We start from the raw sequence: 232560 nt of genomic DNA on the forward strand, positions 1-232560 counted from the left end.
CACCACAGACATTACACATACATCAAAATTTCATGCACTCCCACTCATCAAATTAATGTCACTGAAGACCCGGGTCTGTACAATTTTCATGGGATTCCAGAGCAAGGAGATGGCTTCATGAATAATAGACATTCGGTCCTTCTAGGATAAAGTGCAAGTGCTGGTGAAAAACAAGGGTCCCATACAGATGTGAGCCAATAGCTGATTAGGCATATATGTGTGTCAACCGACAAGGAGAAAGGGGGGGAAGAGCGTCCTGATTGATTAGTGAACGACTGCAACTCCAAGGGGGGGAGGGGGAGGAATGGTGGAGAGGGAGCAGCCTCACATGTATAGCATTGAAGATAGACGGAGGATAGCCATAGATAAAGTGCCTCCTATATGTAAGGGTACATTTTTAGCTCACCGTCTGACGTCTTCAGTAAAGTCAAGGGCTGCTGATGACCGCACTCATGTGGGTAAAAGACACGTTCATGCGGCGTATAAGTTTATTGTAAACGTGAGCTGTTACCTCCAGGTATCCTCCAGCAAGATGTGCGGTGAGTCACAAGGTTCAGACATACTGACATTTCATACCTAGTAGATTAAGCAGTCATAGGGAACACTCAGAGTCAATGTTCACCACAAAGGCTCCGTCTGATGTCCAAGATCAGGTTGAGACAGTTAAAATGTTCACATCCAATTTCGGGAATATCCTTGTTGATGTGTGAAAGTCTGTGTGCCACCTGCACATAAGTCAGATGCTGAGCGCTTTCGCTTGTTTCCAAGCTTCCTCAGAGCTAGTGTGGTATCAGTAGCTGAGTGTTTAAATAGCCTTGTGGCTAATGTTCCATTTCCTTTTCCTTATAATCAGCACCTGAATACCCTGGTCTGACCTTAATTACAATCACCAAAATGTGCCAAACACACTCATACACACATCTATACAGACAAACCATTAATGGTAATAGATATATAGGGATTCAATCTGATCGGCTTGTGTATGTGATCAGATTTGAATATTACATCTCCCACCATATATCATAAGATAAGAAAGGACTTGTCAAACAGTTACTATTAATACACAGGACCCACGATCAGGAAGTGCTGCATTGTTGATCAAGCCTGTGCATAAGTGGCCGTGTATTAAACAACAGTGGGATGATGATGATAATATCATATAAGGGTGAGAGGGAACAGTCTATTGTTCCAATTAAATTAAATTGCATCTCACATACAAAAAATAATAGATAAATAAATCATCAGTCAAAAGGTAAATATCCCCGCAGTTAGTTCACGGCCACATAGTGGACAGACAAAAAATGGAACAATAGAAGTAAAAAACGCAGCAAGCTTTGATTCTGAATAAAATGAATTACAGCTACATCCTGTGTATTGTCATCACTACATGGGATAGGGATATTATTGCTGGTAAAGTCGCACATAATGACTAAATATAGAGTGATTCCAAATGGTCTAAAAGTGCAGTTACGTTTGAACATTCCAGTGTCCCTATCCCCACATAGGGCAACAATAAAGTATATTGTGCAGGTTATTATTTTAAATATGAATGTCCATAGTGAAAGACATTACAGCTTTAATCTACTCAGTTAGTATATAACCTGTTGATTAACATGAACTGAAATGAGATAAAATCGCAAATGACCATTTCTTATAAATTGCATCTCACACACTAGGTATTATCATCCATGTGGTAGTCAAGGATATAATTATAGATCAAATTGCATACAATCTATTTTTCTTAAAAATTATTATCGGTCAACAGTCAGGAGAAGATGTGGATCCCCAAGCCAATCAGGCTTCGGACAAGAGCAATTAGATTATTTCCTATTGAATCATTGTTCCAAAAAAGGGGACAAATTGAATTCATTATTTAACCCAGAAGGCTGCATACTGTTTAAATAGAAGATCCACATCTTCTCCTTCTGATATAGGATCTTATCGAAATCTCCACGTCTATGGGGTAAGTTAAGTCTGTATATACCCTTGACCTTAAGGCCATCTGGTTTGCCCTCATGTTTTTCTAGGAAATGCAATGACAGGGGCCGGTCATCATCCTTGTTGAGGATACTCTGGATGTGTTCGCCAGTCCTGATTTTTAGTTCTCTTTTGGTTTTACCAACATAAATAAGGCCGCACGGGCAAGTCAACATGTAAATTACCCGTGTGGTTGTACAGTTAATGAAACTGTTGATTCTAAACCGTCTTTTATTGTCAGAACTGGCGAACACATCCGTCCTGTCCACATACCTACACACAGGGCATCTGCCACAACTGTACATACCTCTCAAGGGTGGAAGGTCAGTAAGCCAGCTGCGTTTTTTAGGGCGGGTATACTCAGAATGCACCAAACGGTCCCTCAGATTAGTTGCTCTACGAGCAGTGAGCAGGGGTTTTTGGCTGACAAGTCTTCCCAAGATGGGAGCCTCAGACAGGATATGCCAATGACGACCCAAAATTTCTTTAATTTGGTCCCACTGGGTACCAAATTTGGTAATAATTCTTAGGGGAGGGTGATCTGAGGTTTTTCTCTTTTCTTTGGTGGAGTTCATCAACAAGGACGATCTATTTGTCTGCAGTGCTCTTTTTTTAGCACGTCTAATACATGTGTGCGAATAGCCCCTGTCGCGAAATCTCCCATGTAGATCATACATTTCTCTATGGAAATCCCCTTCCTCTGAGCAGTTCCTTCTTGCGCGGAGGAACTGTCCCACGGGGATACCCCGTTTTAGGGATGTGGGATGATGGCTAGACGCCAGCAGCAAAGTATTTGCCGCTGTGTCTTTTCGAAAGGTTTTTGTATGTATCTTATCATCCTTTACAAACACAGTGAGGTCCAAAAACGACAGTTCATTGGCGTCATATGTATATGTTAACTTGATGTTACGATCATTGTCATTAAGTTCCTCTATGAATTGTGTCAATTCAGATGGCAGGCCATCCCAGATCATAATAACATCATCGATGTACCTCAGCCACAGGCGACAGTGGCTGAGGTACATCGACGAGGGGTACACACATTCAGATTCCCAAAAGCCCAGATGCAGGCATGCGTATGATGGGGCCCATGGGGCACCCATCGATGTGCCTCTAATTTGTTGGTAATATGTCCCAAGAAATTGGAAGTAGTTATTTTCTAACATAAATAACAAAAGTTCAATGATAAATTCGTTTTGCCCAGCTAATAATGGGTATTTTTTATCCAAAAAGAATTGTGTCGCTGCTAGTCCCCATCTGTGCGGGATCGATGTGTATAGCGACTCTACATCGATTCCGACCAGTAACATGCCCTTAGGTAGCGATATATCTGCCAGATGCCCCAAAACATCTCGTGTGTCCTGAACATACGATGGTAGTTCATGTACGAGTTCTTTAATCAGTAAGTCCACATACTTCCCGACCCTTTCAAGGGGACCCTTCACAGCTGACACTATCGGTCTTCCCGGGGGGTCGGTGATGGACTTATGTAGTTTGGGGATGGTGTATAAAGTGGGGATGTTGAATTCACTGACACTGAGGTATTCGCATTCTTTTTTGATAATTAGACCTGCCTCAAGGGCTAGTTCAAGTTTAAAGTTTAAATCTGAAACCATTTGAGGAAATGGATTCTGGTGTAGCCGTAAATATGTGGACTCATCACGGAGGAGACGCATGGTTTGTTCCTCATATAGGGTATGGGACATAAGGACCGTATTACCTCCCTTGTCACTTGCTTTGATGACAATATCTTTTGCGTTCTCTAATTCCCGTAGGGCCCTTCTCTCTTCACGACTGAGATTATCATATCCTTTATACTCCCAGTTGACACCCGCAAGATCCCTTTTTACCTGTTCCAAAAAGAACTGAATATGTCTATGTTTGGACAGGGGGGGCATTTTTTGAGATTTAATCGTCAATTGGGGTGGACGAGGGCAGCTACGTGATGACTGGGTGATTTCCCCTTCTGAGTTCCATTCTTGATTTTCATCAAGAAGGGCGATCAGGGCCTCAAGAGAATCACGTTCTTGTTTGTCTAGCTGGTCCATGTCTGTATCTTGAATATCCCTCTTTGCGTGCCAGTACCTAAAAATTAGTTTCCTCAGAAACAAATTGATATCTTTAAAAACCTCAAATTCACTCATCGTTGTGGTGGGAGAGAATGTTAGGCCTTTTTGTAACAGGGAAATATGATGAAATATGTATACTGATTAGCTAGGCACGCCACAGAACTCATTTTTTTCATTTCATCCCAGGGTGCCCCAGGTATTTCATCATCCTAGTCGTGCTCACATGATGCCATTCTGTTTGGAATTGCTCATTGTAAAGCAGGGGTCTCAAACTGGTGGCCCTCCAGCTGTTGTGAAACTACAAGTCCCATCATGCCTCTGCCTGTGGGAGTCATGCTTGTAACTATCAGCCTTGCAATGCCTCATGGGACTTGTAGTTTTGCAACAGCTGGAGGGCCGCCAGTTTGAGACCCCTGTTGTAAAGCCAGCAGATTACTTGTTCTGAGTATTTTTAACGCTTTCATATTGTTTATACCAGCCTTTTTCGACCAGGGTCCTTGAGGTTTCTTCAGGGGTGCCCTGGGAAAATGCCTAAAAATTGCCCAAACATTGTATACAAGGCGGCGTGTGGATGAAGTCTGCCTTTTAGTTTCACAGAGCCCCAGTTTTTCATTGTGCGCCATTACAACCTTCTAGCTGCCAACATCCTAACGACCAATAACATCATCAGTTGATAAGGAGCATGTCAGTCACCTGAATAGCATCCTTGTGACCCTCCCCTGCCCTCTCCATCAGCTTTGGGGTCACATTAGCTGAATGATGGAGAAAAACTGAGGAAGAAGAGAATACTAGTCAGTACCAGTTTGCACCTCTAACGTTGGGTCTCCTACGTGTGTGGATGTTGCTGCATTATGCAAAAGAATTAGAATAGTGTTTACAATTTAGGATGGGGTGCCTCCATAATTTTAAAGGGTGCCTTGAGATTGTCCATAATTTTAAAGGGTGCCTTGACTAAAAAGGTTGATAAACACTGGTTATACTGCCTAAATATTGATTGACAGAGTTTATAATAGGAGTTTCTGTCATATTTCAGGATGTCAGTAAAAAATGTGCTCTGTCAGAAAATGTTGCATGTTTTGTCAGTAAAAAAACATTAGGGGTGGTTGGCAACCCCAGTCACCACTGTTACCCTAAAATGTGGCAACCTCTACATCTTCCTGTGCCCAAGGGTGGTGGGACTGTATGTGCATGACCAATAACTCTCTAAAGTTTGTGGACAGCTTAAGATCTGCTATAGTACCATTAATATGCTTATTATACACTTACCCGATAACATAAAATTCCTGGCAGCTATAAGCCATGAATTTTAGAATATATTCCACTTCATAAATAAAAGATGAAATAGGAATGCTGAATGTACTCACCTATTTAATTTTTTATGGATATTAAACAGTGCATAGCTGTCAGTATATACAGTATACAGACAATTTTTACTTATGTTATCTTCTTATATTTCTAGCATTCTACTGAACTATAATTTGCACTCTTAGGAAACTAATGTGAGAAATAAAAAAGTTTTCTTCACTTTCTTTCACAAAACATATTGAATAAAATAAGCCAGCAGCTTCTCCATTGAACTCTATTGAACCAAAAAAAAATCACTGTTTTGCTTTTAAAAAGTCCCTGATCATTTCAATAATGCAGAGGCACAAAATGCATTGATGTGAACCTGCTCCATAGGAACCCATGTTAAAAATAATGTCCCGCATTTCTGCAAAAAGCATGAAAAAAACGCATTGGTGTGAATAGAGCCTCAGGCTTCATTCACATGGGCATACAAAGACACATATACAAGTACTTTTTAATTACAGATTTGAACATAGCTGCATTGTTTTCAACTAAGCCATTCAAACAGGTGTGTAAACATGCACTGCATTCAGACCCATAACACAGAATCCAAATGACACCAAGCTATGCAGTGGAATAACGTCCTTACAAGATGTCTCCAACTTACAAGCTGACCTCCATGCACTGTTTAATTGGACAACTATGTGGCAATTAAGGTTTAATGTTGATAAATGTAAAGTTATACACTTGGGGGATAAGAATATGCATGCATCATACATACTAGGGGGAGTACAACTGGGGGAATCCATAGTGGAGAAAGATCTGGGGGTTTTGGTAGAGCATAAGCTTAACCATTTCCTGCCCGGCCTATAGCAGAATGACGGCCGGGCGGTGGTTCAGTTATCCTGGCTGGGCATCATATGATGTCCAGCAGGATAACATGCCGGGGGGCGCGCAGCATGGCGTTCAGAGCTGCTGTGTGTCAGTCTGACACACTACATCTCCGATCGTGGTATGTAGCCTCTGACAGAGGCTCCTTACCACGTGATCAGCTGTGACCAATCACAGCTGATCATCGCGTGAACCAGGAAGTGCCGGTAAACGTCATTCCTGGGTTCGCGCTTACAGGGAGAGCCATTCGGCGACTCTCCCTGTCAGAGGGGGGGGGGGTTGTCTGTGCTGATAATCAGCACGTTGATTATCAGCACAGCCCCATCAGCTGTCAGTCAGTGCCCCATCAGAAACGGCTGTAGGTGCCCATCACAGTGCCCATTATCAGTGCCAGTGTCCGCCTCAGTGCCCACCACAATGCCAGTGCCCTACACCTATCAGTACCTAATCATCAGTACTGCCCATCAGTGCCACCTGTTAGGCGGTACTGATTGGCAATGACAGGTGGCACTAACAGGTGGCACTGATGGGCAGCACTGGTAATTAGGTACCAATGAGGTACTGACTGGTGTTACTGTAGGGCACTGATTGGCACTGTGATGGCCACTGACAGGCGGCTGTAATGGACACTGACAGGCGGCTGTGATGGGCACTGATTGGCACCTGTTAGTGCCAATCAGTACCGCCTATCAGTGCCAATCTGTGCCCATCACAGCCGCCTGTCAGTGCCCATCACAGCCGCCTGTCAGTGCCGCCTATTGGTGCCAAACAGTGCTCATCAGTGCCAGCTATCAGTGCCGCCCATCAGTACCGCCTATTGGTGTCCATCAGTGCCGCCTATCAGTGCCCATCAATTCTACATATCAGTGCCAACTCATCAGTGCTCATCAGTGCCCATCAGTGAAGGAGAAAACAAAATTTTATAACCAAAACAAAGAAAAACTTTTTTTTTCAAAAATGTTGGTCTTTTTTAGTTTGTTTAGCAAAAAATAAAAACCCCAGTGGTGATCAAATACCACCAAAAGAAAGCTCTATTTGTGGAAAGAAAATGATAAAAATGTAGTTTGGGTGCAGTGTAGCATGACCGTGCAATTGTCATTCAAAGTGCGACAGCTCTGAAAGCTGAAAATTGTCCTGGGCAGGAAGGGGGTGAAAGTGCCCGGTATTGAAGTGGTTAAAGCATGCAATGCCAAGCTGCAGTTTTCAAAGCGAGCATAATCCTTTCTTGTAATAAGAGAGGTATGGACTCCAGAGAGAGAGATATAATTTTGCCCCTGTACAAATCATTAGTAAGAATTCATCTGGAATATGCAGTTCAGTTTTAGGCACCAGTTCTCAAAAAGGATATCGGGGAACTGGAGAAAGTGCAGAGAAGGGCAACCAAACATATAAGGGGTCCATATAGTGAACATGGTGTTGAGTTATTCACTTTACGGTCAATACAGAGGACAAGGGGGCACTCTTTACGCCTAGAGGAAAAGATTTCACCTCCAAATACGGAAAGGTTTCTTCCCAGAAAGAGCTGTGAAAATGTGAAATAGACTCCTTCCAAAGGTGGTTCTGGTCAGCTTAGTAGATTGCTTTAAGAAAGGCCTGGATTCTTTCCTAAATGTACATAATATAACTCGGTACTAACATTTATAGGTGAAGTTGATCCAGGGAAAATCCAATTGCCTCTCGGGGGATCAGAAAGAGGAAAATGTTATACTTACCTGATGGTAATTTTCCTTTTCTGATGCAAAGCATGACAGCATATATGTATGGGTAGGCTCCGCCCCCTGCAGCATTCTTAGTATCACTACAAAGCTCTTTCGGGAGGGACCTATATGCTGTCAATGCTGAAGTGTTTAAGTTATAGATTAGATCTATCCCCACTAATGACTGAAATGTATTGTAGCTAAGGCCGCTGGATCTACTTTAAAATGGGCCCCCAACATGTTGAATGTAAACCAGGTTGTAGCTTACATATTAGTTCTGGAGGGACTCCTTTGGAGTTCCGTCCATGGATGCTCACTCCATCTGGGAAAGCATTCTCTGCCCTCAATTGATGGATTTCTCCTAGCCATCTAAGCCCTTTGACCGCACCACTGCGATTGTCTTTAATGGAAAGCGATTATCTTCTTCTGATGCCATTAGTCCTGAAGAGCCTATTGTTTGCTCCTTGAAGAAGGGCCAATTCCATGCCGCTCTTCAACCTTGAATTTATTTCCAATGCTTGTGGTGCTTCAAACACTTTAGTTTGGATATGCCAGGAGGATGATGTTCTAACCCAGATGCAGACCTCTGTATAGTGCTGAGGAAGAGACTAGAGCCATTTTGCCTGATAATTTTAGCAACAAGGTAGTTTATGGCTTGACACTTGGATATCTGAGATCCTTCTAGAACTATTAGCCATAGAAAATACTTCTTCCAGTGTTACTGGCCATATTGAGGATGTCTTATCCCTCTGAATAAAGAGTGAGACAATGGGGGTGATTTACGAAAGCCGTGCTCCATCAGTAGAGGCGCAACGCACATTTCCATGTTTACGAAATGGTGCGTCGATAACAGAGCGCAAATCCCCCATTTACTATAGCGATCTTGGCGCACGGGAGAATGCAATCTGTGCGCACAGCATTTCCAATTGACAGAAGATGGAGGTGCCAATATTATGGGGTGATGTGAGGAAGTTCAACTGCCCAAGTAACAAATATGCCCAAAATAGAATGAGAAAGTAACTTTTTCAGAGAAGGCCTGCTGTGCATGCAAGTACGTTTAGAACTGCGGGAGATCAATGTAAGCAGCGTGCATGTGCAAGTGGCTCTTGAGCTCGTTCACATGAGTTTGTTCACTGCGCAACCAAAATCTAAATGTTAAACAACGTACATGCAATTGCATGGGTTGAACGGGCGCACCTCTAAACTTGACAGTTTTTTTTTTAACACTGGTTCATCCTTATGTATTTTTTTAAGGAGATTTGCACACAGGTCATGTTAGCATGTTACGTTGCCAACATGTGACATGCACCTTGTTAAAATTATGCAAAAAGACTCTTGCTCCTCCAGCTCCTCCTAAAAGGGCATTTAACTTTCCCCCTCTAATGCATATGATTTCCTCGGGCTAGCTTTTGCTTTTAAAGGGGAACTCCACACTCCATTCTACAATGCTCTTGTCTCCCCCCTCTAATACCTTGGATTTCCATGGGCTAGCTTTTGTTTTTAAAGGGGAATGCCACACTCCACTCCATTCTCAAAAGGCTGTGAACTGCCTTCACCAATCCAAACCACATCCTTTTTTAGAGCATACAAAAGGGCCAGCTGGGAAAGGGGTGAAAAGAGCGATCGCCCAACCCCCTCCTGAACCATACAAGGCCACGTGCACTCAACATAGCTGGCTGCCTTTGGGGCATGTTGGGCTCAGCCCAATACCAACCAAAAAGCACCTTGTACCCATTAGTTTAAAAGGGGATTTCCACTTTCCGTAAAGCCCCGTCTGCAGCCCCCCACAACTCCAGCCTAGGGTTGTGTGGAAGGGGCCCTTGTCCCCCTGAATATTGGAACAAGGTGGTTGACTTTTGGGTGCCCAAGCCCCTCCTGCTCCCAAACATCCACCTCGCTTTCATGGGCTGGCTTGCTGTGTGTTTGGCTAGGGGTTTGTTAGTGTGTGGGGGGGCACAAATTTATTTTAGTTTGGGTGGTATTTTTCACGTGGGGGTTCCCATTTTAAGCCTTAACGGACTCAAATGGCCTTGTATGTATTGGGAGGGCAGGCTATTTTTTTGTTATGGGTTAAAATCTTGCAGCTGCAATGTAGATTGTAAATTTTCTCTAAAGCCGTACATCTTTGAAGCAGCACTTTGGATGCATGCTACAGATGCACCACTTTACAGGCAGAGTACGCCCCCCCCCAAGTTACTAGCTTTTAAACAATTTTGCATTTTTAAAGGCACTTCTCCTTGTTTAATTTTTGGGGTTGTCCAAATTGGTGACATTAATATATGTCCCTTAGGGTGGGACCTAGGCCTCCATACCTATTTTAAGGCCAATAACTAGAATATAAGCCAGCCAAGTGGGGACTAGCAAAATTAACAAGTCAGTTCCCATAGACTGCAATGGTATTTGTTGTATAACTTTTGCCCATGTTAGGCTCTCTATTTGCCCCCCTGGATCGGGGGGTGTTTTTCCCATCTGTAATTTTGTAGCATGCTGGATGATGTGCTTAACTTTGGAAAGGGGGTGGCTTATTTTGTGCTAGCTGCATTTGGGTTGTTCTGGGCATGCTCAGTGAGTGTGTGTGTGTGTGTGTGTAGAGAGTACATTTGGATGTCCTTATAGAGTTTGTAACACATGTATTTTCTCTTTGGATTTTGTTTGTTATGTCTTTGCAAAACAGATGTGTTTTAGAGCAAGTATTTTTTACTTTTTTTGGGGGGGGGGGGGGGGGGGGGGATATTTTTCACTGAAATATTTTTTATGTTGTCAATGTTTGTTGTTTGTAGGTTGTTAGTTTCACTTTGATTTAATTGACTGTGCTGTATTATTGTGCAAAATCTTCCTCAAGCTGTTGTGACTAATAAATGTTTAAATCCTTAAGAGACTGTCCGTTTGTGGGCGCAGTCCTTTTAACTCCTAATAATTTAATTAATTAAATGCAAAATGGTCATACCTCAATACCATATTCCGTTAGTGTCTCAAATTAACATGTGTTTTTTGCTTTCCTTACTCTTTTCCAAGTCCTGTTTTGTTCACCAATAAAATTTGTAGCAAATTTTTAGGTTTCATGTGTTTTGTTAATAAGTTGTTTTGCAATTGCATGCTTAATCCAAGTAATGCATTTTACACCCCCCCCCCCCAAACAATTTTCATGCAACAGATTTCCCAGCTGCAGCCTAACTAGGCTGATTGGCATGGCTAAATAAACAAAAGGTGTGATTTCTCTAAAAGCTACTTTCCTTCATGGATTGTGCATATGCTGCCATGGTTAGGCACCAGGTAAGGAAAATTACAGAGAGGTAAGTATTCAATTTTTCATTTTAGTGCAGTGGTTCTCAGCCTCAGTTCTCTAGAACCCCCGACAGGACATGTTTTGGAAATTTATCTTAGCTAAAATAGCTGTCCAAACTACCAAGCCATTGACTGTCATTTAACCACTTTCCGCCCGCCCTATAGCGGATTGACGTCCGGGAAGTGGTTCCGTTATCCTGACTGGGCGTCATATGACGTCCAGCAGGATAACATGCCACCGCGTGCCCACGGGGGCGCGCATCGCGCGATCGGTGGAGCGGTGTGTCAGCCTGACACACCGCTACACCGATCTTGGTAAAGAACCTCCGGCGGAGGCTCTTTACCACGTGATCAGCCGTGTCAAATCACGGCTGATCACCCTGTCAATAGGAAGAGCCGTTGATCGGCTTTTCCTCACTCGCGTCTGACAGACGCAAGTAGAGGAGAGCCGATCGGCGGTTCTCCTGACAGGGGGGGGTCTGTGCTGATTGTTTATCAGCGCAGCCCCCCCTTCAGATCACCACACTGGACCACCAGGGATCACAACTAGGACCACCAGGGAAGGGGAAACATGTGGATGGCCAGGCATGTACCCCATTGCCATCCACATGTGCCCAATGTGCCCAATCTGTGCCAATCAGTGCCCACAAATGGACACTGATTGGCACCATTATGTTTTAGTTATGCCCAGCAATGCCACCAATAAATTTTATCAGTGCCACCAATCAGTGTCATCAGTGCCACCTGTCATTGCCCATCAGTGCCACCCATAAGTACCCATCAGTGCCACCCATATGTACCAATCAATGCCACCTACAAGTGCCCATCAGTGCCGCTTATGAGTGCCCATCGGTGCCACCTATGAGTGCCCATCAGTGCCGCATACCAGTACCACCTATCAGTGCCCATCAGTGCTGCCTATCAGTGCCCATCAGTGCCGCCTATCAGTGCCCATCATCAGTGCCCATCAGTGCCACTTCATCAGTGCCACCTCATTGGTGCCACCTCATCGGTGCCCATCAGTGTCGCCGTATCAGTGCCCGTCAGTGCAGCCATATCAGTGTCCGTCATTGAAGAAGAAAACGTACTTATTTACAAAAGATTTTAACAGAAACAAAGAAAAACTTGTTATTTTAAAAAAATTTCGTTCTTATTTTTATTTGTTGCGCAAAAAAAAAAAACGCAGAGGTGATCAAATACCACCAAAGAAAGCCCTTTTTGTGGGAACAAAATGATAAAAATTTTGTTTGGGTACAGTGTAGCATGATCGCGCAATTGTCATTCAAATTGCGACATCGCTGAAAGCTGAAAATTGGTCTGGGCGGGAAGGTGTCTAAGTGCCTGGTATTGAAGTGGTTAAAGCACTTGTGCAAGATAAAGGAGAACCCCTGCTTGTCTTTTTTAGGTTGGGCTTTGTGTCCCTTTTCTGAAAAGTGGCTTCACTTCCTGTCACACAGCCAAACAGGAAGTGAGGGTAAAACCCCACCAATGTCTTTCCTTGGGGACACACAGGTCAATCTAACTAGTTTCCCCATTAGACAAATTGCACTCTAGCACTTTGTTGTGTACACCCCAAATTAATAGGTATTTTGGGGTTTCTAAAAGGCAAATCCACTCTGCAATACAAGTGTACTCGCTGTAAATCTGAGGGGAACCACATCATCCAATCATGTAGAAGCAAAGATGCTGTTTTTTATTGTCCTTGCATGTCCCCCTCGGATCTCCAGCAACTGCACTTCCAAGTGCACTTGTAGTGCAAAGTGGATTTGCCTTTAGTAAATAAAGCCCAAAGTCCAAGATACCTAATCATTTGGGGTGTACAAAGCAAAATGCTAGAGTGCAATTTACCTAATGGGGAAACAATTTAGATTGACCTGTGTGCCCCCAAGGAAAGACATTGGTAGGGTTTTACCCTCACTTCCTGTTTGGTTATGTGACAGGAAGTGAATACATTTGAAGGAGAAACTGGCAAATTTTGGGAGGTGTCTTCACCCTATCAGGGGTGCAGACATCCCCAAAAACTGACAAGACTTCTAATCCCTTTGCACTCTATCCCCAAGCAAAAATAAGAAAGGATTTCATTTAGTTTAACTTTGCAAAACACATTCCTTCAACTGTGATGCGTGTCAATGACCCATTTAGACCTTGTTTAATAGAAAACACCAGTTGCCTTTCACTATAAACATTTTCACTATAAACATTTTTTAATAAAAAAAGTATCACGGACAGTACTCAATTTTCTCTGTCACTATAAACATTTGTTAGTCCAGTCCTGGAAATCTGCTTTACTATTCATTTCCATAAAAATTGGGTTCCTGTAGCTAGATACGCCAAATGCATCTAGATGCGCGACTGCTGTGTATGTGAGATGCACAACTGCTGTGTGCATGGAGGTATGTACCCGTGGCGCATATCTGGTACCTGGAAGCAGTGGCCAGCACACAAGAATGACATCACGCCCCTCCAGGAAGTTGCTTGTACGGCTGCTAATTTCTTCCCACCACCATGCCTCGCTCACTGTTCTCTGAGGAAGAGATGATCATTATGTCTAAATGATTTGGCCTCAAAACACACACCTACTTCCTGTGCACAGATTCACTTCCGGGCCAATGTATATTGCTTCCTGGATAGAACGGACGGACGGACGGACGGACGGACAGACAGACATAGATATGGAGGGTTAAAACCCACCCCAGAACATCAGTGCAGATTGCAGAAGAAGTAGCTATGTGTGCTCTAACTAGTGGCGCTGGTCGCGCCGTCATCGCCGCACTCGGCACTGACTCACACACACGATGTGGCTGTGTTGTGTGCTGCCTGAGCCTGGCATGCTATTATACCGCCCGACCACCAGGGCACGCTGGCCCGGGCTATTGGGCTCGGCTTAGGCTGAGGGAGGCTCTGTCAGCAGGGGGGAGCGGGGCCAAGAGCTCCACCGACGCTCTGAGCCTGCCCTGCCCCATGCAGCCTGTATGTGCTTGGAGCTGAGAAATCAAGTGGGAGCCCTGCCCCCGGACTGGTGGGAGCCCCACCCCCAGGCCACTGAGAGACCCGCCCCCTGACCGCTGAGAGCAGGAGGTGAGCCCGGCTGGACAGGTAGGTGTTTTTCCGCCCATATACCCTGCCTCGCTGTTATGCTAAACCCTCACTTACATTGTTCTTTACCCCCCAGTATAGCTGTGCATTGCTAAAAGGTAAAATTTTAAAAATGGCTACTTGATCATCTCGTGTAGTATGTTGCATCTGCAGTCTCTGGTTATCTCCTGTAATTTATCTGCAGTCATTGGTCATCTCCTGTAATCTATCCACAGTCTCTGGTTATCTCCTGTAATCTATCCGCACTCACTGGTCATCTCCTGTAATCTATCCACAGTCTCTGGTTATCTCCTGTAATCTATCCGCAGTCACTGGTCATCTCCTGTAATCTATCCACAGTCTCTGGTTATCTCCTGTAATCTATCCGCACTCACTGGTCATCTCCTGTAATCTGTCCACAGTCTCTGGTTATCTCCTGTAATCTATCCGCAGTCACTGGTCATCTCCTGTAATCTATCCGCAGTCACTGGTCATCTCCTGTAATCTATCCGCAGTCACTGGTCATCTCCTGTAATCTATCCGCAGTCACTGGTCATCTCCTGTAATTTATCCGCAGTCACTGGTTATCTCCTGTAATCTATCCACAGTCTCTGGTTATCTCCTGTAATCTATCCGCAATTACTGGTCATCTCCTGTAATCTATCCGCAGTCACTGGTCATCTCCTGTAATCTGTCCACAGTCTCTGGTTATCTCCTGTAATCTATCCGCAGTCACTGGTCATCTCCTGTAATCTATCCGCAGTCACTGGTCATCTCCTGTAATTTATCCGCAGTCACTGGTTATCTCCTGTATTCTACCCGCAGTCTCTGGTTATCTCCTGTAATCTATCCGCAGTCACTGGTCATCTCCTGTAATCTATCCACAGTCTCTGGTTATCTCCTGTAATCTATCCGCACTCACTGGTCATCTCCTGTAATCTATCCACAGTCTCTGGTTATCTCCTGTAATCTATCCGCAGTCACTGGTCATCTCCTGTAATCTATCCGCAGTCACTGGTCATCTCCTGTAATCTATCCGCAGTCACTGGTCATCTCCTGTAATTTATCCGCAGTCACTGGTTATCTCCTGTAATCTATCCACAGTCTCTGGTTATCTCCTGTAATCTATCCGCAGTCACTGGTCATCTCCTGTAATCTATCCGCAGTCACTGGTCATCTCCTGTAATCTGTCCACAGTCTCTGGTTATCTCCTGTAATCTATCCGCAGTCACTGGTCATCTCCTGTAATCTATCCGCAGTCACTGGTCATCTCCTGTAATTTATCCGCAGTCACTGGTTATCTCCTGTATTCTACCCGCAGTCTCTGGTTATCTCCTGTAATCTATCCGCAGTCACTGGTCATCTCCTGTAATCTATCCACAGTCTCTGGTTATCTCCTGTAATCTATCCGCACTCACTGGTCATCTCCTGTAAGCTATCCACAGTCTCTGGTTATCTCCTGTAATCTATCCGCAGTCACTGGTCATCTCCTGTAATCTATCCGCAGTCACTGGTCATCTCCTGTAATCTATCCGCACTCACTGGTCATCTCCTGTAATTTATCCGCAGTCACTGGTTATCTCCTGTAATCTATCCACAGTCTCTGGTTATCTCCTGTAATCTATCCGCAGTCACTGGTCATCTCCTGTAATCTATCCGCAGTCACTGGTCATCTCCTGTAATCTGTCCACAGTCTCTGGTTATCTCCTGTAATCTATCCGCAGTCACTGGTCATCTCCTGTAATCTATCCGCAGTCACTGGTCATCTCCTGTAATTTATCCGCAGTCACTGGTTATCTCCTGTATTCTACCCGCAGTCTCTGGTTATCTCCTGTAATCTATCCGCAGTCACTGGTCATCTCCTGTAATCTATCCGCAGTCACTGGCCATCTCCTGTAATCTATCCGCAGTCACTGGTCATCTCCTGTAATCTATCCGCAGTCACTGGTCATCTCCTGTAATCTATCCGCAGTCACTGGTCATCTCCTGTAATCTATCCGCAGTCACTGGTTATCTCCTGTAATCTATCCGCAGTCACTGGTCATCTCCTGTAATCTGTCCACAGTCTCTGGTTATCTCCTGTAATCTATCCGCAGTCACTGGTCATCTCCTGTAATCTATCCGCAGTCACTGGTCATCTCCTGTAATCTATCCGCAGTCACTGGTCATCTCCTGTAATTTATCCGCAGTCTCTGGTTATCTCCTGTAATCTATCCGCAGTCACTTGTTATCTCCTGTAATTCATCCGCAGTCTCTGATTTGCTGTGCATTTGGCTTGTGGCTGCGGCAACTGTGACATCAATGAGCAAGTTTAACGGGGATGCTGCTTGTAAAAATTGACATGTTGGGTTGCAGCACCGTGAAGCCAAGCATTGATGTCACAGCAATGTGTAGTCAATGATGCAGCTGCTATATTCATTCAGAGGTAGGTGGTAAAGGGGTGGTTCTGTTTAATCATCCCCTTTGAGTCCCCGTTCACATTGACTGACTGCGGCTTTAAAGTGGTAATGATAAGCAGTAGTCTATAGCTACCAATCAGTGAGCAGTAATAATGTGCAGTAACCTCTAGCAACTACTCAGCAAGCAGCAATGATGAGCTGTAACCTCTAGCAACTAATCGGTGAGCCATAACATGTGCTATAACCTCTGGCAACCAAACAGAAATGATTTGCTGTGATCTCTAGCAAATAATCAGTGAAATGTGTGCTGTAACCTCTGACAACCAATCACAATCGCTGCCAGATATACCGTAATAAACTCATTTTGAACATATTTTCAAATGTCTTCTTCATTACTTTGCCTTTTAACTATCCTCTGGTCATTGGTGATTAACATAAGGGATTAATCCCCCTTCTAGATATCACCGGATCCGACTTGAACAGTCACCACTCTGACTTAAAAGCGGTATGTGTTACTTGTGGGATGAGCCATAAGGGTTAACTGACCACAACGGACCACCAGAGAAACAGCATCCAGGGGGTGATTTACTAAGAATAAGGCACGTCACCAGTTCATACATTAATTGGTGCACCGGAAAAGTCATTAATCGAATGTGCGAACTGGTGCACATTGAAGCGCAGATGACGATAATAAATACCCACATATGTAAACTGCAACTGTCGCGAGGGTAACTGCGGTTTTCTCATTGATAAAGCGCACGCCCAATACAATTGATTAATTTCATCTCATTGGATGTGTCTTGTTAGGCAATTAGTAGGTGTTCTCAGTTAATTAACCCTTTTGATGCTAATCTCATTCCTATCACTTCTAATATATCTTTGAAATGTGTTTTTTTCCCCAAATCTTTCCATACATTACAAAGAACAGAGAAGAGTTTCTAAACCCAATAAATTAATATTTTCCGATCTTGATCTTTAAAGGTGACCATACACTGCAATCAGTTAGATCTTAAATAAATTAGATTTAGTGCAAGAGCCTGTTTGATGGTGGTGGGACGAAATTAGCAGCAGTACAAGCAACTTCCAGGAGGGGCGTGATGTCATTCCTGTGTGCTGGCCACCGCTTCCAGGTACCAGATATGCGCCACGGGTACATACCTCTGCGCACACAGCAGTTGCGCATCTCACATACACAGTGGTCACGCATCTAGCTGCAGGAAACCAATTTTTATGGAAAATACTGTATTTATTGGCGTATAACACTCACTTTTTCACCCTAAAAATTGGGTGCAAATAGCACGTGCGTGTTATACACCAATACTTCAATTTTAGATGCCTCGGAGGGGACAGGGAGGGGACAGGGAGGCCTCTGTAAAAGGAAGTCCCGTCTCCTGGGCCGCCCCCCTCCCTGTCCCCTCTAGGCTGCAGATGGGCATCGATCAGGCTGCACTGATGGCAATGGTGAGGATGCTGCATTGATGGCAATGGTGAGGCTGCTGCATTGATGGCAATGGTGAGGCTGCTGCATTGATGGCAATGGTGCGGCTGCTGCATTGATGGCAATGGTGCGGCTACTGCATTGATGTGGACTGATGAGGTTGCATTGATGGCACTTGTGAGGCTGCAGATGGGCATGGATGAGGCTGCATTGGTGGCAATGGTGAGGCTGCAAATGGGCATTGGACAGGCTGTATTGATGGCAATGGTGAGACTGCAGATGGGCACTGACCCATATTTTGCTTCAAAGTTCCTTATTTAAAATTAAATTTTTTTTCCTGAAACTTCCATCTTAAAATTAATGTGCGTGTTATACACCTGTGCCTGTTATACGCCGATAAATACGGTAATAGTAAAGCAGATGCAGATTTCCAGGACTGGACTAACAAATGTTTATAGTGAAAGGCAACTGGTATTAAACAAGGTCTAAATGGGCCACTGGCATGCATCACAGTTAAAGGAATGTGTCTTTGCAAAGTTAAACTATAACTAGCATTTTGCTCTGTACACCCCAAATTATTAGGTATCTTGGACTTTGGGCTTTATTTACTAAAGGCAAATCCACTTTGCACTACAAGAGCACTTGGAAGTGCAGTTGCTGGAAATCCGAGGGGGACATGCAATGAAAATAAAAAGACAGCATCTTTGCTTCTACATGATTGGATGATAAAATCACCAGTGCTTCCCCTCAGATTTACAGCAAGTACACTTGTATTGCAGAGTGTATTTTCCTTTAATAAACCCCTTTCCTTTAATAAAATACCTAATAATTTGAGGTGTACACAACAAAGTGCTAGAGTGCAATTTGCCTAATGGGGACACTAGTTAGATTGACCTGTGTGTCCCCAACGAAAGACATTGGTCGGGTTTTACCCTCACTTCCCATTTGCCTATGTGACAGGAAGTGAAGCCACTTTTCAGAAAAGGGACACAAAGCCAAACCTAAAAAAGACAAGCAGGGGTTCTAACACTCACTTGGTTTCTCTCAAATGCCCACAATTAGAATAGGATTGTCTTGAGCTAGATTTGAGCTCAGTGCTCTAAATCAGTGGTTCTCAACCCTGTCCTCAAGTACCCCCAACAGACCATGTTTGCAGGTTTTCCTTCATCTTGCAGAGGTGCTTTAAATGACAGTCAATGGCTTGGTATTTTGGACAGCTATTTTAGCTAAGATCAATTCCCAAAACATGTCCTGTCAGGGGTACTTGAGAACTGAGGCTGAGAACCACTTTATTGGTCAACAAAACAAGACTTGGAAAAGAGCAAGGAAAGCAAAAAACACATGTATGTTAATTTGGACACTAACAGAATATGGTTTTGAGGTCTGGTCATTTTGCAGAGGAAATTAACAGGAGTTAAAAGGACTGCGCCCACAAACGGAAGTCTCTTAAGGATTTAAACATTTATTAGTCACATCAGCTTGAGGAAGATTTTGCAAGCCAGCCCATGAAAGGGGGGTGAATGCTTGGAGGCAGGAGGGGCTTGGGCACCCCAAAAGTCAACCACCTTATTCCCATATTCAGGGGACAAGGGCCTCTTCCACACAACCCTAGGCTGGGGTTGTGGGGGCTGCAGACAGGGGGCTTTACGGCATGTGGAAAAACCCCTTTAAACTAGTGGGTACAAGGTACTTTGTGGTTGGTATTGGGCTAAGCCCAACATGCCCCAAAGGCAGCCAGCTATGTTGAGTGCACGTGGCCTTGTATGGTTCAGGAGGGGGTTGGGAAATTGCTCCTCTCACCCCTTTCCTAGCTGGCCCTGTTGTATGCCCTGAAAAAAGATGTGGTTTGGATTGGTGAAGGCAGCGCACAGCCTTTTGAGAATAGAGTGGATTGTGGAGTTCCCCTTTATAAGCACTTGCCTACTCGGCACTTAAACCCCCCTCCTGCCCAGACCAATTTTCAGCTTTCAGTGCTCTCACACTTTGAATGACAATTAGTCATGTAATACTGTACCCAAATTAATTTTTTGTCCTTTTTTTCATACAAATAGAGCTTTCTTTTGGTGGTATTTGATCACCTCTGGGTTTTTTTTTTTTGCAAATCTAATACATAAAGGTGAACCAGCGTAAAAAAAAAAAAAAAAAACATTGTCAAGTTTAGAGGTGCGCCCGTTCAACCCACGCAATTGCATGTACGTTGCTTAACATTTACTAAGATTTTGGCCGCGCAGTGAACAAACGCAAATGAATGAGCACTGCTTACATTACATCTCATGCAGTTCTAAACGTACTTTCATGCACAGCAGGCTTTCTCTGAAAAAGTTACTTTCTCATTCTATTTTGGGCATATTTGTTACTTGGGCAGTTGTTACTAAACTTCCTCACATCACCCCATAATATTGGCACCTTCATCTTCTGTCAATATTGATTTAAAGATGCCGTGCATGTCCACAGTGGCGCACAGATTGCATTCTCCCGTGCGCCAAGATCACTATAGTAAATGGGGGATTCTCACTCTGTTACTGGTGCACCATTTTGTAAATATGAAAATGTGCATTGCGCCTCGCCGTGCGCCTCTACTGATGGCGCACGGCTTTCGTAAATCACCCCCCAGTCTTGTATCCACAGTGGCTGAACTGCATCACTGGCTGCTTAATTTTTACTCTAGGATCAGCCATCATAGAAAGTTTATCACTGGCCAGAGCTCTGCTTTTATCTTGTCTGAGATCCTGACAGTCTGGCTATCGAAGTGAGCTCAACCGCAGGTCACAAAACACTACTTAATAGTAGTATGAACCTTCTTCATCTCCAGATCTATTCGCTGTCCCAGGGCCTCTGCAAAGGATATTGCTTTTCTGCTGGCAGAATGTCACCCCTGGCTAATCTGATGAAGCCTATTTGGCCGGCTGCTTTTGAGGCAGAGGTACCCTTTAAAACTACTTAGTTGTTTGATTAGCTTAATGCCTGAGCATTATTGAATAGAGATCCTCACAGTCAGTTTGGACAGAGTTAAAACATCCACTTTTTGCTTCTGATATGCCAACTTGCCATAGCAACTTCCTAGAAGCAAGCTAAGGCTGACCCATCTGGCCAGTCTGATAAAGACTCCCTAGCCAACTGCTTCTGAGCTAGAGGTTGCCTTTAAATAAACACAGGTGTTAGATTAGGCTTGGTATGGAATCATTACTGACTATAGGCCTTCTCAGTCTCTGCCCATTTGCCACTGCCTCTGGCCTGCAACTTGGCATGCATTTTGGCCGACACACCAGCTACCACCAGTCCACTATCGCCCCCGATGGTTATTGTAGAGATTTCCTTGGTCTGCCTTTTTACATAGTGGTTCCTTCAGGGCTAAAGAGGACCTGTCCCTGTTGCAGAAGCAGGTTGACTCTCCTCTTCCTGAGAAGTGGTGTTGGTGTTGAGGGCTGGAGAGATTTACAATCCATTATGCCCATAATGTGCACACTTTTAAGATACAGAATGTTAAAAGCAGGCAAAAGTATTGGGGCCCGCTTTCTTGGGACTGGGGCCACCTGGCCCCCTTTTAGGTAGTAAGGGGTTAAAGTGGAGTTCCACCCACTTTTACAACTCTTCAGCATCCCTTACTAAACTGTGCACTGTAAACGAATTGGATATTTAAAAATTTTTTTTCTCAGCACTTACTGTATATCTGCTGTATTCATTTTTCACTTCCTCCGCCATGGCCGCGGCCCATCGCATCATTTCCTGTTTGCAATGCCTTCTGGGAAGGGGCGGCAACTTCCTCTGACACTGCCGTTGCTATGGAAACCTGACCTGAAACCTATTATACTGCTTGTGGTGCACTGAGCATGTGTGAGATCTGCAAGGATGAGATCCAGGAAGAAATACAGTCTGGCTTCAGATGCCCAGACTTAAGATGGCCACGGCCTGCTGTAAGTTTATAAAATAACAAACTACTGCTATAAACTAACAAAACAGACCTTAGTTTACAGACTAACTTTACTAGAATACATTAAGCTTGTGTATTATAGGGGTATTTTTATTTAAAAAGTATAATTTCGTCCGGAACACCACTTTAAGGTGGTAGGCGGTTCTGTCCATCTAATTAGCTCAGGTACAGGTGAGGGATATCCAATGGGTATCCAGGGAAGGTTCTGGTTCCCCAGGGAAGGTTATTTAAGGGCTGCAGAGGGTCTAGGGTGTCCTCTGCAGAGGTCTAGGAAGAAGGAAGAAGAGCTGCACTTGCCTTGTGATGGAAGCTCTGATCCGTGGCTTCGTGGAGAGAGCAGAGAGCCGAGGAGGTGAGGCCTGGCTGCGGTGCTGCCTGGAGATGCCAGTGGAGGAGGAAGATGAGCAGCGCGAGGCAATCGTGGAGGATGGACAGCAGCATGATGGGCGCGTAGCGGAGCAGCCTTCCCCTAGATGGCCCACACGCCGGAGTGTGCCCCTAGAACGAAAAGGGAACGAGGGCCGTGTATCTGCTACCAGTGTGGAGGTGGTCGGCGGGAGGTGGAGCCCGGTCGGTGGCATGGGCTGAAGAGGAGACTCCAGTCACCATCCCCTGCGAAGAGGAGGGGCGGGAACTCCCGGCCTCAGGGAGGAGGAATGGGAAGAATGGTGCCGCCTGTCTCTGTGGGCGCCGGACATCAGGCGTCAGCTTCCTCTCAGCTGCTGGCTCTGCAGAGTGGCCTGGTTCCAGGCGCACTACTCAGCATGGTGCAGACGGATCCGGTGGCATCAGCACATGCTGCAACACCACCTTAGGGTCCAGCAGAACCAACATCAGTTCCTATCACAGCGCCAGCACCAGCTCCAGTTCCAGCTTCAGTGCCTAGTCCAGTACTGGTTACAGTACCAGCGCCAGTCCCAGGTCCGGTGCAAGTTCCAGCACCAGTGCCAGCTCTAGTACCAGCTCCAGTATCGGCTTCAGCGCCAGCCCAGGCTCCAGATGGGCAGGGTGAGTCTTTAATGCATAATGTGTTGCCTGATGTAATGGGTTACCTGTCTGCTATTTCTGCTGCACTTTCTTCTGCTGGTATTCCTATTTCGGTGGGTTTACCTGCTTCTGGTGCTGTAGCCTCCCTGGGCTCTGCCTCCTGTTCTTTTCATGCTGCTAATGCTCCTGTTTCTAATGTCACTGCTCCCGTGTCACACAGTTTGTTAGGTAGCACTGTGCGCAGCCCTAAATTGCGCTCACCTAGGGAGTCGGCGAGGTTGTCAGTCCCTGAGGCGAGTATGAAGGAAGTGTTGCCTTGTGAGATGTCCCCTTTAGGTTATCATTTACCGGGGTCAGTGAAGGAAAAAATTTGGGCTGGGGATTCTATAGACATGCTATCTCTTCTTCCGGCATCAAAGGATTTTATTTTTAAAATGGAAAAGAAAGGGGAGGACAGGCAGCAGGAGGATAGGCGGAGACCTGTTGCTCGCTCGTTTAATAATTGGTTGCAGGCATTTTTTGTTTTTTCCAGCGTACTGGTTGAAAAACAGCCTGAGCTGAGCGGAGGCCTTTTTCAGCATATGGATCATGTGCTAGAGGCCTATAAATGTTTTGGCAGATTGGGCTGGTATTTTAATGACGAGTCCTTTCGCCAAAAACTGGTGGTGCATCCATCACTAAGGTGGGGGATGAAGGATGTGGGCCTATGGCTGAATTTGATTGTGCCTCCGAGACCGACCATAGGTAAGTTGAGCCAGGCTAACCCTGTTAACGCAGGGTACTGCAGGGGTTGTTGCTTTGCCTTTAATGAGAGTTCCTGTCGGTTTAACGCAACATGCAAGTATAGGCACGAATGTTAGGTTTGTGCTTGGCCCCATCCGATGGTAAAATGTTTCAGGAAGACGGCGCAGCCATCTTTGCGGGATATTTTTCCAAAAAGCCTGCACGCCAGTGAGGCTAGGAAGCATGCGCCCCTGGTTGGACCTGTACCCAAACAGGGAGAAGGCGCTTTTATTAATTGAAGGTTTTTCGTGCGGTTTTCCCCTCCCGTTTTTTTTTCATGGCACGGGTTGTACGGTAGTGGAGAATTTAAAATACGTGCAACGTTTTCTGGAGGTAGTACGGGAGAAGATGTTTAAGGAAATAGCGGAAGGGCGGATGGCAGGGCCTTTTTCTTTGCCTCATTTCCACAATTTCCGTATTTCACCGATTGGGTGGTACCTAAGAAGGAGCCTAACACCTTCCGGTTGATTCAGCACCTCTCTTTCCCCAAGGGGGGTTCGTTGAATGACGACATTGATGGTGCTTCTTGTTCGGTGGTTTATGCCACCTTTGAGGAAGCTATCGTAAAGGTGAAGGCACATGGCCGTGGGGCTCTTTTGGCTAAAGCACACATCAAGTCGGCCTTCCGGCTTTTGCCCATCGCCCCGGCTGCGTTCAGTTCATTGGGTTTCTGTTTTGAAGGTGCTTATTTTTTCGACAAATGCCTCCCAATGGGGTGTTCATTGTCTTGTACTTATTTTGAGACTTTTTCCACTTTCCTACATTGGGTTATGTGTTTTGAGTCAGGACAGGATGTGGTGGTGCATTATTTAGACGATTTTTTGTTTGTCGGCCCCGGAATTGCAGGACATTTTGGTGTTCCCCTGGCAGGGGAAAAGACTTGTCTGCCTGCAACGCAGATGGAATTTTTGGGAATTCACATGGACACTGAGGCCACGGAGTTTAGTTTGCCTTTGGCCAAGGTTGCGAGGATGCGGAACCTTATCGCTTTCTTTTTGAGGTGGCGGAAGGTTCTTTTGAAGGAAATGCAGTCATTGCTGGACCTTTTGGCTTTCGCATGTAAAATCATGCCGGTGGGAAGAATCTTTTTGCGACGTTTATATCTCGCCACTTCCGGTTTGAAATCCCCGTTTGTGCACATCCGTTTGACGAGGGTTTTAAAGGACGATCTGGTGGTATGGGCCGATTTTTTTGGCAGAGTTTAATGGTAAGTCCTTTTTTCAGTTGGATTTTATTTTTGCACCGGATTTTCGCCTATTCACGGACGCAGCTGGTTCCAAGGGTTTTGGGGCTATTTGGGGGTCACATTGGAGCTGTGGTGCCTGGCCGGTGGCTTGGGTCCACAAGAAGGCGACGAGGAATATTGTGCTCCTCAAGCTTTTTCCAATACTGGTGGCTGTCTCGCTGTGGGGACGTTTTTTCGCCAATAAGCGGATTTTGGTGGAGACCGATAATAAAGGGGTCCTTTTCATGGTCAACTGTCTCTCTTCAGGTTCGTTATTTGTGGTTAAAATCCTGCAACGTTTGTTTTTTTTTATGCCTAAAGTTTAACATATGGATTAAGGCGCAATATACGCCAGGGAAGTTGAATGTGGTGGCTGACTCTCTCTCCCGTTTCCAGATGCAGCGTTTCCGCCAGTTTTTCCGGAGGTGGACAAGGACGGCACACGGTGCCCAGACTACCTGTGGGAGTTGATCTAACACCGGTTTGTGATGTTATCAGACAATCAGTGGCTCCTCATACATGGGTGGATTATTCTACCGCTTGGAGGAGGTGGGTGTCATTTACTGGTAGTGCCGGTTTTTCTTGGGATGCGCCATCTGAATCTGCTATTTTGTCATTTTTGGTTTCTTTGATGGATCGGCAGTTTTCTTACAACTACACTGCTCCCGCCTTGCTCCAGTTTTTTCTCAGTCAAGCAGGCACTGAAGGGATACAGGAAGCAACTTTTCGCCCCAGATGGGAGGAGGCCCATTAGTGTTGAATTACTAAGGCGGATTTGTGAGGCTAAATTGTATCATGCTTTGCTGGGTTTTTTTGCCTTCCTCCGGATCAACTGTTGGTATAGGATCGTGTATATGGAATGGAATATTATTTTTTATTTATTTATTTTTACGGTTAAACAAAGATGGACTTGTGTCTTTTTTCAACCTGACGAACTATGTAACTACGTATACGCATTTGTAAGTGTGTAAATTAAGTCTAAACAAAGTGGAAAAACAAATTATCATTATGTACGCATACACATCTTTACCCGTTTAAAGGCATCTATACGCAAGTAATTTACTGATCAATATGCCAGAACCTTTCTCCCAGAAAACATGTGTAATATCAGTAACATTTTTACAGATGTGTTCATGAAGTCTAATAGATGCCCAGTTCCTGGCAAAGAAGGAAAGCAGATCATACAGATAACTAGTCTCCAGGTCCCATGCGAGCAGCTGCCCTTCTGCTTACTAAATACAAACCGTTGCTAGCTCTGCATGGGCTTCATTCAGAGAACACTTTACATTTTTTCAATGAATGCAAAGTGTTTTCTGATTCTACAAAGTGGAGCTTGTGACGTTTACATCACCGTCCCTCCAACTTGTCAAATCAGCAAAAGCTTTGTATTCACTGGGGATATGCAAAGTGTTTTCTGAATGTGCTCATGCCAAGTCAGCAACCACCTCTGTTCACTAAGCAGCAGAGCAGCCACTCGGCCCGGGACACAGAAGCTAGTGAAGATCACTGGTGTAGTGATGCCTACTACAGTGATTTCCAGCTTCTGCAGGGATTGGCCAGGTATGGCACATACATAGTTACACTGGTCCAAGCTGGACCAATGTAAGGCCTCGTTCACATGGGGCGATGACACAGCCGCTGCTCCCAATATGACACCCCTGTGGGTGCACGGCCCCAAACGCACCCAGGGTGATGTTCTGGGATAGACATGATGGGGATTGCTGGCACGGGGATGCATGCAATACTCGTACATGCCTGTGCCGGTAAAATACGGTCCTGCCCAGGGCACAGATGTACAGTAATTGCCCATGTGAACAAGGCCTAGGTAAAAATTGCCATACCTGAACTTCAGCTTTAACAAGTATACAGCACTGGATACAGCGATACTATAAATATTACAAAATTTATTACATTGAACAACAGTTTGATGGCAGAGGAATGACAAAGTTGTTCCTGCCACAAGCAGACGAATAAATTCTGAAAGGCAAAGAGCAAGAATGTCATAAAGCACCCAAGCAATGATTTTTTCCTATGAAAGGTTTGGCTATTTATCAAAGGTACGGCGGACATAAAAAGCAATTTCTGAGAACATTTATATAGAAAGCCTTGATTTTGCATGTAGAGTTAGTATTTCTTGCTCTGATATGTCACCGCAGATTGTGACAAAGAAGCTCAGGTATAATCAGCTCAGGCATACACCAGGAATTTAATCACACCTTCAATCTGCAGCCTTCCAGCTCCGCTTTCTGCTGGGGTCAGGCAGGCCACTTCGACATCCATGTTTCATACGATTACTTGTCAGACCTCTGGACCGGTATTATTTTCTCCTTTCTGCTCTGGAGTTACTCCAGCTATGAGTGTTAATGTGATTCATGAGGCAGAGATAGGCGTTTATAGGTTTAGGCAATTCTCAGATTTCAGATCCATTAAAGGAAGCAAGTTATCAGGCCCAGTGTAAAGCTGTCTGCACAGGTGTGCATGGCGTAGATTGGGAGCCATTTTTATTTTATTCACAGTAGATTAATTTATTTGTTTTACTTAGTTATACATTAGTTATGACAGTGTTCACCTCATTTTCTTTAAAGAAAAGAGTTGCACTCATCATATCTATATCCCAAAAGCTCCTTCACAACAGGGGGTACGCTGTGATGCTTTGTTACAGCATACTGCATTGCTTCCTTTATTTCCCTTTTTTTCCTCTGCCCCCTTCCTTCCCCCAGTAGTGTCCTGTACCCCCCCAAAACAGTGTCTGACCCCTTCACAACACCCCCACCCAACTGTAGTGTCCTCTACCACCTTCCTTCCCCCAGTAGTGTCCTGTACCCCCCCCCAAAACAGTGTCTGACCCCTTCACATCACCCCCACCCAACTGTAGTGTCCTCTGCCCCCTTCCTTCCCCCAGTAGTGTCCTGTACCCCCCAAAATAGTGTCTGACCCCTTCACATTACCCCCACCCAACTGTAGTGTCCTCTGCCCCCTTCCTTCCCCCAGTAGTGTCCTGTACCCCCCAAAATAGTGTCTGACCCCTTCACATTACCCCCACCCAACTGTAGTGTCCTCTTCCCCCTTCCTTCACCCAGTAGTGTCCTGTATCCCCCCCAAACAGTGTCGTCTGACCCCTTCACATCAAGCCCCCCCCAGTGTCCTCTGTTCCCCCTCCAACAGTGTACGTCCCAAAATACACACAGCTGTGTAGGTAGCATTTACCTGCCAGCGTGTGTTCATCAGAGCGGAGATCTAAATGTACAATCTCAAGATTTACCAGCAATCAAAGCGATTGCCTGCCTGATGGGATGTATATTAAATGAATTGTTTAGACAGATTGTAAAGCTGGCCATACACTTTTATTTTTATACAGCCATCAGCACAAACAATTTGGATGGAGGATTCCCCCCCACCAAGACATTTTATTCTGCAGCCGCTGATCAAGAAAAGTTTTCCAGCTTGTCCCCTTGGGGAGCGGGGACTGCCACACACTGATCCAAATTGGGATGGTTCAGCAGGGATCAGTGCATGGCCAGCTTTAGGTGGTTGTTGGTTAATCTGAACCAGATTGTAATATGTATGCCCAACTTGTGATGCTAATTGAAAGACAGGAACCACAGTAATGTGAAGACAACACTCGAGTAACCAATGCAGGAACACCGGGACTGCACGAGAGCAGGAACGGGGATTTGTGTGTGTAAACACACGAATCCCTGTTCTGTCCGGAGAGAAGAGACATATCATTTGTTCCTACTAAGTAGGAAAAACGATATGTCTCTTCCTCTAATCAGTCCTATCCCCTCACAGTTAGAAAACACCCAGGGAACACACATTTAACCTCTTGATCGCCCCTAGTGTTAACTCCTTCACTACCAGTGACATTTACACAGTAAACAGTGCATTTTTATAGCACTGATCGCTGTATAAATGTCAATGGTCCCAAAAATGTGTCAAAAGTGTCCGATCTGTCCGCTGCAATGTCGCAGTACTGCTAAAAATCGCAGATCACCGCCATTACTAGTAAAAAAAAAACAAATAATAAAAATGCCATAAATCTTGCGCATAGTTTGTAGACACTATAACTTTTGCGCAAACCAATCAATATACACTTATTGTGATTTTTATTACCAAAAATATGTAGAAAAATACATATTGGCCTAAACTGAGGAAGAAATTTGTTTTTTAAAAACATTTTTGGGGATTATTATAGCAAAAAGTAAAAAATATAATTTTTTTTTTTCAAAATTGTCGCTCTTTTTTTGTTTTCTAAAAAATAAAAACTGCGAGGTGATCAAATACCACCAAAAGAAAGCTCTATTTGTGGGAAAAAAAGGATGTCAATATTGTTTGGGTACAGCATCGCACGACCGCGCATTTGTCAGTTAAAGAGGCGTAGCGCCTTATCGCAAAAAATGCCATTAAGCAGCCACATCTTTCGGTCTGTAAGTGGTTAAAGAGTAAGTAAAGGCTTCCTGTTTAATTTTTCCCTACAGGTAAGCCTATAATAAGGCTTACGTGTAGGTACTGTAAATATCTCTTAAACTTGCACCGTTTAGGAGATATTTACTATATACGCCACTGCCATCGGCGTGTGCGCTCTGAAGGAACGGACGCTCATGCATTTTTTCAGGGCCCTGTGCCGTGACCAGCAGCTTACGCGCGCATGCGCTGGAGTGTGCCGGAGCCCGTGAACGCAGAAGAAACACCAGGGGGGGTGTCAGCCCTCTCAGTGGTGTGCGGGCGCCGCTGCAGAGCTTCGTTCTATGGTAGGAGTTTCATAATTAACTAGTATGGGATGCATACTAGCTCATTATGCCTTTGTCTTACAGGTTTATTTTTTATGGTTTACAACCTCTTTAACATCAGGGCTGATCAAAGGGTTAAGTGTGCTCCTAGGGAGTGATTTCTAACTGTGTGGGGGATGGCTTAACTGGAGGAAAACAGATCTGTGTTTCTGCTTAGCAGAAACACAAGATCTCCATTTTCCTCTCTGACAGACCGCCGTTCTGCCTCTCCTGTCAACGATCGGCGAGTCCCGGCGGACCCGCTGATTGGCTCCCACTGTGTCCAATCACAGCAGGAGCAGGTCGCCGGCGGTGTGCGCCCCAGACCTGGAAGAAGAGACAACATACAGGTATGTCGTTTCACGCAGCCGGGCCGCCCTGCCGCAGTAAATGTGCGGTGGGCAGTCCGGAAGCGGTTAAAGTGGTTTTAAACTAAAAAGTTTTTTTCACTTTAATGCATTATCTGCATGATGGTAAAAAAAAACCTTCCTGTATTTGTTCTCTCCCCCCCTCCCTATACACTTACCTAAGGCCTCTCACACTCCAGTACTGCTCTCTCTCTTCCAGGATTCACATGGTACACTGGGAGCAAGGGGAGCTACAGACTCCTGCTGCCGTCAGTAAAATCCTGTGAGGAGGCCGAGCCTCGCTGTGTGTGTCAATGGACCCAAACAGCCGGACTCGGTAGCATGCCTGCACAGGTGCCCCCATAGCACACGACTTGCTAAGTGGGCACCCGCAAGAAAAAAGAGCAGGGGGGGACTCCAGAAGAAGAGGTCAGGGGCCCGGTCTGACTAATATCATTGCATAAAGCAGGTAAGAAAAAAAAAAAAAAATTATGCTTAATATCACCTGAAATTGGCTGTGCAAGGAGGATTACTAGTATTATTGTCTACTCAGCTGCAAAACTGGATACTACCTGAGAAATGTACAGCAACAAGTGAGAGAGTTTATTACATTTATTCCTGTGCAGCACTACCAGATAGTTTTGTATTGGTTACAGTGGTTACTCCGTTTCAACATCCACCAGCATATATTATTACATTAAGAGTGGATTTATTTCTCATGCTTTTGGGATGGTCAGTGACTTTTATACATCTTTGCGGACACCGTTTTTTTTTTATACTTTGGCTTCCATTTAATCTTCTAAAAAAAGTTGTTTTTCTAAAACCAGAAAATTTAACTATCATGTTTTTTTTGTTTTTTTTAACAAAACAGTTTTATTGATACTATAAAATTACATGAGTACATAAAAAACACACACAAAAAAAAATATATATAAATACATAAATCAGCAAAACTGGAATGCTCTTTTGCAATAAATTATATATTCCAGGAGGTTATTTCATAGATTAATGCTTTAAGTTGTCTGGATTCATAAGTGACTGTATTCTTGCCGATGTGCATTCTCTTCTCTTCCAGTGGTTGTTCAATTAAAGCCGTAATATTTTTACCATAAACTGAAAATACAAAATATTAATATGTACAAATTCCCAGTATGCGGGGAAAGAAGGTCTAGATTAATTCTGAATGGTCATATGCAATTAAAAATATAAGCACATGATAAAACAACTCATTCGCAGCATTTGGAAAATACAGCCAATCTGTCTAACCACATTAACCATGAGTTATGGTGACCATGAATTAATCTTTCTAAGGCTGGGTTCACACTAGTGCGAACTGGATACGGATTTCTCCACATCCAATTGGCATGACAGGAGATTGTGATCGGCTCTCTATGGAGCCGGTTCACAGATCTCTGTTGCGGCTGCGAAGCGGCTTGCACAGGGGTCCTGTGAATCTTTGGCTCCGTTTAAGGGCCAAAGTCAGCCAAAAATTAGTCCCCGATTCGTCCCTAAAACGGAGAACAGGGACGTTCCAGACCCCTGCTGCGAGCCGCATCTGTTGGAGGTGTGAACCCAGCCAAGGCTGCAGAAGCAGAAAAAGAACTCAGTTAGCCCAAATTAACCTTCTGTATTTATTACTGAAAGGCAGTCAGGCTGCATATACAGTATCTCACAAAGTACACCCCTTACATTTTTGTAAATATTTTATTATATCTTTTCATGTGACAACACTGAAGAAATTACACTTTGCTACAATGTAAAGTACTTAGTGTACAGCTTGTAAAACAGTGTAAATCTGCTGTTCCCTCAAAATAACTCAACACACAGCCATTAATGTCTAAACCACTGGCAACAAAAGTGAGTACACCCCTAAGAGAAAATGTCCAAATTGGGCCCAATTAGCTATTTTCCCCGGTGTCATGTGACTCGTTAGTGTTACACGGTCTCAGGTTTGAATGGGAAGCAGGTGTGTTAAATTTGGTGTTATCGCTCTCACTCTCTCATACTGGTCACTGGAAGTTCAATATGGCACCTCATGGCAAAGAACTCTCTGAGGATCTGAAAAAAAAGAATTATTTCTCTACATAAAGATGGCCTAGGCTATAAGAAGATTGCCAAGACCCTGAAACTGAGCTGCAGCACGGTGGCCAAGAAGACCATACAGCGGTTTAACAGGCCAGGTTCAACTGAGAACAGGCCTCGCCATGGTCGACCAAAGAAGTTGAGGGGTGTACTAACCTTTGTGAGATACTGTACAGTAAGCCGTGATTCACACTACTGCGACTTTGAATCCGACATCCTTGCGTGACTTCATCGTGGGTTGCATACGACTTCTTTAACAGAAGTCAATGCAAGTCATGTTGAAGTTGCACCAAAAGTAGTGAAGAAACCTTTTAATAAGTTGGAGCGATTTGAGTCGCATCGATTAGAACGGTTCCATTGCCGTTAATGGGGCTCGACTTGTCATGCGACTTTGAACTCTCAGGTCGCATGACAAGTCGCGACAGTGTGAATCAAGGCTTATACTTGTCTACGTTATTTGTTTCTTTTTTACTTACCGAGTGCCGCAGCAAAGGTTAAAATGACATGTAATGTATGCAATACATTTGTAATATTTTACTTTTTGCACCAGTCTACCCAGATTTTCCATTGCTTAACAAAAGTGTCATGTTTAGAGGATGTAGGAGAAAGTAGAAAGTAGGTATTTCTCAATTTTTTTTAGTATAATACTTCTCGCTGCAAGAAAGATATGTGTGACAACATTGCGGAATGCATGGGGGAAACTATCAATTTCCACATTAAGGATTGCCATATTTGGAGTAGGAGTTAAAATCCTGGTAACTTCGGAGATAATCTGGAAGATCTTCCACCAGAAGCTAGTGAGATTAGAACATGCCCATAATATGTGCATCAGTTGCCCTACATGGCCACATCCCTACCAGCATGCTAAAGAGGTGGAGGAAGAGAATTTAGCTAAATGGTATGGGGTATAATGCCAACAATTTGTTACTCTTTGCGTTAGTTCCCAATGATTGACACAGTGGGGGTTATTTAGGAAAGGCAAATTCACTTTGCACTACAAGTGCAAACTACAAGTGCAAAGTGCACTTGAAATTGCACTGAAAGTGCACTTGGAAGTGCAGTTGCTGTAAATATGAGGGGTAAATCTGAAATCAGGGGAAGCTCTGCTGATTTTATCCAATCATGTGCAAGCTAAAATGCTGTTTTTTATTTTCCTTGCATGTCCCCCTCGGATCTACAGCGACTGCACTTCCAAGTGCACTTTCAGTGCAATTTCAAGTGCACTTTGCACTTGTAGTCCAAAGTGGATTTGCCTTTTGTAAATAACCCCCCCCGTGTGTCGCTTTGTATATAGAATACACAGCTTTTTTGAAAGTTGAAAAATGTAGATTGTAAGCTCTAACGAGCATGGCCCTCCGATTCCTACTGTATTAAATTGCATTGTAATTATACTGTCTGCCCTTATGTTGTAAAGCGCTGCATAAACTGTTGGCGCTATATAAATCCTGTATAATACTAATAATAAAAACAAACTGATAGTATGCTTGTGCCTTTAGAGGCCTGTGTCGATGGGCTTTTGTTCGCATCAGACAGGTTTTTCATTCCCATATAAGTCTAGGTGAATGCAAAACCCGCTTGAAGCAGGTCAAGTGAGGGTCAAAAGCCCCTGTCAATGAATTCCGAATAACCTAAGCAGCATTTCAAGCTGATTTCATCAACACAAGCCAAAATTCCATTGACACAGGCCCTAAAATGTCATCCACACCGATGATGTGATTCTTACCTCCTCTCCCAGTGCTGTCATTGCAAGGCAGGCCTTTACTAAAAGAACTGGAATTTTTAGTAATTGGATTTTGACATTATCCTACTTTTTGGCTTCAAAAGAAGGTCTGCTTTAAAGCTGATCCCCAAGCAACATCAAAATTAGACTATCAACCAGGGTTCTCTCAAACCCTAGGGTTCCTTCTAAGGTGGCTAGGGGGTCCTTGAGCAATAAGCAATCTCTGGGGTTGATTTACTAAAACTAGAGAGTGCAAAATCTGGTGCAGTTGTGCATGGCAGCCAATCAGATTCTAACTTTAGCTTGTTCAATTAAGCTTTGACAAAGTAACCTGGAAGCTAACTGGTTTCTTTGCAGAGCTGCACCAGATTTTGTACTCTCCAGTTTTAGTAAATCAACCTCTTTGTCTCTTAAATAAGTAACCACTGACACCAACCATCTCAGACTACTTGTGAGATGGGAATTTTTCACATTGTGAAATTAATAATGCGACTGTTGCACGCTGCCACCTAACTCTCAGCTGCTGCAACCACTAAATGTCTTCCCACATGAAAGTGCAAAATACAAAAACAAGATGTGGTTGCGCTGCCCAAATGCTTCACATGCTTAAATAATATTTAAATCAATTTTTATTTAAGCATCACAAGCATTTGGGCAGTGCAACCACATATTGTTTTCTGAATTTTTCACATTGGCTGCCAATGCAAGGGGCATTGTTCCCACAGACCATCAGTGTAAAGGGAACCTTTTTCCAGTGACTACCAATTTAGGAGGGTTATTTTACCACCTGCCACCAATTTAAGTGGGCCATTCTCCACTAACATAAGGGGGCACTTTTCCACTAACAACCTATGATCATTTTGTACTTTGTGTTTCTTTTCTGGACATTGTTTTTTAATTTCATTGTTATTACTGGAAGCTATTTTTTTAGTAAAGAACAGTCCTGGTTATCAAACTGATGCACGGTATGCCTCATTCTTTATTCTTAAATCTCAACTCACATTACTCTAATGTACCGTAACTTGTAGACATAATTATTAGCAGTGGTTCCCTTCAGACCCTAGAGCTATTGAAAGGGTTCTTGTTCCTGTTAAAAGAAACACTGACCTGAATGGTTGAATATATATGTGAACTATTGATTTACCAAAGGATTTATAATTCTGTTTGGCCAGTCATGTAATGCAGACACAGTAAAGCCAGGTCAGTGATCCCACTTTTTTCACAGGGGAAAGCAATACAGTTTGGTCACGACTCATATACAGCGTTTTGGCTGGGCAATAAAGGGGCAGCGAGTTACCGATGAAGTCATCACTTGCTTTCTGCTCCTGCTAAAGAGCTCTGAGTTGTTTAATTTACATCACTGAGCAATGCAGACAAGACTGACAGGCTGAGAGTTCTGCTCATCTCTCTTTCACTCTTACTTCTGCAATACAGGTCTATTATAAGAAACTAACAGGTCCTTGTACTAGTATTGTAAACACATCGAGGGATTTTTTCTTTTTAATTGAATGCATAGGCAATAGTTATGTATCTGCTTGGAGTTCAACTTTTAATGTACAATATTTCAAGCCATGCGTGGTTATCTCGTTGCTTGGAAACTTACTTTCACAGTGTTCCAGAAATTGAATGCACTCATAGACAACACCGTCCTGGAGCATGATCATGTGCTTTGCCATATTTTCTAGCAAGGAGAGGAAACATCGCTTTGCATAATACCATGTGTCTGTTCCAAGCTGAAAACCAATACAATAATTGATTACTGTAAATTACAATCCCTACCAGTCACAGACAAACACATATCTGGGCTAGTTTTAGTGGAAGATGATTGGTTTTGGATTCTGGAAAAAAATTTAATCCGTGGAAAAAATCCAAGAAAAAAAAAAAAGACATTTTTTTTTATGCTTCTAAGTGTAAATGGGAGATCTGAGGTTTTTTTGACCCCAGATCTCACATTAAAGAGGTCCTGTCATGCTTTTCTTCTATTACAGGGATGTTTACATTTACATTCCTTGCAATAGGGATAAAAGCGATACATTTTTTTTTTTTTAATAGGACAGTGTAAAAATAAGAAGTAAAAGTCACGCCCACATATAAAAACGGTGTTCAAACCACACATGTGAAGTATCGCCGCTATTGTTGGAACGAGAGCAATAATTCTAGCAGTAGACCTCCTCTGTAATTCAAAACTGGTAACCTGTAGAAATTTTTAAACGCCGCCTATGGAGATTGTTAAGTGCCAAAGTTTGTCGCCATTCCACGAGCGGGAGCAATTTTGAAGCATGACATGTTGGGTAATAATTTACTCGGCGTAACATTATCTTTCACAATATAGAAAAAATTGTGCTAACTTTACCGTTTTCCTATTCTTTCCAAAAAATTTGCGTTTGCATGACCGATGCGCAAATAACAAAGTATTGCAAAGACCACCATTTTATTCTCTAAGGTGTCTGAAAAAAAATATATAATGTTTAGGGGTCCCAAGTAATTTTCTAGCAAAAAGAAAACGGATTTTAACTTGTAAACAACAAGAAAAATAGGCTTGGTCCTTAAGTGGTTAAAACGTTTAATTAAAGATAAATAAATCATAAGTGAGTGGTACACCGTTCCGCATTTAGTTACATACCATATTCTACAACTTATGGTGGGCAGGGCTGGGCTTGAAAAGCTCTTTGATTTTCTGCATGCTCTGCATCTCTCTGGAGTTGGTGGGAGCTTCGCCATACATATGAGGCAGATACAGCCAAGTTAGTGTAATCTCCAGTAGATTTACATAAAATCTCTTTTGGTTTTACAGTTACTGCCCCCTTTACTAATACTATTGATACTACACTGTTGCATAATGGCACTATATGTCTATTTAAGTATTCTATAAGCAAGTATTTTACATTTTACACAATAGAGTAAGGACTGACCAGACAGCAGTCACTTTGACTCAGCTGGCCAGCTTGATCATGTATTGCAATATACAGTATGTGAACCAAGAATCCCTGTTTTTTTGCAAGTTTGCTAAAAATATATATAGGGGGTATAGCAATGTGCAAAGAGTTCTTTCAGTATCTTCAGCGTCATAATGTGGCCACATCCCTTTAGCCCCTAATGTGTTTTATATCTATGTAAGTTATTTGGGTTTGAGCACAAAACATCTTTGTTTCCACTGCACCAGTACAATACCCAAGTTATACTTGCCTTTTTATTGTATGGTTCAAGGCTTTTGATGACTCGAGAAATACCAAATTCATAGTTTCCTTTAGCACAATAAAGAGTCCTGTTAAAAAGTAGCAAAAATGATAAATTCAGTCAATATATCAGTATTAAGCTGGCCATACAGTTTTTTCGCTTAGCCTGCAGGGTGAATGAAAAAAATCTCACCAATTCCTCCATCCTTTCTATACAGCGTGGATGGACAAATCTTGCCGACTTTTTAAAATATCCAAACAATCTGATTGGATACAGCCGCTGTTCGGCCAACAATTTTCTGCTCCACAAGTGAGAAGTGGCTGACAAGGCCACCCAACTAGGCAAATTCATCAAGAACTAGACAAAATTCACATTGTGTATGTCCAGCTTTATTATAAATATCAGAAAAAAAGATAAACCATGTACCTATTCTATGCCAGTGGTGGCCCATACATTGTGGGCGCACGGGCGCTGCCCCCTATCCCTGCTGCCACCTCCCTATCCATGCACCCAGCCCCTTTCAGGATGCCGGGTGCATGGATTCCGATGGCGGGGGTGTTTTCTTTTGAAGCACCTGATTAGAGCCAGAGGCTCTAATAGGCTTCAAAAAAGGGTGGGTCTGGGGGGGGGGGGGGTGATGTCAGTGGTGCCGCAAGTGGGGGTGGGGGGGATGATGTCAGTGCCGCAGCACTATCTGTATTGCTGGGCTATACACACACACACACACACACACACACTATCTGTATTGCTGGGCTATATACACACAGTATCTGTATTGCTGGGCTATATGACCCGGAGTGGGTCATCCTCCCTTGGGCCTCCGGCAACTTCATATTCTGGGTAAGATGGGTAAGATTTTTCATATTGAATCAAACTTTAGCATGTTTACTATAAATATTATCAGTTTTTTGTTTAACTAACGTATGTCTCCTTTATCTCATAGTTATATGATAATTGTCTCTTAAAAACTTCATGTATATGTACAATAAATCTCCTAAAGAAGCGGTAAATGTGACCCGCAAAACATGTCGAGCAATATACAGATGATGTAAATGATCTAGTTGTAACACCCTAATGTGATTTCAGAATGAAGAGTTTTTGTTGATTATCATTGGAGTTTTAATATTTAAGCGTTAGAAGTATGTATATATATATCTATATAGATATCTATATAGATATCTATATATATTTTGTAATAAAAACCATTAAAGTCCATTATAGCCTCTCCCTCTCTAACCCTTCTCCATAAAAATGGAAAAGACTGGGATTGACGAATAGGACCTCATGGAGAGCACTTAGATGGAGCTTTATTTATAGATTCGCTTCAAGATACATTGAGCATCATTTAAGGGTGCAGAAGCACTTATCAGAACTGGAAAAGTTTAGTACAGGGCATCATGTTGTACTATTTTTCTTCAAGCAAACAAAAAAACCAAAAAAAAAAACAAACACTTACCCAATAACCAAGTTAACTATGCAGAGATGGTAGATTTTCTTATCAGGGTAATCATAAGCAATCTGTTCCTCCTCTTTTTCTATTTTTCTCATTAATTCTTCTGCCTAGCAAGGACAAATTTAAAGGAATGTTTTAAATGACTCAGTGATGGAGATGGGAACCCTAAATTACATTACAACTTTTAAGGTTTTTTCCTGCTTCATAGTGGTTTCATTTTACTGCAGTTCTAGGTACTTTAGTGCTGCAATGAGGTACCAAAGAGGAAGACCCCACAGAATTTAAATCTCCACAAAAGGGCAACCAATCTAAAAACACTTTCAGCAACTCTCACATCAACGGCTGCATTATTGCTGTTAGTAATGTGATCTTTATGGCTTTATATAAAAACCATTTTCAACATTACCGAAAGTGCAAAAGAATTGATCCATGGAATGCTTAAGTATATCTATAAAATAGTTATTTATTACAACATTATTCTGTCTGATTCTAAAATTTGTGCGCTCATGCTTGAGCAAGGAACAAAATGTTGTTGTGATGCATAGCCTATGCTTAGAGTTTCTTGTGTAAAGGCATTTTTACCTCTACACCTTCAAGGATGCAAATGGAAAAACAGGTTAATGGGTCACACTAACCCACACACAACCAGTTTCACCAATTTTTTTGAGGTTCACATACACATAAGCTAATACAGTAATGGATACACTCCTCATAGTGTCATTGTGCAAAACAAAATCAAATGCAGAAGTGAGTGAGAGAGTGATACCTTTCACAAGGCCATTATAAAAACAAATAAATAAATAAAATAAATAACTGTAGGCTTGGAGACTTTTATGCTCAAAAAGGAAAAAAGAGAACTTTGGACCCAGTAACTATTCGTATGGAGTATTATGCGCACAAGGTTTCCTCTGGGGATTTGGCCATGGCTTCATTAGAAACTCTCTAGGCCTTACAGTATGATGTCCCTGCAAACACAGTTTCCTGCTTCCATCTCTATTCCCTTATAACCACATGAAGCCATTATTTGACGACCAAATTTGATTCTGCATAGCAAAAAAGTCCTGAAGCTAACATTGTGCTATAGAACAGTGAGTTGCTTCTGATTAGTATTGTGCATGAAGTAAAGGTAACTTTACTAAGCCATAATCGGATGGGCAATCAGTCTTAAAGAAGTCTCACCATATGTACCTGGTCCCATGGAGGATTTAATAACAAATTTGTAGTTGTGGTGATACTTCTCTTTAGCGTGGTGAGCACAAAGCATGCTTAGTCAATAGGTTAGCAACAACAAATAGAAGTTTGCAAAATGGCAGAAAATATTGGCACCTTTCAACGTGTGTGTGCAATTTTATAAAGTAACATGTTAGGTATCTAATTACTCAGCGTAACATTGTTTATATTTTACCCAAAAAATTGGGTTATATAGTGCATTTTTTAGCATTAAAATTCATCAAAGTGTATTTTTTCAGAAAAAATGCATTTGAAAAAACGTTGCGACATAAAAAATTACAATGACCAGCATTTTATTCTCTAGTATAAACACAAAAGTCGATGTTACTACCCATACAACACATAGATAGCAGAGCTCCCGGGTACTCGATCCAGAGTCGCTGGCTGAGTAAAGTAATGTAGGAAAAATGTTCTGCACTCCGGTTGTTGCTCTTTAAAAAAAATCTTTGTTTTTATTGACAAGCCACAATGAACCAATGCAGATGAAACAGTTGACGCGTTTCAGCCTATAAGGCCTAAAACCCTGTACACACAATCGGACTTTCCAACGGGAAATGTTGGATGTCAGGCTGTTGGCGGACAATCCGACCGTGTGTATGCTCCATCGGACAATTGTTGTCGGACTTTCGGCCAACAAATGTTGGCTAGCAGGTTTTCAAATTTTCCGCCAACAAATGTGTGTTGTCGGATTTTCCGATCATGTGTACACAAGTCCGTCGGACAAAAGTCCAAAGTACAAACACGCATGCTCGGAAGCAGAAGCGGTCAATCTTGTAAACTAGCATTTATAATGGAGAATTAACATTCGTGACGTGGCAAATTTTTATGAAATCTCTAAATGTAGCGCACAATTCTCTTCTTCTTTAATGGGATAATAATGAAGCTGCTTTGCTGGTGATACTGATGGAGTTATTGCAAACTAATTTTCAAAGGCTTTTTTTTTTTCTAGTGATGTCAAGATTATTATTATGTTCTTTTTTTTTTTTTTTTTGTGCAAGTTACAACACCATTATCCCGTAGTTTTTAAGAACAAAGATACAACTATCTATCCCTTGTCAATTTTACATTGTATTTTTTAAAATGTAACTGCCTACTCCCAAACTGTCATTTGAAGTAAAACACATAGCCAAGTATTATTCTCCACAATTTTTTAATTGTGCATTAAAAAAAAATCAAATAAAATTAGACATGCTATCTGCCAATAGAACTTAACCAAAAAGTGCATTTTATGCATCCAAAAATATAGAAAATTTACCAAATCAAATCATTATTCAACCAAAAAAATTATGTCAAAGCAATAACTCCAAGGCCAATCATAAATAAGTTATCTCCTCCGATTCCGCAAAATGTCTGGTTGACGAACGGCCATTCAGAAACGAACTGAAAAGCACGAAATGAAAAGCGTGAACTGAACAGAGCTAAAGGAAAAACGCGAAAAAAAAGCGCGAATCAGCACTCACCAAACTTCTACTAACACGAAATTAGCAGAAGGAGCCCAAAGAGTGGCGCTAAAGAGCTGAAAAACCAAGTAGTACGTCTAGTACGTCACTACGTTCGTAATTGTTGGCCAACATTTGTGTGACCGTGTGTATGCAAGACAAGTTTGAGCCACACCATTTGGACAAAATTCCACGGTTTTGTTGGCCAACAATTCGATCATGTGTACGAGGCATAAGTCATACATTTTATTCTCAAGGGTCTCTGCTAAAAAATATATAATGTTTAGGGGTTCTAAGTAATTTTCTAGCAAAAAATACTGATTTTAACTTAAATGTAAACAAAGTGTCAGAAGAAGGCCTGGTCTTAAAGTGGTTAAATCAAAACCAGAGGCTTTTAGTGGATTTAACTAATACAATATATACTTCCATTTTTCCCACCCCTGCCATCACTTATTGTTCTGAGCAAATACAACATTACCCATTTGCCTTCTGCATCATCTTATCTTTATGGCCCAGATTCAGCAGGATAAGCTGTACAGGTAGAGTGTTACTTATTCTTTTGTATGCCCAAGATGTACTTAGATACTCATGGGAGGGTGAATGGACCATAGATGTCATGGCATTAATTCTTAATGGCACCCCCACATATCTAGCAAACATGCAATACTATGCATTTTGGTGCATCGCGACTTTAAAAATTGTGTCGGCATCTTTGTTCTGCATTTCTCATTCATAGAGAAATCTTTTTAAATTAATAGGCTGCCCTAAAGCAGACCATGTGGGAACATGCAAAAAAGCCTGCGTTCTTGGAAGCACCTGTTGGTGTAATGAAGGCCTCAGTTTGCTGAGTATTTTTACTGGATGTGAAATACAACATTTGAATTTTAAACTAGATCTTATGAAATTGTGTGCACTTGTATTTAATGTTGCTTTTACCATACATCATATTACTTGGTTTTATTTTCCTTCATACAAATCATTATGAATGCATTTTAAACCCACCCTAAACTGATCACGAACTGAGGTTGAGCTGATGTTATATAATCTCAGAATAACCTCAATTGCAAACCATTTTTCTGCATTTTACTTGCATGTTCGTCTGAAGCCAATGTGAATTAGCCCTAAAAATATACACCTCAGTATACAAAGACATGTGGATCCAACCAGTGGTGGCCCGTGCATTAAGGGCGCATAGGCGCTGCCCCCTCTCTCCAGCCACCCCCTCTATGAATAATGGATAGATTCATGCATAGCATGAATCTATCCATGGCTGCCGCTGCCACCCCCTATTCAGGCGTCCGGCCCCTTTTCGGACTCTGGGTGCCTAAATTACAGCAGCAGGGTTTTTTTTTAAGCACCCGATTATAGCCATAGGCTCTAAAAGGCTTAAAAAAAAAGTTGGACTTGGAGCACAGAGCATTGCGCTTGCAGTCCACTCAGATGTGTTAGAAAAGCAAATGAAGATTTGCTTTTCTATCACTGAATCGCCTCTCAGCCAATCAGGAAGCGCGGTTCCCGAATGGCTGAAAGCTTAGGTGATCCTACTGGATGCCTAGGAGAAGGGGAGGAGAGGCACTGCGGAAGCCGCCGTGATCTCCAAGGAAGACGCTATCTTGCGGCAGCCTGTCTCCCCCTGCCCGATGATCCAAGCCGATCGAGTAGGTGCAGGTGGACTGGGAAACAGTCACCAGCCGCCACTGGATCCAACACTGAATGCAAGTAGAAGGTTCCTTGTACAAAAAGATGTATAGAAATATGTAAAATACTGGCAGTTCAGAAACAAAACATAATGACAGTAATTATAAATACTGCTAATTAAAAAAAATAATAATGATCATAAAAAAAAAGCATACCAGATCATTTTGACTTGTCATGATGTAGGAAACACACAAATTTGCAAGAACAATTGCACTGACATTCAAGATCTGAAAAAAGGCAAAATAAGGATGCTTAATTAGAACTTATGTTACATTATTATTAGGAAACAGTATGTATACAAAAGTTATCATGTAGACAAGGACAATGACCATGCTATTGCATGAAGGGCACTCACAAAGCTAGTGTTTCATCTTAAATTAGTAATATACTAAATACAAATAATAAAGAATGCAACATTATAGATTAGAAAACACATTGATTTGAATCTCATACGTGTATGATCACAAAGCCAAGATTTATGTTTCTACTTCCTCTTAAAGATCAAAAATTCTGGCGGCATTATGTTGCCACTGCAGTCACTGATATCTTATTTCTACAGATGTTACATTGATACACTGAGAACTCCCTCTAGTGGATAACATACATCTCTCTATTTACCAATAAAAATCTGAAAAAAGTAAACTTGGAAATTTAAAAATAATATACAGATTGCATGCAAAGTTGATTAAGGCCTTGTTCACATCTTTGCGGGTGCAGGATTTGCAGCAATACCCGCAACCACCCGTATTCAAAATGCGTGGGGCTGCCATTCATTTTTAATATCACCCCATGCATCTAGAAATACAGAGAATTTGTGAGTGCTGGAACTACAGGGGAATCACCATGGTGTAAAAGCACCATACAATTTCCTGGGTGCTGCATTTTTAAAATGCTGCCTGCACCTATTTCTGCCGGAAACACAGGCACGGCAGCCCATTCAAATAAATGGGATGTGCCGTGCCCACGCAAACCCACATAGATGTGAACCAGGCCTAAGAGGTAGTCCAGTAAAATGAAGAGGGAACAGTCGGCAACTGTGTGCAAGAGAAAGAGCAGGACACCTGAGTGAGTAGGATGGACTAGCTTGGGGCTGAAATACGGTTGCTGAACTGTGAAAACCACCTATTTGAGACTCCTGAAGCAGACAGGAAACCTCAGACCCCCGTGTGGGAGCGGTATAGTGCCGGAGAGCCATATGCCCCGTACACACGGTCAGACTTTGTTCGGACATTCCGACAACAAAATCCTAGGATTTTTTCCGACGGATGTTGGCTCAAACTTGTCTTGCATACACACGGTCACACAAAGAAAATCCGATCGTTCTGAACGCGGTGACGTAAAACACGTACGTCTGGACTATAAACGGGGTAGTGGCCCATAGCTTTCATCTCTTTATTTATTCTGAGCATGCGTGGCACTTTGTCCGTCGGATTTGTGTACACGCGATCGGAATTTCCGATAACGGATTTTGTTGTCGGAAAATTTTATATCCTGCTCTCAAACTTTGTGTGTCGGAAAATCAGATGGAAAATGTGTGATGGAGCCTACACACGGTCGGAATTTCCGACAACAAGGTCCTATCACACATTTTCCGTCGGAAAATCCGACCGTGTGTATGGGGCAATACTCTTGTTTTCCATTTTACCAGAGTTATAAACTATTTTGTGTTTGCTTGCTGAAGAAAGCTGTTTTGTTTGCTAGATTGTTTGCAAGCTCAATAAAAACCGTCACTTTTACAACCGGCTTGCAGTGATTCTGAGCCCAGTATCACACTATTTGCCTATACATATCAAATTAACGTCTTCTTAGAATGGAAGCGCACGTCCCATTTTATCACAAGTCTTAAAATAAGAGAATTATTCCCCAATTCAAATTCAGGACAGTGGGTAGAGTCGTATGGTGCATAGTGCACGTATAGCCTAATAATAGAGCCATTTATTCCAAATTGCATACAGCTGTTTTCTGGCCATCATCAGTAGACTGAATGCACACCAATGCATCCATCGATTTGGGCTTGGGACCCAACGAGACAGGAAAACCAAAATGGTTACAGTGGGAAGAAACTTAGGCCACACACTACCACAGAAGGCCTGTACAGCGTGGAGAGGAGTGACAGTTGTTTGCATACTACTGCTGAACAAATCAATGGCAAGCTGCGACTGTATGCACGTCATTGTACATTCATCAGATGTGCAATGACTCGCGTACAGTCAATAATGAAAATAAGGTAGGTGGGGTTATAGGACGTCATTACACCCAGAAGTCAGAGGTCGGCCATTTTACTGGTGTCTCTCCCATTGATGTTTATCCTTAAGGGGGCAATGTTTGGAAACTTAAGAGCGCGCTTCCTCTTGTGCACTGGGTTTCAGTGCACTCTTTGTAACTGGATATTTTATTCTTTTATTAATGTGGGAATACTATACCATGAGGAGTTTTTTTTTATCTCTTCTCTCTTGCCGAGTGGGCTGGATCCTGGGTGGATGGTGACTAAGCTCTTGATCCTTCAAGTGGATTGACCCCAGTTTTCACTGGGAATGCGCATGGTGACCTTACCTGTGTGTAGGCCTGTCAGAAACCATGAATCAGACCGAGACAGAAGTACAGTTAAATCAAACTTGTTTATTAATAAAAGTAAATAGAACAAACGTTGTCAAAACATAGTCAAAGTTCGGTAACCAAAATGGATAGCCGGGAAGCCAGGAATCAGCGTAGTGGAAGAGCAAGCAGGATCTGGAGCCAGAAGGAATGTCAGCCAAGCAAGTCTTTAACAGGAGCACAAGAGAAAGTCTGTGACGTTGACCAAGACGAAGGCAGAGATCATCTAGGCTGGACGGCTTATGTAAGCAGGACTGACGAGCAGGATATTATCAACAGGGGAGTCTCTGTGGAGAGATAGGAGCTGGCAATTAGCTGACAGCTGAGCGGCCAGCTCAAAGAAGGAAGGGCTAATAAGCCCAGCCCTGACAGTACCCCCTCCTTAACAAAAGAACAAGGGTGCACATACCGCTTCAGGCAAAAAATGGACGCATATGATCCAAGGTGCTAATCCCGGCTCATCACCTTAGGCAAATATCAAGAAAAGAAGAAAAGATTGATTGCACACTTGAATCCAAAAGATGCTGTAGAAATTTCTTTATTGTCATGAGCCAGACATAATTGCAATGATGATCAGTTGACGCGTTTCACACGAAAAGAATCGTGCTTGTTCACAGCCCCTCCTCAACGACCCCTCCCTCTTGGAGGACCACCAGGCTTGAGGGGAAAACGTCAATGGAAATCATGGAGAAGGACGGGGCATGTACATCCGAGGATGAGACCCAAGAGCGTTCCTCCAGACCGTACCCTTTCCAATGCACGAGGTACTGTATGCGCCCACGGGACCTACGGGAGTCAACAATGGACTGTACTTCAAACTCCTCATGGTTCTCAGCCTGTATGGGGTGAGGACATGGCACCGAGGTGGTAAAGCGGTTGCACACCAAAGGTTTTAATAAGGAGACATGAAATACATTTGAGATACGCATATTAGAAGGAAGGTCTAACAGGAAATCAGGAAAGGCCCAATAAACTTAGGTGCAAACTTCAGAGAGCCTGTCCCCAGCCAGGTAGAAAGGCACAGGCAGGCATCTATGGTCAGCATGGAGTCTGTACCTATCATTAGCATGTCGCAAAGCCTCCTGGACCTGTGCCCAAGTGGAACAAAGACCACGCAGATGTTCCTCTAACACAGGAATACTCTGCGGAACAAATCAGGCAATATGGAGGGTTGGAAACCATAGTTAGCCATACACGTGGACAATCAGAAAGCAGAATTCAAGGCACTATTGTGAGCAAACTCTGCCCATGGTAAGAGGTTTGACTAGTTGTTATGATGATCAGAAATATAGCAACGTAGGAACTGCTCCAAGGACTGATTGGCTCGTTCTGCGGCCCCATTAGACTGCGGGTGATACACAGAGGAGAAAGCGAGCTGAATTCCCAACTGTGCACAAAAGGCTCGCCAGAACCGGGAGACAAACTGACTACCCCTGTCTGAGACAATCACCTTGGGTAGCCCATGTAAGCGAAAGATCTCCCGAAGCCAGTTCTTTAGAAGTGGGCAACTTCTTAAGTGGAATACAATGAGACATTTTCGAGAACCGGTCAACCACCATAAGAATAACTGTGTTGCCCTGGGAGTTGGGTAACTCCACAATGAAATCCATAGTCAGGTAGGTCCAGGGCCTCTCCATTGGGTATGGGTTGTAGGAGGCCCACTGGAAGGTGTCATGGAGTCTTACTCTGAGCAGGCAGCTATGAAGGTGGTTACATCAGCACATAGACTAGGCGCCACAATTGTTGGGAAATGGCCCAAAAGACTTCATTCTTCCCAGGGTGGCCAGCAGCCTTGGGAGAATGGTAAGTCCGGAGCACAGCAGTACGGAGACTCTCTGGGACAAAGCAGCGGTCACAAGGTTTCTCAGGAGGAGCATGGACCTGAGCGGCAAGAATTTTGTCAACTAAAGGAGAAGTGAGACTGGTGCGAACCATAGCCAGAATACGATCAGGAGGAATCACAGGAACTGGAACGGACTCCATCTTGGAAGAGGAGGAAAATTGTTGCGACAAAGCATCAGCCCCTTACATTCTTAGTACCGGGTAAGAATGAGACAATGTAATTGAAACTTGACAAGAAAAGAGCCCATTGCGTCCTTCTGAGAGAGAGGCGTTTAGCCTCAGACAAGAATGTGAGATTCTTATGGTCAGTAAGAATGAGAACCGGCACAGTGGTAACTTCGAGGAGATGTTTCCATTCCTTCAGGGTTAAAATGATCGATAACAGCTCTCTGTACCCAATCTCATAATTGCACTCCGCAGGTGACAATTTCTTGGAAAAGTAGTTACCAGGATGCATAGCGCTCTCAGAGGTAGGACGTTGAGAGAGAAGAGCGCCAACTCCAGTCTCAGAAGCATCAACCTCAAAGATAAAAGGTAACGTAGGATCAGGATGTGCCAACAGAGGAGCAGAAACAAAAGGCAGCCTTGAGACTCTCAAAGGCCTCAATGGACTCCGGAGACCAACTCTGTGGGTTACAGTCCTTTCTGGTCAGATCGGTATTTTTGCTATAATACATATCCCAAAAATATATATAAAAAAAACTAATTTATTCATCAGTTTAGGCCGATATATATTCTACATATTTCTGGTAAAAAAAAAAATCGCAATAGGCGATAGGCGTATATTGATTGGTTTGCGCTTAAGTTATAGCGTCTACAAAATAGGGGATAGATTTATGGCATTTTTATTATTTGTTACTAGTAATGGCAGCAATCTGCAGTTTTTAGTGGGACTGCAACATTGCTACGGACAATTCTGACACTTTTTGGGACCATTGACATTTATACAGCGATCAGTGCTATAAATAGTCACTGATTACTGTGTAAATGTCACTGGCAGGGATGGGCTTACTGGAACATGACAGAGACCACTGGGAACAGTAGATCCCTGCCATGTCACCTGTGAGAACGGGGAATCGCCTTTGTTTCCCCTTCTGCCTCTGTAACAGGCGATCGTGGGTCGTCAGCGAACATCGAGCCCATCCGACCCGTGAGCATGCTCCCGCAGCGTGCAACGGGTGCTAGCCTGCTATCACAGCTGCACGAGCCGCCGTACAGCTACGGCGATTTGAGAAGGAGAGCCTACCTGCCACCGTATAACGATGGTGGCTGGTCGGAAAGCGGTTAACTTTGGATAGTAAAACATTTTTTTTCTGACAGTAAATACCTTATACAGCCCACTTCCTCTTTCTTGACTGGTTATTATTATTATTATCTCTCACAAGAATTTGCCAGGAAGAGAGGGGGGATGAGTCATAAGAGGGCCAATGAGAGCTGCATGGCTGCAGAGCTGGAGGTGTGCCTCTCTGTGTCTGTGTAAATCTAGGAAGTGAACAGGCAGCAGCTTTAGCTGCCCACAGATAAAATGGCTGGAGCCAGACTTAGTGGAGGGAGATTTATGCAGCATATTTGGCAAGTACAGAATCACAGTATATATAAAATATTATGCAAAGTGGTTGGAGGGAAGCTTCAGAATGGCAAAGATGTTTTTATTACAAATTATGACAGCAGACTGCAGTTCCTCTTTAAGCTCTGTTTTTAGTTTTTATTTATGCTTTCTGCATTTTTTACTTAAACACTTTTTAGACCAGATTAGGTTCAGTTTAAAGATGTTTTTGAAATGGAAAAAGTCTTCATTTCGGGAGAGATATACATTATGGTTTATAAAACTAGTAATGCAATACCTGGGTGGATAAAGGCATCATTCATTTAGAGGACATACAGGTTGGCCCAGCACTAAAAACATTTATGCCCCGTACACACGGTCGGACTTTGTTCGGACATTCCGACAACGAAATCCTAGGATTTTTTCCAACGGATGTTGGCTCAAACTTGTCTTGCATACACACGGTCACACAAAGTTGTTGGAAAATCCGATCGTTCTAAACGCGGTGACGTAAAACATGTACGTCGGGACTATAAACGGGGCAGTGGCCAATAGCTTTCATCTCCTTATTTATTCTGAGCATGCGTGGCACTTTGTCCGTCGGATTTGTGTACACACGATCGGAATTTCCGACACCGGATTTTGTTGTCGGAAAATTTTATATCCTGCTCTCAAACTTTGTGTGTCGGAAAATCCGATGGAAAATGTGTGATGGAGCCTACACACGGTCAGAATTTCCGACAACAAGGTCCTATCACACATTTTCCATCGGAAAATCCGACCGTGTGTACGGGGCATTAGGACTCTGCAACTGGAATACAACCTTCCCTCCAGTGAGCAGTACACATACATCCAGATAGCCCACCTAGTGAAAACTACCTTGGAAATTAGTCCAATACTACCAACAATGCAAAACCTCATTTAAGTGTATCTTGTTTATATACTTATGCTTACAGGAAAAAGATACCTTTGCTAAACCTTCTTAAATAACCGCTTGGGAGAAAGTAATAGGGAAAGAATACCCTGCAGATCAATGGGTGAAAGCCCTCTGTACCATCTACTCCTCTACCAGAAGTGCAAGCCTCTGGGAGCTTTACCAAAAAATAATGCTGCCCATATTTGTTATCCAAGATTTACCCAACCTCCTCCCCAGAGTGTTGGAGGAGCTGTGGATCGCCAGGTACCCTAATCCATATGTTGTGGTCCTGTCCAATATTACATTTACTTTGTATCCAAGTAGCAAACATTATAATCAAAATCACAGGTCTGAACCTGAACGTATACCCAGGAATGGCGATTCTATCCCTAGAATTAGGATCTATTCCCATACCCCATAGAACTATAATCTCTCATGTACTACTTGCAGTATGCCTAACTATACTAAGGTATTGGAAAGAACCAAAAGCTCCTGGGATAGCAGAGTTAATTCAAGCGGTTTAAACCTTTTTTTCCTCATCTACCGGGAACTATGAAGCAGTCTCGAATTTGTGGACACCTTGGTTCAAATGGTACTCGGAAGTCTTTAGCCTTTAATCCCATATAAATGATCTTCTAGTTGTAGTCCTGAATTATTACAGAACAAGTATAAGGAGAGTATAGCAAGCTTATTCTGATGCAATAGGACTCACATGTCTTAGTTATAATTATTATCATTCTGACTTATGTTTATTTTATCTTATTTTATTTTTATCATTTTTATTTTCATTTATGTTTCCACTCTTTTCATTGGTGGTACATGAATTCTAAGAGCTACCCACACACACACATACACTCAAACACTGAAAAAAAAAAAGGTATTCAAAACACAGCTCCTCTGATCACAAAAGAGATCATGAGTGGGCCTAACAAATAATCTTTCATTATACTACATAATTTTTTACTCTTCGAAGTGTAGTACTGTACAACCAAAAATACATATGTATCTTATAAATTGTTGTTTGCAATATAACTGTAGTACACTACTATGTTGTATTGTATTTGGTTCACCCTTTCTCTTTTGTCTGATGCGAAATTCAAATAAAAATTATTGAAACAAAAAAACAAAGCAAACTAGTAATATGCTTTCTCTGTTGAAAAAAAAAAAAAAAAGAAACCTAGCGCTGACCATTTTGTTTGCAGATAGCAAATAACGTACAAAAAGAATAAACCATAACGTGTCTTGTTTCATTTTGTGCGAACAAAAAAAAAAAAAAAAAGAGGGCTAATCTTCAATTCTGCATATTTTATGGGGAACAGAGCATTTAAAGTAAAACTAAAGGCTTTTTTTTTCTCATTTTGGATGAGAGCAAGAGAGGACTATAACCCTTGTTGTTTTTTGCCATCTGTGTCCCATTAGAGATATTTTATTCATTTTCTGTCTCATAGCCAAAATGAAGTGAGAGAAAATTCCTCCAAAGTGAGGAAATCTCTGGCTGTCACCGGGGTCACCAGAACAATTGTCCCTATTGGAAGATTTCTCCTCTATTCCAGTTCTGGTGGCAACCCAAAATATGAGATTTTCATTTTTACTCTCAGTGAGAACAGTAAACAGAGAGGGTGAACCTTTGTGACAGGGGCACTGACGACCTGACAGGTGTTCTAATCCCTCTCGACTCAATCCAAAACTGGAAAAAAAAGTTTTGTCTTTATTTATACTTTAAGTACCGGTAACAAAAGGATGGGTTTTTATGAGACCAAATGCAACAACCTTACAAGCATAGGTAAGGCAAGTAAATTAAACTGTTCATGAAAAATTGAATTACTATATCTTCCATCCTAAGAAAACAAAATGCATATTATCTATACAGTAACACAGTTATTATACAAGTCCACTATGAGAACCATTTATACAGATGACACCAGGCTGTGATAGACAAAGTGCATACTTGCAGGCCTGAGAAATAGCAGCACACAGTACAGAGACAAGCACTCTGAAAAGCCATGCAACCAAAGCAAAGGAGAAAATATTAAAACAAAAATGACAAACGCTCAGTTTACCGAAACTTTTCTCTTGCAAGGACATTCTTCAATGTTACACTGTCCCAGCTGAGATGCACAGGAGAAAAATTGTGCAAAGATGATGCATATGCTTCAGTAAACAGTAATAGAAAGAGAGCTTTTGCCAAAGGTTGATTTAAGCAACTGATCAATCTCCAAATATATGGTAAGAATTAAATCTGATCTTCAATCGTTGGTTTAATGTAATGGTTGAGAGTAATGAAAGAAGACAGCAAATGCTAATGAATCAGAACATGACCTGTGTACCCTTTTGGAAATTACTTTAAAATCTGAGCAGAAACATCTTAAAACTAAACTTCAGACCAACAGCACACATGAACCCACCACAGAGTTGTATGTTGCCCATTCATTCCTTTAAGCGGAGCGCCGCCCAAAAGGGGACGTTCCGCTTTAAGCAGTCCTCCCCCCCTCCTATGCCACATTTGGCATGTCAAAACAGGTACCTAGTTTTGACAGGTACCTGCTCCCACTTCACTCGGGCATCCTAGGCAGCTCAAACGGAAGTTCTCCTCTCCCCCTCCCATCTTCTGGGACACGTCACAGGACCCAAAAGATTGGCCCACCATTGAGGAGGTGCAGTGCACACCCGACTGTGAAGCCGCAATCTGTCACAGCCAGATACCCAAACTTGTAATGCCAGTGTCGGGGAGAGGCAAGGGAGAGAAGCGAGGGTTCGGGCGGCCACATCGCTGGATCCTGGGACAGGTGAGTGTGTGTTTATTAAAAGCCAGCAGTTACAGTTTTTGTAGCGGCTTACTTTTAATAAACACAAAAATGACTGGAACTCTGTGTAAAGCCTTGTACAGCCTTGTACATTACAAAAACTACTACTAGTTTTTTTTTTCGTTCAACCCAGAGGGTTAAAAAAAAAACCTGACAACTCGGGAGGAGCCGCTGTAAGAACAATGGAATATTAGTACAGCAATCTACCCTGCTAAGCTATTGAGTTCTGACAGGAGGGATGCCCCCCCAGCCAGAACACATCGATCAGTGCCCTCAGCCATGAGAGAGCTGATCGGATGCCAGTTGGCTGACCTTCTTCGGTCATGTCCTTCGACAGAAGCCGGCCGAATGACCGGCTTCTGTCGGACTGACTGCCATACACATGGGCTGAATGTTGGCCAGCCTGGAGCCCTCCTGCTAGGTCTTGTCCCACCCAAAGCCCTTTATGGGACAGTGACAGGAGAAGCAGCAGACCAATAAGCTCATCTCTCTGTCACTCTGCTCTCTCACTATGTTTCTTGTTAGCACACGATCACTGTAAAACAAATAATTAGCTACCTTTGCAACACCCCTCCCTCAACCAGTCTCCACGCATACTTTTTCAAGGCTGTGTGTGTGTGTGTATATATATATATATATATATATATATATATATATATATATACATATATACACACCGGGAACACAATTAACCCCTCGATCGCCCCCTAGTGTTAACCCCTTCACTGCCAGTGACATTTTTACAGTAATCAATGCATTTTTAAAGCACTGATTGCTCTATTAACGCCAATGGTCCCAAAAATGTGTCAAAATTGTCCGATGTGTCTGCCATAATAATCGCCGACATTGCTAGTAAAAAAAAAAATAATAAAAATGCCATAGAAACTATCCCCTATTTTGTAGACATTATAACTTTTGCCAAACCAATCAATATATGCTTATTGCGATTTTTTTCACCAATAATATGTAAAAAATACATATCGGCCTAAACTGAGGAAAAAAAAGTTTTTTTTATATATTTTTGGGGGATATTTAATATGGCAAAAAGTAAAAAAATTGTGTTTTTTTCAAAATGGTCGCTCTTTTTTTGTTTATAGAGCAAAAAATAAAAACTGCAGAGGTGATCAAATACCACCAAAAGAAAGCTCTATTTTTGGGGAAAAAAAAGATGTCAATTTTGTGCAATGTCACACGACCGCGCAATTGTCAGTTAAAATGACACAGTGCCGAATCGCAAAAAGTGCTCTGGTCAGGAAGGTGGTAGAATCTTCCGGGGCTGAATCGGTTAATTAAAGGTTACCCCCCAATAAATTGCTACTCAACCAGTTGGATGCTCTTGCAGTGGGTGGTGCAGCCTGCTCTTGCAGTGGTATGGAGGTTGCTCCAGTCGTGGGGTGGAGAGGAGCCTGCTTTTGGTTTATGTTGAGGTGAAGCCATCTTTTGCAAAGGGTTATGCTTTTTTAATGTTTTATCCATGTATGCTACACCCTTCCTAATGGTAACCAGCCTAGCACTTATTTAGATTTGCTTAGGGGGAGAATTGATCTTGTAGACACCGCTATTTTACTTCGCTACATTCAAAATAATGATAGGTTATGCTTAAACATGGGTGGTCTCTAATTTACTCAGAGGAGATATGGAAAGAATAGTCTATAGAAAAGTTGGCCACACACATAAATGTCTACACACACAAAGCTACCTTATTTTAATCAGCTTCAAAAAGTGCAACAAAGAATTTTTTAAATTACAATTACAGCTTTTAATTGATCAAAAACTACTGGCCAAAATGCAAAAAAAAAAAAAAAAAAATCACATATAAAGATAATAGCCCAAATATTTCAGTTAATACATTTTGTATGCCATACATATTCAATTGACCTGTAAAAAATCATTGTATTTGGTTCCAAATGAGGCAGAAGTTTATAAGCAGTTACTAATATTCATACCTGCCCAATAGTTAAAGTGGTACTAAATTCAAATTTTACACTTTTCCCTGCAGGCAAGCTTATAAAGCTTATCTGTAGGTACCTTGGAAATGGCCTAAAGTTTAGTTGAGATTCACATTGGCTATAGCCGATGAGGTCACTGGCGCATGCGCAGTACACTCAGCATTGTCAGCACACTGAGTCTGCTGTGACTGCAGAGCTTCCTGCCTCGATGGTGACTTCCAATGCGAATGTGTCCGACCATTAAAGTGGCTGGAGAGCATGAATTTGGAAGGAAGAACAGGCAACGATGGAAGCGCCGGAAGCAGTGACAGCTCAGGGCTAGAGGGCTCTGTTTCACAGGTAAGTCTGTCATAATGTGGTATATGCTCTGCATACAATTACATTAGGGCATAACCACCTGGATCCCAGTTACAGAAAAAGGAGTTAAATACCACTTTAATAGCTGTGGAAAATGGGGAAAAAAGAAAAAAAAAAATCTCATTCAAAAGCAGATAATACTTACATTGTCATAGTGCTTCTTAACAATTGGCTCATAGAAACCAATCGCTTCTTTATACTTATTTTCTTGCATAAACAGAACATGAGCCACATTCAGCTTCCACACATCATGCTCATTGCAGAACTCCACTGATTTACGGAAAGTTTGTTCCACCTCCTGGTAGTTCTCCATGTTCCAGTAAATTTTTGCCTGGGCCATCAAAACAGGTATATATCTAGAATGAACATTAACAAGAAAATATCAAAACACTTCCAATTGCATCACGTTGGTAAACTTTGTAGTTTCCAGGGGAAGAACAAATTAAAGTGGAACTAAACCCATTGATTTAATCATTTCATAAAAAGTTATATTCTAGGCATGCCGTGAATGATAACTGTCACAATTGCTTAAGCTCTTAACCAAACTGCCAAACCATCAAATGGCTGGTGTCATAACTGATCACTTGTGCATCACTATGGCAAATGTAGATCACACAGGGGTCAAGACAGCAGCTACATACAGCATAGAGAGAACCACTCAAGGGGGCACTTACAAGACTTGACAGAGCCTTCCATAGCTACCATAGCTAGCATCTTGTTCACCACCTCTCTAATCAGTTACAAAAAATCAAGAATGGCAGCCGCTCTGCTCTGTTTGCAGCTAGACATGGAAAGAGTTTTATTTTGCTGGCTAGCTTGAAAGTGTGCTAGTACCTTTGTACTGTTATTTCTTCAGTTAGGTCCCCTTACACCTACCGGTTGATAGAGGCCACCCAGATTTAGTGATGGTGGTGTGAAGAGCACAGGAAATGGTATCAGGGTCTCTCACTCTTCCAGGGGACTTAGGCTGAGTTCACAGGGCTGTGACATGGGATCCGACTTCTGAGACCCCAAGTCGCGTGACATGTCAAATTCAATGTTTCCCTATGAGAGCCGTCTTAACTGATACTACACAAGTCGCTTCAACTTTTAAAAAGGTTCCTGCACTACTTTGGTCCGACTTGGGTGTGATTTCAGCCCTTGTTCAGGCTCCTAAATAGCATCCAAGGCAGATCAAGTTGAAAGGAAGTCGCAGGCAAAGTGGTACAACTTTGCCATCGCAGCAGTGGTAACCAAGCATAAGTGCCATCAATCGTACAGTCCTTAGCTGCTCTACACCCTATAGTTGTTTTATGACAGAAAATTGTTAAAATTAAGGATTTATGCAAAGCATTGTTTTTTTTTCTTCACTCTAATAAAGGAAATCATTTTCTTCATGAACAATGAGTTTTTAGCTCAGCTGGGCACACTGTGGGAAAGCAGATACTTTTGGCATTTGTTAGAGCCATCTAACACTTTGCATCAAGATGTCTCTCCTGTCTTCAGAAAACGCAGGAACACCAAGCAAGCTGGTTCATAATAACAGTACTGAGCAGCTGGCTGGCTCCCTTTTCTTCACATGTACTAAGAACCAGAAGACTAAATATTTCCAAAATAATTGGGAAGAACCTGTTCCCTACAGGTCTTCCCACCGACCTTATATATAAAGAAAAAAGTCCAAAGGGTTGCTGCACTTAAAAATTTCCGTTGCTTTATTTCACATAGTCTTACAATAAAATTATAAAGCAAGCATAATCATTCCAGACAAATAAGGGCAACAAATGCCTATATCATTCAGACATTCATATATATATATATATATATATATATATATATATATATATATATATATATATATATATATATATATATATATATATATATATATATGACAAATCCCTACTTCTGCTCAGTAAGTCAGCTAAATGCCTAAGCTTAGCCCCCAGTATGCTCACAGCAGTAAAATATATACAGTATCTCACAGAAGTGAGTACACCCCTCACATTTTTGTAAATATTTTATTATATCTTTTCATGTGACAACACTGAAGAAATGACACTTTTCTACAATGTAAAGTAGATAGTGTACAGCCTGTATAACAATGTAAATTTGCTGTCCCCTCAAAATAACTCACACAGCCATTAATGGCTAAACCGCTGGCAACAAAAGTGAGTACACCCCTAAGTGAAAATGTCCAAATTGGGAACAATAAGCCATTTTCCCTCCCCGATGTCATGCGACTCGTTAGTGTTACAAGGTCTCAGATGTGAATGGGGAGCAGGTGTGTTACATTTGGTGTTATCGCTGTCACTCCCACATACTGGTCAATGGAAGTTCAACATGGCACTTCATGGCAAAGAACTCTCTGAGGATCTAAAAAAAATTATTGTTGCTCCACATAAAGATGGCCTAGGCTATAAGAAGATTGCCAAGACCCTGAAACTGAGACGTAGCACAGTGGCCAAGACCATACAGCAGTTTAACAGGCCAGGCTCCACTCAGAACAGGCCTCGCCATGGTCGACCAAAGAAGTTGAGTGCACATCCTCAGTGTAATATCCAGAGGATGTCTTTGGGAAATAGATGTATGAGTGCTGCCAGCATTGCTGCAGAGGTTGAAGGGCTGGGGGGTCAGCCTGTCAGTGCTCAGACCATATACCGCACACTGCATCAAATGGGTCTGCATGGCTGTCATTCCAGAAGGAAGTCTCTTCTAAAGATGATGCACAAGAAAGTCCACAAACAGTTTGCTGAAGACAAGCAGACTAAGGATGTGGATTACTGGAACCATGTTCTGTGATCTAATGAGACCAAGATAAAATTATTTTGTTCAGATGGTGTCAAGCGTGTGTGGCGGCAGCCAGGTGAGGAGTACAAAGACAAGTGTGTCTTGCCTACAGTTAAGCATGGTGGTGGGAGTTCCATGGTCTGGTCTGGGGCTGCATGAGTTCTCCTAGCACTGGGGAGCTACAGTTCATTAAGGGAACCATGAATGCCAACATGTCACATATTGAAGCAGAACATGATCCTCTCCCTTCAGAGACTGGGCCGCAGGGCAGTAGTTCAACATGATAACGATCCCAAACACACCTCCAAGACAACGACTGCCTTGCTAAAGAAGCCGACGGTAAAGGTGATGGACTGGCCAAGCATGTCTCCAGACCTAAACCCTATTGAGCATCTGTGGGGCATCCTCAAATGGAAGGTGGAGGAGCGCAAGGTCTTTAACATCCACCAGCTCTGTGATTTTGTCATGGTGGAGTGGAAGAGGACTCCGGTGGCAACCTGTGAAGCTCTGGTGAACTCCATGTCCAAGAGGGTTAAGGCAGTGCTGGAAAATAATGGTGGCCACACAAAACATTGACACTTTGGGCCCAATTTGGACATTTTCACTTAGGGGTGTACTCACTTTTGTTGCCAGCGGTTCAGACATCAATGGCTGTGTGTTGAGTTATTTTGAGGGGACATCAAATTTACACTGTTATACAAGCTGTATACTCACTACTTTACATTATAGCAAAGTGTAATTTCTTCAGTGTTTGCACATAAAAAGATATAATAAAATATTTACAAAAAATGTGAGGGGTATGCTCGCTTTTGTGAGATACTGTATAACAAATAATTTGACATTAATATTAAGGCTTATTTAATAAAATATAACTATAGGTATAGTGTTCAATAAATAAGAATCCGACAGTTTTTTTGTATTTGTTAATTGTAATAGTTGATTGTAAGAGACATGGATTAAAACCGAAAACATCAATTGCGCAGAATTCAGCCTTTCTATAACCAGATAAAAAGGGTAAAATAATTAGCTGTAGTCTGTATTATGTTAATCTACACGTACACATGACTTCAGTTACTATAAAAACAAATTCCAGTTTTCCCCCAAGCGCTGTAGATAGACAGCTCAATTCTGAGTGTTTTTATGGGTCACTGGCCAACACTGCAATTTGTATGATGCAGTAAAATAAATGTAATTATTTGCCAAAGCAAGCGTCAACACCAAGGCGATGTAACCCATAGGTTAAATATCAGGGGAGGCTACAAACTGAGCAGTGTGTATATTTCTTCTGAAGTGTGTATTTTTTTAATAAAATAGTTTCAGTGGGGTAGGCAGAATTTCATAAGTCAAAAAGATGTATAACATACACTACAAGGATGATGACCGAGAGGAAATCAAACAACAAACTAGTGATCCGGAGACAGCACACTTATCTGGTCTTTCATAAACCACAGTGCATACAGTATACAAATAAATTCATCAGTGAAATATATAAAAGTGAAAAAATTAATCATTTACGTATAAAGTCCATATAGGATGAAAATATATAGTTCATAAACAAATCCACTCCTTGATATAATTCTAAAAATATGTCCCAAAATAATGAAGTCCTCGCTGGACCTTCTTCCTCTAAAGTGCTACATGTTTAACTATAAACCAACAAAGTGCTGTAGTGCTCAAAAAAAAAAAAAATCACATTGTGAAAAGTGCCACCTACCCCTCTTGTGCCCAAACTCACCAGAAGGCAAGGACCCTCAGATTTTCAGCCTAAAGTCCAACACGCTCACTCTAGTGAGGGAGTGCTGGGCAGCTCTTCTTTACGCTCCTAAGTAGCCCACAAACTTGTACCATGAGACAGGCGTCTTTTCATGTTGATGTCACTCATATTCCACCCAGATCGATACAGGGAGAGAAGCTTTCATAGTGTAGTAATTCTGATTTATTTAAAAAAATGTATAAAAAACACACTTACACTAAAGTAATAAAGTAGATAGACATCTGCTTAACAAGACAAAGGCATTAATAATCCGTGATCTATGCACGTCTTCCGAGTTCGCCTTGGCTCCGCGTGGATTTCACAGACACGGGATGTGACGTAGTATGACGGATGGAACCGGAAATTCTGTCGATGCATTTCGCCCCTCCCACAGGGCGTTATCAAATGGTACAAGTTCGTGGGCTACTTGGGACATATTTTTAGGATATCACGGAGTGGATTTGTTTATGAACTATATATTTTCACCTTATATGGACTTTACACGTAAATGATGAATTAATTTTTTCATTTATATATTTCATTTATTATTTAATTTTATACTGTATGTGCTGTGGTTTATGAAAGATTGGTGAGGTGTGAGCACTTTGAGCAGCAGCAACAGAATTTGATCAAAATTCCTTAGCATGAGTTTTTATGATTTCAGCACTCTTATCTGGTCTAACACCTCTAAATTAACCCTAAAAAAAATATAACTCACAAACCCTAAGCCATGAAAACACTTAGAACCACTAAAATAACTCACACTTTATAGGGGCCCTAACCCTCAATTATTCAAGTATTATTTCAAAGTGGGGTCAGACAATCTTCAACAGAGAAAGGCATCCAGGCCTCTCATCAAAACAGCAACATCTAATAAAGGAAGTAGTAAACTACCCAAAAAAACAAAAAAATACATATTAAACCTCATGTAATAATAAAGAATGTGTCAGATGCACAGTGAAAGTAAAAGCAGATAACTGTCATTGATCCCTAGTGGAGGGGAGAAAAATGAAAAAGAGTAATGGACTAAAGGAGAAAATAAAGTAAGAACTAAAGAAAGACTTAAACAACAAATCATTATGTCTACAGAAACATCATAAAAAATTAAATGAAACCCAATGCGCCAGCCAGTGGGGGACACCATCTCAGGTGAGTGGAGGTAGGGAAGGCACGTACTCCAGTATGACTGCTTCCTCAGGAGCCAAATTATTGGTTTGTAGTCAGAAGTACAATTTGCAGTGGAATTGGACATTATCCAAACATTTTATCTATTGTCTGTATCCCCAGGTGCCAAGCATTGTTATGTTAAAATAAAGTTCAGAAAACAAACTGCCATGTATAACAAGTGTAAATATACATAGAGGTGTAAATGTATGTATACTATAGTTTAGTGTACAGTGCAAAAATCATTAGTGATATAGTTGCAAAAAGTCTCCATGAGCTATAATGTTTCCAGAGATCCTTATCAACACAAATGTATATACATTCTATAACTTACTTTTCTAGGACTTCATCATAGTCATTCACAGCCTTTTTAACTGCCTCATCATCACGATTATGTCTTGCTTCTTGCACCTTTACAAACAAATTAGCAAATGTTTGAATTGCATGTATAGCCATTTTTTTTGAGTAGAAAAGAGTTAAAATCAGTATCAAGTTAAGTGTACAATGAGTGTTTCTTTTCATCAATAACACAAAAGGACACACAATTCTAAGCACTGCACAATTACTCCTTTTTGGAGTACTTTTTGCATTGCTTTGGATGTTTGAATTGCCATTGCTGCGTGCATGATGGCGTGCTTCCAAGTGGGCTGATTCTCAAGTAATCACACATTTCCTAAACGCCCTGATCATTTGCATGAGTGCAGTATCCTACTGTTATGAGAATTGCAAACGAGCCAGTCATCATCCTATATGGCAATGCTAGGGATAAGGCCAAGGCCAAGGCTAAGGTTGAAGTAGTATAAAACCCTCTGCTTTTTTTAAACTTACATTACCCAGTACATTTTTACTTAATATTTGTCCCCAAAAAAATATGGTACCCCACTGCTCACTCCTGCCAGCCCCAGGTCCTCAGTGCTGCTTCCCCTGAACTTCTGAACTGCAGAGGCATAGTAAAGTAGAGACAGCGTAAGCTCAGGCATGTCAATCAGCAGTTAGAGGGAGGAGCAGGGGTATGGCTTGATACTAGTCGGGGTTCCATACCCTGTGCCTATGTGGGTACTGGGATCAGGCTGTACATGAAGCCTAGGTTGCTTTTCTGTTTACTATTAACATAAAACTGTGGCAAGGCTATGGATTTTAAAGCATTTACCTATTTTAGCAAGCAGTAAATTAGTTTTAAAAACAAGCTGCAACTAGCTGCAGGTACCGTTGATTGATTTATCCTCAAAGATTGCAACAGAGACTCTGAAGTTTACCTGCAGTCCATTTGTCAACGGTTTACAGCATCTTTACATTTGAAGGCTGGCAGACCGCCCAATCCCGAGCTGCAAATTCAATGCCTCTGCTGTAAAATTTGAGGATGATTTTCTCTTCAGTGACTACAACTACACCAGGTCAGCAAGGGCTTATTTTAAAGCTCATTTACTACTTGCTAAGAATATCTGAACTTTTTAACGTGATCCCAGCTTGGCTAGAGGTTCACTTTAAGTCCCATCATTCCCAGCACTAAGCTGTTAACCTAAGCAGTAAAAGCTCTGGCATCTGACAGTTGAATGACATTGTGCAGGCTAAGCCCCGGTTCACACAGGGGCGGCACGACTTGCAGGTCGCCTGCACACGACTTCCACGGCGACTTGCAAAACGACTTCTGTATAGAAGTCTATGCAAGTCGCCCCCAAAGTAGTACAGGAACCTTTTCCTAAGTCGGAGCAACTTGCGTCGCTCCTATTAGAATGGTTCCATTGTACAGAACGGGAGGCGACTTGTCAGGCGGCTAGGTCGCCTGACAAGTCGCCCCTGTGTGAACCGGCACTTAGTGTCAGGAGGAAGCAACATTTATTCTCATCTTGGAAAATAGTTGAAGCACTTGTCCTATAATTCAAGGGACTCCAAGGGCATATAGAGATCACTTGAAGACTAACACTACCACTGTGTTAGTGTGAAGCAAAAAAAGCAAAGTAATAATATAATAGTAATATTTTGATAAAAATTAAACGTGTACAGTATATATTCCCATACTAATCAAAAATTAGTTGTGCATTTTTAAGATTTCTTTTATGCAGCTGATTTCAGTGGTATGTTATAGAAAATTAAAGAATATATCCAGTTCTTACCTGTTTTGTTAATTTTCTTAGCTGTTCTGTGAGCATTCCAGCCAGTTGTTCCAGCTTGGCATAAGCCTAAAGTACAAAATAATTCGTTATATTATCATTATAATATAATAAGCAGCTGCAGTTAATTCACACTGCACATTAAGATTTTAAAAAATTAAGCTTCAAAATAACCAAGAAAAATGTTTAGTTACCGGCTAGTTTTACAGGAACAATATCTATTGCAAACTCCTAATTACATGTTGAGCTTGAAGGAAAGCTCCACTTTTTATAATATTTACCATTAACAGCTTTTCATTTAGAAAAAAAACAGATTTAAAGTGTCACTAAACCCTTTTTGTAGAATACTATCAATAAGTCACTATGAGATTTGTTTTTTGTATTCTGCAATAAACCTGGATGATCCTACTTCTCCCTATCTCCCCCTTCTGTACATGTCCCCAATTCAGCTAGGGATTTTGCAGCTGTAGTGGCAACTCTGCCCATGCTCAGTCTTTTGGTGAGTTTCTATGCTGAGCATTTCCTTCCTATCGCATCTGAGCAGTCAAACACATGAGTGTATACACCGTGGTAAATGAGAGCCCAGTCCCTCCCTCCTCCTCAATGCCCACTAATCAGCTAAACACAATGGGGGTGGGATATTACATGTAAATTAGTCGAGGCTTTGCCTCCCTCTTTTTCTTATTCTAAGACACAGGCTGGCGGGGCATGACACAGTTTGTGACTGGCAGAAATCCGCCCACACCATGTTATTGGCAAAAAATAATAAAGATTTAACTTCAAATATATATATGTATGACAATTTTAAACAGTTTACTGATATTATTTATTTTTACTCTGTATTCCAAAGGCTGTTTTTTTTTTTTAACCTGTGACCAGCAGCAGAGGACTAGAATATCCTCCTGCATATGTTTCCCTGCAGACAGGCCGAGAAAGAGCTGGGTCATGTGACAGCTGTATATCGATTAGGCAAAAGGTACTTAGATGTTTTTTGTTTTTTTTTAATAATTACAATGCCATCATTCACATACAGAAAGAGAAGGAGCAATGGAAATTAAACAGTGTGTGTTTAGTATCACTTTAAATTACAGATATCCTCTTATTTCTCAAGTGAGGTGTCATAGGCCAAGCAGCCTATGAATCATTAAATAGGTTTAAATTTAACATTAACCAATTGCCCCGGGACTTTAAATGAGGTGAATGCGGTTAGCCAACAATTGACAGATTAAATGCAGTCTCAAAATTTATTAAAATTGTCATGCAAACATAAACATAATACATAGCCAAGCCACTGAAATGATACATACGGTAAAAAATGTCATTACACGTATCATGGTATAAAATGTAAATTGCAAAGTACACAGACATGAAAAGTATCCCAACACGTTTTGCAAGACCATGCTCGCTTCATCAGTCGTAGATGCGTGTGTAGTTTCATCTGTGGGGGGGTATAATGAACCCAATAAGTACCAGAGGCCATCTCTGGGTATTCAGCATTTGGTAGTCTGATCCAGCCTTCGGTGAGTATAGGGCCAAGCGTTTTGGACCCTCTTAACTAATTGTCACGATACCAATCTCGGATACTTGTTTGGTTCATTATACCCCCCACAGATGTACTACACACACATCTACCCCTGATGAAGCGAGCATGGTCTGGTGAAACGCTTTGGGATACTTTTCATGCCTGTGTACCTTGCAATTTACATTTTATACCATGATATGTGTAATGACATTTTTTACTGTATGTATCATTTCAGTGGCTTGGCTATGATTCATGTTGTTTATGTTTGCATGTCAATTTTAATACATTTTGAGACTGCATTTACTTTGTCAATTGTTGGCTTACCGCATTTACCTCATTTAAAGTCCCGGGGTGAGTTCCTGTATTTTGTTGCATATATTGGGATGGAGGTGGTTTGCGGGTGACATCAGACCTTTTCCTTTTTGTAAATTTAACATTAAAGCCCACAACTTGTTGTTGAAATTAAACCCGTCAGAAATTAGGAAAATTCTAACTGAGCATTAAAAAAATTACCTGATTTTTGATTCAGAGAACTAAATAGTTGAAGTTTTATGCAAGTCAAGATTTTTTCTGTAAAAGTTGACTTTAGCTCTGACCCCTCTCCCCCCAAAACTGAGAAAGTACAGGGGGTAAAGGCCAAAACAGACTTTTGCAGGAATAGTTAAGATTTAAATACAACTTCATTGGCCAGTATGTCTAGATTTACTGATTAAACATATGTACGTATCTCAATAAAGGTAAGCTGTAATGATTTATTTTTTCAGCACATATATTTGAATTCCCCTGCTTTGTGACAGGTATACTTTAGGTAACTGTTACTTGTGCAAACACGAAGACAGTTAAAGCGAATCTGTCAGCCATTTTACAGTTGAAGTCATGATTGCTGCCACTGTAAAAAGTAATTCACAGTGGATTGCTTTTTTAGTGGCATTTGACAAGTGGTTTTAACTGAAGATGACCCGTGGTATAACTTTTGCTGTGCCGCAGCACAACTGTGGCAGAATGAAAATTCAGGTTTGGTAAAAACTGCGGCTTGACCACCTATTTTTACCACAGGTGGTACCGAAGGGAGCTGGGATAAATGTTTTCTGGTCATGAAAGGTAGCAGCAGGCACTTTTGAGGCATGACTTTTTTAAAAAAAGCTTTAAAGGTTTGCTCTATCCCCAAATACTAAAGAAAAGAAAGAAGGATGAGAAATGTGATCCTGTGCCCTCCAGTCAACAGAGAAATAACCGACAAAAGTGCTAGATCACGTTATGTTGTATGATAAGCATAAAATGTATGTGACATACCTCTTCAGGTGATGTTTGGCATACAAGTATTGCATCCAGAAAACTGTATAAATACTGTAGTGAAAAGAGAAAAAAAAAAAAAAGTTATGAAACGTTTTTTTAATATTGCCAGTTTTTCTGCAATCGGTACTGAAGTAGTAAGCAAAATGCTGGGGGTGCCATGCAAACAACTCAATAAAAAGCCTTGCACAAAATCACTTATGAGAGTTAAAAAAAAAAAAAGCTACAAACAAATATATTATACACTTTACCCAAAGCATAACTTAACTCCCAAAATTAGTTTTTGTTTCCATCACAAATATCTTTTTTTTTTTTTTAAGGGTTTTTTTTTTACTCTGGCCCTGTCCCTTATCACTATTCTGATCTAGGCCAGAATGACATGTCCCTGGTCTTGCAGCCTCCTGGGATACGCAATTAACATCTCCAAGGAGGCTGCAGGAACAGAGAGTGGCTATGGTGGGTGGGCCCAGGATGTCATTGGGACTTTGCTGTGTGAAGAGGCAGCTACCTGAAGAGGACCAAGATGGCAGTGTGGGAAGTGGGCCTTTTCACTCAAAAAAGTTGATAACCCGGCAATACAGGTGAGAGGGTAAAAAAATGTTTAAAAATAACAATGGGGGGGGGGGGGGGGGAATTAAGTTTTGCTTTAAAATGTATGCAAACCCTAAAGCAGCCCTCAAAAATTCCACTTGTCTGCTCGCATTTTGAGGGCTGGCAAATGTGTGGGTTGCCTGGGGGGGGGGCTAGCACCGCCGGCAGCCTGGGTTGTATGGAAGCAATCATAGGGAAAGAGAGAGGAGAGCCACCGCTGCCGCCTGGTTTATCAGAGCGCGGGGAACATAACAGCTTTCATTTCAATAGCTGCGTGTCCCCCCCCACGCACCATCATATACAGCCCCTCCCCCTTGTCCGGGGAACTTTGATAGACAGGTCACCGTCCCAGGATTGGATGGGTGATCTGTCTATCAAAGTGCCCAGAAAAGGGGGAGGGGCTGTATATGAAGGTGCGTGGCGGGGAACATGCAGCTATTGAAATGAAAGCTTTTATGTTCCCCGCGCTCTAATTAACCAGGCGGCGGCTCTCCTCTCTCTTCCCCTACACAGGTAGGCTGCATTGGGGACACGTGGCTGCAATGGGGACACGTTGCTGCAATGGGGACACGTGGCTGCAATGGGGACACGTGGCTGCAATGGGGACACGTGGCTGCATTGGGGACACGTGGCTGCATTGGGGACACGTGGCTGCATTGGGGACACATGGCTGCATTGGGGACACATGGCTGCATTAGGGACACATGGCTGCATTGGTGACACAGGCTGCACTGGCGGACACAGGCTGCATTGGGGACACATAGCTGCACTGGCAGACACCGGCTGCATTGGTGGACAAGGGCAGGCTGCATTTTTGGGCACGGATAAAGTTGTTGTTAATATTTATTTTTATAACCTAATTCTGCATAAAACAACAAGTGTCATTTCATGAGATAATTTATGAGGGCTTGTTTAGGGGTGGGATTAGGGGCAGGGCATGGTAAGGGTTGGGCGGGGCAACTGGTGGCGCGTAACCCTTGAGGCCTGGCTAGTAGCTCAGGACTTGAAATTTTGAGCCCTGCTTAAAGTATAACTAAAAGGCAAAACTCTTTTTTTTTAAAGTTTTGGATAGAGTGGAGAGGGATTAGAGCCCCTGTCAATTTTTATTGCTGTCTGTGCCCCCGTTAAGGAGATTCATCCTCTGTATTTGTCCTGTTTACCATTATCATCGAAAGTAAAAAAAAAAAACCCAAAATTTTGGGTTGTCCCCAGAAAAGTAATAGAAATCTTCCAATGGGGACACTAGTTCTGATGCCCTGGGGGTCCCCAAGAATTTATTTGCAGAGATTTCCTCTCACTTACTGTTTGGCATTGGGACAGGAAGTGAAGGGAAATCTTCGCAATGGGACAGAGATGGGGAAAAAAAAAATCTGACAGGGGTTATAACCCTCCCTTACTCTATCCAAAATAAAAAGTTTTGCCTAGACTTTTACTTTAACAACACACTTTATATTGCTACCATTTGGTTTGTACAATGAAAAAAAACATTTTATTATATCGATTAGAGAACTGCAAAAAAACAAAAAACAAAAAAACAACCTCAAAATCAGTTTTGAATACTTTTAAGATGAGGATATATGTTAAAGTGTGCAGAGTTTGCTTTTTAAATGCCCTTTCCTGTAGCATTAGTAATGCAGTGAATGATGTGCTGGGTCAGTGGCTCAAATATTATTACAACATGGTAAACATGACAGGCAGCATTTTCAGGAGCAGAGCTTTGTAATGGTATACTCCAAGTTTCACTCTTAAAAGGTTTCCTTTAATTTAAAAAAAATCCCCCTACTCATATTTTAACAAAAGGTCCCTGTTAGGCCCCTTTCACACTGGGGCGGTTTGCAGGCGTTATTGCGCTAAAAATACCGCCTGCAAACCGCCCCTAAACAGCCTCCGCTGTTTGTTCAGTGTGAAAGCCCGAGGGCTTTCACACTGAAGCGGTGCGCTGGCAGGACGGTAAAAAAAGTCCTGCGAGCCGCATCTTTGGAGCGGTGAAGGAGCGGTGTGTTCACCGCTCCTAAACCGCTCCTGCCCATTGAAATCAATGGGACAGCGCGGCTATACCGCGGTAATACCGTGGCTATAACCGCGCTGTACGAGCGGGTTTAACCCTTTTTCGGCCGCCAGCGGGGGTTAAAACCGCACCGCTAGCGGCCGAATACAGCCGCAAAAACGAGCGCTGTTTTACCGCCGACGTCCCCACCGCCCCAGTGTGAAAGGGGCCTTAACAACTGGGGATGCCTGGGTAAGTTGAGCAAATATGTATACAAATTGACTTAATTTACCACATTTTTAAAGAAATACTTACCGGAGTTAGAAACTTGTATGTCAGATGGGCATTTTCAGCCAGTACATCTGCTGCAAGATCAAAGTACTAGAAAGAAATCAAATGCATTGTAAGTAATTTACTAACAGATTTTGGGCTTGTGTTGATGGCGTATGTGTGTCACACTTCTCAGATTATTCAGGATCCACTGACATGTACATATGACTGTATTTGACCTGCTTTAAAGGCTAAGTTCACTTTTTTTTCTAAATTCTAGCCCCCTTTGCACCAATAAAGCATTCATGTACTTTTTTTGCCAAAATATCAAAGCTTTCCATAAAATCTACAGACACGTACTTTACTGTCCTCCATCCATGATTCCAAATGTATCTATTGCTTCTGTCTTGCGTCCTTACAGACTTTAGGTTATGACACAGGAAGCAGTTGACCAGCTGACCTCATTAGCACACACCCTGCATCATCCACCCTCCCATTCCCAGCTGCACAGTTTTTAAATGAAATGCAATCAATCAGTGATCACCCTTCTCACTAAATACACAATCAGATTGCATAGTGTATGGCCATCTTTATACAAGTACATAGGAGGGAGTGGACAGAAACACTCAACTGTCAAGCCCTCTTCACATCTCTGCATATTGGGAACTCGCTCGGATCTGCCTGAAAAACGGACAGGCAGATCCGAGCGGGCCAATCGTGTCAAAGGGGCCTTAGGATAATGATTTTACATGAATAAATAAAAGCTGATCATTTAAGCACCCCTGCTAGTGTAAAATGGTTTGTCTCATCCCTGTAAACTGATACAATCGGCAAGAGAGCTTATTCTTTTGAAAGAAAAAAAAAACTAATTACTGTTTAACTCACTAAATGAAAATAGAAGAAAAAAAAGCCTAAAAAAGAAAATGAATGCAGCCACACATCTAAGAACTGGTAAACTGCAAAAATAAATAATAAATGTCTGCTTTTGGATTTAATACTGCTTTAACATCATTGCTAAAATTAATACTTATAAGCATTAGTACACAGTCATCTATAAACATTCCAATTTCATTGTAAACCCATACGTAGTGAATAACATTAGTAGGTAACTATCTGTAACTTTGTTAAAAATTTCTAATAAAAATGAATGAAAATGAGGCATTTGATACTTCAGGGTGAGTGCTATCACATTGGCAGCTTGCTCACTGTGCTGGGAGCGTGCAGTGAGCACACTCAGTACAAAAAGCCTTGTCACCCATATACGTAAAGGTGCAGGATGTGGGAGTTAAAGCCCACCCTTGTTGCAGCCGCACATATGCGTTACGTGGGCAGTAAGAGTTGAAAGTGGATGTAAACCCGATTCATGAAATCTGACTTGGGCACATAAATAAATCTGTAGTATTTACATATCTCTCTCCAAAGACCTAAGTCCAGTGTCTTTCTGCTGCTTCGTTCCTCTGTTATTAGCATGATAACTTCTGACAAGTTCTCCGACACAGGATATAAAAGCAGCTGGATATTTTTGTCAGGGAGGGAGCTTAGAGACAGATAAGCAGTGAGCTTGTCTATTCACAGCACAGCTCTGCAAGTATCTTCGTTCCTTTGCCTATGTGGAAGGGGGGGGGGGCGCCTTTCCTCCAATCAGCTCTCACACAGTGTTTGCCCAGACTCCCCTCCCACTGCTGAAACAGTAAGAAAATTTTCTAACACAATGTGCACTTTCCAAGGAGTCTAGAAAGCTGAAGACAGCAGATATACATGTAAAACGTATGTAGGGAGATTTGTTTCATCTCTGTGTATCATCTGAGGCAGTTCACTTCACTGGGTATATGTGAGGGTTTACATCCACTTTAAGCCAAAAGATACTATTGGTAAATTAGGTTTTGTTACTCATTGCTCTATAAAAGAAACAATTAAGTACCTGAATCTATTATCTTTCAAATAGTTATGTTTTTGTATAAGGAACCAAGCTTGTACCATAACTTTTTTTTTTTTTGGAAAAACATGAATTTAGGATAAAAATAAAATCGTAAACCTACATAAGTTCAGGTTATACCTGCTAGATATCTTAGGCTCCATTCACACCCTGGAAATTTGAATCGTGGACAGAGTCGCTACAATTCTGTCCGCGATTCCAAAATCGCGGCGGAATGCGTTTGCGATGCCATTGTGATAAATCACGCTGCAATCGTAGCAAAATCACACTGCTGTCACCCAAAAAGAAGCTCCTGCTCCTTTTTTAGCAACAAGCTTTGCACATTGCGATTTTGTTGCAATTGCAGTGTGACTTATTGCACGCCAACCGCGGCAAAATCTCACCGTGATTGGAGTGTCCTTAACACGTAATGGCATCGCAAATGCCTCCCGCATTTTGCCATGATTCTGGAATAGTGGGCAGAATCGATTCCGCCCACAGTTCAAATTGTCTCGTTGTGAATGGAGCCTTATGCCGCGTAGACTCGATCGGAATTTCGGCCCGCAAAAGACCGATGAGAATTTTTCGTCGGAAAATGCGACCATGTGTATGCTCCATAGGACTTTTGCTGGCCGAATTCCAGCCAGCAAAAGATTGAGAGCATGTTCTCAATTTTTCGGTCGGAAAAAGTTCCTATCCGAAAATGCGATTGTCTGTGGCAATTCCAATGCGCAAAACTCCTACGCATGCTCGGAAACAATTTGAGGCACTGAACTTTGTTTTCTCGGCTCGTCATAGTGTTGTACGTCACCGCGTTCTTGACGGTCGTAAGTCCAGTGAACTTTTGTGTGACGGTGTGTATGCAAGGCAAACTTGAGCAGAATCCCGTCGGAAAAGCCACCATATCTTTTTCCGACGAGAAGTCCGATCGTGTGTACACGGCATTTCAGTTTCAATGTAATTAGAGGTTTATTTTCCAAACTAAGATGATAGCTAATCACCAGCACGGATTTTGAATGTGTCTGCTGTGCCTCAGTTTACTTATTTATATGGTGAGGTCTACATTAGTAGCAGACAGATGTTATCTTGAACATATATAAAGGGAAACTATAAAAAAGTGAAAAACTAATTAAAAGTAGTAGTAATCGGATGCACAGCCTTTCCACAGTAAAACAATAGTTATATAAACCAAGCAAATAAGCAGCAATGGTTAACTATATCAATGGTTTATTAAAATGAACCCTAAAGAAAAAAGAAAAGCAACCCCCATATTAATATGGTTGTAACTTCAGCACCTCACATTACCTCATATTTGCAGTATAAAAGTAAAAGATTGCCAAATGTTTCAGGAGGAAAGAGGTTTTGCTGCAACAAAAATTGAAGTTTTTCGAAGCCATCTGTAGGCTTAGTATCCATATTCATCAGTGCCTGATTATGAAGAGTGACTGGGTCCAGTTCCTGAAAAAGAAACAATGCTTTACTATTACACACAGGTTTTGGAACAGATAAGCCTTTTACAAATACAGAAAATCAACTTTTACATCCAAGTTTTACATTGTATCGACCAGAGTAAAATCAGAGCTTTAAAATGAGGCCTTTCGAGTATGGTCCCCCGTGTGAAAGGGGCCTATCAGGTCAGCCTGTCAGTTTTTTTTTTTTGTTTTTTTTTAGCAGGACCTGCTCAGAACATCCATTGCCCTCTATGAAGTGGCGGGTGTCAATGGACTTGTGTTCGTTGACGCCCGCCGACATCTGATCCAATCCTAGCCGCTAAAAACAGACAGATGGGGGATCCGTTCCCCATCCTCCTGGCGGATGAGATGGCCATTGGATGTAAACGGACAGGTGGTCTGTTTCCATCCGACCACCCATAGAGGAGAGCAGGCTGTGTCCATGTCTGCTCTGCATCAGCGGACACTAACCTGTCATTTGCCTGCTCAGTGGGGATCAGCGGAGAGCTGTGCAGGCAGATCCGCTGGTGATCTCTGCCGGTGTGAAAAGGGGCTAAGTGTGATCCAAAGGTATACAGAATTTCACAAGATACAGCACAATTCTTTTTTTTATAAAGTATATGCAAACCCTCACCTTGTAAAACAACCCACTCAGTTTAAAGAAATGAAAGGCAAAACATTTGTGTATAGAAGTATATATAAAAAAAAAAAACACATTATAAGTACCTTTTTTTTCACATACCCTCTGTTCCCTCTGTTCTCAGCTGCATAAGGAACTCAGCGAGTTAGGGATGGAGAAACAGCTGCTCTATTGTCTTAACAGTAAATGGCTTTGCAAGGGGTGGGGGGGGGGGAACGACACGTGTCAGCACAAGTTTGATTATTGGAGAAGAGCAGTGAGTTCCCAGCACAACTAAAGAACTGACCACACTGTGTTCTCATGCCCAGTGTGGTCAGTTTTTAATAGGAAAACAGAGGGACTGGCAGGAACACCAGCGATTTCACACAAAGGAAGCAATACAAACAGAACAGGATACATTTTCAATCAAGTACATGGTGCAGCAGGCACATATCAGGAATAAGAAATGTTGGGTTTATATACTCTTAATGTAAAATGAGAGGCTACCAAGTCTTAAAAATGTAAATCCAGTCAAACAACTAAATACATAATTAAAATGTATATGTATGAACTGTTTTGTGTGTGAAATTATTTGTATTTCAGTTCAGCCCCTCTTGAGATTCACTCACCCCTGCCAGACACCACCTCACTTTTCCCCCACTGTATTTAAATCAATACAGCTTGGTTAAGGACTCATTTTAGACTGCAAGAGGGTGCTGAAGGAGAAGCAGCACACAAAAAAAAGGACATCACTTTGCTTTCCCCTCCTTCCAGAGGAGCCCAATATAAAAAATAAATGTAAATCTATCTATATAAAAATAACATTTAAAGAACAACTGTATTTTCATACTGGACTCTTCTGATCCACATCCCCTAGTAATATAGTCTGCACTAACACTGCCCACCGCAGTTTCTGTATCTCAAGCACATTCTGCTGCAATGCTTTCTTCTACTTTGGCAGAAGATTTGTATGGAGCCGTTGTGGGCACCTAGTCAGCCCTATACAAGTCTATGACGGCACAGTCTGCAATCTCTTATACTGTACATGTTTTCAAGCATACTTGTCTCATGGAATTCATATTGACTTTCCATTTATATAAAAAAAAGGGCTTCTAAAAATTGCAATATTAGAAAAATTACTATTAAAAAGATGCTTCTAAAAACTGCAATATTAACAATATACCAATCACACCAAGATCCCCAGGAAAGTTAAAAAGTAATGTCAAATTTTGTAAAGAATTCACATTGTGCCAGCATCTTAAAAGTTTAGAACATTTTTATACCATGGGCAGGAAATCTTTGGCATCTTCTGCACAATGACAATTCTTTTAGGCATCTTTAGAGTAATTACTTTGGGGTGAGATATGTTCTACATAAGATGTTTAATTGTACGTGAGCAAAATGAACATTTCTGACAGGTTTAAGAGCCGTTCATCTCACTGCTCTTGGTGTATTCTTTCTATTTCGCCCTTGTTGGTACTTGGTACTATGTTATTTTCAACAGAAAATTACAAGAGATCTCTGATATTTTATGTTTACAAACCATAGTATTCAACAGGGGAATATTTCAGCTACGTTTTGCCAGTTGAAAAGTGTAGTTCAACGAATTCCTATCCAGATAGTGGTAGGATTAGTAATTCTTGTCCTGTTGCAAAGTTGTTGTTATTTTCCCACAGATCTTACACATACAAGAAGATACAGTGGAAGCCTAAATGAATATCTTTTAGGGCTCCTAAAAGTCTGTCCGGACTAGTGCAGAGGAATGTGAGGCATATGAGCCAGGTCAGTGGCTGAGGACTTCTGGGTTCTGGTGACTTCTGGTCTCTTCCTGGTTAGAGTCCCTTTGGAGCTTCCCCATAGGGGCTGGCAGCCATCTATCTCCCTGTCCTTGCTGGATGTTTGACTGGAGATCGACACACTACATTTGCTCTCAGCCTGCTAACTTTCCATTACTGCCTGTGATTATTGCTTGGCACCATGTAAGGTTTATTTGATAACTTCAATAAACTTGACATCTTTCGTGGACATTATTGTTTTATGTGGAACTTCCTTAAGCCCAAGACTGTGTGCACATGCTTTGAGTCCAGCTATTCCATTTCCCATATAATATACAACAGTTTTCTGGGTTTTTTTTGTTTTTTTTTTACCACTGGAGCGCCTGTTTAGTGTTCTTTCTTGCCATTCATCTGTTCCTCTAACCTAGTGGCCACTTTCAAGGCTGCCCGAAGCTACCCGTGCACCTGGCTTTGCACTTGGCTGCAGTTATAATTTGCATGCTCGTATTGGGGTTCAGCACCCAGTTATTGTCCAGAGGAATATGAGGGCTATTCTAATTTAATTCTAGCATGTTTTTCAATCCCTATAATTTCCCTTTAAAATTCTTTATACGCCTGTTAAATTAGTGAAAAGTTTTGCGTGGTATCCATTAGGGTTGCACTGATACCAGTATCGGTGCCGATACCGAGCATTTGCAGGAGTACTTGTACCCGATATCTGGATAGTCAGGGAGGATCGGTGCGGCGGGGGAGGGAGTTACAATCAAAGATCTCCCTGTGTGGCTTTCAATAAAGCAGCTGACATCCTCCTCCTCTCCCTCCTGCGGCTGTCAGATACTTTATTGAAAGCCACACAGGGAGATCAGTGATTGTAACTTCCTCCACTGCTGCACCGATTATCCCTGACTGTTCCCTCTATCCCCCTCCAGTCTGCCTCTGTGTCCTCCGTGTGCTCCTCTGGCCCCCCCCATGTCCTCCTCCATGTGCATTGTGCATTGTAAAAGAAATATATAAATATAAAATTGTGAAAAAGATAAAATTGTAAAAAAAAAACAAAACAAAACCTTACATAGTCCACACCTCATCAGTGCCACCTATCAGTGCTGCATATTAGTGCCACTGTCACATGACATTAAAAAAAGTTTGGTAATTGGAGAGTACTTGAAAAAAAAAGTATTGGTACTTGTACTCCGTCTTATAAAAGTGGTATCGGTGCAACCCTAGTATCCATACTGGGGTGAAAGACATATAGTAACCAAATTATAATAATAAAATTAACTCTCTCAACTAATGCAATTAGTAGCTTACATCATAAGAGGTATATAGGTGTCTATATTCATAGTCATGTTTATACGAAAATACAAAAAACTTAATCTAAGAGATATTTAATACAGAGAGAAGTGTATGTCGGGAGGATTGTGGGAACTTCTATTGATCTTTGGTCAACATGATAATTGTACCTCTTCAGATCGTGGCGGCATATCTGTTAGCGCTTCCTGTGCTGCATCATCTAGGGAACAATTCAATGAAAACATTTTATTTCTACGCAAATTATGATACACAACAGAAAACTGTTTTCTAAATACAATATGAGAATGAACGATAATGTACTGTCCCTATTATTTACTACAGTAAAAATTATTCTATCAACTATGACTAATATTATTACAATATATATATATATTTATATATTCACTAAATAATCAATTTGGTATAAGGCTGCTTAGTTTAGCAAGCATTCCTGTGTCATAATTTTTACTCTTTTCAGCAAAAAAATAAATATTTTATAATTCATGTTTAACATCTGCAAGTTCAAGGGCCAAAGCCTGCAAACTGAAAAGCATTTTGTTATAGTATAGATCTAGTTAAACTTACATGCAACAGGATCACATCTGACCTTATATACAAAGTGAACGTCAAAATTGGAAAAGGGTGATTTCAGCAGATGTTTTGCTCTGCACACACAAAATTCTTGAAGTTCAGAAAACTTATTACAGCCAATACAATAAAATAGACAGGGCCAAAATAATATAGTAACGTGAAGAGTTATGAAAAGATGAAGGAAAAATACATAATTTATCAATAAAAGTACAAAAAAAAAAATGGTCGCCTATAGAAAATGTGAAAAAAAGGTAAAACTTGGGCATTAAAGCTGACCTTCACTCCTTTTCTAATATTCCTCTGTCCTGCCTCTTCCCTCCCTCTATAACACAATAAAAATAAAAAATAAAATTAGTAAAAAAAAAAAAAGTTTTCCCCCCTAAAGCCCAAGTCTCCAAATATAACCTAAATTTAACCTAAGCAAGGATGGCATACCCGGACCCAGCACATGCGCAGGAATGGTGCAGGTCACGCTGGCAACCTTTGCAGTATTTCAGCACAGACACATTCACACAAACCACCTACTGGGATAGATACATCACATATTCCAGGAAGCAGCTTGTGGGATCTCGCACATGTGCAGAAATGGGGCTGGGTCTATGCCAGTTTACTGGCAGGGCCCTCAGTGTGTCAGTGCATGCACCAGGTCTCAATTCAAGATGGAGGCATCAGAGAGGAGCAGTGTAGGGAGAACTTTCCCTAGGAGCAAAAGAACGCTGGACTCCATATCCTGGTAAGTAGTTTTTTTTTTCTTTCATACAGGGACAAGTTTTAGGGTTTAAACACTTCATTTTCTGCTAGTAAGGGTGGGGTGCAATCAAGCAACTAGGTCTGTCTTCTGCTGGCATAATAGCACTTGCAAAGCCAGGTTTAATAGTTTATTTATGCTGAAAGAGTAATGGGCGCGGACAATATTCACAATTAATCAGGAGTTTTCTAGGAGTTTTCAGATAGCGTAGTTTACTTTTAAATGAAATAGCTTTCTGTTGGGGGCTGCAATTGGTTGAGTCACAGACTGAAAGCCAATTTCGGGGCAGTGAAGCATCTGTTCAGAATCACTACCAGTAAGGCATCTGTCCTGCAATTGGCAAGCTGCTTTCTAAATCAGACAATGGCTGCTTGCAGCTTCAGAAAGTTCACTTTTTAAAAAAGAATAAACATAGAAACAGGACAACAGTGATTTTCAATGTTCTAAATACTGTGGGCTTATGTAGGCAAATGGTGCTGCATTCATTTTATAACAAGTTGACTTTAAAGAGGGTTTAAATAGAGCATTTTTGAGCTTTCCTACAGGAATCTGCTGGGACCACATAATCTTCGGCCTCTCTTGGGTATCCAGCCAGATGCATCCAATATGATGCAGTGATAGGCTTAGAAGTAGGCATTATTGATTAACCACTTCCATACTGGGCCTATTCTGGCACTCCTCTCCTACATCATCATTTTTTTGCTAGAAAATTACTCAGAACCTCCAAACATTATATATGTTTTTTTAGCAGACACACTAGGGAATAAAATGGCTGTCGTTGTAACCTTTTATGTCAAACGGTATTTGCGCAACAATTTTTCAAACGCAATTCATGAATTAAAAAATAACAAACAGTAAAGTTAGCCCAATTTTTTTGTATAATGTGAAAGATGATGTTACGCCGAGTAATTAGATACCCAACATGTTGCGCTTTAAAACTGCGCACACTTGAAGAATAGTGCCAAACTTAATCTCTATAGGCGACGCTTTAAATCTTTTTACGTTAACATATGCGGGCGCGACTTACGTGTGCGTTCGCTTTCGCGAGCACACGGGGACACTTTAAATTATTTAATTTTTTTAAATTGTTTATTTTACTTAAATTTTTTTATTTTTACACTTTCTCTTTAAAAAAAAAAATTTGATCACTTTTATTCCTTTTACAAGGAATGTAAACATCCTCTTTATGGAGAGATATGTGTTCTATAAGACCCCACATCTCTCCTCCAGGCTGGAAAGCATCAGATCAAAAAAACCCCCCAAAAAAACGATCCAATGCTTTCCAGATGAGATCTCGGCTTTGTTTACATCCCCGGCCCGGACGTGATGTCATAATGTGCTCGGGCCTCCGACAGTCATAGAGATGACTAGTGACTATCTGGTCACCGGAAAACTCCATGCTCTTCATCTGGCGGTGGCTGATTCTTTCTCCGGGTCCCCGATTGCACGGGAGAGCCCGGAGAAGCACCCCTGTGATCATTCTTATGGTGCACAGAATCGCCGGCTGAAAAAGAAAATATCTGAATGATGCCTGCGGCTGCAGGCATCATTCAGATGTCACCACTGAAAGTCAAAGATGTCATAGAACATTCTTGGGCTGGAAGTGGTTATTTAAAAATCCTATTTACATATTGAATTTCAATTATTTCTATCTTACTCCTATTAATCTGAATGATCTTAAGGTTGGAAAATGACTTTATAAAAATATTCACGCATTTACTTCCTTGAATTCTGTGACACAGTTGCTATGCCCTATGAATAGGCATGGCTGTGGCACACGTCAAAGAGCCTGTCTTCTGAATTACAGAGGTGCTGAGCAGAGGATTTCAGCAGAAAGAGTCATTACAAGATGGCAGCAAGGTACCATGGGATATGTAGTCCGTAGAAATTGAAAGTGAACAGCAGAGAAGAAGCTGCAAAGCATGCAGAGAATCCATGAAGTTGTGGAAAGAGATGGGTAACAGACAGGCAACACTCATAGCAATAAAGTAGATTTTTCAAGTAGGTTTATATTGGATTATGAAAAAGAACTATTGTTTGTATTGCTTTTACAACGCTGATGTTCTAAAATAAAAGTGTATGCTGTGACCATAGAGCTCATTTAATGTGCAGTTGTATCTACATCTCCGGGCTGTTCTAGCTGCTAATTCTCCAGGGATGTAAAGAACCCTATCAATTGGCCTTTGAACACAACGTGCCATGCTGTCTTCTGGACATCCTTCCATTAAATATAAATCTTCTAGTCAAACTGTTCATCACAGTACAACATTTAGAAAATTAAAAAGGTGCCATGAAACTTACTTGATTATGCATTTATTAAAATGTCATTATTACATACAATACCTATTGCAAGCAGATATATTCTTTATATTCTGTCCACAGTAATATGGCTAACAGGTCTGGCTACTGCACAGACAACTCTGCTGACCGCAAGATTTAGAGGTGGAAGGGAAACCAGTCTCTCAACACGTGCAGAGCGTCAGTGGTGTAACCACAATTTTTATGGAGTGTGGCCAATGGTGTCTGTGGCTTGTTTTGTGCTTAAAACTATAATCAATAAACACTTGTCTTTCATCAAAATTTACTTGACTTACTATTTTTTAACTGGTATTCAATGCCAGCTTTGAGGTTAAAGGCTTCAATTAACGCAGTTTCATGCAGCACCAGGGTGTTTCCAACACTGCGCACATCAATGCCTTCTGTTGTCATGCCAACCCCGAGCTCTGGAGGGAAATACAAAGAACTACATTTCTAGATGCACAATAGAAAAAAAATGATAAAATGAATAAGACAACAATAAAGCTGAACACTTCCCATTGCACATTAAAAAAAAAAAAAAAAAAAGAGAGAAAGAAGAAGGGGTAGATAAGGCATGTGTAAACACTGTGATTATTATACAAGAAGGATACAAAAGGTGACTTGCCTTCAAGCTGGAGCAAAAACATACCAATATACAATACAATGCTTGTGGACATACTGAGAAGCAAAACACATTGCATTTTGAATCAAAAGAGGAAAATACTCTGACTTCACCCAAATAGGACTGCTCTGCTGGGGAGCCTTTCCTACCAGCTGAATACAATGATCAGTGTTGTGGGCTAGAGCTGGCAGCTCTGCTCATTCAGAAAAACACAACAGGCTGATTGTACACAAGCTGATCGATAGGAATAGATAGCCGGGCCGCTTCACACCTCACCCGGCCCCCCGAGTGGTTAGCAGGTAAATGCAGCCTCAGCTCAATTAATTCAGACCACAACTCCAAACCAAGTTGTGGTCTGGATGAATCGAGCTGGGGCTGCTTTACCTGCTAACCACTCGGGGGGCCAGGTGAGGTGTGAGGCGGCCCGGCTATCCCTTCCTCTTTCTGCAGAATACTTTGGGTCTGGACGGACCTTTCCTCAGCCTGCACCCTCACTAGTCAGTGGCATCCAACTTGTTGGACCTTGACAGCCTGAGCAGGGCCTCTTAAGCATTTATCGTGGGTGACAAGTTCATCGATAGATCTATTTGTGTACAACCAGCTAGCCCATAAATGGATTTAAATTAGTCTGGTGCCTGTTGAACCGGCTGAATTTCGATCCATGTATGGCCGGCTTAAATTGAAACGATTACCTTGTAAAACAACCCATTCAGTATAAATTAGAAATGAAAGGCAAAACATTTTTGTATTATATATATATATATATTTATATTACACACCTTTTTTATAAGTGATCACATTCCCTCTGTTCTCAGATGCATAAGAGCTGGGGAAGGAGAAGCAGCAGCACACTGTGCTTGCCAGTGAATAGCTGTGCAGCGGGGGCTTGTCAGGACAAGTCTGATCATTGGTGGGGAGCACACCGAGTTCCCAGCATAGCTAAAGAACTGACCTGCTTAGTGTGGTCAGTTTATAATATCAAAGCAAGGGGACTGGCAGGAACACCAGGGATTTCACATAAATGAAGCAATACAAAGAGAACAGGTACAAGTACATGGTACAGCAGGCACATATCAGTTATATGAAGCTTTGGGGTAACAAACGCTTTAAAGTTTTCCAAGAAATGATGCCTCCACTGGAGATGAATGCAGCATTCTTATGCACTGAGTTTGATGTTTTTATAAACTGAATAAAAAATAGATTTTATCTTCAGTGGAGGTGCTATACTTTTTTTTAATGTATCTTGTATCATAGCTCACTGATCACTGGGGAGGGAACAAACACATTTTGGATGAGCTGGTAGTACTTGTTCTAATTTTCTACAATTATTTATGTCTAAAAATTTGGTTGAAAGGTTGTTCCCTTACTGTCCTTGTGACACCAGGATAAGAAATGGGTGGTATGGTTGTCACCAGGACAGGAAGCCATAGTCATGATTAAAAGTATTTTTAGGGTCCATGCACACCAGTCTTGGCAGAACAAAATTGCTAATTTTGAGCATTTTTTTTTTGTACTAGTCTTTCGAGGCATTTAGCTTTCATTTCTGCCAGAAAACTGCTCTCAAAAATGCAAAACAGAAGGTTTTTTATCTGCCTCTAAATGCTGAGCTTAAAATATGCCTCTAAACTACCTAATGTGCATGGACATATAGGATAACATTAGTTGCTTCTAAAGGCAAAATGCTAAACTCCTCTAGGAGCAGCGTTTTTTTAAGACAGTGCGCATGGACCCTTATGCTGCATACACACCGTTGGAATTTCCGTCAAAAAAAGTGTGATGGGAGCTTTTGGTCGGATATTCCGACCGTGTGTATGCTCCATCCAACTTTTTCTGTCTGAATTTCCACCAGCAAAAGATTGAGAGCTGGTTCTCTATTTTTCCAATGAAAAAAGTTCTTGATGGAAATTCCGTTCGTCTGTATGCAATTCCGACGCGCGAAAAACCACGCATGCTCGGAAACAATTCGACGCATGCTCAGAAGCATTGAACTTCATTTTCTCGGCTCATCATAGCGCTGTACATCACCGCGTTCTTGACAGTCGAAAGTTCAGAGAACTTTTGTGTGACCGTGTGCATGCAAGCCAAGCTTGAGCAGAATTCCGTCGGAAAGAAGGAAGGAAGGGAAACAGAAAGCTCTCATTAGTAAGCTTGCACAGTTAGAACATTGGAGTCTATATATTGAGATTCTTCAGTTAAAGAAAGTTAGATAAGGCAGCGCTTTAAAATGGATAGCTGAATTTCATATCTAATATACACTAAGCTTTAACTTTAAAGCGCTGCCTTATCTGAATTTCTTTATTTAGAAATGTTTTCATATTAACACTGGTATAGACAAGCAGCTTAAGGTTTTTTTTGTTTTTTTTTACACTTAAGCATGGAGGTGTTATATTTTCATATTCTAGCTTGGTCATCATGAGTTGCCTTTACAGGTTTTGTTTATTATAATACATTTAATGCACAGGCCATTATGTAATTTGTTATTACAGCTTACCGTCTTATTTCAGTCTGTAGCTATGACTTTCTAAAGCTGGCAATATTTTTTTCATGCAACTGTGACAAAATAAGTGTGTGCGTAGCGGTACCCCTGTAGGGGCTTCTGAATGTTGTGGTCTGTCTGTCACCCTGCCCAGCCAGGCACACACTTTTCAAGCATCCAGAGACATGAAAGCAGTCCTTGCACTTGTTTTTTTTTTTCTTTTTTTTTGAGGGGAATTTAACTTGGATGGGAATAGGAAACCTATGAGATGGCCAGGTAACCGACTATCAAAATTTGGGACTAAACTTTATACAGCACGGTATATACAATCTCCTCTTCTCCTCCTGCACATTCTTGCTTGCAGACTATTACTCCTTCAGCACATCACTTGCTTGCACTTCCCGGATCAGCTAGCATTGTAGGTCTGACACTGGCTCAGCCAGGCCTAAAGCAGATGCCCTTTGCAGGCAGGGACCGCGGGCCCCTATGGTGTATGGTGTAAAATAGAAAATTCCAGTGCTAGCTGTCCCTGTGGCTACTGCTCCCAGTATCACCTCTTCAGACACTGCCAGTCCTCCAGGCTCCAGCTGCCCCTTTCCTCTGCCCGTGCCACCACAATCCTCCAGACTGGCTCTGCACCCATCCCAGACTGCTGCATCTCAGTCCTCTCAGGCATGCCTCCCAGTCCTCCAGACTGTGTGCACACTCACCAGCCCTCTTGGCTGCCTCTGTGGAACTCCTGGAGACTTGTCCGGCAGTGTTCTCCCACTGTCTTCTCTTGCTCCTCCTGGTCAGGACACCTCTGTGGGTTGTAAGAGGGTCCCGTCTGCACCCAAGCCCAAGGTCAAAGACTGGGGAGCTCCCTCAAAGGCCCCGACAGCCTAACACTCCATCTTCCACCTGATACAACTTCTCCCCAGCTGGGCTGAATCTGGGTATTTAAGGAGGCCTGCCCCCTGCCAATCCAGATTGGGGATTGGTCAGGACTCCCCAGAACACCCCAGGCAGCTCCACCTCTCCTCTTCACCTCTCCTTCCAAAAAACACCAGGACATTCTGGAAAGAAGTGGGAGGTCCTGGTGATGCTACCTGTGAGTCACCCAGCACTACTCTGAGCCACTCCCAGCCCAGATCAAAATGGAAATTTTACCTACTCTAAAAAAACAAAACAAAAAAAAAACAAAAAACAAAACTGTACTATTCTTCTAGCACACTAGAGGGTACTACATGTGGAATGCCACAAATAACTCATTCCCTACACAGGAGAAGTTTTTCAAACAAATCTGTATAACATTTGAAGTAAGATTTCAGGAATCCTGAGCACTGTTCGCAGCCTTTCAGTGATTGTGATCTACTGGCCAAGAGTAGAAAATGATGTAATCTCTAATTACACTCCGACCGATTATTTGTTAATAGGAGACAGACACTCCTACATGAGGACATTATTACTGTTTCTGTATCGACAGAACACAAGCATGTAAATCAGCTGCAATGACATTTGCTAAAATCTTGGCAATGAATATAATGTACCTGGGGATTATTTTTTAAATAAATAAAAAGAAATAAATAAAAAACTGGAACATCTATTACTTTTAATTATACAAAAGTTACAGTAATTTACCTGGATGCTCTCTGATGCCATGTTCTATTATATCTGCAATGTGCTTTAAAGCTGGTGCATATTGTTTCATGCTATAGTAACACAAAGCAATGTTGTAAGACAAATCTGTCCAAATAGAAAAAAAAACAAAGAGAAAGGAAATTAAACAATAGGTCAGTCGCCGTTCTTCAATTGCCTAACAATGCTCACATTCTAAATCAACTGCTGCAAAACCACAATACAGGAACATTGAGAACAAAAAAAAGTGGACTTGGGCTCCAGATGCAGAAGTAAGTTAAAGTGATTGTAAAGTCTCGTTTTTTTTTTTTTTTAAACAAACATGTTATACTTACCTGCTCTGTGCAGTGATTTTGCAAAGGGTAGCCCGGATCCTCCTCTTCTCTAGTCCCTCTTTGGTTCTCCTGGCCCCTCCCTCCTGGTGAGTGCCCCACACAGCAAGCATCTTGCTATGGGGGCACCTGAGCTGAGTCACAGCTCCCTGTGTCCATTCAGACACGGAGCTGCCATTCGGTCCCACCCCCTCTCTCCCCCATTTGGCTAACTAACTTTGATAGACAGCCGCGGGAGCCATTGGCGCCGCTGCTGTGTCTCAGCCAAACAGCAGGGAAAGTCCCGGATGGCCGAGGAACTCGTGCTGGAGGGGCTGCTACACACATAAGGCTGCTGCTCCTGCTGCTGTCAGTGTCTCCTGTGAAACCAAGAAGTGAGAGGAGCGGTGCTGAAGCAAGGTAGGTGTTTAGAAATTGGGGGGAGGGACAAGTAGTGGGGAGTCTTCTTCCATAATGCATAGAATGCATAATGGTAAAAAAACGTTGACTTTAGAACCACGTTAAGTCCTGGAAGTTGCGAGGTGGGGCCTCCATGGATTGGACTTGTTTTTACTGCACATCCCACAGATGCTCATTTGGATTGAGATCTAGAGAACTTGGAGGCCAAGTCAAGGCCTAGAACTCATTGTTGTGTTCCATAAACCATTCTTGAACCATTTTTGCAGTGTGACAGGGCGCATTATTCTGCTGAGAGAGGCCACTGATCTTGGGGGAATACCGATTCCATGAAGGGTTGTACATGGTAAGCAACAATGTATAGGTAGGTGGTACGTATCAAGTAACATCCACATGAATTTCAGGACCCAAGGTTTCCCAGTGGAACATTGCCCAAAGCATCACACTGCCTCTACCAGCTTATGGTTACGCACATGCACCCGGCCATCCATGTGATGTAAAAGAAAACGGGATTCATCAGACAAGGACACCTTATTCCATTGTTCTATTGTCCTTTTATGATGCACATGTACCCATTGTAGGTGCTTTTAATTGACACGGGTCAGCATGGGCACCCTGACCTGTCTACGGCTAATCAGCCTCATACAGAACATACTGCAATGCCAATTTCTTCTGCTTTCAACATGTTTACTTGCTGGCTAGCATAACCCACTGACTTTCAGATGCTTTTGTATGAGATAATCAATGTTATTCACTTAAAGTGGTTTTAAAGGCAAAAAGTTTTTTTCCTTAATTCGTTAAGGTAAAAAACCTTCTGGGTGCACCTTCCCACCCAGCCCCTGCTTATACTTACCTGAGCCCCATCTTGATCCAGCGATGTGCATGAGAGCAGCGGCTCTCACTGGTCTCTCTCTCATTGGCTCACACAGCAGAGGCCATTGGCTCCCGCTGCTGTGAATCACAGCCAGTGCGCCAATGAGGCGAGAGTGGGGGCGGGGTGAGCCATGCTGTGTGTGTGTCAATGGACAATGTCCATCGGGAGCAAGACTGCCCAAGTCCCCCAATAGCAAGAGTGTTGCTGTGGGGGGCATTCGGCGGGGGGGGGGACCAAGACTGCCTGCCAGTGGGGGACACAAAAAAGAGGATCGGGCTGCTCTGTGCAAAACCACTGCACAGAGCAGGTAAGTATAACATGTTTGTTATTTAAAAAAGAATAATGGCAGTGTAGACTGCTCCATGAAATCCACAATCTTCAAAAATGAAAATCATAAGCAAAAGGCAAAAACATCCATAACCTTAACAAGAGCATTTATTAAGACAATGCAAACAAAAGTGATGATGTGTACTATTCCAGGAGCCATGGCAACAAATCAATTTTACGTCAGTAAGTACTAAGCTGAAAGTGATTTTTCATTCTTCTGTTGTGTTGCTGTATTTTGTATTAATAAATAGGTCCATCAATATTTATTTGCCAATTACATCACCTGCTCCTTAAATCCTGTCCCCACTAGTAAAGTAAAAACATGTCTTTTTAAAGTCAAATCATCTTGTTTTGTATTTCCTCTTATTGTACCTTGTTTATATCCCACAACTTGCATGGCGGTGAGGAATTTTTTGCAAGCCTCGTCATATTGTCCTTCTTTGTAGAGCAGGCAGCCCAAATTTATCTCGCTATCTGGATCATCAGAAGGCATCTGTTCTACTAAACTCTGAAAGGAACCCAAAAACGTAAAATTTAGGCTTCGAAAAGGAAAACAGAACTGCCTGATGTAAACCTTTTTATTTTTTTAAATACAGAAACACTTGCTATTAACCACTCGCGTACTGGGCACTTATGCCCCCTTCCTGCCCAGGCCAATTTTCAGCTTCCAGCGCTGTCACACTTTGACTGACAATTGCGCGGTCATGCAACACTGTAGCCAAATGACATTTTTATCATTTTTTGAGACAATAGAGCTTGCATTTGCTGGTATTTTTATCACCACTGTGTTTTTTCATTTTTGCTAAACAAATGAAAAAAAAAGACGGAAAGTTTTGAAAAACAAACAAATTTTTTCTTAGTTTCTGTTGTAAAATTTTTAAATAAGTAATTTTTTTCATTCACTGATGTGCACTGATGAGGAGGCACTGATGAGGCTGAACTGATATGCGGGACTGATAGGCAGCACTAATGGGCACTGATAGGTGGCACAGATGGGCAGCATTGATGGCACCGATGGGGCTGCACTGAACATCAGTTGTATGACATGTGGTGAATAATTAAATAACTATAAAACTTATATGCATATATAACACAAATGCAGTGGAATTAAAAAGTATATCCTGTGAAACAAAAATGATTTTTAGCGTCCAAAATAAAGTGCAAGTGCACAAAATCCTTAATAATGTATTATAACAAAGTATTTTTTAACAGTCCATTATGACAGCATAAAAAGTGATGATAGTGTCTTCATGTAGTGTGCACACACCCTCCACCAGATGTACCCTCACCTGAAGGGCTTTATATACAAGCCTGTAGTAAATACTAACAGCTTGAAAGATCCTCCTGTGATTCCTCTTTCGTGTGGTGGCTAATTTTAGCTTGAATACAGATCAAAGATAACTCCTTCTTCCTGGTTAGAATGCAGATCAAAAGCCACTACTTCCTTCTGGCTATCAAAAACCTCCTCATATATATCACATGTGGAAAACAACAGAGGCTTGCAATAGTGTAATATAGTTTTTATAAAAAGTTTAATTACAACTTGGACTCCACATATATTTACACTCACATTTTCATGATAAAAACACGCCTTTGGTATACTGATACACAGACGGGTGATAAGGTCACCTGGAGACCGGATCTGCAGCCCCGGTTCACCCCGTCCTTTGTCTGTGCTGCAAGAGACTTCCGGCTTCCTTCCACGTCAGCCGATCAAGCTCCTCCTACCAGTTTCGTCACAAACTTGTGAATTGTCACAATTGTCACACCGGTCTTCAGGTGACATTATCACCCCTCTGTATATCAGTATACCAAAGGCGTGTTTTTATCATGAAAATGTGAGTGTAAATATATGTGGAGTCTAATGCCCTGTACACACGGTCGGATTTTCCGACCGGAAAAATGTGCGATTGGAGCTTGTTGTCGGAAATTCCGACCGTGTGTGGGCTCCATCGGACATTTTCCATCGGATTTTCCGACACACAAAGTTTGAGAGCAGGCTATAAAATTTTCCGACAACAAAATCCGATCGCGTCAATTCCGACGCACAAAGTGCCACGCATGCTCAGAAGAAATTCCGAGACGGAACAGCTCGGTCTGGTAAAATTAGCATTCGGAATGGATACAGCACTTTCGTCACGCTGCAATGTTTTAAATTGTTTAATACAGCGCACTCTCTTCTTTTTTATAATGTGAGAAGAATGAAGTAGTTTTGCTGCTCATATTCACACAAACTTCTTTCCTTTATTATTTATCGTGATTCCCTCAATATATTTTGATTTGTCACATCTGACCAAATTTCTTTTTTGTTGTTTTATTTTTTTTTTGTATTTTTTTCAAGGCTGATTTTTTTTTTAGTTTTTTTGGGTTTTACTCCATAATATTTTTGTGTGTGTTTTGTGTGTCAAGTTACCATAACATGATTATTATCTTGTATTATTTAATCTCAAGGAGATTGTTTGGTGTTGGTGTCTCTTGTTAATTTCACATTGTAGTTTTGAAATGTACCTGCCTCCTCACAAACAAACTGTCCTTTTTGAAGGAAAACACACATAGGCGAGTATAATTGAACCAAAAATTCCTTTATTAAGGGCTAACAACCAAACAAAGAGGGAGGCAATGCTGGAGAAACAGCGGAAATTGGCGAAGCCTTTGGCCCCCAGGGCACACATCAATTATTTTACTGCAAAATTGGTGGCCTGAGGAGTCCATATCTAAGGGAGTGCAGTCTGGTTCAGAAGTCCCAGAGATCATGAAAGCAGCAGATGACATGCATGTCCCCAGGCTGTGGTCATACAAGAGACTGCATCTTTTGTCAGACCAGACTGAACCCAGGGCCATCACTCTCTGGTCTTCCTTCCACACTTCCTTCCACGTTGTGGTGGTGTAGTTGTGGCAGGAGGAGGAGGAGGATGGTCCAACTCACTCAGGTGGATATTGGGTGTGATTTCGCCACTCACCCCCTTAGTTAGGACTTTATAAAGAAGGTTCTCACACAGCTGGCGCTGACCCTCCTGCATGCCCTTCAGTTTGGTGGCAGCCATGCAGGCAAAGGCCTCTTCAGGAGTGGGGAAGGCTCTGAGGGACGCAGAAGCCTCCTGAATGAGCCTGAGCGCTGAATCCTGCACGTGACTCCCCTTCCTGGGTCTTTTGTTTGGAAGGCGGAGGGGAGGAACCTGCGATTCGGTTAGGCTCCTACTGGGCCCAGGCTTCTCCTGGCTGCCACTTAGCCCCGCCTCCTCCTGGCTGCCACTAACCCCCGCCTCCTCCTGGCTGCCACATTCCACAGCCTCCTCCTGTGTGCCACATTCCAGAGCTTCGTCCTGGCAGAGGTCTTCGTGTGTATGAAAAAGGGACATAGTTTAGTTTTTTAGTCATCAATCACACACAATTTTCATCTCATGACTGTTGCAAATTGAATGTTAACAAATATAACAGACTATCCTTCTGAGCCCAGCATTTTTCATTCTTGTCCCAATTATTTTTGCCCACTACTGTCTATTGATATGTAAAAAACTGTATTAAATCAGCAATTAGTGATCAATAATAACATCTAGTAAAGATCATTTATTTATTGACCAGAAATCTGTAGAAGAATGCTATACCTGACTCCATCTGGGCTCCTCCACTTCTTCCTGGCTGGAAGTCCCAGGTTGGGCATCGGAAGCCTCAGCTGGGGTGGAAGGAAGAGTAGAAGGAAGGGTTGAGAGGGATTCCCTGACTCCAGTCTGGTCTGACAGAAAACGAAGTCTCTCATAGTACCACAGCCTGGGGACATAAATGTCATCTGCTGGATGGATCTCTGGGAATCCGTGACCTTCTTGCGCTCCCTTAGATAAGTGCTCCTCAGGCCACCAATTTTGGCTTTTAAATAGGGGATGTTTGCCGTGGGGACCACCGGCTTCACCAACTCCAGCAGTTTCTCCAGCGCTGTCTGCCTCTTTTGTTTATGATTATAATGTGGATGTTTCACATGCCACAGACAGGGCAGCTCCCTGTACTTGTCTATGAACAGGGGGAGGAAGTTGTGGTCATTGAAGCCATCCATTTTATCTGCAAGACACAACACAAGACAAACCCTAATGTCAGGCAAAACTCTCCTAATCTTGTTACAATATAGGCCTCAATCTAGAAGCAGTATAGGCCCAAGTTTTACTCTTACCTTCGTTATCACGATCGGCGCCTCCGATACTCCTTCCTCTGCTCACAGGTCGTACGTACTACGCACGCGTGTTACGCTTTATAGACACTGCGCATGTGTGTAATCCCGCCTGCCCCTGACGTTCTTTCTAGTCTATTCCCCGCCCCTTCTCGTTCGGCGCAGTGGGGGAAGAGCACATGGTGGAGACACAACAGGTGCGTGCTAATTACAGCAACGAGGAGGAGGGGGAGGAAAGCCCGGAGCCTGAAACATCCCGATCCTGAAAGAGACGATTTAAGGCATCAAATATGTCCTTTGGGGAGATGTTGGAGATGGTGGACATCCTGAAGAGGGCTGACTATGACGGGAAGTATGGACCTTACCCCAATCCCAATGTCAGAAAGGCCAAGATCATGGCGAAAGTGGTCAAGAGTCTGCACCGGAATTTTGGGGTACGACGATCGAACGATCAGCTCAGGAAGCGGTGGTCGGACCTGAAATTAAGAGAGCATGAGCAGTACCGAAAGATCCGGAGAGTGCTGCAAAAAAGTAATAGTTGTCCTGTGTTCCTATTCTTTATGTTTATTACATTCGTGCTGCTCCATGTGCTTTTCTTAACTGATATCCAGTTACAAAAGGCAACTTTCATGTTCATGGGCACATTATTCGTTCGTATAAAACATTGTTCGTTCGGCCTATAAAACACCATTGTTTTGGCCATATGCATTTGCCCACATTTTTTAGGGCCTACTTGTCTGAAACGAATTTGGTTGTGTAGATGGGTTTGTTACTAGAATGAAATGCAAACTAGATTCTGTGTAAGGAGAGGACACTCAGCAGCTGTTTACACATCTGGACGCTGGAGCACTAGTGTGGGACACAAGAACACCCTTTTTATTAGGGGCCCACACAGGTGCTCCAGTGTATACCATAGGTGTGTCTCCATCCGTGAAGCTTGTACAAAACAGGTAAGTATTGAAGCTTGACAAAGGACAAGAAAAATGCAACATCTTGGAACTCTGCCAAAACAGACAATTGTACCCCACTTCCAAGCAATGTTTCATATTTATAGTTCTGCCATCAAATATCTGTGTGCTAAGTATACCTATTTTTTTATACATAGGGGATAAAAGACTCGGAGGACACCCCTCATCTGAGGAGACCAGAGACCCCCCACCTCTGGAAGAAGGGGAAATCCACCCAAGCAGAGCAGGAGGAGAAAGACGTGGTGGAAATTGGCACCACAACAGGTGAGTGTCTGCAACCACAGGCTCAGGTAAGAGATGAATGCCGGCATATTTATAATACATGGTGTTTTTTGGTTTCTATCTTTTTAGGTGATCGTGATGTTGTGGATCCAGATCCTTTCACCTCAGAAAGTGCACAGATCCTGATCGGGGAGATCATGGGGTGTAATAGGGATTTGGAAAACATCCAGAAAAACATCAACGATGTTCTACAAAAAATGAAGAACATCATTGATGTTTTAGGGAGAGTTTAAAACCCCTCCAAATTCCTTTGGTTTTTTGTGTGCTAAAAATTTTTGACATTTTTTGACAAATTTGAGAAAAGCCAAATTTTGAAGATGCACACATGGGGTGAAGTCACCCCAGGAAAAGACAAATTTACGAATGTCAACATGTGCTATCTGCCATCACGGGAGATCAATGTAGGCGTTTTGGGGGTGCAACCCCTTCCTCAATAATAAAATAGCTGTGAGGAAGGGGTTGCACCCCCAAAACACGTCCCTTGATCCCCTGTGATGGCAGGTAGCACATGTTGACATTCGTAAATTTGTCTTTTCCTGGGGTGACTTCACCCCATCTGAACGCAATATCAAACACAGTTTGTAAATACTCATGTCTGATATTGCCTTCAAGTTCTACCAAATGTGAACTTTGTAAGTTCAAGATTTGTGTCTTTCATGTTGGTTTGTTTTGAAAACCTTTTCTATATGCACATGTGATTGTGCTGGTATTAAAAAGATTGTCAATCAAGAATGTGTGGATTATTGTTTCAACGCTCCAACACTTTTGTGGTGCTCTAATTGGTGTTTTCTGTGACAATGGGTGTTATTTCCTAAGGGCAAATCCACTTTGCACTACAAGTGCAGTTTCAACTGCACTTGTAGTGCAAAGTGTCTTTGCCTTTAGTAAATAACACCCAACAGTGCTTTGTAAGGTTACACAATCACGCCATTTTCAGGACTCATCACATTTCTGTCAGGGTCAGCTAAAAGAAACACAAGCAGTAAATGTCACCAATGATTTGAGTAGTTCTTTGTTTTTTTTATTTGAAAAAGGTTTCAGACATTGTCTGGCATATTGATGGCCCCCCTACCCGCAAAGAATTCAAGGTATCTTAGCCGGACATCATGGGCACTCGGGGGGGCAAGCCAGGACGGCCACTTTCAAGCGCCGTCAGGGTTGTTTCATTTTGAATTCCAGCCTCAGGCCCAACTGAGCCAGCATAGTTGGCAGAATGTTGCCATAAAGAGTTGTGTAGAACACAGCATGCCAGGATGATATGATTCAGTTTATACTCCGCCATATGTATGGGTGTAAGAAATAGGTGGAACCGGCTGGCCATGATTCCAAACGTGTTCTCCACCACTCTTCTGGCTCTGGCCAGCCGATAATTAAAAACCCTCTGGTCCGGGGTGAGGGTCCTCATCGGGAATGGCCGCATAAGATGGTCCCCCAGCGCAAATGCTTCATCTGCAACGAAGAGGAATGGGAGTCCTTCCACATTGTCTTCTGGAGGTGGCAAGTCCAAGCTGTCATTCTGGAGACACCTGTAGAACTCCGTCTGGGCGATGACTCCACCATCGGACATCCGGCCATTCTTCCCCACGTCCACATACAGGAACTCATAAGTAGCAGACACCACCGCCAACATCACAATACTATTGAACCCCTTATAATTATATATATATATATATATATAATATATTATATTATATTATATATGTAATTTTGCACATAAACAGGAAAAGCAGATTAGACACAAACATTCTTGGCCAACATCAAGATAACATTTATTTGAGGGAGTTTTTAAAGACCAAAGTATAAGGTACATCTATCAGATCCCCCCCCCCCCTCTCATGGGCTATTTCTAACATTATAGGGGGGGGGGGGACTCTTGGACAGGTAATCCTCTCCACTTCATTGAGAGATGAATGCCTAAATAATATATATTACTTTGAACAGCCCCTCCTTAGTTACACTATTGGCAGCCCACTGGACAGGTAAGAAGTGTCATAATACAAAGATTTAAATACACATTGTACACATTTGAGCACATTTGGACATTCTGCTATTACCTATCAAGATAATAATAGTATACAGAAACTTGAAACAGTACCATTTTAAAGTATACAGGCAGACCCTTGCACTACATGCTTTGGGGAATTCATCCATAAATCTGACCACAAAAGAGGTGGGTATAGTGTGTATGGGTTTGGCAAAGTCAGCAGATAGATGATTGAGGATAGATAGAGAATTGGTATCAGCTGACTTAGCAGTTGGGGAGACGGAGGGTAAAAAATGATTTGGGGACCCCCCAAAAAAAGCCTCTGGCACTCTGCCTGAATTTAAAGCACAAATCACATTTAAAAACATTTTAGGGGGTGTTTGGGGTAAAGCATTACTATGGAGCTGATAAAATACATTGTTAAGTGACTACATGAGGTGAATATAGGGCCAGGAGGCCATGCTGGGGAGGTAAGGCAAATATGTATGAAGGACAACAAAAATAATTACCTAAAAATCCAGCATGCATGAGGACAAATGGGACATTCACAGCATATTACAATCATGGTAATTAGGGAATGAGGAAAGAAATACAATATATTAGCAAACATTAAATACAATAAAATGTGATATTACAGGATACAAATCTTACCTTCATATACTCCTTCTGCAGGACCTGGATGATAGCAGAACAGGTCTCTGGGATAGTGATCCCCAGAGCCTTGGGGGAGATGCCTGTCGAGAACTTCTGCAGGCTGCAGTCCTGCAGACTTCTCCCCGTCGCCAAGTACCGCAGGGTGGCGACTAGCCTCTGCTCCAGAGTGTTGGCTTGCCTCATGCAGGTATCCTGCCTGCTGATATAGGGGGTCAGCAAAGCCAACAAACGGTGAAATACGGGGTCCGTCATCCGGAGAAAGTTCCTGAAATCATCAGGATTATTCTCATGGATCTCACGGAGCAAAGGCATATGACAGAACTGGTCGTGCTGAAGCAACCAATTCTTGGTCCATGAACTCCTCCCCACCCTGTTCATGGACTGGACTTGTGTCAAGGTAAGGACCCCAACACCAAGCCCCCAAACAGCACGAACTCTACGAGGAGTACGTATACGCAACATGGTTAGAAAACGGTCGGCTGCTCAGAACGAAGTAACAGAATGCACTAAAGAACAGCAAGGCCTGTGAAGAGCGACCTGAAAAACAGTAACGAGCGGACAAGATCGCACTGAATAGTACAATACGAACTGACTGCACGCACTGAAGAGCAGATACAAACCCACAAGCACAAACTGAACAGCAGAAAACGATCTGAAAACCACGAGTCTGAAAAAGCACGAATCGTCTCTCACCAAACTTTTACTAACACAGGATTAGCAAAAGGAGCCCAAAGGGTGCCGCGCTTGGTTCTGAACTGGCCTTTTCTAGTCTCGTCGTACGTCACCGCGTTCTTGGAAATTCTGACAACTTTGTGCGACCGTGTGTACGCAAAACAACTTTGAGCAAACATCGTGTGTACGGGGCATAAGTTGTAATTAAACCTTTTATAAAAATGATATCACACTATTGCAAGCCTCTGTTGTTTTCCACATGTGATATATATATATATATATATATATATATATATATATATATATATATATCTATATATATATATATATATATCTATATAGCCAGAAGGAAGTAGTGGCTTTTGATCTGCATTCTAACCAGGAGGAAGGAGTGATCTTTGATCTGTATTCAAGCTAAAATTAGCCACCACAAGAAAGAAAAATCACAGGAGGATCTTTCAAGCTGTTATATTACTACTATTAATATTTACTACAGGCTTGTATATAAAGCCCTTAAGATGAGGGTACATCTGGTGGAGGGTGTGTGCACACTGCATGAAGACACTATCATCGCTTTTTTTTTGTCATAATGGACTGTTAAAAAATACTTTGTTATAACACATTATTAAGGATTTTGTGCAATACACGGAGCACTTGAACTTTATTTTGGACGCTAAAAATCATTTTTGCTTCACAGGATATATTTTTTAATTTCACTGCATTTGTGTTATATATGCATATAAGTTTTATAGTTATTTAATTATTCACCACTTGTTTCTAGCGCCGCACATTTGTCATGGCGTTGCCAGAGATTTATAAGAACTGCTGGCGAGGTTGTGTCCATAACAGTGAACCTGAGCCTTTCTGGTCATCTCATAAAGCTTCATTGACTCATTAGGTGTATACCTGTATGAGTTCAATCTTTCCGGTAAGCGACTGGTGTTTCTGTGCTTCTGGTGGTGGATTCTTTACGTCATTCTCATATTTTTTGATGCACACTCAAGATTTTAGTGACTGTCATTTATATTGGATTACACATTTTGGAACACTATAGGACCTTCCTGTGGTCCCTTATGCATATATATGGACAGTGTTCTTTATTGAGTATATGTCACAATATATAATAATAATAATAATAATAATAATAATATTTCTGTAAATGTCATTATTTTTCCACATGTTCAATTCACGTTTTTGATATTGGTCATTTGCTAGCGCTGCACATTCTCTTTAATTCTTTTTGTCTATTTCTACACTGCTGTGCTGGCTGCTTGTGTGTGTTTAGACAGTGCGGTATATTTGTCTATATACTTCGTGAGGAGAGGAATGTCGATAACCAGCAATTCTGTTTACACTGTGATCAGCTGTGATTGGACACAGCTGATCATGTGGTAAAGGGCCACTGTGATTGTCCCTTTACCACAATCTGTGATCAGCCATGTTGAAAGGACACAGCGATCTCAGAGCACACCGGATGCATGCCCCAGGGGGTATGTGAGGGGCATGGTTTTGGGAAGATGCCCTCCCGGGACAACAGAGTCGTTCTGTACCTGTCTTTCGGCTATAGCGCGGTTAGAAAGTGGTTAATTTTGCACAGAATGCAGTGTACTATCTGCAGAATTTCCAAACCATTTTAGGATTATATAAATTAGCTGTACCTGGCACTTTCAGGCCCCAGAGCAATAAAGTATTATGCCGGCCATATACGTGTCGAATCCTGAATGATTTTTTATTCGAAAATCGCACCTTTGAAAATTCGTTCAATTTTTTACCATTAGTGGGGCCGTAGCGACAGCCGATTTTCGTGCAGCCATCGAATTTGAGTGATCAGGCATGTTTGAATTTTTTTTTAAATGAACGAATTTCTAAGCAACGATGAGAGAATCTTGAGGGAGCTCTAACCTAAATAGAAATGCGCATGGGCTGTGACCTAGTAAGAAAAGAAGATTCCCGGCCAAAAATTTTCTTTTATGTAACAACATGGGGTGAAATTGAAGGCTTAATTGGTCTAGTTTCAAAATCAATGGTGGCACCATCAGATTACAAAATGCATGAATTTTCGATAGACAAATCGTTTGGAATTTGACCCATGTATGGCCTGCATTAGGGTCAATCTCACAGCATTAAACATCCCAGTGATGGTTTCTGATGAACATAACATTACCCAACCTGTTATGAGAAGGCCTCTCACATCCACTGCTGCTCCACAATTGTATCAGAGAGATGTGAATAGGAGACTTTTCATTTCTGCAGTGTCACGTGCAGATCATAAAGATCATAACTCAGGCCTCTGGAGCCCCATTCAGTCATCAAGATTTAGAAATGGTCAAATTTTTGCTAATTCTAGCACTTTATGTAGCTTCATTCCATTTCAGGTATATTTGGTTTCCATGAAATGTAGTTTTGCAATTATGTGCCCACAGGCTAGTCTAAAAACTTAAGGAGTAACTCCACTTTTGTTGAAAAAATAAAACAATGTGATCAATGTACAGTTCAAGGATTTTAACAAACTGTTACAAATTCCTACACATTTCTGCTCTGAAGAAAAAGCTGTATGTTCCACTAAGTTTTTGGATAGTGATTCTGAATGGGAGTGACTAATTCATTTTAACCAGTTCCCACCCTGGCCAATTCTGACATTTCTCTCCTACATGTAAAAATTTGTACTTTTTTGCTCGAAAATTATATATATATATATATATATATATATATACACATACACATATATACACATACACACACACACACACACACACACACTTTTTAGCAGAGACCCTAGAGAACAAAAAGGCGGTTGTTGCAATCTTTTAGGTCACACGGCATTTTGCGAAAAAAACACAATTTATAACCCAATTTTTTGGTAAAATATAAAAGACGATATTACGAGTAGATACTCAACATGTCACCTTTTTAAAAAATTGCGCACACTTGTGGAATGGCGCCAAACTATGGTACTTAATAATCTCCATAGGCGATGCTTTAAATTGTTTTTACAGTACCAGTTTAGAGTTACAGAGGAGGTCTAGCGCTTGAATTATTGCTCTCGCTATAACGTTTGTGGCTATAACTTACATGTGTGGTGCAAACCCTGTTTACATCTGCGGGCGCGACCTACCTATGCATTTTCTTCTGCATGCAAGCAAGAGAGGACAGTAGCACTTTAAAAAAACTTTTTTTTTTTACTTATTTTATTTTTAGACTTTCTCTTTTTTTTTCCACTTTTTTTCCTTTCACAAGAAATGCAAACATCCGTTGTGATAAAAATAAGGCATGACATCTTTATGGAGAGAAAAAAAAAAAAAAACACACACACACACACACACACACACACACACACTGCCTGTAAAAGCAATCCAGCGGCTAATCTCTTAATACATTTTTTGTACATTGTCTTTTTTTAATACTACACTGAGAGTGGTGCTCTTGCGCCCTCTCCTCTTTCTTATCATTTTATATCCATTGGGGTATTCCACACTTCCTCTCCTTTTTGAGGAGTATCCTACTAGGACACTAGATGATCCCTTGAGGAGATAAACTGGCAAACCACTAATGATTTTTGTGGTGGAAGATATGGAGAACCCATACCATACTACTATTAAACAGCTAAAATAATTCTACTTTGCAAATCTGCTAATGACTGAACTACCTTACCTGCACTTGAATTTATGTGCCTGCGTATACTATACTCTACAGCGATCACCAATATGTGACTGTTGAGAATGCCTTTCCTGTACAGTCTTCAAATATAAACCTAATAGACCAAGATTGAGAAAAAAACGTCTATCACAAAAGGAGTGTTTCTGTATATAAAAATGAACAAAACATAAAGGAAAACACTCCTATAGCCACGTCCGTATTGATTATAAAAATCTATAATGCAATGATTGTGATTTCCTTGTATTACTTTATTGTTTTTCGCACTATTTCATTTTATCATTTTTTTCTTTCTTTCTTCTTTTTTTTTTTTACCTGACGGTCACTTACTCCTATGACAAGTCTCCTGCACCCATAGCGGAAATATGCATTATAGATTTTTATAATCAATTATTAGAGCTTATGGAAGCCTTTCTGCAAGGTAATTTTTTCGACTTATACAGTATCTGTTCTCTGTGCGAAGGTCACTGAGCCTCATCCGTTGTTTTATGGTATTATGTGTCTATATGTATTTATGCTTCTGTTTTTTTATCTTTAGATAGTGAGACCTTTCTCCTTTTCTCTGTACTAATTGAAACCAGAATGTGACCTGAAGAAGTTTTAGAACGAAACGCGTAGACGCATCGGGGCTCACATCATGTATATTTTTATATAGATGATTTATATTTTTTGTCAATGTCCTTGTCACTTATGTATTTGTATTTAATAAAGTTTATCATATTGTTACTTTGAATCTGATCACCAAAATAAGTGTAGCGCTAAAAGGTATTGAAATGTCCATGTCCACAATAAAAAGGTGAACCAACGGTTTCCAATTATGAAATGTGGAGGGGAAACCATCGATATATGTATGAATCCAAATAATAAGAAGTCCTCAAGAGCTGTATGACTTCAAACCAAGGGTACATCAACAGGTATATGACATCTCAAGTGAAGACAGACACACCACCACCAACAATAAGGAGGCTTACCAGATTGAATGGACCCAAAGGGGCATACGCCGAGTTGGGTCACACAAGGCTTAGGTGGTCAGTGGCTGTAGATGGCCCGGCGGGGTGATGTTTATGGGATGAACCATAGGTTGCTGTATCACTCGGAACGATGTTGGGAACCAGATGATAGTGGTGACAATTAGGGAGGAAGGAGGAAAAGCCACATAGTATAAATCCGTATACAGAATGAAATTTATTAAAAATTAAAAAAATACACTCACATGTAAATCCATTAAAAAACAGCGCTGTAAAGAGATGGTGGCAGTGGGGTCCTACCCGACGCACTTCGTCCTCTTGCACAAGCTTTTCCTCCTTCCTCCCTAATTGTCACCACCATCATCTGGTTCCCAACATCGTTCCGAGTGATACAGCAACCTATGGTTCATCCCATAAACATCACCCCCCCCCCCCCCGGGCAATCTACAGCCACTGACCACCTAAGCCTTGTGTGACCCAACTCAGCGTATGCCCCTTTGGGTCCATTCAATCTGGTAAGCCTCCTTATTGGTGGTGGTGGTGTGTCTGTCTTCACTTGAGATGTCATATACCTGTTGATGTACCCTTGGTTTGAAGTCATACAGCTCTTGAGGACTTCTTATTATTTGGATTCATACATATATCGATGGTTTCCCCTCCACATTTCATAATTGGAAACCATTGGTTCACCTTTTTATTGTGGACATTGGACATTTCAATACCTTTTAGCGCTACACTTATTTTGGTTTTCTTTTGCTTGGCATATATCTTGTTGGCCGTGTTAGCTGCTGTTTTTTCCTTCAGAGCAGCGCAGAATTATATTGTATATTTCTACTTTGAATCTGATCCCTTTGGTTTGCTGTGCCTTAAAGTCCGACCAGGGGCTCCTCGTTGAACCCCTTTCTTTTCTTTTGTATATAAAAATGTAATAAAATTGAGTTAAAAAAACTAAAAAAGTTTACCTTAGCTGCCGACAGCTCCTCTTCCCCATATTTAATGCAAGCTTGTAGTTTCAACACCTAAGAAAAACAAGAAAAGCCATCAAGCATGCTTGTTTATATACGCAAACACTATCAGCATTGCATGCCATTCAGGATTGCAAATGGCTAGCAACAAAAGAACTACAGGTTCACACTATACTAGCCTTACCAACCTTATACTCTACATTCCTAAAACACACGTGACTACAGAACACGACGATAAAACTGTATTTACTATAATTATTTAATATCTGCCTATTGCACATCATCTACATTTTTGCTTTTTGTCTTTGATCCAATAGGAAAGAAGTTGAGATAAATCCATCATCATTACCTTGCTTTGGTAGGCAGGGTTATCCAACAGAAATGTGGCTTTCATTGCCTCTGGATACATGCATGCCTTGTACAAAGACTGAGCATAATACAGTTTATACTCATCCACTTCAGGGTTGATTTGCATAAGCTGCTCATAGCAGTCAGCAGCATTCACAAAGTCTTGCATCTGAAAATAACAGTAACCCAAGAGAGACAGGCCAGCCCTAGACTAGATTAAAAAAAAAAAAAAAAAAAGAGAGGAGATTATAATTTGGGACATAATATTACACTGCTAGTCCAAGATAAAGTAGGTTATTTTAAGACAACAAGGCACAATTTGGTAATGTAATAATTAGGTTTGATTGACAGCCCGTCCCTTTGCTGCTGATGGACTTTTTATTTTATTTTTAAGCTATTCTATTTCTGTTGTACTTACCTCCTATGTGCAGTTAGTTTTGCACAGAGCAGCCCCGATCCTCCTCTTCTCGGGTCCCTCTTTGCTGCTCCTAGCCCCTCCCTCCTTTGAGTGCCCCTCAGCCAGCAGCTTGCTACAGGTTGTCACCCAAGCCGAGTCAGAGCTCCGTGTATCCATTCAGACACGGAGCCCCGACCTGGCCCCGTTCCCTCTCTCCCTTGATTGGCTGACTGACTTTGATTGACAGCTGCGGGAGCTAATAGCGCCGCTGCTCTGTCTCAACCAATCAGGAGGAGTGTACTGGATGGCTGAGGGAATTGTGGACATTGCAGGAGAGAGAAAGAGTTCAGGTAGGTAATTGGGGGTGTCAGGGAGGCTGCTACACATAGAAGGTTTATCATCTTAATGCATAAAAACCATTACGATAAAAAACCTTCTGCCTCCCTTTACAACTCCTTTAAAGCGTAACTCACGCCAAAATAAAAATAAAAAAAATTGTCCTTCACCAATCCATATCAGTCCCTTATCTGAGCATGCAGCCTGGCAGCTCAGGAAAAAGGGGGGTGAGCGATTGCCCAACACCCTCTCCTTGACCATACCAGGCCACATGCCCTCAACCTGGGGGGGGGTGCTTTGGGGCTCAGCCCCCTCCACCCCAAAGCACCTTGTCCCTATGTTGTTGGGGACAAGAGCCTCTTCCCAACAACCCTGGGTGGTGGTTCTTGGGGTCTGCAGGTAGGTGGCTTATTGGAATCTGGAAGCCCCCAGATCCCCCCCCCCATGTGAATGAGTATGGGGTGGAAGTGTCGTGTTATACAAAACAAGAGACCATTTTTGACAAATCTTTTATTAAAAATGAAGAATGTCCCCCATTGCAGCTCCACGTGTCTTCTCTTTCTCCGATTACGCCACCGATGTCTTCTTCCTCTGGTCTTCCCCCTCTGCCGCCCCGCTAAAAATAAAAAAAAATGGTCCTCCTCCGACGCTGGCTCCCGCTGTTGTGTCAGCTCCATTGTCTGCCGTTCTTAGATAACTATATGTTCGCCCCCCCTTTCCCGACTTGCCAGGCTGCATGCTCAAATAAGGGTCTGGTATGGATCTTGGGGGAGACCCTAAGGCATTTTTTTATAAAAATGTTTTGGGCGTGGGGTTTCCCCTCAAAATCCTTACCAGACCCTACATTGTTTCTTTTTTACATTTTGGCGTGGGGTTTCCTCCATACCAGAAGCAAAGGAATTGTTTTAATTGGTCAAAGGACAAGTCGCAATCATCTCAAAGTTCATTGAAGTCACATTAAAGTTGCATGGAAGTCGGACATGAAGTCACAGAGCAAAGTCAGATCGGAAGTCTTGCGACTTCCGTGTCGGAGCAGTTTGAACCCAGCCTCAAGGCAAAACTTTTTTTTTTTTGGATAGCGTGGAGAGGGATTAGAACTGTCAGTACCCTCTCCATTAGTCCTGTTTACCATTATTATTGAAAGTAAAAGAAAATCCCAAATTTTGGGTTGCCCCCAGGAAAGTAATAAAGGGGAAATCTTCCAATGGGGACACTAGTTCTCGTGATCTGGGGGTCTACAAGGAATTGGCTATAGGACAGGAGGTGAAGGAAAATCTTTGCAATGGGATATAGATGTGAACAGAAATATCTGACAGGGGTTATAATCCTCCTTTGCTCTATTCAAAATAAAAAAAAAAGTTTTACCAATAGCTCTACTTTAAGTTGTTTCCCCTGTATTGTTTAGCTTTGATTTCATCCATCCCCAAGCCATTGTCGCAGATGGCCTGCGTACTTGTGTGCTTTTTTTTTTTTAAGAGACCTTTTCTGGTCAGTTAGGGTGTGATCTGTAGTGAATCAATTATAATGGCGCGTACACACGATTGGAATTTCCGACAACAAATGTTTGATGTGAGCTTGTTTGTTTGTCCTAGTGTGGACTGATGAATACTCTGCATTTTAGAAATTCTCTCGGCAATCCTATAAAGTCCATGTGAACTTTCTTTAGACTAGGACATGGGTTATACTGTACTATCACATTATTCTTTAGAGAAGCATACTTATGCAGTTATCAAACTTAAAGAGGAGTTCCACCCAGGGGGCCGTCAAAAAAAAAAAAAATTAAAAGTCAGCAGCTACAAATACTGCAGCTGCTGACTTTTAATTGGACACTCACCTGTCCCTGGGTCCAGCGATGCGGGGGATCGAGGCCCCGCTCGTCCCCCCCCCCTCCGCTCGTCGGCGCCGGCATTTCAACTGTGGGCGCCGGGCTGTGGCTTCACAGCCTGGCACCCACTGCACATGCGCGAGCGGCGCCGCGCGCCGTGATTGGCCGCTCAATCACCTGGGACCTGTAATGGGTCCCAGATGATTGACAGGAGGGAGGGAGCAGAGCCGAGCCCTTCCTGTGCCGAGGGGGAAGTGATGACACCAGCCCAGGCAAAGGAACAGGCAGACTACGAGGGACCACCTAGCAACAGGCATTTAGAGGTAAGTGAAAAAAAAAAAAAATATCCAAATGTTTTTTTGGGTTTTTTTTTAGATTTTTTCCAGGTATTTTTGTTTTTTGGGTGGAACCCCACTTTAAGCTGGCCATAGAAGCATCAAAGTTTGTCTGGTTCAGCAGGGAATGACCAAATTTCGATCCATATGTGGCTGTCCCTGTTCGACAGAAGTCAGTTGTTGGATCAACTTCTGTCAAAATGGGAATGTTGGAAAACTTTTGTTAATCAGCAGCTGCAGCCACTGTATTTGGACGGTGGAGAGTCTCACTGTCAGAATACAATATCTCACTGGGGGGGAGATTTGTTCATCCACCTCGCTTGTATGGATGGAGTAATCGGTTAGTATTTTTTTCCTGCCTGCTGGCAAAAAAAAAAAAAAAAAAAAAAAAAGGACTAGTCTATGGCCAGCTTTAATGTGTCTGCTGATTATCATTAACCAGTTCCCATCTGGTCTATGGGCAGATGACACCTGTAGAAACAAATCCTCGATATGTCATATGATGTCCTCCTGGATCGCGGGGCCGCGCAGTGGCGAGATCTGTCACCGTCTGTGACTGATCACTGTACCAGCCCGCTGCTGGTACCATGTGACCGCTGTAACCAATCATAGCAAGTCCCATGACATTTGTAAACAATGGATGCAAACTGAGCGTTTCTGAGCGTTTTTCTGCTCAAATGCAATAATTAAATAAAAATAAATAATAAATACAAATAAATAAATAAAAAACTTAACATCTAACCCTAACATTAACCCCTAACAATAACTCCTAACATAAAAAAAAAACAGAATCACGCTATCAAAAATTGATATCAATAATCAAAATAAATCTCATACATTCATCTATTAATAATGAACGTCAAGGGTACGTTTAAATGGAAACCCAAACATCTACATGTGCATATACAAATTGGTGATAAGACCATTAATAAATGCGTGCTTTGTAGATAAATTGTGGTACACAAATGTGAATATGAGTCAATGGTTCATGAAAAAATCCCATAAAAAATGTGATATATAAAAAATCAGTGAATAAAAATTATTAATAAAGATAAACATCTACAGACAAGACAGCAAAAAAACACCCCTGCAAAAATATATGAATGAAAAGTCCATAAGATGCAAGCTAAATATCATCGGAAAGATGTTGAGTAAAGGTTTTAGTCAAATCCACCACCAAAACAACAGAAATGGACTCTTACCAGAGCTCCATGATCCCTCATAACAGAGGATCTAGGAATGTATGTATAAAAGGTACTGGATGGCTTCAGGATAAACAGAAAACCTCAATATCGGGCAGTCCCCTCCTGACCAATCAGATCACGTTGGAACTCCTGTGTGGTCTGACGTGGAGAAAATCCGATGCTGGTGGCCGTGTGTTTAAGATGGAGACTGAGAAGTCATCCAGTACCTTTATACATGCATTCCTAGATCCTCTTTTATGGGGGATCATGGAGCTCTGGTAAGAGTCCATTTCTGTTGTTTTGGTGGTGGATTCGACTACAACCTTTACTCAAAATCTTTCTGATGATATTCAGCTTGCATCTTATGGACTTTTCATTCATATATTTTTGCAGGGGTGTTTTTTTTCTGTCTTGCCTGTAGATGTTTATCTTTATTTATTAATAATTTTTATTCACTGATTTTTTATATATTACATTTTTTATGGGATTTTTTCATGAACCATTGACTCATATTCACATTTGTGTACCACAATTTATCTACAAAGCACGCATTTATTAATGGTCTTATCACCAATTTGTATATGCACATGTAGATGTTTGGGTTTCCATTTAAACGTACCCTTGACGTTCATTATTAATAGATGAATGTATGAGATTTATTTTGATTATTGATATCAAATTTTGATAGCGCAATTCTGTTTTTTTTTTTCTGATTGTTTTCTTGTATTTATGTTTACATGAGAATTGCAGCTTTTGGGGGGCTGTGCTTCGGATACAGCTCCATTTAACATTTATCTTAGCGCAATTTCTTTTCCCTATTTTTCAAATAACTCCTAACCCCTAATCCTAAGGCCCCTTTCACATTGGGGCGGGGTCGGCGGTAAAGTGCCGCTATTGTAAGCGGCGCTTCACCGTCGGTATTCGGCCGCTAGTGGGGTGGTTTTACCCCCCACTAGCGGCCGAGAAAGCTTTAAAAACCACCGCAAAGCGCCTCTGCAGAGGCACTTTGCCGGCGGTATAGCCGCGCTCTCCCATTGATTTCAATGGGCAGGAGCGGTGAAGGACATATACACTCCGCTCCTTCACCGCTCTGAAGATGCTGCTAGCAGGACTTTTTTTCCCATCCTGCTAGCACACCGCTCCAGTGTGAAAGCCCTCGGGGCTTTCACACTGGAATCAAAGCGGCGGCACTTACGGGTCGGTTTGCAGGCGCTATTATTAGCGCAATAGCGCCTGCAAACCACCCCAGTGTGAAAGGGCCCTTACTCTTAAGCCCCATACACACTATCAGATTTTCTGCTGATTTTTTCCTTCAGATTTACCAAAACCATATAATATGAGGTCAAACCTTAGATGGTTTTGGTAAATCTGAAGACAAAAATCAGCAGAAAATCTGATAGTGTGTATGGGGCTTAACCCCTAACCTAACAAAATAAATAAAATTACCCCCTAAACATAACCTTTAAAACAGGGGCGCCCAACCGCTGGCCCGCGAGCCATGCAAAAACGCTCAGGAGTGAATGCAGCCAGACATGAGCGGTCACATGTTCAGGGGAGTATTACACGGCTTACCTGAGCTGTAAACTCACAACAGAAACCACTTAGATGTGAATAAGCCAAAAGTATCACAGGTCACACATCTACATATTAGAAGGGATCCAGTGCAGTGAACACGGCCTGGTAGATTCATACATCTTCCCCAAAATGCTACTATTGTTATTGAATGATTTATCCTGCTTTATGAACAGAATTTTAGCAAGAGAATATCTTACCCGATACTGTTTCTGCAGTTCAATAGTAAGTATATGGACTGCTTCTGTATACCTTCCTTCTTTAATCTAAACAAAAAAAAAAGATAAGTTATTTATTTTTTTTATGCAAATTAAAATGCATTGTATGTATGCCAGTAATAGACAACATTCATAATACTCCACCTCGTCATTGGGATGAAATATATATTCAAATTTCAACCCAATAATATATACTCAACTCCGTAAATAAAATATAAACTCTGGCTGGTTGTGATGCATTATCGCACTTCGCCTCTTATGTCCCTTAAGAGTTTATATAAATTTTATATTAAAAGGGGAGAAATTTATGTGCCATTTCTAAGCGCCATCTGAAAATGCTTTTCTGTCTCCAATTTCAATACTACCTGAGCCCCAAACTGACTTAAAGTGATTGTAAAGTCTGTTTTTTTTTTTTTTATATAACAAATATATTACACTTACCTGCTCTGTGCAATGGTATTGCACAGAGGAGCCTGAACCTCCTCTTCTGGGGTCCCTCGCTGGTTCTCTGGGCTTCTTCTCTTCTTGGTGCACCCCCATAGGAAGCTGCTTCCTATGGAGGTGCGCCTGCAGGCTTGCTCCCGAACTGGGCTGTGTGCGTCCATTGACACACACACAAACACACAAAATGCAACTTGGCCCCACCTTGCTCCCGCCTCACTGGATTTGACTGACAGCAGCGGGAGCCAATGGCTACAGCTGCTGACTGTCAGTCCTTGTGTGAAGGGGGAGAGGGGAGGGAAGACTGCAGCTGGGCACAGCGCTGGGTCGAACCAGGAGCCATGTAAGTGTTTAGAGGGGTAGGAGGGCACAGCATGTCCTAAAATGTATTTTACCTTAATGCAGGGAATGCATTAAGGTAAACACGTTTTAGCTTTAGAACCACTTTACATTAGGACTGTTAAGCAGCATATTTGTCCTGGTCACAGATACAGAAAGCACTGAAGCTAAAGGGTCACTATGACATCAATGCAACTAGCAGAATGAGCAGCCAACATTTCTTTTAAAGAGACTCTTTTGCTACTGAAAGAAATTACACAAATTTTCTACACCTGGCACACTTGGAGGTGTTTCAAATAAGAAATAATAAAAAAAATAAATAAAATGGCACACCAACCAAAGTTGATCATTATTGTTAAGCTATCCATAGACAACTGTGGGTTTCCCTGTAGGCACCACATGGCTTGACAAAAATAGATTCAAAATTTATTAGGCCAGGTGGAAACAATGGTTGAACAGTGGCTGCATCCAATCAATACAATAGCCAGCAGTGCTGATTCCTCTATCCACACTGTTGAGTGGAGGAATCAGATTATTTCTCATTCAGCCCGCTGACTGAATAAGATAAATCTTGCCGTGTCTGGCTATACTAAAGCCTCGTACACACAATCGGATTTTCGGCAAACAAAGTGCCAGACTTTTGTCTGAAGGGCGTGTGCCTGGATTTTGTCTTGCATACTAACAGCACACAATTGTTGGCCAACAAACATGAACGTAGTGACGCACTACGTGGAATTTCAGCTCTTGAGCGCCACCCTTTGGGCACCTTCTGCTAATGTCGTGTTTGGTGAGCATTGATTTTGAGCATGCGTGTTTGTACTTTGGACTTTTGTGTGACGGACTTGTGTACACACGCTCAGAAAATCTGACAACAGACATTTGTCTGCGGAAAATTTTAAAGCCTGCCATCCAACAATTGTCAGCGGAAAATCCGACAACAATTGTCTGATGGAGCGTACAAACGGTTGGATTTTCTGCCAGGAAAATCTGATAACAGACCGTTGACCGCCGAAAATTTATAAGCCTGCTAACCAACATTTGTCGGTGGAAAGTTGGCCAACAATTGTCTGATGGAGCGTACTAACGGTTGGATTTTATTGATTTTTGTCATCACACAATTCCTGGACGAAAATCCGATCACGTGTACGAGGCTTTAGGCTGGCCATACACATATAGAAAATCATCCTCTTTCAGTTCGAACGAATATTCGTCACTCGATAGTGACTTGTCCACTAACGGATAAAATAAAATAGTTTCCATGATCAAAAATGATAACAATAACAACATATAAAGTATCATTCCGGGACACCTGCCTTTACACACACATGAACTTTAATGGCATCCCAGTCTTAGTCCGTAGGGTTCAATATTGAGTTGGCCCACCCTGTACAGCTATAACAGCTTCAACTCTTCTGGGAAGGCTGTCCACAAGGTTTAGGAGTGTGTCTATGGGAATGTTTGACCATTCTTCCAGAAACGCATTTGTACGGTCAGGCACTGATGTGGACGAGAAGGCCTGGGTCGCAGTCTCCGCTCTAATTCATTCCAAAGGAGTTCTATCAGGTTGAGGTCAGGACTCTGTGCAGGCCAGACAAGTTCCTCCACCCCAAACTCACTCATCCATGTTTTTATAGACCTTGCTTTGTGCACTGGTCCAAATCATTTGGTAGAGGGGGGATTATGGTGTGGGGTTGTTTTTCAGGGGTTGAACTTGGCCCCTTAGTTCCAGTGAAGGGAACTCTTAAGGCGTCAGCATACCAAGAAATTATGGACAATTTCATGCTCGCAACTTTGTGAGAACAGTTTGGGGATAGCCCCTTCCTGTACCAACATGACTGCGCACCAGTACATAAAGCAAGGTCCATAAATACATGGATGGGTGAGTTTGGAGTGGAGGAACTTGACTGGCGTGCACAGAGCACTGACCTCAACCCCATAGAACACCTTTGGGATGAATTAGAGCGGAGACTGCGAGCCAGGCCTTCTCGTCCAACATCAGTGCCTGACCTCCCAAATGCTCTTCTGGAAGAATGGTCAAACATTCCCATAGACACACTCCTACACTTTGTTGACAGCCTTTCTATAAGAGCCCTTTCACACTGGGGCGGTTTGCAGGCGCTATTTCGCTAATAATAGCGCCTGCAAACCGACCCGAAAGTGCCGCTACTTTCATTCCAGTGTGCAAGCCCCGAGGGCTCTCACACTGGAGCGATGCGCTGGCAGGACGGTAAAAAAAGTCCTGCTAGCAGCATCTTCGGAGCGGTGAAGGAGCGGTGTGTATACCGCTCCTTTACCGCTCCTGCCCATTGAAATCAATGGGACGGCGCGGCTATACCGCCGGCAAAGCGCGTCTGCAGAGGCGCTTTGCGGTGGTATTTAACCCTTTCTCGGCCGCTAGCGGGGGGTAAAACCGCCCCACTAGTGGCCGCATACTGATGGTAAAACGCCGCTAATAATAGCGGCGTTTTACCGCCGACGCCGCCCCCATGTGAAAGGGCTCTAAGAGTTGAAGCGGTTATGGCTGCAAAGGGTGGGCCAACTCAATACTGAACCCTACAGGCTAAACCTGAGCTGCCAATAAAGTTCACATGTGTGTAAAGGCAGGCATCCCGATACTTTTGGTAATATGTTTATTGGGATTTTTGTTTTACCAAAAACATGTTGCAGAATACATATTGGGCATTTTTTTTTTCAGGTTTTTTTTTATTGGAAAAGTTTTATAGCACAAAAGTAAATATTGTTTTTTTTTTTCAGAATGGTCTGTCTTTTTTTGTTTATAGTGCAAAAAATAAAAAAAACGCAGAGGTGATCAAATACCACCAAAAGAAAGATCTATTAGTGAGAAAAAAAGGACATACATTTTATTTGAACACGCAGAGCCAGCACCTGTTTCCATCAGCAGGTGGGATGCACACAATTGTCAGTTAAAATAACGCAGTGCCGTACCGCAAAAAATGGCCCGGTCATGAAGAGGGGTAAATCTTCCGGAGGTCAAGTGGTTAATCTGTTATTTTTCAACTTCCTTAAGGCCCCTTGCACACGGGTGCCATAATTTACTGATGTTTACTCAGCAACTTGTGATGCCTGTGTGCAAGGGGCCAAAAACTGAGTGTAAAAATCTGAGTAATGTTGCGTATAGGGCGAGTAAGAGCCGGTTCACACAGGGGCGACTTGTCAGGCGACCTAGCCGCCTGACAAGTCGCCTCCCATTCTGTACAATGCAACCGTTCTAATAGGAGCGACACAAGTCGCTCCGACTTAGAAAAAGGTTCCTGTACGACTTCGGGGGCGACTTGGGGCGACTTGCATAGACTTCTATACAGAAGTCGTTTTGCAAGTCGCCGCGGAAGTCGTTTGCAAGTCGTGCCGCCCCTGTGTGAACCGGGGCTAAAGGTGTGCAAGCGTATAGATTAGTAAAATTCTTCTTCATTGTCAATATTGTAATATACTCACTCAGGCTCAGTTCACACTTGTGCAATGCCAGAACCCATGCGAATCCAGCACGGGTTCCCGCATCGCACCCGACTCACAGGCAGTTCACACTGCCATATGCAAACCGCTGCGGGTGTCAATACAAAGTTAATAACTGCCAAGATGCTGCACATGTGATCAGTTATGACATCAGCCATTGCTGATTTGACAGTTGAGAGCACAACCAATGTGTCAGTTAATGTTTCCAGCATTTTAGGAATGTAACTTTTTTTGAAACTGTTAAATTGATGGGTTTAGTTTCGCAGAGAAAGTGGCAGTTAGATAGCCGGAGAAAACTTTTATTCTTTTATGTAAAACTTTTTTCCCCATATAAAAAAAAAACAAAAAAACCCCAAAAAACTGTTACTGTAATTGCTTAGGGCTTCATGCACACAGGGTGCTTACTTTGCCCTTCGGAATGCCAGAACTCCTGGCAGGAGAAAAGCTGCTTTAAAAAACGCACATAAAGCCGCATAATGCACATGTGCTTAGGCTTGTATAAGCACAGCAAGTGCTTGAGCATTAATGGATTCCATTGGCCAGAAAATTAATTTATTCTGGCTGATTAATTTATTCTGGCTGATGGAATGCATTAAACGGTCAAATGCACCTAAACATGTTTACACGCGTTTAGATGCATTTAGTATTTTTTTTTTACTCTTCAACTGTTCTCCTGAACGCACTTTTCATCAGCCTGTAAATGGACATATACGCTAACATAGAGGTGCTTTTACAGGCTGAACAATACAAACGCAAATCGCCTGCAGGCTGTTTATTGCAAACCAGACATGCAGTCTTCCTTAGAATGTACACAGACTTGCGCATGCACACGTTACCTCAACCCGTGCCAGTCAACTAAGATAGTGGAAGGTTAGCACCTGGAAGAAGCTTGAGAGAAAATGCCGGCACGAGACCTCGTGTGCGTCAGACCATTCAAACGAAGGCAAGTATCTTGGACTTTACTTAAAGCGATTGTAAAGGGTTTTTAAAAAAATAAAAATAAAAAACATGTTATACTTACCTGCTCTATGCAAAGGTTTTGCACAGAGCGGCCCCGATCCTCCTTTTTTGGGGTCCCCTGGCGGCACTCCTGGCCCCTCCCCTTCATAGGGTGCCCTCGCGGAGAGTCGTTTTCCATGGGGGCAATCGTGCGCGTACGCTCCCGAGTCCTGCTGCGGCATCCATTGACACAGACAGCAGGACTTGGCCCCGCCCCGGGCTCCTGTGTCACTGGATTTGATTGACAGCAGCGGGAGCCAGTGGCCTGAGACAGTGGCTGGAGCCGCTGAGCTCGTGCTCATCACTGGAACCATCGGGTTTAGGTAGGAAAAAGGGGGCTCTGGGGGGCAGCTGCAGCACAGAAGGTTTTTCACTAGGGTTGCACCGATACCACTTTTTTTAAGATCGGGTACAAGTACCGATACTTTTTTCAAGTACTTGCAGATACCGATTACTGATACTTTTTTTAATGTCAGGTGACATTGGCACAAATATGCAGCACTGATGGGCACTGATGAGGCGTGGACTGTGTCAGTAGTTTTTTTTTTTTTTTACAATGCTTTTTGTTTTGGGGGGAGGGGGGGGAGTGGACAGTGTCAGTGTTTTTCTTATTTTATTTTTACAATTTAACCTTTAAAAAAATTTATGTATTACTAATCTATATTTATCTATTTAATCAGCCCTGTTGGGGCACCTAAATCTGTTAGAGCAGAGGTCGTCAACCCCCGGGCCGCGGCCCTCTATCGGGCCGTAGTGTCTTTGCAGCCGGGCCGCGGCAGGCGGCATGACATTTTGAATAAAGTAAATGGTGATTACGCTGTGATAAGAGGGGAAGGAAGGAGGAGGAAGGGGAAGGGGCTAGCTCAAATGTATAGAGAGGTGAATGAAAAATGAAAAAATTATACAAAATATAAAGGTATAATGAGCATGAGGGCTAGTATCATACTAGCACATAAAAAATATAATGTAAATACTGAAACAGAAGAAAAGAAAAATCTCAGTGCAAAAGGGCTAGTACCATACTAGCACATATGTGGTAACTCAGCATATACTTATCAAAAGAAAAATCTCAGTGCAAAAGGGCTAGTATCATACTAGCACATATGTAGTAACTCAGCAAATACTTAATGGTGACTCCAAGTAAATAAATAAATGGTGAACAGTCCCACCACCTAGTAGTACAAAGTGCTCAAACAATGAGTCACCAGTTCCAAAAGGCAAAATGGAAAAATTATACAAAATATAAAAGTGTGATGAAATGTAATAAAGTGCAGTCTAATGAGCACTAAATCCAAATAAACTGAAGAAACAAAATAGCCTAAAACGTATAAAAAGCTATGAAATGAGTGACAAATACAGTGTGGGTACAAAAAAAAAAAAAAAATTGAACAAAATAAAATATATAAATCAAACAAAGTCCATGTGCATGAGGGCTAGTATCATACTAGCACATAATAATATTGTAAATACTGACACAAAAGAAAAGAAAAAATTTCAGTGCAAAAGGGCTCCAAACCTCACACGTATCGTCACGTCACATGACTTCATGATGAAGTCACGTGACGTGACGATACGCGTGAGGTTTGGAGCAGGGGAACTGTCACAGACTGATGATAGGATACGAGCTCGGCGCTCGTGGATGTTTTTTACTATAGCCTTCTGCTAAATGTAAGTGTACCATGTTGTTTTTAACCTAATAAACTGATTTATATATGGGATCACGCTATGTGCACTCTCTTCCAACACTCCACATATATTCATCCCATTGTGACGAGCATTGAGGAAATGGGGACGGTTTGAAGACACCCTTTTGAGGTATACGAACTCGGCGTTCGTTGGATTGACGCCCACACTCATTTTACAAAAGTGAGTGCATCCCCCTTCTGTGTCCTGTCCCTTTTTCCACTTTGGCCGCCACGGAGTTATACTATATACTGTCTGCTTATGTTTTTTATATACCATCCTGCACACCCACCACCCGAATCGCCTGAACTACTGGATGGGACCCTTGCCTGCTGGGGATTTGTTATTGGATTACAAGCTGTTGTCTTGCAGCAGTAAGGTGAGCTGCTTGCGAGCACAGAGGTGTCCCCACTGAAGACTTTTTTTCCCTTTCCTGTGGCTTGTGGACTTGCCTTTTTGGAACTGATGACTCATTGATTGAGCATTTTGTACTACAAAGTGGTGGGACTGTTCACCATTTATTTATTTTTCTTGGAGTCACCAATAAGTATTTGCTGAGTTACCACATATGGGCTAGTATGATACTAGCCCTTTTGCACTGAGATTTTTTCTTTTCTTTTGTGTCAGTATTTACAATATTTTTTATGTGCTAGTATGATACTAGCCCTCATGCACATGGACTTTGTTTGATTTATATATTTTATTTTGTTCAATTTTTTTTTTTTTTTTTTGTACCCACACTGTATTTGTCACTCATTTCATAGCTTTTTATACGTTTTAGGCTATTTTGTTTCTTCAGTTTATTTGGATTTAGTGCTCATTAGACTGCACTTTATTACATTTCATCACACTTTTATATTTTGTATGATTTTTCCATTTTGCCTTTTGGAACTGGTGACTCATTGTTTAAGCACTTTGTACTACTAGGTGGTGGGACTGTTCACCATTTATTTATTTACTTGGAGTCACCATTAAGTATTTGCTGAGTTACTACATATGTGCTAGTATGATACTAGCCCTTTTGCACTGAGATTTTTCTTTTCTTCTGTTTCAGTATTTACATTATATTTTTTATGTGCTAGTATGATACTAGCCCTCATGCTCATTATACCCTTATATTTTGTATAATTTTTTCATTTTTCATTCACCTCTCTATGCATTTGAGCTAGTCCCTTCCCCTTCCTCCTCCTTCCTTCCCCATTTTATCACAGCGCAATCACCATTTACTTTATTCATACCACTTTTGTCTGTTTGGATCAGCCATTTAGGTGTTGCAGCAGTGCCCCTTAGCATAGGTATTTCTGACAGCGCAGGAGTTTCTTCATTATTTGTGACATTTTGAGTCACCGTGAGGGAAGCAGGCTGGCGAGCAGAGATGACATCTCTCTCTGCCCACCTAGCATCACCGCTTTTCCGCCCTCACAGCGCAAGGAATGTCTGAGGTGCGGCGGGGAGCAGAGAGATGACATCATCTCTCACTGCCCGCCCCGCATCTCTGCTCTCCTGTCCTCACTCAAGAATGATCACTGAACCAGTGTCACCAATGCAGTGAAAATCCTCATCTGGTGGCACTGGCAGGTGATGTGGCAAGTGGCATTCCTCATTTGGTCGCACAGGCAGGTGACGTGGCAAGTGGCATTCCTCAACTGGTGGCAGGCAAGCGTGGCAAGTGGCATTCCTCATTTGGTGGCAAGTGGCATTCCTCATCTGGTGGCAGGCAACGTGGAAAGTGACACACTCAGGCTCCAAATGATTCTACTTTATGGTGAATTGAACTATTTAATTTATATTACAATGTAATATAAGAAATAATGCGCTTCACTCATTCTGACACCATACCAACCATGGTGCCATGATGATATAAGTACCAACAGCAGAACACCAGCTATTGCCCCGATAAATTTCCTGCAAAATTCGCTCCCCTACCCCCCTGCCTGCATGTGCGTACAAACCCCCCCCCCCCCTGCCGGGCCTTGGCACAATTTTCTTCCACGCAGCCAGTCCCCGGTGCCAAAAAGGTTGGGGACTACTGTGCTAGAGCATCCAACACTACCCTCTCCCCAGACTGGCAATGCTGCTGTCCAAAGGTGTCTCTGTTACTCATCCTCCAGAGTGGAGACACCTTAATACAGGAAATGTGTTACTGTCTGGATCACCAGGTGAAAATAAGAACATAAAAAAGGAAAACTGATGCAGCCACCATACTGCAGGCTGTGGCCCCTTTAGATAGTTTGCCTTCCTGGTTCCCAACATGTTAGCCCTCATTCACACTATTTAGTGAGATGTCGGGCATCAAGCACATGCGTGTTTTTTTTTTTTTAGCGCTGTTGCGCTTCGCACAAAGAGTGGCTTATTCATTTCATCAGGTCACACTGCACACCACAAAGAAGCTTGGTCACATTTGGAGCCTCCGGTGTTTTTTAGCCTTTGCATTTGCTGCTGTTCCGGATCTTGCTGCATTTGTGGTGCTGTTACCTACAAGTGTTGCCGCAAGTGTAACACCCTATTTTGGCACATTCATGTATTTTACAAGTGTGCACACAGGCTAAGGCTCTGCCAGTGGATGGCCCAGCCCCCAATGTGCAGCAGCAGAGGAGCCTTGTCCCAATAACAAATGTCAGACGTGGGATCTTCACTTCCTGTTGTATCTCTGGTGACAGGAAGTGCAGGGACATCTCCCTTACTGGGACACAGCAATAATAACCTTCCCATTCTGGTGTAACACCAGCACACTCCTTCCCAAACTACACTAGAATTGTTTAACAAGGTGGAGATGCCATGATCGCCTTGTGCTTGTAATGGAAGCGCCGTGTCTCACCATTTTATAGATGGTTGCAGTGTACTCCCCGTCTTTAATCTGCAGAGCGGCCATGTCAGCGGTTATTCCAAGCTTCGAAGGACAAGATTCCTCAAGAATGTCTCGGTGTTCTCTCCCGCAGACGGTTACCAAGGCCGCTCACACCTCTCCATAGCAACCACCCGGAACTAGACATCCCAGACACGCCTATTCTGCGAAAAGAGCTGTCCGCTTTTCCTTTTTTTTCTCTTCAATAAGATAATCTTTATTGTTCCAAAGCAACGCTGACATTGACTTGCCAACAGTGTTGATGAGTCTTCCCTCTCCGTGGCAACCAGACAGTAAGTTATTTACTTTTTTCCCTGGGGCAACAGGGTGCAGTGATGGTGGTTTGTAAGATGCTGATAGACTTTATCATTGTAGATAACGGTTCATGGAACTTCTTAGCTCACACTGACTAGTAAGTGAATGTTCCAGAACTGCCAATTGTCCTGATTTCCTGCCACAAGTCTTGATGTAAGGAGTTCAGATTCCAGCACTGATCTTCCTCGAAATAAATCTCCTATCATGTGACAGTTTAAAAAAAAAAACCTTTATATTTATATCTCTTTTTGTGCTTCTTAAAGTATGAATCCGGACAAAACTTCTTTAAAGTGGATCTTTAGTCAGAAAATGAAATCCTTCAGGCCCCTTGTGCGATTCTAGTTATGAAAAATATTGAAAATGTCTATACTGTTTAACCTGTTGACCTGCAGAAGATTTACCCCCCTTTATGACCAGACCATTGTTTGCGATACGGCACTGAGTTAGTTTAAGACCCCTTTCACATTGGGGCCACCCGTGCATTTGCAGTAGAGCGCTTTACCGCTGTTTAAGCAGCGCTTTTTGGCCGCTAGCGGGGCGCTTTTAACCCCAAAAAAAGGGTTAAAATCTCCCGTTTTGTGGCACTTTCAAATCGCTTTGAAGTCGCTGCTCATTCATTTCAATGGGCAGGGGAGTTTTGGGAGCGCTGTATACAGTGCTCCCAAATCACCCCAAAGATTCTGCTTGCAGGACTTTTTTCCATCCCACAAGCGCACCACCCGGGTGTGAAAAGACACACTGGAATGAATGGGAGGCGGTTTTCAGACGCTTAGCAGAGGCTATTTCTAGCGCTAAAGCACCTGAAAAGCACCCCATTGTGAAAGAGGTCTTAAGCTGTGTACACACGACTGGACTTTTCGACCAAACGGGTCCGACGGACAATTCGATCGTGTGTGGGCTTCATCTGACCTTTTCTGTCGAAAAATATGTCGGACTTAAGAAATAGAACATGTTTCAAATCTTTCAGATGGACTCGAGCCCGAACGAAAAATTCGTTCGTCTGTATGCTAGTCCGACGGACAAAAAAGGACGCTAGGGCAGCTATTGGCTACTGGCTATGAACTTCCTTATTCTAGTCCGGTCGTACATCATCACGTTCGAAGCAATTGGACTTTGGTGTGATCGTGTGTAGGCAAGTCCGCTTCGTTGGAACTCTGTCGGAACTCAGTCGAAAAGTCCTTCGCAGTTCAGTCCGACGAAAAGTCCGGTCGTGTGTACACGGCATTAGCCCTGGTTCACACATATGCAATGCGGGAACCAGCGTGATTACAGCTCCGGTTCCCGCATCCCATCTCTCCCGCAGGCAGTTCACACTGCCCTCTGCAAACCACTGCGGGTGTCAATATAATGTTAATGACACTCCCATATTGGTTCACAGATCGCAGTGCGAACTGTGAACTCGCACAGGAATCGAATCACATAGGGGAGAACACCCATGCGATCCGATTCCAGTGCGGGACAAAAAAAAGTCCTTGCACTATTTTCGTGCAAATCCAAAACTGTATGGCTGAACTCGCATTGCACAGACATCGCATGCGATCGGCATGGCAGTGTGGGTGTGAATCACATGCGATGTCCGTGTTCGCACTAGTGTGAACCTGGGCTCAATGACACCCCCAAATCGGTTTTCACAGATTGCAGTGCAAACTGTGAATTTGGACCGGAATCGGATCGCATATGGGTGTGAACACCCATGTGATCCAATTCCAGTGTGGGGGGGGTGGGAAGGTTCCTGCACTATGTTCGTGCAAATCCAATGCGAGTTCAGCCATACAACTGTATGGCTGAACTCGCATACGCACAGACATCGCATGTGATGTGCACAGCAATGCGGTGAGAAACGCACGCAATGTCTGACATCTGTGTGTGAACCTAGGCTAACTGAAACCTGTGCGGTCATGCAACACTGTACCCAAGTAAAATGTATGTAATTTTTTTTCCCACAAATAGAGCTTTCTTTTGGTGGTATTTCATCATCACTGCGTTTTTTTTTGCACTATAAACAAAAAAACAGACAAATTTAAAAAAAAAAAAAAAAAAAACATAATTTTTACTTTCTGCTATAAAACACATGCAATAAAAAAATTAAAATCTAATTTCTTCATAAATTTAGGCCAATATGTATTCTGCTACATTTGTTTGGTAAGAAAAAATCCCGATAACCGTATATTGATTGGTTTACACAAATGTTATAGCATCTGCAAACTATGGGATATATACTGGAATTTTTATTTTTTCATACTTGTAATGGCAGTGATCAACAACTTATAGCGGGACTGCGATATTGCGGCGGACATTCTGACACTTTTGACACCTTGCAGGAACCAGTGACACTAATACAATGATCAGTGCTAAAAATTTGCACTGTCACTGTACTAATGACACTGGCTGGGAAGAGGTTAAACATCTAGGGCAATCAAGAGGTTAACTGTGTGCCTAGCTAGTGTATGTGTTTACTATGTGTGCTGCTTTTACTAGGGAAAGTAATGGATTTTAGTCCCTGCTTTGCAGGAACACAGAATCCACCCCCCCGTCAGAACGGGGATCTGCCTTGTTTTTACATAGGCAGATCCCTGTTCTGTGTAGTTTACAGATGATCAGAGGGTGCCGGAGGACGTGCATGCGCCCCCTACAGGTGGAAGTCCAGAATCGCATATATACTTATCCAGCACACAGAGCTGCCGCCCTGTAAAAGTAAAACTGCTATGGAGTGGACGGCAAGAGCTTAAAATACAGTAATACAAGGTTTCACCCTGCTCTACACATGCTCAGTTGCTTTGCCATTTTAGGCATTTTTAGACACTGTTGGGTTTGTAGAGGGCGATCTGCTGACAGCCTCAAGGTGGAATTAAACCCTCCTATTCTTTAGACCCCTTTCACACTGGGGCATTTTTCAGGCGCTTTTGGGCTAAAAATGGAGCCTGTAAAGCGCCTGAAAAACATCTCCCCTGCAGTCCCAGTGTGAAAGCCCGAGTGCTTTGGCACTGTGGCGCTGCGCTGGCAGGATGTTAAAAAAAGTCCTGCAAGCAGCATCTTTGGGGCAGTGTATACACCGCTCCTCCACCGCTCCTACCCATTGAAATGAATGGGCACTGCTGCCGATGCGCCTGCAAAGCGATTCGGCAGCGGCGATACACGCGTGCATTTAACCCTTTATGAGACCGCTAGCGGGGGTTAAAAGCGCCCTGCTAGTGGCCAAATAGCACCACTAAAACAACGGCAAAGCGCCGCTAAAACTTGCAATGTTTTACCATCAACACCCCCCCACCCCAGTGTGAAAGCAGCCTTATAGTCAAGGAAGCTGCTTCTGTTTGAACTGCAACCGCCATGGTGCCGCACATGTGATCAGTTATGACATCAGCCATTTGATGGTTTGACAGTTTGGTTGAGGACACAATCAAATGTGGTAGTTTGCATTTTCAACATTCCAGGAATGTAACTGTTTTTTGAAATCGGTAAATCGATGGGTTTAGTTCCGCTTTATGATTTACTGCTGTTCAGGGGCTCTGGGCTTCAGAAAAATGGCAGCCTCCAGCAAGAAGAAACAAGAGCAATGCTGGAGACAATTTACACCACATGCTCATTTTGGTAGCATTATTATTAATATGGAATGTATGTTCCTTGCTAAAGAACATAATTTTTTAAAGTTGTTATGGGTATAGTGGGTTGGCTGAAATCCAAAGCAGTGGGATATAATAGTACATAAAGCAGTGATCCATAACAATGGATAATTTTGTATAATTGTGTCTTCCAGAATTCATGATGATGGAGAGGTAGCAGTGTTTCCTAAATCTTTACAAATCTCATCATGGGGACAGCATCGTCCATGGTCAGCCCTGGAGAAGTGATTGAAGATACATATGGTGGTGGAGGGGGAGAAGCTTGTGAGATTCCTGTGGAGGTAAAGCCCAAGGCACGCCTTCTACGCAGTTCTTTCAGACGTGGACCAAGGGTGATTGGGGCTAGTTTTAAATCCACTGCATCAGTGGACCTTGAGTATGCTGCTGAATATGAACGCCTGAAAAAGGAATATGAGATCTTTCGGGTCAGCAAGAATAATGAGATTGCTTCTATGCAGAAGAAAGAGGTGAAACTGGATGAGGAAAATAAAAGACTGAGAGCAGAGCTACAGGTAGGACAACAAATAGTTCATATTTTGGATAGAGTGGGGTATCTGGGGACAACAGAACAGACTTACTTTTTGGGTTGACATTACAGCCTCAGAAGACATAGGACTTGTACTCTTCTTATTTCCGTGCTCATGGCCCTCTCAATGTTTCTACATTTAGTCCTCCTACTTACAATATGTGCAAGCCTCCACTGAAAGAATAGCAGCTGTCTATGGTGGATGCAGTTAGCCATACACATGGACACTTTCCTGGTGCATTTAGGTCTGTTGAGTGCTTAATGTCTATAAGCATTAAAAAACTGTATTTAAGACATGGAATAGAAGATGGAGTTCTAGCTGTAGTGTGTGTGTGTGTGTGTGTGTGTGTGTGTGTGTGTGTGTGTGTATATATTAGGGCTGCACATCTTCACTGGTCTCACGATTCGATTCGATTACGATTATCTGGTCAACGATTCGATTCGATTCCGAGATGCATCACGATTACCGACGAGCTCCCACTTCCGCTTGGGCCGCCTAGGTGGCCCTTCCACCCTGCAATCTTCTGGGACACATCACAGTTCCCAAAAGATTGCCCGGCTATGCAGGACAGCTCAGTGAGACATGTGCACCCGGCTGTGAAGCTGCAAGCTGTCACAGCCGGATGCCCACAGTAGTATTGCCAGCGCTGTGGACAGGCGGGGGAGAGAAGGGAGGGTTTGGGTGGCCACGTCGCTGGATTGTGGGACAGGTGAGTGTCTTTTTATTAAAAGTCAGAAGATGCACTTTTTTGTAGCTGCTGACTTCTAATAAACAAAAAATTGACTGGAACTCCGCTTTGAATTAAAAATAACCTCACTCCCTAAAAAGTGCAGTAATCCGGTGCACTACAAGGTACAGAGATTCAAACACACTGCTGCTGGGAGGTCAAAAGGGATAGAATCCACAGATGACAAACAGCCCTGTGAAGTTCCCTGTACTGTCTCTGTGCTGACCAGTGGCGGCTGGTGCTCAAAATTTTTTTGGGGGGCGCAAACAAACTGAAAAATACTGCACCTCCCCCGTCAAACGCAGCCATCTGTGCCCGTCAAACGCAGCCACTTGTGCCCATCAAATGCAGCCACCTGTGCCCAAACTCAGCCACTTGTGCCCAAACGCAGCCACTTGTGCCCACCAAACTCAGCCACCTGTGCCAAAACGCAGCCACCTGTGCCCAAACGCAGCCACCTGTGCCCAAACGCAGCCACTTGTGCCCGCCAAATGCAGCCACCTGTGCCCAAACTCAGCCACCTGTGCCCAAACGCAGCCACTTGTGCCCGCCAAACTCAGCCACTTGTGCCCGCCAAACGCAGCCACCTGTGCCCAAACGCAGCCACCTGTGCCCGCCAAACTCAGCCACTTGTGCCCGCCAAACTCAGCCATCTGTGCCCAAATGCAGCCACCTGTACCCATTAAATGCAGCCATCACTGACCCCCCACAATTACTTTCTTTTAATAAATATATTACAATTGATGCTGTGCCCCCGCTGTATGTGCTTTTAAAAAACGATGTCACTTCATACCAAATTTCGCCCGGTATACGATCATGTGACTCCCGGCCGTCCCGCCCCTCTCCGCTCTCCTCTTCCCTCTCCGCTCACGTGTCTCCTGAGTCCTGACGTCAGCGGGGAATTTTCAGTCCCGCCCGCTGACTATAGTTATCGTATCAGAAGAGAGGCGGGCGGGACTGAGAAATCCCCGCTGACGTCAGGACTCAGGAGACGGAAGCGAAGAGTGAAGAGGAGAACGGAGAGGGGCGGGGCGGGCCGGGAGTCACATGATCGTATACCGGCGAAGTTCGGTATGAAGTGACATTGTTTTTTAAAAAGCACATACAGCGGGGACACAGCATCAATTGTAACACATTTATTAAAATAAAGACATTTTAAAAATATGCTCGAGCGCTTTCCCGGGAGGGGCGGGGCTACTAATGATGTCACCGGACATCGATTTTCCGGTTTTTATGCATCGATGCCGCATCGGGGACACCCGAATCGCGATGCATCGATGCAACGATTATTTTCAGCACCCCTAGTATATATAGGACTTGAATGTAAGGAAATGGTCAACCTCCACTGCAAGCAACAATATGACCTTTTAAGGACTCAGTTTGCAATGACATTCCTTTATTATAAAGTCAGCTAAGGTAACCAGGATATTGGAGGCTTTCTTTCTTAGATATTGTGAGACAACTTTAAATAAGGAAATATGAAATATGCAATTTCCCCATCAAAGAGAGGTCAGAAGCATAGAGTGTTTAAGAGGGAGGTAATAGGCAGGGAGCAGGCAAAATATATAAAAGGAAGTAGGAGACATGGAGATTGACTTACCAAAGGCAATTAGACTGTGCACTTTGCAAATGCAGCTGCACTCTGCAAGAGCATTTGCTCCAGAGCTTAGTAAATGAGGGTAAGTTTGCTGGCTTCCATCATCCAATCATGTGCAAGTAAAAATGGACCTAGCAGATGGAGCATGGAAGAGGGTGGTAGTGGGCAGGGAGCTGGCAATATGGAAGATAGAAGGTAGGATATATGGAGTATTATAAGGTTTGGAGTATGAAAGATTAAGGTAGGAGACATGGAGGAGGGATATAAAGGAGGAACAAAGAAGAGAAATACAAGGCATCATGGAAGTAAGGGTTAGTAGTCATGAGGGATCAGCCGAACACCCCCTGATTTGGTTTGCAGCAGAACATGCGAACAGGCAAAAAATTTGTGCGAACACTGTTAAAGTCTATGGGACACGAAAATCAAAAGTGCTCATTTTAAAGGCTTATTTGCAAGTTATTGCCATAAAAAGTGTATGGTAACCCGGATACTGCCCAAAAAAAAAAAATGGCGTGGGGGTCCCCCTCCAAAATCCATACCAGGCCCTTCAGGTCTGGTATGGATTTTAAGGGGAACCCCGTGCCAAAATTTTTAAAAAAATGTCGTTGGGGTCCCCCCCATAATCCATACCAGACCCTTACCCGAGAACGCAACCTGGCAGGCCGCAGGAAAAGGGTGGGGGGGGGGGGTGAGAGGGCAGCCCCCCCTCCTCCTGAACCATACCAGGCCACATGCCCTCAACATGGGGAGGGTGCTTTGGGGTCCACCCCAAAGCACCTTGTCCCCATGTTGATGGAGACAAGGGCCTCATCCCCACAATCCTTGCCCGGTGGTTGTGGGGGTCTGCTCGTGGGGGGCTTATTGGAATCTGGAAGCCCCCTTTAGCAAGGGGGCCCCCAGATCCCGATTTTCCCCCCTATGTGAATGGGTATGGGGTACATTGTACCCCTACTCTTTCACCAATAAAAGTGTCAAAAAAGTAAAAATGACAGGAGACAGTTTTTTACAATTCCTTTATTTTAAAAAAAAAAAGTGTCCTGCGATGTCCATCCATCTTTAATCTTGTTAAAGGGGGCTTCCAGATTCCAATAAGTCCCCCGCCTGCAGACCCCCACAACCACCGGGCAAGGGTTGTGGGGATGAGGCCCTTGTTGAGGGCATGTGGCCTGGTACAGTTCAGGAGGGGGGGGGGGGCCCCGGAGCTGCCTAATAAATTACTTTAAAAACCTGTGTTTTTTTTATCGACACTTTTTTTCCTAGGTGAATGGGTAGGGGTACGATGTACCCCATACTCATTCACATAGGGTGGTCGGCCGGGATCTGGGGGTCCCCTTATTAAAGGGGGCTCCTGGATTCCGATAAGCCCCCGCCCGCAAACCCTGACAACCAACGGCCAGGATTGTCAGGAATAGGCCCTTGTTCTCATCAACATGGGCGCAGGGCGCAGGGCACCCACCCCCCATGTTGAGGGCATGCGGCCTGGTATGGTTCAAGAGGGGGGGCGCTCGCTTGTCCCCACCCCTCTTCCGAACCAGCCGGGCTGCGTGCTCGGATAAGGGTCTGGCATGGACTTTGGGGGGACCCCCACGCCGTTTTTTCGGCGTAGGGGATACCCCTTAAAATCCATATCAGACCGAAGGGCCTGGTATGCTCTTGGAGGGGGAACCCATGCAGGCTTTTTATTTTAAAATTTGGCGCGGAGTTCCCCCTCAAGATCATCAGAACACAAGTCGCATGCCAAAGTCGGATCATGCAAGACGGCGATCCGACTTTGATCCGACTTCAATGATAGTCAATGGGCTGAAGTAGGATCAAAGTCAGACCAAAGTAGTACAGGGAGCATTTTCAAAGTTGGACCGACGTGTGTCGGACCAGTTAAGACGGCTCCCATAGGGAAACATTGATTTTCACACGTCATGTGACATGAGCTCCCAAAGTCAGAGCATTTGTTGCACCAGTGTAAACCTGGCCTGAGCGATAAAACCTAGAAAATGATTGGTTACTATGCACAGCTTCACCAGGTTCTGTGTGCACCAGCTTTAGTAAATCTCCTGCAGACTTTAAAAGAGGTGGTTAGAATGCATAAAATTCCAAGGTATGCAATGCGAAACAGAGATGTAATGAAGTTCTTTTTAGGAAATTTTACCTACATGATATTTATGACGCCTTCAGTATTGTTGTTGGGTAATGATAGGCAAGGTAGGGAGTAGATTGGAAATCTGATTATTGGAATAATGTTTACAGCAGGTAAGGCTGCGTACACATGGGTGGACTTTTCGACCAGACTGGTCCAACGGACTTTCCGGCGGACTTTCAACTGACTTTTGACGGACTTCCGACTGACTTTTTAACGAACGGACTTGCCTACACTCGATCACACCAAAGTCCGATGGATTTGTACGTGATGATGTACACCGGACTAAAATAAGGAAGTTGATAGCCAATAGCTGCCCTAGCGTGGGTTTTTGTCCGTCGGACTAGCATACAGACGAGCGGATTTCTGGATCCGGCGGAGTTACAATGTAAAGATTTGAAGCATGTTCCAAATCTAAAGTCCGTCAGATTTTCGACTGGAAAAGTCAGCTGAAGGTCCGATGAAGCCCGTCGGACCAGTCCAGTCAAAAAGTCTGCTCGTGTGTACGCGGCATAAAAAACAACTTTGTTGGATGGGAATTTAAAAATGTGAAATATCCTGAAATGTGTTTGTTAGATGAGAGTCAGGACAACCATTTCCATGAAAATCAGTATCGCTAACAACTATTTTTTTTTTTTTTTAATCATTACTATTATTATGAGCAGAGGGCTACAATAGCTGTTTTTGGCAAATATGGTATATTAGAACATTACATAACTTTTCAAACTTATTGATGAAACACGTGTTTGTACAGATGAGGGTCCTTTTTAAGCATGACTATAATGCCGCGTACACACGGTCGGACTTTCCGGCATACTTGGTCCGGCGGACCAGAGTGTGCCGGACAATCCGCCCGTGTGTGGGCGGCGGCGGACTTTTCCGGCGGACTTCTTCCCAAAAGCCCGCCGGACCTAGATTTTAAACATGTTTGAAATCTTTCCGTCGGACTCAGTTTCGGGCGGAAAGTCCGCTCGTGTGTGTGCTGGTCCGACGGAAAGCCCGCTCGTGTGTAGGCTGGTCCGACAGACCAAATACGACACGAGGGGATGGTATTGCATCTCGCGCTCGCTGCAATAGGAAAAACAAATCTTCCTATTGCGGCGAGCGCGGGGCATACCAGGCCCTTAGGTCTGGTATGGATTATAAAGGGGAACCCCGCTACGCCGAAAAAACGGCGTGGGGTCCCCCCTAAAATCCATACCAGACCCCGATCCGAGCACGCAGCCTGGCCGGTCAGGAAAGGGGGTGGGGACGAGCGAGCGCCCCCCCCCCTCCTGAACCGTACCAGGCCGCATGCCCTCAACATGGGGGGTGGGTGCTTTGGGGGAGGGGGGCGCCCTGCGCCCCCCCCCCCCAAAGCACCTTGTCCCCATGTTGATGAGGACAAGGGCCTCTTCCCGACAACCCTGGCCGTTGGTTGTCGGGGTCTGCGGGCGGGGGCTTATCGGAATCTGGGAGCCCCCTTTAATAAGGGGGCCCCCAGATCCCGGCCCCCCACCCTATGTAAATGAGTATGGGGTACATGGTACCCCTACCCATTTACCTAGGAAAAAAGTGTAAGTAATAAAACACACCACACAGGTTTTTAAAATATTTTATTAAACAGCTCCGGGGGGGGGGGTCTTCTTCCGGCTTCGGGGGTCCCTCCGCTTCATCTTCTCCCGGCGTCCGGTTGGTTCTTCTCCGCTCTCCGGCCTCTTCTCCCGGTGTCGCAGGTCTTCGGCCGGCCCCTCCGCTCTCTTCATGTAGCTCTATTGCGAGCGGAGGTCCGGACTTCTGGGCTTCTTGGCTTCTTGGCTTCTTGGCTTCTCTTCTCTTCTCTTCCCCCAGATGTTGACACGACGCTCTCTCCGGCTGGACTGGTCTCTGAGGGCTGCGTTGTGACTTATATAGGCGGAGACCCCGCCCCCATATGATGTCACAGTCCCTGGGCATGCTGGGACTGTGACGTTTTAGGGGGCGTGGTCGACCACGCCCCCTAAAACGTCACAGTCCCAGCATGCCCAGGGACTGTGACATCATATGGGGGCGGGGTCTCCGCCTATATAAGTCACAACGCAGCCCTCAGAGACCAGTCCAGCCGGAGAGAGCGTCGTGTCAACATCTGGGGGAAGAGAAGAGAAGAGAAGCCAAGAAGCCAAGAAGCCAAGAAGCCCAGAAGTCCGGACCTCCGCTCGCAATAGAGCTACATGAAGAGAGCGGAGGGGCCGGCCGAAGACCTGCGACACCGGGAGAAGAGGCCGGAGAGCGGAGAAGAACCAACCGGACGCCGGGAGAAGATGAAGCGGAGGGACCCCCGAAGCCGGAAGAAGACCCCCCCCCCCGGAGCTGTTTAATAAAATATTTTAAAAACCTGTGTGGTGTGTTTTATTACTTACACTTTTTTCCTAGGTAAATGGGTAGGGGTACCATGTACCCCATACTCATTTACATAGGGTGGGGGGCCGGGATCTGGGGGCCCCCTTATTAAAGGGGGCTCCCAGATTCCGATAAGCCCCCGCCCGCAGACCCCGACAACCAACGGCCAGGGTTGTCGGGAAGAGGCCCTTGTCCTCATCAACATGGGGACAAGGTGCTTTGGGGGGGGGGGCGCAGGGCGCCCCCCTCCCCCAAAGCACCCACCCCCCATGTTGAGGGCATGCGGCCTGGTACGGTTCAGGAGGGGGGGGGGCGCTCGCTCGTCCCCACCCCCTTTCCTGACCGGCCAGGCTGCGTGCTCGGATCGGGGTCTGGTATGGATTTTAGGGGGGACCCCACGCCGTTTTTTCGGCGTAGCGGGGTTCCCCTTTATAATCCATACCAGACCTAAGGGCCTGGTATGCCCCGCGACGGGGCTCGCAAGGTGTCAATCTAGCCGATAAAAGCGGCAAGATTGACATCCTTTTCTAGTCCCGTCGCACCTGAGTCACGTTCAAAATGAACGGACTTGTCCGTGTGTGGGCAAGTCCGTTCATTCTGAAAGTCCGCCGGAACTCCGGCGAAAGTCCGTCGGAAAGACGGGCGGACTTAGCCCGCCGGAAAATCCCGGCGTGTGTGGGCAAGTCCGTTCGTTTTAAAGTCCGGCGCACCTGGCGGACAAAGTCCGTCGGAAAGTGTGCCGGACCAAGTAGGATAGAAAGTCCGCTCGTGTGTACGCGGCATAACTCTGAATGTGCAAATGTGGGCAAAGCTTGTGAAACATCTCATGTGGGTTGTGCAGTTACTAAGTTACAGTAACTTTTGAAATATGACAGTGACTTGTAAGTTCTTAAAGCGGAACTAAAGTCATCGATTTTAATTGTTTTAAAAAAGCATTACATGCCAGCAATGCTAACTGTCACATTTGTTTGTACTCTTAACCAAACTGCCAAAACATCAAATGGCTGGAGTCATAACTAATCACGTGTAGCTCCATGGCCGCTGCAGATCAAACAGAGGCTAAGATGGAAGCTTCCTTGGCTGAAAAGGATAGGAGGGTTTAGTTCCCATTTAACTTTTAACTACATTACTTTAAGTGATCAAATATGCAATGGCCTAGATTCAGATGTAATATATACACTCACCGGCCACTTTATAAGGGACACCTTGCTTATATTGGGTTGGACCCCTTTTGCCTATAGAACTGCCTTTACTTCTTCATGGCATCGATTCAACAAGGTGTTAGAAACATTCCTCAGAGATTTTGTTCCATATCGACATGATAGCATCACACAGTTGCTGCAAGTTTGTTGGCTGCACATCCATGATGCAAATCTCCTGTTCCACCACATCCCAAAGGTGCTCTATTGGATTGAGATCTGGTGACTGTGGAGGCCATTGGAGTACAGTGAACTCATTGTCATGTTCAAGAAACCAGTTTAAGATGATTTGAGCTTTGTGACATGGTGCATTATCCTGCTGGAAGGAGCCACCAGAAGATGGATAACTGTGGTCATACAGGGATGGACATTGTCAGCAACAATACTCAGGTAGGCTGTGGTGTTTAAACGATGCTCAGTTGATACTAAGGGGCGCAAAGTGTGGCAAGAAATTATCCCCCACACCATTACACCACCAGCCTAAACCGTTGATACAAGGCAGGATGGATCCATGCTTTCATGTTGTTTATGCCAAATTCTGACCCTACCATCTGAATGTCGCAGTTGAAATCACGAGTCATGAGACCAGGCAACGTTTTTCCAATCTTCTATTGTCCAATTTTGGTGATCTTGTGCAAATTGTAGCCTCAGTTTGCTGTTCTTAGCTGACAGAAATGGCACCCGGTGTGGTCTTTTGCTGCTGTAGCCCATCTACTTCAAGGTTCAATGTGTTGTGCGTTCAGAGATGGTATTCTGCACACCTTGGTTGTAGCAAGTTACTGTTGCCTTTCTATCATCTCGAACTAGTCTGCTTATTCTCCTCTGGCCTCTGACATCAACAAGCCATTTTCGTCCACACAACTACCGCTCACTGGATATTTTCTCTTTTTCGGACCATTCTCTGTAAACCTTTGAGATGGTTGTGTTTGAAAATCCCAGTAGATCAGCAATTTTTGAAATACTCAGACCAGCCTGCCACATTCAAAGTCGCTTAAATCCCCCTTCTTCCCCATTCTGATGCTCGGTTTGAACTTCAGCAAATCGTCTTCACCGCATCTAGATGTCTAAATGCATTGAGTTGCTGCCTTGCAAATGGCTGATTAGCAGTTTATGTTACCAAGCAATTGAACAGCGGGCTAAAGTCTGCTGTCGGCTGATACCATTCAGTTGGTCCAGGCTCTGGATCGATTCCAATTTTACAGTCGTGAGCCACCATGATACCTGGAGCAGCAGCTGGCTCAGCCTCTTAGCGCCGCTGAGAGCATAAGCCAGCCATTTCCATCCCCTCCACAGCCCAGTGCTCTAGTGACACTCTCTGCTCAGAGTGGTAGGGAGAACTAAGTGATCAGCGATATTTGATCGCTCATTTCTCAATGCAGAGGCGGCAGGCGACAGATGCAGCATCGGACCGATGCTTCATTTACCTTGGTGATTATAGATTTTATTTTTTTTTTATTTGCATAAACCAGTACATTTCTTTTAATAGATTAATTTTATTAGTTAACAAAATGAGTAAAAAAATAAAAAGGAAATGAACAGAAGAGAAATCCCCATCAAATCAAATCATTATTTGGTGTGATCACCCTTTGCCTTTAAAACAACATCAATTCTTCTAGGTAGACTAACATCTTGGAGAACTAACTACAGATCTTCTGTGGATGTAGGCAGCCTCAGATCCTTCTGTCGCTTCATGTAATCCCAGGCAGATTTGATGATATTGAGATTGGAGCTGGGTGTTGGAGCCAAACCATCACTTCCAGGACTCCTTGTTCTTATTTACACTGAGGATAGTTCTTCAATTGTATGTTTGGGGTCATTGTCTTGTTGCAGAATAAATTTGGGGCCAATCACATGCCTCCCTGATGGTATGGCATGATGGATAAGTATCTGCCTGTTTTTCTCAGCATTGAGGACGCCATTGACAGAATCTACAATTCCATTTGCAGAAATGCAGCCCCAAACTTGCAAGGAACCTCCACCATACTTGACTGTTGCCTGCAGACACTCATTATTGTACCAGTGAGGCCCATCATTTTTCTGCACTCCAGTTCCTATGTTTTTGTGTATAGTTGGGTCACTTAGCCTTGTTTCCATGTCAGAGGTATGGCTTTTTGGCTTCAATTCTTCCATGAAGACCACTCCTGGCCAGACTTCTCCAGACAGTAGATGGGTGTACCTGGGTCCCACTGGTTTCTGCCAGTGCTGATGGAACTGCTGGACATCTTCCTATGTTGAAGTGAATCTAGCATGATGTGTCTTTCATCTGCTGCATTGAGTTTTCCTTGGTCGACCCACCACTGCCTCTACAGCCCTCAACTTTGTCCAATTCTTTGTGCATCTTCAAAAGAGCTTAAACAGCACATCTTGAAACCCCAGTCTGCTTTGAAATCTTTACCTGGGAGAGACCTTGCTCATGCAGTATAATTACCTTGTGTGCTCCGTCTTGTTATGGTGTATGACCTGTGACATGAAACTGTATTTCACAACCTCACCTTAGTAGCAGAGTTTGGCTGTTCCTCACCCAGTTTCAAGCCTCCAACACAGCTGTTCCTGTTTCATTTGACTGTGTTTGAATCTACATATGAACTTCATGATCATAAGCACCGGCTTGGTATAATTGGTTCATCATACACCTGACTCTAATCCTACAAAATATCTGACTTTGTGCAAGTGTAAGAATTTAAGCTGGTTTGAAGCTAAAGGGTACTTAAATTTATCTTCTATCCACTCACTTTGCATTTTTTTGTAAACTGATGAAAATAAACAATTAAAATATATATTTCTGAAAGCATTTTTACTTTACTTTTATTTACATTTCTTTACACCTGCCTAAAACGTTTGCACCGTAATAAAAAAAAAAAAATATATATATATATATATATATATATATATATATATATATATATATATATATATATATATATATATATATATATATATATATATATTTTTTTTTTTTTTTTTTTTTTCTGTGAACAAAATATGTAATGTAGACTTTATTTTGTATTTGTTCTTTGGTTTACTGTAGGCTCTTCAGAAGACATATCAGAAGATCCTCAGAGAGAAGGAGAGTGCAGTTGAAGCTAAATATCAAGCTATGGAGAGAGCTGCTACTTTTGAACATGATAGAGATAAAGTGAAAAGACAGTTTAAGGTATAAGCCCTACCAATGAATTGCTGATGCTGACTGCACATACAAATCATTTTGTAAAAGTACAGTGCGTTGAAAAAGTATTTATACCCCTTGAAATGTTCCACATTTTGTCATGTTACAACCAAAAACTTAAATGTATTTTATTGGGATTTTATGTGATGAACCAACACAAAGTGACACATAATTGTGAAGTGGAAGGAAAATGATAAATGTTTTTTAATTTATTTTTTACAAATAAATATCTAAAAAGTGTGTTTGTATTCAGCCCCCCTGAGTCAATACTTTGTAGAACCTGCATTCACTGCAATTACAGCTGCAAGTCTTTTTGGGTATGTCTCTACCAGCTTTGCACATCATTCTTTGCAAAATAGCTCAAGCTCTGTCAGATTGGATGGAGAGCATCTGTGAACAGCAATTTTCAAGTCTTGCCACAGACTCTCATTTGGATTTAGGTCTGGACCTTGACTGGGCCATTCTAACACATGAGTGTGCTTTGATCTAAACCATTCCATTCTAGCTCTGGCTGTATGTTTAGGGTAGTTGTCCCGTTGGAAGGTGAACCCCCCCCCCCAGTCTCAAGTCTTCAGCAGACTCTCTAACAGGTTTTCTTGTTCTGCCCTGTATTTGGCTCCATCTATCTTCCCATCAACTCTGACCTGCTTCCCTGTCCCTGCTGAAGAAAAGCATCCCCACAACATGATGCTGCCACCACCATGTTTCACGGTGAGGATGATGTGTTCAGGGTGATGTGCAGTGTTAGTTTTCCGCCACACATAGCATTTTGCTTTTAGGCCAAAAAGTTCAATTTTGGTCTTATCTGACCAGAGCACCTTCTTTCACAGGTTTGCTGTGTCCCCCACATGGCTTCTTGCAAACTGCAAACAGGACTTATTATGGCTTTCTTTCAGCAATGACTTTCTTCTTGCCACTCTTCTATAAAGGCCAGATTTGTGGAGTGCACGACTAATAGATGTCCTGTGGACAGATTCTCCCACCTGAGCTGTGGATCTCTGCAGCTCCTCCAGAGTTACCATGGGCCCCTTGGCTGCTTCTCTGATTAATGCTCTCATTGCCTGCCAGTTTAGGTGGACGACCATGTCTTGGTAGGTTTGCAGTTGTGGCATACTCCTTTTTTTTTTTTTTTTCAATTTTCGGATAATGGATTGAACAGTGCTCCATGAGATGTTCAAAGCTTAGGATATTTTTTTATAACCTAATCCTGCTTTAAACTTCTCCACAACTTTTATCCCTGACCTGTCTGGTGTGTTCCTTGGCCTTCATGATGCTGTTTGTTCACTAAGGTTCTCTAACAAACCTTTGAGGGCTTCACAGAACATCTGTATTTATACTGAAAGTAAATTGCACACAGGTGGACTCTATTTACTAATTAGGTGACTTCTGAAGGCAGTGGGTTCCACAAGATTTTAGTTGGGGGTATCAGAGTAAAGGGGGCTGAATACAAAAGCATGGCACACTTTTAACATATTTATTTGTAATAAAATTTGAAAAACATTTATCATTTTCTTTCCATTTCACAATTATGTGCCACTTTGTGTTGGTCTAGCACACAAAATCTCAATGAAATACATTTACCTTTTTGGTTGTAACATGACAAAATGTGGAAAATGTCAAGGGGAGTGAATACTTTTTCAAGTCACTGTAACTGGCTACATTTTATCGGTGATATATGCTTACAGGTTAAAGCTATTTGTGAAAAAAAATAATCCCTTAGGAAAAATTCTTTAGAGAACCTGATTAATGGAAATATAAGAACCGTCATGCCGACTTTATCTTTTTTTAAGGATGAGGGATCTAGGGTGGTCATCCTTATTCTGGTTTACTGTCTAGTTATTTATTGACCTGGGACAAATATGCAGGGCAGGAGATCAGGTTAAGGTTAGTGATTTACTATATAAGATGAGGGTGACTTCCTGAGAGCCTGCCTCTATCAAAAGAAGTCAAAAGTGTCTGATCCCATTTTTTTTAAAATAATTTAAATATGCCTAAGGCTGCCCAAAGATAAGGTGCGAACCCATCCCCTTCAGGGCAGCAAAGCTTCTGAATGTTCTATAAACTGGTAGAGCCACTTCTTCTGTAAGGCTATATCTCTGAAATAGGTGTGGGGAAGAAGACAAGCACCACAGGCCAAAACAGCTTATCTCGGTGAACAACTGTAATGTTCAGGGCAGGTTTTCTAAAGCTTGCCATACACAAATGGATTTCTAACAGCATCTAATAGATTACTTTACCCACGTTAACAGTGCAGATGACTGTCATGGTGCACGTTGCCACCAATGACAAAGTCAGAGGAAGATGGAGTGTCCTAAACAAACAATTTTAGGGACTTAGGAGCTAAATTGAGGAAAAGAACCTCCAAGGTAGTATTCTCAGAAATACTGCCTGTACCTCGAGCCACACCAGAAAGGCAGAGGGAGATTAGGGAAGTAACACCAGTGGCTGAGGAGCTGGTGTAGAAAGGGGGGTTTGGGTTCCTGGAGAACTGGGCTGACTTCACAATTTAGAAAACAGCGATCACAGGTCAATTAGTTTTAGTATAAATCGCACAAATATGAAACATAAGAGGAATACAAAGACACCTGAATTTCAAAAGAGCTTCCCTAAATTACAGTCCTTGCTAGAAGATACTAATTGGAATAAAATCTTAGGAACAAAGGACACGGAGGCAAAAAGGGTATGCTTTAAGAGCATATTAAATAAGGACATTAGCCAGTGCATCCCAATGGGAATATTTTTTTAAAAGATCTAATAAAAGACCTGGGTGGCTTAACTCCAACATGCATAAAAAAGCAAAGGCGAAGGCCTTCAAAAAAATAGAAGGCTGAGGGATCATCATCAGCATTCCAACTTTACAAAGAATACAACAAGAAATGTAAGGGTGCATTCAGGGCAGCTAAAATAGAGCACGAAAGGCACATAGCGGAAGAGAGTAAAAAAAAAGAAACTCTTTAAGCACATATATAGTAAGAAAGGGAGGTCAGATCACATTGGTCCCATAAAGAATTATGAAGGGAATCTGGTTACTAAGGATGGAGACACGGCGAAGGTATTGAATGTATTCTTCTCCTCAGTCTTCACAGGGAAATCGGGGGGCTTCAGTAACCAAAACTGCAATGTTTATCCTCATGACGCGTCGCCCTCATGGCTAACAGAGGACAGAATTAGAAATAGACTTGAAAAACCTAACACTAATAAGTCACTGGGACCAGATGGCTTGTCCCCTTCCTGACCAGAGCACTTTTTACAATTTGGCACTGCTAATTGCGCAGTCATGCAATGCTGTACTCAAACGAAATTTGCGTCCTTTTGTTCCCACAAATAAAGCTTATTTTTTATGGTATTTGATCACCTCTGCGGTTTTTATTTTTTGCGCTATAAATGGAAAAAGACCGAAAATTTTGAAAAAAATGATATTTTCTACTTTTTGTTATAAAAAAAAATCCAATAAACTCAATTTTAGTCATACATTTAGTCCAAAATGTATTCAGCCACATGTCTTTGGTAAAAAAAAATGTCAATAAGCGTATATTTATTGGTTTGCGCAAAAGTTATAGTGTCTACACACTAGGGTACATTTTCTGGAATTTACACAGCTTTTAGTTTATGACAGCCTCATTTCATTTCATCTCATTTCTTGAGGTGCTAAAATGGCAGGGCAGTACAAAACCCCCCCAAATGACCCCATTTTGGAAAGTAGACACCGCAAGGAAATTGCTGAGAGGCATGTTGAGCCCATTGAATATTAATTTTTTTTGTCCCAAGTGATTGAATAATGACAAAAAAAAAAAAAATTTACAAAAAGTTGTCACTAAATGATATATTGCTCAAATATGCCATGGGCATATGTGGAATTACACCCCAAAATACATTCTGCTGCTTCTCCTGAGTATGGGAATACCACATGTGTGGGACTTTTTGGGAGCCTAACTGCGTACGGGGCCCCGAAAACCAACCACCGCCTTCAGGATTTCTAAGGGCGTAAATTTTTGATTTACGCAGCGATTTTACACATTTTTTTGGGAAAAAAACACACTTTTTTTAATTTTAATGCACTAAAACACACTATATTGCCCAAATGTTTGATGAAATAAAAAAGATGATCTTAGGCCGAGTACATGGATACCAGACACGACATGCTTTAAAATTGTGCACAAACGTGCAGTGGCGACAAACTACATACATTTTTAAAAGCCTTTAAAAGCCTTTACAGGTTACCACTTTAGATTTACAGAGGAGGTCTACTGCTAAAATTACTTCCCTTGATCTGACCTTCGCGGTGATACCTCACATGCATGGTGCAATTGCTGTTTACAGGGATATACAATGTAATATTAACATAAAATCACACACATAGGTTGGACTTGATGGACTTTTTTCAACCTCGCCAACTATGTAACTATGAATACCCCATGATGGGCTATTGTATTGTGACAGCCGGTGTCAGAGGCAGTCTGAATATCTGAACAGTGACTGCAACTGATTGGCTCCAGTCACTGTTCGGTTGACATTTTTCTAACAGGCTCCTTCGACAAAAAGTTAAAACCACTCGACTCGAAAATCGACTTTTGCTAAACACTGTTTGAATTTCAGCCAAACCAGGAGGCATTAACTAGAATTTGAGTAGTGTATGGCCAGCTTAAAACTTGGTACACACTATAAGAAAATCGGCAAACAATCATCCAGTTTTCCTCAATGTTTCACAGAAAGTCGAACTCGAGGATGGTACTAATTGTACAAAAATTCTCAAACGACAAAGGTTTGTTTTTTTTGTTTGACATAAAAACGTTGTAGCGTAGATTATTGATGTTTATTGTTTCTGATCATGCGCAGTCTTTCGTATCTGATTTTTCTTGTGCAAAAACAGTAGAAATTAAACGTAAATCATTAGTTCTGTTCACGTATGAAAAAAATTTGGAGTTCGTCCCTTCCGAAAAAGTCAGCCTGTCACCATAGGGTCTCTCAATCCAGCCGAAACAGCTGTTCACCCAGAGTGTTTAGTGACCCCATGTCCAAGTCCAAACGGCAAGATAATACAAGTGAGTAACTTATTTCTGTGAACTTACATTGACTTTCTTCAATGATCTTCTTCCTAATCAATCTTCTTGATTCGAGAGTATAAGGCTTTTAATGCGTTAAGGAAAGGACCCGTAAAGCCATAAGGGGAAAGGGTCAATCTTCTTGATTCTCTTTCTGTGATACTCGCAGCTCCTGGTTGCACAATGGCTGCCCTGCCCATAGGGGATTGTACAGGTAATGCCAGTACAGGTCAGGTAGCCTGGTGCTAGCCGGGCACAAACTTTTCCTGATCGACACTTTGTAACTTGAATCTTCAGGGGAATTGCAAAAAGATAATACATTTTCTCTCCGAGGTCAAGTGCAATGTTAACCCCGAATTCCGATCAGACCCATTTATCAATTGTCCTTTTGTGTTTAGTAAGCTTTTGTTGAATTCATTTGTAGCTTTGTGAATAATAATTAACTTTTTCCAAAAGATCTTTAGAGAAACGAAGGAAAAAGAGATCCAGGATTTACTTAGAGCCAAGCGAGACCTTGAAACCAAACTTCAGAGACTACAAGCTCAGGGAATACAGGTGTTCGATCCAGGAGAGTCCGATTCCGATGACAATGACACAGATGTGACAGGTAACTTTAATGGAAGAAGATTAGAATTCCAAAATATAAGGAAACACCTTTGAATACAGATATGCCCACGCAGTTGTGTTAGGTGTTGTACAGATATGGGAACGCTGCACAATCTATTGTTTGGTTCCCTTTCACACTGCTCCATTGAAAAAAACACAGAAAAAATTCATATGTGTTTTTGGTGCGTTTCTGGTTACCTTTCACCGATCATGCACCTATGAAACATAGAAATGTGATTAAAAAAACGCATGAAAAAGGCAATCTTGCTGCGTTTTGGATGTGTTTTTTATTTATTTCAATGGGAGGTGCATTTTTTGTGCGCTCTTTAAGCATGTACCAAAAATGCAGTATACAGGACTTTTAAAAACGCACCACACTCGCAGCGCTTTGGTGTGAGGAGTTTCATAGGGTTAATAGCCCATTCACACAAGATGCAGTTAGATGCATTTTTGACTGTATTCCAACTGCATAGACAGTCCAAAATGCAGGTTATTCTGTGGGCAGAGTTCACACCTTTACAGTGCACTACAGTGGAGAAAAAAGTACAGCAAGCTGCATTTTTTTGAACCACAAATGTGAAAATAAACTTGCACAAGCGCATGTAAATGTAGATAAACACACCGCAATGCATTGCAGTGCAAATAAGCACCCAAAGTAAGAAAGAGTGAAGTGACGCACAGTTTCTGGTATGAATGGGCCCTTAAAGAGGAAGTAAAACCCTGGTGATTTTTACTTCCTCTTTATTTCCCTGCAAAGGTAAATCATAATGGGCTACTTTACATCGCATAGTAGCCAATTATGTGTCACTTACCTGACACGAAGCCTGCGCTGTCGTTGTTGTCCCCACGAGCAGGGAGCTTCCATCTTTTCCCCTCTTCCTTCCGGGGCCGCGAACTCCGGCTCTGTGACTGGCTGGAGTTGCGTGACGTCACTCCCGCTCATGTGCGCGGGAGCCACCAGTCACAGCGTGACCCCTATTAGAAAGGGCACGATGTGCCCTTTCTAAAGGGTGCATGCGCCTATGACATCGCCGCTCGTCATTTTAGTAAATATCTCCTTAATCGTGCAGTTTTAAGAGATATTTCAAGCACCTACAGGTAAGCCTTAATATAGGCTTACCTGTAAGTAAAAGTGGTTGTACTTGGTGTACAACCACTTTAAAGGGATACATTTTCCATGCATTTGTATTTCGCTTTTAAAAAAATCAAGAGCGCATCAAAAACTGATCAGTGTGAAAGGGCCCTTATAAGGAAATAAGTGTTAGACAAATGCTAAATTCTACATTTATTTAAAGGGTTAGTTCATCTTTACCAAAAAACTGTCTATACAGATAAGGGGCATGTGTAGACAAAAACAAACTTCAGCTTTGACTAAAGTTGAATAATACCCTCCCTATAGGGAGCCTGAAGCCTGACCTGAAAACTCCCAGGATGTTGCTAAACAAAGCTCCACTAATTACTCTTCACCATCACAGGAGTGAGCTTTTTCTCTGATTCAAATCCCTCACGTGCATGTTTTTCTCTCCTGATGCAGTAACTCTGAGCTCGGGGTTTGAGAGCTCACTCCTGTGATGGTGGAGGTGAACAATATCGGCTAGCCTCGCTTATCAACATCCTAGCAATGTCCAGGGAGTTTTCCAGTCAGGCTTCATGAGGTATGAAAATGGCCTACACCTATAACAAGGGCATTATTCAATTTTAGTTAGAGCTGCACATTCTGTTTTTATCTACAGATGCCCCTTATCTGCATAGGCAGTTTTTAGGTAAAGGTGAACTAACCCTTTAGGCTAGGTTCACACATGTCCAGTGCGAATTTCCCCTCCGTTTCCACGGCGAATTTCATAAGCAGCTGCTGAGCGGTTCAGTTGCAAATTGGGATGCAGTTCAGGTGGGAATTTTTGGAGCCGGTGACCACCGACATCTTTAACCCTAGCTTGTTGTTAAGGAACGGGCCTGGAAGCCGACTGACATTTTCTTAACAACGGATGACTCATCAGCTGTTAACGAGATTCCCCGCTGACAGCTAAATGGAAAAAAAAACAAAAAACATTGCCAGCAATAAAAAAAATGTAAAAAACCAGCGTGCGGTCCCCCCCAAATTTCATACCAGACTCTTCTCTCTAAAGCATGCTGCCTGAAATGCTAGGAAAGAGGGGGATACTGTTTTTTGGGTTTTTTTTGGATCGACTACTTGTTCAAAACTCATTAGGATGTGCAATTCAGATGCATTCCCATAGAAGGCAATAGCCTTAAATTCACATCTGAACCGCACCGCAGTGCGCAAAGAACGCACAACACTCTTTTCAGATTTGCAGTAAATTCGCACTGCCTCTGCATTGCACATATGTGAACTGGCTCTATAGAAAGCCGGTTTAATTCATGTCATGCGAATCAGATGCGATTCAAAACACATTCAATTTGCATATATGTGAACCAAGCCTTAAGGTTTTTTTTTTTCATATACAGAAATGCTATTTTAAAATTCCTCTAAAGAAAAAGGTAATTGTATATCTTTTGTGTTAAGTTCCTGGCACACAGTGTGACTATTGGACAAGTGGAGCCTTAGGAAGTGAGCCCTCCATGGGCAGCATGATGCAGCTTCAGCAGTCTTTTCGGGGACCAGAATTTGCTCATAGTTCTATTGATGTTGAAGGACCATTTGCTAATGTAAACAGAGGTAAGCTTGTGCCCATTGTACCTGGAGACTACATACATTGTGGCAGATTTTTCAAATGTGTCTTGTATGTTGCTTATGGCTTCATTATTAAGTTTAAAATTAATAATTCACAACATTACATTCCAGTGCAAGTATTAAGAACTAATATTTAAAGGTTGAGTCCACCTAAAACCTAAAAAATTATATTTTAGTGGGTATGTGTGGGCAAGATAGCAAGAATTCTATTCGGCACATCTTTCCATTACATGCCACATGTTGTTCCTTTAAAACTGCTGTGATTAATAAAATATACCTGATGATCCTGCCAGAAATATAATCTACTCCCAATTTCCTGCAATGACCTGGAAACGCTCCCACTTCGCATATCCTGAGCAGCATTGTCACAGCCCTTCCAGAGTTTTCCTCTGCTGGACTACAGACTTATGTGCTGTCAACATCTGCTCCTTGTTTGTGAGAGTGATCACTCTCCCCTCCTGTGCCAACTGCCTGCTGTTTCACTGCCACTCCTGCTATTCTACACTGCAGTGCATCTACAGCAGGGGTGTACAAACTTTTTTCAAAGAGGGCCAGATTTCATGAAGTGAACATGGCTGAGGGCCGACCATTTTGCCTGACGTTCGTCGAACCATTAAAATGAAATGCAAGTTAAATATTTTATGCAAACTTTATTGCAAACTGCATACTTTTCATTTCGCTACAAGGATAACAAATCTAAATAGGTGTTAAATCACTCTGCCTTTCATATCTGAAGGCCAGATGAAAACAAATCCAGGAAGCTGAAATATATGTCAGGAACATTGTAAAGTACATTACATATTATAATAAAGGTTGTCAACTTTTAAGTTAAAAAAAAATTTGAACAGGAACATAACACCAAGTATACATCTTGTGTCCAAATATATTCATAACTGATTTAGACCAACTAAAATTAACTGAGATTGTACAATATATTCATCTCAATTGAAAAAGAAAAATTGCCTGCACTAATGTGAAGGGTGAAACTGGGATCTGGACTGCAGAACATAGGCTAGGTCTGGGTCAAAGGAAGTGGTTTTGATGCGCAAAATGTCCCGCAGGTGAGAGTCACTTAGTCTTGTCCTCACGCGGTTCTTGTTAAAGTTCATAGCAGAGAATGTCTTCTCACACATATATGTTGAGCCAAACAAGCTCAGCATTTTCTTAGCCAATGTTCGAATCTCTTGAAACCGGCTCTTATCCAGTTGGCGGTAAAAGTTCACAAGAGAGAGCTGTTGGTGACGACTGCGTAACTCACTGTCACAATGCAGCTCAATGACCTCGAGCTGCAGCTGATCTGGAGCATTATCGGGGTCAACAGAGAATGGAGAGGAGAAAAGGCTTATCTCATTTTCAATAGCTGCAAAATCCTGAAAGCGCCGTTTAAACTCCCCAGCCAGAGATGTGATGTCTGCTGCATACTTGCTCATTTGTGTACAGATATTGTCCTGTGGAAAACTGTTCATTATTTCCTGCAACGCTGAAAAATGGATAGTGTTGGGCTGTGTTTGTGACAACTGCCTTATGAAAAGTTGCAGCTTTGTTCCAAAGGCTTTGAGGTGTGAATAAAGCTGGTTCACCGCTGCATCTTTCCCCTGAAGACTTGTGTTCAGTACATTCAGATGCTTTGTTATGTCAACTAGAAACCCCAAATCAGCCAGCCAAATAGGATCAGATAGTTCTCGCATCGGTTGTCCCTTTGTTTCCAAGAATTCTCTGATTTCCTTTCTCAGAGTGTAGAAACGCTGCAGTGCAGACCCCCGACTGAGCCATCTTACATCGTTGTGATATACAACATCTTCATATTCAGCCTGGATGTCCAGTAGAAAGTGTTTAAACTGGCGGTGGCACAGGGCTTTAGAGCGAATAAAATTAATAGTCTTCAGCACCGGTTTCATAACATGGTCATATTTGAGATGTTTGGCGCAGAGAACTTGTTGATGAATGATACAATGGAGTTTAATAGCTTTGCCTCCTTCTTCGATCACCTTGTTACAGATTAGGGTTGCTAATCCACTTCGTTCACCAGCCATGGCAGGTGCCCCATCAGTAATAATCCCAGTAAGTTTGTTCCAAGGCAGTTTCATGTCGTCTATGGCAGAACTAACAGAAACAAATAAATCTTTTCCTCTTGTTTGGTCCGTAAGGCTCTGGAGGTCAAGTAGCTCTTCAGTCACATTCATTTCATCGTCCACCCCTCTCATAAAAATCAGCAACTGAGCCGTGTCAGAAAGGTCTGTGCTTTCATCACAGGCTATTGAAAAGAAGTCAAAATCCACTCCTTTTGATGTCAACTGTCTCTTAATATCTGATGAAATCTCTTCAATTCTCCGTGCTACAGTGTTATGAGCCAGGCAAATGTTGGCAAACTCTTGCTTCTTCTCTGGACAGATATTCTCAACCATTTTCATAACGCATTCTTTGATAAAGTCACCATCAGCAAAAGATTTGCAATTTTTAGCAATTAACGTTGCCACCTCATAGCTTGCCTTTGTGGCATTTTCATTTGACTCACGGGCTCTTGTGAAAAATCGCTGTTGCGACATTAAAACAGCTTCAAGTTGCTTCAACTTTTCACTGCGGTCGTGCCCTGTTAGCTTGTCGTATGTGCTATGTCGCGACTGGTAGTGTCTCTTGACATTAAATTCTTTATAAACAGCCACAGTCTCTTGGCATATCAGACAAACACAGTGATTCCGTATTTCAGTGAAGAAATATTCCATTTTCCACCTGTCCTTGAAGCGGCGGCCCTCACTGTCAACTTTCCTTCTCTTGTTTACAGTCGCCATTTGAGAAATTGCCAGAGGTTTTGGTCTAAGTGTGTTCGTCCGATACACTAATACACTGCCCACCAAGTATTCTCCTACCTTTTGTGGCTGTGTGTGGTGAAGAGTCTGAGGATGAGTTATTTGGATATATATCCTCTGAGAAATCTGGCCTTTATCACTTTTGCGGCCCCCAGGCTCCGATCAGGGCAAGGATGAGCAATTTTTTTTTTTGGTCTCTCTGGGCCCTTGTAATTTTCCCTTATCTCTTCTGTGGCCCCAGGCTCCGATCAGGGCAAGGATGAGCTTTTTTTTTAATATTTTTCTCTGGCCCCCACAAGGATGAGCTTTTTTTTAATATTTTTCTCTGGCCCCCACAAGGATGAGCTGTTTGTTTAAATTTTTCTCAGGCACCCACAAGGATGAGCTGTTTTTTTAAATTTTTCTCAGGCCCCCACAAGGATGTGCTGTTTTTTATATTTTTCTCTAGACCCCCACAAGGATGAGCTCGTTTTTTATATTTTTCTGTGGCCCCCCACAAGGATGAGCTCGTTTTTTTAAAAATATATTATAAATACTCTCCTAAATAGCTTTAAACGGTACTGTACTTCTCTAATCCCCTGAGAAATCCCTGAGCGCCTCTCACTGACAGGGGTGACGTCGGGCGTGTTCACAGGTCAGTGTGCCCGAGCCCGCTAGGATGCTGACAGCGCGCGGCGCCGCAGCCAATCACCGCTGCCAATTACCGCCGCCAATCACAGGCACTGAGTCACTGAGAGCTCTGCAGCTGTGGAAATGACTTAGTGTCTGTTATTGGCCGCGGCGCGCTGTCATCTTCCCGGCCAGCAACACACCCCAGCTTATGCGGCAATCATGATTTCTCAGTCAGGGGATAAGAAAACATTAAAAAACCGGGCTCATCCATAGCCTGTGGGGGCCACAATAGTGATAGAGGCAATTTGCAAGTGGGGGCTGCATAACACCGGGTCGCGGGCCGCAAATGGCCCGCGGGCCGGACTTTGGACATGCCTGATCTACAGTGTGTATTTTTAAAGAGGTCGACAATATTGAATTTTTTCCCCAGAAGAAATGTTAACGAAAGCTTTTTTTTATATTTTGTTTTTTGTGGAGTTTTTTTGTTCCCTTTAGAGAATGCGATTTATTTAACATAACTTGTGAATTGCTAACTGAATTGTCCTGTTTTTCTTCAAGTTAATTAGAATTCTGCCAAATTTTGCTAGATTTTTAAATTTTTTTTTATTCAGGTTTTATTTTAATAACAAATAGACAAAAAGAAAATGCAAAAAAAGGAAGAGAAAAAAACAAACAAATAACAGCATCAATACATTTAGTTCACTACCATCAAGTTTTTCCAATTTGTGCAAAGATATTCAGAAATATCCAAAAATATTCTGAAAAATATTCCAGAGCAACTGAGATGTTATATTAATAATATATGGGAATTTTCTGTGACAGGCCATCCCAATCTACTAAGGGCATACCCAACCTTAAAGTGATACTAAACACACACGGTTTAATTTACATTGCCCCTTCTAGTTCTGTATGTGGATGATAGCACTGTCATTATTTTAATGAAAAAAAAAAAACATCGGGAGTTTGGACATCGCATTGCTGAAGGAGAGCACACCCAGAGGTAAATTTGCCATAATGAGCAAATATGCTGTGCATATCATTCATTATGGCAAATTCTGGCTGGGCCATCCCACCGGCATAATTTCGCTTTAAGATGTCACTAAACCCATAAAATACTATCAATAAATAGTGTATTACATGCTGTTCATACTCACCCAGTCACTATGAGATTTTGTTTCCTGTATTCTGAAAAAATCCTGGTAGATTCTGCTGCTATCTCTACTTTCTGATCATGTCCCCAAGTCAGCTAGGGATTTTGCAGCTGCACATGCTCAGTTTTCAGTGAATTTCAGTTCTGAGCATTTCCTCCCTATTACATCTGAGCAGCCCATGTGACTATAGAGTCACACATGTGGGCGTATACACAGTGGTAAATAACAGCCCACTTTCTCCCTCCTCCTCCATGCCCACTATAAAGCTAAACACAATGGGGGGCGGGATATTACATATAGATTACTGGTGGCTTCACCTCCCTCTTATTCTAAGACACAGGCTGGAGGGGCATGATCCAGCTTGCGACTGGCAGAAATCGGCCCACACCATGTTATTTTCACAAAATAATAAGGATTTGATTTCAAATATATATTTGTATGTCAATTTAAAACAGTTTATTGATATATTTTTTTTTTACTCTGTATTCCAAAGACAGTTTTTTATTATTTTTTTTATTCTGAACATGTGACCAGCAGCACAGGACTAGAAGCTCCACCTGCTTATGTTTCCAAGCAGACAGGCTGGGAAAGATCTGGGTAATGTGACAGCTGTATATTGATTAGGATTAAGGTACTTGGAATTTTTTTTCATTAAAATAATTACATTGCCATCATCCATATACAGAAATCGAAGGGACAATGTAAATTAATCAATGTGTGTTTAATATAACTTTAAGTCCAAATCTGTGCTTCTCAATATGTTTTGCCTAACTCTTTCTAAGCTTTCTTTTTTTTCAGAAGTAATGTGACACCCTGGGTTATCTTCTGTGGTTCAGCGCCACTTTTTGCATCAATACACTGTGAATTATGTGGTACTGTGGTGATGCTCCTTCAGCACCCTGAGCTGCCTTTTTATTTTATACACTGGCTTAGGGATCATTTTATTAAAAAATAACTGGAGTTGGGCTTTATAGTGTATTTAAGCCCATTATTTATTTAGTTAGTAAGTTAGTCAGTTCATTTTAGATAGAATGGGGAAAGCTTGGAACCCCTGCCAGGTTTTGCTGCTATCTGGAGTTCAATTAGAGAGGTGTCCACTCACCGAGGACAACCTTTACCGGACAGGCAGTGAGGGAAACTACAACGGGAAGCAGGCTGTAATAAAAAGCTGACAAGGGTTCTAACATTCCCCTACTTCATTTTAAAAAATGTACTCCTGTTTGTATTGCTGTTTCAGAGATTTCCCCTCTCTCTTTTCTTGTCCTGGGAACAACCTAGTGAAGGAATCTCTCCAACGGTGCCTCCAACTGAATTCAAAAGGAATTCTAGGTATGGATGTTTTTACATAGTTACATTTGTCCAGTTTGGGTCAATGTAACTATGCATATACCATACTTGTGAAATCCCTCTAGAACACGTTTCAAACATAAGGCCCGTGGGCCGAATCCTGCCCTCCGGGCCATTTCATGTGGCCCTTGCACCCAGGGCTTTTTTTTCAGCTCTCGTCACCTTTGTTAGCGCTCACCACCTCCAGCTCTCGCCCTTTGCTTCCCACTCACCACTGTCACTTGCAAACACAGAAGCCCTCTGTGTTTACAAAGAGAGCTTTCCTCTCAGCGGCTCTCACAGATCCCTGGCTTCCCTGCACTCATGGGACAAGGGAGATGCAGGAGCAGTGTGGGATGGGGCATCATGTGGTAAGCTACGCTGTGATCCCTATCTGTGCCTTGGTGCATAGATGCTGACCAATAAGCTGATTGTACTGCCAGGAGGTACTAGAGCCAGGCCAGGTAGGTCAGATGCCAGGAAGCTTTTGGGGGTGGGAGGGATATGTGTATAGAGGTGGGGGGAGCGATGCAGTGAGATGTGGTGGACAGCCTCTGAAAGATAGCTGAGCCCTGCACACTGTGCACAGCACACCTCTAAACCCTGCACTCTGTATGTAGCGCACCCCTCAACCCTGCAATCTGTACACAGCACACCGCTGAACTTTGCACTCTTTATGCAGCATGCACCTGAACGCTGCATTCGGTACATAGTGCACTCCTGAACTCTGCACTCGGTACATAGTGCACCCCCTGAACTCTGCACTCGGTACATAGTGCATCCCTAAACTCCACACATAACGCAGTCCTGGTATTTATTGCTTTTTTCTCACTGTTGCAGTGCAATTCGACCACACCCACAGTTTGATGTGATCCAGCGGGGGTGGGGGGGTTGTTTGAGTTTCTGCACCTATTCTCTGAGAAAAAAAACCTGGATAAATTTGTATAGTCTTAAAGATTCAACTGGCCCTTTGAGAACAACCATAGTGCTGATGCGACCCATGAAGAAATTGAGTTTGACACCCCTGCTCTAAAAGCTGGAAACCACTATATTAGACATTGCTACTTCAGTGATCTGCACTAGCTTCTGGATCCATGCCGAGTGTCTGCCCTGTAGAATTATGAACACAGGGGGTCACCTGCTCCACATTGGCCACTGTTCAGAGAATGCTTTGCATGTCCTCAGTGAATGCAAAGCATTCTCTGATTGGAGGAGGTGTGATGTCATGCCCTACACCTCAGCTAATAAGAGAATGCTTTGCATTCATTGAGAAAATAAAAAGCATTCTCTGCATGTTGCCTGTGCCGAAGGAGCAACTCCTGTATTCACAATGCTTCAGGGTAGCTGCTAGGCATGGGAGACAGAGGCTAGTGGAGATCACTGGAGTAGCGGTGCCTTCTATTGTGATTTCTAGCTTCCAGGGGGATCCCACATGTATGGTATATGCATAAGTACATTGGTCCAAGCTGTGCCAATGCAATTATGTAAATATATATATATATATATCCCTGAATTCTTATTTAAAACCTGACAGTTCCAATCCTTCTGCACTCTATCCAAACCTAATAAAAAAAGAAAAAGTTTTGCGTTTGTACACACATTGGGCATAATGTCGGTCTGGTGCGTAAACACTAACCAGTTTTATGTTCTCATATTTTGCAGATGATTGGGATGTAGCAGTAGCTAGCTTGCTACAAGTCACCCCTCTTTTCTCTCAGGCAGTGTGGAGCAACACTGTACGATGTTATCTAATCAACTCTAAGGATACTCAGCCTGAAGTAGACATTTTCCTAAGGGTAAGAATCAAACTACAGCAACTGTATACATCACTCTCTTGTTATCTAGAATGAGCACCTGTTACATCTTTTTGTGTACTTGTAGGAATACTCTCCAAAGCTGCAGAGGATGTGTGAAAGTTTGGGCTATTTCTTTCAAGTTGTCCATTTCCCTGAAGAATGTGAGAACCATTACACCGCTGTACGGAAGTGGGAAATTGAAAAGAGTTCCCTTGTCATATTTTTTATTTGTTCCTCCTTGCCAAGGTTTGTCTTTATTATGTGGATGTTTCATAGTCTGTATCTTTGTAATCTTTTCTCACCCAGAATTAGTAGCATATAGAAATTAATATCCGTTCTGTAAAGTATTAAACAGAAAACAGATATATTGAATTGAGAATGGAATCACATGTTATTGATTCATAGAATAGTCCAATAATATGTAGATCTTGCCTATTTAAATAACTTGGTGCAGAGAGCAATGCTGTGAATTTAGTCATATCATTTACATATCTTGTTTGTCTGTTTAGTGTAATTAAGAACATTAAAAACTGACTTGTAGTTGGTTGCTTACAGTTTTTGAAGTTATAACTTTTCTCTTTGCATTATACAGTAATGTTGAATAGCCCATTCCAGGCAGGTCCACCCTTGCCTGCACTACTCCTAGGTGCACTCCCAGCTTATGATTGATATATAGGGTTTAATTATTAAATGACCAGCACTTTCCAAAAATATACTTTTTTATTTATACAAATCGTTAAAAGAAGTACAGAAATATTTAAAAAGGAGCGCTGTCCTCACCCAGTCTGGTTCTTCATTTGTCTTCGGGTCCCCGGCGCTGGCATTTTAACTATGGGAAGCCAGCTGTGACACCTTGCGGATTAACAGCTGGCTTCCCCTTTTGGGTAAAGTTTCGCTTTAAGCAAGACAGACTGCTAACGTGATCACTTTTTGTCAGGAGAACAAAAAAACCCCCAAAAACCTACATTCGGGAGGTGGCAGGATCACCACCTGAACATGTAGAGGTCACTGCCCTGCTGCCCCTTTAAAAGCACTGCAGATCACTTTTCAGAGAGTGGCAGAAACTGTTGCCCATGTGCAAAAAGGCTTAACTAATAATAATTCCGAGTCAGTGCCTGCATATAAAATAATAAGCTGACCTATTCGTCACCCTCATCATTTAATTTACAGTATTACCTTTATGCACATGGGGTTTTTTGGGCCAATGGAGATCCATAAGGCACATCTTAAGCAGGATTGCAATAATAGTGTTTATTAAAAGTGAACTCAGAGCAGGTTGATGAAGGTGAATAGTATGTTTCATGATTAATTGCAGCAACATGCATTTTACAGCACCACCATAGCCACCCTATTGGTAGATATTGATTGAGCTGGATTAAAAACAGCTTGCTTCACAGATACCTGTATACTGTATACCAGCCCCGATGGACTGAATTTGAATTTATCTAATGTTTCAAAACTTTATTGCAGCTCATTGTGGGAAGACTGTAAGGAAGCATTCTTGAAGAATACTGAAGCAAAACCTTGGATTGTGTATCACAAAATAGAGGACAGCAGCAGTGATCTAGATCACATGCAGCAGTTAATAGAGCAAGACCAAAATAAATCAAACAAGGTCAAGGTAGGAACTGAGACTGGCTTTGCACACTATGGACAGATATGTGAAATTACCTTATATTTGATGGGTCTCAAGTTTTCTTTTTTTAATGCTCCAGAGAGCATAGGTGTCACAAGAACAGGGAGCAAGGAAAAATCTCCCAAATTGAGTCACATACAGAAATAACAATGTGGCATACAGGTCATCTCCTACACTAATCAAAGCTATAAAATAAAATAAAAAAGCATGTAGCTAGAATTAAAGCACAATTGTAGCTTTAAAAATGTGTATAAAGTCTGCACTAAGATCTTTTTTAAATACCTAAAACTCTAGCAGCTGTGTTTCGTATCACCCAGTGATATAGAAATATAAATCCAATAAATAAAACAGCACTTTGTGTAAAAGTAAATAAAGAATAAATTAAACAACTCTCAGGTGTGCATGTTTCATATGAAAAGAAATATATCTGTGCAAAGATAAAAATGTGCAAACATATAACAATAAATAAAATAAAAACTATGTTTTCACATTTTCTATATTTGTACAGATTTATTTTATTCGGATATGATATGTGCACAAATTAGACAGTTTCTGAGTTTCCACGTGAGATGACATGCCAAGTATTATTTGTAGACGCCCAGCAAACCTTTACCTCCCTTCAGTTTTGGTAGCGCAAGTATGTCATAGCTAATTCTAGGATGTTTCCGACCCCAGATGAAGACGGTGCAAGAGAGTTCTTTATTTTATTATTTTTATTTTTTGTTTATCATTTTTTTGCACTAAGTGCTGTTTCCATTTGTAGTTTTATTTATTAGTATTCCTACGATGATAGGGGACAAGCCAGATCAGTAAGGTCCAGACATTGGGGGGCATGGCTGATCGCAAATTTGAGAGGATTGCTTCCTCCTGCTTTTATCCTGCCAGGGAACCTGCTTATTTGGCACCCATTCTCACCGACTGTTTCTGCATGCTTTGCGACCTAGGCGGCTGCCTCGTGCATGTTTTCCTCTTTTCCCCCACCATGACCAGGTGAAACAGCAGAGCAGACCCTGCTGAACATAGCATCTAAGATGGCGCTGGCAGTGCACAGACACATGGCAGACTGCCAGCTGAAGAGAAAGCAAAAGAGGCAGCTTCCACTCGCCTAGAGAAGTTTGCCCAGTACCCCAGTCTGGTCCATGAGACAGATCTTTTATCTTTCTCAGCCCCTGAGTAAGAAGGTGCAAAACCTCAACTGAATGAACTGGACTTAGCAGTGGCCTCTCCGACAAACAGGCACGAATTGAGAGACGAACCAGCATTTACAGTAAGTAACACTACTACACTCCCTAATCCGCTCAGGGACCTCATTATTAAAGGAGAAAACTCAGAGCCCACACTGAGGGATGTGTTCACTTCAGTACAGCAGTGCAATGCCTCTCTGCATAGTCTGACCAGATCCACAGGGTCTTGTCACTTTTTTGCCATGACCTAGAGGTGTGTGAATGTTTCTCAGCCCTCGAGGGCCACATGAGTGACCTTGAAAAGACATTGTGCACCCTCTCAGGACAGACATGAAGATTGTTCTGCCTGAGCCAACACTATTCAAAAGTCAGAAAGTCCAGACCGCTGCTGGAGGGCTACAAAGTTTGCAGCATTCTTTGTCACCATAATGCTGCTGGGGACATTCTAGATATGCAGCACTTTTATTAAAAAAATAAAAATACAAATTGTCCTATATGCAGCTTCACTTCAATGGGACATTTAACAATAAAGCCACAGTTGCCTTTTAACTTTAAAGCAGTTGTAAGGGCAAATGTTTTTTTCTAAATTAAAATGGTATTGCACCAAGCGGTCCTCCACTACAAAGTGTTTTTATACTGTAAATGCCGTGTGTATGTTCCAGATCATTGACCACAGCGGGGATCCTGATGAAGGACTTTATAAGATCTATTGTCAAGTAGAAAAGGTCATAAAACAGGTATGTAGGCTCATTGGTTTTATATTGTAAAGCGCTGCGTAAACTGTTGGCGCTATATAAATCCTGAATAATAATAATAATTGGTTGTTGTGTTTTTTTCATGTTTTAATGTTTTATTGCTCTGCACCTTCTTAATAACATTCATTTTTAGTCATGAAGCCGCATGTTTCATGGCTGCACAAAACGAAAGAAAAATTTTTTAGTCTCTATATTTTATTTAGATGTTTTGATAATGAATTTGTGTGTAAAGGAAAAAACTTATTTTTTTTGTTTTTTAAGGGGTAGACCCTCTGCAAAGTTTTATTGTGGTCTGTGTCCTTGCTGGGAATATTCACCCATCTATTTGTCCTCATTGTCAATGAGGGGAAATCCAAAATTTAGAGTTGTCATGAAAGCAAGAGATGCAGAGAAATCTTCTAATGGACAAATGTTCTGGTGACAACTGTCTAAGGTGTGAATTCCTCTAAGTTTTGGGAGATTTCTTCTAACTTTTTGTTGTGTCTCCAAGACAGGAAGTAAAGGGAAGTCTCCCTAACTGAATGCATACCACAACAATTAACTTAGTAGTTTTAACCCTTACCTGCTCCATGGAAAACTAAAAAAAAAATTGGCTAAACCTATACTTTATCAAAATGAAACTCTGAAGTCAACCCACATCTCCTATCTTGGTATTTCCAACTGTACCGTGTATGGGAGTTTAGCATTTTGCGCTACCTTCCATTCATATTGACTGTAGTTTTACAATTCAAGTAGCAGATGTGACTTCTCTCTGCAGGATTTGTTGGCCGCTGAGATATCGGACCCTGAATCCAAGGATGATACAGCAATCCAGGAAGATGATGATTTTGGAGATGTCCTGTGGGATGTTCATGATGAGCAGGAGCAGATGGAGGCTTTTCAGCATGCATCTCATTCAACATGTGAGCTTGGGTTTGACAAAGTGAGTTTAGGTTGCTCAGCCTGTTTAAATCATCCAAACCTCTCTGAGGAATAAATGAGATGTCTCTTTTTGTTGCAACCAATTTTTATTTGGAGGTGTAATTTTGCATCCCACTTGCAGGAGCACTTGGTGGTGTAATTCTGCATAGTTGCTCCTCCATTTCATTATAATGAGCCTCTAAAGCTTGCCATACACGGTTATTTTTTTATTGTTCAGCCAATAAACTGAATGACAAAAATCTAGCAGATTGCTTTATCCATACAAAAAAAGTTGATGGAAGAATCCTCCCCCCACCAGGACATTGTATTCTTACATGGGTGGCCACCGCTGTCAGAATACTTTTTTTCAGTGGCTATAGTGGATTGGTTGCAGCTGCTGATCACTGAAAGATTTTCTGACATGTCCCTCCCTTCAACTTCAATTGACTTCCATTGAGCTGGGGAGCATGCCAGCATGTGTGCGTTATGTACAAGCTAACTTGTGTGAACAGTTTCAAACTTCAATCAGTGTATGTCCAGCCCAAGGGCATGTTCACACTATAGCGGTAGCCTATGCGTGTACACACGTCTAATATCTTAAAGTATAAATCAAGGCAATTTTTTTTTTGTTTTAGAAGAATAGCTAGAGATTAGAGAACTTGTCAGTTTTTTTTTTTTCTTTGTTTTTTGTTTTTTTGCTGTCCATGTCCCTGTTAGGGAGATCCATCCTCTCTATTTGTCCTGGTGACCGTGATCAATGAAAGGGAAAATAAAAGAAAACCCCAAGAGAACAGAAATAGAGGGAAATTTACCTAATGCGTACGTTAGCTCTGGTGACTACCAGGGATTTCCCTCTTTGGAGGGATTTTTCCTCCTTTCTGTTGTAGCTTTGAGATATGAAGTAAAGGGTTATCGCTTCAATGGGACACAGATGGCAAAAAAAACTTGACAGCGGTTATAACCCTCCCATACTCTATCCAAAATGAGTAAAAGTTTTTCATTCAGTTCTACTTTATTACTTCTATATTTATGAAGTACCGATAGTTACATTTTGGGTTTTTTAAATTTTTTTTCTCTGGTTCATGTTTTTAATTAAAGTACAATTCTGTCCCAGTTGATTTGTTTTTAGAATGAATGTTTCTTTTTTTACTCACAATGTATAACTATGTATTTTTTTTATGCTAGTATTATGATCGTTTGAATGATTTGGTGGCTGCTCCAGCTCCTATTCCACCTCTCCTTATAACAGGAGGACCAGGTTCAGGGAAATCTCTTCTCCTATCAAAGTGGTATGTTTTTTGGTCAATACAGTTTGAAGATTTTTGTAGGTAACAGATAATGTTGCAGTAAATTACTGAAAATATAGCAGTGGTCTTTCTGGATTACCCGATTTTAAAACTTCTTGCTGTTTAGTCCAATTTCATCCAAAACAATTATCAATGGGTATATTAGAGAAGGGTTGGCTTTTATTGCTGTCTGTAGTCCTATTGAGATTTCCCCTATATTTCTGTTCAGAGAGGAAATGATGGGAAACTCCTCTAATAGGGACAAACAGGAACAAAGACACATTTTTAGTAGAGTTTGTACAGTTCGGATTCAAGAAATGTGTTATACTAGAATACAAGATTAGAAAAGGAAATGAAATTGTAGCCTCTTTGCCCAAATCTACACATAAGAAAAAAGAGCAGAAAAAATAAAAACACACTAAAACTACAACAAGTAATAAACAAAATGAATAAATCATACAAACACCCGCCATAACCCTATCCCTTAATAGTTAGTTGACTACAATTAATAGTCAATTATTATTATACGGGATTTATAAAGCGCCAACAGTTTGCTCAGCGCTTTACCAATTGTGCTACCAATTTACTATAAAAAGTTGCAATTATTTAATAACAACACATACCAACATACAGAATATTATCCCCTGGAAAGTATCACATACAGCATTAGAACATTCACAGGGTTTCTATTGCTGTCCATGCCTTCTTGTCCCAGCGACAACCATCTCCATATTCATTATGCAAGTGTTACAAGGAAAGAAAGTGAGGGAAAACCTCCCAAATGGGTTCACAGACAGAAATAAAAACATGCCAGAAATGATAACTCTTTCGTGATCTACCCTAAACTAAAAAAAAATCAGCTGTAGTAAGACAGTAATCCTCAAACATAGACTTTCGTTAACATAATGTCTGTGAAGATTTTGTTTTACAGCGATTTTATTTGTTTTAGTGTTATAATGCATATCCATGGTTATAATGATCCACTTTTTTAACCTTCCTTCTTTTTTATTTTTTTAAAAGAACACGTCTTTATATTTTGTTTTATTTATTTTTCAACAGAACAATAACTATTGATTTTTATTTATTTATTTGCTTCATAGTGCAAAGGGTTATAAATGACTGACCCGGATGTAAACTTGTTGTAGCTTAGCATTCTTCTTTTTTTAAATGCATCCAAAATATTCCTCTGATGCAAGCACTTTTACAAAATGCCACTTTGATTTTTGCTTTGTTGTGCTATAATGGTATGTTGTTTTTTTTTTTTTTTTTTTTTTCTATAGAATCAGTTTGAACAATGATCAGGTCAGCAGTTTAAGCTCCCAGTGACTAGCTGTGTTTTCTATGTACAGGATTCAGCTTCAGCAGAAGCATTCACCAAACACTCTGATGTTGTATCACTTTGTTGGAAAACCAATGTCTACCAGCTCAGAGCCAGCACTCATCATAAAAAGACTGACCCTTAAGGTAATATTCTTTTTATCAACTGGTCATTGTAAACGGCAGGAGGTATTAAAACAGGGTTATACCATAAAACCACATCCAACCTATATTAGTGCACAAATGTTGTTTGTAAGAGGTTCTACAGGAAAGACTTAGCGTGTCCAAATGCAAAACCAAAATTGTAAAGTATTGCAGCCTAACAATCCACCTCCCAACTAGCTCACGTAAATTTGCAGCGGCAGGTTGGCTCCCCTGCGCAAATCGCCATACCGGTACGCTGGCTCCTTTAAGAGCCATAGCAGGCATGCGCGCGTGCTGCTGCACAGCGGGGGGACCCAGTGTTCGTGGCCGGTGGGCGAGATGTACTCTGGCCACCCACAATCGTGGGCACAAGAGCCAGAACGGGGATTTGTGTGTGTAAACACACAAATCCCCGTTCTGACAGGAGAGGAGAGACAGATCTGCTTTTCCTAGTAATTAGGAACAGCAATCCGTCTCCTCCTCCAGTCAGTACACTGCCCCCACAGTTAGAAACACACATGAGGGAACACATTTAACCCCTTAATCGCCCCCTAGTGTTAACCCCTTCCCTGCCAGTGACACTTACACAGTAATCAGTGCATTTTTATAGCACTGATCGCTGTATAAATGTTGATGGTCCCAAAAAAATGTCCGATCTGCCTGCCGCAATGTCGCAGTCCCACTAAAAATCACTGATCGCCACCATTACTAGTAAAAAAAAAAAAAAAAAAAAAAAGGCTATAAATCTATCCCCTATTTTGTAGACGCTAGAACGTTTGCACAAACCAATCAATATACGCTAATTGCAATTTTTTTTTTTTTTTTTTACCAAAAATATGTAGAATACATATTGGCCTAAACTGATGAATAAATTTGTTTTTTTTTTTTTTAATTTTTAGGGGATATTTATTATAGCAAAAAGTAAAAACATTTTTTTTTTCAAAATTGTCGCTCTTTTTTTGGTTTTATAGCGCAAAAAATAAAAAACGCAGAGGTGATCAAATACCACCAAAAGAAAGCTCTATTTGTGGGGAAAAAAAGGACATCAATTTTGTTTGGATACAGCGCCTCACGATTGCGCAATTGTCAGTTAAAGCAAAGCAGTGCCGTATCGCAAAAATGGCCTGGTCATTAAGGGGGCATATCCTTTTGGGGCTAAAGTGGTTAAATGTGATGACTGCATTCATTTTTTTTCTTTCATTTTTTTACCTGGTAATCTGGCCAGCAGATCTGTTATTTTTCAACTTTGTGGACAGACCAAGCTTCTCCTCTGCTGTTTATTTTGGATCTCTTAGGACCTGCAAACAGTGATTCCCATACTGACTCCACCTCTTGAAATTCCTCTGTGGTTCAGAAGGCAGGCTCTATGAAATGAGTAACACAGCAGTGCCTACGCACAGGGCATAGTGAATATGTGTTACAAGTAAAAAAAGTAAATATGTGAGGATCTTTACAATGTAATTTGACAAATGTCAATATTATTCAGATCAATAAAAATTGAATAAAAATAAATGAAATTCAGTATGAAAAAGAATATAATGATTTTACATTTTGACCATAGATGCAGTTAAAGTGGAGCCCCACCCAAAAGGGGAAGCTCCGCTTGTCTGCCTCCCCCCTCCCTCTGCTGCCACATTGCGATGCCCTGAGCTGGACGTTCGGCCCCCTCCTTCCCCCACAGCCTTCTCGGACACTTCACAAGTCCCAGAAGACTGCAGGCCTTTCACAATGCGCAGTACGCTTCGCACATGCACAGTAGTAATCCGGCTTCGCTACCGGGTTCCCTTAGTCAGGATGGTGGCGCCACCACCCGATTAGCCAATTGAAGAATCGGCTCGGACGAGGATTTTGCTGGATGCCTGGACAGGAAAGTGCTCTAATATTAAAAGTCAGCAGCTACAGTATTTATACTGCTAACTTTTAGCTTTATGGGGGGAGCCTGGAGCTCCTCTTTAAATTTTTTCTTGGAGGCTACTTTAGAGGAGTTCAATGGATCACTTCATACAATTTTATTTTTTTAGAACATAAAGCGGCGAAAATTATTATTTGATCCCCTGCAGATTTTGTACGTTTTCCCACTCACAATGAAATGAAGGGTCTATAATTGTTAGCATAGGTGTATTTTAAATGATAGAGACAGAATATCAATCAAAAAATCCAGAAAAAACACACGGTACAAAAGTTATAAATTGAGTTTCAGTTCAGTAAGTAAAATAAGTATTTCATCCCTTACCAACCAACAATAATTCTGGCTCCCACAGACTGGCTACAGTATGTGCTCATGCGGTACACAGATTAGTCCTGGCAATGTAAGAAGGTGCTCCTAACGACCACTCGTTATGTGTATAAAAGACACCTGTCCACAGAATCTCTTTCCTCAGTTCAAACCTCATCATCAAGGGCAGGACCAAAGAGCTGTCAAAGGACATCAGGGACAAGATTGTAGACCTGCACGAGGCTGGAATGGGCAACAAGAACATCGGCAAGAAGCTTGGTGAGAAGGAGACAACTGTTGGAGCAAGTATTCCCAAATGGAAGAAATACAAAATTACCATTAATTTCCCTCGGAGCTCTATGCAGGATTTTACCTCATGGTGGGGGTAAGGATGATTATAAGAAAAATGAGGGATCACCTCAGAACTACACGGGAGGAACTTGTGAATGATCTCAGGGCAATTGGGACCACAGTCACCAAACAAACCATTGGTAACACAGTACACTGCCATGGATTGAAATCCTGCAGTCCCCGCAAGGTCCCCCTTCTCAAGTAGGCACATGTACAGGCCTGTCTGAAGTTTGCCAATGAACATCTAAATGATTCAGAGAAGGATTGAAAGAAAGCGCTGTGGTCAGATGAGACCAAAATTGAAGTCTTTGGCATTAATTTGTTGTGTTTGGAGGAAGAATAATGCTGACTACGACCCTAAGAAAATAAATACAAAAATAATACTGCGCATGTGAAAAGATAATTCAGTGTGAAAAAAAAGCAGCAGCACAAATGTGAGATACTACCACAAAATACAAGAAACAAAATTAAAGGTGTGTTGCGCTACAGTGATTGATTATTAAAAATACTGAATTTTTTTTAAATATATAAATAAATAAACAGTCCAGAAAAATCTGTCTCTCAAATTGCCCATATGGTCAAATGGCAAACTCCATTATTATTAGTATTGAACTTACAAAGGAAAACATGTAAAATGCGCGATAACTGAAACATACAGCTGAGCTGTATGTTCCGGTTATCGCGCATTTTACATGTTTGGATTATCTGTGGCGGCCGCCTTCCTTTCGGCCTGTGTGTAAGGCGCTCAGTTTAACAGAAGCCAGCTGTTTGCCTGGCTTCTGTCGGACGAGCATGCTGGAAAACCAGCAGCCAACTGGCTCCCGATCAGCACTGTCAGCCTATGGCAGAGAGCGCTGATTGGCGTGTTCTGGCAGGGAGGCGGAGTGTCCCCCTGTCAGAACACAACAGCTCAGTGGGGGAGATTGATGTTCTATCGTTAGTACCAACTGGAGCTGTCAGGTTTTTTTTTCGTTCAACCCAAAAAAACTAGTAGTGTGTGTGTACCCGGCTTTAGTCATACCATGGCAAAATCTAAGTTTATGTGGAAAAAAGATGTAACATTTATATTGCTAAAGCAATAAGTGTGCTAGGCCCATTACTCCATTGAGTTAATAAAAAAAAAATGCGGTTGTCCACAATTCACATAGGAACATGCTGCGCATTCCTGTTTGATTCACATGCGATTTAGTGTGGTGTGATTTGAGCCTATTCATTTTGAATGAGCTCAGATCACACTACATCGCATCAAAAGTAGGCCTGTGTTTGAGGTGCCATTAACTTAACATTAACACCTGCTGTGGGTTTCCTGCACTGCGTTCTAGTGTGCACCTAGCCTTAAAGTGGTTCTAAAGGCTCAAGGTTTTTTACCTTCATACATTCTATGCATGAAGGTGAAAAACTTTTTGTGCAAGAGCCCCCTCCCCCCCCTCAATACGTACCTGAGCTCCATCGCGATCCAGCGATGTGCATAAGAGACTCGGCTCTCCAGGGACTCTCCCTCCCCGTTTCCCGCTGCTGTCAATCACAGCCAGTGAGCCAATGATGAAAGAAAAGGGGGGGGGCTGAGCTGCAATGCTGTGTGTGAATGGACACACCCAAGCAGGCTCGCTCCCAAGCCTGCTTGGGTGCCCCCATTGCAAACTGCTTGCTCTGGGAACTCTCGGCAGGAGGGAGGGGCCAGGAGCACCGGCGAGAGACCCACGAAGAGGAGGATCAGGGCTACTCTGTGCAAAACCAGTGCACAGAGCAGGTAACTATAACATATTTGTTATTTTGAAAAAAACATTTGCTATAATATCACTTTAATGTACTCCATACTGGATGCTTGCCTATCTATTACCACATGTGTAAATTTCCTTATCTAAATTAGTAGTGAAATAAGAAGCTAACAATAATGCTTGTGTAGCCAAGACATAATTTGCATGAATATAAGGTTTTTTAGCTATATGATATTATGCCTGATGAGGTGTGTAGACTTAGATTACGATTTGATATACTATACACTAAAGCATTTACTGTCCTGACATTTGGGGGTCTACTGAAAAAGCAGTCGTGTGGTCAAAGTATGCGTTTCCTTGTGGAGTGTAATGATAGTGATATTTGCTGTCTGTTAAGGATGAGCTCAGGCATGTTTGCAGCTCCACATGCCCGAAGCTGACACTCCGCAGACATTTCCCGATCTGTGCAGCCGCGGATCGGGAAATGTCTCACTGCATGTGATTAGCGCTGCGGAGTGTCAGCTCTCTAGCGGGCTCGGGCATGTGGAACTACAAACACGTCTGAGCTCATCCTTACTAGAGCTGTCCGTTAGGGGTCCATTAAAAAGCAACAGTATATGCTTTCCACTCTCATACCGCTGCCCAATAAAAAAAAAAAATACATACACAAAAACATATAGGGGTTGATTTACTAAAGCTGGAAAGTGCAAAATCTGGTGCAGCTGTGCATGGTAGCCAATCGGCTTCTATCTTCAGCTTGTTCAATTAAAGTGGATGTAAACCCAATGTCATCCTTTCTAAACTACTGCCATAGGGGTTATCTATAAGGATATACATGCCTCCTGCATGTATCTTTACCTGTCAAATGTCTCCCCTCTGTCTGTTATGAGACCCGAAAAACTGCATATTCTGTGGGTGGGTCTGTTGTCTGGAGCTCGGTGGGTGGAGTCGTGATGTCAGTAGACTCCCCGCCCACCTCTACACTCCCCTTTTCAATATGCATTTTCTCCTGTGTATTTCTAACACTGAACTTCTGTTATGATCTCTAACATCCAGTGAAAAGACAGGAAAGTCACCACATGACTTCAGCATGCCAAATCATGGTGAGGTGTGGAACAGCCAATCCTTGCAGAGCTGCTGAAGAAAGGAGTGGGAGGGAATTAAAAAATACTGAATGTCTCTTATGCCGCATACACACGGTCGGACTTTTCGGTGGACTTTCTAACGAACGGACTTGCCTACATACGATCACACAAAAGTAGGACGGATTTGTACATGATGACGTACACCAGACTAAAATAAGGAAGTTGATAGCCAATAGCTGCCCTAGCGTGGGTTTTTGTCCGTCAGACTAGCATACAGACGAGCGGATTTCTGGGTCCGGCGTAGTTACGACGTAAAAATTTGAAGCATGTTTGAAATCTAAAGTCCGTCAGATTTGCGGCTGGAAAAGTCCGCTGAAAGTCCGGGGAAGCCCACACACGATCAGATTGTCAGCCAGCTTTAGTCCGTCGGCGTCCGTCGGACTTTTGTAGACGAAAAGTCCGACCGTGTGTACGCGGCATTAGGCTAGTGCAGGAGATGTAAATCACCTGTCACTCACAGCAAGGGGGAGGATTTGACAAAGTTTTTCTCTGTTTGTCAAGATTTATCTCACTGAACAATAAAAGAGGATTCCTCAGAGCTGGATTAACTCTGTGTGGCAAGACTGGGCTCAAATGATAGGAAATCTTATACTCTACAGCAGTGTTTCTCAACTCCAGTCCTCAAGGCGCCCCAACAGGTCATGTTTTCAGGATTTCCCTCAGATGAAACAGCTGTGGTAATTACTAAGGCAGTGAAACTGATCAAATCACCTGTGCAAATTAATGGATAGCCCGAAAACATGACCTGTTGGGGTGCCTTGAGGACTGGAGTTGAGAAACACTGCTCTACAGTATGATATAAAAAAAAAAAAAATTCGGGTTTACATCCACTTTAAGTGTTAATAAAAAATAAAACCTGGAAGCTGATTGGTTTCTATGCGGAGCTGCACCAGATGTTTCACTCTCCAGTTTTACTACATCAACCCCATAGTGTTCTAAATTTCTGGATTCCTTGTTTGGGCAAAATCCTCTTGTGTATTTCTTTCCCAAATAACTTATACATGTAGGAATAATTACACTCACTAATGAAAAATTGGACCTTTCTTTGTTTTATTACACTTCAGACTGTCACACCTCAAAACCCTTTTTCAGTTGTAAACTGATAACATGGAACTCTGGCTAAGCATATTCTGTTGTCAGCTGCCTTGTCACTGGATAATGAATAATGTCAGCACTAGAGCTGCACAATTAATCGTTAAAAAATCGTGATCTCCATTCAACCCCTTTGACATCTCTATTGCAGAGTTTGCAGATTCTTTCATATAACAAGTAGAGAGACTTATCTGCTCATTCAGCTGTCAAAAGAAAACATGGGCAGTCTGCCAAGTTTTTAACATGAAACATTGTAACTAACTCTTCCTTCTTAGATCAAAGGGATAAACTTCTGTATAAAGAAAAAATCCAGGCAGTCTGCCAAGTTTTTTAACAACCTGTAAATGCAGGAAGTTTAACCACTTAAAGTCTAAATCTTTTTTTGACACTTGTTTCTTAAGTTAAAATCAATATTTTTTGCTAGAAAATTCCTTGGAACCCCCAAACATTATATATATTTTAGCAGAGACCCTATGGAATAAAATGTCAATTGCTGCAATATTTTATGTCACACTGTATTTGCCCAGCGGTCTTTCAAACGCAATTTTTTGGTAAAAAATACACTTCAATGAATAAAAAAAAAAAACTAAACATTAAAGTTAGCCCAATTTTTTTGTTTAATGTGAAAGATGATGTTATGCTGCGAGAATCGTGAGAGAATCGTGATCTATCTTCTAAGCAAAAAAATCGTGATTCTCGTTTTAGCCAGAATCATGCAGCTCTAGTCAGCACCTAATAATTGTCCAATGAGCAGGCTGTAGGGGAAGCTGCAATCTGAACCAAGAAATGGTAGTGTCACCTGCATGGCTGTGTAGTGTGGTAGAAGTGTGCGAGTCACAACAAAGTTATTAGTCATTTGGCAGGTAACAATTTACATACTGTGTATGTATTTCTGTTGTGTATTTAATTGTTTCCCTGGGGTTCCTAACAATTTGATTTCATAACCGTATAAAAAAAAAAAAATTGGCATTAGTCCTTTTGTTGCTGGGAGTTTTTATCTCTACAACTTCTATCGTGATTATTTGCCTTGTAATATAACATAACTAATTCTACCAAACAGGGAAACGCAACTGAAAAAAAAAATCCTAAGGTTCTGCAGGCTCATTTAATTTGTGTTAACCTCTAATATCTGTTTTCTAATTTCTATTTTGTGTTCCCACCAAAAAAAGAATTAACTGCAATACAACTTGCATGTTGATGTAGAGTTTGCTGGGGTGCTCACTCAGATATTCTGATCACCATATACTGATCTACTCCTGATTAGAGGATGCTAAGTACCTAACCAACCAAAAAAGAACATAATCAGGATCCCTAGGACTTGCATAACCAGAACCAAGCCTTCCAGGTACAGTGGTGAACCCTGCAAGACGATGGTTTTCTAGAGTAAGCATGGTGGAAAGGAAAGCCTCAGAGAAACCTCCATCTCCAGGCCATGCATTTAAAGTGGTTGTGAACCTCAGACATAAAATATGAACAAAGCATATCCCACTATAGTGTACTTGTCTCAATAAAAAACACTAAGCGTTATTTCTGTCTGCTGCTTCATTCCTCTGCTATAAAAACAAAATATGATTGGTAGTACCCTGCGAGGTGTCTCTATCCTCATTGTACATACAAATGCAGAGTTGTGCCCATTGAAACTTTAGATGACGCTCCACACAGCCAGTAATAAAAACATAGTACGGGTTTATTAAAGCGGGGTTCCCATTTAAAAAAAAAAAAATTAAAAGTCAGCAGCTACAAATACTGCAGCTGCTGACTTTTAATCAGACACTTACCTGTCCCAGGGTCCAGCAATGCAGGGGATCGAAGCCCCGCTCGTCCCCCCCCCGCTTGGCGGTGCCGGCATTTAACTGTGGGCACCCGGCTGTGGCTTCACAGCCGGGCACCCACTGTGCATGCACGAGCCGCGTCGCGAGCCGTCACTGACCTCACAAACATCTGGGACCGGTCACGTGTCCCAGATGATTGACAAGAGGGAGGGGGGAGAGGCGATCTCCCTTCCTGCGCCGAGGGAAGTGATGTCAGGAGCCCAGACACCGAAGGAGGCAGACTATGAGGGACCCCCTAGCAACAGGCATTTAGAGGTGAGTAAAAAAAAAAAAAAATTTTCTCCAAATGTTTTTTTTAATTTTTTTTAAGCACATTACTAATTTTTTTTTTTGGGGGGTGGAACTCCACTTTAAGTATATGCCAGCAATAACACTGGAAAAAGGTGTCATGATGCCAAACAGCTGGCCCAAATTTACAGATCCATTACATGGTTACATACAGTAATCAAATAGTCCATGGTAAGTGTGTCATAGCATCTATGGTGACCCAACGCGTTTCGTGAGTTCAGTCTCACTCTTCAGGAGTTGATGCGTAGACATAATCTATAAAGTATAAATGATTACAAGATATAACATAGTAATGAAAATGGAAATGTATCAGGTAGCTTGAAATGTGGGAATCAAACTAAGGGATCCATACTCACAGAGATGCAGGACGCCGCATGCCAAAGTCCCACAGGTAGCCACCGGAGGCGTCTGACCCGGGAACTGTGGGTAAAGAATCCAAATTGGGCCGGCAGCGCAAAACAAGACAGATGGAAAAACGGGCAAACAGAACCGTCCAGCATGGCCTGCAAGGATGGTGGCAAGAAAAAAGTGTATATGGGTTATGATGTGCACTAAAAAAATTAGGAAAAAATAAAGGATGAAAAAATAAAAAATTGGTGAGAAAATAATCAAATAATGATTAAATGGCCAAGAGCAACCACATGGTACAATTGGGAATGGTAAAGGTAACCTAAACAGCTGAATTGAATGAGAGTCCACATGTGAAACTAAGTATATGTGCTGTAAAGTATAAACTGCAGCTTGGTGAGACAGTGACACCAGTGCATGGGAGTACCCCAGTAATGCAAGGTCAAAACAGGTAAAAAAAGTAAATATGTAGTGACAAATGTGAGAGGGGAAGGGTTAGTACCTACCAGGATCTAGATAATGCTGACCAAAAATAATGTGTGTCCAACCACCTGGGAGGCATTGCATTACTGGTGTCTGAGCCCGGCAATTTATAGCCCTGCAGGCCCATCACAGGATCCCCCCAAACGCCGGGTGAACGACGCCCAGGGGAAAGGAGGAACTGAAAATTAGCCCCACCAGCCCTGGTTATCGTAGGGGAAAGGACAACGCAGGAGTGTGTGTCCCTCTACAGCATCACCTGACAGAAGTTGCGTGATCCGGCATCAAGACATGTCAGCCACTCCGCTGCCATTCGCTGAAAGTTGTACCAGACGCCTATGCATCTCCCTGGTGCCGCCCATCCAGGATGGGACGAGCGGGGACAATGGATGAGGGATTGGCATTGCAGCTCCCATGAAAGAAAGACCCATACAGCCACTGGGGGGAGCAAGACACGGCACACCTGCAAGCAATTCCACATAATGCAAAGCAGACATGAAAACAATAATGTCCTAATAAAAGGACTGGAATGTACAGCCAACCAAAAGTGGGCAGCAGGTGTCTTCAACCTAATCATTAAAAAAAAAACAAATTCCTCTGCTATCAGCATGAATCATTTCTGACAAGTTTTCTTGACACCAAGAGAAAAAAGGTGACAGGAGAGGGAGCTCCAGCTGATTGACAGCCTCAACTCTGTTCCTGTGTGCTGTGTGCTGTGTGAAGGGGGGGTCCCTCCCCTGCTTTTCAGACCTGAGAGATCCTGTGTAAATTCTGCACTTTGAATGAATGTACGGGAAAGACCGCTGTAAATAAACAGGTACAACATATTGTTTAATCTCTGTGTATCACCTGAGGCCAGTCTTTTCACAGGGTATATTTAAGGGTTTACAGCCACATTAATGCCAGTTATTGAGAAGTATGATGCAGAATCAAGGTTCTGCAATAGAATGTTTGTTTGGTGTGGCAGTGACCACAGGACTGCATGCAAAGTCTAAATCCAGCAGAGCTCTAGAAGGATGTCCTACCTGCTCATAAAACTATGCTAAACTGAGCTGTTAAGTGGGTGTAGAAGTATATCCACAGCTGGCCCCTTTTTAGATTTGGTGTGCTGTGTCCTCCAATAGATCTAGGAGGGAGGATTTAAAGTGTTACTAAACCCTGCATTCACTAATTCTGGTCTCCCATAGTACACAGAACATGGAAATGCAATTATTTTAGTAAATATACACTGCTAAATGCCTTTTCTCATCAGCAGTATATAGCAGTCTTGTGACTTCTGTCAGTGTCCAGCCAAACACTGGTTAAAGCTTGTAGGAGGAGTTTTCATTCTCCTCAGACTGTCCTATGAGGCTGCATGACCCCTGACCCTCTGTCTGGGTAGTGCTGATTGGCCCTGTGCTGCTGATCACATGTACCCCCCCCCCCCAAAAAAAAAACCTCTTTAGCAATGCACATCAAACTGAGCATGTGCAGAGTGCACTTCTGGGGCTCTGTCCTATCAGGAGATGGATTGGGGATTGTGAAAGAGGGGGAGGATCAGAGAAGACAGGATCAAACAGCCTTTTTACACAATGCAGAGGATTAACCCCTTAGGTTCCACAGTAAGTAAAATGAACTTGCTTTACTCCATATACAGACTGATTTTACTGTTGTGGGTTTAGTAACACTTTAAGGATGAGTACAAAAAAATCACTGTTCTTAGTACATCACAAATAAAACCACATGTATTTCTCTGTTCTGAGTACAGCTAATGCAGCATTCCTGGTCAGTCTCATCACTCTCAATGGATCCTGGAAAGTTCTTAGAAGAATTTCCTCACTGGCTTGAAAAACTTTCCATTCGCTACCAGGGGAACATCATCATCATTATTGACTCCATTGACCAAATAGAGGTAAGAACCAGTTGTTTTACAAAGTTGTATTATTTTAGTTTACAAGCATTGCATACCATGATAAAAATGCAAATGATATTGGTTCTCTCATAAGAACCCAGGTATTAGGTTTACAGTTATTTTTTTATTTGGTGACAGTGGGGGTTATTTACTAAAGGCAAATCCACTTTGCACTACAAGTGCACTGCAAGTGCACTTGGAAGTAAAGTTGCTGTAGATCTGAGGGGAACATGCAAGGAAAATAAAAAACAGCATTTTAGCTTGCACGTGATTGGATGATAAAATCGGCAGCGCTTCCACTCATTTCAGATCTACCCCTTCGATTTAGAGCAACTGCACTTCCAATGCACTTGCAATGCAAAGTGGATTTGCCTTTTGTAAATAACCCCCAGTGAGTTGTAGAAGAAAATACCATCCTTTTGATCTACAATAAAATGGTTTGTTAAAATAAGCTGTAAAATAATGTTTAAATAACATGCAAAGGCTACTAACCCATCATTTCTTTTATTCACAGCAACCAGAAAAGCATATGAAATGGCTCATTGATCCTTTACCAGTGAATGTACGAGTAATTGTCTCAGTGAATGTGGAAACTTGTCCTCAGGCATGGAGGTGAGTAAAGTCACTAATAGCTCCTAAGGAATATCTTCGGTGAGCAGACTACTAATAAGTATCTGTTGACATATTGTAACTCTTGCATCTGGTATTCTCCAAAGGAATATCATATTTTTTAAGATCGTAGCCTCACCCTGCAATAGGTTATTGCTTATACCCAACGCTTTATATACCATATTTAAAAACAGAATCTATTTTTTAATTGTATCTACTGTATATATTTATCCTCTTCTCTGTCATTGGCTGACTTAGATTTGCCACTCTGTTTAGTGAAATTTCTTAATTTTCACAAGCACCAATCAAACACACATTAGAGAATAAAAAATAAATAATAGACCCTTCACCCTCCAAACTGTAAATTTTCTGCAAGTGGAGATTGAGTACTGTAGAAGTAAATGATTTTGTACATCCACAATACTCCTAGAAAAGTTGTTCTTAATCAGACTTTATTTTTAGGCCTCATGCCCACGGACGTTTTTACAGCCGCTTTTTTGAGCGTTTTTTGCAGCTTAAAAATGCCTCTCCCTGTTAGCCTATGGCCTCATGCCCACCATGGCGTTTTTGAGCTGTAAGTGGCATAGGCATTTTTAAGCTCCAAAAAACCCCAGGGCCAGTGCATTCTGAGGCTCCAGCTCTAGAGCTGTAAAAACGCCAGACGCCGGTAAAAGGTGTTAAACGCGATTTAACGAGGCTTAACGCTGTACACACAGCGTTATGCCCCGTCCAGCGCTTCTCTGTCTCTATTCAAAATCAATGGTTCCCTATGGGAGCCCATTGATTTGAATAGAAGTCGCATCCAAAAATCGGATCAAGATGATCTGACTTGTGGTGCGACTTGTGTGCTGAGAATCTTGAAGGGGAACCCCAACAAAATTTTGCATGAGGTTCCCCCCAAGATCCATACCAGACCCTTATTCGAGCACGTAGCCTGGCAGGTCAGGAAAGGGAGGGGGATGAGCGAGCGCCCCCCACCTGGACCATACCAGGCCACATGCCCTCAACATGGGGGGGTTGGTGCTTTGGGGCAGAGGGGGCCCCTGCGCCCCCCCACACCAAAGCACCTTGTCCCCATGTTGATGAAGACAAGGATTGTCGGGGTCTACGGGCGGGGACTTATCGTGATCTGGAAGCCCCCTTTAACAAGGGGCCCCCCAGATCATGGCCTCCCACCCTAGGTGAATGAGTATGGGGTACAACGCACCCCTACCCATTCACCTAAAAAAAAGTGTCAAAAATAAACACACTACACAGATTTTTAAAGTATTTTATTAAAGCAGCTCTGGCTCTTCTCCCTCTTCTAGCGACGTATTCTCTCCTCTCTGGGCCTTCTCCCCTCTTTGGTTCTTCTCCTCTCTGCGCTGTCCTCTCTCTCCCCTATCTTCTGCTTTTTTGCCGGGTCTTCTCCGCTACCTTCTGTTCTTTTGCCGGGTCTTCTCCGCTATCTTCTCCCTCTGTTCTTCTTCCGATGTTGATGCGATCTCCCGGTGTAATGCTGGGTAGTGTGTTTATGTTTGACACCTTTTTTTTAGGTGAATGGGTAGGAGTACGATGTACCCCATACTCATTCACCTAGGGTGGGGGGGCGTGATCTGAGGGGCCCCTTGTTAAAGGGCATGTGGCCTGGTCTGGTCCAGGAGGGGGGGGGGGGCCCTCACTTGTCCCCCTCCCTTTCCTGACCTGCCGGGCTGTGTGCTTGGATAAGGGTCTGGTATGGATCTTGGGGGGAACCTTGCGCAAAATTTTGTCGGGGTTCCCCTTCAAGATTCTCAGCACCGCAAGTCAGATCATCTTGATCCGACTTCTGGTGCGACTTCTATTCAAATCAATGGGCTCCCATAGGGAACCACTGATTTTGAATAGAGACATAGAAACGCGGCTGAAAGCTAGCGTGGCTAAACGGGCATTGACGCCGATGCAAAACGTGAAAAAAATAGCGTTTTTAACGCCGCTTTTTTCCTGGCGTCGGTACTAGCTTTGCAGCTCGTTTTTTAAACCATCTGTGGGCATGTAGCCTTAGTCAGCTCACCGATCCTCTGCTGATCAGAGGAGAGCAGGTGGGTGACACATCCATGTCCACTCTACTCTATGGGTGGCTAGGAGTAAACGGACGCCGCTGTCCGTTTACACCGGACTACCCTCCGATCCAATCCGTCTGGACGGAAGAGGACGGATCTCCTTCCATTTTTATAAGTGAACGAGGTCAGACCTGGAGGTAGGCGGGTGTAAACAGACGCAAGAAAAACTGACAGACGGACATGATCGAATTGCCTGTGTGAAAGGGGCAACTTTCAACTTCTTAAATCTGCACAATTTCAACTGTTACGTTTAGTAAAATTTTACATCTAGGTTTAAAATTGCACGCACTGCTAAAAACCAAGGTTAAATAGAAAATAGATGACATATGCTAGAAATGCTTTGTACTTTAGCCACTTAATGACCGCCTGTATTGTATTGCGGACGGGTGGCCGCTGTAGGCAAAGCAACGTACTGCTACATCACTGCCTACTTCTGGCTTTAGGGTGCGCTCATGCGTCCCCCGCGCCGGCTTTTTCTTTGTTTGAACACAGCGGGAGCCTGTCAGCAAGTCCCGGCCAATGATTCATGGCTGGGACATGCTGATCAGTGGTGTACATTCACAGCTGAGAGCTCTGTGTTAAAATTCAACACAGGGCTCTGTTCCCAGGGAGCGAACTGTCAGGTTTTTCATCCCTGCAAAGATCATTAGTAAAAAGCAGCACAATATACACACATTACACAGTTAGGCACATATTTCACCCCTTGATCTCCCTAGATGTTAACCCCCTCCCAGCCAGTGTCTTTAGTACAGTGACTCTACATATTTTTAGCACTGATCACTGTAATACTGCCACTGGTGATGTCAGTGGCAGTTAGTCAGTTCCCCCCAGCAATTTATGAACACCTGATTTTTTTCAGAAATAATGTAATCAACATTTGATGGAATTTTTGTTGTGGCTATACCATGCTAATAGAACAGTGTTTTTCAAAATAACCAAGGCACCCTTTAGAGCTGTCTGTAAGTGGTTGGGCAGTGATTGATTCAGTTGCTGCCTGCACCTGGAAAAGCCATAGGTTTGTTTTAATGTATGAAGCTTAGTATGAGTTTTAAGTATGTCCATGGGTCCATTATGTTTGTACACAAATAGGAATTTGTTTTTTGGGGGTGCTATTTTTCCTTCACTGATGTCAAGGTAGATGATTCCAACAAGACAGTACAAACACTTTTGATGAAAATTATGCAGAACACCTTTTTTTTGTTTTTGCAATTTTTCTTTCATTTACAGGTTGTGGCCAACTCTTCATCTCGATCCATTAAACTCTAAAGATGTAAAAGAGCTTTTAAATCTTGAATGCAGTGGAGCCAGTATTGTATTGACCAAAGATCAGGTTAATTGCTTTACTCTTTTTATGCGTTTCTGTTCTATTGTTGGCTGTTCATGTGCATAAGTCTGTTTACATATCTGATGTGTTTTACTGTATTTAGGGGGGCTCTTTAAAAATTAAACTGCCACCCCCCCCCCTTCAACTGTTCAGCTGCAAGTTAACATGGCCCCTGGTTAATGGCAGGACACACTGCAATCAGCAAAGCAGTTTTGCTGTAAAATGCATTTCAAGTGAATAGGACTGTGCCACAACCACTCTGTAACTGTTTGCAATGCATGCAGTGTTGCGATTGAGGCTTTTAAAGGTTAAAACAGGAGTTTAGTAGGTGACTTATTGCCTCTGAGGCGCCTGTCATATTCTTCTGAAAAGTGATCCACCACAGGTTGCTTTTCAGCTGGAAGGTAATGATGGCCAGGAGCCCTAATGAAAATAATAGAAATGAAAAAGTTAAACAGCCTGAATAAGTCAGAGTGGATTTACCAGACTTGTTGCTACTTGAGCTTTCTCTGTGGGCTGCTTAAAGTGGAACTTCACTCTAGTCAATCAACATTGGCTATTTGTAATCCTTATGTTGCTAGAATTATTAAAAACATAGGAAAGTATATCATATTTACTTGTTTTAAACTTTTGTTTTCCATTTCTTCAGTTACATCCTGATTTCCATACCTAGGCCGATGATGTCATACGATCTCAGGTGTCTTCAGGAAGGGAGGATGGGCTTTCTCAGCTAAGCACACCCTCCTACATGTATGCCTGAACTAAGGGCAGATGGATTACAGGAAGTACATGCTACACGAATCATCTGCCCTTACTCAAGATGGATACATCCATAAATGCTAGGGGGTGTTTTTCAAAGTGATTTTTCAAAAAAAAAAGCATGAAGACATTGCTTTGAATATTAAAAAGGATTTAAAAGGGTTTTTGTTTTCTGGAACTTAGTAGCAGTGTAGTTATGCTAATGGTCTGTCTGCTGTGGGCAAGTTAATCTGACTAGCATGCTGGAATGCTTAGTGAGCATCAGAATTTACCGTACTTTGCGTGACCTGTTCTCAGCGAGGTCATCAAACATAGTACTGTGGAGTTGGTGATGGACCTTTTTTTTTTAGCATACAGGAGCATTGAATGGAAATTCCTTTGATCTGTTATGAGTGCATTGTGTTTTGTATCATTTTTTACAGGAAAGAAAACTGGAAAAGCACTGTCGGTCTGCTACACCCTGCAATCCCTTATATGTTACTTTGCTGGCTAGATTTCTCATTTGGTATGTTAAAGAGGACTTTGGTTACTTCACTAATCTCTTTCTACATAATTGGTCTTTTTAGACACAATCAACATGTGCAAAGAACTGGAACATCAAATTCTAGGCATAATTTAATACCTTACATAAAAGCACAGTTAAGATTTGATCTTAAGGCAAATAACTGTCAGAAGAGGCTAATGTATGATAAAGGTTAATTTACTAATAGGTATTTTGCTATTAAAATGGTTGCACTGAAATATATAATCCTTAGGATTTCAGTATTATCTGTATGTAAATGATACCCAAATTGGTCTTTCTGCTGGTATCCTGTCCTTTATTCTGAAAAACGTGACTGCATGCCTTACTGCTGTTTTTGATTGTATGTCCTCCTGCTGCTTAAAATGTAAAGTGGATAATACTAAAGTGGTTATCATTCCTATTTTTCTCAACTCCTCAAGCTTGCTGCTTGGGGACTAATTTTGGCACTGAAGTCTCATTCTATCCACTCATTCATGCTTTAACAACTGCCTTTCATCTTTGGCTAAGGAATATCCGATCTGCCCTTCTCTTCTCTTGCATGATACATCTAAAGTAGTGGTGCATGTTCTAATTTTTTGCCATCTTGACTAATGCAGTACTTTCTTTTTGTCTCTTATCTAGTAAATGGATTGGACTCATTTCAGTATGTTTTGAACACTTCAGACCAGCTCAGTAACTGCTGTTTTCACTCAGTGATTTCTGCTCCTTTCTTTAGTTTCTGCACTGGCTCTCCACTGTCCACATAGTACAATTGGTAATCCCTCTTCTAATATGTAAAGCCCCCAACAGTCTGGTCCTTCTTTATTTTCAAGTATATAGGCATTCAGAATGTCTGCTGCACCGATAAGCTTCTTTCTTACTTCCTGGTCACTCACACATCCAGGTCCTCTCACTTGGAGCTCCCCTTCTTCCGTGGGTCATCAATCATTCACTATCTTTCCAAATCTTTAAATGCATTCATATTTTCCTAAAGAAATATAACCTTAATTTACAATGACATCACCCCCTTCCAAAATCTATTCTTTGATAGAAAAAACCTGTGTATATAAAAAAAAACTTATTACCTGCTTTTGATCTTCTAGTTTTCTTCAAGCTGCCTTTTCAGTCCCATTTGCCTTTGCTTCTATAGGGGAAAAAGCATTTCTCATGCAAACAAGCACCCATGTTCACAATGACGTTGCAATATAAAGCTTGAATCTGGCTAAATGCTATACTGGCTCAGCTGAAACAGTTGTACTGTTTTTTCTCCATTTTATCCAAAAAGATAGTGCAGCAGAATGTTGATGTCCAGCTATGTTGTAGTATCTAAAGTCAACACTGATAGCCCAATTAATACCCATTCATGTTTGGCTTAAGCTAAGCGGTGATAACGCAGGAATAAGGCTTGTACAGCAACAGATGCAGCAGGTATATCCTTCTTTGAACCCTTACACAACACTGTCTACAGACAAACTAAGGGATATATACTGAGAACCTCTCTGAAGACCCTTCAGTATGTTAACTCATTTATTTATCACACTGACTGGGCCTCTTCCATTAACAACCCTGAATGGAGTAATTCCCGTCTTCCTGAATTCCTTGCAATACCCAGTGTGGGCTATTGGTCCTCCAGGGGTCTTAAGTTTTTGCATCAATTATTTCAGAAGAGCCAAATGAAGAATTTTCCTACAACACAGAGTTTGGGGTTCCAACAGAAACAATCCAACAGACCACCCTTAGAAAAACTGTTACTAGCCTCAGCGGAGACCAAACAAATATCTGGGTACTATTTGGAACCTCTTAACAAAAGGTTGATATCTTCCCCTAGAGGTAGATCTAAATGGCATAAAGTAATTCCTCGGCTCTCTGAAGAAGACTGCGAAGATTTTGACTAAACATATACTGTATGACATCAGTAATAAGTATAGGCTTATACAACTTAAGCTGTTTTATCAAATATATTATACACTCTAACAAATGTATATCCTAGGGATTAGACACACTCCTCTCTGTTTTCGCTTACATCGTCAAGACTTCTTTCATGCCTTGTGGTTGTGTCCCTGGAAAAAACATTTTGGTCACAAGTATGTGAATTTTTCTCAAGTCAGCTGTAGGTCTCCAAAATGCTCAGTGTCCTAAGGTCTGTCTGATGGGGCTGGTGGAGGACATAGCAGTTAGCTATCATACCAAAAAAAGCTACTGGATATACTGACCTTTTGCACCAAAAAGAGTATTTTAAGCACCTCCAGTCCAGCCTTTTATAATAATACAGCTGAGCAGGAGCACCATTATCCTGGGTGTACGTCATTTGATGTCCTCCCACTTGCGTGCCTCGTGCGCACCCTAGGGGCTGCGCAGCATCGCAATCTGTCGCCCTCTGTGTTCAATGGGCACAGCAGAACACAGATCATTCTACCAGGCTCGCCCTGGTATCATGTGATCGCTGTGACCAATCACAACGATCTCATGATGTACACAATGGCTTTTTGGCATAGCCATTCATTGTGTACTATTTTGATCTCTGTGATTGGTCACAGAGATCACATGGTACATGGTACAGGGCCAGTCACAGCACACCTGTACCATGTGATAGATGTGGCCAATCACAGCTATTACAATTGTACACAATGGCACATGAATGGATGCCTGTCATCAAAATTATTGCTTGTATAGTGATCACCACTGTGATTTTTTTTTTTTTTTTTTTTACATACTGCCACCAGTCAGTGTCCCTGATTACTGCCACATTAGTCATATGGTGATGCTGTAGTGCTCTGGTGACAGTATGTAAAAAGAAAAAAATGTGAAACAAAACAAATTTTTATTCAATTTCTTCATTTTCCAAAAAAATTTTGTCAGAACTGTACAACTTAAAAAAACTCACCATGCCTCTTACTAAATACTCTGGGGTGTCCAAAAAGGAGTTATTTTGAAGGGTATATGTACTGTCCTGGCATTTTAGGATCTTAAGAAATGAGATAGCCCCTCAGTACATCAAGACTAATCAATTTTGCAAATATATGTACCATAGATTGTATAATCTCTATAATAACCCACTGATTTGGGTTATTTCTAACAAAGAAATGTAGCAGAACACATTTTGGTCTAAATTTATGAAGAAAGAGATTATTTATTTGCAAATTTGTATAACACAAACTAAGAAATTTTTTTTTTTTCAAATTTTATGTATTTTTTGTTTATATAGCAAAAAAAAAAAAAAAAAAAAAAAAGCAATGGTGATTAAAGTGTTACTAAACCCCTCAACAGGAAAATCAATCTGTATATGCAGTAAAGCATGCTTGTTCTACTGTGGAACCTAAGGGGTTAATTCTCTGCATTGTGTAAAAAAGGCTGTTTGATCCTGTCTTCTCTAATCCTTCCCTTCGTTCTACTATCCCCAATCCATTTCCCAATAGTACAGAGAATTGGGGGCACTCTGCACATGTTCAGTTTAGTGTGTATTGCTAGAGAGTTTTTTTTTTTCTGAGGGGGTGCATGTGATCGGCACATGGCCAATCAGCACTGTCCAGACAGAGGGTCAGGGGTCCGGCAGCCTCATAGGACAGTCAGAGGAGAATGAAATTTCCTCCTACAAGCTTTAAACAGACACTGATAGAAGTCCAAAGTCTACTATATACTGCTGATGGGGAAAAGGTATTTAGCAGTTTATATTTAACAAAATAATTGAATTTCCATGTTCTGTGTACTGTGTAAGACCAGATATAGTGAATGCAGGGTCCTGGGTTTAGTAACACTTACCACTAAAATACCACTAAAATCTCTATCTGCATCAAAACAATGATACAAATTTAATTTGTGTACAGTGTTGCATGATTGACTAATTGGCATTCAAAGTGTGACAGCTCTGAAATCCAAAATTTGGACAGGAAGGGGATGAAAGTGTCCAGTATGTAAGTGATTAATCACCTGGAAGAGGTCCTCTCTAGCAACCCTCTCGGAATGGAAACCACTGATTAATACAGCTCTCCCGCTTTACCAACTTACGTACACTACTAGTGGATCTCCTAAAAGCTTTAATTTGGAGGCCTTGGACCAACTTTCTTCTTACTATTTAAAGGATAAGCTCACCTTTTGTAACATATTACATGTTACACCCGTATTCAGGGTGTAACATGTTATTGTTGTAGGAGCTGTTGTGACAGTGAGCTGGGGATACTCTCCCCGCACCCGCTGTTACAATTTAAAAAAAAACGCAGCCGTGCAGTGCTCTGCCCACGTCATTCATTCACAGACTTTTGTGAATGTGAGAACTACAAGTTACAGACAGCCTTTATGGCTGTTGGATTGTAGTTCTCAATGAACTACCAGGGTGCTGTTGAAAGCTCTAGGTATTTCATTGTCTCTTCCTGTTAGTGTGTAACTGCCTGCCTGTACAAGGTATAAGCAGTCAGCTTACACTGACAGTCTGCAGGAGCCCTGCATTTCTCCCAGAATCTGCTGATCGTAGGTACAATTCTTTCCAGGCTCCTAGTAAAAAATACACATTTTTTTTACTTGTAAAAAGATGTGCATTTATTTAATTTTTTTACAAGGGTGAACTTATCCTTTTAACTTCACTGGGTTCCTGCTAAACCATGTCTTATTGCATCTACTTCCCTCAGATACCTCTGACTTTGTATTGTATGGCCAGGCTTCTCTTTGTAATGGATGTACATATGAACTATAAAGGACCACGGACTCTGTACAGGGTTAAAATAGTTTTATTGGTATTGTTATTGTATTCATACTTTTTACAACTTAGGAAAGTATCATCTTAAAAAAAAAATCTTTCGGGGGCCTTTCGATCACCACCATCTCGAACTTTAAACCAACAGGTCACCATGGTCATGGTTTGTTCATTATGCTATGAGATGCCCATGATCGCCTCCGTCTTCTGTCTCACCCCCTTCATGTTTCTCTTTTCTCCCTAATTTTTTAAATCCACCTTCCTCTTTATTTTGCCTCTCTAATATCTTGCAGTAGCCTGTTTCACTCTTATGTATGAACCGGGCCTTTACCCTTGGCCTTGATTTAATGTTACTGTCATTAGCTGTCACCACTTGTACCTTGACGTGACTACTCTTTCCATTGTTATGTTTGTCATTTTGGACTTCAGAAATCAATGTGATATGCTTGTATTTATTCAAGACAACTTTCCTGATATGCTTAGGTAATTTTGAATAATAAGTAAAAAAAAAAAAATAACATCGGTAAAGTACACAGACTGTGAAATCCTGGTTTTTACTGTTGACATGTTATGTGTTGGATGCTGTTGCTCTGGAGTGAGGCTGTTTTCACTGCATTTTGACTATTCAAAATGTATACAGCCAAAGATGTTGTACTGGCTTAGTGTACATATTCAGCAAGTTCAGACAGTGGTGTCATTATTTTACTTTACTTTCATGTAAGCAGTATTTTATAGTTGTTTGGTTTTTGCACTTTGCAAAGCATCCTTATTCTATGCTTTATAGCACTGCATAACGCAGTATGAAGGAGAATATAAGCACAAGCTTGCTGGATGAATACAGGGTTCAAGGAAGGGACAGATAGGGGAACAGAAGCACATTAATTGCAAGAAGGGCCTGGAGAAGGCTTGGATAAGGAGGAAGAGTAGGTACAGTGAAGCCTTTCTCTATAATATTCATTTTACAGTAAATAAAGGCTTTATGTAAGTGTTTAAGAATTAGCTCAGTTTTTTTTCATTTTATTTCTAAAATTGTTAATATTGAAGCTTTAAATATGCAGGTTTTTTTTTCTCCCCTTTTAATATAGCATTGACCTTTTAATTTTTGGAAATAATGCTTGAAATGTGTCCTTGAAATGTAGATATTATTTTTATGCAGGGCTGGGATTATGGGAAACATTACGGACACTTTGCAGCAATGTTTGCAGTGCCAGGATACAGTGTCACTATACAGACTTGGGCTTCGATCTGTGCAAGAGTTTATGTCAAGTGCAAGAGAGAAGAACTACATGAGAGAGGTAAGATCATAAAGGTTTCCAGGTAAACTACAGTATCTCACAAAAGTGAGTACACCCTCACATTTTTTGTAAATATTTTATTATATCTTTTTATGTGACAACACCGAAGAAGCTGCACTTTGCTACAATGTAAAGTAGTGAGTGTACAGCTTGTATAACAGTCTAGATTTGCTGTCCCCTCAAAATAACAACACACAGCCATTAATGTCAAAACCGCTGGCAACAAAAGTGAGTATACCCCTAAGTGAAAATGTCCAAATTGGGCCCAATTAGCCATTTTCCCTCCCCGTTGTCATGTGACTCGTTAGTGTTACAAGGTGTCAGGTGTGAATGGGGAGCAGGTGTGTTACATTTGGTGTTATCACCCTAACTCTCTCATACTGGTCACTGGAAATTCAACATGGCACCTCATAGCAAAGAACTCTCTGAGGATCTAAAAAAAAGAATTATTGCTTTATATAAAGATGGCCTAGGCTATAAGAAGATTGCCAAGACCCTGAAACTGAGCTGCAGCATGGTGGCCAAGACCATACAGTGGTTTAACAGGACAGGTTCCACTCAGAACAAGCCTTGCCATGGTCAACCAAAGAAGTTGGGTGCACATGCTCAGCTATCCAGAGGTTGTCCTTGGTAAATAGACGTATGAGTGCTGGCAGCATTGCTGCAGAGGTTGAAGGGTCAGCCTGTCAGTGCTCAGACCATACGCCGCACGCTGCATCAAATTGGTCTGCATGGCTGTCGTCCCGGAAGTAAGCCTCTTCTAAAGATGATGCACAAGAAAGCCTGCATACAGTTTTCTGAAGACAAGCAGACTAACGACATGGAACCTGTGGTCTGATGAGACCAAGATAAACTTATTTGGTTCAGATGGTGTCAAGCGTGTGTGACTGCAACCAGTTGAGGAGTACAAAGACAAGTGTGTCTTGCCTACAGTCAAGCATGGTGGTGGGAGTGTCATGGTCTGGGGCTGCATGAGTGCCGCCGGCACTGGGGAGCTACAGTTCATTGAAGGAACCATGAATGCCAACATTTACTGTGACATACTGAAGCAGAACATGCTCCCCTCTCTTCGGAGACTGGGCTGCAGGGCAGTATTTCAACATGATAACAACCCTAAAAACACCCCCAAGACGACCACTGCCTTGCTAAAGAAGCTGAGGGTAAAGGTGATGGACTGGCCAAGCATATCTCCAGACCTAAACCCTATTGAGCATCTGTGGGGCATCCTCAAATGGAAGGTGGAGGAGCGCAAGGTCTCTAACATCCACCAACTCCGTGATGTCGTCATGGATGAGTGGAAGCGGACTCCAGTGGCAACCTGTGAAGCTCTGGTGAACTTCATGCCCAAGAGGGTTAAGGCAGTGTTGGAAAATAATGGTGGCCACACAAAATATTGACACTTTGGGTCTAATTTGGACATTTTTACTTAGGGGTGTACTCACTTTTGTTGCCAGCGGTTTAGACATTAATGGCTGTGTGTTGAGTTATTTTGAGAGGACAGCAAATTTACACTGATCCCCAGAGAGTTCTTTGCCATGAGGTGCCATGTTGAATTTCCAGTGACCAGTATGAGAGAGGGTGATAACACCAAATGTAAAACACCTGCTCCCCATTCACACCTGTCACCTTGTAACACTAACGAGTCACATGACAACAGGGAGGGAAAATGGCTAATTGGGCCAAATTTGGACATTTTCACTTAGGGGTATACTCACTTTTGTTGCCAGCGGTTTAGACATTAATAGCTGTGTGTTGTTATTTTGAGGGGACAGCAAATCTAGACTGTTATACAAGCTGTGCACTCACTACTTTACATTGTAGCAAAGTGTCATTTCTTCAGTGTTGTCACATAATAAGATATAGTAAAATATTTACAAAAATGTGAGGGGTGTACTCACTTTTGTGAGATACTGTAAATATTTTCTTTGGTATTATGTATGGTTATCATTGGGTAAAACTCAGCTATTGTGAATCTGACCTGAAAATTGAACATGAAGGCAAATATTAATGTTCATTTAGATTTACCTCTGGCACCTGTAAATCTATCATATCTTTAACAATGTATGTGGCTGCATCAGGACTACATACTGAAGTAGCAAAGATAAATGGGATTGTTATTTACCAACTACTTAACAATGGGTTAGTCTTTATTTCTGAATGCTTTGAATGTTTGTGTGTGGTCATATTTGAAATAGTTTTTATGTGTTTGCAGTTCAGGCAAATTTGATACAGTATTTCATGTTTTTTTGGGCAAGGGTTCCACTATACTGAAGTGTAGTAGCCCCTTTTGAATGCCAATTACCCCTGGTTCACACAGGTTCGGCTTTGAAATGGGGCTACTTCAATGCAATTTCAAAGCTGCACATCAGTGCAATTTGTACATCCGATTTCACTGTGGCTTGTGACTTCATTTAACAGAAGTCAATGCAAGTTGCAGTGAAACTGGAAAAAAGTACTGATGGAACCTTTTTCGAAGTCGCTGCGACTCATTTGAACGGTTCCATTGCAGGCAATGAGGTGCCACTTGTCATGCGGAACTGTCAAATCGCATGGCAAATCCCACCAGTGTGAAGAGAAATAAATTGACATTCAAATAAAAAAAAGGGGGGGGGTTAGAGTTCATTAGTATACGTATAGAACATTTTGTAAGAATGCATCGTAAGTGTAAAAGGGATTTATCAAAGTTTGGAGGAAAGAAAGATGCAATCCAGGGGTACCATATTTTCTCAAACTTGTGGGGATTGTCACAAAGAATTGCAGCAAGCTTTTCGTTAGACATGTACCAATTCATTTTATTTTTAACTGATGAGGAATGTGGTGTAGAGGACCACCAAGTTTTGCTAAAGTTTGTTTGGCAGCAGTGAATAAAAAGGTTAAGAGATGGAATTGATTATTTGTGAAAATTTTAGGTATGAGATTTAGTAAGGCTTTTTGTGGATTTTTGAGAAGCTGTTTCCCAAACAAGGTAAAAATTATTCGGTAAATGTCAGTCCAGAACTGTTTTATTTTAGGACAATCCCACCATATATGTAAGAGGGTACCAGTACTTAGGCAACCTCTAAACCATTTATCAGAAACTACCTACAGGATGTATGGGCACTGGCAAACAGAACAATTGTAAGCCAGCCCCTGTATAACTCCTCCTTTACTCAGCATTCCTTGTGTTTTCCTAGTGTCTTTGAGATTGGATGCCTTCTGTTTCAGCTGTGCTGAAAAAAAGTCACACTATTTTTTGCAAGCCTTCTTTATTTAATGAAATTGTTTTCACTGTGGCTTCAGTCAAGATTCCTTGCTGCACTGCGGCTTGAGCTGGTCTCTATATAATGGCGTTTCCTCAGCCTGTTTTCAAGACTGTACCCAGACCCAGCTGAAATGTTTGTGCAGGGCTAGCCTTGAATGTGACCTTCAGGCATTGAGTTTCATGTTGTGGTGCTTTCCAGACCTGAGAGTACTGTGTTAGCAGCAGTATTTTTTTTCAGTGTCCAGAGCCATGGCACAGACCAAGGTGTGACCCTGTCTCTGAACACTCACTTGGGGGGAGCTACCCCACTGTTTACACCACTGAGTGCTTTTCACTTCTCCTGCCACAACAAGTTTTACCACGGTAAGGGTTAAGGGTGAGGGACTGCGTGCTGACATCATCCACTGGGTGGATCGACGCACATATGCTCTGTGCTCTCGTTTCCACCATTCAGTCTAGAGGAAGCACCACTCAGCCTGCTGATTAGAAGGAACCTGAAAACCCTATTGTTAAAGGGTTGTTGTTATTGGAGCCTTCCTCAGCCATATTGGTTGAGGCCGAGTCCTCCCTCATGTCCATGGGACATGTTAGGACTTTTTGGCCATGTGCGCTCATTTATTGGGGCACTTTGCCCTCAGAGGTGCTAAGAGTACTTCTGCATCTTCCCTTGCAGAGTCGGCCTCTGACTAATAAAGCTGGACCCCTGTCACCCTCTCTGACTAGGATTCAGAATCCCAGCAGTTTGTCTCTTAAAACTGGTTTTGAGGCACCACAGTCTCCTGCCATAACCTCAGATTTACAGGGTTTTGTTTTTAAACCTACTTGATGAAATGGGTACTTCACTGCATCTGAAGGATCGGCCTACTGTTCCAACCATTGGGTCTTTTAGAGCCTTTACAGCTGCAAACACCTTTCCACTACATGAAGAAAATTGGAGGCCGTAGTACACCAGAGGGATCACTGACATCCATCCTCAGTCATAGACTAAGCCCTATTGGGTGAAACATGTTATTCATCTCAATGCCTTTGGATATTCCATACACTAAACGTGGATGTCAGTGATCCCTCTGGTATGTGGCGGCTTCCTTTTTTCTGCACCTAGTCTGAGAGAGGGAAAGCTCAGGTTTGCCTTCAGCAAACGTGGTTTAAATGGCAGAAGAGAGAAGCAGCTTGGGGCAGAGTTTTTCATATTTAACCTTTCTACTACACTCGCTATTTGAGCAAATGTCTGGGGCCTTGCGCATCTAAATCTTTGCCATGCATGCAAATGCTCAGAGCACTCTGGCTGGGTTTTGGGATGCTGCTAATGCATCCAAGCAGTATCTGAATGAATGAACCTTTGAGGGATGTTGTCTTCTTGGCCCTGCTCCTGACACCGTGAATAGCAATTGCCACAGGTGGACAGAGTGTTGCATCTGCCTCAATGCAACAGTTCTTGCAGAAGGGTTGGAAGAATCTCACCCTTCTCCATCTACTTCAGCAGTAGGTTCTTGTAGGCCTTCAGAGCTTGACTTCCACTGAGGTCTAAGGGTTTGATGCTTGAGGTCTGCTAACTCCTCTAACTGAAGTTGCACATCCACTTCAATGAGTAGGGCATTGAGTGTGCATCTGGATGGGTGATCCTGAATTGCAGACAGTTCCCAGTTCCTACTTGTGGACCTTTCAGTGGCTGTTGCCCACCCCTCACTCGGATTGCTTTTAGAGGTCCTGACTGTATCTGAATTCCCATGTCAGTCAGTGGACAAGAAAGAAAATATGATTTTCTTTCTCGAACATCACGGGACACAGAGCCACAGTAATTACTGATGGGTTATATAGGTATCACTGGTGATTGGACACTGGCACACCCTATCAGGAAGTTCAACCCCCCATATAATCCCTCCCCCTTGCAGGGATACCTCAGTTTTTACGCCAGTGTCTTAGGTGATGGACGTGTAAAGATGTCCTGTGCTGAGCTCCAAAGGGAATATCCTAAGATCCTATACTGGGGCAAGCCAGGCGAACCGGATCCATTCAAAGTGTCTTTTCATGGCCGAATTGAATGGTACCCGGGCCTCGTGTCCGAAGAAACGAGGTTTTACCCGTAACGCTTCTCTTTTTAGAGAGCTGGACCCCGCAGATCAGAAAATGGCTTTAAACTTCCTAATTTCTGGTGAGGTGCTTTACGGTCCCAGAACTGTTGGATCCCCCCATTCGTAGGGGGCCCCAGTCTCTGACGGTTTTTTCAAACGGAGCCCACCGTGAGAGGTGAAGATTGGGTCTGTGTAAACAGCACCCTGCAGCCGGATAAGGTAAGAGGAGATTCCACAGAATTTTTGAGTTCTAGTGGCTTTTCTCCTTTAAGGTAAATGCATGCTATGCCTATTGTGACCACCGGGGGCTGCCAAGAGCACAAACATGCACATGCTGACATGTCTGTCTCAGTGTTTGTTCATTGCTGTTCATGTCCCAGCATCTCAGGCCGGCTGCAAAAAAGGTAAGGTGGAAGGGGGGATTTCTCATGTTTGAATGTTCCCCCCCCAGGCTAGAGAGGGGCCGCAGGGGTCTAGAAAGTGGTTATACCACCCGGGCTCTGCGGCCTAATGGCCACCATCTCTGAATCTAGCCGTTCAGGCAGATCTTGCTACCAGTCTCTTGTCCTGTAGACAATGCTCAGATGCTCAGGGATCCTGTAGATAAAAGGATGGAATCCCTATTGAAGGATGTTTTCTCCTTAGCAGGATCAGTGGCCCAACCTGCAGTAGCAGCGATTGGAATCTGTCAATACTTAAGAGACCATGTTAAGCAGGTCATCAAAGTATTACCTGAACAGCAGGCCCAGGGGTTTGTTAACCTTCCAGCGGCCTTATGCTTTGTGGTTGACGCCATTAGAGATTCTATCGTGCAAACCTCCCGTCTTTCACTGGGGTTGGTGCATATACGTAGAATCCTATGGTTGAAAAATTGGTCAGCCGAAGCACCATGTAAGAAGCTACTGGCTGGGTTTCCATTTCGTGGTGCAAGGTTGTTTGGAGAGGACTTGGATAACTATATCAAGAGAATCTCTTGTGGGAAAAGCACTCTCTTACCTGTCAAGAAGAAGAGTAAGCGTCCCTCTTTCAAACGGACTCTTTCCCCAGCGCCGGAGGCTTCAGCCTCCAGGTAGTCTCGACGGCCGCCTCCATCGGGGTCCAGAGACAAGAGTCAACCCCAGGGACAAAAGAAGTCCTGGGGAAAGAAGCCTACTAGGCAAAACACTAAGACCTCTGCATGAGGGGGCGCCCCTGTTCACTCGAGTGAGCGGAAGACTGCGACAGTTCTCAGAGCTCTGGCAGGAGGACTTCCAGGACAGATGGGTAATCTCCACGGTAACCTTAGGGTACAAGCTGGAGTTTCAGGAATTCCCCTCTCCTCGGTTCCTCAGATCAAGTGTTCCCAGAGACCCAGAGAAGAAGCAGTCGCTCCTTCTAGCGTTAGAGCGACTTTTGTCGCAGGAGGTCATTATGATAGTTCCCGCAAAGGACCAGGGATTGGGCTTCTATTCCAACCTTTTTACGGTCCAAAAGCCAAATGGGGATGTCAGGCCCATTCTGGACTTAAGGGATCTGAACCGATTCCTAAGGATTCAATCCTTCCGCATGGAATCAATTCGAACGGTAGTTCCCACCCTGCAGGGAGGAGAATTTCTGGCATCAATAGACATCAGAGATGCATATCTGCATGTGCCCATTTTTCCTGCTCATCAGAAGTTTCTGCGCTTCGAGGTAGGAGGGCGCCATTTCCAGTTTGTGGCTCTGCCTTTCGGGATAGCCACTGCACCTCCAGTGTTCACAAAGATCTTGGCTCCTCCTCTGGCCAAATTAAGGGCTCAGGGTATAGCTGTCATAGCATACCTAGACGACCTGCTCTTGATAGACCGGTCGGTAGCCTCTTTGAATGGAAACTTGAGGACCACAGTCAGGTATCTAGAACACCTGGGTTGGATCCTCAACTTGGAAAAGTCTTTCCTAAAACCAGTAAGAAGACTGGAGTATTTAGGTCTGATTATAGATACAAGCCAGGAGAAAATATTTCTACCCCAGGCAAAGATCACTGCTTTGAGAGAGCTGATTCTGACAGTAAGGACCAAGAAGGGTCCCTCAGTCCGCCTTTGTATGAGGCTACTAGGGAAGATGGTGTCTTCATTCGAAGCAGTTCCCTATGCTCAGTTTCACTCAAGAATGCTGCAACACAGTATTCTGTCGACCTGAAACAAGAAGGTTCAGGCATTAGACTTTCCGATGCACCTGTCGCATGCGGTGCGTCAGAGCCTCAATTGGTGGCTCATACCCGAAAACCTGCAGAGGGGGAAATCCTTTCTACCGGTTACCTGGACGGTGGTAACAACAGATGCCAGTCTGTCAGGTTGGGGAGCAGTTCTGGAACAGGCTGCGGTCCAAGGGGTATGGTCCAAGACAGAGAGGACCTTACCCATCAACATTATGGAGATCCGGGCGATACATCTAGCTCTAAAGGCCTGGACTATCAGGCTACAGGGTTGTCCGGTCAGGATCCAGTTCGACAATGCCACAGCAGTGGCTTATGTCAATCATCAGGGAGGCACCCGGAGCCGAGCTGCTCAAAAGGAGGTGAACCAGATCTTAGTCTGGGCAGAGATGCATGTGCCATGCATATCGGCAGTTTTCAACCCGGGAATAGAGAATTGGCAGGCGGACTATCTAAGTCGCCAGCAGTTACTTCCAGGGGAATGGTCTCTGCATCCCGACGTCTTTTGGGCCAGATGCCAAAGATGGGGGGTTCCAGATGTAGATCTCTTTGCATCCCGATTCAACAAAAAGATAGACAGATTTGTGGCAAGGACAAAAGATCCTCTTGCATGCGGGACGGATGTGTTGGTGATTCCGTGGCATCGGTTCTCACTGATTTACGCATTCCCGCCTATTCTGCTACTACCACGACTCCTTCGCAGGATCAGGCAGGAAAGGAAGTCGGTACTTCTGGTGGCCCCCGCTTGGCCCAGAAGGACCTGGTATGCAGAAATAGTAAGGATGACAGTAGGTCCCCCGTGGACCCTACCGGTACGCCCAGACCTGTTATCTCAAGGTCCAGTGTTCCACCCTGCCTTACAAACGCTAAATTTGACGGTTTGGCTATTGAGACCCACGTTCTGAAGAGTCGTGGGCTCTCAGGTCCTGTCATATCTACCTTGATTAATACAAGGAAGCCAGCTTCCAGGATGATTTATCATAGTCTGGAAAGCTTATATAACCTGGTGTGAATCCAGAGGTTGGCATCCCAGGAAATATGTCATAGGTAGAATTCTTGATTTTCTACAATTAGAGATGAAGCTGGCCTTGAGTACCATCAAGGGCCAGGTCTCTGCTTTATCAGTATTATTTCAGCGGCCACTTGCTTCGCATTCTTTGGTCCGAAACTTTATGCAGGGGGTGATGCGTCTTAATCCTCCGGTTAAAGCGCCCCTAAACCCCTGGGACTTGAACTTGGTCCTGGCTGTGTTACAGAAACAGCCTTTTGAACCAATAAGTCAGATTCCTTTGGTCTTGTTGACAAGGAAGTTAATTTTTCTGGTGGCCATCTCTTCTGCTAGAAGAGTATCAGAATTAGCAGCTCTTTCCTGTAAGGAGCCTTATTTGATTATACACAAGGATATAGTGGTACTACGCCCTCATCCTAGTTTTTTACCGAAGGTGGTTTCTGATTTTCATTTAAACCAAGACATTGTTCTACCTTCCTTTTTTCCAGATCCCTGTTCTCCGGAAGAGAGATCTCTTGTGCTGCCAGAGGGTCCCAATAGAGGACAGGCAGCGTCAAAAGCTACCATTTCTAAATGGATTCGACAATTGATCATTCAAGCTTACGGTTTGAAACAGAAGATTCCTCCGTTTCAGATCAGGGCACATTCCACAAGGGCTATTGGTGCTTCTTGGGCAGTGCATCACCAGGCCTCTATGGCTCAAATCTGCAAGGCCGCAACTTGGTCTTCAGTCCATACATTCACCAGATTCTATCAGGTGGATGTGAGAAGGCATGAGGATATCGCCTTTGGGCGTAGTGTGCTGCAGGCAGCGGTACAGAGTCCTCAGGTCTGATTGCACCCTACTTGGTCGTGGTTCCCCCCCCTCAGGTAGCATTGCTCTGGGACATCCCATCAGTAATTACTGTGGCTCTGTGTCCCGTGATGTTCGAGAAAGAAAATAGGATTTTTTAAAACAGCTTACCTGTAAAATCCTTCTCTTTCGAAGGACATCACGGGACACAGAGGTCCCGCCCCTCTTCTAATACACTATATTGCTTGGCTACAAAACTGAGGTATCCCTGCAAGGGGGAGGGATTATATAGGGGGTTGAACTTCCTGATAGGGTGTGCCAGTGTCCAATCACCAGTGATACCTATATAACCCATCAGTAATTACTGTGGCTCTGTGTCCCGTGATGTCCTTCGAAAGAAAAGGATTTTACAGGTAAGCTGTTTTAAAAAATCCTATTTTTGTACACAGCCATGCAGTGTAAGTGCTGTCAAGTATCTTTTGCTATGTATGAACATTTCTTTATGCTGTGTATGCTGGACTTTATATTCCCCTATGTCTTTTCTACAGATTCTTTGCCTTATCAGTGTCAGCCACAATGGTGTGAGTGAATGTGAACTGAAGGAGTTGTGCTCAGGATTAACATGGCCAGTATTAAGTTTTCTGGTGTACCACCTTCATAAAATGGTTGTGTTAAGATACAGCTGTGGTCTGCTCCAGTTTCAGCACTTACAGGTAATGTACATAGTTTTTGTTTGCTAGAATGGAGTTAAAATATAGTTTAATGACCCTATATAGAAGCAACATTTTATCTAACTAGGGTTATAGGGCATATTTAAATGTAATTTTGTCCATTTAAGTGTTTGTTAATCCAACAAAAAAATATACAGATCCTGGTCCCTTAAAGCAGATTACACTGCACAGTGCTTGTGCTGTGTAATCTGCCCCCCTCTAAACTGTAAAAAAAAAACCTTCCTGAACCTGGCACTTCCTGTATCCACTCTCTATACTGAAGACGAAAATCAGGGCTTCTCAGCCCTAACCACCGTGGTCAGAGTACGTCCCTGCATCATACGCTGCTGTCCCCTCTGCTCTCCTCTCTCCTCCCTCACCCCTTCCTTCCTGCCTGTCATCTCACTCTCTGTGTCTGTGTCGGTACAATTGTCACTGCCCGTCCCTCTATTAGAGGCTGGCATAGCACACTATGTAAGTAGTTTTCAAAAAAGAGTATTCTAAATACCGAATTTGAGCTGTCTTCAGGCCGGTCACGTGACTCGCGGCCGTTTTACAGCTTTCGAGAGAAGTTGCCACATGATCTCCCTGGCTGACATGAGAGGGAGATCACGGCTCCTCCCACAGAAAACATCCATCAGAGCTGTAAAGCGTCCACGAGTCATGTGACCGGCCTGAAGACAACTCAAATTTGGAATTTAGAATGCTTGTTTTTGAAAACTACTTTCATAGTGTACTATGGCAGCCTCCAATGGAAGGGCTGGCAGTGACAATTGTGCTTTTTTATTTTTTAAAGAATAGCAGCGGGGGGGGGGGGCGTAGGCGGAGACAGACACAGAGAGGGAGATGACAGGCAGGAAGGAGGGGGTGAGGGGGGGGGGAGAAGAGAGCAGAGGGGACAGCAGCGTATGATGAAGGGACGCACTCTGACCACGGTGGTCAGGGCTGAGCAGCCCTGATTTTCATGGTCAGTATAGACGGATACAGGAAGTGCCAGGTTCAGGGAGTTTTTTTTTACAGTTTAAGGGGGGGCTTTAAGGGACCAGGATCTGTATCCGGTCTTGTATAAATGGGTTAACAAACCCTTTAACTCTAGTATTCCTTATAAAAATTAACTTGGATGTGGTTTTCATATTCTATGAGGCCAAAATCATGCTGAAATTGCACCAAACGAGTACAGGAACCTTTTTTGAAAATCACGCAGTGCTGAGTTGCATTGATGTGAACAGGCACAATTGAAAACAATGTGATTTCCATTGTCATGCGATTCTGTGCGACTCAAGTCACATCTGAAATCACACTATTGTGAATGGGGCCTATAAAGAAGCTATGTTTGCTCGTTGACACAAGCTCATAGATTGCCAGCACAGAAAAAAACCCTCCTTCAACACCCTTAGCAGAGTGTAACTAGCAGCCCTGAGCTGAAGCAGGACACAGGTCAGTCTCCATAAAGTCAGATACTGGGCTGACATTTCTGCTCCGACAAAGGGAAGATATGGTTAACTAAAGTGTCAAATAAAATAATACACACATATCCATGAGGGTTACAGCTGTATGCTTACAAATCGCACACGGGCTAACTAGATCGAATAAAATAGTAGTGTGCAACCATAATCCAAGAAAAGATAAGGCATGTTTGAATATATATCTAAAGGAAATGTAGAGCTGACAGTGCAGCATACTTTATGTTTTTTCTCTAGGCAGGAGAGGCTGTGAGAATGGAATATATGCAAGGAGGTCAAAATATTGTTTCAGAGTACAGAGAGAAACTTGTGCAATACTTCACCGTACAACTAAGGTATTGTATGTCTACCCACTTTACTTTAAAGTTTATTTTTTGTGTATGTAGGATATTTTTTAATTATTTTCATTTTAAATCCCCGTATTATGTCTTGAAACTGCATTACTGAGGTGTGTTTATGAATGTAGTGAGAACGTGGAGGTGTTTTAAAAGAGACTTATAGCGGAGTTACAGTCATATTTTGGTTTATTAAAAGTCAGCAGCTACAATAAGTGTAGTCGCTGACTTTTAATAAACAGCCACTTACAAGTCCCATGATCCAGCGGTGCACTCACCCGCGCTGTGTTCTCTCAGTGTCGTCCCTCGGTGGCGCTGGCACCTTTACTATGGGCACCCGGCTGTCACAGCTGCTTCACAGCCAGGAGCCCACTGCGCATGCGCAAGCGGCGCTGCACTTGTGACTGGTCCTGAAGTTTTCTAGGACCTGTCATATGTCCCAGAAGATTCCGGGAGGGAGAACTTCCGCTTCCGATTGCCTAAGGCGACCGGAACGGAAGTGGGAGTAGGTACCTGTCAAAATTGGGTACCTGCTCCTCCCCTCTTCTCCCCAAAAGCTTAGTTTCACAAACGGGAGCTGGGGAGGAGGCTTTTAAGCGGAAGTTCCACTTTTGGGTGGAACTTCGCTTTAAGCTGGCAATAGATAGTTTGAATCTTGGCAGATTCAGCAAGGACTGTCGACAGACTTGGGTACAACCAGCATGCCGGATTTCTAGCATGCGATTATTGGCAATGGCTATACCAGCTAGCAATAATCATCATGTTCCCTGCGTTACACACCCCTGACTCCTGCACTGTTTTTGTTTTGTACTGCTGACTGACTCTTGCAATGCATTACACACTCCTTTACCCTGAATTATGTGCATTACATACTCCTTTTCCCTGCAATTTGTGTGTCATGTTCTAAACCCAGCACAGACTACAGCCCTCTGTGCATTACATACTCCTGATCCTTGAACACACCCTGGACCCCTGGAGTCTGTGTTATGTATCCTAAACGCAACACTGACTACAGCATTCCCCAACCCCCTGTGCTTTGCCTTACACACTCCTGCACTATATACACAATACTACTTTCCAAACTGTTAATTGTCTGAACAGTTGCTGGTTTATATGCAGCCCCTGACTATTCTAATGAAGTTCTTCTTTAAGGCATTCTCAGACAAAGCAATCAAAGCTTATTTTATAGGTACAAGGCAGCTTGGGTTTTGTTTAACCACTCCCTTTAAGCCCCTTCCATTGTTAAGAGTTTGGCCACGCCCACATTTTGCCATGGCGCGCCACAGGTCACTTACTACCTCATGTGTCACCTCATTCTGAAGTTCAGATGGTACAGCAGCCCTCAAATTTTCCACTCGTCTACTCCCATTTTGCGAGTGAAAAATGAGGGCTGGCGAGCGTGGGCTGCTTTGGAAGGGTGGTGGTGGTGGTGGTGGGGGGCAAGGACCGCCGGCATGCGGGGATGAATAAGAGCCGTTCTCCCAGGGATCACCCCGGGGGGGGGGGGGGGGGAAGAGAGCGTGGAGGAAGAGGATTGCTGGCCAGATCATCACAGAGCGGGATAGCCCACTGTAACAGCTAACATTAGAATTGCCGTCCGCTCGCCATCACACACAGTCCTGCCTTCTGACTTGACGCCTGTGACAGAGAGAATGCCAGTCCAATACTGGGATGCAGAGCATATGGGGTTGGGGAATGCTATCCCCGCTCTGTGATTTGATCAGTAATCCTCTTCCTTCACGCTCTCTTCCCCTGTGATGATCTGGCCGCCCTCTCTGCACAGGTCACACTGCAATCATGGACACAGGTGAGGCAGCAATGATGGGCACAGGTGAGGCTGCAATGATGGGCACAGGTGAGGCTGCAATGGTGGGCACAGGTCACGTTGCAATGATGGGCACAGGTTTGGCTGCAATAGTGGGCACAGGTGAGGCTGCATTGGTAGGCACAGGTCACGCTGCAATGATGGGCACAGGTGAGGCTGCATTGATGGGCACAGTAGAGGCTGCAATGATTGGCACAGATGAGGCTGCACTGATAAAGTTGTTGTTAATATTTATGTTTGTAACTTAATTCTGCATAAAACATTTAAGTGTTATTTCATGAGATAATTTATGAGGGCGGTTTAGGGGTGTAATTAGGGGTGGTGCAGGGTAGGAATTGGGTGGGGCAACTGGCGGCGAGTAACCCTTAAGGCCTGGCTAGTAGCTCAGGACTTGAAATTTTGAACCTTGCGGTATAGTAAGTGAGCTGCTAATCTCTATAACTGACGTTTTACAACACAATGATTACAATAAACTGTACAGCATGTGAAAAGAAGCCTAGAGCTCCACCGGCTGGCTGGATAAAACACTTTATGATAATTGTTATCTTTAATTTTTACATGATTAAAAAATATTTTTTTCTTTTTTTATTTTATAGCCATGACCATACCAAATAAAAAAATTAAATATTACATGGCAGAGACATGTTGTGTAACAATCAAGCTGCTGGAATATCTTAATTATAGTACACTATACTTCAGATCATTAATTTTTGAACGGCTGTTTAACACAATGCAATACAATACAAGTCAGTGCAGGACGTGTGTGTTGCAGTGCACAGCATTGTGTTGTGAATGGAGCCCTTAGTTCAGGGTTTCAATTCCACCCAGACATCTATCCTAATAGAGTTTACATTTTTTTCCTGTGCTTTATCCTGGATTTCCACCAGACAATTCAAAGACATATTGGTAGGTTGATTAGCTCCCTCCCAGATTAGCTCTAGTGTGTATTGGTTCTAAGAGCTATTGTCATCTGCTGTGTAATACGGCGAGGGGGATTCACAACTAGAGCAGACAGAAACTAGAGCAGTTATCTGTAGCAATCAATAAACTTCTAGCATATTCAGTTAGGCTTTGAAAATGAAAGCTAGAAGCTGATTGGTTGCCATGCACGGCTACACCTGATTCTGTCTGCTCCAGTCACAGTAAATTTCCCTCTGTATGTCTTAGTTATATAATCATTGGAAATAATAATATAAATAATATAAATTAATATTAATAATTTGTATCTACCAATATGACCATTTTAAGTTGCCAGTTAGAGATCTATGTTAGATTCATGTAAAATGACTGCCTGTTTTTTTTTTTTTTTTCTTGTATTTTTTTAACTAATTGATAAAAATAATTGATGAATTGAATTAAACTTGCTATCCTGTTGTCATGAATACTGACAATTTTTGTTATTGCAGCCATGACCGTGTGACATGGAGGAGTGCAGATGAGCTCACTTGGTTGTACCAGCAACAGGGAGAGAAACAGAAGCTACACAAATGTTTAATGAACCTCTTTGTATCCCAGAATCTCTATAAAAGGTCTGTGTTTAAAAGTTACCAGAACTATTCAAGATTTGCTGAAATGTAGCAGGAAAATATGTGTTGATGTTAAAGATCAAATAGTTCTAATAGCCACACTTATTGGCATTGACAATATGCTTGACCATGCTTATTGAATGGAAAGGAATTTTACTCACTATGTTCTTTTTGTTATTAGGGGACATTTTGCTGAGTTGCTCAACTATTGGCAGCTTGTGGGTAAGGACAAAATAGCGATGGCTACAGAATACATTGATGCTTTGAAGCAGCAGGAGAAATTGTATGAAGGAGAGGAGAGCATGACCTGCTTGGCAGACCTCTATGAAACACTTGGAAGATTTCTCAAAGACCTTGGTCTCCTCAATCAGGTAAGTTGAACTCTTTAATTTGGTTCTAAGGTTATAGTTTTTCCTAAAGAGGAACTATAGTGAAAAATGAACACTGCTGTTTTATAGAAGGAATGTCTAGTAAGGTTATTTGTGGTTAACAAATGGTCTGCAAATCTTTCTTTGCATTTAATTCCTGATGAGAATGTGCAGTGCACTTCCTGACATGAGACTACCTAAGCACTCCTAACCTGTAGCCTCTTAGCTACATATCTGTAATGTGAGAATAATAAAGGCAGGGCTTTTTTTCAGTGGGAACGCAGTTCCAGCACCTCTAGCACTGAATGTGGCAAAGTATGCTGGAGGGTCTATTAATGTTGGCTGCCGGGCCATCTATAGTTGCTGGAGGGGGATCTGTTATTGCTGGGGGTGGGTCTTATGTTGCCCGCTGGAACTAATGCTAAGGGAGGGGTCTATTGAAGCTGGCTGCTAGAGCGTCTATTGATGCAGGCTGTTGGGAGTCCATTGTTGCTGGGATAGATCTATTGTTGCTGGGGTGGATCTATTGTTGCTAGCTACAGAGGATCTATTTGACTACTTTTCTTGTTATCAATAACAAATTCCATACACATTACTTAGCACCACAAAATGATACTTGGTTCTGTATTTTCTAAAAAGGGTGGTACTGGTAGGTGGGTTGAGGGTGGAACCAAGGGATGGTGCTCGGAGGTGGGTAGAGGGCAGAGCCAAGGGGTGACTTGGAAGGGAGGAGTTCCTGCACCAATTCTCTGAGAAAAAAAGCAATGATTGAAGGCATATCCAACCCTCTCTTGCCTCTGATGAGTGCTGTTCTCTGAAGATTTGAAGTGTCTTCCTGAACACTGCAGTGACAGTTGGCAATGTCACCACTGTGCTTCCCATTGTTCGCCTGTAGGAGAGGAAGCTGCACCTGAGAACCTGCAGTGCAAGGCTCTCCCACGCACTTCTGTATTCTTTCTGTGACTCCAACACCTATCCTGCTGGCTCTGCTGCTTTTGTTGTATCTGTGACTGTCCTACTTCTCTTGCTTGCCTCTTGATCTGTTGATTTGTTTTAAGTACATTACAATCAACAGTCATCTGAAATGAGAAAGCAAAGCCCTGCTCTTCCACCACACAGAGAGGCAGCATGGAAGAGGAACTGTGGGCTTGGGGTAAAGATTCTGACACTATTGTATAAGTTCTCTTTAACAGAACATGCTAAATTTATTTTTGTTGATCATATCAGCAGGGCTTTTCAATGTACTCATAGGAATAAGATGACTGTTGAATGATCCAGCATAGTGGTCAGATTAAGAAAATATCATATACCTATAGGCAGTCCCCTACATGTGACTGCACTTCCAGGTGATCCAATCTCAAGGGTCAATGGCGACATTTACCAGGCATTTACTGTTTTTCCCAGAAAATAAGGCTGATGCCCAGAGCAGAAGTGTAGTGTCGTACAGACTTTCATGACACTTGCCATGGAGTTACATTATCCTGGCACCCAGCTCTATTCTTTCCATCTTACAGATTCTAGAAATGGTTTTAGAGAGTACACTGCAGTGCGCATGCACCTCAGGAAGTGTGTACACAAAAAAAAAAAAAAATGTTAACAGGTAAAGAGGTTTTTAAGGAAACATCAAGTTTCTTCTCGTACAAAGTCAAGCCCACTAGCACTTTAAGATTACATTAGCCATACTTAACTGACTAAGATTTAAACTGTAAGCATGGATACGAATACAGATGTGGCTTTCCAAGTCCTAGAGTGCAGCCACAATCAACCAGTAATAATAAAAGCTCCTGTAGATATAAAAGTTACTGTAGATAGATTTTATTTCTAAAATCACCTACTTTGCCTAATTGTAGTGAATTTAGCTGGACATCATATACAGGGCACATTTGAAGGGTGTATTATATATGAAAGCACATAGGGATATATATATATATATATATATATATATATATATATATTTATATATATATATATATATATGTGTGTGTGTGTGTGTGTGTGTGTGTGTGTGTGTGTGTGTGTATATATATATATATATATATATATATATATATATATATATATACAGGACCCCCTTACATTGTTGTATTCACTCCACCTTACATCAGTGACCCCCCCTCAGACTGGCCTGGCAGCACTGTCACTGACCTCTCAGGTGCATCGTTCAGGGCTCAGTCAGTCGGCTCCAGGTTGGTGGCTCTGGTTTTATCCTATAGTCTCCTCTCCACAGTCCACACACGTCTGACTTCTCCCATGATCCCCATCCCGGCAGCGCTCCCTCTCTTGACTCCTCTCCAGACTCCCTCAGAGACTGCAAACATGATATAAGACAAGAGATGAGGTTGCGGACATGATACAAGAGATGGTCAGAGAATGCAGACATGATACGAGAGATGGTCACAGACTGCAGACATGGTACAAGAGATGGTCAGAGAATGCAGACATGATACAAGAGATGGTCAGAGACTGCAGACATAATACAGGAGATGGTCAGAGACTGCAGACATGATACAGGAGATGGTCAGAGACTGCAGACATGATACAGGAGATGGTCAGAGAATGCAGACATGATACAGGAGAAGGTCAGAGACTGCAGACATGATACAGGAGATGGTCAGAGACTGCAGACCTGGTACAAGAGATCAATGCAGCCTCACTGTGTCCATCAATGCAGCTTCACAGTGCCCATGAATGCAGCTTCACTGTGCCCATGAATGCAGCCTCACTTTCCATCAAATGCAACATTACTGTGCCCGTGATTGCAGCCTCACTGTGCCCATGATTGCAGCCTTACTGTGCCCATCAATGCAGCCTTACTGTGCCCATCAATGCAGCCTCACTGTGCCCATCAATGCAGCATCACTGTCCATCAAATGCAGCATCACTGTGCCCGTGAATTGAGCCTCACTGTGCCCGTGAATGCAGCCTCACTGTCCATCAAATGCAGCTTCACTATGCCCATGAATGCAGCCTCACTGTGCCTGTGAATGCAGCCTCACTGTGCCTGTGAATGCAGCCTCACTGTGCCCGTGAATGCAGCCTCACTGTGCCCGTGAATGCAGCCTCACTGTGCCCGTAAATGCAGCCTCACTGTGCCCAGTCAATACATACTCATCATGGCATTGCCTAGAAGTCCCAGTATGTCCCACTGGTTACACTTGTCTCTGTAGAGCTAGATGTTCCACTGGCTCCCCTCCTCCTGTCTCTGTAGAATTAGAGGTCCCAGCATGCCCACTGGTTTCTCGCTTGTCTCTGCAGAAGTAGAAGTCCCAGTATGTTCCACTGGTTACTCAGTCACCATGGCATTGCCTGGATCACACACAGTGCTCCCCTCCCTCGCTCTCTCTCTCCTATGTGTCACACACAGTGGGCATCTCCCGCGGTGTGTGTCATGGAGCTGGCTGGGTCTGTGTTCGGCTTTGCTGTAGCAAGGTCCCGCCCCCCTAGACCGGCTTGTGTGATAGGCGATTGAATCCAGTGTTCCATCTACTATCACAAGAGCCGGTCTAGGGGGGCGGGACCTTGCTACAGCACAGTCGAACACAGACCCAGCCAGCTCCATGACACGCACTGCGGGAGATGCCTGCTGTGTGTGACACATAGGAAAGAGAGAGCGAGGGAGGGGAGCGCTGCAGTCAACCGAATCTCAAAGCGGCCCCAGGGCAGGCGGCCTACCGGGAAATTTCCCGGTATCCCAGAAGGCCAGTCCGGCCCTGAACATTTATTATGCAATGCTCCATTTGTGTAAAGTTTGTCTAATGCCAGCCATAGACGGAGCAAATGTCTTTACTGCAACCCCGGGTGACAGTGTTGACAGGGGAATCCCTCCCCCGAGCCATTGTGTTCTCTTGGCGGGCAGACGAGTGAAGCCGTCCCCACCAGGAGAAGACAGTGATTATTGTTGGGGGTTATAATAGCCCCTTGCAATAATCACATGTAAAATTCTGTCCACCTGATCAATTGATCAGCTTGGGTACATTCAGCCTGCCCATACATGGTTCGAATCTCGGCCGTTCCTGCTGAAACCGGCTGAGATTAGAACCGTCTATGGCTGGCTTTAGGCACCTAGGGTCAGGATTTATCATCTCTCTAGTGATTGTCATATGTTATCCTGCTTGCGTGTCAATCATAATCACAATTTAGAGAACATCTTAATGCTTACATATAGCTTCTATATGTCCCTCTAGGAGTACCCGTGCAGATCCACAGGTACTTTAGTGGCAGACAGCTAACTGGCATTTTCAGAAGGAGAAAATTATATATCTATCCATTACTAATACAGATTTTGGTCACAATCATTCATTACTCCAATTATTTGTCCTTTCTTTAGGCTGTGACACCTCTTCAGCGCTCTCTGGAGATCCGAGAAACTGCTCTAGACCCTGACCACCCCAGTGTAGCTCAGTCTCTACACCAGCTTGCAGGTGTCTATGTGCAGTCCAAAAAGTTTGGGAATGCTGAACAGCTGTATAAGCAGGCTCTGGAGATAAGCGAGAATGCCTACGGCAGTGAACACCTGAGAGTGGCCTGGGAACTGGATGCTCTGGCTGTTCTTTATCAGAAGCAGAACAAGTAAGAATTACCAGCCACAGGAACACAATACACATATTTTTTATGAATAATTTGACGTTCACAAATTCATCTTTGATTGCACTATTTATAATATGTTTTTTGTTTATTTCTGTGTTTCAAAGATATGAACAAGCAGAGCAGCTGAGAAAAAGGTCATTAAGGATTCGACAGAAAGCAGCAAGAAGAAAAGGCAGTATGGTATGACCAGGACATGTTTGCACAAACACTTTGGCTATATATACATACTCCTTGACAGTACCTTTACTCCTCTGTGCAGCTCTACAGGGGCTTAGCAAGCTGATCTATGAATTGAATCTTGTAGAATCACATTTTTGATAAATATGCCCACTGTCTCCCAGCTAATCATCAGTGGGTTTTACAGTCTTTGGGACCCATGTGTCATCGCCCTGTATTTGTTCACAATAGTTACATCACCAGGAAGGGGAAATTTTGCCGAAAGCACTGTCCCAGTCAGGGACTGCTGCAGAAGTTGCACACCACTTTATTCTGCATGCTGATGGCCTTAAAAATGGTGGTTGACTTTATAAAGAGGTTTTTTTGACAAATTATTTTAAAATGTTTTTTTTTTTTTTTTTTTTTATATTTTCTACTACAGCTAGAGCTGGGTACCATTTTAATAAGTCCTGGAGGCCAACTCTGTTTTTTTGACAGCCCCCATTCTCAGTCACTTACCTTAAGTTCCTGCCACTCAGTCACTTCACAACCCCCCCCCCCCCCCCCATCCCCATCCTCCCCTGGAGGTCCCCCAGTCTGTATGTTCTTCTATTTATTTGTTATGCCTACCTTTATTGAAGTCTTCAGGACAGTCATATGATGGTGTATAGGGCTCTCTTTCTTTTCAAGCTAATGCTGTCTGTACCATTGTACAGTGAATGCAATGCCATCTGCACCATTAAACAGTGGAAGCAGGGTGTTCCATGCCATTATACAGTGAATGCAGGGTGCTGTGGTGACCCCTCCCCTTTAGGGAGTGAGCCCATGATGCCCTGCACTCACAGTACATCCTTAGTCTTCTGGGAAGTTGGGCTTTAAAGTGATTGTAAACAATCACCTTGTAAAACAACCCAATTTGTAGAAATGAAAGGCAAAACATTTTTATATAGATATAAAAATACATTATAAATACCTTTTTTTTTTCCTTTTTTATAAGTGATCACATTCCCTTTGTTCTCAGCTGCATAAGAGCTGGGGGCAGAAGAAGCAGCAGCAAACTGAACTTTCCAGTGAATGGCTGTGCAGTGGGGGTTTGTCAGGACAAGTCTGATCATTGGAGAACAGGCTGAGTTCCCAGCATAGCTAGAGAACTGGGCACTGTGTTTTCTCCTGCTTAGTGTGGTCAGTTTTTAATAGGAAAGCAGAGGGACTGGCCGGAACACCAGGGATTTCACATAAAGGAAGCAATACAAAGAGAATAGGATACTTTCTCGCACAAGTACATGGTACAGCAGGCACATATCAGGAGTATGAAGTGTTGGGGTAACAAATGCTTTAAGCTCACTGCGCTCTAGAATGTGAATTTAAAATGTGCATTTCAATGTGCCACTACTTATACTAAATACCAAGCCAAAAAAACAAAAATATAAATTGCAATCAAGAAATATACATTTCACAGCAGCGCTCAAAAGAAAAAAAAAAAAAAAATAGAGATATATATCAGAAAATATATACGAAAAAGTGTCCATGAAAATTAATTCAGTGCCCATAAACAAGTGAAGAAATATCTTGCAATAACATGCAGTAACATTAAAGGAGTTGTAAAGGCAGAAGGTTTCTTTTTATCTTAATGCATTCTATGCATTAAAGAAGTCTAGCCTCAGCTCGTTTGGCTGGGCTTCTCCTATGGATCACAGGAGTGCAATTAGTTTTGCACTCCTGTGACCCATTTTCAGCAGAGAGCAGACTAAAGTCCATCTCTGCTGACATCACAGAAATCAGTCCAGGCACAGCGTCATCCTGGATCCACCAGGTGCCTGGACTGACACCTGTCTCAGGCTCTCAGCGAGCCGCTAAGAGCCTGAGATGGCCGCTCCCCGCCCCTCCACAGCTCAGCGCTCCAGTGAGGAGGAGCAGAGAGGAGAGCTGCTGATTGACAGTCTACAGCTCTCTGCTTGGGAAGCTGTGAGAACCGAGCAATCGGTGGTGTTCGATGGCTTGATTCTCAGTGTAGAGGCGCCGGGGGATAGATGCAGCATCAGACAGGTGCTGCATCCACCTAGGTAAGTAGGATTATGGAAAAATTCTCAAACTCATACTTCTCTTTTGATAAAAAACCTTTTGTGTGTAGCAGCCTCCCCAGCACCCCCTAATTACTTACCTGAGCTCCATCTCTCTCCAGCGAGGTCCACGAATGTTGTGCTGCCCCAACGGGGCATAGAATTGATATAGACTATTTTCCTAACCATTTTCTATGGACGTTTGTATTTAGTTCACATGCTGCCATCTAGTGACCTTTTATGGTAATGCACTTGTTTTACATGTCCTTTCCCTTATGCATGACACACTTCCTTGATATGTAATGCTCCACCCTTTCTTCCTGTGATTGTATTTCCTGTGTAATGGATGCAGCAACAAGCCACATATAGCAGGGCACATGTATTCTGCATTGTAAGCTACATACAATATCATCTTTTGACCGCTTAAATACTATAACCTATTCATCTGTTTGTATCCTGTCATCTGCTGTAACCTGATGTTCAGAATAAAAGCATCTTGTGGATGGAATCGGTATTTGGTGAGTTCAAACTATCTGATGAGGATTGTCCTCAGTGATTATATCTTATACGGGCCAGGCATAGAGGTCTCACAAGGGATAAATCGCTTCACAACATCGGAGTCAGAATAGTCAAAAGATGATAGACTACCCACAGCCTGCTGTGTATATGTGTGCGCCTGATCTGCAATCAAGCTCCCTGCCATCCACCATCTTGTGAAGTACATGGTCGCACAAGTTTACTGCACCTCATGTGAATGTTAAAAACGGTTTCTCTACATTGAACTGTGTTACCCCACCTGTCTAAGTTGCTGTTCATCTTAAAGAGACAGCACCATTTCTTGCAAAAACGTGAAAAATGTCTAGACAAGACTCTGAGAACCCTTTTGTGGCTGAACCAATGCAGATTCAACATGCCTCTGAACCCACAGATGTACAGGGAGCAGATTCTGCAGATATTGTCGAACAGAGTGTAAGACCCAAACGTACAATAAAACCGACACAGAAACTCAGAGAAAACTATGAAGCTACTAGAGATGAATTCTCCAGCAATCTGTCAGACTTATGGGACAGAACTTCACACTGCATGTCAGTTTTGTCAAACTTTAAGGATCAACCAGCTGAACTAAGAGACTCTATAGCTTATCTGCCACATACGAACGCTACCAGCGGCTGTTTGCAAAATACACAGCCTTCTTGCAGGACTGTAATATAGAGGAATCTTCAGCAGAACTGACCAGGACTGATGCACTAAACCAACAAAGGGATCTCTTAGTGCAAAATGCTCAGTATAAGGCAGAACTCTGCATTGCTCAACTGCAGGAGAAGAGATCTCACAGATCCACATCAACCAAGCACACTGCACGTTCTTCTAGATCCTCTCGCTCCAGAAGTTCAACATTAAGCGACAAGCTAATAGAGGCCCGTGCAAGTCTGGAAGCAAATAAAATGCGAAGCTCCTTTACCAGAAAGGAAGCAGAAATAGAAACACAAAAGGCAGCTTGCCATGCAAAGATGGTAAATCGTCAAGCAGAGATGGAAGCTCAGAGCAAAGCTCACCAAGCAGAGCTGTATGCTCAAAGCAAAACTCTTGAAGCAGATATGGCAGCTCAACAAGCAGAGGCAGATTGAATTCCCAAATAAAGATTCTGCAAATGGAAAGGGAGGAAGCAGCTGCCTTAGCAAGGCTCAGAGTCCTTGAACAAGCGATGGGAGAAAGTGCTAACTCAGACTGGTCCATCCCAACGGAACTGCAAGACCCAGTTGAACGCACCAGTGAATATGTACTAAAGCATAATGTTTGCAATGATACAGAGTTATCTCCTGTATGTCTTACTAACAACACTGTTCTGACTCTCAACACAGAGACCCAAATGCCTGAGCCTCTTCAAGTCTACAACAAGTGCATCTATGCAACAAACCGCATCACCTCTTGCTGACAACAAGGTGACTTCCTGTGACAAGCCGCAGCTCAAGCCACAGCCAGCACAAGCCTTATGGCAAACCTCACCCTACTTCACCAGAGAACTTTCACACCCCAGGGGTTCTACAAGTTACTTTGGCACCGAAGAGTGAGAGATCAGACTTGAATGACTTTGCCAGATATATGGTACGCCGTGAGCTCATTAACACTACCCTCTCAAGGTTTGATGACTGTCCGGAGAGCTACAGGGCCTGGAAATCAACCTTCAAAGCTGCCATTGCTGATCTCAACCTTACTACCAAGGAACTTGATTTGCTCATGAAGAGGCTAGGTCCAGAATCTGCAGATTGTGTTAAGAGTGCATGTTGACCACCCAGATGCATGTTTTGTTGCTGCATGGGCAAGACTTGAGCAAGCCTATGGTAGCTCTGAAGCCATAGAAAGCGCTCTATTCAAGAGACTGCAAAACTTCCCAAAAATAGGGAACAAAGACTATCGCAAGCTCCAAGATCTGAGTGATCTCCTCATGGAGCTGGAGTTGGCAAAGACAGACCCACGTCTACCTGGACTGAGCTTCCTGGACACTGCTCATGGTGTCAACCCAGTGGTGTCTAAACTGCCATAAGGCCTGGAGGGGAAATGGGCACAACAGGGCTCAAGGTACAAAAAAGACTATAACGTATCTTTTCCTCCATTCGCATATTTTTGCAGGTTCAGTGATCAAGCCTGGATAAGAAACGATCCCAGCTTCAGCTTCATTGCACCCAACTTACCTGCTTCATCATCATCTTCATCAAGGTATGATATCATAGCTGCTAAATGTAGAGACTTTAATAGAGCAACATCTGTTAAAAGGACAGACATCTCACCACCCGTATCCTCTCCTGCTCAACAGAACGATTCGGGTGACAGAGATAAAGACCCTAATCGTTAGTGCCCTATTCACAAGAAGCCTCACCCCCTAAAGAAATGTTGTGAGCTTAGGGCAAAGACGCTACAAGAGCGCAGGGAGATTCTTCGGAAACTTGGAATATGCTACAGGTGCTGTGCTTGTTATGGACATTTTGCTAAAGACTGTAAAGTTGTCATCAAGTGCACAGTAGCGACAGACATGTTACAGCTATGCATCCGGGCCCAAACTCAGACAATTCACAGCAGCCCCCTACTTCCAGCCCTGTCTCAAGTCATGGCGGGGAACAACAAGGTAATGCTCCATTCACAGCTAACGTTTCTTCTTCATGCACAGAAGTCTGTGGAGAAGGCTTAGATCACAAATGCTGTGCTAAGATATGCCTAGTCAAGATATACCCAAAGGGTCAACCTGAGGAAGCTATTAGGATGTATGCTATAATAGATTAACAGAGCAACAGATCCCTGGTTAAGCCTAAATTCTTTTAGATCTTTGGGATAGAGGGACACTCATCACCGTATACTCTCAGAACCTGTTCTGGTCGTGAAGAGACCTTTGGTAGAAGGGCCGATGGGTTCATGGTCTCTCATATCAATAAGGGAGAGGGCATACCCCTACCAAAATTAGTTGAGTGTGATCAGATACAAGATGAAAGGATAACATTTCCTACTCCAGAGGCTGCATATCACTATCCTCACTTGAGGCACCTTGTTAATGAAATTCCTGCAATGGACGTGAATGCTGAAATCTTGATTTTGCTAGGAAAAGACATTCCCAGAGTACACAAAGTAATGGAATCTGGCGCCCATTAACAGCTCTTCAATTTAACACACAAGCGATATTTGCCAAGCACGGGCGTGGATGGCAACATCATTTGGTGAGCGCTTTTCTTAAGGGTACGGAAGTGGCACACATCACTGTGGTGGAGGATTATTGATGTTGTAACACTCATTTGTTACACTTGCCTTTATCACATTTTGAGTGGATTGAAGTTAATGTTACTGCATGTTATTGCAAGATATTGCTTCACTTGTTTATGGGCACCTAATTACTTTTCATGGACCCTTTTTCGAATATATTTTTCTCATAGATATAAATATAAAAAAGTGCAAAATAATAAAAAAATGATAATTTCTTCCATTTGTAAAATAACTTTTCAATGCTTTGTACCATTGCTGACAGCTGAAGTGTAAACAAAAAAGTTGCGGTAAGTATCGATAATTGGTATCGGCGATACTAAAAAAAAAAAAAAAAAGACCCTAATATAAATTAATGGTCATTTTTTTATTTCTTTACACATTACATTATTTTTCATTACATTTCTTTCAATTTAATTGAAGCAAAGAGTGTTATGTCTTATTTTATTGCCATCTTGTTTGATAACCTAATGTTCAGGGTTGTAAATCTTTAAAATAAAAAAGTTCTTAAGAATTGAGATCTTTAGTTTAAGCAAAACAAAAGGTGATTCTTATTTTATCCAGAATCATGCAGCTCTACCAGAAAATTGGGTGTTTAATACATTTTTGTGCACACAAACACAACATATGTGTTTTTTCTTAAAAATGTGTGCTTTAAAAATGGCTGTGCAAATATTGTGCAACATAAAAAATTTCAACAGCCACCATTTTATTCTCCATGATTTCTGCTTTCAAAAAATATTATATAATGTTTGGGGATCTAAGTAATTTTCTGACAAAAAAAAAAATCCTGATTTTTACATGTATGCGAGAAGTATCAGAATTGGCCTGGGGGGTCAAGTGGTTAAAGTAAAGTCTATAGTGGCTTTAAAGTTCAAGTACACCAGCCAGACACAAGTGAAGGTATAATTTGAATTGGACTCTTGACAGTTGTTGAAGAAAATGTGTCATAAATGAAAAAGGGAGATTGCCATGCCAGGCCTGTACGTCTGAAATGCTGAATATGCCAGTAGTCTGGCTGTCATGCTAACCTTTTGCATAAATATTTGGCTTTTTTTAAAGCTGTATTAAACTCCAAAACAAAAATGTAATAATGCAACCATAAAATCTAAGGATTGGTAAGATGCAAGTACTGAAGTTGATTCATTGATTATCTTCAGTACAACCAGCATGTCTTGCCAGCTTTAGCTGCTGGCAGTGATCATTGTGTTCTGCTGGTGGGGAAGCACCCCCACGCTCCTCACTGCAGAGCACAATAGCGCAAGGGGAGGGATTCCTCCATCAACACTGACTGTGTTGATGGGGGAATCGAGTAATTTTCTTTCCTTCAACTCATGGTTGAAAGACCGAAAGAAAATTGCATAATGTATAGCTTCAGCTCAATAGTACTCAGTGGAAAGTGCTTTTCTTTCTAAAAGATCTCTAACAATTGTTTTTTTTTTACTCTTCAGTATGGGTTTGCATTATTAAGGCGTCGTGCTCTTCAGCTGGAGGAACTAACACTGGGCAAAGACACTGCTGACAATGCTCGAACACTGAACGAACTTGGCGTTTTGTATTACTTACAGAATAACCTTGAGTAAGTATTGATTCTTAACATGAGGAAGTCATTTTGGCCTACTTAAAATTCAGCAAATGGCTCTTTACTATCTGTCACCTTAATGTTGGTGCATTTCAACAGCCTGATAATTTTTTGTTGATCAAGTGTAAAATCATTAAGAATAGAGATGTGTGGCAAAGAAAAGATAGCAACAACAAATATAGGAATTGGCGGGGTATGACAGAAATCATGCATTCGAAGTACTAATATGTTGTACCGCATCAACAACAATGCACCTATGAAAAAAATATATTTTATTGTTCCATTAAAGGTGCAGAATGTTAAAAGGAGCATAAAAGGTGTTAAAGATTGGATCTACAAGTAACATTGCAGTTCCTTAATAAACATAGATCTTAATGGGCAGCCAACAATACAGCTGCTTGAAACATAAAAAAGTACTTGTATCTTGTACTGAGTGTAGAAAACCAAATAACTTTTAGAGAAGAAAGAGATTCTGTGTACATCAATGATACATGAAAAAATTATATTTACATACATAGAGTTGACAAATTGTCTCTTTCTCCAGTTGTCTATCCAGGACAGAACCTGAATGTGAATGTGTGACTCCGCCCATTGGAGGCAGGAAACACAATAACCACAGGCCTTGAATAACTGTCCTAAGAGGGAGCCAGTTATTGGGTTTCCTTCTCTGGGTGGAACATTTCTGCTGGAACTCAGGTCTGAGGTAGGCTCACAGGGGTGCTGTCCTCCATCACTTTAAGACTTTTTTCTCCTGGGGTTGATGCTGCCCCAGGGCCATCCTAGAGATGGGTGAGGGTGCTGTCTGGGATCCCCTCCTCAGGTCTATGCTCAGCAAGAGCCAGGGCCTTCTCAGACTCTGTCCCCCTAAGGGAGTCAGATTCATTAGCTATATTTTCAATCCAGCATACAGGGTTTCCCCATGACCGAAGAAACCACGTGTCTTTTCCAGTAGGTGCGGAACTTGGGGACAGGCGCGAGTCATGAATTTTGGGCTTTGGAATGCATGGAGTAGAGGTGGATGTCCAGCTGGCTACTTTCTGGTACAGGGAATGCAGACACTGGGACAGTTAGCTTATAGTGCTAGGTTACCCCGCTTTACCCTCTGTAACATGGATCCAGGACAGCAAATTGCATTGGTTGTCGCAGGTATCAGTGGCACATGCACATTGCAGGTAAGTAGTGACTTCACTTATGCCTGCTCCTTGCTTGTTTATGGTGTGTCATGTTTATCTTTTACACTATTTTTCTGCTGGACTCTTGGAACTTTTTAGTGGCCCCGTGCAGTCCTTTTCTCAGACATGGTTGCACTAGGATGTTTGCTTTTTAGAGTTGCTGTGCACAATGTGTTCTATTCCAGACCAAAGCTGCAGGTACAGTGCATCCGGAAACTATTCACAGCTCTTCACTTTTTCCACATTTTGTTATGTTACAGTCTTATTCCAAAATGGATTAAATTAATTATTTTCTGCAAAATTCTACAAACGATACTCCATAGTGACAACGTGAAGAAAGGTTGTTTGAAATCTTTGAAAATTTATTTAAAAAAACAAAACAAAATAAAATCACATGTATATAAGTATTCACAGCCTTTGCACAATACTTCGTTGAAGCTCCTTTGGCACCAGTTACAGCCTCAAGTCTTTTTTGAGTATGATGCTACAAACTTGGCACACCTATTTTTGGGCAGTTTCTCCCATTCTTCTTTGCAGGACCTCTCAAGCTCCATCAGGTTGGATGGGGAACGTCAGTGCACAGCCATTTTCAGATTTCTCCAGAGGTGTTCAATCAGGTTCAGGTCTGGGCTCTGGCTTGGTAATTCAAGGACATTCACAGAGTTGTCCTGTAGCCACCCCTTTGTTATCTTGGCTGTATGCTTAGGGTCATTTCCTGTTGGAAAATGAACCTTCACCCCAGTCTGAGGTCCAGAGCCCGCTGGAGCAGGTTTTAAATTAAGGATGTCTTTGTACATTGCTGCATTCATCTTTCCCTCGATCCTGACTAGTCTCCCAGTTCCTGCCGCTGAAAGACATCCCCACAGCATGATGCTGCCACCACCATGCTTCACTGTAGCAATGGTATTGGCCAGGTGATGAGCGGTGCCTGGTTTCCTCCAGACATGACGCTTGCCATTCAGGCCAAAAAATTCAATCTCTGTTTCATCAGACCAGAGAATTTTGTTTCTCATGGTCTGAGAGTCCTTCAGATACCTTTTGGCAAACTCCAGGCGGGCTTGTTTCAGTCAGAGTGTATAGTGATGCTATCTCCCCACTAGAAGTGAAAATGCATCATTTTGTATTCAAATTGGATAAAAGATGTATATTCCAAGTCCATAAAATTATCACAGAATTCATAAAAAAGAATGGCTTGATCAAGAACACTATCTTTTTTTAAGAACATGACATGCAATGTTCCTTTTGGTGGTGATCCTGCCCATCTTTGAAACAAAAATCCTAGACTTGACACAGACTTTTCTTAAGTTTCGAAGTCTACTGACCTGTCCTTTTATGGCATGGGAATGCTTATGGACCGCATAGATAAAAGGATGGATGTGCTTGTAAAGTGAGAATGGGAGTCCTAATTTACTAACCTCAAGCTGCCACTACGTGTGTGGCAGTAATCTTGAATAATTGCTTACACAAATGCAATCACATCTGAAAGCAGGTCCGCCAAGAGAGAAAAGATGTTGGAATCTTTTACCACCCTTATCAAAGTGGAGGCATTTATTGCTGATGCCTTAGCAGAGTTAAGCTGGCCGAACTTGGATTGAAATTCAACTGGTTCAGCAGCGACCGACTGAATTTTGATCAATGTATGGTCACTGTGGCTGAACATATTCTCACTATAGCCAATACCACCTATAGCGCCGCTCAAGGAGCTCTGGTTGATCGGGTGTCTCAGAAATATAAGGGTGCAGGCTGTCTTATGCTTAATCCAGAAAGCAGGGAAAAGTGATGGGATGAGAGATGCCGCACACCCTTAGCTAAACAGGTGAAATTAAATGTGAGCGGTTTCAGCCTTGACCTCCTACTTAGCTCCATACTGATACATTTCGCCCCAATGGGCAGGGTGAAATGCATCAGAGACAGGGCTCAGGAGGAGCTCAAGGTTGAGACTGTTCACATTTCTTTTCACCGATTGAGCTAGTGGTGTGTGGCATCTCTCTCTTACCCTCACACTGTGGCTGAACAGAAGTTGATCTACTGATGGACTACTGTTCAACCACTTTTTGGGATTTTAGCAGCTCGATCAGTGCTGCAAGCTATAGGTATTCTGATGAGGGGGAAGTTTCCCTGCTGTCAGAATATAAAGACAACATAAGGGAACAGGCGCAAACACTATTATTTCTCTAATAACTCAAAGGGGTATATAGAAAGTCCATTAAAAGTCCATATATCATGAGGATATGTAGGAGTCCATACACTGAGGTCTGCCACCAACGTAGAAATAGAAGCTGAATTCCAGCACAGCTTAAAGTAAACAAGGGAAGAGGCGCCTCTAAGTGTAAGAGTAAAAACAATTTATTTAAAAACATCTAAATGGCATTCATCCATGTTAATGGAATATAAAAGGCACGTCTGTGATATAGAGATATAGATATAAGACTGCTTGAAAAAGGAGCGCGGCTGCCATAACACACGCATGCTCTGAAACGAGTCACACTCTAGTGACATCATTGCCCCACGCTGCTTTGCCATCTGCGCACCAAGCCTCGTTTTGGGATCATCCACCGCACAGCCGTTCCTACCATCAGCGGTGACCAGCGAGGATTCCGTGCTTTGAATCTGATGGTTAAAATCGTCATCCCTCAGGATATCGCTATACACAGATGTGCCTTTTATACTCCATTAACATGTGAGTTTTCCATTTGGATGTTTTTAAATAAATTGTTTTTACTCCTACACCTAGAGGATTCTCTTCCCTTGTTTAATTTCAGAATATAAAGACACAGTGGGGATTCCTACATCAACCTTGAATGTTTGACTGGGGGAAACTGATTCAGTTTATTCATTCAAACCACTGGTTTCATATAGTTATATAGTCAATAGTCATCTAGTTCTAGCTTTAGTAAGTGGAACATACAGCTGATACAAGAAGGCCTTTTCTATCAAAAAAAAGAAAAAATCTTCACTCAAACATTTTTTTCATAACTCAAAAACCAAAGGCAGACTTCTCAAGAGTCAGGCCAGAAAAAAACATGGTTATAACAAAAAAAAAAGTCAAAAGGAGGGTGTTTTATTCATCCCAATGACTTGCTGGTAGTAGTAGGGTTGGGGCCCTTCCTATCACAATGGCAAAAGCAACGTTTTACCCCAACATTCACATTTGGTGGCTCATAGGAGAAGGCTACCTTCTGGAGTTTTCAAATATGCCACCTTTAAGGTTTTGTTTCTGACAACTTCTCCAAAAGATATTGCTACTATGGGAACTAGTGTATGAGAAAGCCTTGATTCCTATATCTATATGGGAATATTCCAGTGGCAATACTCTGGGAAAAAAGATAAGGCACTTCCAGTTCAAAGCTCTTCCTTTTGGTCTATTCTGGACACCCAGAATACCCATCAAAGTGATGGCTGAGGCGTTGGCACCCTGGAGACTTTACAGGACTTCTGTAATTCCATACCTAGACAATCTTCTCTTCTTTGCCATCTTGGAGGATCAGCCAACAGCCCTGACCTATCTTCAGGCTTTAGGTTTGATTATAAATTTGGAAAAAGACATGTCTGACTCAAAGGAAAAGATTGTGAATTTAACTTTTGGCTATGGCAGATTTTCAAAATAATCTTCTGGTCTCCGTACACACTGCAGTGTTGGTAGTAGGTCTGATTTAATCTTCTGTTCCAGCAGTCCAAACCGTGAAATTCCATCTGCGGATTTTCCAGTGCTTCTTTCTGAAGGTATGGGACTGAAATCTAGACAGCCTGATTATTCTTCTTCCAAGAGTGAAAAGGTTCATCTAATGGTGGACCGAGAGACCAAATGTCTTGGAGGGACTTCTGTGGTCCTTTCCTGTGTTCTAGAGACTTACAACAGATTCATGGGGCTGGGTGTACACCAAGAAGGGAAATTAGCTGAGGGCTCCTGGTCCAAACCGAGTCCAGGAGGTCCTCCAACTGGAGAGGGTTGAGAGCAGTTTTGGAAGCTCTGCAAAACTTTCAACAAGATCTTAGGGGTCAACATCTCCAGGTTCTGTCCACCAATGCAACAACTGTGGCAATCCCAGACAAGAAGGTAGCCTACCTATCTGGCAAACAAGATCACTGGACAGGGTTGTTTCCTCTGTCTTCTGTTTGATTTGTCCTCAGAAATCAAGGAGAATTTTAAGTCCAAAAGTATTTCTTACGGTGGTGGAGAGGTGGGGGTGCCGCACCAAATTGATCTGTTTGCCAATCAGTTTAATGCAAAAGTGGAGAATTTCTCTTCCCTGAGCAGGGGGGTTGCTCTTCGTATAGATGTGTTAGCACAACCTTGGGGGTTTTATCTTTGCTTTGCATTCTTTATTTTCAAGCTCCTGTTGCTGATTCTGAAAAAAATTGAGAAAGTGAATACCACTCTGATGCAGTTGTCTCCCTTTTGGCCAAAAAGGCCATGGTTCATTGCCCACTTTTACCTAACGGCAGCTCCTCATCTGAGTTCTTTAACCCACAGTTAAAACTCTTAAGATAGCAGTTTTGTGTCTGAACTGTTATGCCGCGTACACACGAGAGGACTTTACGGCAGACTTTGCCCGACGGACTTTTCGACATACTTTACGACGGACTTTCTGAATGAACGGACTTGCCTACGCACAATCCACCAAAGTCCGTCGAATTTGTGCGTGATGACGTACGACTGGACTAAAACAAGGAAGTTCATAGCCAGTAGCCAATAGCTGCCCTAGTGTGGCTTTTTGTCCGTCGAACTAGCATACAGACGAGCGGACTTTTCGACCGCACTCGATTTCAACAGATTGATTTAAAACATGTTTCAAATCTAAGTCCGTCCAACTTTTGAGCAAACAAAGTCCGCTTTAGCCCACACACGATCGAATCGTCCGACGAAATCCAGTACGCCAGACCAAGTCTGCCGTAAAGTCCGCTCGTGTGTACGCAGCATTAAAGAACAAAAGTCTGTCAGACAGGGTGGTATGAACCCTCTTTCCAGCAGGCAAAAAGAATATTCTGCCTGGTGTCAGTAGATGAGTTTGTAGGAATTTGTTTCACCTCACCTTCAAATTTCTTCAGGATGATGCAGATCAAGGACTTGTCGTAAGTATCCTTAAAGTACAAATTGCGTCACTAAGCGTTTTTTCTGGAGAAAAGATTAGCCACACAATCTGCATTGGGAAAAGTTGAGAGTTCCATTAAACTTGTGTGAGCTGGTATTTGTAGAGGATACAGCTGATTTACCAAAGAAAGCCATACCATCTATATCCTGTATGGCTATGGGAATACTTTGTTTAGACTGACTACTGGTACTTTTGACGAAGTGTGATTAATAAAACTAAACTAGACTTTGATGATAGAAATGTACATCTAGTGTCTTTTTAATGTCATTATGATCCACTCTCTTTGTCATTGTTTCACGTTTGTGTCTCCTGCCTAATATAGAACAGCGGAAATGTTTCTTGAACGTTCACTGGAAATGAGGGAGCGGGTTTTAGGTCCAGATCATCCAGACTGTGCCCAGTCTCTCAATAATCTGGCTGCTTTATATAATGAGAAGAAGCAATATGACAAGGCAGAGGAGTTGTATGAGAGAGCATTAGACATAAGGAAGAGAGCTCTGTCTCCAGACCACCCATCGTTGGCTTATACAGTGAAACATTTAGCTGTGCTTTACAAAAGAAAAGTAAGTAAACCTTGTATCTTTTCCACAAGTCTAAAGCCCCGGCATATAGAGAATATAATAAGCTTTGTCATTTAACTGCAGCAAACAGAGTTGATAAAGAAAATAAGAGGAATTAGCAGTGATAATGTGCAACCCTTAACAACCGCTCAGCTTCATGGTAATGAAAGTCATACCAGTGAAAGTGGATTTAGAATTTTTTGTACTTCTGGATAGCCTGGGGAAGAGTTAGCTCTTGTATTAAGTTTTAATTGCTATATGAGATTTCCCTTTAGCTTCCAAGACTAGTGTAACTGAATGGTAAAAACTCCCCCATGATAATGTACAGATTAGTAGGATATATATATATATATATATATATATATATATATATATATATATATATATCTATAGATATATAGATAGATATAGATAGATATATCTATCTATATATATATATAGATATATATATATCTATATATATATATATATATATATATATAAAATATAATATCTATGTGTGTGTGTGTATGATATATATACACACACACACACACACACACACACACACACACACACACAGTACTGTGAAAAAGTATTTGCCCCCTTCCTGATTTTTATTTTTTTTGCATATCTGTTACACTTAAATGTTTCAGATCATCAAACAAATTTTAATATTACATAAAGATAACCCGAGTAAATCCAAGATGCAGTTTTTAAATTATTATTTCATTTATTAAAGTGGAGTTTCAAAAAGTGGAACTTCCGCTCATTGTACTCCTTCCCCCTCCGTCTTTGACAGGTATCCTGTCCCAACTTCCGTGAGCCTCAGCCGCGGATATTTGCGTCACCGCTCGGGCTCCCTCCTCCTTCCCTGGCCGCTGGGCCAGTAGGAGAGAGGAGCGGAGCCTCGCGCATGCGCAGTAGGGTTCCCTGTGTGAAGCCATAAGGCTACACTGCCGGGTTCCCTTACTCGCAATGGAAACGGCAGCATCCGACAGCTGATGGAAACCTCAGCTGCAGTGCTGACATCGCTGGACTCCAGGACAGGTAAGTGTCCTATTATTAAAAGTCAGCAGCTAAAACGATGGTAAATAACCGCTAATAATAGCGGCACTTTACCGCCGACGCACCTCCCGCCCAAGTGTGAAAGGGGCCTAAGGGAAAAAAGCTGTTCAAACCTGCCTGGCCATATGTGCAAAAAGGTACATATGCCTGTACACTCCTGAAAAAGCCATAGTGTGCATGAACACATTGGCTAACATGGAGGGGAGTTTCCAGGCAGAAAAAAATGAGAGCTCAGAAGCCTGTAGGAGCCCCTTCTTTGAACTGCAGTGTGCATGAGCCCTTAAAGCGGTTAGTAGTGTCCTGAATCTAGTTTTGAGATATAGTCTACTCAGCTATGCTAGTGATACTATACCAGATTAGTGTTAGGCTGCCCAGGGATTCCATTCTTTTGTAGTTTGGGCATCATGTAAAATGCTCCCATGTTGAGGTTGTTTGTTATCAACACCATGATGTGAAATGGTTCTGAACAGAGTCCACTTAATAGCTGTTTCAGTGACTTTGTGTATTGTGTGGCACGTTTATAGCATGTTGTTGTGTTTAAAATCTGTTTTCTCTTGAATACAACAGTATCAATAACAACCGCTGCACCTTTTTGTCTCTTTGTCTTATGGTTTATTATGTTTTTATTATTTTTGAGAGCCTAAATTGTACAATTAGGATGGTTCCTGTTATTGTTCTGCCATCTAGTGGTAAACTTTATAATGACAGCTTTTATTAGTACTGTTTATATTTCATACTGAAGCTTTACAACCATCTTAACCTGTATGGTTATAATGTTCCATTGAGTCCTAAATCTTCATAGAAGCCATGGTTTCTATAGACTGCTCTGATGATGGCCAAAATAACCTGAAACATCTGTATGCAGTATGGGACCGTGATATTAGGCTATATTTTCACTAAACAGCAGCAGTTCCGGATGTGCATCTGACCAGAGGGATACTTTACATTTATATATATATAAATGATGAAGAAACTCCTGCACTGTCAGAAATACCTATGCTAAGGGGCACTGCTGCAACACCTAAATGGCTGATCCAAACAGACAAAAGTGGTATGAATAAAGTGAGTGGTAATTGCGCTGTGATAAAAAGGGGAAGGGGGGAAGAGGAAGGGGAGGGGGCTAGCTCAAATGTATAGAGAGGTGAGTGAAAAAATAAAAAAATTAATTTAAAAAAGTATAATAAGCATGAGGGCTAGTATCATACTAGCACATGAAAAATATTGTAAATACTGAAACAAAAGAAAATAAAGTTCTCAGTGCAAAAGGTCTAGTATCATACTAGCACATATGTGGTAACTCAGCAAATACTTATTAGAAGAAAAATCTCAGTGCAAAAGGGCTAGTATCATACTAGCACATATGTGGTAACTCAGCAAATACTTATTGGTGACTCCAAGTAAATAAATAAATGGTGAACAATCCCACCACCTAGTAGTACAAAGTGCTCAAACAATGAGTCATGAGTTCCAAAAAGGCAAAATGAAAAAATTATACGAAATATAACAGTATAATTAAATGTAATAAAGTGCGGTCTCATGGGCACTAAATCCGAATAGACTGAGAAAACAAAATTGCCTAAAACTATAAAATGAGTGACAAATACAGGGTGGGTACAAAAAAAAAAAATATATATATATATATATATATATATATATATATATATATATATATATATATATTGAACCAAATAAAAATATATAAATAAATAAAAGTCCATGTGCATGAGGGCTAGTATCATACTAGCACATAAAAAATATTGTAAATACTGAAACAAAAAAAAACTCAGTGCAAAAGGGCTAGTATCATACTAGTACATATGTGGTAACTCCGCAAATTCTTATTAGCGACTCCAAGTAAATAAATGGTGAACAGTCCCACCACCTTGTAGTACAAAGTGCTCAATCAATGAGTCATCAGTTCCAAAAAGGCAAGTCCACAAGCCACAGGAAAGGGAAAAAAAGTCTTCAGTGGGGACACCTCTGTGCTCACAAGCACCTCACCTTACTGCTGCAAGATAACAGCTTGTAATCCAATAACAAATCCCCAGCAGGCAAGGGTCCTATCCAGTAGTTCAGGCGATTTGGGTGGTGGGTGTGCAGGATGGTATATAAAAAACATAAGCAGACAGTATATAGTATAACTCCGTGGCGGCCAGAGTGGAAAAAGGGACAGGACACAGAAGGGGGATGCACTCACTTTTGTAATCTGAGTGTGGGCCTCAATCCAACGAACGCCGAGTTCGTATACCTCAAAAGGGTGTCTTCAAACCGTCCCCATTTCCTCTGATGAAGTCAAGTGACGTGACGATACGCGTCAGGATTCCTCTTCCCCCCTTCCCCTTTTTATCACAGCGCAATCACCACTCACTTATATATATATATATATATATATATATATATATATATATATATATATATATATATATATATATATAACCAAACTGCCATTGAAGTGAACCTGTGCTTTGCCCTATGCAGTGCAAACTACAGATCTACAGATTACAAAATTGTGCAAAACTGTCACCCTTCACAGCTGTAAATACTAATGCCCTGTACACACGGTCGGACATTGATTGGACATTTCGACAACAAAATCCATGGATTTTTTCTGACGGATGTTGGCTCAAGCTTGTCTTGCATACACACGGTCACACAAAGTTGTCGGAAAGTCCGATCGTTCTAAACGCGGTGGCGTAAAACACGTACGTCGGGACTATAAACGGGGCAGTAGCCAATAGCTTTTGTCTCTTAATTTATTCTGAGCATGCGTGGCACTTTGTGCGTCGGATTTGTGTACACACGATCGGAATTTCCGACAACGGATTTTGTTGTCGGAAAATTTTATAGCAAGCTCTCAAACTTTGTGTGTCGGAAATTCCGATGGAAAATGTGTGATGGAGCCCACACACGGTCGGAATTTCCGACAACAAGGTCCTATCACACATTTTCCGTCGAAAAATCCGACCGTGTGTACCGGGCATTACTCTCTGCCCTTCAGCCACCAGAAGTAGAGAGAAATACCTGGTACTTGTGGGTATGGGAGAGTATCTGGATTACTTCTTTCACATGAAAGCAGTGTGGTGCTGAAAGATTGCCAGCTCAGGGATCCAGCGCTGTCCCAGTGGGGCAGGAAGTAGGTCCTCAGACCTTGTGACTTGGGAGTTTATACAGGGCTCCCTGTCCCAAGAGCAACTGGGAAGTAAAAGCAAGATCAGTATGTGCATCCAGTATGTTTGGAGCAAGTTGGTCCAAACAAATGATTTACTTCACTTAAGCAGCCCATAGATTATATGATTTATAATATAAATTACTTGATTACCCATCAACACAGTTGGTGTTGAAGAGGGAATCCCTCCCGCAGCACTATAGTGTTCTGCTGGTAGGGAGCCTTCCCTGCCAGCAGAACACAATGATCACTGCTGGCAGCTATAGCCGCCGGCAGTGATTGCATGAAAGAAATCAGACAGGCTGGTGGTACTGAAGTCGATCGATGGATCGACTTCAGTACCACCAGCCTGCCCATAGATGGATTGAATCTTGGCTTGTTCCAGCTGAACCGGCCCAGATTGATCCATCTATGGCTGGCTTTACAGATGCAGTGGCTGTGTGTGCTGTATAAACTGTATGCATCCCCAGCAACATACAGAGGAAGCTTTATTTCCTGTGAATTAATACAAAGCTTCCTCTGATTGGCTGAGGTGGGCTAATGACATCAAAATCTCTGCTTCAGCCAATCAGGGGAAGCTTTGTATTTAGTCAAAGAATATAAAGCGTCCTCTAAATGGCTGAGCAGCTCTCAACCCGATGTGATTTTGTTCTGGGAGTAGGATGGGAAGTTCTCATCCCGATGTCGGAACACATCGCTGTATACAGTATGTAGCTTGAGTTCCAATTACAAAGCTGCCTGACTGTCCTTAGCCCTAAATACTTACCCCTGTTCTGGAGTCTAATTTGCCACGGCCTCACTGAATTTTGTGTCTGAAAGCCGCTGTGATCTCTGTGGGGGAGGGGGAAGGAGGGTAGGCTCTAATTAGCAGCCTCTACCTGAGTAATTAGTCAGATCTTTCAGGGATTCGGTCATTTTGACATACCTGACAGATAGTGGAAGTGAGACAGCAGCTGTTGAGACTCTGGAGGAACCACACTCAATTTACCAAAAATCCTCCTCTTTTAACATTTCCAGCTTTTAAGCTGAACTCCGGGGAAGCAGGTTAACCACTACAATGCTGGGCACTTTCACCCCCTTCCTTCCCAGGCCAATTTTCAGCTTTCAACGCTCTTGCACTTTCAATAAGAATTGCGCGGTCACGCAACACTGTACCCTAATGAAATTTTTAGCATTTTGTTCACACAAATAGAGCTTCCTTTTGGTGGTATTTATTCACAAATCAATTTTTTATTTTTTTGCGATATAAGCGAAAAAAAGAGCAGAAATTATGAAACAAAAATTACATTTTCTACTTTCTGTTTTAAAATAAATCCAATAAAATCTAATTTTGTCATAAATTTAAGCCAAAATGTATTCTGCTACATGTCTTTGGTAAAAAAAAACCTGTTAAGTGTATAATAATTGGTTTGTGTGATCACGGACATATGTGCGCAGATGATCATGTACATATGTGTGCAGATGATCATTGGGACATATGATTTTAGTGTTACATATGTGGGGACAGGCGTTTTTACTGTGTGGGGACATGTGTGTGGGGACACTGTGCCGGTGATCAGTGTGTAAAAAGCTGTAAAACAGCTCATACTCACTGATCACCGGCTGGCTGCAGCGATCTGCTTTCCTCTCCTCTCTGACAACTTCCGTGTGTGGAGAGGAGAGCCGATCGCTTAGCAACCAGCTCTCAGTTTACATCACATGATGGCTCTGATTGGACACAGCCGTCATGTGATCAGGAGGGCCAGTCACAAAGCCCTCCTGCCGATCGGAGATGCGCCGTGTCAGGGTGACACGAGCGCTTTGGGATCCCGCCGCTGTGAGGGCATGCGCGCGATCCCCCTCCTTCCTGAACGTCCACTCAGAAGGAGGAAACTCCCACCCGGCCGTATATGTGCAGTGGCCGGGTGGGAAGTGGTTAATATACAGCTGAGCTACACTTGTAAATTGTCTAATCTGTGAAAGAATGTATCATTTTGGCCAGACACTTTTGTAATTCATACACTTCTGCCAGACAGCACATCCAGGTGGGAGACATTTTCTCTAGAAGGCCTCGTTTACACAGGGTGTACAATACCATACGTCTGTGCAGGGCCATGCTTGCCTGCATGGGGATTCTGTGCATCCCCATTCAGGTAGTCCCATTGATGTCTATGGGGACATTGTGGCTCCACTGCGTCTCAATATGACATCAGTGTGGGTCCCCGAAATCACACTGTGTTCAGGGACTTGCATCTGCTTGGTGTCATGGTGGGGCACTAGGGTTGCCACCTCATCCCTTTAAACCTGAACACATATAAAATTACACAGGTTCTGAGGCTAATTTAATTCAGATAGGACACCAGGTGAGTTTAATTACCACCTTAATCAGCCACAGAACCTGTATAATTAATGTGTTTGGTTTTAAAGGGATGAGATGGCAACCCTATGGGGCACATCTGCTGTGTCCCAATAGACATCAATGGGACTACCTGCATAGGGATGCATACAAGACCTGTACATCTACGTGAAGGTAAATACTACCCTTCAGGGACATACAGTAGGTGAAGAATAGAAAGGTGTCGCCTCCCCACCTGCTGGACAATGAAGGAGCATAAACATCCTTGTAAGGCTGGGTTCACACTTGTGCAATGACGTTCTTCGCATGTGATTCACACCACATTGCTGTGCAGATCACATGCAATGTCTGTGCAATGCAAATTCAGCCATACAGTTTGTATGGCTGAATACTCATTGCATTCGAACCAAAATGATGCAGGACCCTTTTTTTGGTCCGCACTGGAGTCGGATCACATGTGTGTTCACACCCATGCGATCTGATTTCTGTCCGATTTCACAGTTCACACTGTGATCTGCGAACCGATTTGGGGGTGTCATGCGATGCGAGAACCCGCACAGGAATCACCCTGGTTCCCACATCGCACAAATGTGAACCCAGCATGAGTCATCATCTCAGCTCATGTTAATTGCTCCTTCTTTTAGTATGTTCCCTGTTAGCTCATGTGCATGAAGCAAAGCCTAATTATCCCTTAGTCTTAGACCCCTTTCACACTGGGGCAGTGGGTGCGTCGACGTTAGCGGCGCTTTTACCCCCCCGCTAGTGGGCGAGAAAGGGTTAAAACCACCGCAAAGCGCTGCTGCGGCAGCGCTATGTCGGCGGTATAGCCACGCTGCCCCATTGATTTCAATAGGCAGGAGCGGTTTAGGAACGCTGTATACACCATTCCTTCACTGCTCCAAAGATGCTGCTAGCAGGACTTTCTTTAGCGTCTTGCCAGCGCACCGTTCCAGTGTGAAAGCCTCCGGGGCTTTCACAGTGGAGAGACAGCAGCGGCTCTTTCAGGGCGCTTTGCAGGTGCTATTTTTAGCGTTATAGCACCTGCAAAGTGCCCCGGTGTGAACATGCAATTACCCTTTCCTGTACCAGTCTGAGTGCTGCTTTACAAGGGTTGAGAGGAGGCTGGTACCAAGACAGATTTAGACATACCTTCTAACATTCTGAGATGGGAATGAGGGATAACCTACTAACAAATGTATGTAGGCATAGGACACGCCCCCTGCCACACCCCCTTAAAGGAGAATTAACCAAAAAAAAAGGTTAATTAAATCCACAAGTACTGTTTTTTACCACTACTATTCTTTTATATTGGCTTTTAAAATGTACAAATGCAGCAATTTAGAAATTGGATGAGAGGTTTAGCACTGGGGGACACTTTTTGAAAGATAAAAAGTGCATTTTATATACAGCTAAATAGATCAGACCAAAATGAGGGACAAATGAGGTGGAATGAGGGACAGAGGGACATTGCTCCAAATCAGGGACAGTTGGGAGCTATGGCTTTAGGTACTTATGCTATCTGTTTGAAAAAATAAAGGAAAGTTTTGTTTTTTAAAGTATAACTAAAGGCAAAACTTTCTTTGTTGTTTTAGAGTGGAGAGGGTTTAGAATGCTTCTCAGTTTTAATTGCTGTCTGTGTCCCTGTGAGGCTGGATTCACACCTAGGCATTTTTAGTGCTTTTTGCATTTTGCAGATTTGCACTGCAGTCCATTGAACATGGTTTCCTATGGAACATGTTCTGTAGTGCAAATCTGCAAAATGCAAAAAAGCACTAAAAATGCATAGGTGTGAATCCAGCCTTAAGGAGATTCACCATCGCTATTTGTCCTGTTTTATCATTATCATTGAAGGTGAAAGTAAAAGAAAATCCCACATTTTGGGATTTCCCCAGAAAAGTAATAGTGAAACCTTCCAATGAGGACACTAGTTCTGGAGACCTGGGGGTCCCCAAGGAATTCCCTTAATTTATAGATATTTCTTCTCACTTCCTGTTTGAATATGGGACAGGAAGTGAAGGGAAATTTCTGCAATGGGACACAGATGGCGAAAAAAAAATCTGACAGGGGTTATAGCCCTGAGGACAGGGTTGATGACCACTGCTCTATTGGATTGAGATCTGGTGAACCAAGGAAGTTTGATCCGAAGTTTAAAGGACCCATCGGAAACAGGCATTGTACAGATGTCCTGTGCTGCATTATCTTTGTGGTGGTGATCCTGGGATATATTGCGCTGGGCATTGTTGTTTGGCGGTCCCTGTCTTGTATGCTGACCAGCTTGAGGGTTCTACCTGGTATCCATTCGTTTGGCTTCTCACTGGATAAAGGCCCTGGCAGGGTATAGGTCGCAAGCTTTCACAGCTTGCCGTCTGGTAAGCGAGCATTTTGTGTGTTGAGAACTGGTGGCGCGGTGGAGGATGAAAATTGAACCTTCAGATCACAATCCAAGTCCGGTTTAACTGTTTGAGCACTGTTGATTTATGAAGATGGACTTTTAGTTTAATCCATTCACTTTTTCACTTATTGTTCACTATTATATTGGTTTGTACTGTATAATTTTGGTGGGTTTAGCACTGCTACTTCTTGATTTAGGGGTTATAGCCCTCCCTGACTGTATCCAAAATGAAAAAAAAAGTTTTGCATATAGTTCTACTTTAACCGCTTGCCGACCAGCCGCCATCATTATACTGCGGCAGGTTTGCTCTCCTGGGTGAATCTCAGTAGGTGTACGTCAGCCACTTTAAGAGTGATAGGCCACCCGTGATCACTCCAAAGAGAGCCAGAACGGGGATATGTCAATGTAAACAGACAGATCCCCATTCTGATAGGAGAGTACAGAGAGATCTGCTGTTCCTAGTTATCAGGAACAGCGATCTGTCTCCTCCAGTCAGTCCCATCCCCTCACAGTTAGAAACACATCCCTAGGGAACACTTAACCCCTTGATAGCCCCTTCCCTGCCAGTGACATGTATACAGTAATCAGTGGCTATTTTTAGCACTGATCGCTGTATAAATGTTAATGGTCCCAAAAAAAAGTGTCAAAAGTGTCCAATCTGTCCGCCGCAATGTTGCAGTCCCGCTGAAAAAACAAAATTAATAAAAATGCCATAAATCTTTCCCCTATTTTGTAGACGCTATAACTTTTGAGCAAACCAATCAATATACGCTTATTGCAATTTTTTTTTTTTTTTTTTTTTTAGCAAAAAATATGTAGAAGAATATATATTGGCCTAAACTGATGAAGAAATGTGGGGATATATATTATAGCAAAAAGTATTGTTTTTTTTCAAAATTGGCAGTCTTTTTTTTTGTTTATAGCGCAAAAATTAAAAACTGCAGAGGTGATCAAATACCACCAAAAGAAAGCTCTATTTGTGGGGAAAAAAAAGGACATACATTTTTGTTTTCAGTACAACATCGCACAACCACGCAATTGTCAGTTAAAGCGACGCAGTGCTGTATTGTCAAAAAGGCCTGGTCATTAAGGGGGCAAATCCTTGCGGTCCTTAAGTGTTTAAAGTGGGAGTAAACTCCCTTGTATGATTTTTACCTTTAGGTAAGCCTATAACCTATAGGTATAGTAAATACCTCCTAAACCTGCACCATGTAGGAGATATTTACTTTAGATGCAGCCGGTGACGTCGCCGATGCATGCACTCTGAAGGAACGATATACCTGTGACTCCTGCGCATGCTTGGGAGTGACGTCATCGTCGGCTTAGCCATTCGTATCGCCGAAGCCCGTGAATCCAGATGGAAGACCAGGTGTAGATGGAAGCGCCTTCAGCGGTGACAGCGTGCCGCTGGAGGGCTTTGTTTTTAGGTAAGCGATGCATACTAGCACATAATGACTTAAACTGCCCGGTGCCTATTGTTTTTGTTTTTTTATGGTTTACTACCGCTTTAAGGAATACACAACTGCATTAAATGTTATTTATTATAACTGTCTAAAGTTCATCTTCAGAAGAAGGTTTTCAAAATCGCGTAGCCTAAATTATGCCAGCTGGTGAAATTGGAAATAATCTTCATTGGCTTGGATGTCTTTGGATTGTCTATGGCAAATGTAGATGTACGTAAATACTGCCAGCTCAGATGATTCCCTCTACTATCCTCACTTGTGTAAATGCTTTCTGAATGTTTCCTAGGGAAAGCTGGACAAAGCTGTGCCTCTGTATGAACTCACTGTAGAAATCCGACAGAAGTCATTTGGTCCCAAACACCCAAGTGTCGCTACTGCCTTGGTGAACCTTGCAGTATTGTACTGTCAGATGGTAAGAATGATCTAGTGCTTGGATGCCACATCTTTGTGTATAAAGTTTATGGATGTCATTTGTAAGTAATTAATTAATTTGGTAACCCTAGATTTAGGGAATATTTTTTTATGTTCTCAATGATAATTTATGTTTTAATAAATCCAATTACCAGATAGTGGTTTCAATTTACATTTTATGTTTACCAGTTTTTAGCCTTTTTTTAATCACATACAGACTTTATATTACAGATGAATAGTTACCCTTGACACTGATTTTGCAGAGCATTCTGGGCCCTCATATTACTATCATGAACAGGTCTGAAGTCTTAAACCTTTTCTGTGATCAGATTCACTAAGATGTATTGGTGTTAGGGAGGTGCTGTCATAGATGGTCACATTCCATAACTAAGCTCATCTAAGTATCTAGAGGAGCCCCTGTAGCGTCACATATGGCGACCCATCACATTTGGTTACCTGCTGGACTGCTAGAATTTTGTGGCCACACCCCTGAGTCCAGGTTCAAGCCCCAGCATCCAAGTGGACATAGCGTTAGAGTATAATTATACCGAGTGAAGCGAGGCCATGCCTGAAGCGTGGCGAGCAAAGCGAGCCGACGAGGGGCCCTGTGGCAGGTGGTCTTACAACAGTGTGGGAACGCATATGGCGGCAGCGCGCATGCGCACTCCAGCGGGTAGCAAAATGTGATGGGTAGCCGAATGTGACATGACACCCCTTCCCTTCACCAATGCCTTTAAAGATCAGATGTATTTAGATCAGCTCAGTTGTTAGGGGAAGGTGATACTATAGATATTTGTTCATTTTTATTAGTAGCTGTGGCAACACCTTCCACAAACACATCTTAAAGGATAAGTTCTCTTTTAAAAAAATAATAATAAATGCACGTTTTTTTGTAGGTTAAAAAAAAATGTGAATTTATTATTTTTTGTAGTAGGAGCCTCTAGTCTAAAGCATTGCACCAGCAAATCGGTGATGGCATGCAGGTCTCATGCACACTGTAAATGTACACTATATTGTCAAAAGTATTGGGACGGCAGCCTTGAACTTTACTGCATCCCAGTCTCAGTCCGTAGGGTTCAATATTGAGTTGGCCCACCCTTTGCAGCTTCAACTCTTCTGGGAAGGCTGTCCACAAGGTTTAGGAGTGTGTCTATGGGAATGTTTGACCATTCTTCCAAAATCGCATTTGTGAGGTCAGACACTGATGTGGACGAGAAGGCCTGGCTTGCAGTCTCCGCTCTAATTCATTACAAAGGTGTTCTATTGGATTAGGGTCAGGACTCTGTGCAGACCAGTCAAGTTCCTCCACCCCAAACTCGCTCATCCATGTCTTTATGGACCTTGCTTTGTGCATTGGTCCAAATCATTTGGTGGAGGGGGGATTATAGTGTGGGGTTGTTTTTCAGGGGTTGGGTTTGGCCCCTTAGTTCCAGTGAAGGGAACTCATAAGGCATCAACATACCAAGATATTTTGGACAATTTCATGCTCCCAACTTTGTGGGATAGTATGGGGTCAGCCCCTTTCTATTCCAAAATGACTGTGCACCAGTGCACAAAGCAAGGTCCATATAGACATGGATGAGCAAGTTTGGAATGGAGGAACTTGACTGTCCTGACCTCAACCCAATAGAACACCTTTGGGATGAATTAGAGCAGAGACTGCAATCTAGGCCTTCTCGTCCACATCAGTGCCTGATCTCACAAATGCGCTTCTGGAAAAATGGTCAAAAATTCCCATAAATATACTCCTAAACCTTGTGGACAGCCTTCCCAGAAGTTTTGAAGCTGTTATAGCTGCAAAAGGTTGGGCCAACGCAATATTGAACCCTTCGGACTAAGACTGGGATGCCCTTAAAGTTCATGTGCCTGTAAAGGCAGGTGTCCCAATACCCGTGACAATATAGTGTATCTGCTTGCCTGTACATACCCTACTGGTAAGCCGATACTCCCTGACAGGAAGACTCAATAAACTTCCACAGCGCCATGGTAGTTCATTGAGAACTACAAGCCGAGAGCTGTTAAGGATTTTGGGGCTCGTAGTTTATTCAGACACACAGAGCTGTGCATATGAATGACGCGGCTGTGTGGGTGGAGCCCAGTACGGCCGCGTTGTTTTCAAACAGTGACAGCTAGTACGGGGAACTTCAAAATGTACTGCTGCCACAGCAGGGGAGGGGGGGGGGACAGCGGGCGGCGGCTGAAGCACTGATAACATGTTATATGTTCTACCCTAAAATTGGGTGGAACATGTAAAGGTGAACTTATCCTTTAAAATAAAATGTTAACTTGAAAGAATAATGCCGGCCATACACGGTTCGAATTTAGAAAGAATTTTCTTTCAAAAATCGTATGAACGAATTTTCGTACGATTTTCGCACCATTAGTGGGCTGCAACAATGGTCGATTTTCGTGCGGCAATCAAATTTGAGGAATCGGACATGTTGGAAATTTTTTGAAAAAGGAACGATTTTCTAATCAATGATGGGAGAATCGTGCAAAAAATGTAATAAGAAAAGAAAATTTATGGAGAGAAAAGAAGATTCCCGGCCACGAAAATTCTTTTCTGTAGCAACATGAGGTGAAATTGAAGGCTTGGTCGGCCGAATTTCAAAAATCAATGGTGGCATCATCGGATCACAAAAAAAAACGAACTTTCTGATTTTGAAAAGAAAATTTGTTTGAAATTCGACCATGTGTGGCCTGCTTAACTCCACTTTGTTTACCATGTCTTTTAGATACTGATTCTAAATGGGAGGGTGTGGATCATTAAAATTAGCTGGTGCACTCTCTGTGTTCTGATAAAAAAAAAAAAAAAAAAAGCTACACTGTTGACTTCTCTTTAGAAGTATTCAACTCTTGAAGAGTATCTCACCAAAACTAAAGTTTTTGTAGCAGAGGATGCCTAAAATCTGATTTGTATCTTAGTGGAGACTTCTGGGAGAATTGTTGAACCAATCCCAAAAGCAGGAAATGACATTTCTGGGGGGCGTTCTGTACACCATATACACCTTATACAGAATGCCTCCAGGCTGTTATATTTCATAGAATTTTACAGAAAATTACAGCTACTACAGATTGAAAAGAAAAGGTCATTTCTAATAATACATTACAATATGGCTTGTGTAGCACATAATGGAAAACCAGGAGTTTAATGAATCAAGACTCATCGATTGCTTCTCCCAGTTACTGATTTCTGATCTGAATGTCTGTCTCTAGAAAAAACAAGTGGAAGCTTTACCTCTGTATGACCGAGCCATGAAGATTTATGAGGACAGCTTGGGACGAATGCACCCCAGGGTTGGAGAAACACTAAAGAACTTGGCTGTACTAAGGTAATCTTCAACACAGAGCACTGGGCTGTGATTGTACATTGTTATAGGCGCTGCAGTTTGAGAGCACCCTTAAATTACAAGAAACTCACTTGTAATAATTCTAATATGGTCCATCTTGTTTTCCCAGGTATGAAGAAGGTGACTTTGAAAGAGCAGCAGAGCTGTACAAAAGAGCAATGGAAATTAAAGAAGCAGAGACATCTGTGTTAGGGGCTAAAGCTTCCTCTGGGCACTCCTCTAGTGGGGGAGACACACATAGTCTCAGGAACATTTTACCCGTCAATATCCTGACTGAATGACAACATGAAAATCTGGAGTCAATGTGCAAATCTGCCAAACCTACTTAAGAAATCTGTAGACAATATAACAATGCAAAAAGCCCTTATTTTAAACCCTACTCTAGCGTGAAATCACAACAGGATTTTATTTACAGCTGGAAAAACTGACTTCACCAAATGTTACCAGTTGACAGTTGTTAATTTCCTACACAATGTCTGAAATAATTCAAAATTGAACTTACCTTTCCGTCATTATCCTTTCCTGTTGCCTATCCATGGCATCATACACATGGTTGGTTGCTTTGCTCACATTCAAGTGTATGCTGCCATGGAGGCACCAGGAAAATGGAAAATTGATCACTTACCTTTCCGTAATTTTCCTTTCCTGGTACCTATCCATGGCAGCTTACACTTAGTTGTTGGCCGTGCAACCAACCATGTGTATGCTGCCACGGAGGCACCAGGAAAGTAATATACGGTCTATAATCTAATATCATGGACAATATTGTGTTTGTTGTTTTTGCCCACATCCGCCACTGACATCAACCTGTTTTGCACCACAGCAAATGAAAGAAAATGCTATTTACACTCACAAGTACAGAACTTTTTTTTCTGGATCAAGTTTGCCTGGTTCTTACAAGATAAGTAAGATGGTCCTAATTATTTGAGTTCAGCTACATACACCTGTTAGGTCTCATTCACATGGTCAAATCAGCAGTGATGCTAAGTGGTTAGCACTTCTACCTAGCAGCACTAATGTTATCAGTTCATATCACAACCATGGCACTACCTGCCTGGAATTTGCAGGTTTTCCATGTGCCTGCTTTGATTTCCTCCCACACTCCAAAGACATGCTGGTAGGTTAATTGGCTCCTGTATAAACTGGTCCTAGTCTGTGTATGTATGAATGTAAGTTAGAGACCTTCGATTGTAAGCTCCTTGAGGGTTAGGGACTGATGTGAATGTACAATATATGTAAAGCGCTGTGTAAATTGACAGCACTGTGTAAGTACCTATAATAAATAAATGCGACAAGCATGTTGTGAAAAACTACAAAAAACATACAAAGCAATGAAAGGTTGACAACAGTTGCAGCTTGTTTTCACAGGACCTTAAAAAAGGGCCGCTGGTGCCCGAAAAGCACAGCAAAAATGAGCTGCGATTTTATCGCTAATGGCACGGTGCTTCAGTGCGAAAGTAGCCTAACTGCAGGTAATCGCTGGCTGTGAGATTACATTCAGACAGCTGTGGTCGCTGTCAGACAGTCATTGCTTTGTACAGGCTCCCCAGTCATGGCTGTCTACATACACCTGATCTTCAGGGTACAGTTTTTTCACATCATCCTTGCTGTACCACAGCCAGTTAGAAATATGAATGACACCTTAGAGGTACAGGAAGAGTTTTTCTGAATCTGCACTGAAATTGTTATGTGGCCAGTTTATCAGAATTCTTTTTTTCAAGCTGAACTATAGCCAAGAAGTACTTAGTTCAAAGTAAACTGTTTTACCTGTCAAGATCTTTCATTCCGTTTCTGTACATATAAGCAATACAGCAATGTTAATTCCTTGTTACGTCTGAAAAACAGCAGCCACTCACTCAATGTGCTTTTCCCTCTTCTCTTAACGAACTCCGTGTTTTAGGCTCAGTTCACACTACCGCGACTTGGGATCCGACTTGTTAGACCTCAAGTCGCTTGACATCAGAAATTGCATTCAAGTTAATGAGAGCCGTCTTAATGTACGCTACTGAAGTCGCTCCGACTTCAGAAAAGGTTCCTGTACTACTTCAATCCGACTTCTAGGCGACTTGTACCCATTTCAATGGAAGTCGCCCCCGAAGTCGGATCATGTCTTAACTGAAGCAACAATACAGGAAGAGAAGGTTGTTTTCTCAGGCAAACCCCTCCCACAGAGCTGATTGTTGTTTGATTGGCCACTGGAAAGTCGCCTGTCCTGGAGGCGACTTGAAGTCGCCTTGTAAGTCGCCCCAAGTCGCGCTGTGGTGTCGCGCTCAGGTCGTGTTCAGGTCGCCTCGTAAAGTCACGGCCAGAGTCGTGTTGCCCCTGTGTGAACCGAGCCTTACAGAGCCAGATAGGCTTATAGTCCTGGTCCTCCCTCTCTCTTCAAGCCTTTATGAGTATGTTGGTTGCTGAAGCCTAATCTAGACAGATATTAGGTACTGATATTTGTATAAGGCACTCAGCAATATTTTTATATATTGTACATTATTTATGGTTATATTTAACCGCTTCAGCCCCAGAAGATTTTACCCCCTTCCTGACCAGAGCACTTTTTTGCGATTTGGCACTGCATCGCTTTAACTCACAATTGTGCGACGTTGCACCCAAACAAAATTGACGTCCTTTTTTTCCCACAAATAGAGCTCTCTTTTGGTAGTATTTGATCGTGTATGCGGTTTTTATTTTTTGCGCTATAAACAAGAAAAGCAACCATTTAAAAAAAAACGCAATATTTTTAAATTTTTGCTATAATAAATATCACCCAAAAGTATATAAAAAACATTTTCTTTTCCTCAATTTAGGCCGATATGTGATCGTCTACATATTTTTGGTAAAAAAAAAATTGCAATAAGCTTATATTGATTGCTTTGCACAAAAGTTATAGCGTCTACAAAATAGGGGATAGATTTATGGAATTTTTATTATTAATTTTTTTTTTTTACTAGTAATGGCGGCGATCTGCAATTTTTAAAATCGGGACTGCGTCATTATGGCGGACACTTTTGACACATTTTTGGGACCATTGGCATTTATACAGCTTATCAATGCTATAAAAATGCACCGATTATTGTAAAAATTTCACTGGCAGGAAAGGGGTTAACCACTAGGGGGCGATCAAGGGGTTAATTGTGTTCCCTCTCTGTGTTCTAACTGAAGGGGGGAGGGGACTGTCTAGGGGAGATGACAGATCGCTGTTCATACTTTGTATGAACAGACGATCTGTCTCTTCTCCCCTCAGAGAACTGGAAACTGTGTGTATACACACACAGATCCCGGCGGTGATCGTGACACCACTGGGCACCCACATCAGCTCCGGGGGCATGCATGCCCCTAGTAGCCACAGGGCGAAGCAACGTTACATAACGTCGTTTTGCCCAGCTGTGCCATTCTGTCGCAGTAAAACTGCAGCGGCTGGTCAGCAAGTGGCTAAAGTACAACTAAAAGCAAAGCTTTATTTTTTTATTTTTTTTTTAGTTTTGGATAGAATAGAGATGCATTAGATCACCTGCGAGTTTTATTGCGGTCTGTGTCCCTGTTCATTCACCCTCTCTGTTTGTCCTGTTTACCAGTATCACTGAAAGTAAAAGAAAATCCCAAATTTTGAGCTGTCCCCAGAAAAAGTAATAGGGGATCTTCCAATGGGGACACGAGTTCTGGTGATCTTGGGTTCCCCAAGGGATTCCCTTAATTTTCAGGGATTTCCTCTCACTTCCTGTTTTTGCTATGGGACAGGAAGTGAAGGGAAATCTCGCCAATGGGATGGAAAAAAATAAGCTCACAGGGGTTATGACCCACCCTTAAGCTTTCCAAAATGGGGGAAAAAAAAAAAAAAAGAAGTTTTGCTTATAGTTCTTTAATATCCCCATCTTCATATACTGGCATACCATTTTTATGTACAGATGTACTCTCAGAACAATGCACGGTTGTCCTTCAACAGGCTAATGTAGAAATGCCTAAAACTTTTTATACCCAGAAACCACACCCCCAAATCCGCAAGACAAGCCTAGTAAATCCAGGACAACTATCACGTACGGTATAATGTTTTCAAAAAAGGTGTCGCTTAAAGGTACAATTTGTATACATTTTTGAACTTTTATAGCTCACTGTATTTTAGTACAGTACAAGTTCTATAAACTGAAATGCATATGTTACTATATGATCATTTTATTTCTCATGTTATGGGCACCCCATTCAGATCAAAAGGTTGGGATTTTTTGAGACATATGAGAAGGTGCTTGAAGCCAAATGTGAAACATTCCATATACTTGAAACTGCACTGTTTTTCTGTACTATTAGTATTCATCAGCATAACTACTATCACTAGTGAAAATCTTTTTTATGTCACTTTATGCAGTATATGACAACATATTTATTTTTGTAATATGTTCTATGTTATTAAAATTTTAAAACCGTATTAGTCTGTGTTCTGTGGTATACCTCTCTCTCTATACATCCACAGTATCTCACAAAAGTGAGTACACCCCTCACATTTTTGTAAATATTTTTATTATACCGTTTCATGTGACAACACTAAAGAAATTACCTTTTACTACAATGTAAAGTAGTGAGTATACAGCTTATATAACTGTAAAATTGCTGTCCCTTCAAAATACCTCAACACACAGCCATTAATGTCTAAACCACTGGCAACAAAAGTGAAAATGTCCAAATTGGGCACAATTAGCCATTTTTCCCTCCCCGGTGTCATTTGACTCGTTAGTGTTACAAGGTCTCAAGTGTCAGTGGGGAGCAGGTGTGTTAAATTTGGTGTTATCACTCTCACTCTCATACTGGTTATGGAAAGGTCAACATGACACCTCATGGCAAAGAACTCTGAAGATCTAAAAAGAAAAAGAATTGTTGCTCTACATAAAGATGATCTAGGTCAGTGATGGTGAACCTTGGACCTCAGATGTTTTGGAACTACATTTCCCATGATGCTCATGCACTCAGCAGTGTAGTTGAGCATCATGGGAAATGCAGTTCCAAAACATCTGGGGTGTCAAGGTTTCCCATCACTGGCCTAGGCTATAAGAAGATTGTCAAAACCCTGAAACTGAACTGCAGCACGGTGGCCAAGACCATACAGCTTTTTAACAGGAGAGGTTCCACTCAGAACAGGCCTCGCCATGGTTGACCAAAGAAGTTGCGTGCACATGCTCAGCGTCATATCCAGACTGGGCCACAGGGCAGTATTCCAACATAACGGCCCAAAACACACCTCCAAGATGACCACTGCCTTTCTAAAGAAGCTGAGGGTAAAGTTGATGGACTGGCCAAGCATATCTCTAGACCTAAACCCTATTGAGCATCTGTGGGGCATCCTCAAAACGGAAGGTGGAGGAGTGCAAGGTTTTTAACATCCACCAGCTCCGTGATGTCATTGTGGAAGATGATGCCAGTGGCAACCTGTGAAACTCCAGTGAACTCCATGCTCACAATGGTGGCCACACAAAATATTGACACTTTTTGCCCAATTTGGACATTTTCACTTAGGGGTGTAATTACTTTTGTTGCCAAAAGTTTAGACATTAATGGCTGTGTGTTGAGTTATTTTGAGGAGATAGCAAATTTACACAGTTTTACAAGCTGTAGACTCACTACTTTACATTGTAGCAAAGTGTCATTTCTTCAGTGTTGTCTTATTATATCTTTTAATGTGACATTTACAAAAATGTGAGGGTGTTCTCACTTTTGTGAGATAGATTTTTATATATATAAAAAAAAAATTATATATATATATATATATATATATATATATATATATATATGATATAGAAATAGAGAGAGATAGAGAGAGAGAATATATGCAGTATCTATCAGGAACCGTTAGTATCCATACATTTGTCTGGAGGTGCAACTTTTTTTGTTTTTTTTTGTTACAGGTAAACTCTGATACTGAAAATAATGGATTCACAAATATGTAGGCTGTTCAGAAGGAAACAAAAGTTCCATAACTCCTGCATAAATAAATGGTAGCACATCAAAAGGAATTCTACATAAACTTTTTTTTTTTTTTGGATGGAATGCACCTCTGTCAGTTTTTACTGCAGTCTGTCAAATAAGAGGGGTTTTCCTCACTTTCTGTCTTACTAACAATCTGCAATGAGACAAGAAGTGTGGTGACATCTTCAAGAGGAACAAATATGCTCTGTTTTAGTAGAGTAGGAATGCTAAATGAACACATTTTAAAGGTTCTGTGCAGTTGGAGATTTTCTACTCACTCAGAAGGAGGTTATTCTCTTGCCCATTCTATCCAAAAGAAAAATAGTGAAGGAACAGCCCTTTATCCAAACATCAGCTATTAAAACATATAATACAGGCGTATTGATTATATAGTCCATTAGCCTACACC

At 42.3% G+C, this 232560-nt stretch overlaps 2 protein-coding genes across 3 annotated transcripts; one reads left to right on the forward strand and one right to left on the reverse strand.

The window, feature by feature from the left end:
• Window positions 1–31004: 31004 nt before the first annotated feature.
• Window positions 31005–116246, reverse strand: LOC141144568 (intraflagellar transport protein 70A). Of its 2 annotated transcripts, XM_073630358.1 has the most exons (20): window positions 116029–116246; window positions 106260–106325; window positions 100412–100621; window positions 100060–100116; window positions 86129–86264; window positions 83831–83935; window positions 79409–79537; window positions 75646–75695; window positions 71646–71798; window positions 68471–68536; window positions 65578–65631; window positions 62766–62831; window positions 60986–61062; window positions 55114–55324; window positions 51919–51966; window positions 43115–43186; window positions 38596–38699; window positions 37149–37227; window positions 35566–35695; window positions 31005–31273 (listed from the first exon to the last, which is right to left on the reverse strand). In XM_073630358.1, the coding sequence occupies exons 1-20, from the start codon at window positions 116080–116082 to the stop codon at window positions 31137–31139; spliced, it is 2004 nt and encodes a 667-aa protein (XP_073486459.1). In that variant the 5' UTR covers window positions 116083–116246; the 3' UTR covers window positions 31005–31136. The 2 variants fall into 2 exon arrangements, with proteins under 2 accessions (XP_073486459.1, XP_073486460.1); XM_073630359.1 differs by lacking the exon at window positions 51919–51966 and having other exon boundaries at window positions 116029–116242.
• On the forward strand, window positions 116239–230721 carry NPHP3 (nephrocystin 3). The gene is made up of 28 exons (XM_073630357.1): window positions 116239–116348; window positions 120125–120502; window positions 131561–131686; window positions 137197–137347; window positions 139871–140023; window positions 147597–147730; window positions 147816–147976; window positions 149201–149351; window positions 151213–151287; window positions 152063–152227; window positions 153391–153494; window positions 154841–154955; window positions 166169–166312; window positions 166827–166924; window positions 170230–170332; window positions 171508–171590; window positions 177431–177569; window positions 187406–187570; window positions 189268–189365; window positions 192597–192719; window positions 192898–193087; window positions 197412–197653; window positions 197776–197851; window positions 205086–205213; window positions 211804–212044; window positions 222731–222856; window positions 226072–226187; window positions 226315–230721. The coding sequence occupies exons 2-28, from the start codon at window positions 120179–120181 to the stop codon at window positions 226484–226486; spliced, it is 3903 nt and encodes a 1300-aa protein (XP_073486458.1). The 5' UTR covers window positions 116239–116348; window positions 120125–120178; the 3' UTR covers window positions 226487–230721.
• The last annotated feature ends 1839 nt before the right edge of the window (window positions 230722–232560 follow it).

The sequence above is a fragment of the Aquarana catesbeiana genome, linkage group LG05, assembly GCF_042186555.1.
Source record: "Aquarana catesbeiana isolate 2022-GZ linkage group LG05, ASM4218655v1, whole genome shotgun sequence".
Taxonomy (NCBI): Eukaryota; Metazoa; Chordata; class Amphibia; order Anura; family Ranidae; genus Aquarana; species Aquarana catesbeiana.

What these genes read in the sequence shown, in the direction of transcription:
- NPHP3 (XM_073630357.1), top strand. Translation starts at nt 120,179, where the DNA reads ATGGGGACAGCATCGTCCATGGTCAGCCCTGGAGAAGTGATTGAAGAT. An exon ending in GACTGAGAGCAGAGCTACAG is followed by an intron (nt 120,503 to 131,560) that starts GTAGGACAACAA and finishes GGTTTACTGTAG; the next exon opens with GCTCTTCAGAAGACATATCA. An exon ending in ATTTGCTAATGTAAACAGAG is followed by an intron (nt 140,024 to 147,596) that starts GTAAGCTTGTGC and finishes CATATTTTGCAG; the next exon opens with ATGATTGGGATGTAGCAGTA.
- LOC141144568 (XM_073630358.1), bottom strand. Translation starts at nt 116,082, where the DNA reads ATGGCCGCTCTGCAGATTAAAGACGGGGAGTACACTGCAACCATCTAT. An exon ending in TAAGAAAATTAACAAAACAG is followed by an intron (nt 61,063 to 62,765) that starts GTAAGAACTGGA and finishes TTGTTTGTAAAG; the next exon opens with GTGCAAGAAGCAAGACATAA. An exon ending in TTAAGAAGCACTATGACAAT is followed by an intron (nt 51,967 to 55,113) that starts GTAAGTATTATC and finishes TGTGCATCTCAG; the next exon opens with CTGGGACAGTGTAACATTGA.